Source organism: Chiloscyllium plagiosum, unplaced genomic scaffold, assembly GCF_037043375.1.
Source record: "Chiloscyllium plagiosum isolate Xiang-an unplaced genomic scaffold, Cpla_swu_hap1 HiC_scaffold_10, whole genome shotgun sequence".
In the NCBI taxonomy this organism is placed as follows: domain Eukaryota; kingdom Metazoa; phylum Chordata; class Chondrichthyes; order Orectolobiformes; family Hemiscylliidae; genus Chiloscyllium; species Chiloscyllium plagiosum.
Window position 1 is genome coordinate 89,916,558 of NW_028270148.1, and position 265,679 is coordinate 90,182,236.

The 265,679-nt window shown below is 42.1% G+C and overlaps 3 protein-coding genes across 10 annotated transcripts; 2 read left to right on the forward strand and 1 right to left on the reverse strand.

The window, feature by feature from the left end:
- The first annotated feature begins 2,192 nt into the window (after positions 1-2,192).
- Positions 2,193-50,565, forward strand: LOC122552986 (transcription factor Ovo-like 2). 3 transcript variants are annotated; one of them, XR_015758499.1, is made up of 5 exons: positions 2,193-2,594; positions 3,385-3,587; positions 4,571-4,757; positions 22,380-22,759; positions 50,283-50,565. XR_015758499.1 is itself a non-coding variant. In XM_043696338.2 (4 exons), the coding sequence occupies exons 1-4, from the start codon at positions 2,495-2,497 to the stop codon at positions 22,685-22,687; spliced, it is 798 nt and encodes a 265-aa protein (XP_043552273.1). In that variant the 5' UTR covers positions 2,194-2,494; the 3' UTR covers positions 22,688-23,467. The 3 variants fall into 3 exon arrangements, 1 of the variants encoding a protein (XP_043552273.1); XR_006312581.2 differs by lacking the exon at positions 50,283-50,565 and adding an exon at positions 29,121-29,412; XM_043696338.2 differs by lacking the exon at positions 50,283-50,565 and having other exon boundaries at positions 2,194-2,594; positions 22,380-23,467.
- On the reverse strand, positions 47,357-231,292 carry mgme1 (mitochondrial genome maintenance exonuclease 1). Of its 5 annotated transcripts, XM_087991540.1 has the most exons (8): positions 231,178-231,292; positions 225,700-225,772; positions 59,860-59,923; positions 59,619-59,729; positions 57,809-58,412; positions 56,346-56,559; positions 50,609-50,741; positions 47,357-48,299 (listed from the first exon to the last, which is right to left on the reverse strand). In XM_087991540.1, the coding sequence occupies exons 5-8, from the start codon at positions 58,365-58,367 to the stop codon at positions 48,153-48,155; spliced, it is 1,053 nt and encodes a 350-aa protein (XP_087847666.1). In that variant the 5' UTR covers positions 58,368-58,412; positions 59,619-59,729; positions 59,860-59,923; positions 225,700-225,772; positions 231,178-231,292; the 3' UTR covers positions 47,357-48,152. The 5 variants fall into 5 exon arrangements, with proteins under 5 accessions (XP_087847666.1, XP_087847667.1, XP_043552275.1 ...); XM_087991541.1 differs by lacking the exons at positions 225,700-225,772; positions 231,178-231,292 and adding an exon at positions 156,589-156,607; XM_043696340.2 differs by lacking the exons at positions 225,700-225,772; positions 231,178-231,292 and adding an exon at positions 83,236-83,266.
- snx5 (sorting nexin 5) lies at positions 83,602-133,145 on the forward strand. 2 transcript variants are annotated; one of them, XM_043696339.2, is made up of 14 exons: positions 83,602-83,646; positions 83,738-83,786; positions 93,396-93,494; positions 104,700-104,810; positions 106,015-106,136; positions 106,511-106,634; positions 115,096-115,191; positions 116,896-117,001; positions 117,139-117,214; positions 119,822-119,861; positions 123,477-123,563; positions 126,898-127,057; positions 127,137-127,222; positions 131,619-133,145. In XM_043696339.2, the coding sequence occupies exons 2-14, from the start codon at positions 83,748-83,750 to the stop codon at positions 131,667-131,669; spliced, it is 1,197 nt and encodes a 398-aa protein (XP_043552274.2). In that variant the 5' UTR covers positions 83,602-83,646; positions 83,738-83,747; the 3' UTR covers positions 131,670-133,145. The 2 variants fall into 2 exon arrangements, with proteins under 2 accessions (XP_043552274.2, XP_087847659.1); XM_087991533.1 differs by lacking the exon at positions 83,602-83,646 and having other exon boundaries at positions 83,669-83,786.
- Positions 231,293-265,679: the final 34,387 nt, after the last annotated feature.

Consider the following 265,679-nt stretch of genomic DNA (forward strand, 5'->3'; position numbering starts at 1 on the left):
ATTTATCTTGGAAGTGTTTTCATCCACTTGGGAACAAATAGACAAAGTATTTTCCCTGGGGTGGGGGAGTCCAGAACTAGAGGGCATAGGTTTAGGGTGATGGGGAAAGATATAAAAGAGACCTACATGGAAACTTTTTCACACAGAGGGTGCTACGTGTATGGAATGAGCTGCCAGAGGAAGTGGTGGAGGCTGGTACAATTGCAACATTTAAGAGGCACCTGGATGGATATATGAAGAGGAAGGGTTTGGAGGGATACGGGCCAAGTGCTGGCAAGTGGGACTAGATTGGGTTGGGACATCTGGTCGGCGGGCACAGATTGAACTGAAGGGTCTGTTTCTATGCTGTACATCTCAATGACTCCATGACTCTCTATATATGGTTATTTCCCTAAGGTGTTTTTTTCCTGTTAACCATTGTGTGTTATCACTCTTTATTAATGATTAGTTAATTGTTAATGTTTAGTTCATTTAATCAATTCTCCAGGAATCTCGATACAGTTTCAGAACAGCTGGCTATAAACCCATTGACTGGGGATGCACTTAATGTAGTGACAAGCTTAGCACGTTGTAAGAATGCTCTTGTTCTGACATACCAATTAATACCAATCACGTACAAAAAAAAATGCTTAAATTGGTAGTGCACCAAACTGATGTTTGATATTGTTTTCTGCACAACTCAATTAAATGTACAGTAAAAACAGAAAATACTGGAATGCACAGCAAGTCTGGTAACATTTGAAAGGAGAGAAACATCTTTTCTCAGTACTGCCCAACAGTTCTGATGAAAGACCACAGACCTGGAACGTAAACTTTTGTTTATCTCTCCACTGATGCTGCCAGGTCTACTGAGTTTTGTCAGCGCTTCCTGTTTTGATCTCAAATTTCCAGCATTGGTAGCATTTCGCATTTTAAACTTCCAACAAACTTGCTCTTTTAAAATTCACCTCCATCGTCAATTCAAGTTAATTTCTCCAGAGACTCAGTTCTGCGTGGCGAAATTGCTAACGGTTTGAGACGTTGCATTTTTTCTTCTTCTTGTGTATCCGTGCAACAATTCAAAACAATATGTGCTTTAGCTGAGCTAAATCGCTACAACAAAACATCAACTGCCCAGCCATCTTTTGCCCCTAAAGGGGCGAACCAGAGCAACAGAGGACAGATATTCCTTGGCAGATGCAAAAGCCAAGGAATTCGGTGGTGTGGTTACTAGACTTAAAAAGAGTTGTACACCAGATTTCTCAACGGCTACTGTGAAGTTATTTGTACCACTTGTCAGTGTAAACTTTACCGCGCCGATTTTAACAAAGGAAACTTACATTTTAACAATGATAGGCCAAGAGTTGTTCTGAGTGAACATGTAATATTAATAAAGTGAGTGGAGTTAGGAGATTTCCTCATTGTAACTGAAGGTTTCTGACCGAACACGGCAAGTCAGTTACTAGGCAAATCAGCCAGAGGGGAGCTTAAATACACAAACGTCGACTCATCCCGTATACCGAGCAGTGTGCTTTAACCTAAGCAACGCCCTTGGCGGTTAAATATATGCAAATGTCCGCCGCTGCATGGGATCTGTGGCAAGGTCTGCCGTCAAATTTGAGTTTTGGAAGATCGTGCGGGGGGGGGAGAAGCTTCATAAACGTCTAACATTGTCGGCAGCGGACCGTTCCCCTCCCTCGTGGACGGGCCAGCTCTCGCACAGAGGATGGCTGATATGATCTCAGATTTCATCTTCATAGGAAGGGCTGCTTGCTGCAATGCCCTCCGAGGCATTCTCCGAGCCAGGTATGTGTGCATCCCCAGTGGTTCGAAGCAGGTAGTGCGCACACCCGTACAGCAGCCTCTTTTTTTTAAACACCCCCAGCAGGGGTGTCCGCAGTTTGAACAACGGCTTGAAAGCAAAACATGGGGCAGGATGAGAGGACAGGGAAAGGGAAACCTTGAACGATTAAATGTTAACATTGCTCGGTCGGTTTGTGGTCATCTCTGTTCTCTTATTTCCTCAGGTGAACAAAGTCTCCTCCAGGTAATGTTGAAAAGAGAACAAAGGGTCTGCGCGTAGTTGGACGTTTTGCAAACCCTCGGTGTGCGAGAGAGGCAGGGAAACCAAGACGAAGCTGTACCAACCGGTCCAACAGGTACAAGGACTTGTTGACACCGTTATTTTCTCAGCACGCATGCGCCCTCCTAAATTTCCTGTTGTATTTTCAATTCCTGGAGCAAACTTTTTTTCCTGTTACGGCAAAGGTAGCTGGTCAGGTGAGAGTGGGGTTTAATCTGAACCCCCTCTCCCTGCCCCCTATATACACATACACACACCAAACAGTGCGTTCAGAGAGATTAAGGAGCAAAACAGCCGTCTGTTTTATGTGGAAAACACCTGGAACTTGCTGAGGGAGGATCCGGTTCGGATGAAAAGGAAGGGGTCAGGTGGAAACAGGAGGGACTCCGGCTCCTTGTCTCCCCTCATCGCCGCCTGCCCGGTGCCTACACCATGCCCAGAGCTTTCCTGGTCAAAAGAAAAGAGCCTTACCCGGAGATCCGAGACTGGAATGAGCTGCCAGACGAAGAGAGAGCCGACACCTACATACCAGGTAGCAGGGAGAGTCTGAAAAGCGAACAGGTTAGACCAGGGTATGGAGGAGAGACAGAGGGAAGTTCAGAGAGTGGGAAGCAGAAACGGGGAGGGGAGGACAGAGAAGTCTAAACAATTTTTTTTAAAAAGTGCCTTCTCTATGGGATCATAGGATGGGGTTGTGTTCCAGACGCAGTACAAGGTGCAATCTCTCTCGAAAACTGAGAAGCAACGGACCAATTCATCCGCTCGCAAGGTTAAAAAACATCTTTTATTATGGAGACAGGCTTCCCTCTCCTGAGGAGGCACCATACTTTGAAAACTCGTATTTTAGTTTAAAAGCATGCTCCCGGATTCAGGAATCCGGGGAGGGGAGGGGGTGGCAAACAAAAGATACGCAGCATGTGTTTGCATGACAGGGTGTACTCAGCGTTCCTCCTGATTCCATCAGTCATCAACCTGTTAGCAGCACCCAGGCAGGCTCCGAGGTTTCCGAACGGGGCCTCACTGCTGCCTTTAGCTGCACCTTCCCAGTGTAAACATAACGGAACCCGAGCTCCGGCTCTCTCTTCCCACCACCGCTCTTTAAAAAGGGTATTATGTTGCATTCCTAACAGTCAAACGCTGATAAGACAGGCTTGCGGAGCCAGGCAACACCCCAAACTCAAACAAGCCAAGAAGGGAGGAAAAACAAAGTCTTAGTTCATTGTTTAAACTTGCCTAACACATGAGCTCCTCATCCATACACCCTGCTGGATGACCAGGCTATTGTGTAAAGTCTTTATTTTCTCTCTCTCTCTCTCTTTCAGTCAATTTGAGTTGCTTTCTGAGTTACGAAGAAGAAAGCAAGACCCAGGATCCACCACCCGGAACAACTGGTTTGGACAAACTGCTGAACGATTCAAGCGAGCCCCGCCTCCTCTACAAGACCGAACCGGACCAGGAGAATGCGGAGGAGCAAGTTCTGGCACCGGAATGCAAAAAGCGCAACGTCTTGCGAACGAAAATCAAGGTGAGCCGGCTCTCCTTAGACTCCGGTTAATCATTACAAGGCGAGATTAGCACAGAGAAAACCCACTTGGCCGGTGTACGGTACAAGACCCCGATTGAGAGCTATTGGACATGTAGACGAGTAGTTTGAGAAAAATTACATTCGCTGCCTCCTTTAAATAGAACATAGCAAAAATATGGTCAGCAAAACGAAATTGTATGATTCCAGTTTATACATTATTTTAACTACATTACAAACATGATTTCACGCCTGCATTATTTTAAATTCAACATAATGTATAAATTGAAGTCACTAAAATGCACATTATTTCAGAATACATAAAATCAAGTGTAAAACAGTTATTTCAGATTACATTGTAATACATTGTGTAATAAACAAACATTACACTTTCAGACACCATGTCTTGATACGTTATTTTTTCATGTTTAATTATTAACTTATGATGAGGCAGTATTTTGTATATAATGTACGTACTGTATGAAATTTAAAAGGCCCTGTAAAATTTACATTGTTATTGTGCACTGCCACCCTACTTGATTGATCAACATACTAACATAACAATCCTTTTTAAATGTACGATTAACATAGGGAAAGAGAATTTGGATACTAGTAGGGGTATCAATTTATTTGAAATATAACGTTGATTTTTTTTCAGGGGAAGATGATCAAAAACTATCCTAGTTGCACAGCATATATTACTCCGGTATCCAAAAGTCTTATTGCTTGCGGTATGCAAATGTAGTCAAATCCAAAAGTATTCAGTCAGGCATAGTCTAAAATCTGGAACAACTCCGGCAAGGTCACAATTAACTTGGTTTTTATTTCGACTTTATTTAGACAGTTATTTCAAAATTTCTGGGGCAAGGGAAGAACCCTATCGTGTTTTTTTTAAGTGCCTTTAGGGTCGCTCTATCTACGGGCGCTGCTGAATCTAACGGTGTGTCTAATTCAGGCTTTTGTCTGGCTCTTGCCCCCTCTCAAAGATCACCACTGGGGAATGCAGCGACGCCACCTTCCGCTGCCAGGTGTGCAGCAAGGGCTTCCGGCTACAGCGCATGCTCAACCGGCACCTGAAGTGTCACAGCCAGGTGAAACGTCACCTGTGCACGTACTGCGGCAAAGGCTTCAATGACACCTTCGATCTGAAGAGGCACGTCAGGACGCACACTGGTACGTCATCCGTAAACTACGCCCATATGCCTGCTGGGACTTGTAGTTCCGCTCCCGTTTGCTCAGCTGGGTGAGCATGGTGAATGATTCGAATAGCAGACAGGCATCGGTTACGGTGCCAAGGAGAGAAATTGTTTCATAAATAAGAGATATTGCGTCGCACAGTATAGAAACAGGCCCTACGGCCCATCATGTCTGTGCCCGCTTACAAACTGCAAACTACACAAAATGGATTCATTTACCTGCACCTGGGCCATAGCCTACTGTGCGCTGGCGTTTTAAGTGCTCATCCATGTGCATCTTAAAGCTTGTGAGAGTAGCTGCTTCCACCATCCCCTCAGGTAGCATGTTCCATATGTCTACTGTTCTCTTGGTGAAAAATGCTTTCTCAGGTATCCTGTAAATCACTTGCTCCTCAACTTAATCTTATGCCCTCTGATCTTAAACATGTACCCAAGGATTCTAAAAGTTTTGTTTAATAGCTGTTTCAATTTGACTGGCCACCTTCAGAGTTACAGGTTATAACTATACAAGACATTGATAAAGCCATTATTGGAGTATGATTCTGGTTGCCCTCCTATATGAAGCATGTTATTAAACGGTAAAAGGTACAAAAGAGATTTGCAAAGGATGTTACCAAGACTGGAAGGTTTGAGTCATTAAGGAGAGATTGGGACTTTACTGAGGCGTAGGGGTGATCTTGTAAAGGTTTACAAAATCATGAGGAGCATAGATAAGGTGAATAGCGAAAGTCTTTCCCCCAGAATAGGTGTGTCAAAAACTAGAGGGCATAGATTTAAGGTGAGATGGGAAAATTTAAAAATTACCAAAGGGGCAACATTTTCACAGTGATATATGAACCCAGTTGCCAAAGGAAGGACCAATTCAGTTGAGGAAACCTCTTCGGCATGGAAGAGTTAGGCCATGCTGTATGACTATGACTCTAAAAGTCGAGGAGATTGGATCTCAACTCATTTGAGGTTGAAAGAACATTAAAGGGGCTTGAAAAGGTCATTGCTGAGATGTTGTTTCCTCTGCGGGTGAATCTAGAAAAAGATGGAGGTAAGTAGACATTTATTCTTCCAAAGCATTATTAATCTTTGAAATTCTTTAAAGAGAGCAGTAGAGGCAGGACCATTGAATATATTCAAGGCTGACAGCTTTTTGAACTATTACAGAGTCAAGGACACGAAAGTAGAGTTAAAGCCCCAATCAGGTCATATTGAAAAGCAAAGCAAATTTCAGAGGTTAAAGGCCCTCCACCTGTCTAATTTTCTGTGTTAAATTGTGTTCCCTTTCACACTCTCACAATGCATCAAAACATTTTACAGTACTTTGAGAAAGTCAAAAAGCGTGGGACTGGAAAAGCACAGCAGGTCAGGCAGCATCCGAGGAGCAGGAGAGTTGATATTTTGGGCATGAGCCCTTCATCAGGAATGTGGCAGGGGAAGGAGGATGAGAGATAAATAGAGTGGTAGAGCTGGGAAGGTGACACGTGAATGCAGATGGGTGGCGTAATTGCGATAGGTCAGTGGGGAAGTGTGGAACGGATGGTGGGAAGGAAGATGGACAGGTCAAGAGGTTGGTGCCAAGTTGAAGGGTTGGATCTGGGAGGAGAGGAGATTTGGAAATGAATGAAGTTGATTTTGATGCCGTGTGGTTGAAGGATCTCAAAGAGGTGTTCTTTGATTTGGCAGTGGAGGAGGCCCAGGACTTGCATGTCCTTGGGGCAGGGGGAGTTGAAGTGGTCAGCCACAGGGCAATGGGGTTGTTTGGTGCGTGCATCCCAGAGATGTTCCCTGAAACGCTCTGTGAATTGGTATTCTGTCTCACTAATGTAGAGGAGACCACATTGAGAGCAACAATGCAGTAGCTAAGGTGGGTGGATGTGCAGGGAAATCTCTACTGGATGGGATAGGTGTGGGTACAGGTTTTTCACCTCCTGCGGTGGCAAGGGAAGGCACCAGGTGTGGAGGGTGGGTTGGTAGGGGCGTGGACCTAACAACAGAGTCACGGAGGGAATGGTCTCTGCAGAACAAAGATAGGGATGAGGAGGGAAATATATCCTTGGTGGTGGGTTCTATCCATAGGTGGCAGAAATGGCAGAGGATAATGCGCCGTATCCAGTAATTAGTGGGGTGGAAGGTGAGGACCAGGAGATTAGATCCTTCTTGTGGTTGGAGGAGTGGGCTTTGAGGGTGGAGGTGCAAAAAGTGGTGGAGATGTGCTGGAGAGAATTGTTGATCATGTGGGAGGGGAAATTATGGCCCCTGAAATAGGAGGACATCTTGGCTGTCCTAGAGTAGAATTGCTCCTCCTGGGAGCAATATAGCAGGGGGATTGGAAGTAAGGGATTGTGTTTTTACAAGAGGGAATGGGAGGAGGTGTAGTCAAAGTAGCTGTGGGAGTCAGTGGGTTTGAAATAGATGTCCATTTTGAGTCAGTCACCAGAGTTGGAGACGGAGAGGTCCAGGAAACGGGAGGGAGGTGTTGGAGGTGGACCATGTGAACTTGAGGTCAGAGTGAAAGCTATGGGTGAAGTTGATGAATCATTCAACATCCTTGCGTGAGCATGAGATGGCACTGATATAGTCATTGATGTAATGGAGTAAAAGGTGGGGGATGATAACTATAGAAGATGGTCTGTTCCACATACCCTACGAGGAGGCAGGCATAGCTGGCCCATGTGGGTACCCATGGTTATCCCTCTGGTCTGATGGAAGTGGGAGGATTCTAAGGAGAAGTTGTTGAGGGTGAGGACAAGTTCCGCCAATCAAATGAGCGTGTCAATGGAAGGAGATAGGTTAGGTTGGTGGGAGAGGAAGAAACAGAGGGCTCGTAGGCCTTTGCTGTTGGGGATGGACGTGTATAGTGATAGGATGTCCATGTTGGAGGCTGGGGAAACAAAAGTCTTGGAGGAGGTTGAGGGCATCCTTGGTGTCCTGAACATATGTGGGGAGTCCCCGGGACCAAGGGGAACAGGACGGAGTTGAGATATGAAGAGATGGGACAGGAGCATGCGGAAACAATAGGTCAATCAGGGCAGTCAGATTTGTGAATTTTGAGTAAGGTAGAATCAGGCGGTGCGGGGTCCGGGAACTGAAGTTGGAGACTGTGGATGGGAGATTGCCTGAGGTGATGAGGTTGTGGATGGTTTGGGAGGTGATGGTTTGATGGTGAGAAGTGGAGTTGTGGTCAAGTGGGTAGTAGGAGAAGGTGCCAGCAAAGTACTTTTGAAGTTCAGTCATTGTTGTAATATAGAAATGTGACAGCCAATTTGTGCAGAGCCAACATTGCAAGCCAACCTTACCATCAAAACCTGCAAATAACAGAGGGAAAGAGTGCTATACTGATATGTGACTTGCATTTGGCTCCAGTAAAGGGTCAACACCCACATGAAAAGAGGGGTAGAAATTGGTGAGGGAAGATTAAAGGCAAAACAAAGACTAAAGGCAAAACAACCAGAATGTATACTCAGTAATTGTATGAATTGTTTTATCATTATATTTTGTAATTTGGGTGGCAGGTATTTCATTGGGTTTTACATTTCTAACTTTACCATGCCTGTGCGGATTCAGGGTTAAAATAGATTTGTTAATTTGATTAACTTGATAGGGTTTTCTGGTGAAATTATTCTATCATGAAAATAAAAAAACACAAGTACAAGCAAAAAAAAATCTATACAACACAAAGCAAACTCTTACAACAATATTTAATAATACAAAAAGGTTGGTAATAAATGAATAATCATGTAGCACAAATCAAATAATCATCATCAAATAGCAGTTAGTTTTCCAGGAAATATAAAATAATCTGAATGGATTGCCCAAATTAAATACCAGTCAGGTTGATGTGAATTCCTAGAAACTTTGCAACAAGCTCAAAATCTCAATGGAAATTAATTGAATAGTGTGCTGGAATACTCACCACTTACTGGGATGGGTGCAGTTGCAGTAGGACCCAGGCTGTTTGCTTGATCTGTGTTACTATCACTGAATGTAACATCCGTCCTAACACCAACAGTTTGCCATGGTTGTAGTATATACATTGGTTACACTACGGTATTTCACCAATTTAACTATGAAAGACATTCACTATGAAAGAGCAATTCTACATGGATAATCAATTTATGAAATAAAGAAACAGCTTGATATATTATATGACCTTAGGACATCTCAAATCAACTTACAGCTAATTAAATACTTTTGAAGTATAATTGCTCATGAAAAAATACAACAGATAATTTACACACATCAATCTCCTACAAACAGCAATGTAATAATGACCGGATAACAATTCTTATTATTCAGTAGTCCTTTTGAAGTACAGACTTGAGTGTAGCTTAAAAAATACATTTTGTTGAAGCATTTTATCTTGCATTCATTGGGTAACATGGTCCTATTCTCTGCAGACAGAAAGAATATGTACATATATAGCATCCGCTGTAACTCAACAAAATAGGTGAAAGTCTATCTAATTCCTCAAGACAATTCCTTGACTAGTCAACCTGTCTGGTTAAAATTTAAACAAAGCCCAGCTGTTAACTGTCAATCATCAAAAAATGGTACATTCTGAATGATAAGAGTCCACTTACTGACCATTCTTCTCTCAGACGGTATGAGTGCAATTTTCTCCTTAAATTTGTATTGTTGTGAATTGTCTTGATGACTAAAGATATGCTTCTTTTTCAGCAATATTGTAGTGATGTTGGTTGAAGGATTAATAATGGACCTAGTTCAGTCATCTAGTTACAATCACCGATTAGTGATATCTCAGATCAGTAAAGAACACGTAAATACATCTGGTTAGTTCTGGAGTTCTTGAAACAAAAAAACTGTCTCTGCCCCATTTCTTTGAACTGATTTTCACTCAAATGGTTTCTAAACTGGCTGGTACAATGATGGTACTGAAGATATTAGGTCAGATCTTCCATGTCATCTAAATTGTTCACTTGCCATTTTATGCTGAAACCTGCATGACTTCTGCTGAAGCCATGCTCATGTTTTCATGAGGAACTGGAAGTGCCGCCCTTAAACTTGGTCTTCGGCTTATAGAGTCATGCAGCACAGAAACAGACCCTTCAGACCAACTCCTCAATGCCGACCCAAGTTTCCCAAACTAAACTAGTCCCACTCAACTGCATTTGGCCCATATCCCTCTCAACCTTTCCTATTCCTGTCCCCAAATATCTTTTCATGGTTGTACTTGTACCTGCATCTACCACTTCCTCTGGCATTTCATTCAACATACGAATCATCCTGTGTGTGAAAAAGTTGCCTCTCTGGTCCCTTTTAAATTTTTCTCCTCTCACCTTAAAAATATGCCCCCTAGTTTTGAACTTCTCCACCTCAGGGAAAAGACCTTCCCTTTGCTGTTCACCTTATCTTTGTCCTCATTATTTTATAAACCTCTTCAAGTTTACCCTTCAACCTCCTATGTTCCAGTGAAAAAGGCCCCAGCCTCTCCTTATAACTCAAACCTTGCAGTCTCGGTAACATCCTTGTAAACTTTTTCTGAACCTTGTCTAGTTTAATAATATCCTTCCTGCAGCAGGACGACCAGAACTGTACACAGTACTCCAATTGAAGCCTCACCAATGTCCTATACAACCTCAACATGACATCCTAACTCCTATACTCCAAGGTCTGAGCAATGAAGGCAAGTGTGCTAAACATTGCCTTAACCACCCTGTGTACCTGTGACTCAACTTGCAAAGAACTATGTTCCTAAACCCCAAGGTCTCTGTTTGACAACACTACCCAGGGTGCTACAATTAACTATGTGAGTCCTGCCCTTGTTTGCATTACCAAAATTCAATACCACATTTATCTAAATTAAACTCCATCTGCCATCTCTCAGCCCATTGGTCTAATTAATCAAGATCCCTTTGTAATCTTGAATAATCTTCTTCACTGTTGACTATATCACCAATTTTGGTGCCATCTGCTAACTCATCCAAATTGGTTTATATAAATAACAAACAACAGTGGACTCCGTATCGATTCCTGTGGAACACGGCTAGTTACAGACCTCCAGTCCGAAACACAGGCCTCCAGTCCGAAACACAACCCTCCACTACCATCCTCTGTCTCTCACTATCAAACCACTTTTGCATCCAATTGACAAGCTCATCCTGAACCCCCCATGTGATCTAACTTGACTTAATCAGTCTACCATGTGGAATCTTGTTAAAGGCTTTACCAAGCTCACACAGACAACATCTATCACTCTGCTCTCTTAATCTTTTTAGTTAAGTCCTCAAAATTGAGTTTGTGAAACATGATTTCCCATGCACAAAGCCATGCTGACTATCCCTAATCAGTCCCTGCCTCTCCAAATGCATGTAAAATCCCATCTCTCAGAATCACCTCCAACTTACCCACCACTGATGCGAGACTCACTGGTCTGTAGTTCCCAGGCTTCTCTTTACAGCCCTTCTTTAAAAAAAGGCACAACATTAACTATCCTCTAGTCCTTCAACCTCAGCAGTGGCTATAGATGAAATAAATGTCTCTACTTGGGGTCCCACAATTTCTTCCCTAATTTCCCACCGTATCCTGGTATAGACTTGATGAGGTGCCTGGAGATTTATCCACCTTATGTTGCTTAAGACCTCCATCACCTCCTTTTCTGCGGTGTGGACTATTTTCAAGACATCAATAGTTATTCCCCTAGTTCCCTAGCCTTCCTGTCTTTCTCCACTGTAAAAACAGACATGAAATATTTGTTTAGTATCTCTCCCATCTCCTGTGGTTCCACACATAGACTACCTTGTTGATCTTTAAGGGGCCTTATTCTTTCCCTAGTTTCTATGTTGCTCTTAATGTACTTGTAGAATCTCTTTGGATTATCCTTAACCTTATCTGCCAAGGCTATCCCCTTTTCGCTCTCCTGATTTCCTTCTTAAGAATGCCCCTACATTCCTTATATTCTGCAAGAAATTATCTAATTCTAAGATATGGCTCTTTCTTCTTCTTGACCAGAGCCTCAATATCTTTGTTCCCTACTCTTACCAACCTTATCCTTAACTCTAACAGGAACATTCTCAATGACAACAATTAGAGTCCACTTACTAAAAATTCAGTACTCTTCTCTCAAACAGTATAAATGCTTATTTTCTCCTTAAATTGGAGCATGCTTCCGAATTCTTCTTGTTATTTCACTTTTGAAAGCCTCCCACTTGCCAGATATCCCTTTACCTGCAAACAGACAACCTAATCAGCTTTTGAAAGTTCTTGTCTCACATCATCAAAATTTTCCTTCTCTAGTAGGTACATCTACATAATAATAAAGAAAATGTACTTGAACATACTTAAATTCCTCACCATCCAAGCCTTTCACACTATGGCAGTCCCAGTGTATCCCCCTACTATTGCAAACTTATTATTCGTACATATACCTGAGGTCTCTCTGCATATGTGCTTTTCAGTTTCCCACTGACTATTGGGGGCCTACAGTATAATACCATCAAGGGTGATCAACCCTTTCTTATCTGAGTTCCACCCATATTGCTTCACTGGACGATTCCTCAGAAATACCCTCTCTAAGTACAGTAGTAATTTAAAAACACCACTCCTCCTCCTCTCTTGCCTCCTTTTCCATCCTTCCAATAGCATCTAAACCCTGGAACATTGAGCTGCCAGTACTGTCCCTCTTTCAACCACGTTTCTGTAATAGTTATGATATCCCAGTCCCTTGTCCCCCTTCCATGCCCTGAGTTCATCTGCCTTATCTGTAAGACCCATTGCATTGAAATAAATGCAGTTAGTTCTTCAGAGTTACTCGTTCTCTGACTTGCTGTTACCTGCATTTTCTAATTAAGTTGCTCTCTTTAATTTCAGAAGTATCTGTTCTCACTACTACTTACAGTCCCCACTCCCCAACTCACCTTTCCCTAAAGGTTCCCAAATAGAACTAGCCAATATCCCCACCAGGATATTGGCCACCCTCCAATTCAGGTGAAACCCATCTCTTTTGTACAGGTCTCTTCTGCCCCAGAAGAGATCCAATGATCCAAAAATCTGATTTCCTGCCCTCTGCACCAGCTCTTCAGCCACTGATGTATCTGCCCTATCTTCTTATTTCTACTCTCACTAGCATGTGGCACCAGGAGGTTCTGCTTTTTAACCTCCAACCTAACTTTCTGTATTTACTCTACAAAGCCTCAACCTTTTCCTGACACCATTTCAACTGCTTTGAGATATCCTTGACCTTGGCACCAGGGTGGCAACATACCATGCTGATTTCGCACTTTTGGCCACAGAACCTCCTTTCTGTGCCCCTGACAGAAGAGTTCCCTATAAGTTACTCTTTTGAACCTTGACGAACCCTGCTTAATAGAAGATTGGTGCACAAGATTTGGCTCCCAGTTCTATTTTCCTTTGAGAGACTATTCCCCAGAACAGTACCCAAAACGGTATATCTGTTTGAGAGAGAGGAGTAGCCACAGGAGACTCCTGTACTACCTTCCTACCAGTCCTGACAGTCACTATCAATCTGTACCAGTGGTATGACCACCTCTCTAAGTTGACTAACCATCATACTGAGCCTTCTGAATGCTCCCCCGTGACTGCCTCCATTTTCAGCAGCAGTGGGAGCAGCGAGAGCGAGGACCTGGGGGCTGCCAGGAAGGTAAACTAAATCTTTAATAACTCACCTCGTGAATAGGTGGAGCGCATACCGAGCAGGAGTAGACAGGGACGGCTGTGTAAGTGAGGTTATATATTTGGGCAGTTGCTTTACCTGAAACACTTCTTAGGCAGTGTCTCCAATCCACCGTCCTCCTCTAACCAAACCAAAAAGGTTCTGTGCACCGATTCGATAAGCTTACTAGTTTTTTTTTCAGTAGTCTCTTTGAGAATTCAGAACAGTGGGAATGGATGTTAGGGCAGTTGAATGCTCCTCCTGTAGAATGTGGGAGGTAAGGGTTACCACTAGTGTCCCTGCTGTCTTCATCTGCAGGAATTCACCCAACTCCAGCTCCTCAGAAACCGCATTTGGCAAACTGGAGTTGGATGAACTTAGGATCATTCGGGAGGCTGAGGGGGTAATTGAGAGGAGTTACAGGGAAGTAGTCACACTTCAGGTATGGGAAAAAGGCAGATGGGTTACAGTCAGGGCACAGAAAGGGAACAGGTAGACAATGCAAGGATCTCCTGCTGCCATTCCCCCCAATAACAAGTATACCATTTTGGATACTGTTGGGGGGGGGGGATCTTACTGGTAAGACATAGGGTACAGGTCTCTGGCACAGTGTCTGTCCCTGTTGCTCAGAAGAAAAGGGGGGAGATGAACAGAGTATTCGTCATTAGGGACTCCATAGTTAGGGGACAAATTGGAGATCCTGTGGGAACGAGAGAGACTCAGTTGGTGTGTTGCCTCCCAGGTGCCAGGGTCTGTGCTGTCTCGGATTGTGTTTTAAGGATCCTTAAGGGGGAGGGGAGCAGCCCTAAGTCATGGACCACATAGGCACCAATGGCATAAGGTAGGAAAAGAGATGGGGATGCAAGGCAGAAATTTAAGAAGCTCGGGTGGAAGTTTAGAGCTAGAACAAACAGATATGTTATCTCTGGTTTGTTACCCATGCCACATGCTAGCGAGGTGAGGAATAGGGAGAGAGAGCAGTTGAACACATGGCTACAGGGATTCAGATAACTGGATAATTGGGGCTCATTCTGGGCTTTGTGGGACCTCTACAAACAGGATGGTCTACACCTGAACCAGAGGGGTACCAATATCCTGGGGGATAGATTGGTTAATGTTAATGCTGTTCAGGAGGGTTTAAACTAATTCAGCAGAGGGATGGGAACCTGAATTGTAGCTCCAGTGTACAGGAGGTTGAGAGTAGTGAGGTCATAAATAAGGTTTTAAGATTGCGAGAGTGAACCAGCAGGCAGAAAGGTGGTTTGAATTTTGTCTACTTCAACACCAGAAGGATACGAAATAAGGTGGGTGAACTTGCAACATGGGTTGGTACCTGGGACATCGATGTTGTGGCCATCTCGGAGACATGGATCGAGCAGGGACAGGAACGAATGGTTGTTATAGGTTCCAGGGTTTAGATCTTTCAGTAAGAACAGGAAAGGTGGTAAAAGAGGGGGAGGTGTGGCATTGTTAGTCAAGGATAGTATTATGGTGGCAGAAAGGACATTTGATGAGGACTCGTCTACTGAAGTAGTATGGGCTGAGGTTAGAAACAGAAAGGAGAGGTCACCCTGTTGGGAGTTTTCTATAGGCCTCCAAATAGTTCCAGAGATGTAGAGGAAAAAATTACAAAGATGATTCTGGATAAAAGCAAAAATAACAGGGTAATTGTTAACATTTCAAATATGGACTGGAAAAGCTATAGTTTGCGTACTTTAGATGGGTCAGTTTTTGTGTCCAATGTGTGATACAATCTGTCACAGTTTGTAGATAGACCAACAAGAAGCGAGGCCACATTGGATTTGGTACTGGGTAATGAATCGAGCCAGGTGTTAGATTTGGAGGTAGGTGGGCACTTTGGTGATAGTGACCACAATTCAGTTAAGCAATGGAAAAGGATACATATATACTGCAGGGTAAGAGTTATATCTGGGGGAAAGGCAATTGTGATGCGATTAGGCAAGATTTAGGGTGCATAGGATGGGGAAGGAAACTGCAGGGGATGGGCACAATTGAAATGTGGAGCCTGCTCAAGGAACAGCTACTGTGTGCCCTTGATAAATATGTACCTGTCAGGCAGGGGGCAAATGGTTGAGCAAGGGATCCGTGGTTTACCAAAGAAGTTGAATCTCTTGTCAAGAGGAAGAAAGAGGCTTATGTAAAGATGGGACGTGAATGCTCAGTTAGGGCGCTTGAGAGTTACAAGTTAGCCAGGAAGGATCTAAAGAGAGCTAAGAAGAGCCAGGAGGGGACATAAGTCTTTGGTAGGTAGGATCAAGGAAAATCCTAAAGCTTTCTATAGGTATGTCAGAAATAAAAGAATGACGAGAGTAAGATTAGGGCTGGTGAAGGACAGTAGTGGGAAGTTGTGCATGGAGTCCGAGGAGATAGGAGTGGCTCTAAATAAATATTTTTCCCCAGTATTCACACAGGAAAAAGACAATGTTGTCGAGAAGTCCTCTGGGCTGGATGGGATTTATCCTAGGATTCTCTGGGAAGCTAGGGAGGAGATTGCAGAGTCTTTGGTTTTGATCTTTTATGTCATCATTGTCTACAAGAATAGTGCCAGAAGACTGGATGATAGCAAATGTTGTTCCTTGTTCAAGAAGAGAAGTAGAGACAACCTGGTAATTATAGGCCAGTAAACCTTACTTCGGTTGTGGGTAGTGTTTAAAGGATTATAAGAGATAGAATTTCTAAACATCTGGAAAGGAATAATTTGGTTAGGGATAGTCAACACGATTTTGTGAAGGGCAGGTCATGCCTCACAAACCTTATTGAGTCCTTTGAGAAGGTGACTAAACAGGTGGATGGGGGTAAAGTGGCTGATGTGGTGTATATGGCTTCAAGTAAAGTATTTGTTAAGGCTTCCCACAGTAGACTATTGCAGAAAATACGGAGGCATGGAATTGAGGGTGATCAGAAATTGGCTAGCTGTAAGACAGAGGGTGATGGTTGATGGGAAATGTTCATCCTGGAGTTCAGTTACTAGTGGTGTACTGCAAGGATCTGTTTTGGAGCCACTGCTATTTGTCATTTTTATAAATGACCTGAATGAGGGTGTAGAAGGATGGGTTAGTAAATTTGTGGATGACACTAAGGTTGGTGGCGTTGTGGACACTGCCGAAGGATGTTTATAGAGGGACATAGATAAGCTGCAGAGCTGTGCTGAGAGGTGGCACATGGAGTTTAATGTGGAAAAGTGTGAGGTGATTCACTTTGGAAGGAGTAACAGGAGTGCAAAGTACTGGGCTAATGGAAAGATTCTTGGGAGTGTAGATGAGCTGAGAAATCTTGGTGTCCATGTGCGTAGATCCCTGAAAGTTTGCCACCGAAGTTGATAGGGTTGTTAAGAAGGCATACAGTGTGTTAGCTTTCATTTTTGGAGGGATTGAGTTTTGGAGCCACGAAGTCATGTTGCAGCTGTACAAAACTCTGGTATGGCCACATTTGGAGTACTGCGTACAATTCTGGTCTCCGCATTATGTAAAAGATTTGGAAGCATTGGAAAGGGTGCAGTGGAGATTTACCAGGATGTGGCCTGGTATGGAGAGAAGGTCTTATGAGGAAAGGCTGCGGGATTTGAGGCTGTTTTCATTGGAGAGAAGAAGGTTGAGAGGTGACTTGAGACATACAAGATGATCAGAGGATTAGATAGGTTGGACAGTGAGAGCTGTTTTCCTCGGATGGTGATGGCTAGCACGAGAGGACATAGCTTTAAATTGAGGGGTGATAGATATCGGGCAGGTGTCAGAGGTAGGTTCTTTACTCAGAGAAGTAAGGGCACAGATTGCGCTGCCTGCAACAGTAGTAGACTCATCATTTTTAAGGACATTTAAATGGTCATTGGATAGACATATGGATGATAATGGAGTAGTGTAGGTTAGGTGGGCTTCAGATTGGTTTCACAGGTCAGAGCAACATCTGGGCCCTAAGGGCCTGGACTGCATGATGATGTTCTATGTGAGTCTAACTGCCTCTCTAGCTGATTCAAACAGTCAGATATGAGACAAATCCAAACACACTTCCTGAAGACATAGTCTCCAGGGATAGTCAACTGTTCCCTCATCTTTCACATCCGACAGAAGGAGCATACCACTCTATTGACTGCCATAATTGCCCCTTAAAAGTTTGCTGACATGGACTTGTCTAAAAAGACCCCCACTTTTCTCAAATCCAGTGTTGTAGATTGATTATTGTTCACACACTGTACTGGAAGAACTTAAAGCCTATATTATATATTATAAGGCCTAAAAGAAGCAGCTCTAGATACAAGTTTTTTAAAAATATCTATCCTCCCCTTATTTCTAAGCATGCAAAAGAGAAGAAACAAAAAATCTTAAAACCCAGCACTTGGCTTAAACTCCCAGCAACCGAAAACAGCCTCCTCCTCAGATCATCTGTCAGTATCTGACTCTGAGTAAAGGTATGTCAATCCCTTTGACTCCTAGATTCAGTCTTACAAAAATAATGGGTCCAGAACTTGCTCCCCATCATTATTTAAACCGCTAATAAGGAACCCTCAACAAACATGTTGAAAAGGTCAATATTCCAAATTCCATGCACACAAAAGGAAATTCATTTCTGGAACTGTTGACACATCCACAAACATATGGACAGGGCTCTCCCGAACTCTGTGAAATCCAATCTCTCCTTCCTGGTGTTTTATTTTAAAAAGAGGAGTTGGATAAATTTAGGTCTGTCAACTCAACATTGTACAACTTGATAGTGTAGACGAGCAGAGAGATCTCTGTGTCCAGGTACACAGATTCTTGAAAGTTGCCACCCAGGTTGACAGGGTGTTAAGAAGGCATACAGTGTTTTAGCTTTTATTAATAGAGGGATCGAGTTCCGGAACCATGAGGTTATGCTGCAGCTGTACAAAACTCTGGTGCGGCCGCACTTGGAGTATTGCGTACAGTTCTGGTCACTGCATTATAAGAAGGATGTGGAAGCTTTGGAAAGGGTGCAGAGGAGATTTACTAGGATGTTGCCTAGTATGGAGGGAAGGTCTTATGAGGAAAGGCTGAGGGACTTGAGGCTGTTTTCATTGGAGAGAAGAAGGTTGAGAGGTGACTTAATAGAGACATATAAGATAATCAGAGGGTTAGATAGGGTGGACAGGGAGAGCCTTTTTCCAAGTATGGTGACAGCAAGCACGAGGGGGCATAGCTTTAAATTGAGGGGTGATAGATATAGGACAGATGTCGGAGGTAGTTTCTTTACTCAGAGTAGTAAGTGTATGGAATGCTTTGCCTGCAACGGTAGTAGATTTGGCAACTTTACGTACATTTAAGTCGTCATTGGATAGGCATATGGATGTACATGGAATAGTGTAGGTTAGATGGGCTTCAGATTGGTATGACAGGTCGGTGCAACATCGAGGGCCGAAGGGCCTGTACTGCGCTGTATTGTCCTATGTTTTAACTACCTACCTGGCCCCAACAATGTTCACACCCTCATTCCTGACATTGTTGGAGAGTAAGCAATGTTCAACTCCTCCAATGTTTATCCCTGACAATGCAGGGACCTCCTTGCTCCCCTACAATGTTTAACCTCTCACCCATCTGTCATTGTTCATAGCCCTCCCCTCCCTTCCTTTCTGTCAATGTTCACCTTCCCAACATTGTTCATTCCCTAACAATGGTCACCCCTCCCCATGGTGTTCAATCAAGGCATCTTCACCACCTCTATCAAGTGCTCACTCCCTCCATTACCCTTCCAGATTCACTCCTATCCCCGCCCTATTCCCTCCCTACACATCCGTGACAATTCATCAAATTCAGGAATTTCAGAAGCGGAGTCAGAAGAGAGGGTATGAGGTGGGGTGTGATGAACATTGTCCTGAGGGTGGGGAGGAGGTGAATACTTCCAGTAGGGAATGAACATTGTCAAGGTGGAGAGGCCTAGGCAGAACTGGTTACACCACTGTGGTTGCTGATGGCTTCAACACTGGGCTCCTCAAAAGCTAGGAGAAGCTCTAAACAAACCTGTAAATCCTAGAGTCAGTGCAGGGCATACAGCTAACATGTCCATGAGTCATCTGATCCCATTATTGTAGGGATCTTTACACCAATTCATGCAGGGTAAAACTGGCAAATGGAGAATTAAAATTCACCCAAATCAACAACACCCTTATTATTTCAACTTACCTTTTGTCTATCTGGACAACATGCGGCTGTTTTTCTTCATATTATGAATTATTTATGCCACTGCTTCTCTCTCTATTTTCCTGTTGAGGCTGTACAGGACATTGGATAGGGCAGTTTTAGAATACTGCATTCAATTCTGGTCTCCTTGCTAAAGAAAAGAAGTTGTTAAACTTGAAAGGGTTCAGAAGTGGTGGAGGCTGGTGCAATTGCAACATTTAAAAGGCACCAGGATGGATACATGAATAGAAAGAGTTTACAGGATACGGGCCAAATGCTGGAAAATGGGACGAGATTAATTTAGGATATCTGGTCGGTATGGATGGGTTCGACCAAAGGGTCTGTTTCTGTGCCATACAATTCTATGACTCTCCCTTTTCCTCTTTCATTCCCCCGGGTCCTTCCATGCCCCTCTCAGTTGTCTTCTCTCTCTTTCTGGAATAGTCAGTCAGAAATATCTGGTTCAGTGATTGTTTTCCCAACTGATATTAGTCCAATCTCTTGCATACACATTCTCTTCACCAGCCCTATGTATAACGATACAATTCTTAGACTCAATTTGTTCAAGTGAATAGGTTAAGTTCATAGAGTCATAGAGATATATACAGCACAGAAACAGACTCTTCGGTCCAACCCGTCCATGCCGACCAGATATCCCAACCCAATCTAGTTCCACTTGCCAGCACCCGCCCCATATCCCTCCAAACCCTTCCTATTCATAGACCCATCCAAATGCCTCTTAAATGTTGCAATTGTACCAGCCTCCTCCACTTCCTCTGGAAGCTTATTCCATACATGTACCACCCTCTGTGTGAAAAAGTTGCCCCTTAGGTCTCTTTTATATCTTTCCCCTCTCACCCTAAACCTATGCCGTCTAGTTCTGGACTCCCCGACCCCAGGGAAAAGACTTCGCCTATTTATCCTATCCATGCCCCTCATAATTTTATAAACCTTTCTAAGGTCACTCCTCAGCCTCCAACGCTCCAGGGAAAACAGCCCCAGCCTGTTCAGCCTCTCCCTATAGCTCAAATCCTCCAACCCTGGCAACATCCTTGTAAATCTTTTCTGAACCCTTTCAAGTTTCACAACATATTTCCAATAGGAAGGAGACCAGAATTGCACACAATATTCCAACAGTGGCCTAACCAATGTCCTGTACAGCTGTAACATGACCTCCCAACTCCTGTACTCAATACTCTGACCAATAAAGGAAAGCATACCAAACACCACCTTCACTATCCTATCTACCTACGACTTCACTTGCAAGGAGCTATGAACCTGCACTCCAAGGTCTTTGTTCAGCAACACTCCCTAGGACCTTACCATTAAGTGTTTAAGTCCTGCTAAAATTTGCTTTCCCAAAATGCAGCACCACTCATTTATCTGAATTAAATTCCATCTGCCACTTCTCAGCCCATTGACCCATCTGGTCAAGATCCTGTTGTAATCTGAAAACGTGTTGCAATGCATTGGCTGGGAATCAAACCCAGGCCTCCCACGTGGCAGGCGAGAATTCTACCACTGAACCACCAATGGAAGTAGTATATGTGCTGCTGAAGTGAGCCACAACATGTCCTCCCATCTCCTATACTCAATGCATGTTTTTTTTCCTCTCATTTTATATTTAAAGAACTATCCAAAAGAATCTCCCATATATACCTGCGTAATGGTCAATCTCATATAAAAGTCCAAGTTCTGATGTTTGGTCAAAAATATCATACATTTTGCATACACCCAGTGTAAAAGTTGACCACAAACCTAAAGCCAAAGAATCCACACTCTGCTCAGATCATGTGCCTTGGAGACTAATTCTGGCACATCAATAAGATCATTACAGGTAGGAGCGGAAATAGGCCATTCAGCTTATTAACTCTGCTCTGCCGTTCATTGAGATCATAGCTGATCCCATAATCTTCAACTCCACTTTCCTGTCTTTTCCCTATAATCCTTGATTGCTTTACCGATGAAAAATCTGTCTACCTCAGCCTTGGATATACTTAATGATGCAGCCTCAACACACCTCTATGGTAAATAATTACACTGATTCATTACCCTCTAAGAGAAGAAATCTGTTTTCATCGGTCTTAAATGTGCCATTCCCTGGTCCTAGACTCTCCCACAGAGGGTGCTTCATGTATGGAATGAACTGTCAGAGGAAGTGGCAGATGCAGGTACAGTTACAACATTTAAAAGACATTTGGACAGATACATGAATAGGAAAATGTTTAGAGGGATATGGGACAAATACAGGCAAGTGGGACTAGATTAGTTTGGGAAACTTGGTCCACGTGGATCAGTTGGACCGAGAGTTTGTTTCTGTGACGTATAACTCCATAATTCTGCCAGAGTCCAGCCTATCAAGCACCTGCTACCATCAATTCCAAATTCTCCTTAACAAGGTCTTAGTGCCCACCTACATATGTTAATCAATAATACAACAAACACTGGTAACGAGGTGGTTTCCAATCTCTCCAAAACATTACCTGTGTTGACTTCCCTACTTTTTAACCAGAAATCTAGTCTTAGAAACTGGTCATTTACGTGAGAGAACCTGCTAATTTCTCTTTGTGCTTTAATTTTAATGGGAAAATCTGATCTGCTTTGCATTGTTTCTCTTAAAGCTGCAATTTTCAAGAGAATTAATTTACAATGTTAAGCAAGAATCCCCATACTGGAAAGAAGTACCAGACTTCTCGTTCTAATGTGTTACTTAAATTCACAGTTTCAGGAAGGGAGGGCATTTTCTTTTGTGGACAAAGATCAGATTTGTAACATAGGCAATTAGCCAAAACTATGTCATTTTAAAATGTCATCTATATTTCATGTGCAGGAATTCGCCCTTATAAATGCAGCCTTTGCCATAAAGCCTTTACACAGAGATGCTCCTTGGAATCACACCTCAAAAAGATCCACGGAGTGACACAGAAATACAGCTACAAGGAGAGGAGGGCAAAGCTCTATGTGTGTGAAGAATGTGGGTTCACAGCCATCAACCAAGAGGACCTTTATCTTCATATGAAGCAAAATCACCCAGAAAACCCACTACTTAAAAAGACTTCAAAGAAGATAGCTGCAGCTCTGCAGAACAAACTCAACTCTGTGCTGCACAACAGTGACGAAAATAAGGATTCTGAATAGGAGCAAAAGAAGAGGCAGTGGTGTCGATGGTGAAGTTTTGATACTTGCACTGCTGGATAAACAAAACATATGGTTAGTGTGACTGACATAGTTAAACACAGTGGGAAGATTACCTTAAATCGCTGGTGCAAATGAACTGTTTTTTAAAAATAGTTTGCTGGATATAGCATAGTAAACATTTACACTTTTGATACTGATCCAGTATCCTAAAGGGCTACACTTTTAATAAAAAAATCCTTGAGACTTGGGTATTGCTATCAATTCCAGAATATAAGGTGGCGTAGGGCTGCCTTCTTGAATTGTTATTAATTTGCATACAATCTAGCACAACTTACTAGGCCATTTTAGTTTGCGATTAACCAAAGTCTGAGTTTGAATGGTGCTTTGGGCTTTCAACACTTCTTCTCTGTAGGTTTTGTTCTTTGAAGATATATTTTGTTTACCATTTTTCTTTTTTTTTAAATTTGTTGGTTCAAGGGTATATTTTTTTCCACAGCGGGATATACTTTATTCATTTGTTGCCTTTTGAATTTGATACATAATTCTATATCAAGGGAAATATTGTGAATTTCCAAAATTGAGTACAGATCTCTTAATTTGATATGGACAATTATTGATACAGATAATTTAATGCATAACATTCCAAAAGGTGTCCTGTATAAACTTCTTAAAAAGACTTTATATTACAAAGAGGAATTGAAATTTATGGTATGCTGTTTTCTACTGGTCTGTTAATTAAAAAAAAAATCAACATTTTTTACAAGCGTCTTAACTAGACTTCAAAAGTTGCTTCATTTCCTGAAACAAAATTAGATTGTTTTTGAAGATCATCCTGTTTAAAATTGCATAACTCACATTAGTCTATCATTTCAAGCAGGGAATAATCCAGAGTATGCTAAGAATTACATGAACATACAGTTTAAAATGATCAGACAGGCTCATAATGTGGTTCACCTTTCTTGCTGGGAGCTACACATGTAGGCAGGAACCAGTCCTCTGCAAGCAGACAGAACATGTCCAGGCATTGAACCTTTAGTAGAATTAAACTAAAGCACGGAGGATAATAGTTACCTGGTGCATTCTCCATAGCAACACCTTAACCAATGAGAATCAACTTACTAACCAATTTGCTTTATTTCATGTTCTTTTTAAAATTTGGCATTCTTGTACTGGTCCTGATGAGCGCAAGATCTAAAACTTTGACATCATGATTTTAAAAAAATAATACTAAAGATCTAGTAAACTTGGATTTACAATGTGCCACACAAAAGGTTGATATGCATAATATTGTGTTGGCAGTGATTTAGCAGGCACTGAGAATTTCTTAGAGGAGGCAGAAATTAAGAATAAACCAGGCATTTTCAAATTGGCATATTATTAGAATCAGCTAATGACAATCTGTATTCATGCTTCGAAGAGACCAAGACCTAATGTACAGAGAAACCTCGATTATCTGAAGGACACGGACAGGGAGTATTTTGTTCGGTTAATTGACTGCTGGATAATCGATGCCGGATAACATAATTAACCACAATCGGGATCTTGCGATGTTGTTCGGATCATCCAAAATTCGGTTAATCAAATGCTGAATTATCAAGATTCCTCTGTATCTAGGTTAGTTGGTGCAAAGTTAGGTGGGGATGTAGACTGTGTAGACAGAAAAAAGCTATGAAGAGATATAGTCAGATTAAATGAGTGGGCAACAAAGTGGTAGATAAGATATAAATAACCATTATATTCTAAGAAAAGCAAAATATTTTTTACAAAGTGTTAAACTTCTAAATGTTGTTGATCAGAAGCACTGGGCTGTACTTGTATAAGTAATACAGAAAGTTGTTTTCTGGATTGACAGGGTTGCCTTTTGATGAAAGGCTTAGTAAATTGGGTCTATATTTATCTGTAATTGTTAAATCGCTTTACGGGATGTAGACATTACTGCTAGGTCAACATTTATTGTCCATCCCTAACTGCCCACAGACCGGTGAAGAACCAACTATATATGTGGGTCTGGAGTCACATGAAAGCCAGAGCAGGTAAGAATGGCAGATTTCCTTCCCTAAAGGGCATTAGTGAACCAGATGGGTTTTTGCACCAATTAAGTGGTTTTGTGATCACCATTAGGCCAGTCCCTTTTTTTTTAAATTCCAAATTTTTGATGAATTGGTGGGATTTGTGCCTATGCCCTTTAGAATATTAGCAGAAGGTTTGGATTAGTAGACCAGTGACATTGCCACTAAGCCAAAGCCTCACCACAAACTTAGAAAAATGCAACATTGTGGATTCTGAAGAGACTTGACAGGATAGATGCTGAGAGGTAGCCTTTCTTACCTGTGGAGTCCAAAATAAAGGATTGATCACTTCGGATTGAGAAGAAATGTATTTATTGAGGGGGAATTATAAACGTTGGAAGTCTATACCTTAAAGAGATATGGATGTTTCATGATTAAGAATAGTTAATTGGGGGACAAATATTTGATCTTTCAGGAAATTAAAGGTCATAGGGAGTAGTTGATCATGTTAATTTTTGGGAGCCACATTTTGGTTTTACAGTCACCTATTTAGTTCTCACTATCTCTTTTATTAGATGAGGCAGTAACATAACAACACTATCTTTTTGTGTTGATAAGTTACCTTATTTAGATAGATAATACAGCATAACTACTGAAGATTTTATACAATGAGACCCTAGAGACATTATCGGGATACAATTAGTCACATCCATCCTGCCATTAGAGTACTTCACCATGATTCCAATTCTGCCTCTTGCTGCAGCCAAATTTCCAAGTTTAATAATTTAATTCCACAAACTTTAGCTTTAGCTGACTCTCTCTTATGAGAGACTTCATCAGATACCTTCTGAAAGTTTATGTAAATAACATCCATAGACTTTCTCCTGGCTACTACTTTAGACACTTCAAAATAATTGAGGATGGACAGGTATTACTTATAATTTACAAATCCTCCCTGATGAGTTGAAAAAAATTCACAATATTCAGTCACTTATTTGGGAAAAGTTGGTAAGGACAAGCCAGAGAACTATAGACCAGTGAGCATGATGTTGGTGGTGGGCAAGTTGTTGGAGGGAACCCTGAGGGACAGGATTTACATGTATTTGGAAAGGCAAGGACTGATTAGGGATAGTCAACATGGCTTTGTGCGTGGGAAATCATGTCTCACAAACTTGATTGAGTTTTTTGAGGAAGTAACAAAGAGGATTGATGAGGGCAGAGTGGTGGACGTGATCTATATCGACATCAGTAAGGCGTTCAACAAGGTTACCCATGGGAGACTGATTAGCAAGGTTAGATCTCATGGAATAAAAGGAAAACTAGCCAATTGGATACAGAACTGGCTTGAAGCTAGAAGACAGAGGGTGGTGGTGGAGGGTTGTTTTTCAGGCTGGAGGCCTGTGACCAGTGGAGTGCCACAAGGATCATTGCTGGGTCCACTATTTAGAATCATAGAGTCATAGAGATGTACAGCATGGAAACAGACCCTTCGGTCCAACCTGTCCACGCCGACCAAATATCCCAACCCAATCTAGTCCCACCTGCTAGCACCCGGCCCATATCCCTCCAAACCCTTCCTATTCATATACCCATCCAAATGCCTCTTAAATGTTGCAATTATATCAGCCTCCACTACATCCTATGGCAGCTCATTCCATACACGTACCACCCTCTGCGTGAAAAAGTTGCCCCTTAGGAGAAAGATATAAAAGAGACCTCTCACCCTAAACCTATGCCCTCTAGTTCTGGACACCCGCACCAGGGAAAAGACTTTGTCTATTTATCCTATCCATACCCCTCATAATTTTGTAAACCTCTATAATGTCACCCCTCAGCCGCCTCCGCTCCAGGGAAAACAGCCCCAGCCTGTTCAGCCTCTTCCTATAGCTCAAATCCTCCAACCCTGACAACGTCTTTGTAAATCTTTTCTGAACTCTTTCAAGTTTCACATCTTTCTGATAAGAAGGAAACCAGAATTGCACGCAATATTCCAACAGTGGCCTAACCAATGTCCTGTACAGCTGTAACATGACCTCCCAACTCCTGTACTCAATACTCTGACCAATAAAGGAAAGCATAACAAACGCCGCCTTCACTATCCTATCTACCTATGACTCCACTTTCAAGGAACTATGAACCTGCACTCCAAGGTCTCTTTGTTCAGCAACACTCCCTTGGACCTTACCAAAACAGCAAAGAGGGTTACCTCAGATTAGAACAGGATCTGGACCAGATGGGCTGAAGTGGCAGATGGAGTTTTCCCACAGTAAATACTGATGCAAAATATTCATTTAGTATCACCCCCATTTTCTGTGGCTGCACACAAAGGCCGCCTTGCTGATCTTTGAGGGGCCCTATTCTCTCCCTAGTTACCCTTTGGTCCTTAATATATTTGTAAAAACCCTTTGGATTCTCCTTAATTCTATTTGCCAAAGCTATCTCATGTCCCCTTTTTTCCCTCCTGATTTCCCTCTTAAGTATACTTCCTTTATACTCTTCTAAGGATTCTCTCGATCTATCCTGTCTATACCTTACACATGCTTCCTTCTTTTTCTTAACCAAACCCTCAATTTCTTTAGTCATCCAGCATTCACTATACCTACCAGCCTTTCCTTTCACCCTGACAGGAATATACTTTCTCTGTATTCTTGTTATCTCATTTCTGAAGGCTTCCCATTTTCCAGTCGTCCCTTTACCTGCGACATCTGCCTCAAATCAGCTTTCGAAAATTTTAGATTAGATTACTTACAGTGTGGAAACAGGCCCTTTGGCCCAACAAGTCCACACCGACCCACCGAAGCGCACCCACCCATACCCATTCCCCTACGTTTACCCCTGCATCTAACACTATGGGCAATTTAGCGTGGCCAATTCACCTAACCTGCACATTTTTGGACTGAGAGGAAACCGGAGCACCTGGAGGAAACCCACGCAGACACGGGGAGAATGTGCAAACTCCACACAGTCAGTCGCCCAAGGCGGGAATTGAACCCGGGTCTCTGGCGCTGTGAGAATTATGGTCACTGGCCTCAAAGAGCTCTCCCACTGACAGCTCAGTCAACTGCCCTGCCTTATTTCCAAAGAGTAGGTCAAGTTTTGCACCTTCTCTGGAAGGTATATCCACATACTGAATCAGAAAATTGTCTTGTACGCACTTAAGAAATTCCTCTCCATCTAAACCTTTAACACTATGGCAGTCCCAGTCGAAGTTTGGAAAGTTAAAATTTTTCGTCATTGATATAAATGATTTGGATATGAACATAGGAGGTATACTTAGTCGGTTTGCAGATGACGCCAAAATTGGAGGTGTAGTGGACAGCAAAGAAGGTTACCTCCGATTACAACAGGATCTTGACCAGATGGGCCAATGGGCTAAGAAGTGGCAGATGGAGTTTAATTCAGATAAATGGGAGGTGCTGCATTTTGGGAAAGCAAATCTTAGCAGGACTTATACACTTAATGGTAAGGTCCTAGGGAGTGTTGCTGAACAAAGAGACCTTGGAGTGCAGGTTCATAGCTCCTTGAAAGTGGAGTCGTAGGTAGATAGGATCGTGAAGTAGTCGTTTGGTATGCTTTCCTTTATTGGTCAGAATATTGAGTACAGGAGTTGGGAGGTCATGTTGCAGCTGTACAGGACATTGGTTAGGCCACTGTTGGAATATTGCGTGCAATTCTGGTCTCCTACCTATCGAAAAGGTGTTGTGAAACTTGAAAGGGTTCAGAAAAGATTTACAAGGATGTTGCCAGGGTTGGAGGATTTGAGCTAAAGGGAGAGGTTGAATAGGCTGGGGTGTTTTCCCTCGAGCATCAAAGGCTGAGGGGTAACCTCGTAGAGGTTTACAAAATCATGAGGGGCATGGATAGGATAAATAAACAAAGTCTTTCTTTTCCATGGGTGGGGGAGTCCAGAACTAGAGGGCATAGGTTCAGGGTGAAAGGGGAAAGATATAAAAGGGACCTAAGGGACAACCTTTTCATGCAGAGGGTAGTGTACGTATAGAATGAGCTGCCAGTGAAAGTAGTGAAGCTGGTACAATTGCAACATTTAAAAGGCTTCTGGATGAGTCTATGAATAGGAAGGGTTTAGAGGGATATGGGCCAAGTGCTGGCAAATGGGATTAGATTAGGTTAGGATATCTGGTTGGCATAGACGAGTTGGACTGAAGGGTCTGTTTCCGTATCTCTCTGAGCCAAAATTTAAAGAATGCAAAATGTTGAATAGGAATTCAGCTATTCAGAATTTAATTATCCCATACTAGTTTGCTGCCCCAATACTTTGAAATTGTAGGCTATCTTTAAAGTTCTCGAAATGGACATTAATCTTCATATTATAATGTACAATGTTACTGATCAAAGTATTCTACTGCTGCTGTTGTTGTTGTACTGTTCTATTTTATTCACCCAAAATTTCCATTTTGCTCCAGGAGGTAAAGTTAGAGATCCCTAAGGGAAAAAGGAATGGCTTTATGAAAACAAAGACCAGAAAACCAAGTTAAAAACGAGCATCACCAACATCAACATTAGGGTCTACACGGCACAGCTGCAAGAAAAATTGGAAGAGCCAGAAATAAATTTAGTCTGGGCCTACAGAATCAAGAAAGCCTCAAGCTATTTAGACTGAAAATGGGCAAATTTAAAGAAATGTAGTGAAAAAAGTCTAGCATAAGAAGAAATCAGGAAAAAAAAATGAAGATTTAAAAGGATCAGAACTCTAATTTTATAAACGTGGCAGCCATAGAACTTTATTTAAACATTCCTGTATAGGAAATTGCTTGATGTTGTCTGGAAAGACAGGAAAACATTTATTTTTCCAGGAAGATATGGGAAACTCCATCTTGGCTGCTGAAGGAAGGATCATCCTAGAATGAATGTGTAACCACCATTTTGTTTGTTAAAAATAGTCTGAAAACTCAAAGCAGGGAAATTCAGTAAGCAGTGCAAAGATGCAATAATGCAAAGAAACAAATTAAGAAGCTTGGATATAGTAAGTCTAAGAAGCTCCAGTTGTTCAGTTTAAAACTATTGGTGATTGCAGTAACATGAGATTAACATCTTATTTAAATCAATATTAAAATTATACAGATTTAAGATATCTGTGCAGTAATAAGATTTATTAGTACGAATGATTAAATATCAGGTTAAAGGTCTGAGAAGGATCAGGCAGGACACAAATTGTTCTTCACGGAGGTGACAGTTCTCGAGATACATTAGCTCAAAATTAAATCTGAAGACTAAAGCTGAGCAAGTGAATATACATCATATCAAAAGAACTAGATAGTAGATCATGTTATTAAGAGACAAAGCATCAAATAGATTACGAACACTTTGGAAGATATCTGAAAACCTTTTGATAATTCATCACCTTAAGGACAAAGAGCAAAATTTTGCAGTTCAGTTTTCAGGAGATGCATAGAAAATTGCATTTCAAATCTCCACAGATTACTGCAAAACTGTGATTATATGAACAAGAAACAAGAGTAGGTCACTTGGCCCTTTAAGCTTATTCTGCTATTCAATAATAGCACGTCTGATCAGATTTTCACCTCAACTCTACATTCCTGCATATTCATAATAATCTTTCATTCCCAAATCAAGAATCTATTTCTGCCTTAAAAATATTTAAAGATTCTGCATCCACAGCAGGGATGCAGAATCCATCCTGGGAAAGGGAATTCCAAAGACTCACAATGCTCAGAGGAAAACATTTCCTCATTCCAGTTTTAAATAGGAAATCCCTTAAATTTAAACTGTGATCTCTAGTTCTCGAATCTCCCACAAAACAAAACATGCTTTCAACATCTACCTGGTCAAGTCCCCTCAGGATTTTGTATCTTGTGACTCAACTAAGTTGCCTTTGACTATTCCAACCTCCAGAGGATGCAGGCCTAACCTTTCCTCATAAGGCATTTTGCAAATTCCAAATTTTAGTCGTGCGTGAACTGCTTCTAATGTATGAACATCGTTCCATAAGTATGCTGACCAATACTGTACACAGAACTCCAGATGCAGTCTCAACAATGCTCTGTAAAACTGAACCTTAATTTCTATAGTATTGCATTCCATGCCGCTTAAATAAATCATAACATTCTAGTAGCTTTCCTGATAACTTGCTGTACCTGCATACCAACCTTCTGTGATTTGTTTACTATAACACCCGAATCTCTCTACATCTCTTAAGCTCTCACTATTTATATAGAGTCATAGAGATGTACAGTATGGAAACAGACTCTTCAGTCAAACTTGTCCATGCTGACCAGATATCTTAGATAAATCTAATCCTACTTGTCAGCATTTGGCCCACATCTCTCCAAATCCTTCCTATTCATATACCCATCCAGATGGTCTTTTAAATGTTGTAATTGTACCAGCCTCCCCACCACTTCCTCTGGCAGCTCATTCCATACACATACCACCCTCTGCCCCTTAGACCCCTTTTAAATATTTCCACTCTCACCTTAAACCTATGCCCTCTAGTTCTGGACTCCCCCACACCAGGGAAAAGACCTTGTCTATTCACCCTATCCATGCCCCTCATGATTTTATAAACCCCTATAAGGTCACCCCTCAGCCTCCAATGCGCCAGGGAAAACAGCCTCAGCCTATTCAGATCTCCCTATAGCTCACATCCCCAACCCCGGCAACATCCTTGTAATCCTTTTCAAAACCCTGTCAAGTTTCACAACATCCTTCCTTTTGGAAGGAGACCAGAATTGCATGCAATATTCCAAAAGTGGCCTAACCATTGTCCTGTACAGCTGCAACATGACCTCCCAAATCCAATGCTCAATGCTCAATGCTCAGACCAATAAAGGCAAGCATACTAAACACCTTCTCCTCTATCTTATCTACCTGCAATTCCAATTTCAAGGAACTATGAATCTGCACTTCAAGGTTGCTTTGTTCAGCAACACTCCCCAGGACCTCACCATTAAGTGTATCAGTCTTGCCCTGATTTGCTTTTCCAAAATGCAGCATCTCATTTACTGAAATTAAATTCCATCTGCCACTCCTTAGCCCTTTTGATCAAGATCATGTTGTACTTGGAGGTAATCTTATTCAGTGTCCACTATACCTCCAATTTTGATGTCATCTGTAAACTTACTAACCATACCTCCTATGTTTCACATCCAAATAATTTATATAGTATTTTTTTTAATTCTTTCTGCCAAAGTGAACAATTTCACATTTTGCCACATTTGCCAGATCTCTGCCCAGTCATTTAACCTCATTTCTTTGTAGGTTCCTTATATCCCCTTCACAACTCAGTTTCCTACTTATCTTTGTGCCATCAGTAAAATTAGCTATCATACCTCTGATTCCTTCATCCAAATGATTTACATAAACTATAAAGATTGGAAGCCCAGAACTGACCCCTGTGGCACACCACTCATGACATCCTGCCAGCCTGAAAAAGACCCATTTATTTCTGCTCTCTGCTTCCTGTTAACAAGTCAATCTTCCAACCATGCCAATAAATTATTCCCTACATGATGAGCCTTTATTTTCCGCAATAACCTTTGATGTGGCAACTTATCAAATGCCTCTGGAAATCTAAACATATCCACTGGTTTCCCTTTACTCACAGCAGAAGTTACTTCTTCAAAAGATTTCCAATATGTTAGGTAAACATGATTTCCCTTTGACAAAACCATATTGGCTCTGCCAGATTGTTTTGACTTTATCCAGATGCCATGTCATACTGTTTATAATAATGATTTGGAGATGCCGGTGTTGGACCGGGGTGTATAAAGTTAAAAATCACATTACACCAGGTTATAGTCCAACAGGTTTAATTGAAAGCTAGTGTGCTTCCAATTAAACCTGTTGGACTATAACCTGGTGTAATGTGATTTTTAACTTTGTTTTTTATAATGGCTTCTAACATTTTCCCTATGACAATATTAAGCTAATTGGCTTATAGTTTTTTGCTTTCTGCCTCCTTCCTTCTTTAGGATACAGGAGTTAGATTAGCTATTTTCCAATTTAAAAGAAACTTTCCCTGAATCTAATGGGCTTTGGAAAATTAAAAACAATGCATCAACTATTTCATTAGCTACTTCTTTTATGACAGTAGAATGAAATCCATTATGATCTGGGATCTTGTCAACTCACAGTTCCAACAATTTGCATCAGTACTTACATCCTGGGTAACTGTAATTTTCTTGAGTTCCTTCCTCCTTTTCAATTCCTGAGTTACCACTTCTGGAGTGCTACGTACCTCTTCTCTAGTGAAGACATATGTAAAATATCCATTCAATTCTTCTGCCATCTCTTTATCCTCCATTACTAATTCCCCATTTTCTTTAGGACCAACACTTTGTTATCCTTTTCTTTTTTAAATGTCTGAAGAAACTTTTTCTAACTATTTTTACATTCTTGTATAACTCTCTCTCATACTCTATTTTTTCCCTTCTTATTAAAGTTGTTTTTTTTTAATATATATTTTTTCCAATCTCTGACTTGCCACCTACTTTTGCAAAATTTTATATCTTTTCTTTGAGTTTAATACCACTACTAATATGGAGCTTTGAAATCAGGAATCATAAGAGACAGGCTTTTTTATTGGAATTCTTGATGAAACTTTATCAGATTTCTTACAGCCCAGGGATGATTTAATTTTGAAGAAAGTTACTGGAAGAAGAATCCAGAAAGATTCTGATAGGAAAAAAAATACAATCTCAACAGGGCAACAGTGTCTATTAACTTCATAAGGTATGGAGACTGTAAAAAGGCATGCGACAAGACCATACAGAGTACTAGCCAAACACCTGATGCTAGAAATCAGCATCAGCATTGCAGGGAAACAAAGGCTCTCAAACATAATAATGTCCAGTTATCATGAAGAAATGCTACATTTGCAAAACTGTAGATCACCTGTCAAAGGTGTACCAAAGTAAGCCATGGTTTCCGAACACCAGAAGTACTGGTTATCACAAATGTAATGAAATAGAATTGAATATCCACCATCATTAGAAAAAATACATGCATTTGATAATATACCACCACTGCAGAAGATACCCGAGACATTCCTTGGGTAACTAACTAAACCAGTTGAGTCAGAAAACACAGTTCTTGCCTACAACAATAGACACGAAGCCGAAAATGTGTTGCTGGAAAAGCGCAGCAGGCCAGGCAGCATCCAAGGAACAGGAGAATAGACGTTTCGGGCATAAGCCCTTCTTCAGGAATGCAGTCCTCACTTTCTCCTACAACAATAGACATCCCATTGATTTTGTACTTGATATAGGAACAAGTGTTGTATGGCTGAATAGCCCACACCATAAGAAGCATAGGAATGCAACAAGTTACATTATAATGCAAAGCACACAAGAGAATTGAGGATGTTTGCAATCAAGCATTTCCACTTTTGAGCCAGATGCATATGTCGGAAGATTTGTTGGAAGACATCTTTGTCGGAAGACCTGAAGGAGATCAACATCCTCCCACAGAACAACTAGCCCAGAAGCAAACAGCTATCCAGACACTGCACAAACTGGTACTGACCAATTTGTTAAGAGGAAAAGACATTGAAACAATGACAGAAAGAATGCTGTCAACAGCCTTTCAGTAACATGACAGAGAATCTCAAAATGTTGACTTTACCAGTCAATCACAAAAGATGATTGAAGATGTCCAGCCTAACCAAAGGAGATAAACCGAAATGATCCATTAGAGTCAGACCCACATCTACCAATCCAGGACACTGCCAAGAAGAAGCCTTCTTCTTCCTCTTGACAAGAGATGCAACTTTAATAAACCACAGTTCCCTCACTCAACCACTTCCTCCCTACTTGACAGGTACATACTTATCAAGGACACACAGTAACTGTTCCTTGAATAAGCTCCACATTTCAATTGTGCCCATCCCCTGCAGTTTGTTTCCTCATCCTATGCATCCTAAATCTTGCCTAATCGCATCATAATTGCCTTTCCCCTGCAATAACTCTTGCCCTGCTTTATATACCTATTCCTTTCCGTCACTAAAGTAAACATAATCAAATTGGGGTCACTATCACCAAAGTGTTCACCTACCTCCAAATCTAACACCTGGCCATGTTTATTACCCAGTACCAAATCCAATGTGGCCTCACCCCTTGTTGGCTTGTCTACATACTGTGTCAGGAAACCATCCTGCACACATTGGACAAAAGCTGACCCATCTAAAGTACTTGAACTATTGTATTTCCAGTTGATATTTGGAAAGTTAAAGCCCCTCCATATCAATTACACGGTTACTCTCGCTCCTTCCTAGAAATATCTTTGCTATCCTTTCATCTACATCTCTGGAACTATTTGGAGGCTTATAAAAAACTCCCAATGGGGTAACCTCCTTTCTGGTTTCTAATCTCAGCCCATACTACCTCAGTAGACAAGTCCTCAGTATCCTTTAGATTAGATTGGATTTCCTACAGTGTGGAAACAGGCCCTTCGGCCCAACAAGTCCACACCGACCCTCCGAAGAGCAACCCACCCAGACCCATTCCCCTACATTCACCCCTGACTAATGCACCTAACACTACGGGCAATTTAGCATGGCCAATTCACTAACCTGCACATCTTCGGACTGTGGGAGGAAACCGGAGCATCTGGAGGAAACCCATGCAGACACAGGGAGAATGTGCAAACTCCACACAGACAGTTGCCGAGGCAGGAATTGAATCCAATTGAACCACTGAGCCATCAGTGCCGCTTTCTGCTATGTAATACTGTCCTTGACTAGCAATGTCATTCCTCCCCCCTCTTTTATCATCTTCACTGTTCTTACTGAAACATCTGGAACCTGCAACAATCATTCCTGTCCCTGCTCTATGTCTCCAAAATGGTCACAACATCGAAGTCCCAGGTACCAACCCATGCTGTATGTTCACCCACCAGGTGCTCCTGGCATTGAGGTAGCCACACTTCAAACCACCTTCCTGCTTGCCGGTGAACTCTTGCGACCTTGAAACCTCATTTCTGACCTCACTACTCTCAACCTCCTAGACACTGGAACTACAATTTAGGTTCCCATCCCCTACTGAATTAGTTTAAACCCTTCCAAATAGCATTAATAAATTTCCCCCCAGGATATTGGTGCCCCTCTGGTTCAGGTGCAGACCATCCTGTTTGTCGAAATCCCACCCACCCCAATTATCCAGAGATCCAAAACCCTACCTCCTGCACCATCCCTGTAGCCATGTGTTCAACCCCTCTTTCTCCCTATTCCTCGCCTCACTAGCACATGGCACGGGCAACAAACAAGAGATAACAACTCTGCTTGTCCAGCTCTTAGCTTCCATCCTAGCTCCCTGAATTTCTGCCTTAAATCCCCGTCCCTTTTCCTACCTATCTCATTAATACCAACGTGGACCAATACTTGGGGCTGCTCCCCCTCCCCCTCAAGGATCCCAAAAACACGATCCGAGACATCACGGAACCTGGCACTGGGGAAACAACACATCCCAACCATGATTCTCTCTCGTTCGCACAGAACCTCCTATCTGTCCCCCAACTATGGAGTCCCCAATGACTAATGCTCTGCTCAGTGACCTAGGATGATACAAGGAAGTATTTATTTCAATAGAGCAGTTGTCTTCCAGGATAGAAATTCAGGATATCAAAGGTCTTCCAGGCAAGATAATGGACCAATAACAGTGTCCTCCACAAAGGATATTCTGAGTGATAAAAGATCCTCCAGTGGAGAAATGATTCACAGATTACAACCAGGGTTATTTGTCCTCAAGGAAGAGACCTACCATTCTTCTAAATCCAAAGAGAACAAGAAGGAACTATCCAGACCATCAACATTGATGACCTAAGACAACTTAGTGGCGAGGGCCGGGATGAAGGTGAGATGATGGTGAATGAATTATAATTATACACATCACAGAAACAGTTTGAAAGCAGACGATTCAGTCCATCGAGCACACATTGACCCTCCAAAGAGGCTCCCACCCAGATCCTACTCTATCCCTGTAACCCTTCATTTTCTATGGCTAATCCAACTAACCTACACATCCCTGGACACTATGGGCAATTTAGCATAGTCAATCTACCTAACCTCCACATCTTTGGAATGTGGGAGGAAACCAGAGCACTTGAAGGAACGCGGACATGGAGAAAATGTGCAAACTCCATGCAGACAGTCACCTGAGGGTGGAATCAAACCTGGGTCCTTGGCACTGTGAGGCAGCAGTGCTGACCAGTTAGTTGGTAATGGTTTTGAGGTATCAATGCTCATGTTACACTCAGATATCAATACTCATTCTACTAATGTCCCATAGTTTGTGGAGGCAAGTGTTCTATTCAATCAGAGAGCACAGATTAATTGTACCACCTCCCTAAGATCCTAGTAATTATGTCTGACTATATGTAATTATACTTATTGCTATCATGCAAGCAACCTTTTGTAATCTAAGATCAGAACCTCTTTAGTGAATACTTCATGGGAGTCTACCTCTACCACTAATCATGCGACAGACTTAAAGATAAAAGAAGATTGGTGACAGTGAACTATCACAAACAGCCTTTACACAGTGCCACATATTGGTAGAGTGCAAATGCCACCAAGTATTAGAACTGGAAAAAATGCCACAATCACCACACAAAGTCTTATCTTTACCTTGATGATACCCACTATCATGCTTCGTAGCACTATCACTGTGCTAAATGGGACAGACTTTGAACAGATCTCGCAACTTAAAACAGTACTGATGAGGTACTATGGGCTATGAGCAACAGCAGAAGAATGATATTCAACAACAATCAGTAATGTCATGGCCCAGCATATCTCTCATTCAACATAATCATCAAACCAGGAGATCAATCCTTGCTGAAAAGTGCAGGCGGTCATGCCATAACAGGCATACTTAAAAATGGTGTCTCAATCTGGAAAACTACAATCCATGCTAAATGGCACTAGTGATAGGCAGGGCTAAGCAATCCCACAACAAATGGATCAGATCGAAACTCTGCACTTCTGCTGCCTTTGGTCATGAATGGTGGTGGATGATTTAGACAACAGGAGGGAGTTGTTCCTCAGATGATTCAGGAGGCTGAAACAAGATTTCCTCTAAGTCACACACCATCCTGACTTGGAGCTATATTGTCATTTCTTCACTGTCAATGGTTCAAAATCTTAGAACTTTCTTCCTAACAGCGTTGTGGGTATCTCTGCATCCTAACAACTGCAATGGTTCAAAAAGACAGCTCCCCTCCAATTTCTAGTGCAACTAGGGAAGAATAATACATTCTGGCCAAGCCGGCAACAACCGTCCCATAAATGTATAAAAAATATTTGCATCCAGCTTTAGGCATTTCTGTTGAGTGTGTGATTCAAATTAGCCTCTGCCTGAGGCCCTTATCATCACAGATTCTGATCTTCAACTAATTTGATTCATTCCACAGCTGAAGGCAGTGAATACTTCAAAGGTTACGGTCCCTGACAACATTCCAGCAATAGTGCCAAAGAGAAGTGCATCAGAACCAGCTGCACCTCTATCCGAATTGATTCTGTACAGCTTTAACACTGGCATCCAACCAGCAATGTGGAAAATTGTCCAGATATGCCCTGTACACAAAAGCAGGACAAAACCAACCCAGCCAGTTATCAGTTATTAAGCCATTCTGATTATCAGCATTAATGACGAAAGGAATCATCGAAAATGCATTAACAGCAAAGGTAAAAACCTGCTCACTGATACTCATTACAGCTCTAGCCCAAACATGGAGAAAACAACTGAACACCAGAGTTGAGCGGAGAATGATTGCCCTTGACATCAGGGAAACCTAGTAAACCTGGAGTCAATGCAAATCAGGGGAAAACTCTCTGCTAGTTGAAGTCATACCTAGCACAAAAGACGATTGCTTGGTTATTAGAGTTTAATTTTTTTTAAAAATTCACTTATGGAAACTGGGCATTGCTGGCTGACCAGTGTTTATTGCCCAAACCTAGTTGCCCTTGAAAAGGTGAGCTGCCTTCTTGAACCACCCTTGTGCTGTAGGTAGACCCACAATGCCCTTAGGGATGGAATTCCAGGATTTTGATCCAGCGACTGTGAAGAAACTGAGATATATTTCAAAGTCATTTGGTGAGTGACTTGATGGAGAACTTTCAAATGGTGATGTTCCCATGTATTTGTTGCCCTTGTCCTTCAAGATGGAAGTGGTCATGGGTTTGGAAGGTTCCATCTAAGGTACTTTGGTGAATTTCTGCAGTGCAACTGTAGATAGTACATACTGAGCATCAGTGGCGGGGGGAATGGATGCAGGTTGATTTGTCTTTGATGGTGTCAATTGTTTTGAGTGGTGTTGGAGCTATGTTCATCCAGGCAATTGGGGAGTATTCTATCACCCTCCTGAGTTGTGTCTTTTAGATGGTACACATGTTTTGGAGAATCAGGTGGTGAGTTACTAGCTGCAGAATTCTTCTTGGAGATGATCACAGCCTGGCCTTTGTGGTGTGAATGTTACTTGACATGTATCAGCCCAAGCATAGAGAACATCCAGCTGTTGCTGCATTTGAACATGGACTGCTTCAGTACCTGAGGATCATAGAATCACTACAATGTGGAAGTAGGCTATTCGGCCTCTTATGGAGTCATTGAAATGTACAGCATGGAAACAGAGCCTTCGGTCCAACCTGTCCATGCCGACCAGACATTCCAACCCAATCTAGTCCCACCTGCCAGCACCTGGTCCATATCCCTCCAAACCCTTCCTGTTCATATACCTATCCAAATGCCTCTTAAATGTTGCAATTGTACCAGCCTTCACCACTTCCTCTGGCAGCTCATTCCATACCCGGACCATCCTGTGTGTGAAACAGTTGCCCCGTAGGTTCCTTTTATATCTTTCCCCTCTCACCCTAAACCTATGCCCTCTACTTCTGGACTCCCCGGCCCCAGGGAAAAGACTTTGCCTATTTACCCTATTCCTCCCCCTCATAATTTTGTAAACCTCTATAAGGTCACCCCTCAGCCTCCGACGCTCCAGGGAAAACAGCCCCAGCCTGTTCAGCCTCTCCCTATAGTTCAAATCCTCCGACCCTGGCAACATCCTTGTAAGTCTTTTCTAAACCCTTTCAAGTTTCACAACATCTTTCCAATAGGAAGTAGACCAGAATTGCCCGCAATATTCCAACAGTGGCCTAACCAATGTCCTGTACAGCCACAACATGACCTCCCAACTCCTGTACTCAATACTCTGACCAATACAGGAAAACATACCAAACGACTTCTTCACTATCCTGTCTACCTGCGACTCCACTTTCAAGGAGCTATGAACCTGCACTCCAAGGTCTCTTTGGTCAGCAACACTCCCTAGGACCTTACCATTAAGTGTATAAGTCCTGCTAAGATTTGCTTTCCCAAAATGCAGCACCTCGCATTTACCTGAATTAAATTCCATCTACCACATCTCAGCCCATTGGCCCATCTGGTCCAGATCCTGTTGTAATCAGAGGTAACCCTCTTTACTGTCCGCTACACCTCCATTTTGGTGTCATCTGCAAACTTACTAACTATACCTGTTATGCTTGCATCCAAATCATTTATGTAAATGATAAAAAGTAGGGGACCCAGCACCGATCCTTATGGCGCTCCACTGGTCACAGGCCTCCAGTCTGAAAAACAACCCTCCACCACCACCCTCTGTCTTCTACCTTTGAGCCAGTTCTGTATCCAAATGGCTAGTTCCTCCTGTATTCCGTGAGATCTAAACTTGCTAATCACTCTCCCATGGGGAACCTTGTCGAATGCCTTACTGAAGTCTATATAGATCACATCTACCCCTCTGCCCTCTACCCCTCTTTGTTACTTCCTCAAAAAACTCATTCAAGTTTGTGAGACATGATTTCTCACGCACAAAACCATGTTGACTATCCCTAATCAGTCCTTGCCTTTCCTTTTGCATCCACACCAACCCTCCAAAGAGCATCACACCTAGACTCACCCCCCTATTCTCTCCCTGTAACCTTGCATTTCCCATGGCTAATTTACCTAACCTGCATATCTTTGGACTGTGGAATGAAACTGGAAAACCCGGAAGAAACTCGCACATACATGGGTAGAATGTGCAAACTCCGTTCAGACAGTTGCCAGAGGTTGAAATTGCACCTGGTACTTTGAGGCAGCAAAAATCACAAGTCAGGAGTCTCAAATGATGCTGAACATTGTGCAGTCATTGGTAAAAATCCCCACTTCTGACCATATGATGGAGGGAAGGTCAATTGATGAGGCATCTGAAGACGTTTGGGCGAAGAACATTATCCTGAGGAACTCCTGCAAAGATGTCATGGAGCCGAGGTGACTGACCTCAACAACCACAACCATCTCCCAAGTGCCAGGTATGACTCCAACCACCAGAGTTTTCTGCCTGATTTCCACTGATTCCAGTTTTGCTAAGGCCACAGTCAAATTCGGCCTTGATTCAAGGGTTGTCACTATCATTTCATCACTAGAATTCAGTTTTGATTTGTCCATGTTTCAACCAAGGCTGTAACAAGGTCAGAAGCAAAGTGACCCTGGTAGAACTCAAATTGGGCATCACTGCTAGGTTATTGCTGAGCACTGTTGATGACACCTTCCATCACTTTACTGGTGATCAAAAGTAGACTGATTGGGCAGTAATCGGCCGAAATGAATTTGTCTTGCTTTCTAAGTACTGGACTTACCTGGGCAATTTTCCACATTGTCAAGTAGATGCCACTGTTCTACCGCAGTTAGGTGGTTTTGTGGGAGTAAGGAAAAAAAAAGGGAAAAAAAAAGCCAAGAGATTAGAGTCACCTTAAAAAGAAAAAAAAAGATGCCACTGTTGTAATTGTACGCTTAACAGCTTTGCTAGGGGCGCAGCAAGTTCTGGAGCACAAGTTTTCAGTAATATTGCCAGAATATCTAATGCTTCCAACTATTTCTTGATATTACTTGGGGTGAATCAAATTGGTTGAAGACCGCTAGCTGTACTGCTGGGGACCACTGGAGGAGGCCAAGATGGATCATCCACTCGGCACTTCTGGTTTAAGATTGCTGTAAATGCTTCAACCTTACCTTTTGCACTGTTGTGCTGGGCTCTTCAAATCATTGAGGATGGAGATATTTGTGGAGCTGCATTTTTCAGTGAGTTGTTTAATTGTCCACCATCATTCAGGACTAGATGTAGCAGGACTACAGAGCTTAGATCTGATTTACTGGTTGTGAAATCACTTAACTCTATCACTTGTTGCTAATGTTGTTTGGCATGCAAATGATCCGGTTTGGTAGCTTGACCAGGCTGACATCCCATTTTCAGGTAAGCCTGGTGCTGCTCCTGGCATGCCATCCTGCACTCTCCATTGATCCCTTGGTTTGAAGGTAATAGTGAAGGCTGCGCCATGAGGTACCAGATTGCCTTGGAGCACAATTCTTCAGCTGCTGATTGTCCACAGCTCCTCATGGGTGCCAAGTCTTGAGTTGCTAGATCTATTCAAAGTCTATCCCATTTAACATGATGATAGTGCCACACAACACAACAGACGGTGTTCTTAATGTAAAGGTGGGATCTTGGCTCCACAAGAATTGTGAAATGGTCACTCTTACTGATACTGACATGGATGGATTCACCTGCAGCCAGCAGAATGGCAAGGATGAGGTCCAGAATGTTTTTCCCTCTTGTTGGTTTACTCATCACTTGCCATAGACCCAGTCTAGTAGCTATGTCCTTTAGGACCCAACCAGCTCAATTAGTAGTACTGCTGCCAAGCCACTTTTGGTGGCATACATTGAAATCCCCCAGCCAGAGGATGTGTTTCTGCCATCCTCATTGCTTTCTCCACGGGTTGTTCAACATGGAGGAGTATTGATTCATCAGCCAAGGGAGGACAGTATGTGGTAATCAGCAAGATTTTGCCCATGCTGATGCCATGAGACTTCATGGGGTCTGGAATCGATGTTGAGTCGTCCCAGGAAACTCCTTCCCATCCAAGAATATCATTGCAGAATTCCTCAGGGTGCTGTCCTAGGCCCAACCATCTTCAGCTGTTTCATCAATGAACTTTCCCCTGTCATCAGCTCAGAAGTGGGATGTTCAGCACTATTTGCAACTCCTCAGACACTGAACCAATCCTTGTCCATATATGGCAGAATCTGAACAACATCTAGACTTGGACTAATCAATAGCATGGCTATCACTCAAATTTCCCACTATCAATATCAGGGAGAGTTGCTATTGACTAAAACCTGGAGCTGGATGAGAAGTGGGAGAACTGGCCACTCCCCTTTCACTGCACAACTGTGTTAAAAAAACCTAAAGGCCTCCGATTGTTGACTTAGGCAATGCCTGTTAGCCACTTTGGCACCAGGTTGCGCCAACCTGTGAAATGATTCTAAAGCCCATCTAACGCACACTATTCCAATATCATCCATATGTTTATCCAATGACCACTTACATGCACTTAATGTTGGCAAGACTACTACTGTTACAGGCAGGGTATTCCACGCCCTTACTGTTCTTTGAGTCAAGATGCTACTTCTGACACCTGTCCTATATCTATCACCTCTCAATTTAAAGCTATGTCCCCTCGTGCTAGCCAACACCATCTGAGGGAAAAGGCTCTCACTGACCACCCTAACTAATCTTCTGATCATCTTATATGTCCCTATTAAGTCACCTCTTAATCTCCTTCTCTCTCAAGTCCTTCAGCCTTTCCTCATAAGACCTTCCCTCCTGGTAAACCTTCTCTGCACCCTAATATTTCCACATCCTTCCTGTAATGCGGCAACATGAACCATACACAATACTCCAAGCACGGTTGCACCAGAGCTTTGTACAGCTGCAACATGACCTTATGGCTCCAAAACTCGATCCCTCTTCCAACTAAAGTTAACACACCGTACACCTTAACAATCCTATCAACCCAGGTGGCAACTTTCAGGGATCCATGCACGTGGACACAGAGATCTCTCTGCATATCCACACTACAAAGAATCTTACCATTTGCCCAGTCCTCTGCATTCCTTACAAAGTTAATCACCTCACCCTTTTGTGCATTAAACTCCAATTGCCACCTCTCAGCCCAGCTCTGAAGCTTATCTATGCCACTCTAAACTGCAACATCCTTCCGCACTGTCCACAACTCCTACAACTTAGTGTCATCTGCAAATTTACTAATCCATCTCATCCAGGTCATTTATAAAAATGACAAACAGCAGTGGCTCCAAAACAGATCCTTGTGGTATACCACTCATAATTGAACTCCAGGATGAGCATTTCCCACCAACTACCACCCTCTGTCTTCCTACAGCTAGCCAATTCCTGATCCAAAACACTAAATCACCCTCAATCCCATAGACTGTGGAATTGAAGCAGAGACTTTTGTGGACAATGGGGTTAAGCAACCACCGTTTGGTCAATACAGATCAACTGTCAACTTATATTTTGAAGTTTGGATTTCTGACAAAGTAATCAAGCAGAAAAAAAACTTCCATAAATGATCAAACTCATGACTTCGAAAAAGGAAACACTAAAGTAAAATCCAACTGCAGGGTGTGGAATGCTAGTGGAAAGCAGTTAATAACAGAAACACAAAGCCAATTACAGCTGACTTTCATGATTAGGAATGTTAAGCATCATAGAGTTGTTTGCTGAATCCTGTCTCTGCTAACTGGAAGAATGATGCTGAAGAAGGAAGGGTTTAGACAGATATGGGCCAAATGCTGGCAAATGGGACTAGTTCAGATTGGAACGTCTGGTCAGCATGAACAAGTTGGACTGAAGGGTCTGTTTCTATATGACTTCGACTATTTGAAAGGTGAGGGACAGAGGAGTGAGAAAAAAAGCAAGAGAAAGTAGAGTATCACTTTTACTAAACACATTTTACAATACACATATCAGCCCATGTTTCACTGAACCTTTTTCAGTGCAACCATTAAAGAAGCTGGAGAAATGCAGGGATTGAAACGTATGGCTAACTGTATCTCATTACAGGCCATTCTATAAAATCACACTGTCCTTTTTAACATACTAAGCAACAGATGACAGCTGTACCAGCCAGCATGTCAATATATTTGTCTCCATTCCAATTGTATAGTAACAAAAGGTTACCTCACTGGTGTATTTCCCATAGTATAGCAGCTCATTGATGGTCATATGATGTCTGAGGTTCACCATAGATGTCAGCCATGCCAGTTCAGCTCAATTAATAGCACCTTTAGAAGATACAAGGCTCTCTTTTGAAGTTGTGGCTAGAACCCATTCCAAAATATAGGAATGTATGAGATATAATGAAAGATCTCTCTAGTTGTGTGAAGATATTAGCATGTGAGCTGTACCTGTGAACAGTTTGGAAGACAATAATTTGCATCATAATATCTTGGACCATCTACCTCGTAGATATTGGATAGTTATCCTTGCAGATCTTCACCCACATTTACTTTCAGTTCTGTACAATACTGAATATGGTCACTCTCTACAACCAGGTGTAATGCAATGTCACCTTTGGAGGGGCATGGCTACTAGAATGCTAAACAAGGCAGGCGTACCAGCACCCACTTATACAGCAGCACTTCAACTTTATTGGAAATCAAATACTTGGGCTGGTGCTACACATCTGGCAAGCTTGCAGGAATTCTTGCTGACACATACAGCCACGTAACTGTGACTCAGAATTTTTCAAGTTGCTGTATGGCAGTCAGATAGCCCTCCATCATCACCTCATCCATTAATACAAATTCGGTGGAGCTAATTCCACCACGTTGCCAGTTTGTTTGTGCATGGAATGCAGTCAAATAGCTGCCAAGACTCTGCTCTGGCAGCCTATTCTGTAAACAACTTCAACTCCTCTTTTGTTGACTATCGGCCACATCAAATTACTGGGTTAGGCTAGTCAATATTACATGATTCAGGGAAATATACTTGCTCACAAATCAAGCTGACAACTATCAATGTCTGGCAATGGAAAGGGCAGGAGAACAAGGGAAACAGTGTCAACATCATGAGAAGTTGAGGCGAGAGTGACAGCCCTAAACAGCAAAGCCATATTTGACCAAATATGGCATCAAAGAGCTTTAGCAAAACGGGAATTAATGGTAATTAGAAGGAAATGTTTTTACTGTTTGGAGCCAAGCCTTGCACATAGGAAGATGGCCATCTCAGCTTCAAGACATCACTACAGGAATTCCTCAGGGTAGTCTCCTAGTGCCATCCATCTTCAGCTGCTTCACTAATGACATTTCCTCCATGATAAAAGGTCAAAAGTAGGGTTGTTTACTGTTGGCTGCAGAATGTTCAGCACCATTCGCGACTCCTCGGTTACTGAAGCAGTCCATGTTCAAATGCAATAAGATCTATAATAGCCAGGTTTGGTCTAGCAAGTAGCATTTCCATCATAGAAATACTATGGAAAGATCATCTCCAATAAGAGACAAACTAACCACCATCCTTGGCATTCAATGATTTTACTATCACTGAAACATCCTGGGGTTTACCATTGACGAGAAACTTACCTAGGAACTCCACGTAAATACAGTGGCTACAAGAGCAGGTCAGAGGCTAGGACTACTGTGGCAAGTCATTCATTATCTGACTCTGCAAAGCCCGTTCAGCATCTACAAGGCACAAGTCATGTGTGCGATGGAATACTCCCCACTTGCTTGGATGAGTGGAGTGCCAACAACATTCAAGAAGTCTGAATTATCCAGGACAATGCAGCCTACTTGATTGGCACCACATTTTTACAAACATCTACTCCCTCCATCACTGATGGTCAGTAGCAGCAGCACTGTGTATTATCTCCAAGATGCATTGCAAAAATTCACTAAAAGATCATAGACAGCACCTTCCAAACCCACAATCACTTCCATTCAGAAGGACAAGGCAGCAGATACATTGGACCATCACCTGTAAGTTTCCTTCCAAGCCAGTTACCATCTAGACTTGGAAAATAATCATAATTTGTACACTGTTGCCAGGTGAAAATCCTGGAATTCTCCCCTAATTGTATTAAGAGTCTACCCACAGAACATGGACTGCAGCTAATACATGAAGGCAACTTACCATCACCACCTTCACCAGGGCAACGTTGGGCAATAAATGCTGGCCAGCCAATGATACCCGCGCCCTTTGTTAAGAGCATCGCAACTTGTTAAATAAAAAGTGATCCATTTTCAGTGGTCCCAATTCAAAATTGTTCCAATTTCGTCCCAAATTGCATGACAAAATATTAGATTAGAGATTAGATTAGATTCCCTACAGTGTGGAAACAGGCCCTTCGGCCCAACAAGTCCACATCAACCCTCCGAAGAGTAACCCACCCCTCTCTGACTAATGCACCAAACACTATGGGCAATTTAGCATGGCCAATTCACCTGACCTGCACACCTTTGGAATGTCGGAGGAAACCGGAGCATGCGGACACGGGGAGAATGTGCAAACTCCACACAGACATTCGCCCAAGAATGGAATTGAACGTGGGATCCTGGTGCTGTGAGGCAGCAGTGCTAACCACTGAGCCACCGTGCCACCCCGCCACCCCATTACCGGTATGATAAATGTTAGCACAAACATCAAATAGGAACATGTTGATAAGAATGTCAATTCCTTGTACAGGTTTCTGCAATAATGAGCTAATAAGTGTAGTACCACTGTATGATCAGTTGAGGGTGCCATGTCACAAGTTATTGGAAAAACTCTGAGAATCAGCAAGCATCAGTTGCTCTCAACCATTCTCATTTATTAAATTCTTGCTTCCATTGACAGACCTACTGTATCATATGGGTAACTGGTCACTCTAAATGTTTAGTAAACAAATCCATTTTAAGATATACACGTTTCATTAAACAAAAGATAGCAGTTGAAACAGTGTACATTCCTGCCAGCTAAAACAAGATTTCTGGGACGGTCAAAGTGCTGCCTTACAACAATACAACTACAAAGGCTGATTCTTCATACGACCCATTTACACAGGGCTGATGTTTCACCAAATGGGTATTTCTGTTTCAGTCCATTGTATTCGCTGAAATTCTGTGTCACTTTGATTACAGCGTATTTGGTGGAGCTCCACTGGACTAGCAAATTGTGACGGGCTTAATATTTGCAACCCAACATACCGCCATCAATGCCACGAAGCCTTACAAATTCAGTCATCAGTACCAAGAATAAAGGTGAAATGAACAATACTAGATTTCTCACAGTTTGTTGTTTGTAACATTGTAAACAGATATAAAACCAAGTATTTACGTAGCATTTTTCAGGACGTCCCAAGTAGGTACTTTGACACAATCATTGTTGAAGAAGATATGGCAGTTCATTCAAGGTTCTACAAAATGTGATGTCATAAACATAATAAGATGATACTTGTTTACAATTTCAGTAAACACCCTTAAAGATACAAGTATTGATTAAACTTTGCACTAACACCTGAAGACTGCTCCACGAAATGTTTTTGGGAGCTGGGTCAGTGTATTGCATTGGAGTGCTCTTTCAGCCCTGAGACAGACTCAAGCTAGTCACGTGGAAACATGAATTTGCTTCTTGTATTTCTCCAGCCGAAGCAGCCATTTCTTCCAGCAAGTGAGGAACAGTTCGCGGTCCATGAAGTGAGCATGTGCAGGTGAACCATCTTTGTAGGCCACCACAATCAGTCCCCGCTCAACCTGACAGAAGCAAAAAAAATGGTCTTGTCACTTCTAAAATAACACACACCAAGTTAAAGTATGAATAAATGCATTTTTAAAAAATCAAAATTTGATTCGAGATCCCTTCCAACAGGTGCTCACTTCCCAAGTTATTTGATGGTATATCATGGCACTGAGCAGCATTTTGGGAGGACTCTGCACTGAATGTGTTATTTCTGTTGGTTTAGACAAGAAGAGATAGTTTACCTTTGTCACAGTCACACAGAATGTCATTTATGAATTTGAAAAGAACTATTTTAACACTAATGATGAGGTGGAAACCTGTTTGGAGGGATTCAACTTTCTGGCTTGGGCTGATAAATGGCAAGTAGCATTCACATCACAAGTGCCAGATAATGCCCATCACCAACAAGAGGGAATCTAACCAATGCTATTGAATATCAGAGGGCAATACCATCACTGAACCCCCACAATCAACATCTTAGGACTTACCACTGACCAGAAATGAAACTGGACAGCCATAAAAATACTATAGCTATAAAAGCAGGTCAGAGGCTAGGAATTATACAGCAGTAACTCATCTCTTGCCTCCCTAGTAGCTATTCCATTACCCACAAGACACAAGTCAGGAGTGTGGAGGAGTACTCTCCTCATGCCTTGATGAGTGCAGCTCCGACTACAATGAAGCAGCTCAACACTAACCAAGACACAGCAGCCTGGTTGATCAGAAATCAAACTACTCCATTCATTCCCTCCACAGTGGCAGCAGCATGTACCAACTATAAGATGCACTGCAGGAACTCACCAAGACTCCTTTAACAGCACCTTCCAAACCCACAACCTCTAACACTCAGAAGGATAAGGGAAGCAGGTGGATGGAGCACTCCCACCTGCATGTTTCTCTCCAAACTGTACATTATCTAACTTTGAACTATATCACTGCTCATTCACTACCACAGGGTCAAAATCCTTCACTGTAATGTGGATGCATTGACACCAAATGGACCGCAGTGGTTCAAAACATCACCATGGAGAGGAAGATACAAATTAGATGAGAGAAATTGTTACTGTATCAATTAACATGGGGACCAGGAAGCAAAATCAGCTGGTCAGCAGTTTAGGAGAAATAGGTTTGGAGGAGGAGGAGGAACTGGGTTTCATGATCAAGGCAGTAGGTGAGACAGGAAGGAAACAGAAACATGCAGGTTTGAGACTAGGAGAAGGAGGAGCACAAAAGGAAAGGTTGGTCAGGTAGGCTAGTAAAAAGAAAGTTTACAGCACAGGAAACCGATCAGATTAATCTTGATCTTTGTGACAAACAAATGTCCATGAGTGCTTTGTACTTTTTGGGTGCAAAGTTGGAAGAAACAGTGATTTGTAGTATCGAACAGAAAACAGAAGTTGTTGCATTCCTTTGGAGGGAAGGGAGCAGAGCTTTGAAAGCCATATGAGGGGGAACAAGCAGAATGAGAGAGCAAAATAGTTTTAATGGGGCCTGGGACAAAATCTGGTGGCAACTGTTGTGTCATTCAGCAGCTGCTGGAATGGTGTGGTAAATGTATGGTTAAACATTTGGTAGCTGAGATTTTGAAAGTGGAGCTGTAAGTATATTGGGATTAGTACCCTCTCACCGAGGCAGATACAGGATATAGGGTTTTTCTATGGAATTGGATCTACAGCAAGACAAAGAAATGATAAAGATGTTTACACTCGTGATTAATAACAATGGCTATATCATGCAAGATAACAAGGTCAAACGGATTGGATGATCTTCGTGGAAAGAGAGCTCAATAATAAATGAGCAGGCAATGCCAAGGGGGAATCAGGGAGATTGAAAATTTAAGTCATTCAATGCAGGTGCTGAATGGAGAAAGCACTAAAGGTATCTCAGTGGCAATTTTAAAAGAATCATACTGGGGATAATGAGCAGATAATATGTTTAAATGGTATTGGTTGAGAAATAAATATTGATCAGTAAATCTTTTCTGCTCTTTTTTCAAGAGTGCTGTAGGATCTTTCCTTTCACTTGAAGGAAAAATGGGCCTTGATTTACTGTCTCATTTGAAAACAGCACCTTCCACAGCATAAGCAGTGTCCTGTACTGGAGTACTAGCCAACACATCAAGAGTGGGACTTGAACCAACAATCATTTGAGCCGGAGGTAAGAAGTTGACAAAATGTGGTGCTGAAAAAGCACAGCAGGTCAGGCAGCATCCAAGGAACTGGAGAGCTGACGTTTCAAGCAGAAGCCTTCATCATGATCCAACTCCACCTACTATCTCCTAGCAGCTTACATCGAATGAAAGGGGAGATTAAAACTTACTGACCTGAAAGTTATAGTTGTCATCATGGTTCAGGGCACCAGCATATGCTGCCACCTGAAGCGGGTTATCAAAGGTATTTCGAAAATATGGTTTTGGCTTCTCAGAGGTTTTCCAGTCTATAACACACAACTTGCCCCTGCACAAGATATAACAATTAAAAGCATCTGTTGAACTTGTACTAACACTGATTCTGGAGTTCTTTTTGAAATAGTGATCTTTTACCTGAAAATTGCTCTTGCTGAAAGAAATCCTGTTTACGAGGAAGAAACTTATTATTGAAAGGCAAAAGCAGATTTGCTGAACCACGGACCTCCACAGAGGAATTTACTGCCATTCACCATTACTAATCCTTGAATATTCCAGTCAGACAAACAATCAAAAAAAGCAGTTTCTTAAACTGGTAAAGCTAGCATAGATTGCAGGGGGCCAGATTCAGTTGGCTTAATTGTTAGGAACAATTTCCCTCAAGTCACAGTAATTAGAAAGGGAAAAAGCAGTCAGGTTTTTGCTTCTCACTATTACCTGATAATTCCAGTTGGAGAGTTCATATTGAGCAGGGATAAGTCCAGGCAGGTTTGGTAGGTTTGATTCCTACCAAGACTATCTCTTGGCAGTTCCATTGATTGTTGGTGAAGCTTTGAGCCACTAACTGGTGACAGCATGGGTAGCTTGGACAGATTGTGAGAGGTATAGATGATAGCTCAGAATTAAACTGCAGATGATCAAATCTGTCGTCTACACCAGTTTATTTTCAGTCTCACCGCCATGCTCATCCCCTTACAACTATTTCAAAGCTAATAGTGGAGAGGCAATTCAGGCTATTAAATATCTGGTACCCCTCTAGAAAATTTCCTCTGCAGCCTCTACCACAAAATTCAATGGCTTTTAATGTAAGATAAACATGAGTAGGAGCAAATCATACAGCCCCTCATCCCCATTTTGCCAATCAATACAATCCTGGTTGATTTTCTGCTTTAACTCCACTTTCTCACACACTCCCCATTTCCTTCAATTCCTCAAGAGATCAAAGAATGAATGTGGAAGGGCCCAAGCTGTTTTACTTGGACGCAGGGTCACTTACAAAAGCTTTTTCAATTTAGTATCCTCCACAAATTCATAAACTTTGGGACTCAAACCTAAATTAGGGTCATAGTTACAGCAGATGAGGTTACAAGGTGCCCATCCTGCAAGACGGCACCCTACACTGCAAAGAGCATGCAGTCCTAACCTTGGTCTCACACTCTTCCCCAGGTTTGGAGGAAAGTCCTGCTCGGTGCCAATACTATGAACAAATTTGGTATATGGGTTATTGATTCTCTCCTATTCCACTTTGTTATTATCCTGGATCCAGTCCACTGGTGACCTGATCCTTGGAATTACTTTTCATCTTTAAACCATTTATAATGGTCAGATGCAAGGGACTCTAACTCAGGAGATCCTGTTCTATGGCCTATATTGGAACTTGATGTGCACCAAGGTAGAAAGCTGGATTAACAAACTGATTACTCTGAAAAATTAGAGAAAAAAAAAGGAGAGAGAGAAAAAAGGGGAAAAAAGAGAGGGGAATAGGTACCATGATAATAAAAACAGTATGTGCGCCCTGGAATTTGCATATTCAACAGGAGAGAGACAATATTTAGTCATTAGTTTTAGCATTATCTAAGATCAGCAAGTTTAAAAACAGTTTAAAAGTTTTTGGGTTCAGTTTGAAGGAGACCTGACTTGGGGTCAGACGCATTAATTGACTCTCCTAGAAAAGTAGAATGTTCAGAGCAGTCGTGGAAATAAATTAAAGCATTAAAGGTGTAGTTTGTGAAACCTCCAGACCCATGGATGTTTGGTTACAATTCTGCAGGTTATTTAAGGAGAAAATTTAACCTCTCAGTTGTGAAATTATTTCAGGAAAACAATCCACATCTCAGAACAAAACAGAATCTGTGAAAAAGCAGGAGAAAGTGAGGTCTGCGGATGCTGGAGATCAGAGTCGAGAGTGTGTTGCTGGAAAAGCACAGCAGGTCAGGCAGCATCCCAGGAGTAGCAGAATCAATGTTTTGGGCCGGAGCCCTTCATATTCCTGATGAAGGGCTCTGGCCCAAAGTGTCGACTTTTCTGATCCTCGGATGCTGCCTGATCTGCTGTGCTTTTCCAGCAATACACTCTCAGCTCTCTGAAAAAGCAGTTAAGTCACACCTACAGACTGGATTGAGAATAAACATTTCTCTGGATTTTGGTTAATTGTAAGGTGATAGCCTTGGTGAGAAGAGGAGATTTTTTCTTTACCAAGAATTTAAATATATTTTGGAAGGGCAAGGACTGATTAGAGATAGTCAGCATAGTTTTGTGCATGGAAATCATGTCACACTAAATTCAATTTCTGAAGTAGGAACAAAAAGAGGATTGATGAGGGCAGAGTGGTGGAAGTGATCTATATGGACTTCAGCAAGTTGTCTGACAAGGTTCCTCATGGGAGACAGGTTAGCAAGGTTAGATTACATGGAATACAGGCAGAACTAGCCATCTGGATACAGAACTGGCTCAAACATGTGGTGGTGGAGGGATACTTTTCAGACTGGAGGCCTGTGACCAGTGGAGTGCCACAAGCTTCGGTGCTGGGTCCACTGCTTTACGTCATTTATATAAATGATTTAGATGTGAACATAAGCAGTATAGCTAGTAAGTATGCAGATGACACCAAAATTGGAGGTGTAGTGGACAGCGAAGAAGCTTATCTCAGATTACAATAGGATCTTGATCAGGTGGGCCAATGATCTGAGGAGTGGCAGATGGAGTTTAATTCAGATAAATGCGAGGTGTTGCATTTTGGAAAGGCAAATCAGGGCAGGACACTTAATGGAAAGGTCCTGAGGAGTGTTGCTGAACAAAGAGACCTTGGAGTGCTGGTTCATAGTTCCTTGAAAGTGGAGTCCCAGGTACATAGGATAGTGAAGATAGCGTCTCGTATGCTTTTCTTTATTGGTCAGAGCATTGAGTATAGGAGTTCGGAGTTCATGTTGAGGCTGTAAAGTACATTATTTAGGCCACTTTTGGAATATTACGTGCAATTCTTGTCTCCCTCCTATCAGACGGATGTCGTGAAATTGAAAGGGTTCAGAAGAAAGGATTTATAAGAATGTTGCCAGGGTTGGAGAATGTGAGCTACGGGGAGAGGTTGAATAGACTGGGGCTGTTTTCCCTGGAGCGTGGGAGGCTGAGGGTTGGCCTTACAGAGGCTTATAAAATCATGAAGGGCATGGATAAGGTAAATGAGGAGTCCAGAACTAGAGGTTTAGGGTGAGAGGGGAAAAATTTAAAATGGACCTATGGGACAACTTTTTTCATGCAGAGGGTAGTGCATGAATGGAAAGAGCTGCCAGAAGAAGTAATGGAGGTTGATACAACTACAACATTGAAAAGGCATTGGGTGAGTATATGAATAGCAACGGTAAAAACAAGGACTGCGGATGCTGGAAACCAGAGTCTAAATTAGAGTGGTGCTGGAAAAGCACAGCAGGTCAGGCGGCATACAAGGAGCAGGAAAATCGATGTTTCGGGCAAAAGCCCTTCATCAGGAATAGAGGCAGGGTGCCTGCAGAGTGGAGAGATAAATGAGAGGGGGTGGGGGTGGGGAGAAAGTAGCATAGAGTACAATAGGTGAATCGAGGTGGGGATGGAGGTGTCCACCTATCCACTCCACCCTCCTCTCTGACCTATCACCTTCATCCCCACAGGAAACATGGACCAAGTGCTGGCAAATCAGACTCGATTAATTTAGGATGTCTGATCGGCATGGACAAGTTGGACTGAAGCGTCTGGTTCTGTGCTGAACATCTCTTTGACTATGTGTGCATCAAATCTTTTGAACAATGTTGTAATTAGATAGTTTACTTTGCTTTTTTTTTATTACTTTGGTGTAATAAACTTGTTTTATTGTTACAAAAACAGAAATTGCTTGTAAAAGCTCAGTAGATCTGGCAGTATTTGTTAAGAGAAATCAAAGTTAACGTTTCAAGTTTGGCGATCCTTCCTCAGAATTCAAAACTGGACTCGAAACGTTAACTTTGATTTCTCTTTACAGGTGCTGCCACACCAGCTGAGCTTTTCCAGCAGCTTCTGTTTTTGTTTGACTTACAGCGTCCGCAGTTCTTTTGTTTACTGTTTAATTGTTAATCAATCTACAACCTCATTTGTTTGCTTATAGCTTCAGAAGAGATGTACAGCATGGAAACAGACCCTTCAGTCCAACCCCTCCATGCCGACCAGATATCCCAACCTAATCTAGTCCCATCTTCAGCACCCGCCCCATATCCCTCGAAGCCCCTTCCTATTCATATACCCGTCCAAATGCCTCTTAAATGTTGCAATTGTATCAGCCTCCACCACATCCTCTGGCAGCTCATTCCATATACGTACCACCCTCTGCGTAAAAAAGTTGCCCCTTAGATCTCTTTTATGTCTTTCCCCTCTCACTCTAAACCTATGCCCTCTAGTTCTGGACTCGCCGATCCCAGGGAAAAGACTTTGTCTATTTATCCTATCCATGCCACTCATAATTTTGTAAACCTCTATAAGGTCACCCCTCAGCCTCCGATGCTCCAGGGAAAACAGTCCCAGCCTGTTCAGCCTCTCCCTATAGCTCAGATCCTCCAACCCTGGCAACATCCTTGTAAATCTTTTCTGAACCCTTTCAAGTTTCACAACATCTTTCCGATAGGAAGGACACCAGAATTGCACGCAATATTCCAATAGTGACCTAACCAATGTCCTGTACAGCCGCAACATGACCTCCCAACTCCTGTACTCTGACCAATAAAGGAAAGCATACCCAACGCCTTCTTCACTATCCTATCTACCTGCGACTCCACTTTCAAGGAGCTACGAACCTGCACTCCAAGGTCTCTTTGGTCAGCAACACTCCATAGGACCTTACCATTAAGTGTATAAGTCCTGCTAAGATTTGCTTTCCCAAAATGCAGCACCTCCCATTTATCTGAATTAAACTCCATCTGCCACTTCTCAGCCCATTGGCCCATCTGGTCCAGATCCTGTTGTAATCTGAGATAACCCTCTTCGCTGTCCACTACACCTCCAATTTTGGTGTCATCTGCAAACTTACTAACTGTACCTCTTATGCTCGCATCCAAATCATTTATGTAAATGACAAAAAGTAGAGGGCCCAACACTGATCCTTATGGCACTCCACTGGTCACAGGCCTCCAGTCTGAAAAACAACCCTCCACCACCACCCTGTGTCTTCTACCTTTGAGCCAGTTCTGTATCCAAATGGCTAGTTCCCCCTGTATTCCATGAGATCTAACTCATGTTAATTTTTTTAAAAAAAACTACCAAATCTGTCTTCATTCTGGGATTGGACCTGTCCGTGGTAACATCAGGAGATATCTTGGCAGCTGAGGTATTTATATCTGCCTAACTCACAGTCATAACCTCCTGTCCCTGACCATTCATCAACTCTCAAATTGATTTAATCTTACTGGCATAAATGTCTCCAAGAACAAAGGGTCTATTATCCTCACTGTTGCCCTATACCGTTTGCAATTCAGGCTCCAGTTACACAATTAATTCCTCAACCCACAGATACTTAGCTTAGTTATGACTGTTGGGGATTGCATTGCTGTCCATGAGAACATTGCATTGCTGTCATGACAGCCACCTGTTCTGCCAATTCTTGCAATACTCAAGTCCACAACGTAAAACATTAGATGAAAGGAATGCTGGGTCTTACCGATATTCTGCAATGCAGTCTACCAGCCCCATGTACTGTAATGGCAGATGAGTCACAACACTCTCCAAGACTCGAGGTCCTCTAATGTCTGCTAAGATTTCCTGCACACTGTGTAAGTACCCTGTAATTTCTTCATCATCAGTTTTTGGAATTTTGGTCGAGAGAAGAGTCTCCTCCAAAGCAGAATGGAAAAGCTTTCCTCGGTTGAGAATATCTGGGGGAAATATCGTGTCCAATGTCACTAGCAGAATGGTCACAGAAATTGACAGCACATTTAAAATTTGCTCTGGTCACTCGGATTGCACAGTCTCCCATACTTAACAGCAACAAGTGATTTTGTAGGAACTTCTTCCATGGAGGAAGAGACTCCAGACAGTTACTGTAGGTTTCTGTCAGCATTCAAACAGCTAATACAAAGTAGCACAAACTAAATTCTGGAACAGACTGCGTAAGATAGATATATGCAAAAGAGTGAATGGGGTGACGGAAGAGTGAAAGGAAAACAAGGTGACAAAAAGCAAGTTCAAGACCATCTGAAAAGTCATCACTTCCTCAAGGCTATGTGAACAATTGGTCTCCAAGCAGATAGTTAATACAATGTAAACACTACTCACCAAACTACCTAATTTTCAGCAAAGTAATGGGATGACAAAAATCTCAAGCACAACTGTGGCTGATTTTCCTTATTCTGCATTTTCTGGTTTCAATAACTTCAGATGTTGGTGTTGACTAGTATAGGGTTGGAATGGTTGCCATGAGCACATTTAATGCCCCAAAATTGCAGACCTCTCGTGGATTATGCTTCTACTGCAGCATTAAATAAAAGAATTGCACTGGGTCAAAGAGAAGCCTAGTGGTACACGTACAGGTTAAACTTTTAAAGATAGATTACCAGTATTTTGGGAAGAGGAGTTAAACATCCCATCAATCAGAATGACGATCTTGAGGCAAAGGCAGCAGAGGATCTTGAGGCAAAACATTTTCCAACGTGTTACAAACGCAGTGATGTCTTAATAAAGAATTATAGTTAAAAACTGCTTCAGGACATAACCCCTAGGCATTTTCACCTGAGTCAATAAACACCCACATTAAATTACCGTAGGATCGAAGCAGAAAAGAGACTTTTCAATTTGTGGGGGAGACAAAAACTCGGGGCCTGTCACTACCAAATGTAAAACTAGTTTTGGAGAAATAGTCTTCAACTAGAGGGTGGCGAGAATGTGCAAGTCCCTAATACAAGAAGTCACTGAAGGAAGAGTAGTGTTGTCTTTAAAGGGAAGTTAAATAAAGTATATGAGGGAAAAAGGAGTTGAAGACTATGCAGATAGTTGTGGATGAATAGAATGGAAAGAGGTTCACGCTGAGTACAAACACCTGCACAGAATGTTTGAGAGTGGTAAATTGGATGAAACCAGGCCAACTCAGAGTGATCACTTCTACGCAGTACTACAAGGAATACTTACTTCTTGAATACTCCTTGAAGCCATCTTGGCCAAGCTCAGTTATCATTCTCCGTTTCCATCGTTCCAAATAAAATGCTTGCTCCAAACTCATGGTCAATTGCAAGATGCGTGTCACACTAGGCAAGCTGGCTTTCGAGTGATCCCCCTGTGACATTAACTGCAACGGTAGTTTGAGCACAGGCCCTGGTTCATACTCAGTATTCTGACGTTCAAAGTTCAGGAGAGGGGCCAGATTTTGGGGGCTTTCAGATTCTGAATCTGCGCTGGCTGATTTTGATCTGATGGCCGGTCCGTACAAGAGGTTATCCTCATTGAGCAGGGTCTCAGGGGTCTGAGGGCTGACCTTTGTTGAGACAACAGAGCGGACCAAAGAGGCATATTTCTTATGATCCACTTGCTCATACTTGCTGAGATCCTTTCTCTGACAATTAAGAGAAAGGAAGGTAGAAAAGCTGTGATGCTTGAAGACCAGCTCTTTCTGCACTGCATGCCAACGTTGTTTGAAAGAATTATCGAGTACTCTGCAGGTTGCAGCATTCAGCACTGCAGCGAATTTCATTCTCCAACTTGATGGATGGACACACAGTCAAATCATCTTGAGATTCTACAATAGAATAAAGGGTTAACATTTTTCTCAGACACTTTGAAACTTTTTCTGACAATGTAATTACAGATGTACAGTTTGACAGTGATTTTGGAAAGTAATCAGTGAATTATCCCTTCATATGTATTAAATAACTTGCATTTAATGTAGCACTTTTCATGGCCTCTAGATGGCTCAAACCAAATCACATGACAAAATTAAAACAATCCTCCCCTCCGAAGAGGGAACTAAAACCGGATTAAATATGGAAGGTTCAAATAAGATGCTAATTACTAAAACTTAGTCTTGCAGCAAATAATACATAATAAAGTATCCATAGTTAAAACCTTCCAGCATCATCTGAATACTGAATTAAAATTTGCCCTTAAAAGTGTATTTTTGGAGACTAAAATTGTATTTAATGTAATGGCAATCCTTCAAAGGAATGATGACAACTGAATCAAAAATGGATCATTTAACATGCAGTACTAATCTTTGTTGCATCTTTAATTCCAGTATCTAAATCACAAAGATCATGTGATAAGAAGGTTCTACTCAGCTGGCAACTAGTTCACACCACACATTATTTTCATCTAAACAAATTATTCATGCAGTCCAGATTAGTTATGGTCCTAGGACATACACAACCTACAAGTCAATGAGAAAGCTTAGAATTTTTAAATGGTTTTCCCAGCTGAATTCCTGTGTTCTGAACAAGAAGTTAATGTTGTGTTGGGGATTCAGTCACCTATCAAGGTGAGCAGGTGGTTTACAGTGAATATTATCAATAGTTTAAGCAACCAATCATTTTTTCAGAACATAAAAAAGGCTTGCTAGAGGGCAGCTAATTTTGGATGATTCTTACTGTTCAAGCCATTAGAAGTTGTTCGCTCAGCAAAATTAGAAAATGAAGCATTTTAACAGTGCACTAAAAAGATTAACAAGTTATTAAGTGAGCAGCCCACTTCTCTTAAATTAAGTATCATATCAAATATGGTGTTTCACAACTGATTCAGATTAAAAAGCGCATTAGGATTATAAAATGTATAGCAATGTGGCATGGTTCAAAACATGTATATAATGATGTTCCAATAGTTACTGGCATTTTTACTTTCAATTTCCAACAAGTACTAGATTTGTCAGATGTATTAAGCAGTTTAAGAACAATGTTAAGAATTGCTATGACATTTATGAAGATTGTGATTAACTTGATTTCATTTCACATACCATTACTTTGAAACTAGTTAAAGAAGAAAGCCACTGTAGTTCTTCAAGGATTAACTGAAAGATAGCATCCCCTGGGACTCAGCTTCAGAACTCTTGGTATCTCGTATATCCCTGCAAGTACATAAGATAAAGGGATGATCTGACTGAATCATTTAATGCAATCAAAGGATTTAACAAAATGGATAAGAACTATTTCCTCTGGTGGTAGAGTTCAAAATAAAAGTCTGTAACCTTAACTTACCTAGCTTCAATTTTGGAATGGTGACATTAGAAAGCACTCTCGTCATATAAGTGATAGTAGAAATCTAGAACAAACAAGATGAGAGGTTAGGTCAATTAAAAATTTCAAATGTGAAATTAAAGGAATTCTGAAATGCAACTGTATTAAAAGGCAGGTTGGATGGAGTTAAGATGTAGAGCAGACATGGTCAAATACAAAGGGAAAATGGGACAGGTTGCAACAACTGTTGCTGCACATGTTGCAGCAGGAAGATGAGGATGAACTGAATCACTGTATAGATTTACAAATTGCAGCACACTGGTACGTGTTCCAGATATAAATCCTTGTTGGAACAATTCCCAAATTTGGGTGGGTCCACATTAACTGGATGAGAGAACATTGCAGATGGCCACCATAATCTACTATAATCACTGTTCCTTTATTTTTGCCATGTCCAAAATTTGGAAGCTTTACTTTTTTTCCAAACAGCACTAATATAGTTACAGGCCATGTGGCTTTCAATGCTTCAGAAACAAACAAAAAAATTGGTCTCTCGTCCAAAAACGGTATACCTGTCATTCAATTGAGCAATGTCACATATGAATTTCAAGGCCAGTGCAATACGAGGTATATACTCTATATCTCAATGATTTGCTGATGGAGTCAAAACAATATCCCTTTGGTCATTTGTAATAGGCAGAAAACACACTGTCCTCCACCATCCAATACTCAAATTCCAAGTCAAAACATTTATTGTTAGTTCTAATTTAGCAATTGGGCAGCACTTGCTGAACGATCCAAACTTTTAGCTATACTAATCACCAATAAGTTAATCAGTCAAACTCACAACATGGCTCATTATACTTGTCAAAAATAATATATTCATATGTCGGCAGGCATTCTCTGCAAACGAAAGTAATACATTCAAGTCGTGTCTTTTTGAATGACCCAGGTGCTTGGGGTGTCTCCAGTTTCTAATTGCTTTCTCTTTGGTAATGCTTCAACTAATCAAAGTCAACATGCCAACCAATAAACAGTTTTTTCTCAAATTTAAATTGTTGCAACAGCTTGAAATTTGATGCTTTTTCTTTTGCCCAGATGAATGGAACAACTGAAGTGCTTTTGACAATATGTGTCTTTTCAGCAACATAGCAAATGGTGCCATAAGATCATCCACAGGAGGGGAAAAAAACCAGGAGAACAAACAATGGATTAGTGCCATTTTGCTGCCACTGCTAAATATTTCTTAATGTATCATTGTGATGCAGCAATAAAGAATTACACAATCTTTAAGAAATCTTCCAAACAGCACAGTAAATTTACCATCTGGTTTGGTTAAGTTTGATTTACATAGAAGAAACATAGAAACACTGAAAATAGGAGAAGGAGGAGGTCATTTGGTCCTTCGAGCCTGTCGCGCCATTCATCATGATCATGACGGATTGCCCAACTCAACAGTTTTTAGATCAGAGTAGTGATGGAAAAGCACAGCAGGTCAGGCAGCATCCGAGGAGCAGGAAAATCGACGTTTCGGGCAAAAGCCCTTCATCGGGACAAGCTTTATTCCTGACCAAAACGTCGATTTTCCTGCTCCTCGGATGCTGCCTGACTTGCTGTGCTTTTCCAGCACCACTCTGATCTAAACTCTGGTTTCCAGCATCTGCAGTCCTCACTTTTGTCCGTCCAACTCAGCAGCCTAATCCTGCTTTCTCCCCATAACCTTTGATCCCATTCGCCCTAAGTGATATATCTAACCACTTCTTCAATATATGAAATATAGAAACATTTTCATGTTCTAGGGAAAACCCTGAATAGAATTTCAGCTCTCTTCTTCAGCTAAATAAACTCAATAAAATAAAAAGTGTGTTCCCTTATCAATATTGGGATTGTGACAACAAATTTTGGTAATGACATATTTATTACTGAAAGGGTTTATTGAATATTCATATAATGTCATTCAGCGCAAACAAGCTTTTTCTGTAACACTGGCTCAAAGAAAAAGACGAGTAGTACCATTCACATACTCCCACCTCTGCTTGGACATATCCTAGCATTTTCTTTTAACAAGCATATATCCATTTCCCTTTTGAAACTTACTGTTAAATCTGCTTCTACCACCCTTCCAAGAGTGCATTCCAGATCTTGAGTGCTGAGCAAAAATATTTCTTCTCATCTCCTCACATCTCAATTGTCTTGAATTTGTGTTCTACAATTAATACATTTCAAACTCTTCAATAATAAAGTATCAAATTTCTTTTTTAAAACACGATTTACAGACCCAGTGACTTGACCAATGATTGAATGTGCATTTCAATCTGCATTATTCATTCAATTATATCCTGTATAAGCTCACAAATGTTGACCACGCCATCACTTAGGTTTGCTTGTAACCACTGCAGCTCTAATCTATACTCTTTGCATTGCTTCTTGCAATAATCTTCGCAAAGTGTAACTTTATACAAGTGAACAACAAACATTACTGCCAAAATGGAAAGCTTCAAATTAAAACTGACCAATAGTCCAAGTCGGTGGTCAAATTGAAGTTTCTTTTTTTAAAACAAACATGTTGGTCTGGTTAACCAGGAAAACAGAAAATAAGCAAAAGCAAAGCAGTCATAATATGTTTATACGCATACAACACAGTCTGAATTGCCTGGAGCTTTGTGAAGCATGATTCTTAATATTTTTTGATGGATTATAAACAGAGTTCTCCATCTTCCTGAATCTGCATAAACCTCCTCACAGTTGTCAAAACAGCTTTAATTGGAGAGGGACAGACATGGCAACTTTGTCCTTAAAGAAACTGCGAATGGACCATTCATTGGACTGCTTTCTTCACCTCATGAATGCTGTCCTTGTCTGTTGGGATCTCAAAAGATACTGAGATTTTTATGCAACTCAGTATGGCTCTTTAGGGACATATCAATTTTACCAGTAAAGGACACTAAGCCATAGCATGTCTTAAAACCCCCTAGTTATTGATAAACTTCAGGGCACTTAAAAAAATTCAAGTTAATCAGGCAGTCAACTTGGTTTTGAAATAGAAATGACTAACTAAGTTACTGGAGTTCTTGGTAAGAATATCATGTGTTGGAGATAAAGGAGACAAGTGGAAGTTCTGTACTTAGATTCTAAAAGGCATGATATAAAATACCACTGCAAAAGGTATTACTTTCATGGTGTGACATTTTGACATGGCTAGAAGATTGGCTAGTTAACAGGAAAGTGTGCTTCTTATTCTTTTGATAAGGAAGAGGTGATGAGTAGTATATCACAGAGATCAATTTGGGGTCTCAACATTTTACAGTTTAAAGTGCTTGAACAAAGGGCTGAAGTTACGGTTGCTCAATTTGCTGATGACACAATGTTAGTTAGGAAGGTAAGCTGCAAAAGAGGATGTAAAGTGGTTACAGAGCATATAGATAAATTAGCGCTGGAAATGTGTTGCTGGAAAAGCGCAGCAGGTCAGGCAGCATCCAGGGAACAGGAGAATCGACGTTTCGGGCATAAGCCCTTCTTCAGGAATGAGGAAAGTTTGTCCAGCAGGCGAAGATAAAAGGTAGGGAGGAGGGACTTGGGGGAGGGGCGTCGGAAATGTGATAGGTGGAAAGAGGTCAAGGTGAGGGTGAAAGGTCAGACTGGGGTGGGGGCGGAGAGGTCGGGAAGAAGATTGCAGGTTAGGAAGGCGGTGCTGAATTCGATGGATTTGACTGAGACAGGGTGGGGGGAGGGGAAATGAGGAAACTGGTGAAATCCGAGTTCATCCCTTGTGGTTGGAGGGTTCCTAGGCGGAAGATGAGGCGTTCTTCCTCCAACCGTCGTTTTGTTGTGGTCTGACGATGGAGGAGTCCAAAGACCTGCATATCCTTGGTGGAGTGGGAGGGGGAATTGAAATGTTGAGCTACAGGGTGGTTGGGTTGGTTGGTCCGGGTGTCCCAGAGGTGTTCTCTGAAATGCTCCGCAAGTAGCTACTTGCGGAGCGTTTCAGAGAACACCTCTGGGACACCCGGACCAACCAACCCAACCACCCTGTAGCTCAACATTTCAATTCCCCCTCCCACTCCACCAAGGATATGCAGGTCTTTGGACTCCTCCATCGTCAGACCACAACAAAACGACGGTTGGAGGAAGAACGCCTCATCTTCCGCCTAGGAACCCTCCAACCACAAGAGATGAACTCGGATTTCACCAGTTTCCTCATTTCCCCTCCCCCCACCCTGTCTCAGTCAAATCCATCGAATTCAGCACCGCCTTCCTAACCTGCAATCTTCTTCCCGACCTCTCCGCCCCCACCCCAGTCTGACCTTTCACCCTCACCTTGACCTCTTTCCACCTATCACATTTCCGACGCCCCTCCCCCAAGTCCTTCCTCCCTACCTTTTATCTTAGCCTGCTGGACAAACTTTCCTCATTCCTGAAGAAGGGCTTATGCCCGAAACGTCGATTCTCCTGTTCCCTGGATGCTGCCTGACCTGCTGCGCTTTTCCAGCAACACATTTCCAGCTCTGATCTCCAGCATCTGCAGACCTCACTTTGTCCATATAGATAAATTAAGTGAGTGGGCAAAGGTCAGCTAAATGATGTTTAATATAAGAAAATGTGAAATTGGCAAGAATAATAAAAAGGAAGCATTTTATCTAAACAATGAGAAATTGCAAAGAGTTGAGGTCCAGAGGGATCTGATGTCCTGGTGCAAAAAGTTAGTGCTCAGGACCAGCAAGTAATTAGGAAAAACCAATAGATTGTTGTCATTTATTGCAAGGGGAGTTGAATGCAAATGGTAGGGAGGTTATGCTTCAGTTACACAGCAGACTGGTGTGACCACATCTGGGGTACCATGTTCTGTACTGATATCATTATTTAAAGATGTAAATGCATTGGAAGCAGTATAGAGAAGGTATTCTGGATTAACACCTAAAACGGGTTGGTTGTGTTCTGAGGAAAAGTCAGACTGACATGGCTTGTATCTGTTGGAGATCAGAACAGCAAAAGGCAAGTTTATAGAAACATATAAGATCCCAAAGTTCTGAAAATACTGCACTGGAATTGCTAACTGTTTCTCTCTCTACAAATGCTGCCAGACCTGCTCAGTTTTTCCAGCATTTTCTGTTTTTATTTAATATTTCCTCTCAAAGAAGAATCAAAGAAACAGGGATCACTCTTTAAAGAAAAATGGACACAGAGATCAAGATATTTTTTTTTCCTCAAAAGGTCATGAATCTTTGAAACTCTGCCTCAAAAAAAAGTGGTGGAAGCAAAGAGCCTTCGAATATTTGTAAAGCAGAAGTAGATAGATTTTTGTAAAAAAAAGTAATGAAGGTGAGAAGGTGGAGAAATCAGATCAGCCATCATATTACTGAATAGCAGAGCAGACTGGAGAGGCTGAGTGTTCTATTCCTGCTCCTAATCCATAGTTACTAACCCATTCATAGTACTCTCTGACCAACTTTGGTCCTTAGGTGACAGCACCGTTCATTGTAGTTTCATCTGTGCTGCTGGTAACCACTTCAGTAAAGGGCTGTCCTACGATTGATGTAAAAGGTACGGTCTCAAATACTTCCAGTATTGACTACAATGAATGTGCTGGAGGGATCTACTTCTATTTTCTGGTGCTAAAAAGGGCACATTTCTACCATGTGAGATGTGTTTAAAGAGCACAGAATTTCTTATTTGGTTTCGGGTGTAGCTTTGCTCGCTGAGCTGTATGTTTGATATCGAGACGTTTCATTACCTGGCTAGGTAACATCATCAGTGGCGACCTCCAAGTGAAGCGAAGCTGTTGTCTCCTGCTTTCTATTTATATGTTTGTTTTGGATGGAGTTCCTGGGGTTTGTGGTGATGTCATTTCCTGTTTGTTTTCTGACGGTTGATAGATGGCATCTAGATCTGTGTGTTTGTTTATGGCGTTGTGGTTGGAGTGCCAGGCCTCTAGGAATTCTCTGGCATGTCTTTGCTTAGCCTGTCCCAGGATAGATGCGTTATCCCAGTTGAAATAGTGGGTTTTTTCATCCGTGTGTAGGGCTACGAGGGAGAGAGGGTCCTGTCTTTTTGTGGCTAGCTGGTGTTTGTGTATCCTGGTGGCTAACTTTCTTCCTGTTTGTCCTACGTAGTGTTTGTGGCAGCCCTTGCAGGGAATTTTGAAGATGACATTGGTTTTGTCCATGGGTTGTACTGGGTCTTTTAAGTTTGTTAGTTTTTGTTTGAGAGTGTTGGTGGGTTTGTGTGCTACTCGGATTCCGAGGGGTCTTAGTAGTCTGGCTGTCATTTCTGAAACTTCTTTGATGTATGGTAAAGTGGTTAGGGTTTCTGGCTGTGTTTCTGGTCTGCTTGTCGTGGTTTGTTCTTGAGGAATCTGCGGACTGTATTTTGAGTATTCTTATTTGGTTGCAATGAGACTGGCATTTTCATCACACCTTTTAAGATGTAAGGAATTCCTAATGCATTTCACACTGAATTAAGCAATTTTGAAGTATAATCACTGCTGTAACATAGGGAAACAAAATCCATTTTGTACATAGCACCCATAAACAGAAATATGAATAATAAGCAGACAATCTGTGTTAGCAGTGTCGGTTGAGGGTTAAATGTTGGACAGAATACATATAATAAGCAGGCAGTTTTGTGTAAAGAGAAGCTAACAGCTCCACTGCAGTATTAGGTGTGTAATTCTTTAGCATTCATATACATCTTCAACATGATTACATTCTGTTCATTTGCCTTTGGTCCCTTTAGTGCTTTAGTCACAATTCCCTCTTGAGAACTCCTATTTTTTGCAGACTGCTTTGTTCTCAATTGTTACACCGGTCATATGTTGACACAGCTCCATGGAAAAGTATTTGAATTCATAAGCAGATCACAATACAGAGAGAGTTGTCATGAAAACCTTTTTTTTGGGGGGGTGTGGAAGAAGTTGGGTTGAAGGAAAGAAAGAAGCAAGAGTCCACTCACATTTGTAGTCTTACTGAGCTAGGGCAGCAGCTTTCTTTGCAGAGCCCTTAATGCCACTTTTTTTTTGTGCAAACTAGATAAATAGTGCGCATGGTTTCATTTAGAAGAGTCTGCATTGAAGTCAGTGCCAATTCTCACAAACCTAACTACAAAATGGACTTACAGAGGAACTCTGAATAAATATCTTCCTGTGTTAATAATTCTACGTTGCCTCTTTTTTTTGTGAAAAGGTACAGTACTATTGGAATTACTAACTTACACCTCTGACTTAAACAACATTCACACCGTCAGTTTTACAAAGCCTCTTTGAAGTTATGGCACATGTGCATATGTGTACATTGAGAAGTTAGGAATCTGATACGTTTGGGTACAGACTCAATGGGCTGAAGGGCCTCTTCTGCAGTGTATGATTCTAAGGCTTAGTCTAGGCAGTTCAAGAGATGTTATTCCACTGCAATCCAGCAATTAGTAGTGTAGGTACCAGTTAGAGGCATGGCACTCATCCACAGATTCAATCAATAAGCACATCGACCTGAACCCAATATACCGACCACTGCAGCGGATAGTTGGAACTGACAACCGGAAGCGGCAGGTACAAATCACTATAAATGCCGGAGGAAACATCACAGAAGCGCTTCACAGGAGGCTCCCAAGCACTGAGTATGTCACCTAGACAGGGGACGAAACGTCTGCAACACAAATTCCCAGCTCGGTGAACAGAACCACAACAACGAGCACCCGAGCTACAAATCTTCTCCCAAAATTCTAACTGGTATTCAAAGTTAGCATTTAATGTATACTTTATTTCAAACATTTCACAATTGGCATTGCACAATAATACCGAAATGATACAATTGAACAGGAGATGGATGTTGAAAATAAAAATCTGCTTCCCTGGGGAGGCTGACAAGAAAGGAAAAATAGAGACTTATTCTATTAGGAAGAACTGTTTTAATTATAAAGGAACAGCTTTTTACTATGACACACCTACTCACTATAATGCTATTTAACATACATGACTGTGTAGAAATATACAAACAGCAGTCACATGTTTTACATGTTCAAATGTATATTGTGGAAAGCACTTTTGGCAATTTAGTCATTAACAACAGTCAAGTCAAAATATGCATACCTATTACATTTGATAAAAAGACATTTTTAACTGTCTTAAAATTAATGTTCAGCAAAAAGGTAAATATAATTCATATAAAGTTAGAATTTCATTCTACATTATGCATCTTTATTGCAACTGTACAGAAAACACTGCAGTCTGACATTTGTAATTAGCAAAGAAACTGCTGTCCAAGATAATTTAGAAATACCATGACAGAAGATGCACAACTGCAGATCCAAAGTCTTCCACTAAAACTAAAATCATGGTCACCCACTAACATTTTGTTAAAATGGTTCAGTTGTCTCATACTCAAGCTTTTTTTACTCTAAGCCAGAAGCTACACAGGACTGGTATCTATTTTAAACTTCAACCTCTTTTCTTCCCAATAAACTCCTTCACTGAAACATTGTCATTCTTTTGCTGATGATTTAATTCTCTGCTCACCTTTTCTGCTTGCACTCCTCACAATTCTTGCTCTCCCAGCATAATGATTTAACAGCTCAATAAAGAACATAAAAAAAAGGATGCCATTTGGTTCCTCAAGCCTGCCTACCATTTATCAAAATCACAGCTAATCTACCTCAGGCCTCATTCCTGATGAAGGGCTCCGAGCCAAAACGTCGATTCTCCTCCTACTCAGATGCTACATGATCTACTGTGCTTTTCAAACACCACACACTCTCGACTCAATTCTTTTGCGCCAGCTCCTCATAATGCACCTAACCTACACATTCCTGAACACTATGGACAATTTAGCACGGCCAGAGCACCCAGATGAAACCCACGCAGACATGGAGAGATTGTCCAAACTCCACACAGACAGCAAGCTAAAAAACTTCAAAGATGCTATACAGACAACAAGCAAAACTAACGTCATTTACAAAATACCGTGCAAGAACTGTAACAAACATTACATTGGACAAATAGGCAGAAAACTAGCCACCGGGACACATGAACATCAACTAGCCACAAAATGGCATTGTATCCTTACATACAGATAAGGAAGGACACCACTTCAATTGGGACAACACATCCCTCCTAGGTCAAACCAAACAGAGACATGCACGTGAATTCCTAGAAGCATGGCATTCCAACTGGGGCTCTGTCAACAAACACAGACTTGGATCCCATCTGCCACCCCCGATAAAAAGTACAGGAAATGACATCACCAACCTAAGGAAACCCAAACATATGAATAGAAAGCAGGAAACACCAGCAGTGCTTCGTCCAGAGGCTCACTGAAGATGTTACCGATTATGGTGACAAAACGTCTGAAAATGAACCTTCCAGCTCAGCGAACACACCTCCATCCAGAACCTCAACCTGAGCTACAAATCTTCTCCAAACTTGTCCACACAGACAGCTGCTTGAGGCTGGAATCGAACCGGGTCCCTGGCACTGTGAGGCAGCAGTGCTAACCACTGAGCCATTGTGCCACCCCTTGTCTTTCCTTTTACTTTTATCAAGCTACGCTTTAAAGCTTTTTTTTAAACAAAGAAACCAAGCCCTACAACAATACACTACAGTGGGCTATGAACCTTTATTTCATTGTGGATCATTTTACTTACAAGTGGGGAAAGAAAGATGCTATTCCACAGAATATTATATATTGGACAAAATGATAAAGACAGTACTGATAATTTATGGCATCCCTTTAATGGGATAAATAACATTCTGCTATAAATGCAAAATTGTTTAGTCCATTACTAAGTTTTATCATTATAACATTACCTGAGTGCTGAGCATTTGGAATCAAGGAGCTAGTTATTCAATATCAGCTGCTCTTAAACAGATGTTGATTGCACTTACAACTACCCTGCTGTTAAGCATGATGTCATGGAACCTTCAGTCACATCTTGTATTTTTTGAGAGTTTTCCTAACTGATAACGGAAACAGACTGAAACTGAGATTTAAACCAAACCTTCTTAGGATAGAAGAGAAGGGGAGATTGAAAGAAAGTCAAGTAGGTAAGGAAAGGATAGCTGGATGTATCCCAAGATCTCTTCCTCAGATCAGAAAGAAGGTACTGAGGATGGAGGTGAAAACTGAAGGTCTAAATGTTCCATTGTAATAAAGGTGGACACCTTTGTTCAGAATACTGAGAACTGTGAGTGAAGCCCATGGGATTTTCTTGGGTTCAAAAGAATGAGTTCCAAAGGGATATGTAAAGCAAAATCTCACAGATAAAGTTGTACCTTTAACTAAAAGCAGGGAATGGAGGTAAGAACTACTATAAGTACAGGTGATGTGAATAAGGTAGATAGAGATACAAAGAAATTTTGTCAAAAGGGATGACAACATGTTTTACTTTAAATGATGTGGTTAAACCAAAAACTGCATGAAGGGGCACTGGAGGTACTAAAACTCTTTTATCAAGGATCAAGTTTTCTTATAGAAAATGTAATAAAAGCCAAAGTGTTAGTAAAGGGAATAAGTGAAGAGTATACCTGGATGCACAATGTTAACTCAGCATGATGTGAATGTAAGAGTTCATCAGTGCCGTTACTTCCTAAGCTGAAAGAATCAACAGGATTTTTCATACTACAGAAAGGTAAATACATTCACGAAAACATTTTGTACAATCTTTTGATAGAGGAATTGGGTACCTATAGAGTTGACAATGCCTCCTCTCTTTCTAAAATTGATCTAATGAGTACTGTCAAGTTTTGTTCAAATCAAGGGTTAAGGAGATATCTGCTTTAGTCACACCAAATAGATGGTATTAATGCCAAGCAATGCTTTTTGGGTAATTTAATGTCTCAAATGCATTCCAAAAAGTTATGAATCAAGTCATAGCTAAAGCTAACCATGTAAATTTATTTAGATGATTTTGTAATGTACAGCATACATGTAAAGAACAGGTAAAACAAATAGAGGACCTGCTTAAGCAATTGCAGCCCACTTGCTTGGTTATAAATCTGGTCAAAAGTGTATTCACAAATGCAAGAGCAACTGTATTGTACAACTGTATGACATATTGTATGACATCAAAATAGGTGGTGTAGTGGACAGTGAAGAAGGCTGTCTCAACATACAACAGAACCTTAATCGGATGGGCTAATGGGCAAAGGAATGGCAGATGGAGTTTAATTTAGATAAATGTGAGGTACCGCATTTTGGTAATACAAACCAGGGCAGGACTTCCACAGTTAATGATAGGGCCGTGGGTAAAGCAAAGAGACCTAGGGGTGCAGGTGCACAGTTCCAAGAAAGTGGAGTCACAGACAGACAGTAGTGAAGGCGACATTTGGCACGCTTGCCTTCATTGGTCAGAGCGTTGAATACAGGAGTTGGGATGTCATGTTGCAGCCGTACAGGATTTTGATGAGGCCACTTTTGGAATACTGCATACAACTCTGGTCATCCTTCTATAAGAAGGATGTAGTTAAACTTGAGAGGGTGCAGAAAGATTTACAAAGATGTTGCCAGGATTGGAGGGGTTGAGCTTTAGGGAGAGGCTGAATAAGGTGGAGCTCTTTTCTCTGGAGCAGAGACTGACGGGTGACCTTATAAAGGTTTGTAAAATCATGTGGGGCCCAGACAGGGTGAATAACCGAGGTCTTTTTCCTAGGATGGGGCAAGTCCAAACGTACAGGACATAGGTTTAAGGTGAGGGAGGAAAAGCTTTAAAAATGACCCGAGAGGTAACTTTTTCATGCTGAGGGTGGTCTGCGCGTGGATCGAGCTGCCAGAGGAAGTGATGGAGGCAAGTTCAGATATAACATTTAAAAGGGATCTGGAGGGGTACATGAATAGGAAGGGTTGAGAGGGGTTGGGCCAAATGCTAGTGACTTGGGGTTAGGTGCAGTCTTATTGCAAGATGAATGAGTCAGGAGTAAAGAAGCCAATTGGGGCACTTTTTCAAAAAGAATATCAATATCATCAGAAGAAGTGCTTTTTGTGAAAAAGGAAACTTTCAGATTATCACTGGCTCTTCAATTCTTTGAACATAGCCAAACAGTTGCAATGAAACATTCATCCATATAGACCATAATCTGCAAATATTCATGGAAGAGTTTAATACTCAAAATGCAAGACTTATCAGGTGGAGTCTATTGATTCAAACATTCAACATAAATATTGTTCACACTGCTGGTAAAGGTAATGCAATCACAGATGGTTTGTCCCGTATGAGAACTGATGAAACACATTAAAGGATTTAAGAGATGATAAAATATTATAAGACTATGGGGAGGGGGTGAAAGGATAATTGCATGTAACTCTTTATTTTGTTGTTTTTTGCACGTCACATAACTTGTAATAAAATGCACCTTTAAAATGGCATTTCATCTTTCCTAAGTGGAGATTCGCAAAGACTATCTTCTTATTCCCTTTGTTTTTGGACTAAAGGAACATAATACTTTAAACAAAAAGGAGACTGTGCAAAGACATGGCTGCAGTTTTAGAAACCATTTATTGGAGCACATTGTACACAATTCACAATGTTGCACTTTTTACTTAGAGGGAGAGCAAAAGCAGACACTGTGGAACCAATGGGTTCTCAACTAAGCGACAACTGCTTGACACAATGTTTTCATTGGCTCTTTACCGGGTGACAATGGCATTTGAGAGGCTAATGAAGCAGACAACCACCCAACTTGTAAAGAGAAAGCATAAAAAAAGTATGTATATGGCAGATCAAATATAATGTGGGTAAATGTGAAGATATGTAGTTTGACAGAAAGATGATGAACTGAATATTAGTTAAATGGAGAAAGACTGCAGGAAGATATTGCACAAAGGGATTTGAGAGTTCTTGTGCATCAATCTCAAAAAGCTAGCATATAAATTCAGCAGGTAATGATGTGGCAAAAGGAATTCTGGCCTTTATTTCAAAGGAAAGGAATAAATAAAAAGATGCCTTGCTAAAACTACACAAGGCACTAATCAGGCCACAGATGGAATACTGTGAACAGTTATGTGCACCTTGTCAAAGAAACAATATACTAACATTGGAGGCAGTGCAGGGAGAATCCCACCATACATGGTGGACCATCTTAGTTTAGTAGGTTGGGCCTGAATTCATTGGAGTTTAGAAGAATGTGAGGCGACCTTATTAAAACATACATGATTCTCAGGAGTCTTGACAGGGTTGATGTGAAAAATTCCTTCCCCTTGTGGGGGTGTTTAATACCAGAGGTCTTAATCTCAGATTAAATGTTGCTTATTTAAGTCAGAGGAATTTCTTCTCTTAAAAGGATAGTGAATCTAAGGAACTCTTCACCGCAGAGGGCCGTCAAGACTGGGTCATTGTATACTTAAGGCTGAGATAGATCATTTTTCTTGATTAGTAAAGGAGTCAAGAGTAATGGGAAAAAGGCAGAAAGATTGATCAGAGAATTATCAGATCTCATTGTGCAGTGGAGGAGACTCATGAGCTTAGTGACCAACCTCTAATAATTTGGACAATTTCTAATTATCATAGGTTACAGTATCATGGTCAGCTAAGACTAAAAAGGCACACAGGACCTAGCATAAGTAATTCCAAGAGAATTGCCTGGGAAAACAAAATACATCTGCATTTGCAACACTGAGAAAGCTTCTTAAAGTTGGAGAACTCTAAGGGGGTTCTACTCACTTGAAATTACTAGTTTCCCAGCTTACTTTAGAGGACTGAAAACCTAATCTAATTGCTGAATAATTGAAAGTAAACTCATCATAAACCAACCCTTTCCCACCAAACTGCTACCCACCACTAATCTGCTTTACTCAATTAGCATCATACCTGCCCAACCATGTGACCTACTGGAAACACTTACCTGGCATCCCAGTCCTCACCCACATAACCCCAGCTCCTTTACTTGCCTTATATAGCTTCTTTCCTCAGCTGCTGTCAAATTAACTCCAGGACCATTAAAAAGTTTAACTACTAGCAACATGTGCTAAAAAGAGTGCACATCTTGGCCTACATCGCTCCTGCACCAAAAAGATTTTTCCCTGGTTTCCTCCAATGAATGCATTTGAGACAAACCAGTTTCAGAATTCTGGACGGAAAAAAAAACACACAAAGTCTGGGCCTGGGCATATTCCCATACTGTACTGTCCTACGGTCTATGATAAGGTGGCCTAGGGGGCTTTACAAGGGTAGTAAAAATCTGTCACAAAGCAATGTAAGAAGATATCAGTTCAGATAACCAAATACTTTGACAAAGGGGTAGCTTTGAAAGAAAAGATTATAAAAAAGAAAGCAAGGTAGAGAAGCATAAGGAGGAATTCCAAAGTTCATGGTTTAAGCAACGGAACGCACAGCTGGCAATGTTGGAACACAAAATTGAGAAGCTAAACAAGTCAGAATTTGATGAACAGGAAATGAACAGGAAGAGAAGGGTGAGGCCATGAAACAATTTGAGAACAAGATTGACAATTTTAGAATAAAGACATTTCATCAGGATCTGCAACTGTAGCAATCACCTTTGGGCACAATACGCTAAAACTGGCAAGCAAAGGCTGTTAGGAGATAGAGTTTGGGATGGGGTTCCAAACAATTATTTCAAACTTCCCAAGATTTAATTGTAAGAAATTCCAACTCATCCAGTACTAGTTATCAGATGAGCAGTCTGATATCATAATCAAAGTAGAGAAGGTACAAGAAATGGTGCTGAGGTAGAGTTGGATGTCTCTAGCATATATACAAAAGATTACTTTGTTGGATGTTGCCATTGTTGGACAACTTGTAGATTAATAATATTAGTGGGGCAAGGATTAATCGTCAACAACCTTAAAGATAATATTGGGTCAGACAGAAGCCATTGCAAGTGGTACCCCATTTGATCAGATGGTAAAAATAGAACTATAGTCCCATAGCGAACTATAGTCCCTATAGTCCCATTCAGCAGAACAACAGTGGAGGAGGATGAAGAGGGATAATTTACTTTGTCACAGTCAAAAGACAATTTTGTAACTGTGATGCCGCTATTTCAGTAAGAAAAATAGCAGAAACCGATTACAGGATACAAACAAGAGTAAGAGAAAATGTTGGTACCGATTTGAAAAATGACAATACATTCAATGACTTTGGAAGGGAAGGGAGATTAGTGATGAGTGGTAGCTTAGTGGAGTCAAGGGTAGGATTTTTGATGACATAAGCGGATTTAAAGAATATAACAGCTGAAGAGAGAGAATTGTTAACAATATTAGATAGTAAAGGAAGTGGGGGTTAGGTAAGGGCAGCGGGGAAGTGGGTCATCAATGGTTTCCTGGTAATGGTGTCAAAACATCAGGTGATACTTATCATGCAGTCTTCACTGACAAGCTTGACTTAAATCATCCAAATAATAATTAAACTTCTAAAATTTCAGATCAAATCTACATGTGTACACATGCCTAATATGATAGCATAATATGTTTCATGTGTAACAGCTGTCAAGATCCATTCATGAGTAATGCAGCAAGCTATGGTTCATTTTGTATTATCCATCTGTAACTGACATCTGTACTGTTCACATAAATAGGATCTAAAAATGGTACAATATGGAATATAAATTTAACTAACTTGTGAACTATGACATTCTACACAAATTGTCACAGCTGAAACATCATACTTTACATATCATTTTGAAGTTTGGAGTTACTCACAGACTTTGCAGATCATTTTATTACACAAATACTGCTGACCTAATCTGACTTTCATGTTGCAAGGTAAGTGCATAACAAGTCCAAAACTTTAACATGTACTACAAGTATTGCAAAGTTAACTTATTTGTTTATAAAAGTTTATCTTGTCCAGCAGACCTAACTTAAATTTCCAAATCATGCAATGTACCCGATTTACACTCTTTGCTATTGTAGAAGCAGGAAGGAATCTGCCTCCAGGCAATCTTTTCCTTGGGGGGGGGGGGGGGGGGGGGGGGGTTTCCATTGCTGAGACCAGAACAGCTAGCTGTTCACTCCATCATGCCTTCTGGAATCCCCTACTCCTAGAACTGCGCAGTTCCCAGCCCTACAATAATCTGAGCTTGCCAACACCACACACCATCCTGACTCAGGCCTGTCTGGAGACTCTACCCATGACCTGGAGTCAGCCTGCCTACCACCCCCTTCATACTCAGATGAGTGACACTCATGCCCAACTCAATGCCAAAGAGTGGTCCAGACCAATACCCTCCTCACCAGATATCCTAACCCTAAACAACCACCCGGTGCAGCCGGACAATTCTTCAGTTATGCTACTCCCTTGAGTACATGCCAGGTAGATAGGATAGTGAAGAAGGCGTTTGGTATGCTTTCCTTTAATGGTCAGAGTATTGAGTACATCAATTGGGAGGTCATGTTATGGCTGTACAGGACATTGGTTAGGCCACTGTTGGAATTTTGCGTGCAATTCTGGTCTCCTTCCGATCGGAAAGATGTTGTGAAACTTGAAATGGTTCAGAAAAGATTTACAAGGATGTTGCCAGGGTTGGAGGATTTGAGCTATAGGGAGAGGATAAATAGGCTAGGGCTGTCTTCCCTGGAGCCTGAATTGCAAACGGTATAGGGCAACAGTGAGGATAATAGACCCTTTGTTCTTGGAGACATTTATGCCAGTAAGATTAAATCAATTTGAGAGTTGATGAATGGTCAGGGACAGGAGGTTATGACTGTGAGTTAGGCAGATATAAATACCTCAGCTGCCAAGATATCTCCTGATGTTACCACGGACAGGTCCAATCCCAGAATGAAGACAGATTTGGTAGGTTTTTTAAAAAAATTAACATGAGTTAGATCTCATGGAATACAGGGAGAACTAGCCATTTGGATACAGAACTGGCTCAAAGGTAGAAGACAGAGGGTGGTGGTGGAGGGTTGTTTTTCAGACTGGAGGCCTGTGACCAGTGGAGTGCCATAAGGATCAGTGTTGGGCCCTCTACTTTTTGTCATTTACATAAATGATTTGGATGCGAGCATAAGAGGTACAGTTAGTAAGTTTGCAGATGACACCAAATTGGAGGTGTAGTGGACAGCGACGGGTTATCTCAGATTACAACAGGATCTGGACCAGATAGGCCAATGGGCTGAGAAGTGGCAGATGGAGTTTAATTCAGATAAATGGGAGGTGCTGCATTTTGGGAAAGCAAATCTTAGCAGGACTTATACACTTAACGGTAAGGTCCTAGGGAGAGTTGCTGACCAAAGAGACCTTGGAGTGCAGGTTCATAGCTCCTTGAAAGTGGAGTCGCAGGTAGATAGGATAGTGAAGAAGGCGCTTGCCATGCTTTCCTTTATTAGTCAGAGTATTGAGTACAGGAGTTGGGAGGTCATGTTGCGGCTGTACAGGACATTGGTTAGGTCACTGTTGGAATATTGCGTGCAATTCTGGTCTCCTTCCTATCGGAAAGATGTTGTGAAACTTGAAAGGGTTCAGAAAAGATTTACAAGGATGTTGCCAGGGTTGGAGGATTTGAGCTATAGGGAGAGGATAAATAGGCTAGGGCTGTCTTCCCTGGAGTGTCGGAGGCTGAGGGGTGACCTATTGGGAGATTTATAAAATCATGAGGGGGCGTGGATAGGGTAAATAGACAAAGTCTTTTCCCTAGGGTGAGGGAGTCCAGTACTAGAAGGCATAGGTTTAAGGTGGGATTGGAAATATTTAAAAGGGGCAACTTTTTCACGGAAAGGGTGGTACGTGTATGGAATGAGCTGCCAGAGGAAGTGATGGAGGCTAGTACAATTGCAACATTTAAAAGGCATCTGGATGGGTATACGAATAGGAGGGGTGTGGAGGAATATGGGCTAGGTGCTGGCAGGTGGGACTAGGTTGGGTTGGGATGTCTAGTTGGCATGGACAAGTTGGACCGAAGGGTCTGTTTCCGTGCTGTACATCTCTATGACTCTATTTGCACACCAATATACTGCAAATCCATACCACTGCCTGAGCATCTTTGCTGTGTAAGTGCAGACTTTGAACAGTCTCCTCACTTGCTTCCAAGAGGAATCCAAGACAAAAGGATATCCCAGAAAGCCATCAGCCTGTGATTAGGGTATTATTCAATGAGGGAAAGTTGGCCAGGCTGGGTTTGTAGCCAGAGTTTATAATGAGAATTTATCATATTGAAAATAGATGATTCTGCAGCAGCGTTTGATAGGGTGCATTCTGAGAAGATGTTTTCTCTTGACAGGGAGGCGAGAACTAAGGGCACAGTTTAAGGACTTTGAGATAGAGATTAAGATTGTTTTAATCTCAGAAGGTTACTAGTCTGTGGAATTCTCTTCCTTTGAAAGAAACAGAGGCTGTGTCATTGTATATATTCAAAGTGGAGTTAGACAGGTTTTTTGATATAGGGTAATAAAGGGACTTGGAGGGCAGATGAGAAAGTGTCATTGAGACCACAACAAGATCAACAATGATCTTATTGAATGGAGAAGTACTCTCTGCTAAAAGATAGACTTGCCATTGAGGCAGTGCAGCAAAGATTGACCAGATTGATTCTAGGGTTGGCAGGTTTGACATATGAAGAGATATTGGATTAACTGGGCTTGTATTCACGAAGGTTTTCTCTGGGGGGGGGGGGTGGAGGACACAGGAGGAGGCCTCATTTAAATATGTAAAACTTTGACAAGGCCGAACAACTTAGAATATAGGAATGATACCACCCTTGACTAGGTGTCCAGAACATGGATTCATGTTCTCAGGATACAGGGCAAAGCATTTCAAACTAAGATGGAGAATTTTGTTTTTCATTCAGAATGTGGTGAACTTGTGGAATTGTCTGCTGCAAAAGGCCATAGAGGCCAATTCACTGAAACAGATATTTTGAGGCTAAAGGTGTCAAGGGGTAAGGCATGGAAATGCAGCGATGATCATATTGAATGGCACAGCAGACTTGATGGGCCAAATAGATAGAAACTAATCAACATTTCTATGTTTCCAAGGTCAGCAGGCAGTTTTTACAAGGATGGAAAAAGACCCTTCAGTCCATCAAATCCATGTTGGTCATCAAACATCCAACTATTTTAATCTCTTTCTCCAGCACTTGACCTGAAGCCCTCTAAACCTCCTGGTCCTTAGGGGTCTGGGTGGGTTGCTCTTCAGAGGGTCGGTGTGGACTTGTTGGGCCGAAGGGCCTGTTTCCACACTGTAAGTAATCTAATCTAAAGGTATGCCCCTGGATTACTGACACATTTACTAAGGGAGAACGTTTCTCCCTACTTGTGCCTGTGTGAATCAGAACCCATTCAGCCTTCTTTGCTCTAAGGAAAACAATCCCAGCCTATCTAGTTTCTCTTCATAGCTAAATCACTCCAGCTCAGGAAAGATCCTTGTGAACCTCTTCTGCACATTATCTAATCCGAACACATCCTTCTTGTAGTGTTGTGACCAGAACTGTACAAAATAATCCAGCTGTAGCTCACACACAGCTCCATCATAATCTCCTTCTGTATACAATGCCTTCTTAACCACCTTATTGACATGTCCTGCTGCCTTCAATGATCTATGGGTATGTACACCAATATCCCTCTGATCCTCTACTTCTCAAGGCCCTATCATTCAACATGTAGTCTCAAAATGCATCACCTCACTTTTCAGGATTAAATTCCATTTGCCATTGTTCATTCCATCTGAACAGCCCAGTCTAAACTGTCCTCTGCTCTGAGCTTTTCACCTCACTATTTGCCACACCATTAATTTTTGAGTCACCAGTGAAATTACTGATCATACCTCATACATGCATGTCCAAATCATTAATGTACACAACAAACAGCAAGGGACTCAGTACCAAAACCGATGGTATGCCACTGGACACAGGCTTACAGTCACAAGAACAGCATTCGACCATCGCTCTCAGTTTCTTGCCACTAAGCCAATTTTGGATCCAATTTGCCTTGAATCCCATGGTCTTGTAACTGCTCATGTGGTCCGCCATGAAACCTTATCAAAAGGTCTTACTGAGGGCAATGCAGACTACATCAACTACTCTACCCTCATCTACACACCTAGTCACCTCCTTGAACAATTCAATCAAATTTGTTAGACATGATTGCCCCCTTACAAAACCATGCTGATGATCCTTGATTAACACTTGCCTCTTCAAACAGAGATAAATTCTGTCCTTCAGTATTTCCCCCTCACGCCCAAGTCGCCCTAACACACTTACTGGACTCAGTGGTCTGTAGTTTCCAGGCTTACCTCTACCACCCTTCCTGAATAACGACACATTAGCTGATCCACAGTCCTTTGGCACCCTTCCTGTGACAGATGATTTGAAATTAATGTCAGAAACACTACAATCTCCCATAGCAACCTTGGATACATCTCACCTGATTATCCACATTCACACCTGCTAAAACTGCTAATTCATTTCCACACCAAGGCTAATTTGTTGAACTATATTACAGTTCAGTCTCTCCAATTTCTAGACCTACATCATCCTTCTCTAATGTGAATTCCGATGCAAAGTATTCATTTAAAATCATAGCTTCATCTTGTGGGTCCACACACACTATCACTTTGGTCCCTAATAGGCCATACTCTTTCACTGGTCATTTTCTTCTAATGTACTTTTAAAAATAACAATTTTGGACTTCCCTTAACGTTACCTGCTTTTTTTTTTCACATCCCCTCTTGGCACTCCTAAACTCATTTTTAAACAACCCCTTGCACTTTAGGGCATCCACTCTTTGCACCTTCGGTATCTACCATTAGTCTCCTTTCTTTCTCCATATCCAATCCCTTAATATCCAGGGTCTTCTGCATGGTTGGTCCCACTCTTCACCTTTATGGGGACATGTTGACCCTGCACTCCCACTATTACCCTTTTTAATGTCTCCTATTGCTCTGATGTGGATTTTCCTGAAAGTAGCAGCTCCTGGTCCACTTTGGCCAGATCCTGTATTAAAACTGGCCTTCCACCAAATTAGAACTTTCAATTCGGGTCCTTGTCCTTAACCATAATAACTTAAATCTTACTGAATTACAGTCACTATCATAGAAATGTTCCCCCATTGCCACCTACCCAGATTTGTTTTTATAAAATGTGCTGGTTAAGTGAATTGGCCACGCTAAATTGCCCGAAATGTTTCGAGATGTGTAGGTTAGGTCAGGGCAAATATAGGATAACAGGGTAGGGGATTGGGTCTGGGTGGGTTACTCTTCGGAGGGTTGGTGTGGACTTGTTAGGCTGAAGGGCCTGTTTCCACACTGTAAGGTTTCTATTCTATGAATTAAATCCAGCACCACCCTCTCTCCCGTCAGACTTAAAAAAGCTCCACGATACTCATTTTAAGAATTTTGTCTCCTTTTGGTTTTTAACACTTTGTTCATCCTAGTTAAATTGTGAAATTTGAAATCCCCTATTATTTTTGTATTTTTCAAAGATTTGCCTACACATTTATTTTTCTCTGTCCCTTGACAGGTCGGGGGTCAAAGTACACCTACAAAATGAATCCTCTCTTTTTGTTTTTAAATGCAAATGGCTTCATTTGGAGAATATTCCAATTTTAATTTTTTTTAAAATGTAACCTATTTTTCTAATCAACCTGTTCAGAGATGCTATAACACATCTCTGGAGCAGATAGGACTTATACCTGAGCCTCATGGTGTAGTTATGGACACTACCATTGCATATCAAGATCCCTCGAGGAATGTTCTAAGATAATTTCTCTCTAATGTAGTAATTGACTCCCTGATTAGCGCTGTGACACCACCTCCTCTTTTGTACCCTATCATCTCATGTGACCATGCTATGCCCAGAATATTGACCTGCCAGTCTTGTCCCTCCCTCAACCAGGACTGTGATAGAAGTGATATATCTCCATGCAATAATCAACACTCAACTCACTTGCAAGATTCCTTGCATTAAAATAAATACCATTCAGACTTGCCATGGTCCCTTGTGCCTTCACTGGGCTTGCATTACATTTTAAATTGACTTGGTTCATCTAAACTCATCCACGCTTCACACTCTACTGTACCTCCATTCTACATCCCATACCCCTAACAAATTAATTTCAACTTTCACCAACTGCACTAACAAACCTGACAGCAAGGATGTTGGTCTCATTCTGGTTCGGCCTTATACAGGTCCTACCTTTCCCAGAAGCAAATCCAGTGATCTAGGAATCTGAAGCCCTCCGTCCTACTCCAACTGTTCAGCCACGCATACGAGCATGCGACACCATAAATCATTCGAAGATTATAATCATTGAAGTCCTGTATTTTAATCTGCTAATTTCTTGCTGCAGGACCTCATCCATCTTTCTACCCATGTCACTGGTCCCAACATGAATCGCAATCAGGCTGGGGCTGTTTTCCCTGGAGTGTCGGAGGCTGAGGGGTGACCTTATAGAGGTTTACAAAATTATGAGGGGCATGGATAGGATTAATAGACAGTCTTTTCCCTGGGGTCAGGGAGTCCAGAACTAGAGGGCATAGGTTTAGGGTGAGAGGGGATATAAAAGAGACCTAAGGGGCAACTTTTTCACGCAGGGGATAGTACATGTATGGAATGAGCTGCCAGAGGATGTGGTGGAGGCTGGTACAATTGCAACATTTAAGAGGCATTTGGATGGGTATATGAATAGGAAAGGTTTGGAGGGATACGGGCCGGGTGCTGGCAGGTGGAACTAGATTGGGTTGGGATATCTGGTCAGCATGGACGGGTTGGACTGAAGGGTCTGTTTCCATGCTGTACACCTCTATGACTCTTGATGTTCCTAGAAGCTTGTGTCCAGGATGCAGGAAAGCAAAGATAAATTTGAGACAATTCTGGAAAATCTGGGGACAACTGGCCATCCTGTCTACTCCATCGAACTAGGTAGTGCAGAACCAGGGTAGGCTATTTGAACCAAAGGTGAGACTTGTGTTTCATCCAGACAGTAGTGTGTGCCTATGGAATTCTCTGCCACAGTTGAATGTATAAGTTAGATATAGTTCTTAGAACAACGACTATCGAAGGGTATAGCAGAGAAAGTGAGAACATGGTATTAAGTTGGGTGATCAGCCATAAACATATTAAATACTGGAATAGGCTCGAAGAGCCGAACTGCCTACTCCTGCTCCTATTTTCTATCTAACTGCCGATGTTCCATACACCTTTATAGGTTTAAGCAACAAATATCTGTTGATTTGGGAAGTTCTAAATGACCTTTAGTATCCACTATCTAGTTTTTTTGGAAGATAAAGAGTTTCAGATTCCCACTCCATTAATGGGGGAAGGAAAGTGCTTTCTAATTTAACCTAATTTCCTAATTACACACCCCCCAACCCCATATAGACCCTCCCGATTGATCAGCACGGCCCACCAACACACAAAATAGCAGCAGCCTGGGCTCAAAACGGATGCTTCTTTCCTGATAGCAACGGAACGACAAGATCAACACATTAACCACAAGCCCGAATAAATGTAAACGGACTTACTGCCCAACGGCTCCCGCCGCCGATGCACGGTCAACCCGCGCTACGAGCTGAGAACGCGATCAGGAAGCGGCCCCTATTGGGAATTGTAGTTCAGCTCTCCGCTACACGGGGCAAGACGACTGGTCAAAGGCACTACAACTCCCAAAATACATAGCGAAGCGAGGGCAAGCTCCTGCGCTGGCGCAGTCCGATGCTCTCAGAACTTGCAGCGTGCGCCATGAAGCAACGGGCACGCGCGGATCGCTGCGATTTGCCGTAGCTTGGTCCCGCCCCTACCAACTGTTGACGGACATTGATCTAGACCAATGAAACTCCGGAATTATGCGAGGGGGCGGAAAGCTGTTTCACCATTAGGAAGGCAGCAAAGGCGGGGCTGTTGAGCTGACAAGAGTGTGGCTGCTGGTGGTTGAGGTCGGTGGGATTGAGTTGAGTTTTTAGATACGAGCTATTAAGGAAAGAGAAGTTTGTCGTTCGTTTCAATGTTTAATGTTTTCTTTTGCAGACGAATAGCAATGTCGGACAGACCTGTTGACCTGGGTGAGGGCAATAAGGTGAGGTGTGGTTTGAGAAGCAGTCTCTTGGCTGTTTCCTGTTTGTTCATAAACAAATGCCTTCAAGGTCTCTACAGCAATTTTGGGGATTTTATATAATTTGCTCTTAGTCCCAAATGATTATAGTTTAAATATGCTGCAACTGTATATCTCTGAGTATGGGTCATGATAGTTTTAATGGAAAGTTATTGCATTTCTACTTTTGTCTGTAGGTCTGCTTTTTAAAAACTGGTAACAATCTTTATGGTAGTTATGATGTATTTTAAAGTTCGTTATTGATTATTAACAAATATCTATTTCAAACTCTTGCTCCAATTTTGATACTTCATTGCCCTGTAGCTTGACTACTTTTTGGCTTTACTTTCTGTCACTTTGCCACATCCCTTTTTTTTTCCAATTCAAAATAGTTATCCTATTTTGCAACAGTGACTCGATTTTTGAAGAGCACTGTATGTGGCTGTAAAGTGCTTTTGGACACCGAGTTTCTGAAAAAATGTTTTTATGTGGTGCCTCTTCATGATCAAGGTACATCCCAAAATAGAGTTGTTATTCTTGAAGTAACTCTTCATCTGTAACTTTGTAGCCATACAAAAAACCCTTCTAAGAGGAAAATCAAATGCTTAGCAAGACTTAAACTTTGAAAATGACTTTTTTTTTTCTAATCAACCTAGAGATGTTGCATATCTCTGGAGCAAGTGGGACTTGAACCTGGACTTCCAGTGTTTCCAATGCACACTACCAATGTGCCACAAGATAGTCTCTGACTTCTCTGCATTCATGAGTAGAGCATGGTTGTGCCTAATTCTTTTGACTTTCCCTTGACTGTAGATTGTAACTAAAATAGAGTTGTTTAAGACTGTCTACTTATTTGACAACTTAAACATTTTTAGGTATTCAGGGTAGTCGGGTATAAATAGACCTTAGAACAGCTATTGAATATTCTGAAAGAAAATCATGGAATGATATAGCATGGGAAGTTATTTGACTTTTTGGCATGGTTAGTAAATTAGTCCCATATATCTCTTTTTGCTTTTACTAGAGAACCCTGGAAGTTATTTTTGCTTTAAATATTAATTCAGCTTCCCTTGAAAGGTACCAATGCATCTGCTTCCACTGTCCTTTTCTGGCTGAGTTTAATTTTAAGTTTCTTGTTCTTTTGCCAACCACCTCAAATCTATGTCCTCCAGTTACTGAGCTACTGCAAACAAGTTCTACTTAGCTTTTTGAACACTTGTCCTCTTAAACCTCTCTGCTATATTGAGAACAACCTCAGTATCACCATGTAACTGAAGTCCCTTGTCACGGTACCATTCCAATAAGTTTATTCTCCCTTTCTTCAGCCTGACTTCCTTCCTAATGTGCCCATAATTGAATAACTTTTCAGCTAAAAGGTAGCCAGAATTTTATAAAGGACTAAAATAACTTACACACTTGTGTTCTGTAGCTTTTTATAATCTAAGAATATTATGCTTTCTTAAAAATACTTGGCTACACAATCTGTAATTCCATTGTAACATCAATATAATAAAAAAGAATTCCTTCACAGAAGCATTACTAAAGGACTATGTGCTACTGAGCCACGTAAGCTATTGGCTCACATGACCAAGGCTCTGTCAAAGAGGCTTTAAGGAATATCATGATAGAGGAAAGCAAAATTATAGGAAGGAAATTCCAGAGATTGGAGCTTACGCAGTTGAAAACACAACCAGCACTGGAGCAAAATCTGAGACACCCAAGGCCAGAAATAAATGAGTGCAGATATCTTGCAGAGTCTTCTGGATAAAGGAGGTTTCAGCGATGGAAGAACTTGAAAATTTGAGGGGGAATTTCATAAGAGGTTTCATGACTGTGGGCCACATGGGCTGAAGGGTTGGATGAGATCAAGTTTACTGAGGGTCGAATGTGATAATGTGACAGCAAAGGCACTGACAATTTCAGCAATAGATAAAATAAGGGCTCAATTCAGGTCAGTGGATGTAGCTGGTTGTACTGATGCCATGAACATGTAGTCAGACGTTCAAACGAGTTAATAAGGCACCAGGATGCTAAGCTGAAGCCCAGACCTTTTGCTTAGGTAGATGTGAAATGATCCTGTTTTGCTATTTTAAACAAGAACAAGGTAATTCTTTTGTGCCTTGGCCAATATTCATCCCTCTTTAATAAAGCAGTTATTGAATTGAATTGAATTGAATTGAATTTATTGTCACATGTACAGAGGCACAGTGAAATGCTTTGTCTTGCAAGGAATACAGGTAGATCAGAGATACCTAACTAATAGGTAAACAGAGGCAAAAGTAAAAACACAGGTACAGGTGAATGTTAAGAGTTTGAGACAGAGATTTACAGCATGGAAACAGACCCTTCAGTCCAACTCGTCCATGCCGGCCAGATATCCCAACTCAATCAAGTCCCACCTGCCAACACCTGGCCCATATCCCTCCAAACCCTTCCTATTCATATACCCATCCAGATGCCTTTTAAATGTTGCAATTGTACGAGCCTTCACCACTTCCTCTGTCCGCACATTCCATATATGTACCACATTCTGCGTGAAAAAGTTGTCCCTTAGGTCTCTTTCCATGGGATGGGACTCCCCCACCCCAGAGAAAAGACTTTGTCTATTTATCCTATCCATGACCCTCATGTTCATGATTTTATAAACCTCTATCCATTCAGTATCCTAACAACAGTAGGATAGAAACTCTTTCGAAACTGGCTGATGCATGTGTTCAGATTTCTGTACCTTCTCCCCGATGGTAGAGGTTGTAGAAAAACATTGCCAGGGTGGGAGCTTTGAGAATGTGGGCGGCTTTTCCTTGTCAACGGACCTGGCAAATGGATTCTATTAATGGGAGGTTGGCCTTTGTGATTTGCCCGGGCCGAGTTCAGCACACTCTGTAACCGTCTCTGATCTTGAATGATACAGTTGCCATACCAGGTAGTGATACATCCAGACAGAATGCTTTCAATGGCGCACCTAAAAAAAAGTTGGCTAAGGTATTCGCCATCATGCCAGCTTTCCTCAGCTGCCTGTGGAAGAAGAGACGTTGGGCCTTTGTAACCAGTGCGTCCACATGAAGAGTCCAAGAAAACTTGTGGATGACCACTCCCAAGATCTTGACACTTTCCACCCGTTCTGCCTCTGTGCTGTTCATGTGTAGGGGGCATGAGTAACATCTCACTGAAAGTCAGTACAGTTAATGAGTTCCTTGATTTTGCTGGCATTGAGAGCTAGGTTGTTCTCAGTGCACCATTTTTCCAGGTCTTCCACCTCCCATCTGTAGTCTGTTTTGTCGCCATCTGACATTCAACAGACTATGGTGGTGTCATCAGTGAATTTGTAAATGGTATTAGTCTGGTATTTGGCGATGCAGTCAAGGGTGTACAGTGGGGGGGGGGTTGAGTATGGACCCCAGGGGGGCTCAGTGTTGAGTGTTAGTCAGAATGAAATATTGTCCCCAACTTTCACTGTGGCCTGTGGGTCAGGAAACTGAGGAACCAGTTGCAGAGAGTGGGGCTTATAATTGCATAGTTATTATCCAATTGCAATGTTTCGTACATTGAAATAGTGGTTACACTTCTTCCAAAGTACTTAACTGGCTGTAAGGCATTTTGAAATGTCTGATTGTGAAAAATTTAAATATAAAGTGTAAATGCTGCCTAACTTTGAAGATTGTAAGTAGGCTGTCGGGGAGATGGATAAAGCCAGTATTGTTGGAATGAAGTGAGGTTCAAAACATTGGAGCCTTTTACTTCCAATATTTCTTTGGAGGAAATTCCTGCTCATCCAGTAATGGATTTAGATGAGCAGTCTGATAATTTAGCAAGTGTGAAGTTGAGAGAGGTGGTTGTGGAATAAAGCTCAAGAAATGAGGGCTAAGGAGAGATCCTTGGGGACAGCAGTTTGGAAGCAAAAGGAATTTCCATTGTATGTGGAATTCTGGTCCCAATTTTGATTTATAAAAACGGTGAGGGTAATCTCAACCATGCTAAAAGCTGCTGAGGAGTTGGGAAGGGAGAGAGTGGATACAGTCAAGCCACAATCACAAGGTGTCACTGAGAGTTTGGCAAGATGAATTTCATACCGTGGCAGGGATACAAAATGGTGTCTCAGGAAAGATGGAAATAAATGTTATCAACTCCCAAATTTTCAAGGATTTCAGCGGAAGGAAGGTTGAAGATAGTTATGGTTGAAGGACATTGGGTTCAAAGGTTGTGTGGGCATTTATGGGGAGGGGTGATCGATTTAGAGACAAGGCCAGTATCTAAAATGTGAAAATTGTTTAGAATGTTGTTGTTCATGGGGACTACGAGGATATGTAGAGTAATTTGCAAGTTAAGGGGAATAGGTTTAAGGGAGTGGGTTGGAGTGGTGTGGAGCACTAGAAGACATTTGGTCTAGTGGAGAGGGAGGAACAGCAAAGAAGCTGATTGTCAAAACAAACTTACTGACAAATGTGTGCTTCCTGTGTTTAATGAATTTACTACAAAGATTTATTTGTTTACCCAAGATTTGCTACTCCTGAAACCCCTTTTATAATTCTACCATTTAGTTTATATTGCCCCATCTATTCTGCCAAAATGTCATTCAACACTTTTAAATTTAAATTTGTCTGCCTATTTGTGTTATTTCCCTGAAGTCTGTTACTATGCTAGTCATTATTTACTTCACTTTGGGTTTTATGGTATCTGAATTGAAGTTACTCTGTATACCAAGTCCAGGTCAGTAATATTGATCAAAAAGAACAGCAGCCCTCATCCCGTGAAATGCCAATGTAATTTCCCTCCTTCTGAAAAATAACGGTTCATCATTATCTCATTTGGTGTCCACTCTGTCACTACCCCTTTAATTTCTTGAGCTTTTAATTTTGCAGAATGATTTGTGGCACTTGTATTTTATTTTCAATCAAGAGTCCATTGCTCTACTCTGCTTTATCCAATTTTGCTGGGATTTCATTAATTAGCCCATAGTTTTCCACATGCCAATTAGTTTTGTCCTGGGATTTTGTCGTTGTCTGTGCAATGGAAATGTTTTCATAGTCTGGGCTGTAGTTCCTTGGTTTATCCCTTGTCTAGGGGGAATAGTCAGACTTTAATATCTAAAGTGTTCAATCCTCTAACACTAACCACCATTCTAAAGAGGGGTGGAAAACTATTCTAAAGTAATGATAGAACTGTTCCCCAATGCCTCAGCTCGCAAATGGATGCCACACGTGAGGAAAATTCCAGGTTCACTCACGGGCATGTGTTAACTTCTCTCTTGGCTTACAGCCAAATAGCCAAGACTGACTAGAAGGAATGAGTCTTTCAAGGTGTCTGCTCCAGGTCATTATCAAGCATCCTCTTGCTGAAAAAGTAGATGTTGGTGAAAGACAGGATTGGTTTTATGTCGGAGCTCAAAATGAATTGGAGAGAAGGATCCTGAGCAGAGTTTAGAATGTTTAGCTTGCTGTAGTCTGGAGTGGTTGAGGTACTCGGGATAGATTCCTTTAAAGGGGAACTGCAAACCTTGAAAAAGGTTTTGCATTTTTTAAAGAAAAGCTTTCTCATTTTTTTTCCCCCTCAAGATTACGGTTTGTTTCCTGTGTTAAAGAAACTCTGGCACAACTTTCAGTCATCAACAAGTTGTGTGCAACTGTATTTGATCATGCTGACATTATTGTTGTGGATTACTGACAGGCAAGCATTTGGTGTTGTAATTATAATTAAATCCATCTCTTTTGCAATCTCTATAACTTAATTCCCATATTTAAAGTGGGTTGGCATTTATTGTCATGGTTTGTATATTAATATTAGTGTCTAATCTATTTATCTTCTAGGAAGCTGTGCAAACTTCCAATATTGTGTGAAATTTACATGAAGAATAGGGTGTTGTTTTTAAAGACTGATGCTTAGTAACCTCCAATAATTTTTTTTTGAGTCAGTCATAGAGATTTACAGCACAGAAACAGACCCTTCAGTCCAACTTTTCCTTGCCGACCAGATATCCCAACCCAATCTAGTCCCACCTGCCAGCACCTGGCCCATGTCCTTCCTATTCATATGCCTTTTAAATGTCGCAATCTTACTAGCCTCCACCACTTCCTCTGGCAGCTCATTCCATACACGTGAAAACGTTGCGTGAAAACGTTGCCCCTTAGGTCTCTTTTATATCTTTCCCCTCTCACCCTAAACCTATGCCCTCGAGTTCTGGACTCTGCCAGAAAGGACTTTGTCTGTTTATCCTACCTGTGCCCCTCATGATTTTATAAACCTCTGAATTAAACTCTGTCTGCTACTTCTAAGCCCATTGGCCAATCTGGTCAAGACCTGATTGTAATCTGAGGTTCCCTGTTCAGGTTATTTAAATTGCTGTTCAGTGTCAGAGTTATGATAGACTGAGCCACATTAATAGGTTAACCATCATGCATCTGCTCCAAAGTCTGTGAGGCTCCCAATAGTTCCTATGTCTCTGTAATAATGCATTGGGTTCTGGCATTGAGAATAGAACAATGACAGTTGCAGCGAACATGCAGCTGTAAAGACTTGTTGCTTGATAGCAACGCTCTTCAAAATAGTAAAATGACTGTTGTTGGGGCTCAGTTTGGTCTAGGAACAAACTGGAGTGGGATCAATGGGAATTGACTTGTTCAAATTATTAATAGCCAGTGAGTTTTTGTGGTGATTTCTCTGCTTCTATGGGAGTCCTAACTTGTAGTGTGCATTGAAAAGAGCAGTTTCTTTGCAGCAAGTGACATGCTCTTACAAGTGTTTTATACAGCTTCTCTAGGAGATCCATAGATGATATGTACTGACAGAATCTCATAACATGAGGTGAGGTGGGAGTCACGCAGATGCTTTGGCTTTCTTCTGTGGTGTAAGCATTCCATGACAGGAGCAATAAATGTTGACCATGGCTCCAGGAGCAATGTCCCTCTTAGTACCAGCAAATGTTTTGCCTAACTGAAAGGTCTGAGTTTAAATTCTCCTCTGAAAGATGGTTACTCAGCAATATTTGCATTGCTCATGCGTCAGCTTGGATTTTGTGAAATAATAAGACCATTTCAAAGAGACATTGGCCCACCTATAAGGAAAATAATCTTCAGTTTTATTAATTTAAAACTAAAAATCACTCTTTTATCATTTATCTAATTTATGTATTGATATAAAGTTTTCTTTGAAACCAATAATCGTACTATTGCATCTTTACACCAAACATCATGTATTCTTGGCAGATTAAATTTGCACTCATCTGACCACTGTCAGTGGGTGGGGAAGTAAAATGGGATTGTGCTATAAGATTACTTGATTTAATAACTTCACTCTTACTACAAGAGTTTTATTAACAGTGCATTATAGAAATTTATTTTGTCCCATTTCCCCCCTCAGTCGAAGCAAAACACTCCGAGAAAGGGAGAGAGAACGATCGTTCATGTGCACAGGGGCATGAGTTCTCGGTCTTCTCTGGAATAGCAGTTTCTTAATGAATTATTTTGTCATTGTTACAGGGAGGAGCATCCAGATAAGGCAACATAGATATTGATTGGGTGATCATTAAAATCAATGAGCATCAACAGTAAAGATTAAGCCATCTGCTGTTACACAATGTCCTTAACCTTAATTGGCTTCAAGTAATGGATACTTTTCACCTTGTTAAACTGACATTACATACTAAATTCTTCTAATATTCTTAAATGGCTCTACATAATGAATGCTTTTCCACCTTGTTAACCCGATATACTTGCCTCCAGCACCCCATTGTTAACTACAAGTTCTTATCTGATGAGTCATGTTCAGCTGAACCTTTTGTTTCACAAAACCCATAGCTTAGCTTTTTCCCTACCTGCTCATATCCGATACACATTCTCCATTTGATTAATCTAATTCTGACTACTTATTTAACTTTCTGACTTTTTTCCTGTACATTATAAGTATGGCAGGATACTTGTTTTGAAATATTGTAAACCAAAGATAATTGTTTCAAAAGTGTGAAATGCTGAAATCGTTTAGTATGCCAGCCAATATCTACAGAGTGAGTAACAATTAATGATTCAGTTCAATGACCTTTTATCAAACTGGCCACCATCAGCAATGAACCATGTTTAAACAAAAACAGAATTGGGTAAAGGGGCCATGAAAAGAATAAAAAAATGTCTGGTAGGATGAAGGGTCAAAGTGATGAACCAATTGTATAAAATCTTTTCTCGTTATGAAGCCTGGTCTTAAATGAAAGAGAATTGGAAGCACAGAAGTAATGTGGTAGGAAGGAGACCAGAATCACACGCAATATTCTGACAGTGGCCTAACCAATGTCCTGTACAGCCACAACATGACCTCCCAACTTCTGTACTCTGAACAATAAAGGAAAGCATACTGAATGCCGCCTTCACTATCCTATTGACCTGTGACTACTCTCAATTGTCAATCAGGACTGAAGCTGCAGAGCCTTGAACTGATCCATTGACTGTGGTGTTGCTTAACAATCCAGTTCAGTACCACCATACTATTTCTATTAAGCAGATTTGTAGGACTTGGTTTAGTGTCACCCGGCTGGTATTGTTTTCTAAAGACTAGTGCACTCATGTGATCTGCATTGATCCATGGTAGATCTCCTGGCTTGATGGTTATTCTTCAGGTCAGGTAGCATCCAAGGAGCAGGAGAATTGACGTTTCGGGCATGAGCCCTTCTTCAGAAAGGGCTGCTGCTCCTTGGATGCTGCCTGACCTGCTGCACTTTTCCAGCAACACATTTTCAGCTCTGATCTCCAGCATCTGCAGTCTTCACTTTCTCCTGGTTATGCTTCAGCCAAGCAATGTTCGGCATAAGGTTACTGACTCATCAGTTGAGGAAAGATGGTAGGTGAAAATAAGCTTGAGATCTTGTCTGTGATTGAACTGATTTCTGGAAGCTCTCTGAAGTCTGGACTCAACATTGAGGGCTTTCAGGGCCACTCCCTTCTTACTCTTTACCTCAGTGCCCCCGTCTCTGGTATGTCTGTCCTGCCTGTGGACAGGACATAACCAGGGTAGGTAGCAGATGTGTCTGGGATGTTGGCTGTAAGGTTTGATTTTCTAAGTATGTCAGACTGTTGCTGGACTAGAGTGTAGGATAGCTCTTCCAATTTTGGCACAAGTTCACAAATCTCTCATGGAGGCAAAGCAGCAGCCAACTGTCACACAGCAAGAATTTCCAAACAACAATGTGATAGTGACCAGATTTTCTTTTAAAAATGGCAATTGGGGATCTATATTAGCCTCAAGACATCAGGGAGAGCTCCCTTTGCTCTTTCAGTTGTGGCTCAGATCTTTTTGCATCCATCTGAGAGAGCAGACAAGGCTTCAGTGTGACTTCTCCAATACAGGACAATGGCTCTGGAAGTTAAATACAATGAGAGTAATTCTCACTGCCTGTGCCTGGTATTCGAATTATGATATCCAATTTTTTTTAATGATATTGGGAAGTCAACTTTGCCATGGCAGAAAGTAATTCTCTATATTGCTTTCTATTTGAAAGGTGCTAAGATATCAAATTACTATTTGTAATTCTCATCAGGCCTCATGTAAAATTCTACATTACACTATACTGTCTTGCATCGAGTGTAGAAGTAAGTGTCTACTTTTTGCTTTCAGCTCGCTTCAGTCTCCATGGAGACAGAGCCCTCCATATTGGTTGATATTCCTGATGCTCTGAGTGAGAGAGAGAAGGTTAAATTCACAGTTCACACCAAGGTAAGTCCCCTCCTTCATGTGTACACAAAGTATAAAAATGTCTAACTTCCATTAAAGCCATTCTAAACAAAATGAGATAAAAATAATTGACTGGAATAGGTGCTTAGAACTTTCAAAAGTGAATCTTAGAAATGTCATTAGAGAAAAGAATTTGCAATATATTAAATACCAACTGTTTACCATCCTATGATACTTAGGTGGATGGAGAAAAATGGTTCTGTGTTAATTAGTAAAACTTTTAATAACTTGATCAGCAAAGCTGTCTGAATGTATGATTTATTTCTATGAATCTGTTTTCCCATCAAAACTGAGCCATCAGTTGGAAAAAAGCAACATTTTGAAAAACTCAGACAGCATCTGTAATTGGTGGGGGAAAATTACAGATTTAAGGTGAGCGGGGGAGAGAATTTGTTCTTGCTTACTAAGTACCAACTAAACAGGCTATACAGCTGTGAACCTATCATTCTTTCTGGAGAAAGACACAGGGCTGCTAATAAACTCCATTGTTTAAGGCCTGAAAATTTCCAGGGGATTACAGATCAGCCAGTTTAACATTGCTGGGGAACAAAAAAGGAATCATTACGTAGGCAGGCAATAGAACAACTGGAAAGAGGAAGTATAATAATGGATAGTCAGAATTGATTTCAAAGGGGAAAATTCTGCTTAACTAACCTTACTGAACATTTTGAAGTGTGAGTGGCAATGCAGTAGATACATTTTGTCTGGATTTTCAAAAGGCCTTTGATAAGGTCATTCATAATAGCCTAACGAATGATTTGGGAAATATGGAATCTGAGATTGGAGGTAATGTCTCTAATTGATGTCAAGACAAAACTGAGAAGCGATAAATGGTAATTATTCAGTGATTAGAAAGTTCAGTGCTGGGACCACTGCTGTTTTTAAAACTTGGATTAATAATTTTAGAATTTGGAATCAAAACTCAATTTATGTTTACAAATGATGAAATTGGAGGAATAGCTGATACTGAGAAAGGTTGCAACAAATCAGAGCATTACTAAAATAAGGTTCAATAGATAATTTGAGTTAATGTATTTTGTGAATTCAGTAATTACAAGGTGCAAGTCTAGCTGCAGTAGAACAACAAATCTGCAAATAAAAATACAGTATTCACTAAAGGTTGTGCTACAGGTTAGCAAGCAAGGTCTTAAAGTTAAATACTGCAAACGTCAACCCATGTTTGTGTCCTTGAGTCTAGTTTTTGCATGTTAGCATAAGTTGAACCCCACTTTTAGTAACAAAATGCTTACATTAGACATCTCAATTTTTCACACCAAAATGCATATTTTACTTAGCAGTACTTTAACAACTGAGGTTATTGTTTTGGATGCCAATAAAAATGAAAGTGACACTATTTTGTACTATTTATTCAATAAACTGTCAACAATTTAATATGAATGACTGTTATGGTTTTTGTCATGGTTTTTAAAATCCCTACATTGTGCCTTTATGCATTCTGCATATAAGCTGACTGCCATTTTGTTTTCTTTGAGGACAAGCTGCATGCTGATCCCCAAGATAGAGTCCTAGAAATGTACAACATGGAAACAGACCCTTTGGTCCAACACGTCCTTACCGACCAGATATTCCAACCCAATCTAGTCCCACCTGCCAGCACCTGGTCTATATCCCTCCAAACCCATCTAAATGTCTTTGAACTTTGTCAAATGCCTTACTGAAGTCCATATAGATCACATCTACTGCTCTGCCCTCGTCAATCCTCTTTGTTACTACTTCAAAAAACTCAGTCAAGTTTGTGAGACATGGTTTCCCACGCACAAAGCCATGTTGACTATCCCGAATCAGTCCTTGCCTTTCCAAATACACGTACATCCTGTCCCTCAGGATTCCCTCCAATAACTTGCCCACCACTGACGTCAGGCTCACTGGTCTATAGTTCTCTGACTTGTCCTTGCCACCTTTCTTAAACAGTGGCACCCACGTTAGCCAACCTTCAGTCTCCTGGCACCTCAACTATGACTATCGATAAGATAAATATCTCAGCAAGAGGCCCAGCAATCACTTCCCTAGCTTCCCACAGAGTTCTAATTCTGAGAATATACTTTGAAATGTAGGGAAGGTCAGCGAAACTTGTATAGAGCATCATTTATGCCAGAGGGAATGCATTGTGTTTTTGATGTCATCTTGAGGCTCTGGAGATGGCACAGAGAAGATTGGCTGGAGCAGTACCAGAAATGAATAGGTATGTATCAAGAAACATTGACAAGCTGGATTTGTTCTTTCAAAGGCAGAGGGAAGACCTAGTGGAGGTCTGTCACATTATAGATGCAGAATATCTACTCTTATATGGAAAAGCATTGCAAAAGACAATTGATATAAGATGGTTACCAAGGAATTACGGTATGGAATTCATGAAACCTCTTTATACAAAGAGGTAGCAATCTGTAACTGTTAGTGAGTAGTTGAAGCAAAAATACAGTTTTAACATTTTAAAGGAAAGTTAGGTCATCTGTGGGATAAAGGAATAGAGAATAATGAGGAAAAAGGGGGAGTGTATTCAAGTGAAGCATAAACTCTGAAATAGGTTCAGCCAAATGTCGCGTTTCTTTGTTCTACATAAGCCGTTATGCAAGCAACCGAGCTCCGCTGATATTCGGGCTTTGTACCATTGCAGAAATCTCATTTAGCCTTAATGGGTAAATAACATATCTTCCATTAGACTATGTTCTGATAGAAGAGTGGACCAGCTAACTTACTGTAAGCACTATCAACAGACAGCTGTAATCTGTGGAAACTATAAATAGGTTTTTGACTTCATGACATTGCTGCCATGTGATTGCTGCATCATATTCAATGAACCTGTACGCACTGTTTCAGTTCCTTCAAAAAGTATTAATTATCAAATGTATCAACAGTGTGTACTTTACTAATAGACTAGTAATCTCAATTATCAGCTCTATTGCTTTGCTTGCATTTCCGAACTTTCTGCATACCAGAAAGGGTTATGAATTACACTTTCTCATCAATATACTCAAACATTGAGTAGGCTTAATAAATATGCAACGGTTTTCTTATTTCTTATTAAAAGTATCCTTACAACGTTCTGACTCTAACCTATCTTGTCAAATACTCTTGACTTAATCTGTTTCTGTTTTTTTTCTGTGCTTTATGGAGCTTTTTGTTTGTCTCTAGCTCAATTAATGTCTTTACTAAATTATTTCTCTCCTAAATTAGGTCTCTCTTACTATTAAGAAAAGAATCTAAGGCACTGCTTTCTCTGCTTTTATGATCACAAAATTCGACCCACCTAAAAATAACATTGAGAGTTCTGTTTTTGTCCTGTTATAATCATCTGAATTTCTTAATGGTCATTTTTGCATAATAAACTGAGTCAGAAGTTGGTGCCACAGTCATTTTAGTTTTTGGGGGTGGCTGGGAGAAGTTGCCTTGATTGTTCATTTTGCACGCTTCCCTTTATTTGCTAGTTCTTATCTCAAATCTCAAGTGCAGATATTGAACAAACCCTTCCTTGAAGATAAGTGCTTTCAGCTGTACTGATAAAAGCAGTAGATCAAGGCATACAGCTCATTAGTAGTGATGTGCAAAATGTTGACGAGGGAAAAACTGTAAATGTTGTAAATGGCTTGAAAGGAAGTGTTTTTGAAACGCTCTTTGTGGTTTATCTTGATATTTGAAAAAAGATTCTGAGCATTAACATTTTGGGAGATAAATGTTTCTGATAACTGGTGAATGGAAATATTCAGATATTCACAGTGACAAATCATAATGACCACTTCAAGAGATAGACACGAGCTGCAATTTAGGGTACCTTCCATTGTCCACTACTTCCTGGGAACTGACCATCCAGAACCTCAATACCTCAGGGGATCTCCCATCCACCGCCTCCAACCTCATAGTCCCACTACCCCGCACCGCCCGTTTCTACCTCCTGCCCAAAATCCACAAACCTGACTGTCCCGGCCGACCCATTGTCTCAGCCTGCTCCTGCCCCACCGAACTCATCTCTGCATACCTCGACACGGTCCTATCCCCTTTAGTCCAAGAACTCCCCACCTACGTTCGGGACACCACCCACGCCCTCCAGCTCCTCCATGATTTTCGCTTCCCCGGTCCTCAACGCCTTATCTTCACCATGGACATCCAATCCCTGTACACCTCCATCCCCCATCACGAAGGACTTAAAGCCCTCCGCTTCTTCCTTTCCTGCCGTACCAACCAGTACCCTTCTACTGACACCCTCCGACTGACTGAACTGGTCCTCACCCTGAACAACTTCTCTTTCCAATCCTCCCACTTCCTCCAAACCAAAGGAGTAGCTATGGGCACCCGCATGGGCCCCAGCTATGCCTGCCTCTTCGTAGGATATATGGAACAGTCCATCTTCCGCAGCTACACTGGCACCGCCCCCCACCTTTTCCTCCGCTACATCGATGACTGTATCGGCGCTGCCTTGTGCTCCCACGAGGAGGTTGAACAGTTCATCCACTTTACCAACACCTTCCACCCCGACCTCAAATTCACCTGGACCGTCTCAGACTCCTCTCTCCCCTTCCTAGACCTTTCCATTTCTATCTCGGGTGACCGAATCGACATGGACATCTGCTATAAAGCGACTGACTCCCATAGCTACCTAGACTACACCACCTCCCACCCTGCCCCCTGTAACAACGCCATCCCATATTCCCAATTCCTTCATCTCCGCCGCATCTGCTTCCAGGAGGACCAGTTCCAAAACCGTACAACCCAGATGTCCTCCTTCTTCAAGGGCCGCAATTTCCTGCCAGGCGTAGTCAACGATGCCCTCCACCGCATCTCTTCCACTTCCCGCTCCTCCGCCCTTGAGCCCCGCCCCTCCAACCGCCACCAGGACAGAACCCCACTGGTCCTCACCTACCACCCCACCAACCTCCATGTACAACGTATCATCCACCGTCATTTCCGCCACCTCCAAACAGACCCCACCACCAGTGATATATTTCCCTCCCCTCCCATATCAGCGTTCCGAAAAGACCACTCCCTCCGTGACTCCCTCGTCAGGTCCACACCCCCCACCAACCCAGCCTCCACTCCCGGCACTTTCCCCTGCAACCGCAAGAAATGCAAAACTTGCGCCCACACCTCCCCCCTTACTTCCCTCCAAGGCCCCAAGGGACACTTCCATGTCCGCCACAAATTCACCTGCACCTCCACACACATCATTTACTGCATCCGCTGCACCCGATGTGGCCTCCTCTATATTGGGGAGACAGCCGCCTACTTGTGGAACGTTTCAGAGAACACCTCTGGAACACCAGGACCAACCAACCCAACCATCCCGTAGCCCAACACTTTAACTCCCCCTCCCACTCCACCAAGGACATGCAGGTCCTTGGACTCCTCCATCGCCAGACCGTGGCAACACGACGGTTGGAGGAAGAGCGCCTCATCTTCTGCCTGGGAACCCTCCAACCACAAGGGATGAACTCCGATTTCCCCAGTTTCCTCTTTTCCCCTCCCCCCACCTTGTCTCAAACTCAGCACCGCCTTCCTAACCTGCAATCTTCTTCTTGACCTCTCCGCCCCCACCCCACTCCGGCCTATCACCCTCACCTTGACCTCCCTCCACCTATCGCATTTCCAAAGCCCCTCCCCCAAGTCCCTCCTCCCTACCTTTTATCTTCGCCTGCTGGACACACTTTCCTCATTCCTGATGAAGGGCTTATGCCCGAAACGTCGATTCTCCTGTTCCTTGGATGCTGCCTGACCTGCTGCGCTTTTCCAGCAACACATTTTCAGCAACTGAAAAACTATGCCATGTTCTTCGCAGCCTGCAACACATCGATGAGGATGAGCACCTTGCCAAGAAATTCCTCGTGCTTCCACTTCTTGTTTTAAGTAACCACACCACATCAGACAGATCATTGTTCGCAGCAAATTGCCTCACCTTCAGGACAACACCATACAACCTGTCACAGTACATACTGCAAGACTTATCAGTGTCTATGCAGATAATACCACCATTACTCATGGGTCACCACCCATCCATGAATGCAGCAGGTACTTGGGCAACGTTGGCAGAGTCGCATATCTCATACGCTACAGGCAAGGATGCCTGAGGCATGGTACATTGGTGAGACCAAGCACAGGATGTGGCAACAGATGAATGGACTCCACGCAACGATCACCAGTTAGGAGTGTTCCCTCCCAGTTGGGGAACACGTCAGCAGTCTGGGATGTTCAGCCTCTGACCCTTGGGTGACATCTTCCAAGGCGGACTTCTGGTCAGGCAACAGCACAAAGTGGCCAGGCAGGGGCTGATGGGCAAGTTCGGTACCCATGGGGATGGCCTCAACTGAAACTTTGGATTCGTGTCACACTACAGATGACCCCACTGCACTATAGGAGAGGAAGCAGTGACTGCTAGTATCTCTAAGGTAAATATTGTGACTGAGGGAGGGCTTGAATTGCTCATTGGAGGACAACACATTTTCTTTGATCTTGTTTGCGTGCTCAAGAAAGGGTCATGCTGTAGAGGTGTGGGTGTTGGACTGGGGTAGACAAAGTTTAAAAATCACACAACCGGGTTACAGTCCAAGTTTATTTGGATGTAGAAGCTTTCAGAGTGCTGCTCCTTGACGTAACCAGTGGGGCAGGATCATAAGACATAGTTTATAGTAAAAGATCAGTGTCATGTAATTTAAAATGATATATTGAACAAACTTAAATTGCTGTTAAGTCGTTCATCTTTCAGAATGGGTAGCAGGTTTCAGTCCATTAATACAAAATCCTAGAATTACTTTTGAATCACATTCTTGTGATAACGTAAGGATTTCTAGTAAAACAAAGTGACATCTCTGCTGAGACCATGTGTTAAAGGTGAGGTTATTCTGTCTGTATCCCAATCCTGGGAGTCAGACTGGTTCTATTTCTGAAGTAGGAATTCATAAAATGTTATATGGACTGACTGCCTTCAGATTTTATTTTGGCATTAAATGTACAATGTATCTGCAAATTCAAATTCACCCCATAAATTTGTGTGTGTGTCTGAGAGCATGCGTATGAGGAGGGTCTGTCTGTGTGTAGTACAGAGGAGTCAGCTGTAGTGTGAATTGCTCTTGGGTTCATTTCATGTTACAGGTGACTGCACTACATTATTCTTGTGCTCTCTCTCTCTCGTGCACACAGATCCTCATATACACACGCTATCTCTGTCAGACACACCCTCCACACTCAACCATGCATACGCCTTCTCACAGGTTTATACTCTGTCACATTCGCACATGTGTGTGCACAAATAGTCTCATGCTCACTCTCTTCCCCCTCACATGCGTGTGTGCACACTAGTCTATGGGGTGAATTTGCATTTGCAGATATATTCTATTTTTCTCAGTGCTCAATCTGCAGGCAGTCAATCCATATAACACATTATAAATTCCTACTTTGGAAATAGAACCAGTCTGAGTCAAGATTGGGATACAGACAGACTCTAACCTCACACCTTTAATACATTGTTTGAGCTGAGATGTCACCTTTTTTATGTAAAACCTTAAGTTACCTTGGGACTGTGACTTGAAAGAAGTTCTGGAATTTACATGTTGATGAACCGAAACCTGCAACCCATTCTAAAAGATGAAAGACTTAACAGCAATCTAAGTGTGTTCATGACACTGAGATTTTGCTATAATTTCCACTTCTTATGATCCTGCCCCACTACTTTTGGGATGAAGGAGCAGTGCTCTGAAAGCTAGTACTTCCAAATAAACCTGTTGGACTATAAGCTGGTGTTGTGATTTTTAACAAGGAAAGGTCAGAAGATAGTGTTCGTGTATCAGGCAGATGCGTTCAGCTCTGTGGAGAGTTTGGAGCCTTGGGAGTGAGGAAGAAGTTCTCTGCATGAAAGAGACCAATGATTTGGAACTTTGATGCCAGAGTGTGTCTAAAGCGCTGATGGAAAATCACAAATGTTCACGAGCAGAGTTCCACTGATATGGAATGTGGAAAAGAAGGTCACCAATGTGTGAGACACAGATCATTTTATTGGTAATGGTTTAGAAATTAACCTTCAAGGTGAAGTCTACTTGTTTTTTGTTGAGTATCTATTATGCTTTTGTTGGAAAAAAAAACAATTTTGAAGAACTTGTGCTCGAAACATTGACTCTCCTGCTCCTTGGATGCTGCCTGAATTGCTGTGCTTTTCCAGCACCATACTTTTTGACTCTGATCTCCAGCATCTGCAATCCTCAGTTTCTCCTAATTTCCAAATATAGGCCAACTATAGGCCAAATATAAACCTGTTGGACTATAAGCTAGTGTTGTGATTTTTAACAAGGAAAGGTCAGAAGACGGTGTTCTTGTATCAGGCAGATGCATTCAGCTCTGTGGAGAGTTGGGAGCCTTGGGAGTGAGGCAAAATAAGGCAAAATGCATCAAAATGGGTATCTCTTTTGAATTCTGCGCCAAGCAGTCAACCTTCTTGCAACTGAGCATTTTATATCAGCCACTGAGCCTGCAGCTTGAGTTGTGTGGAATGAAAATTGACACTGAAAATTCTAATAAAAATGTTCAGTTAGGCCCTTCCAGGGATGAGCTTATGCATGTTATAATACTGACCAAGGTACCTAGCTGCTGAAACTGTGCTAGTTGCACCTTTTCCTAGCTTCAGGATTGTGGAAAACCTTAGTGAAATTCATGCTGACATCTGTTATGGTCTTTGGCATAATTTGGCCACTGGCCAATGTAAAATGTGCTCCTGAATGTCATTCTAATTGTGTGAGATAGAACCTTTTTTGTACAAAAAGCTGCATGGAAGAAGTCTTATGGTTTTGTAGAATTCTACCATGCAGAAAGTGGCCATTAGCCTCATCATTGTTGTTTTGAAAAAGCTGCCCAATGATTCCTCCCTTTTTTTTGAAGTTTGTGGGTTTGTTCACCAAGCCGGTGGTGTCCTGCAAATGTTTTGTTGCCTCGCTGGGTGACAATGTATCTTTAAGGTGTTGGTGGCCTGTACTGTCTCAGCTATTTCTAGTTCTGTGCAACGAGCACAGTTTCTAGTTCTGTGTTTGTATACAGGGTCCAGTTCCCTGTGTCTATTGATTAAATTCCAGTTGGAGGGCTAGGCTTCAAGGAATTCTCTGGCATGTCTCCACACAAAGATGCTTACATCGTCTCAATTGTCCTTTGTCTGTGTGGTTGGAAATGTGTGCTGGTCGTTTCTGGCAGTGGTGAACTTAGTTTGTGCACTCGCATGGTCAGTTTTCTTCCTGTTTGGCCCACGTAGTGTTTGCCCTGTTGGATGTGATTGTTGGGTCTTTTAATCTCTGAGCTGGTGGAAGGTTTACTGGTTTGTGGGCCAGTAAGGTTCCTCACTTTGCTTTTCCTGAATCCTTGCAAGTTTCCCTGAAGTATTTATTCAATTCTCTCTTCTAAGGTGTAATTGAATCATCTACATCCTTTATGTATATTTACAAACTAGTGATATATGTAGTGACCAAGTCTTGTAAAAGTTATTTGGGGGCTGGCTTGTTTGCTTTACACAGATGGGCAAAGTAGTAGCAGTGAGTTTCACGTTGATTTCAAGCTGTCTTGTCCTGTGCATGGTAAATGTTGGTTTTTGAGAGAATAAATTGTTCTTGGGTTTCAGGAAATTAGATTGCTTGATGTTTTCCCACTGCTAGAGGGCTCCATATAATATGTGCTGTAACAGATATATCTTCCAGGGGTTTTGTCTGTATGTTTGTGACAAGGTAGAATTTGCCTCTTTTAAGAGGGAGTGCTCTCTCTTGCATCAATAGTAGTAGATTTGTTAGCCCACACTTGTTGGGCAGATAACCTCACCTTATCGCCAGGGACTGACTCATACAATGGTCTAACTTAGACACATCTATGCTGGTTATGATTCTTTTTTGTGGAACAGTACCAGATTTGTCAAGGTGCAACTTAGTCTTTGGTTATCTCTCAAAATAAGAATTTATAAAATTTGAATTTGCACTCATGTAAAATCCAAAGCAGGTGTCTTTATATTTAATAACTTCTGTGGACTTGCAAAGATGGTTAGCAGAGTTCCTTGTTTTTAAAGAGGTCAGCTAAAAGGACTGTAGGGACATTTTATTATAAGTGCAGACCACCTGTCTGGGGCTGGGTTTATCATAATATCAGGTTTCAGATTTTGCTTTGGAGTTTGCTTATTTGTCTATCTTATTTGGTGATTAGCATGGGAAAGGAAAATAACTAACTTCCCAGTTCAACACTCCTGTTTCTGAAAAATCTCTTGTGGGTCTCATCTGGTGCTTGAGGTCCTGGTCCAGTCTGTACCTTGACTTGGATCCTGATAGATCCAAAAAAATTAATACTATTTCCTGAGCGGGTACATTGGCAAAGATCCTAATAACAACATCTATTTGTATTTATTGATATCCTTTGTATAACTGAACATCACACCAACAGCCCCAGCTGAAATATTCCATGCCTTTAAATTTATTTTGTTGTCAAGAATAGAGACTTCATCCAAAGTGTGGTGTTCACACAGTGAATTTCTGAAGAGGGAAGTCGTTTCTTTATCCTGTGATTTGGGTTGTTCACAGCAGTAAATGTTATGCTTTCATATTACAAGTTGTTAACCAGTCTTGCATTGTCATTGACTAAGTCTTGTCTATAATCGGTTTTGTATTTAAAAGAATCTAGTGGTGGGATCTTTAATACAAAGAAAGCATCTAATTGGCCATGTCAGGAACTGTGTAAATCAATTAAATTTATACTGTGACCCATGGGGTCATGATATTTGAGAGAAACAGTGCACTTCTCCCATCTCAGTCATAACGCAACTTAACATCCAGCATTTGTGTTTGTTTTGAAGATTTTTCAATGAGTCCTATGAATTAGCTTTATAATAATAAAAGGCTTGATGACTAGCAGAATTTGACACTGTTGCCCAGAACTGAAGATTTCACTGCAAACCACCAAGTGCAACCCTTCTGTGAAGGCTTTATTTTATTTGGTTCTGCTTATCGGGTGGCACTTACTACATCTTAAGTTTGGCAAACAATTCTGGATTTTTTTATAGTTGGGAATTGGGCATAAAGTGATGGCGGAAAATTGTTGACCTTTGAAACGTGGGTGGAGCTAGCAATTGCTGCTAACTGACAGTGGTTAAAAGTCTTTGGGCAAGAGATGAAGAACTCAATGTGCTCATGATTGGGATATGCTAACATTTGATATCTTCTCATTCAGACCACCCTGCCATCCTTCAAGAAATCTGAATTCTCAGTTACCCGGCAGCATGAAGACTTTGTTTGGTTGCATGACACCTTGGTCGAGAACGAAGATTATGCTGGTATTATTGTGAGTAGCCGAAAAACATTTAACAGTTGCTGACCATGTAACTGCATGTGATTAATGTTTCACGTGGATGCAATCCATTATTTTCTTAATGGTGAAAAAGCCAGAAAGTCTGGAAGAGCAAGATTTGTGTCCAGGTAAATATCGCTGAAAGCAAATAAATACTGACAAAGTTTAATAAAAATGGCTGAAGGAATACCTGTATTGGCATTTATTTTTATGGTGACTGCAACAAAACAGGGGAGGGAGTGACATTTCAGAGAGCCAGAGTTAGACTTCATCTGGATTTGGTTATGAATCTAATGAAGGCCTAGGAAGTTCAATGCAGATTAACCCTTTCAACTTGGCATAATTTAAAATTAAAGGGAGAATTGTATAAAGTTGACTTGTATTCCCTTGAGTTTAAAAGGCCTTTGAAATAATAAAAGGGATGAAGTAGGATAGAAACAGTGAAACGATTTCTTGGAAAAGCTAAAATCAGGAGCAACAATTTTAAAATTTGGAAGTAGGCCATTTAAAAGTGAAATTGGAAAATAGTAATCCTTTCAAAAAGGATACGGTCGGTTCTGCTATAATGTGCGTTTCTTCAGCACGAATTGGCTATAATGCGATTGAAGAATTTTAGACCGTTATTTGTAGAATATGAACTTTCCTTACCTGTGTTAGTTTAAATGGTGCTGCTATTAAGTGGTTTTCTTTAAATGTGGGGTCACACAGGAACAGAACTATTGCATTATATTGGATCTGACTGTAGTGAAAGTTTTTAACTTTGTTTCCAAAAGAATTAGTAATCTAGCAGTCAACTAAAGCTTTCTATAGATAAGCAGATTCTAGGCATTGAGGGATATAGAGCAGAGGTTCATAGTGAGAATTAAGATACAGATCTAGAGGAATAATGGAAGAAGTTCAAGGGGATGAATGACGGCTTGATGTTTTCTACTTAAATTTGTGTGTAGCTTTAATGTTCTGTATTAAAAATTTAAAAAAATGTTTGTGTTGAAACATTGAACATGGGGTTAGACAAAATTAAGTACTAAAGGGCATCAGATTTCATGTGATTTGTAATTGTTTTGGAGAAGTAGAGAATATTTGGATCTTATGCAGATGCATTTTGGGTGAGGGAACGTAAAACATACCTTTACTGAAAGTATTTATTTTGTTGAGGTCAACCTAACTTGTCTTTCCTTCTTACTCCACCTCCACTTAGATACCTCCAGCACCTGCCAAACCAGACTTTGATGTTGCAAGAGAAAAGATGCAAAAGCTGGGTGAAGGGGAAGGCTCCATGTCGAAAGAGGAATTTAATAAAATGAAGCAAGAACTTGAAGCGTAAGCGATTGAGAAAAATGTCATCCTTTGATTTGTGACAAGTCCAATCTCAGCTGTTACACTCCAGTTGGAGTACAAGCAGAGATGGGAGCTGGTTTTAAATCTAATGCAAGGACAGGGAATAGGCTGACTAACTGTGATTTTTCTTGTTGAAGTATGACTGCTGTTTGCATTAAATTTGGTCAGAAATTGAGTACAATTTTTAAGATGCTGTTTTAAAACCAAATTTTGCCCAAGAATTGTTGATTTTGTAAATATGACCTAGTCATTATTTTCACTCAGTCAAACATTTAATTTATGCAACAATTAGAATCAATAATTTGTGATTATCTAGTATAACTGATTCTCACTCTTCCTCTTTTTTTTGGGTTTAGGGAGTACTTGGTTGTCTTTAAAAAGACTGTGTCCATCCATGAAGTCTTCCTTCAGAGACTTGCAGTTCACAGTGTGTTGGGCAAAGACCATAACTTCCACGTTTTCCTGGAATACGACCAGGATGTAAGGCACTTAAAAATGACACTTTCTTCCTTGAAAGCCTCTGAGGCAGAATGTTCTATCCTTGGCTTTATTTTTGGGTGGGAGGAATGTTGATAGTGAGAAGTGAGAGTTAATGCAGTTTCTCTAAACCAAGGTTCAAAAATCAATGACAACCAGTAGTTTCGTTTCAGATTGATAGTACTGCAGGAAATTTCTTGGTCAGAACAGGTTTTAATTTAAATCTGACATGCTTTGATCTACAGAAGGAATTACTAACTTTAACACTTCTGCACAATGTAGTCCTATCCACTTCGCTGATGCATTAGCTTTTATTCATAATTGTTCCTTTGCCTCTTCGAATAATGCTGCACAAAGGCTAATTGTGCCATAACAAGAGTTCTCTTTAAAGGCTATCCAATTAGTCTCACCCCATGCTCTTTCTCCCTTCCTCTGCAAATGTCCCTTCTCAAGTATAATTAAGCAGTTCAAACAATTCCATCTACTGTGCTTGCATCAGCATATTCCAGATCATTGTGATGTACTGTTTTTTTAACAAAAAAAACCCCTGGTTTTCAACGAACCAAAAAATTGAAAACTGGATGCTGGAAATCAGGAACAAAAAGAAATAGAAATTGCTGGAAAATCTCAGCAAATCTGGCAGCAGCATTTGTGGAGAGAAAACAATTATCGTTTCAGGTCCAGTGACTCTTATTCAGAACTGATAGCAAGGAAAGGGTTGGTATTTATGTGGAAGATGTGGTGGGGAGAAGGGTGGAGTAAATAAAAGGAGATAGACAAAGTGGCTAAAGGTCAGTCTGGGAGAATGAATAGCTGCTAATGGGAGTGATTAGCTAACAATGGGTTGTGTGCACAGACTGAGTGACCACCTTGCAGAACACCTATGTTCTGTCTGCAAAAATGACCCAAGCTTCTAGTTGCTTCCCACTTCAACCTGCTGTGTTTCCTGGCCAACACCATTGTCTCAGGCTTGCTGCAGTGCTCCAGTGAAGTTCAGTGCAAGCTGGAAGAACAGCACCTCCTTTTCCACTTGGAAACTGTGCGAACTCCCAGACTCTATACAGAGTTAAACAATTTTAGGGCTTGAGCAACTTCACCCATGTTCTTACCCCAACCCCATCACGTGGACTGCTACCACACACAACCCATTGTCAGCTATTAATCCCCATTAGCTATTCATTCTCCCAGACTGACCTTTTATCTACTTATTTGTCTGTCCAATTGTTTCTCTCTTTTGGGCTCCATCTCCACTTATCATTTCTATTCTCCCTCCTACCCCCACTACATCCTCAAAAAAATACCATCAGTACTGAAGAAGGGTTACTGCTTGAAGCGCTAACTCTGATTAGTCTCCACAGGTGCTGTCAGACCTACTGAGTTGTTCCAGTAATTTCTGTTTTTGCTCATAGCTGTGACTCTGGTGATTTTTGTAGTTATTGCTTTCTAAATTTGTTTTGCTGGGAAAAACATGCTTTTAGTAATTTCAGGTACTGTTTATATTGGAGGGAGTTAGCAGGAGAAGAAACATTTTAAGTGCTGTAGCTCTCCATACCAGTCTAACTAGTCTACTGACTATGAACTAATCTAATTGATGTCGAAGAGTGTGGTACTAGAAAAGCACAGCCGGTCAAGTAGTATCTGAGGAGCAGGAGAATTGATGTTTCGGGCACGTGCCCTTCATCAGGAATGAGGCTTGTGGGCCTAGAGGTCTGAGAGAGAGGTGGGCGGGGCGGGGGTGGGGGAAGGTAGCTGGGAATGTGATAGGTAGATGAAGGTGGGGGAGAACGTGATAGTTTGGAGAGGAGGGTGGAGCAGATAGGTGGGAAGGAAGATGGACAGGTAGGACCATTCGAGAGGGCGGTGCTGGGTTGGAAGGTTTATACTGGGATAATTAGTGGTGTACTGCAAGGATCTGTTTTGGGGCCACTGCTGTTGATCTTTTTATAAATTAATTAGATAAGGGTGTAGAAGGATGGGTTAGTAAATTTGTGGATGACACCAAGGTCAGTGGAGTTGTAATAGTGCTGAAGGATGTTGCAAGTTACAGAGGGACATAAGCTGCAGAGGTGGGCTGAGAGGTGGCAAATGGAGTTTAATGCAGAAAAGTGTGAGGTGATTCACTTTGGAAGTAGTAACAGGAATACACAGTACTGGGCAATTGATAGGATTCTTGGTATTGTAGATGAGAAGAGAATCTTGGTGTCCAGGTACATAGATCCAGGTTGATAGGTTTGTTAAGGCATACAGTGTGTTACTTTTATTTATAGGGATTGAGTTTCGGAGCCATGAGGACTTGCTGCAGCTGTACAAACCGCTGGTGCGGCCACACATGGTGTATTGCATACAGTTCTGGTCACCGCATTACAGGAAGGATGTGGAAATGTTGGAAAGGGTTCAGAGGAGATTTACTAGGATGTTGCCTGGTATGGAGGGAAGGCTGAGGGACTTTATGCTGTTTTCGTTAGAGACAAGAAGGTTGAGAGGTGACTTAAATGAGACACAGAAGATAATCAGAGGATTAGCTAGGTGGACAGTGAGAGCCGTTTTCCTCAGATGATAGTTAGCATGAGGGGACATGGTTTTAAATTGAGGACTGATTGATATAGGACAGATGTCGGAGGTAGTTTCTTTACGCAGTAGGAGGGGTGTGGAATGCACTGCCTGCAACAATAGTAGACTCACCAACATTAAGAGCATTTAAATGGTCATTGGATAGGCATATGGACGAGAATGGAATAGTGTAGGTTAGATGTGCTTCAGATTGGTTTCACAGGTCGGCGCAACTTCGAGGGCTAAAGGGCCTGTACTGTACTGTTATATTCTATGTTCTAAATGTTCTAGAGGTAAATTACTTGCTGCAGGATTCCTAGCCTTTGACCTGCTCTTGTAGCCGCAGCATTTATATGGCTAGTCTATATGGTCATTCTAATCCCATTTTCCAGCACTTTGCTCATAGCCTTGTAAGCTTTGGCATTGCAAGTGCACACCCAAATATTTATGAAACGTTATGAAAGTTTCTGCCTCAACAGGCAGAGAGTTCCACATTCTCACCACAGTCTGCCTGAATTTTCTCATATTTCCTCTCAACCTACTGCTCCTAAGCTTTAAAACTGCCCTGGTTATCGAGCCCTCCAACCAAGGAAAAGTTCCTTCCTGTCTACCCTGCCAATAGTTGTGTATGCTATGTTGTTTCTGATGTCTTAGTCAATGTCTAGTTTAATTCCTCCTTCCCTTTCTAGTGGTAGATAGAACAGGGTGGCTTGTTAGGCCATTTCAAAGGTTAGTAAACCACACGTCTTCGAGTCATAGAGATGTACAGCATGGAAACAGACCCTTCGGTCCAACCTGTCCATGCCGACCAGATATTCCAACTCAATCTAGTCTCACCTGCCCATATGCACCCGGCCCATATCCCTCCAAACCCTTCCTATCCATAAACCCATGCAGATGCCATTTAAATGTTGCAATTGTACCAGCCTCCACCACTTCCTCTTGCAGCTCATTCCATACGCATGCCACCCTCTGTGTGAAAAAGCTGTCCCTTAGGTCTCTCTTATATCTTCCCCTCTCACCCAAACTTATGCTGTCTACTCTGGACTCCCCCACCCCAGGGAAAAGACTTTGTCTATTTATCCTATGCATGCCCCTCATGATTTTATAGACTTCTATAAAGTCACCCTTCAGCCTCTGCGCCAGGGAAAACAGCCCACCCAAACCTCTCCCTACAGCTCAAATCCTCCAACTCTGGCAACATCCTTGTAAATTTTTTCTGAACCCTTTCAGGTTTCACAGCATCCTTCTGATAGGATGACCAGAATTGCACGCAATATTCCAACAGTGGCCTAACCAATGTCCTGTACAGCCGCAACATGACCTTCCAATTGCTGTACTCAATACTCTGGCCAATAAAGGAAAGCGTACCAAACGCCACCTTCACTATCCTATCTACCTGTGACACCGCAGGCCAGTGTGTGCAAGGACAGCTGGTTCCTTACATCGGAAGGATGTTTGTGAATCATTTGGGGTTTTACAACAATCCAAGGATGGTTTTACAAAGAACAGTACAGCACAGGAACAGGCCATTCAGCCCACCAAGACTACATCAACACGTGATACCTTTCTAAACTTAAAAACCTTTTGCCTCTGTGGTCTGTATCCCTCTAGTCCCTGTACATTCATATCTATTAAGATGCCTCTTAAGCATTGCTATTGTATCTGCTTCCACCAATTCTGCTGGTAGTGCATTTCAGACACTTTCCACCCTTTGAGTTTAAACAAAAAACAAACTCGCTTTTACCTTAAACCTATGTGCCCTAATAACTGATATTTCTACCTTGGGAAAATGACTCCAATTATTCACTCTATTTGTGCGCCTCATGGTTTTATAACATTGTCAGGTTGTGCCACTTCCTTGGTTAAATGAAAACAAACCAGTTGTTGTTAATATCCTCCAGACCAGGTAACATTCTGGTAAACAGTTTCTGTACCCTCTCCAAAGCCTCCCCCACCTCCTTGTGTGGTGGCCAATCCTGTACACAGTATTCCAAATGTGGCTTAACTAAAGTTCTATACAGCTGCAAAATGACTTGCTAACTTTTTACTTTATGCCCTTTTGTAGGCAAGTATGCTGTTTTCTTGATTACCTTCTCCACCTGCGTGGCCACTTTCAGGAACCTGTGGATCCATATTCCTAGATCCCTCTGGTGCTACTAAAAGTTCTGACATTTGCTGCATACTTACATCCTGCTTTAGATGTTCCAAAATGCATCACTTTGCCTTTATCTATATTGAACTCCATTATTTTGTGGCTGTCATTTGACATTTTTTAAGGCAAGATTTTTATTGAATTTAAATTACCACACCTTGCAGTGGTGGGATTGAAACCTCAACACAACCTGGCTCTCTGGATTACTAGTCCAAAGGCAATACCACTAGGCCATCACCACCTCTAGTACGGTGGTCAAAGAACCTGGCATTGGGAATGTTGTCCCACAGAGAACCACTGTCCTGTCCTTATTGCCAAACCCCTCTTTCCCTCACTCCTTCCACCATCACTCACCCAGGATCTAGCAACAATAGTAGGCTTTTAGTAGTGCTGTACCAGTAACAGCTGCAATTTCCTCGATAACACTGTTCAGTAGAGCTTCTGGCCTTTAGTCTGCAGGTAGGATGTCTGCTCCAGGGTCCTTTATCCTGACAGAAGGCTTTACACCGGCCTTTCTTGTGTCTAGGTGGTATATGGTGTGACAGGCCTTCTGAAACGGGTCAACACAGCTTTCCAATCAATAGTTGCAACTCCTGTCACCTCTTTCAGAATCTAGTGATTTTGTTTGAAACTGCAGTTAAAAGGCTGCTATATTAATCCTTGAATTGATCAATGGTATCTGCAGCCTAGAAGAGCAAATGCACTGTCTAAAAGCCAATAAAACGACAGGCCCTTGTGTCAAATCTTTCTTCGTCATCCCCTGGGAATCTCGTTCTAATGCTGCTTGATTATTTAATGGTATCTTAAGAATTCTGTTCTTGACTTGCGTGCCAAGAATGCCAATCTGACTGCATTGTTAAAACTAACATCTTAATATATGGTGAATTACAGGCAGTCAAGTCTATCACTATACATCTGTCGGACTTAAATATTGTACTTGTATGCAAATGTTGGCAGGGAGGAAACATTTATTTAAAAGTTGAATGTAATGAGTAACATTAAGATTCTATCACATCAATCCAAGTAGATGGCATGTTTGAAAGCTTGGCTGATCGTCAAGGGGTATGTAATGAGCAATTATTTTCACTTATTGAATTGGCACCAACTGACAAACCTGTGCAACTCGGTGGGGACCTTCAAAAAGCAAATTATTTCAGAGCACTGCACAGTGGGTGTTTTCAACTATTTATACCAACAATTAAATGGTATCTGTATGAATTTTACTCCTTGATACCGAGAGCACAATATTAGAGCATTTAAAGGTTCTGCTATCTGAACGTGCACTGCATTAATAAGGCTGGCATACATTAGCTAATTCTTGCTCAAGAATATGCTAATGGGTTACTTCCTTAAGCTTTTTAAAAATATATCTATATATAAATACTCAGTGGCTTTTTAGGCCTGTCAGATACGTAGTCACCCACATAGCGTGCCTGGTGTGAACCAGACTAGCAGGGGATGGCAAGTTCTCTTTTGTGGCTCATTGGAAGCAGTTTAACCTGTTGAGGTTATGGGTTCAGGTCTCTTGCTAACACAGTGCAGCACTAGTGAATGTTACCCTTTAAATAAGACATTAATCCCTCTCCTACTGTCACTCCATCTGAGCTATTCAAAGAGGAGATGGGAGCTCTGTACCTGCTCCTGGCCCATATTTATTCTTCAACTGAAACCACTAAGCACATTATCTGGTGATTTGTCATTGAGAGAGGTAGCTTTGCAGAAATTGGTTGCCATGTTTTCATACTACATAAGTGACTACCGAACACTTAATAGGAAAAGTGTGGAGCTTGAAGGATCATAACAAGCATCACAGACGTGCAAGGTCTTTCTTTTCAGTGTAGATATTGGATTTTTATAATAATTCAGCACCTTTCCTTAGTTTTGCAACTTAACCAGGGCAAGATTGAAATTCTGTTTCAGAATCTTGAGCATAATCATTTGTTACTCGTGGAATTATTCTTTGGCTGAAACTGAAGAAAATCAGAAAAGCAGAGAGTAATGGTAAGTGACAGTGTTTTTCAGACTGGCAGCAAATATAGTGGTGTCACTAGCAGTTGGTATTAGGACCACTGTACTCTGCTTTGTATTCATAACCTGGACTTGAGTACACTGGGCGTAATTTTAAAATTTTGCAGCTTGTATAAAACTTAAAATGTAATAAACAGTGAAGATAGTAGATAATTTAGGAAGTGTAGCCTATTGAGGTCAGGCACATAGCTATTGAAATTTAAGAGGGAAGTGTGATGTAATATGTTTTAGTAGGAAGAATGAGTGGGGCAATATGAACTTAATGGTAGGATTTTAAAGCTCGTGCAGGAATCTAGAAACTTTGGGGTATATGTCCCAGCATTCTGGTGTACAAGTTGAGAAGACTTAAGAAATATGGGATTCTTCACTTTATTAATAGTGAGAAAAAGTGTAAACATTAAGTAGTTATGCTCACTAGTTTGGTTTCAACTAGGGTAATGTTCAATTCTACTTTAGGAAGTATGTGTAAGCCTTGGAAATGGAGGAGAGATATTAGTTGTGGGATTTCAGTTATGTGGAGAGAATGCAACTAATTCTGCACTTGAGGGAAAAGTTGAGATTTGATAAAAGTATGCAAAATTGAATGTTTTGATACATTAGAAAAGAAGCTACTTGCTACAAGCATCAGTTGACAGTCCAAGGACACTGATTTTTGCAAGTGTTTGGTAAAAGAATTCAATGCAATTCAAAGTTGTTTTTTAAAACGCTATCAAGTTTAATGTAGAATGCTCCCAGTGACTTTTGAAAGGAAATAGGATACTTACTTGATTGGGAGAGGTGGGTGGAAATTGCATAGCTATTGGGATAGAGCTCAGAAATGAGATGTCTTGGATGACTGAATCAATTAGTCAGTACAAGCACAATAGGCAGAACGGCCTGCTTCACATTGCATCATTTTGTGATTTCCTTCAGTTAGTGCTTTTGTTATTTTTGAAAAATATACAGTAATTATAACACCGAAGGAAGCCATTCGACACATTGTGCTAGTTCTTTTAAACAGTTGACCAGTTAGTCCCAGTATTCCCGCCCAGCAATATTTTTCTGTCTATATAGTGATTCACTTGAAATGAGTTTTTTTTTAGAAAGACATTTGAGGATTGACAGGTCTACTCTACTGTTAACTTGACAAATTAATGCTAACATTATTTAATACCTATGTATAATTTCATAAGTTGGGGCTGTAGACCTCATGTTTAATCAACAAAGTTGTTGAAAATACCAGACAATCTTAGCAGGCCTGACCACATGTGAGATTTGAAACTGGGTTAATGTTTCAAGTCTGACTGTTCTTCAGAACCAAGGAATCCTATTAATCCTGTTATTCTGTCCACAGATGTGGCCAGACCTGCTGAGGCTCTCCAGCATTTTCTCTCTTTATTTCAGATTTCTAGCATCTCAGTGTATGCTTTTGTTACAGTGAGATGATATTCTGGGCTTAAAAATACATGATGTCTGTTTCTGCCAGTACCTAATAACTTCAAGTTTCATCCTCAAAAATAAGTGGTGATTTCATAGATGAACAGAGTGGGAGGGATCTCATGCCAGTTTTTGAATCTGTCTAATCTGTGCTAATGTTTCTAAGCACATCCTGTAAACTGAGCTTCCGCTGTCTCCTGGAAAAAGCTGTTCTCAAGCTCAAAGTCCTTCAGGTCCTCAACTTTCCCCTATTCAAGTAAATCATTGCTAGTTTGTATTTGACCTGATTATAACTACCTTCTGTTTGTATCTTAGCTAAGTGTCCGAAGGAAGAACACAAAAGAGATGTTTGGTGGATTTTTGAAGAGTATGATGAAAAGTGCTGATGAAGTACTCGTCTCTGGAGCCAGGGTAACTTTGGCATTAACTCTTAAGGAGTATAGAAATTTGGGATATAAATATAACTTTGATAATGCCATTTATATTCAGAAAAAACTTAAATTTATAAGACAACATTTTTTTGACAAGCTAGTGTCAACTTCTGAGTGACATTTTTGAGGTTGTTAAAATCCATCCTGTCATAGGCTTGAAGGGCCAAATAGAAAACTACTGTTTCTGTTTTCTGTTTCTAATTGCCTCACTATCACAGCTGCCATATCAGTGACTGGTTGCCACCAATTCCACCCACAAAAGTAGGACAAAAGTATATTAACCTCTATGGACATGACCATGACCTTCTGCACACTAAATTAATGAAATTTATCAATCCATCAAAAATAAGCTAATATAAACCTGCCTCTCGCATCTCCATTTTAAAAACTTCCTCCTCTCAGGTTAAACCTGTACCCTCGACTATTTAAGCCCAGACATTTGTGAACAAGATTCTGTGCCTCTCACTAGTTTTATATACCTCTATCAGATCACCCCTCAGCCTCTTACTGCATTTAATTATTAGTATTTACAGCACCAAATTAGATCAATTTTTTGCTTCACAAGCCTCTTCCCATTCCTTTTCATCTGACTTTACAATCTTTCCTCCTATTCCCTTCTCCCTTCTGTTTATCTCACTTCACTTAATCTAACTGTGCCAGCATATTCAAGCAAAGGCTTGAATAAAGCAGGACAATGCCAACAGATCTCATGGGTCAAATGTACTGTTTCTGTGCTGCTAAATGCTATACAATGTAGATTGAGCAGCATTCCACTGTGGTTTAGCAATTTGACTGCCAGAACTGTCTGAAGTGGATATCTTTGGAATATGCATGCCCAGTTTAGGCCCTAATGAAGGGAGAAAGTGAGGACTGCAGATGCTGGAGATCAGAGTTGAGAATGTGGTACTGGAAAAGCGCACAGATCTGGCAGCAGCTGAGGAGCAGGAAAGTCAACGTTTCAGGCTTATGTCCGAAACGTTGATTCTCTTGCTCCTCTGCTGCCTGACCTGTGCTTTTTCAGCACCACACTCTTGAAGAGTTTCTAATGAAGCCTGGTTTCCCACATCAGTTTGGAACTTTAGCACCTGTAGTCAAGGCTGTTTCAAGAGGAGAATTCTGATATGCACTGTTTTAATGTGGGTCATAGAAATGGGCATAGGACATGCTGCTTTTTCATGAATATTCTATCATTCAAGTCTTAGTTATGGTAAATCTAACTTCTCTCCTGTTTGGTTCCATTGTGCTTGATTGACTGTTGCTAGGCAAAAACTATCTCCCTTCATTCTGAAATAAATTTATATGACCATTGAACTTTAAAGTTGAGATGTCTGTGGGGTGGGGTTTTGAGATTTCCACTTGTCTTTTAGCAGAACATCTTGACATCTCACTTGAATGGACTTATTCTAATTTTATGCTTGACACTCGGGTCATAATTTATAATATGCAAAATTCAATTCAAAGTGGCTAGAATGTGGAACTTGTTACCTCCTCAAGTGGTTGAGGAGCATAGACTGAATGCAGTTAAGATGGAAATGAGAGAAACAAGTGTTGGGGACACTTTAGATGTAATAATGAGAGGAGACTTGTGTCAAGCACAAAACTGACCCAAACCTGTTGGGTGCGCAGTCGTCTACTGTACCATACATGTTTCTTAAAGTAACCTTTTTTATTTTCCTTTGTGCAGGATGCCGATGAGTTCTTTGAACATGAGAAGACATTTCTTGTAGAATATGGCGTCAAAATTAAAGACTCAGCAATAAAGGCAGAAAAAATGACTAGAGTTCACAAAAGTATGTGTCAGTCTGCCTGTTTATATTTCACTAGCTTTTGTTTTATAAATAGCTTTTATGCAGTTTTCTTCTTTTTAAAAAAAAAAGAGTTGACTGCCAACTCTGCTTGTTTTGATTGGCGCTGTCTCTTTCTCCAGATGTTTCTGATGATTACCTTAGTTTATCCTCTTCCTTGAATGAACTTGCAATAGACAATAAAGCTCCACTGAACAAGTAAGTCCTTTTCTCATCTACATGATCATCCTGGTTGAGCCTGAGAAGTGATGTTCCTTCATTGCAAACTCCCACAGACTTATTTCTTTTTCCTTTTTTAAAAAAGAAATGAAGTATTTTCAGATGCCCTGCAGTAGCATTATCTACTTGTCTCTAGTCAAGAAGGTAGTGAGATGAGCTTCTGCCTTGAATCATTGCAGTCTGTGTGGTGAAGGCACTTCAATAATCCCATTCGGTAGATGTTCAAGGATCTTAACCAGCAATGCTGTAACAATTGCAATGTATAGTGTGGCTTGTCAGAATTGGTGATGGTATTACCATGTAATTGTTGTCCTTGTCCTGTTTGGTTCTTTTGAGGTATGTAGAGAGTGTTGTCCCAATTATTGTAGTATGTCCTGTAGACAATGTACATTGCTGATGATGAAAGGTTATGGATGTTCAAGATAGATGGGCTAGCAATCAAGCATTGAGGTTTTTTTGCCCTAAAAGTTGCAAGTATAAAAGTGCCTCAACTGTAAGGAGACTTTTTTGAAGGAGCTTTAGAGTTTGGGTGACCTGATTTGGGAAAAAGCAAGCTAGGTTAGAACATTACAGTGCAGTACAGGGCCTTCTGCCCTCTGTGCCAACCTGTGAAACCAATCTGAAGCCCATCTGACCTACACTATTCCATTCTCGTCCATATGCCTATCCAATGAGCATTTAAATACTCTTAAAGTTGGCAAATCTACTATTGTTGCAGGCAGGGCATTCCATGCCCCTACTATTGTCTGAGTAAAGAAAATGCCTCTGACATCTGTCCTATATCTATCACCCCTCAATTTAAAGCCATGTCCCCTCATGCTAGCCATCTCAAACTGAGGAACAAAACTTCCCACTGTCCATCCTATCTAACCCTCTGCTCATGTCTCTTTTAAGTCACTTCTCAACCTTCTCTCTAACAAAAATAACCTTGAGTCCATGAGTCTTCATAAGACCTTTCATCCATACAGGGCAACATCTTAGTAAACTTTCTCTGAACCCTTTCCAAAACTTCCACATCCTTCCTATAAACGTGGTGACCAGAACTGTAAGCAATATTCCAAGTGCAGCTGTACAAAACTCTGGTGCAGCTGCACCATGACCTCGTGGCTCTGAAACTCAATCCCTCCACCAATAAAAGCTAACACACTGGAGGCCGCCTTAACAGTCCTATCAACCTGGATGGCAACTTCCAGGGATCTTTGCACATGGTAAGATTCTTGGTGGTGTAGATGAGCAGAGAGACCACGATGTCCATTAGCCCAGTACTCTTTTTATTTCTGTTGCTCCTTCCAAAGTGAATCACCTCACACTTCTCCACATTAAACTCCATTTGCCACCCCTTGGCCCAATGCTGCAGCTTATCTATGTCCCTCTATCTGCAACATCCTTCGGCACTATCTACAACTCCACCAACTTTAATGTCATCCGCAAATTTACTTACCCATCCTTCTATGCCCTCATCCAAGTCATTTATACAAATTACAAACAGCAGTGGCCCCAAAACAAATCCTTGCGGTACACCCAGGACCCAGGATGAGCATTACCATCAGCCACCACCCTCTATTGTCTTTCAGCTAGCCAATCTCTGATCCAAACACCTAAATCACCCTCAATCCCATGCCTCTGTATTTTGTGCGAAAGCCTGCTGTGGGGAATCTTATCAAAAGCCTTACTGCAATCCATATGCACCACATCAATCACTTACCCCCATCCACGTGTTTGGTCACCTTCTCAAAGAACTCTATAAGGTTTGTGAGGCACGACCAACCCTTCTCAAAACTGTGTTGACTATCCTTAATTAACTTATTCCTCTCCAGATGATAAATTCTCTCTCTCCTATAACCTTTTCCAACACTACTCAGAACTAAAGTAAAGCTCGCTGGTCTGTAATTGCCAGGGTTGTCTCTACTCCCCTTCTTGAACAAGGGGACAACATTTGCTATCCTCCAGTCTTGTGACACTCATCCTGTAGACAATGATGACATAAAGATCGAAGCCAAAGGCTCTGCAATCTCCTCCTGCTTCCCAGAGGATCCTAGGATAAATCCCATCCAGCCCAGGGGAGTTATTTATTTTCATACTTTCCAGAATTGCTAACACCATCTTGTGAACCTCAATCCCGTCTAGTCTAGTAGCCTGTATCTCAGTATTCGCCTCGACAACATTGTCATTTTCCAGTATGAATACTGATGGAAAATATTCATTTAGCGCTTCTCCTATCTCTTCAGACTCCATGCACAACTTAAAAGGTGTCTAAGTAGAATTACAAAGGGGGAAGTGAGCTGGAAGGTTCATGGTATACAGTACAGAAGAGGTCCTTCAGCCCATCAAATCTATGCCACCAATCATTCTGCATAATAATTAGAGAGCAAGAATTTGGGGCTTGAAAGTTGGTCCTCTGTGATATGTGTAGCATAGACAGCATTCAGCAGGTTTAAATTGGAAGTGGCAAGTGTTTGTCTTTTAATTTTTATATTCATTACCAGGTCAACCCTTTTGTATCAAACAAAATTATTTTTCTCTTCAACAATAATGTGAGGACTACAAATCATTCTTAATGAATGAAAATGTGATTTCTCTTTCTAGCTACTACATGAAGCTTTCAGACGTGTTTGAAAAGCTCAGGGTAAGTCTGGATTATTTCAGTGCTAATTAAAAAATAATTGCAAACAATAACTTGGACGTAAGTTTAAAAGTTGCATGTTATCCATAGGGATTCACTATTGTTTTGTAGTGCTTTGCTTAAGGAAAAGGGTGCATCTGTCCCACTATTCTGGTAGCTGACAGGTGACCTATAACAGAGCATTTGACTTGGAAGGAGTAGGCTATTTGGTCCTTCCAGTATGCTCCACAAGAGTTGTAAGTCTTAGCTCCATATCTATGATACCCTTGACCAAACTAATCTGTCAAGCTACAAATATTGGATGATGAGATTTGCTTTTCTTGCCACAACCTTCTTAATGATTTTAGGAATTGATGTCAATATGTTGGCTGGTACTTCAGTGTTACATAAAGGTGAGATCACAATGAGCAGATGATGGTTTGAATAATAACTTCAGATGAAGCAACTCCTTTGCTAGTTCACTTATTTTTGAATAATGTTACTAAAAATCTCAAACTTTGATTGTATTAATCTGAATTTTCACAAGTATTGCTGTCATTGGAAAATCTCTACTTCATGAATTTTTCATTCGCTTAACTGGGCAAACCAATTAAGTGATATGGTTTCTTGATTGATTTGAGAAATTTAGTTTTCCGGTTATTTATTCACATCCTCGCTGAGAGTCAACGAGCAGTTGTTGTAACATTGGAGTTAGTGAAATCCTCAAAGATGGCAAGAGTTAATTTACTGCTAATTTTTTTTTGCCATCTTTCACTTTGTAAGTTGCAGAGCAGTTACTGAGAAATCCTTTAGTGAGCCTTCGTGGCTTGTGAAAATCAAAAAATGCAAATGAGTTATAAGTTGCAGGATGCAATGAGAATATTGAAGGGTTTAAATGTTTTTGGTCTGATGCAGTAGTTTTGTAATCCCTGTTGAATCTGGACAGAACAATTTGTAGGAATAATAACCATGGTTACTGTAGTCTCCTGGACTTGATTTCCATCTCCTGAGGTTTTTGCCTATTTGTGTCTGGGTTCTTATCTGTTTTCGCCTTTCCTGGGAGGTTCCTTTGCCTCCACATGGCTAGTGGGCTAATGTGGTGCTTCAGGCATCTCAACAAATGGGGCAGGCATTTCTCTGTTATGCATGTCATTTTAAAAGGCTAAGCTTTGTTTCCTGACTCAAGGGAGGAAAAAGCTGAGGAACATGCAAAGTAATTGGAAAGAGCCAAGGAAGACCATGCGAAACGTCAGCTGCACTGAAGATGTGCCATGTCCATTTAGGGAAGGAGACCATTTGGCCATCACATCTGCTGCAATCAATGAAGATCTGATGACACTAGCCCCATTTTCCAGCTCGAGGCCCATACCTGTGGAACCTATGGCAATGCAAGTGAGCGCAGCAGGTCAGGCAGCATCCAAGGAGCAGGACAATCGACGTTTCGGGCATAAGCCCTTCAGGAAACAGGGCTTATGCCCGAAGTGTCGACTCTCCTGTTCCTTGGATGCTGCCTGACCTGCTGTGCTTTTCCAGCAACACATTTTTCAGCTCTGATCTCCAGCATCTGCAGTCCTCACTTTCTCCCAATGCAAGTGAATATCTAGTTACTGAGGTGTGTTTTGATTAGAATACTGTAAATCTGGTTGCACAGGAACTTAGGAAGGAAAGGGAGAAGGAAACTGAAGCTTTATTTTTAAGAAAAGTAAAGGCCCTATTTCAGTAAAGGACTTTACTGAAATAAAGTCAGTTAAATGCAGGGTTCCAGCACACTGGCACAATATGACATAGGCTCTTCAGGAGTGAGACTGGGAAATGTAAATGGATCTAGCTCTCCACTGTCCAAATTTAAATTGTCTTGACTGAGGGATTTTTTTGTTATTCAGTAAATATTTTTAAGGGATATGGAACAAAAGTGTATCAATGGAGTAGTGAAACTGAAATGCTGTGATTTAAATGAATACTGGAACAGGTATAATGAGATGAGTAGCTGCTTCCCTTCCATCTGTGTCTATCCAGTGAGGTGTTTATGTATGTTTTATAATCATCAAACAAATTTCTTTTTTTGGTGTAACTCCATATTTTCTTTGCTACTGTCCACATCTAATGCTTAATTTGAGCAAGAGTCAAAATTTAAAATCCTGAGGGCACAATCTCTTCCTTACTGAACCCTTAAACGTTTATGCCCAGTGTGGTGGTTCTCCTTACCACTTGCATTGTAATTAAAAGTCTCAATTTAAGCAAAGGAAATTCCAATGCTCTACATGTGAAAACCCATGTCCTAATGGCAACAGTTTTGAATTTATTTACTGAAGTGTACTGAACCAAACTGACGGGTGGAGGCATAGTTCATACTTGTACCATGAGTGCAGAGAAGTTCATTCATGATCCTTCACAGTTTCTGTTCCGGATGTTGCAATAGAGCTAATGCTAAACTGCCTATCTAGACCAGATTTGTACCCAGAATGACTAATTAGTTGCCAGTTTTTGCTAGTTACCAAATTTTTAACAGTTAATTCATGTGCAAGACTGGGTGAAAACGGCTGACCAAGTAGAACAAGAAAAGGACTTTCAGGAAATTTTATCTCGAGGTAAAGTGGTTCAGTTCCTTGATATGTCCCATGTGCAACTCATGCAGTTATATTGTATGGGTCCACAGGGGTATGTGAGCAGAGGCTTGCATTGAAGAAACAGTCCCTGCTAAAAAGACTGTGCAAAACCAAAAAAGCTCCTCCAATGGAGAAACCGGAGACTGTCAAATCTCATCTTTTCAGGATTTGGTCATCATCCGAGAGATGAGTGAGTGATAACAGCATAGTGGGTGTCTACATTAGTAAAACCTTCAACCAGGTTGAATAAAGTCAGAAACGATTGGATGTTATCTCAGCAGATCTGGTATTATTGCCATTCAATCCTCTAGGTTCAGCCCTCTGAAATAAACTATTTGCCATGGAAACAGTAATTAAAACTTCTTTCCAGTGCAAAACAAATTCACGTGTACATCACTGACAAAGCTACTGTTTATTACCCCGACTGAAGTTACGCAACAGAAGATGGTGGGTAACTTCAAAGTGCTACTGTCTGTGATGAAAGTGTTCCTACAATCTCAGAGGGAAATCTTGGAACTTCCTACTTACCACTCTCTCTTTTATTGATTTGTGTATGAATTGGACGTGGTACCATGCATCTGTTTTTGTTCTAGATGTAGTACGTGCATTTGAGGGGCCATTTAAATACCTTGATGAATTGCTGCAGTGTGTCCAATAGATGGTACACAATGCAGTCACTGTTCTTTTTGAAGGTTTGCCATCACGCAAACCAGCAAACGGGCTACACACAACAAAGAGAAACACTTCATCCACACTCTAACATATGGAGTGATTTTTAGGCTATTGCCTGAAGAGCAAATCAACCACCTCTGTCCTTGCTCCTACATCAGCTAACTACTCTTAACCATACCGATGATTTATTATTACTGAGCACTTATTACAGCTTTTTTTGATGGACAGTGGAATTTGAACTTAAAATTAGAGGTGTAAAATTCTGGTTTGAATTGACCTGATGGTTAAACAGGCTTATTAACAACAAATCCTTTTTTTAATGATTTATTTCTTGCTCTTTCCACGCCCCCACCATTCACAGAAAGTAGAAGGAAGAGTGTCAAGCGATGAAGACTTGAAGATGACAGAACTGTTAAAATATTATATGAGGGATATACAGGCAGCAAAGGTAATATAACTGAGGCATGTGACTTTTCAATATTGCCTCTATGTTTGTAATTCTGGAAGCCATCCTAAATTTCAGGATTTGTTTCTAATATTTGATGAACTAGTCTGTTCAGCCCTTGCCAGGTTTTCTGGCAGTTAAATAATGGTGCTATGATTTTGTTTTTTGTTAAAGTAAATAGGGACTATGATTGCTGTTTTTCCTCCCTGTGTGTATTTCCTTGTAATATGGATATTTTTGAGTTTGTTTTTAAAGATTAGATTCCCTACAGTGTGAAAAAGGCTCTTTCGCCCAACCAGTCCACACCAACCCCCTGAAGAGCAACCCACCCAGACCCACTTCCCTCTGACTAACACACCTAGCACTATGGGCAATTTATCATGGCCAATTCACCTGACCTGTACATCTTTGGACTGTGGGAGGAAACCCATGCAGACACTGGGAGAATGTGCAAACTCTACACAGACAGTCGCCCAAGGCTGGATTTGAACCCAAAACCCTGGTGCTGAGAGGCAGCAGTGCTAACTACTGAACCACCATGCTGCTAAGATCATCTCGCAATTTTTAAATTAAATTGATCTTTATTGGAATGAACAAAAATACATTCAACAACTCATCCTTGTGCTTTCACCATAAGAGTTAGGAGCAGAAGTAGTCCTGGAGATATCAAGTCTGCTCAATCATTCAGCGAGATCATGGCTAATCTAATTATGCTCCATTCCACTTCCCTGTCTGTCTTCCCAAAGCCCCTGATACCCTTACTGACTTTAAAAATCTGCATAGCTCTTCCTTGAATAAACTTAATGTACTGACTTCGACTGCCCTCTGGCAAAGAACTTCACAGATGATCTTCCCTTAGAAGAAATTCCTCCTTTACCTGTTTTAAATGAATAATTCCTTTTTTGAGATTAGTGGTTTAGGGAGGGTCATTGAATATTTTCAACACCTGAGGTAAATTGACACCCTTAATAGTCAGGACTCCGTATCAGGGTATAGGTAGGAAAATAGAGTTGAGGTCACGAGCATCTTGAATAGTGGCGTAGGCTCGAGGAGCCATTTGGCTCCATTCCTTGTCCTAATGACTATATTCATATGAACCTTACAGCATTAGAATGGGGAATCATCATTATTATCTAAGTTTTTTGGAAGAATTATCCAGCTGTTCCTATTCCTCTACTATTTTCCTTTCACCGTATAAAATTTTTATTTTCAAGTTTTAATCCATTTTCTTTAGAGTTTAATCTGCTTCCACTACCCTTTACAATGGTGTATTTCAATGCTGTATTTGGAAAGAGAAAATTTTAAAAATCCTAATTTCCATTCTGCTTCTTACTAAATACTGATTCTTAGTCAAAGTCCTTTTTTTTTTGGATTCTCTTCCTTAAGCTGACTTACTCTGCCAAAATTCCTAATAATCCCAGTGTTGCAATATGGCCCTTGTGATTAGGATAACAGCAAATTACTGCAGATTTTGGAATCTGAAACCAAAACCGAAAATGCTGGAAAATCTCAGTAGGTCTGGCAGCATCTGTAAGGAGAGAAAAGAGCTGACGTTTCGAGTCTAACTAACCCTTTGTCACAGCTTTGACAAAGGGTCAGTTAGACTCGAAACGTCAGCTCTTTTCTCTCCTTACAAATGCTGCCAGACCTGCTGAGATTTTCCAGCATTTTCTCTTTTGGCCCTTGTGACTAGTTTGGAAGCATTGCATCATATTTAAGAGCAATAGGACCATTTTTTTTTAATTTCATTCATAGCTACACAATATTTCTTCAACACATTGTTAACTATTTCCAGCTAGTGGATAGTCCTCAGGTTTTGTTTTTGTCGCAACTTAAGAGCATTTAAATGTTTCCCCTCAGAGTTGCTGCATGTTCCAAGCGTAAAGACTGTAAAGTATTCTCCAAAAATGGGCTGCTTTTTCAACTTTAGCTTAGCTACTGGCACTCAATCCTCTTAAAGATTAGAATTAGAAGTCATGGGTTCAAAACCCCTTTAGAAATTTAAATACCCTATCTAAATTTATACTTTAATGCTACATTGCTAAGAGATGCCTTCACAAGTAGACATAAAAGATCCTATTTTGAAGAAGATTAAGTTAATTTTTCCCTGCCAGTCAGTATTTATCCTTAACTGAAATCACCACAGCAGATTATCTGGCCATTATCCTAGTTCTGTTGATGGCAATTTGCTGTGTGCAGTTTCTCTATTTTAAAATTATAGATTTAAATAAAACTTATAGCATTCCTATTAAAGGGATTGGTCTGATTCCAAAGCTATCTGTGAAATTCAAACTATTGAATCCAGCAGTTTATCAAGTATTGTTTAAGTTTTCAGATTGGTAAACCAGGATTTCACAGGCAATATGAAGTGATCAGGCACCGTGGCCTCACTGCAAAGATTATCTATGGTGCATTGCATTTCATTATGGAGTCAACAGTGGTACTAGTATTCCAGATAAATTATGTAACAAAACAAAATTTAAACCAAAAGGGTTTTTGATGTAATTCCCTTCCTGGTATTTGAACATTCTAGTCTAACTCACATTAACCCAGATTTCAACGAGGCAGAATATTTCTCTCACATTTTAACTTCTAATTCCTCCGTAGATTGTGCCCTCTGTTCTGGATTCCTTTTAGTGTAGAGCTAGGCTACAAGGGACTTTTTCTCAGTGGGTAGTGGAAATCTAGACCTGTCTTGCAAATAGACATGCTGAATAAAGCATTGTGCCTAGGAGTTGGGAGGTCATGTTGCAGCTGTATAGGTTATTGGTTAAACCACTTTTGGAGTATTGCATGCAATTCTGGTCTCCTTCCTGTCGGAAGGATGTTGTGAAACTTGAAAGGGTTAAGAAAAGATTTACAAGGGTTGGAGGATTTGAGCTATAGGGAGAGGCCGAATAGGCTGGGGCTGTTCTCCCTGAAGCATGGGAGGCTGAGGGATGACCTTTTAGAGGTTTATAAAATAAGGAGTGGCATGGATAGGATAAACAGGTGGGGGAAGAGTCCAGAGCTAGAGGGCATAGGTTTAGGGTGAGAGGAGAAAGATATTAGAGACCTATGTTGGGCGGAAGGGTATGTTTTTGTGCTGTACATCTCTCTGACTCTATAACAATAATGAGCAAACCAAGGTAAATAGACTTAACCAATCCAACTTGATCTGATTAAATGGCAGAACAGTAAGGAGCTGAACTGCTGCCTTCTGTTTGAACAACATTGTAAACTTGAGGATTACAAAGTTTAATTTAATGACCTGCAATTAGACCGTACAATTGGCACTGAATTCAAATAGCTGTTTTTTATTAAAGTATATTAATGCAGTACTTTTCTATTAATCCAGGATCTTCTGTACAGGAGAGCAAGGGCTCTTGTTGATTATGAAAATGCCAACAAAGCCTTAGATAAGGCTCGAATGAAGGGTAAAGACGTGAAACAGGCAGAGCTCCAGCATCAAATGTGTGGTCAGAAATTTGAAAAGCTTTCAGAGTCTGCAAAGCAAGGTACAAGATCCTAAATGTCTAAGGAAACCCTTTGTCACAATGTAAGGATGAAGATTAAACTTTGTTCTCCTGTTTTCAGAACTGACTGCATTCAGAGCCAGGCGAGTGGGAGCATTTCGAAAAAACTTGATTGAAATGACTGAGCTGGAGTTGAAACATGCCAGAGTGAGTAATACGCAACGGACCTGACTTTGTTTATTGTATAAGAGCACATGCCAGCACTGTCAACTATTACCCACAGCCTATTGTTAATATTTGCATCCTGAGATTTACCCTTCTCATCCAAAAAACTGCTTGCAAGTGTACTGCAAGAACATAAAGGGCAACGTTCCTAAATTATGCTGAGAACAAGTTCATTTTTTTTGTGCAACAAGCATAAAACTGCACCAGGGGGCGATATTGTAGTGAGTGAAACTACAACCTTTGCTCCTCCACTCAAAAGGTCCATCTTTTTTTGTGTATCTAATGCACAGTTTTAGCCTCTGCACCCATATTCCCTTTGTATTAAGGATCATTCTCTGTTACTTAACACACTAACTTCATGCCAGCTTTCTGTAGGAACAGTCTAGCGAGACTCTCTCTTACCCTTTCCTGCAAGTTCTTTCCAATTGTTAATTATTTGAGCTAACTCCTCCACTCTCTGTTCCAAATCATAATATTTTTTAAACAAAGTGATGTAGCTGCCAGAGGAAGTGGTGGAGACTGGTACAATTAGAACGTTTAAAAGGCATCTGGATGGGTATATGAATAGGAAGGGTTTGGAGGGATATGGGCCAGGTGTGGGAGGTGGGACTAGATTGGGTTGGGATATCTGGTCGGCATGGACGGGTTGGACCGAAGGGTCTGTTTCCATGCTATACATCTCTGACGCTGTGGTTATTTTATATATCACCTTAATTCAGAATCCTCTCGTTCTCAGCAGTTCCATCAATGGGAACCGTAATGATTTTGAACATCTGTATTAAATCTCCCCTCAACTTTCTCTAATTAGAATAGCCCTAGATTCTACAATCTAGTTGAATAACTGAAGTCTCTCATCCTTGGATTCATTTTGTTAAATCTTTTCTGTACTCTTGCCAAAGCTTTTGTAAATATCCTAAAATGTGACAAAGGTTGGACACGACACTCCAGTTGGTATCAAAACAGTTTTCTCAATACCACCTTCAGTCATTTTTGAACATGTATTCATAGGTCTTTCTCTTCCTACCCCAGTTTCTGAATTTTACCTTTTTAGTAGTATTGTATACATCTTCAAAGAGGAGGTAATGCAGTTACAGTGAAGGTAATTCCCTCAAACGGGAAAGGCAGAACAACCAAATCCAGCACGCTTTGTTTGTGAAAGGAGGTAGAAATAAGATTAAAGGAAAAAATGTGCTTATGACAAGTATCAGAAAATCAAATTGAGAGCCCTGGGGAATAATAGGTTCAGACAAAAGGTGAAAAAGCAAATAAAGCCGAGGGGAATTGAGAAAAGACTATCAGCCAATATAGAGATGTCCCAAAGTTGCCTTTGGCCACCATAAATAGTAAAAGGAGAACTGGCGCTAATTTAGGGAGCAGCAATGGGATTTAAAGCTGAAAGCATGACTGAGGTGTTAAATGGTAAAGACAAATGCAAAGAAAAAGATGGTGACAGAGGAGAAAACTCTGTTACTAGGAGGATTTGAAGTTGATAAGGCAGAAGTATTGGATAGACTGCTGAATTTAATGAGGCACCACGACTGGATGAAATGTATCCAAGGATTTTGAGAGTAGAAATTGCAGGGCAGTAGCCGCAATCTTTGTCTTCTCTGGATTCAGGGAAGGTGCTGGAAGACTGGAAAATTGTAAAGCGTATTAATTTATTCAAAACAGAACTGAAAATCTAAGCCCAACAATTGCAGACCAGTTAGTTTAACTGTAGTGATGGGGAAGCTTTTAGAGACCATTATTCTTTGTAGAATTGCTAGTTACATGGAAAAATGTGGGTTGATTTTAAAAAGTCAGCATGAATTTCTAAAGGGGAAATCCTGTTCAGCCAACTTGCTGGAGCTTTTGAAGAGTTAACAACAGGCTCATTAAGGGAATGCTGTTTAATGTAGTGTGTGTGGACTTTCAAAAGGCATTTGAGTACCACAACGGACTTAATGAAAGTTAAGGGTCAGGAACACAATTGGTACAAAATTGATAGGAAATAGTAATCATCAATGGGATTCTTTTAGGGTGAAGGACTCTTTTTCTTCTTTTTCCTGGTGTACGTTGATGATCTAGATCTGCAAACTCTGAAATAATCCCGTGCATGCTGATACTAAACTTGGCAAATTGGAAGCCGAGGAGGATTGTGTAGAGCTCCAGAAGGGTGTAGACAAATTGGATAGGTTACAGATAGGTTTTCGTGCAGAGTTGTGAAGGAATTTAATAGGAGCATTGAAATACAATAGAATTGTACCTCTTTAAGGGGAGTGGAGGAGCAACTGGCCTCCACAAACCAAAGGAAGTGGCAGGACAGTGTAGTAAATAAAGCGTATAGTATCCTCTACTTTATTCATACGGTCATAGAATACAAGAGCAAAAGGTTGATGTTGAACTTGTGTAATGTACTCATTGTTCCCTAGTTAGAGTATTGTGTAATGTGGCACCCAGAACTGTACATGCGCATTCTCTCAATACATCCATAAGTGGTTCCAGGGATAAAGAACTTCAGTTATGAGGATAAATTGAAGTTGGGACTGCTGCCCTCTGGAGGAAGAATACTTCGAGGAGATCTGATAGAAGTTTACAAAGTCGTAAGTGGGCTGATTGGGTAGATAGGGAGAAACTGCTCCTGCTGATGAACAAGATCATCTCTTTGAAATTGCATTCTTATTAGTTTCACATCCCTGTTCTTTTTACACTTATCATTTTAAGTATTTAATGGCTTTTGAAAGTTTTTTTGTAATTTGAATTCCTCTTTCCTTTCAGTGTCATAGAGTCATAGAGATGTACAGCATGGAAACAGACCCTTCAGTCCAACCTGTCCATGTCGACCAGATATCCCAACCCAATCTAGTCCCACCTGCCAGCATCTGGCCCATATCCCTCCAAACCCTTCCTATTCATATACCCATCCAAATGCCTCTTAAATGTTGCAATTGTACCAGCCTCCCCACTTCCTCTGTCTGCTCATTTCATACACATACCACCCTCTGCGTGAAAAAGTTGCCCCTTAGGTCTCTTTTATATGTTTCCTCTCTCACCCTAAACCTATGCCCTCTAGTTCTGGACTCCCTGACCCCAGGGAAAAGACTTTGTCTATTTATCCTATCCATGCCCCTCATGATCATAATTTTGTAAACCTCTATAAGGTCACCCCTCGGCCTCCGACGCTCCAGGGAAAACAGCCCCAGTCTGTTCAGCCTCTCCCTATATCTCAAATCCTCCAACCCTGGCAACATCCTTGTAAATCTTTTCCGAACCCTTTCAAGTTTCACAACATCCTTCCAATAGGAAGAAGACCAGAATTGCACGCAATATTCCAACAGTAGCCTAACTTACGTCCTGTACAGCCGCAACATGACCTCCCAACTTGTGTACTCAATACTCTGACCAATAAAGGAAAGGATACCAAACACCGCCTTCACTATCCTATCTACCTGCGACTCCACTTTCAAGGAGCTATGAACCTGCACTCCAAGGTCTCTTTGTCAGCAACGTTCCCTAGGATCTTACCATTAAGTGTATAAGTCCTGCTAAGATTTGCTTTCCCAAAATGCAGCATCTCGCATTTATCTGAATTAAACTCCATCTGCCACTTAGCCCATTGGTCCATCTGGTCCAGATCCTCCATTACAATGTGAGGTAACCCTCTTCACTGTCCACTACACCTCCAATTTTGGTGTCATCTGCAAACTTACGAACTGAACCTCTTATGCTCGCATCCAAATAATTTATGTAAATGACAAAAAGTAGAGGACCCAGCACCGATCCTTGTGGCAGTGGTGTGCATTTCATGCCATCATATTTTGATCATAAATTGCCCTTGTCGTGGACTCAATGATTTGAGCCTTATTCTGTACCATAATGATTTTATGACTGTGTTCCCTTTGATAAAAATCACACAACGTCAACCTGATGAAAGAGCAGTGCTCCAAAAACTGGTGCTTCCAAGTAAATCTGTTGGATTGTAACCTGGTGGTGTATGATTTTTAACTATAGACACCCCAGTCCAACACTGGCATCTCCAAATCATTCCCTTTTGATAATTTTATCAATTACCGTAAATTTGTCCTTTGATCATGCAGCAGTTTCTCCTCTCTACCCACACCCCCTCAAGTTTGACCACCACTATTACACCTTCTGTGTTCCATGAAGAACAATTCCAGCTTCTCTAGTTTAACAGAGTTCCTAATGGCAAATATGGTAAATGTCCTGTGCACACTTTACAATGTCTTGATACCCTTCCTTGAAATGTGGTGCCAAACAAGTTTAGCATGTTTTTTTTTTGTGCTCTGTTTGTATCTGTTTTTAAAACTAAAGTAGTTTAAACAGCTTTGATCAACAAATTCTGCAATCATCCTAAATTTGTGAATTTTATTTCTTTTAGACCAATGTACAGGTGATACAAAATTGTCTGGCTGCGTTGATGAGTAATTAGTGCCATTCGACAGGATGAGGTCAGGAATCCTCAATGACCTCTTTTGACCCACAAGAGAAAATTTATAATTTGCAACCTAAAATAACTGCACATCTTTCTGCATGGAATAGGCTGTGCGTGCTCCTATAGTCCTTTTATGGCTTGTATCTCTGCTGCTGTTTAACTCCTAAAAGCTTGAATAATGTGCAAAGTAATACCTTTTTCAAAAAAAATGGAAACATTGTTCCCCACAAGTGCCTGCTGATTGTAGAACTTCACAGTGACTTCCAAAACTGAAGCTGGACCAAATTTTGTATGTTCATATTCCTGTACATTGCTTCAACTTCATAGAAGTGAGGTATAATAGAGATAATTGACAATAATTGTCATTCAACTTGTACTTGCACCCAGATTGTTTAGCCAATGCTTTAAGATCATGTTTGGAGTTTTAACAAATCTTCCATTTCATTCTGTTCAAATGACCAAATTAATACTGCTGGTTTCAGCTAAATGACCAAAATCTTCCCATTTTAACATTACATTACTCCAAAGCTCTTTCCTTCAAAAGTAACCTTTTTGTATTTATTCTAATTTTCTGAAAACTAAGCTTGGAGTTAAAAATAGTTATGCTTTTGGTCCCTGGGTTCAATTTTTAATATTGATTGAAATTTAAACAGTTATGCTAATAGAAAACAAAAGAGCTATAATGCTGAAGGCATTTCTGTAGTATTGTACTAGTTGTCTGGCACTTGTACAGTTAATTGTGCCCCACCCCACCCCCACACTTTATCCTCTCTGCAAAAGCAAAGCCTTGTACTTAAATATTTTATATGAAAGATTTAAACTGCAGAACACTTGGAATGAGTGCCTATCTTCTACCAATGAATGTTTTAATTCTCTCCTCATACCAATCTCAGTCAAAATTCCAGTTTGACGTTCTCATTTTAAAGGCTTACTATTTTGGATCACTTTGTCAAAAGAGTTTGAAATGCAAGTGGTGCTTTGTTACTCTTGCTTTTCTTTCCTATCAGTTTGGGTTTGGAGATGAAGTGAAATTCGGAAATTCGGTTTTCCATCCTAACAATCTGGTTGAGCCATCGGGAGAATACGAGGCCAGACATGTCAAGTCTGTCCACTTATCAGCTATGCACTCTTCAGGAAATTCCACTTTTAAAGCAATATGATGAAGGGCTGAGAGAGCTTTTCTTTCCTATGTCTTATCCTGTGATGAAAGGAAGAAGCCAAATGCAGGACGTGATTTAGATAATTCCTGAAAGTTATATTGGAGAAGAAAATGGAAGCGTTTTGTTAAAGCTCTTGATTTGTTTTGTTGTTTCACATTGATCTGTGTCCTCGTCTGCAATTCCTAATAATTAATGGAGAACAGAGGAAGTCCAATGTGAAAACAAAAATTGAGATTTTATTACATTCAGGTGCACTCTGGTTTTGTTTTTGATGTCTGTGTATGTGCATAAATGAATAAATGCTAATAACGTATTAATGTTATGACTTGGCTTGAATTATCATGCTGTGGGAGGTACCTGTCCCTCTAACCTGCCACCTGTCCATCTCCTTGAGTTGGCCTTTGCTTTTCTATTGCACCCAAATTCCTGCAACCCCTGCCCCCTGCCCCTCACCAACAAACAAGACCACCCGGAGAGTTGATCTTGTCCTTGTCCATTGCCTGCCTTTCCAAATTAATAGTATTTCTTTGCGACATCAAACTTATTTGAGGGTGATGATTTTTATTGGAGACATGGTTTGTAAGTTTGCAAATAATGCCAAAATTGGTATAATGGACAGTTAAGATTACCTAAGGTTTCAAAAAGATCTTGATTAATTGGGTCAGTGGGTGGAGGCATGGCAGATGGAGTTTAATTTAGATAAATGCAACATATTGCGTTTTGATAATACAAACAAGGACGGGATTTGTACAATTAATGGTAGGGCCCTGAGTAGTATTGTAGAACAGAGACGTAAGGGTTCAGGTACAGAATTCTTTGAAATTTCCATCACGGGTAGACAGGGTAGTTAAGGTGTGTAGCACACTTGCCTTCGTAGCTCAGACTATTGAGTGCAGGAGTTGGGATGTCATGTTGATGTTGTATGAGACGTTAGTGAGAACTCTTCTGGGATGCTGTGTGCAGTTCTGATCACCTTGTTGTAGGAAGGGTATTACTAAACTGGAGAGGGATCACAAAAGATTTACTAGGATGTTACTGGGGATGGAGAGTTTGAGATAGAAAAAGAGACTAGGACTTTTGCTGGAGCACAGCAGGTTGAAGGGTGACTTTGAGGTTTATAAAATCATGAGGGGCATAGATAAGGTGACCAGCAAAAGTCTTTTCCCTTGGATGAGGGAGTTAGAAACTAGAGGGCACCCTTTTTAATGAGAGGAGAGATTTCAATAAAACACAAGGGGCAACTTTTTTTTAAACACTCGTTCTAATGTGGAATGACCTACCAGAGAAAGTGGTGGATGTAGGTACATTTACAACATTTAAAAGACATTTGGATACATTTGTGACTAGGAAAGGTTTGGAAGGATATGGGTCAAGAGCAGGCAATTTAGTTTGAGAACATTGTTGGTGTGGATTGCGTGGACTGAAGGGTCTGTTTCCATGCTGTAGGACTCTATGCTAGCTAGCTTGGTCAAACTTGCACTGTCAGTTCTGATCTATGCTCAGTGTCCTAAAGGCGGAACTGAAACCAGCCAACAAGTAGCAAGTAGGTTATGATGTTAGGTAGAATTTCTATCTCCAGATGATGCAATTTCTAACAAATCTGTTAACAAATTTTGGTATTGTTTATTGTTTCACAGATATTTTGCTTTAGTGTTTTCTCCCTGAAGACATGCCTGTGCTGTTTTCAGTAAAGATGGTAGTTTCTATTTATTGATGTCAAGCATCTACTTGCTGAGAAGCAAGCAAATATCACCCAGAAACTGAGTTGTCCCCTCCTGTGATTTAGCAGACAAACACATGCAGTGGTTAAAGCAGCAGAATTTGCTCTCCTGAGAATCTATTTGGGTCAATTTAAGCACAACTGGGGGCTATGGAAACCAGACACTGCACAGTTTACCCAAATTTCTTCAGATTCTGAAGGGTTTGGGTTCAGTCCTCACTTTATACTCTTATTGTGAGAGCAACAATCATTCTTAAAGTAGTTTTCATAAACTCAGGACAGCCCAAAAGCATTTTATCCCAATGAACAACTTTATGGCGATGTAGTCACTGTCATTAAGGAGGCAACTTTGTACACGTAGGGATTCCACAGACAGCAATATGATAGTGACCTGGTTGTATTCCTGTCAAAAGATTAGGTGGATTCTCAGGTGAATCAAGGCTGAGAATCCTTGATCCACCTTTAACTATTGCCTTAGGGTTTCTCACTGGAATTTGAGCTGATCATTCAATGAAGATGAATTCCCAGTCTTGAGGTGAAGACAGAAATCTAGCCACTGGACACATGGCTGTTGAATCTAAATGCAATGAGAGAGAGAACTAACATTTTGTTTGACTTTCCTGATTTCCAGTCCAGCAATTTGCTAGTTACCCATTGGCCTTCAATAGATGTGTCGCACATCTTCAAATGGCTGTAATCTAAGCTGTTTTGACACAATGAGTATCATTTGAGTCATTTACTGATGTTTGTGCTGACACATTCAAATAAAAGTTGGATTTAAAACAAAGCCAGATCATGAGGTGCCCTTATGGTCCCTTGAACTTGCTCTGCTATTCCAAACGATCATGGCTGATCACCGATTGCAGTTTCCCCCTCTATCCCCCATGTCCTTTGATGCCAACAAAAATACTTCTCTTGACTAAACTAATGAACTGAGCATCCACAACTCTAGCATGGAGAATTCTAATGATTTACAATGTTGAGTGAAGAAATCTTTCCATCTCAGTACTCCAAGGCCAAGCCCTTATCCTGAGATGTTGACCCAGTTCCACATGCTGTAGCGAGGTTAATGCTATCTTGGCATTTACGTTGACAAACCCTCAGAAATTTGTTTCAATGAGATGACCACTTGTTTTACTAAACACTTGAGAATGTAGGCCCAATATGCTTGGTCTTCACATAGGTCAACTCTCTGTCAGGATCAAATCTAGTGAGCCTTTATTTTATTCACCACCACCAACCCCTGCCTCAACTCAAAGGTGTATATCTGATGTCAGCTGATCATAGCTATACAATATTCCATGATATACAATACATGGTATATAATAATAGCAGTTGCATGATCTCAAACAGCACTACTTCACTGATATTTTGGACAGGCAGCTTATATATTTACTTTAACAACTGCCTTTAATTGACTGCTAGAAATCTACAGGAAATTGCTAAGAGGAGAGAAGTCTGCGATAGTAACGCATTGGCAGAAAGCAACAAGTTTTTGCATGCAGTGATTTCTCCATGCAGTACATTCCTGACTTGCTGGGCATTTTATATTGAATTCATTACTGAATTCTCTGGCAGCAGGCTAGGAAAGCGCTGTTTACACCAACACTGAGGCCAATTCCAGGCTGGAGACATCTAGGCATCAGTAAGGCAGCTGGAAGGCATCCACCTACTTTGCACGTGAACTAGGCAACCTCTGGCAAAGGTACCCAGGCACTCTGCAACAGTTGTTTGTGACTGAACACTCCTTGTCACAAAATGGACTACATTGAGGAGAAGTGGAAAGATTTGTAATCTGACTAATCAACTGACCAGTCATGATGTGTATAACCCTTCTGTGGCATGGCCACTTTTATATCGACTTTATAGATTAGTCCTATACAATGGGAAGGATTTATGGGCTTACAGTCCATGTGATGAGGTGGGATTACTCTGCTTCTGGACATGAGTACGGTTTGCTTGATCCAGAATCTGGAGTTAGAGCTCATTGGCACTATTGGGATTACCTGGGAGTGTGTTCAAATCTTGAGCCCTCTGACATGAGCTCATAATATGAAGCACTTGTTTAGAGGAGAGACTTGTGGCACTCAGTGCACCTTTTGTTTGATTTTAACAATATGCAAATTTTGCATTGCTGAAAATCATTTTTCTCAGACGTGACATTAAACCAAAATGTTTACCTTCGAGTGTGGATGTAAAACTGAAGTGTTCTCCCAGACCAACATTTTAAAACCTTACTTGTTTGTGGGAGCATAGGAAATGCACCTTTCATAAAAGTTGAATTGCAGCTTCAAAATTCAGTTCATTCTTTCTTACACGTTCAGCTTTTAATACGTAGCCAAAGCATCTGCAAGCACTCAACACTTTAGGAGCTGATGGTTCATGTAGTTTGCATTTTATGTGTAGGCTAAATATTTTTGGAAGCAACTTTTGGGGGCTGGGTACATTGTGGTTGGCAAGTGCCCAACTGGTTGGCTTCCCTGCCTGGCGATACATCTCAGCACATCTGTCACAGGGTCACTGGACCGGAAACGTTAACTCTACTTTCCCTCCACAGATGCTGCCAAGACCTGAGTTTCTCCAGCGATTTCTGTTTTATATTTATTCTTTGTTGCAGCTGCTGCCATCTTAGCTACTGTAGAAGTGGCAACTAAAAGTTTCCTACTTAAGGAATCTAATTCTCAAGATAAGGGCAAGTATCGTGTGACTGAGATTAAAAGGATCACATGAGTAACCAAGAGCTTGATAGAAAAAATGTTGTACAATTACAGAAAGAATATCAAAATCAGTTGTCCCACCTGGCTTGGGACAGATTGATACAAATATTATGGATGAAAAAATATAAAAAGAATCCTGTAGATCTCATTTCTGTAAACGTTCTGCCTCTTTAAACTTTCTTGGAGTTTCGGTGCTTATAGGTGAAGCTATACCCTTCATTTCAGCCAAATCGTTTCTAAAATTCAACGCTGTCCGAAGTGTTTCTTAACTCCTGCCACCTTTCTAGACATCAAGTCATGTTCCAGCTGCAGTTTGTACGAAGGAACTGGGATATATGTTCCACTTATGCTATTTATTAAAAAATGACTTTCAATACACTCTCTGGAGGAAACACTAATTCTGCCTCCAGCCAAAGAGTTGAGTAGCTCCTCTGTCTTAATATATTTGTCAGTTTAGAAGTCCTTTTTGAAGAAAACGGGCTTATCTTTCCTGTTGACAAAGATTCTCTATATTTTTCACCTCATGCACCTCTCCCAGCGACAATTACCTCTGGTTTCATAGTTTTAATTAAAGCAATAATTTGATGTATTGTATTTTCCTTGCGAATTTCTTTCTTGGACTCGCTCTTCCAAACCCCCAATAAATCCCCTGGGGTTCACTTGCAACTTCCAGCATTCCCAACAAACGTGTCTGGCTTTGTTACAAGTGGAAACATTTGTGCTGTAAATTTTCACTTCCATTCTCAAAACCTTCCTTTTGACTTGGGAGGGGAGTGGGGGAAAAGATGCTGGGACATTCCCAGCTGTCCCTTCTCTACTTCCTTTCACACTTCTGTCTTTATCTTCTTTTGTGTGTTTATGGGGGGGGTAACAAAAAATGGTTTAGCTTTATTGATAAGGTCATAATCATTATGCATTTGTGCTGGCTGTTTTGCAGTTGCTGCATTCTAGTCTTCAATATAGGTTCTAATTATTAAAAGTAATGAGTTTTTACATTCATCAGGATCTGATCTCTGAGTTTCATGCATGGTATTTTCTCTTAATGTCCATAACTACTAGTCAAAATTATTTTGCGTAACTTTTTTTTAATTGAATGATTTATTGTCACTGGTATTTAACAAATAAATAGTGGAAAATGTAATATGTCGCCATGCTCCACCGTCATTTTGATTTACAGACAATATTACAGACTGAAATTAAGAAATAAAACTTAAATATAAGTAAAAAGAGTTCATCCTCCTCCCTCCTCGTGCTCCGCTCGTGTGCCCAGACTGTTCCTTCAATTTCAAAACTTTTGTGTGTTTCCCCTTTGAGGACCCATACACCCTAAATAGCCTATGAGAGCGTGAATTTCATATGTTCAGCTTGTCAACTGCACAAAGTCCAGTTTCCTTTTGGCCACTTCATTTGTTTCATTATTTTCTCAGATGTCAGAGAGAATACCTGCACATCATTTTCTTTTATTTGTTTTATGATGGTTTCTGTCAATATTTCCTACTGGACTTTACATTATGATTTGCATTTGCCTCATCACCTTTGCCCAGTCACCTTCTGCATCTGAAGTTTTATTAACTGCATTATTTTAACCTGGTCTCCCCTATCTCTCTTCCTTTATTTTTTTCCCTTTTCTTTACCTCTATCTGCTGAATCTCTAGCTCTAGTTTTTTAAATTCTTCTGGATCTCTTTCTTTCTTCAAGTCTTTTTGTCTCCATCCTTTGCAATTCCAATATATTTTTCTTCTCTACCTCAAGCTGCCTCAATTCTTTTTAATGTTCAACTGCTTTAACTAACAGAATTCTCACAAATTTGTTCCCTCTTGTATTTCCACCAATACCAAATGCCTTGTCAATGTTTCAATTACTGTTGCCGCCTTCGCAATTCCACCTTTAGTTTGCCAGTTGTAAGAGCTTGACTTTTATTATCAAGGATTCCTCTTTCCACTGTAGGATACTATTGCCTTATGCCAATGCCACTATTTTATGGTATAAGAAAACTGGTAGGTGTCCTCTTATCCTTTATCAATCACCTTTACATCACATTCCGTATTACGTACTCCATGTTTAATACATCCAACAGCCAGCTCCTGATCTTAGTTATGTATGCAATAGTTTCATTAAATGCAGTTATCAAATTTATATACTTACCAAGTATTTTTGGAAAAGATTAACTCCCTCCCATGTAGGTTTATAATGATTTTAAGGTTCTTGTTTGTTTACATTGTCAATTTTAGATTCTAGAAGATTTGCCATTTGGTCTGGAACACTTTTTTGGCATGTTTCATAAGTTGAATTTTGTGGATTGTGAAACACTGGCAGTCATCCATGGACACCTTGCACCAATAAACACTGATTTAGATTTCCTCTCCTTGGCAATCACTTCTGCAGATAAATCGAACCAGCCATCTGTGGTGATTTAAATCTGGCTTGGCATGTTCAATTTTATCCTCTGGTTATTCCGTTGATGGTGTTGAATCTTCAGCCTGAAAGTCGCTCTTAAATTTCATTAGATTTGGATAAATGCTTGAATATTTTATCAGGAGATTCATTGTTGCTTTGCCAAGAGTTTTGCCGTGCCCCTGTAATAGGTTCATATTCGGCATGTTATTGGTTCCAATTGAGTACAATCCACTTTCAGGAATCCACATGCCACTCTCCCCAGTTCAGTGTTTGCACCAAGAAGCTGTATTCTGTAGCAGGACATGAAATTCCGCAACTATGGAGCATTATCAGATTGTGAGCTGAACTTGGTCAGAGGGTCGGAAATGAGAACCCAATCGGATGTGGATTTATCAGGGCAGTTCAAAGTCAGATTTGCTAACTTAGAATAGTGTAGGAACAATATCTGCACATGTGTGTGCCCATAGTTTAGTGAAAAACTGCCATGTTAAAATTTAGAGAAAATTATTTATCATGCCAGATTTTGTTTTGGGATCTGGTTTGTCCAGTAGTAACGTCAATTGGAATCACAACAGACAATACTGAAAACCAGTGAAGTAAAATCAATCAAAAAAAACAAATGACATCCAGGCTTTGATCCTTTGGGGGTCTGAAAGAAAAGGGAAGTGATGCTTCAGTTGTACAGAGGCTTAGCAGAACACCTTTCACTTTTGGAACACTCCCCTCTCGAAGCTTGTGTCAACCCTAAAGGTTGATTGAGAATTATCAGGGATTAAAATGGTTACGTTATAAGAAAAGGTTGCTTGAATTTTGAACACATTGAGTTTAGGAGATTGAGGTGAATTTTAAGTTGATTGGATAGGGGAGGTTGAGAGTGTGGTGCTGGAAAAGCTCAGCAGGTCAGGCAGCATCAGAGGAGTAGGAGAATTGACGTTTTGGGCATAAACCCTTCATCAGGAAATTATAGGGGAGGTATAGAGCAGATAATTCATTATTGGGGAAGAGGCATACTCATAAAATTAGAACTAGGATATTGATAAATGAAATCTAAGTCCATTTTCACCGCAAAAAAACAGGCAAAGAAATCTGGAATTCTGTTCTTCCCATGTGGGCTGCGAAACGTCAAGTAGCAAACCATCTTGAAGGCAACAAGGGATTGACAGAAAATTCCAACAAATGTAAAAAAAATCCTGTGTGATGCTAGGATTCATCCCATTCTGCATCTTTTTTAGCCATTTGTATCTAGCTCTAGAACTCATTACTTTAATCCATCTTGTATTCCTTCTGGTCCTTCCATGCCCCCACCAGGAGGCATATTGCTGTAGTATTTTGCTTAAAATGTATAGGTCTTCCCTCCATTCTCTGGAGAGAGTGTTGGGGCTGGCTCTGACCTCATCGTTAAATTGAACCTTTCATATCTTTTAAAATTATTTGTGTTGTAGATGTCGCTGACACGTATTATCCAGCCAGAGTTGTCCTTCAGAAAGTGAGCTGCAGTCCTCTCAGTCACTGTGAGCTGTGTGGTAAAGGTACTCCCATGTTGCAGTAAGGTACGGAGTTCAAGGACTTGGATTCAGCAACTGTGAGAGCAAGTGAAACATCTCCATGTTAGCATTGGCAGTGTATGTCGAGGCATAGTGTGTCAATGGAGTATAGTGCCGTAGCTGTGGGAAATCACTAGTTTGAATGGGAAAGTGAAGCTACATGTTACAGGGGCAGAAAAATGAATGTTTATCTGTTCAGTACAATATTCTAGAAATTGGAGTTGTCATCCTGAAATTCTTCCTTCTCCTGCTAGATGGTGCTAGAAAGTTTCTTTTAAAACGTGTCAGTATTTAGCACTCCTTTCATTTAAAACGCAGTATATTAGGAAGCCACATGCAAAGGAGAATTGCTTGGAACCTAAGTGTTTATCTCGAGTTTCCATGAAACCTGTCTACGACCAACTTTCACCTTTTAAGTTCACCGTGCTTTAAGTATTCGAATGAATGACTGGCCCACAATATTTTTGAAGTTTGGGCACCTGAACAGATTTAACTTTGGCCCACGTCACACACTATGAAATCCTGCGTCTTTACATCCTGAAAGAAGTGTGTGTTTACATCCTGGTTCAACAGGACGTGCTTGTTCCACACTCACTGCTGCCAAGATCTGATCGTCTGACTCACTTCTTTGTGAAGGAGTGTTATGTACTCTTTTTTTTTTCCCTGCAGAGAAATCCGGGTTCTAATTGTCAAAGTTACCAATTAGAGCAATGAGTACAGGAACACTGGGACTTGTATGTCCTGTCTTTGAGTTTATACATGTTCTTGGATCAACAAAAATAATCTAAAAGGGCATTTTTAACAAAGTAACTTTTTAAACTCTGCCTCAGTGGTGAGAATGTGGAATTTGGAATGGTGTGGATAATAGCGTAGAAACATTTACTGGGAAGCCAGATGTGGGAGAAAGGATATCTTGCCAGGGCAAGAGGAAGTAAAATGAGAAGACAATACTGTCATAGATTTGTTGGGCCAAATGGCCTATTGCTATGCTGGAATTCTATGCAGACTCAGTGATTAACTTACAATGAAAACTCTTCACAACTGCAGAGGCTGTCCAAAATTTCAGGGGAAATTAGTGCTATGGAGTTGTAACAATGTTACAGTTGTACAAAGGCTTAGCAGAATGCCTTGTGGAGGACCTTTCATTTCTGGACGTTGGCCCAGTGGAAGGATGTGTCAACTGTGAAGGGACAGCAACATTGATTCCAAATGCTCAGAGACTGAAAGGGTCAAGTTATGAGATAAGGTTGCTTGAACTCTGAACAACATTGAGTGTAGGAGATTGAGGTGAATTTTAAGTTGATTTGATAAGGCAGGTGTAAAGGAGATAAATCATCTATTGGGGAACAGGCATACTCTCAAAAATAGAATGAGGATATTGAGAAGTGAAATCTGGATCTATTTTCACCATTTAAAAGAAGTGGGAGAACTCTGGAATTCTGTTCTCTCTCTCTCTCTCTCTCTCTTCTTCCCCCCCCCCCCCTCAACTTCCCGAAAGGCTGTAGAGTTTAACTTAGGGTACAGGAGACTGACAAGAAGATTATTATAAAAGAAAAGGCTGGAGGTAACAAAGGCTTAACGGACAGTTTCAGGAACAGCTGAGCTAAGACCAGGTTGGAAATAGACAATATTACAGAGACAGAAATAGGTCTTGATTATGACTAGATTAGGTTACAAACACTTCAATGTTGATTTTACTAGTGGTTACCAGGGGATTTTACACCTTCGCTGTTACTGACACATACATAGAAGTGAGAAAATAAAGCAGATGCTGTTGCTTGGCAGCAGTACAATTTCATCTTCAAGCGCTGCATTCTGGGTAGCCTGCTTTAATGGGATGATTCTCTTGACCTTCTTGACCACAAATTAGATATTACCATTTAATCAGTGAATGTGCTTTCATCTCCTTGGTACAGATTTTTTGCAAACAAATATGCAAATTGGTAAACTAGAATTATTTGATACTGATCTGTGCTTTTATTGTTGTGTCAGGCTGAGTAGGCAAGAGTCTAGCAGTATAAGTCATTTAATGTTTTTCACCTGAACATGCTCCTTGTAAAATCATGAACGTGATATGCTGCTGCAAGTATTTTGACTGAGAGATTAGCATTCACTCTGGTTGTGTTGTGATGAATCTTTTTGCAATTTGTCTGTTCTCTGGATGCTCAGTTTTTATAAGATGTTGGTCAAAACAAAAATGGATCCCAATAGTCCTGAGGTGATTGACTGCCCACTGTTGTGGTTTCCATAGAAGCCATGGACAATTGTATCAATTGCCACCTTGTTATTGACTCTTCAATAATGAAAGCACCACTTCTAGTCAGATACAGAATCCCATTTCACTTACTAGTGAGTTAATGACTGAAGTTAAAGCTGTTTCGCTTATTGGAGAAATGTTAAGATCCTATAGGTTTTTCTGAGCTCTGGTTTTGCTCATGTCAGTTTATTTCCTCTTAGAAAGCTAGTGCATAAAGGTGAGCAATGGTTTCAATGTGCTGCCCTCCCACTCCCTTCACAAGGTGGTGATGGCCTAGTGGTATTATTGCTAGCCTATTAATCTAGAAACTCGGCTAATGTTCTGGGGACTTGAGTTCAAATCCCACCGTGATGGAATTTGAATTCAAAGAAGAATCTGGAATTAAGGGTCTAATGATTGTTGGGAAAACCCATCTAGTTCACCAATGTCCTTTAGGGAAGGAAATCTGTCATCCTTACTCAGTCTGGACTACATGTCACTCCAGACCCACGGCAGTATGGTTGGCTCTTAATTGCCCTCTGGGCGATTAGGGATGGGCAATAATGCTGGTCTAGCCAGAGACACCCACAGCTCATGAGTGAATTTTTAAAAATAACTCAAGTAGCATGATGTCTTCTACACTCCATTAAAGTAGATGAAGAATGACCAGTAAACTAGGGTACTGGTGCAAAGGCCAGTGCCTCTGGGTATGGGAAAGGATAAAATTTCAAGTAAATGATAATCTCAGATGTTTAAGGGTTATAACAAACTACTCAAAGCCCTCTTAAAGACATTTACCAGGCTACAATTATTGATGTTCATTTATTATGCACTGATTGAAAGGTGGTTGTTCAAAATATAATGACTGAGAATTGAAGACAATCTCTAGCTCTCTTTAATTTCTCCCCCCTCACTCTCCTTCCTCTAGATACAAAGTTCAGCATTCCCCTACTCTTATTGGGTGGGATTTCCATTCCTTAAAGATGGCAGGAAGGGCAAATAATTGGTTAGATTGGCTCTAAGACACTTGGCCACTTCTTGCAACTCAGCAATTAAATTCTGAGCAGCAAGCTTAATGGGTGACCTTTCCCTTCTGCCATCAGTTAAAGCAAGTGGCCCAATTAATGACCACTTATTGGCTGGAATACCCTTCCCAACTGGTATACGTGGCCTGCATGTCAATATGGGGCACCTCCACTTGTCCCAGTCTGCGAGGCAGTTGGGGTTATGGTTGATGGGGTAGGGGAGTGGCAGCTGAAAGCCAAGCTCCTGCCCTTGCTTCCACTCCTCTGACTTCCCAGGGGAAGTGATGACATATTGGTATTGTTCACTGGACAAGAATTCCAGAGAACACAGGTAATGTTCTAGAGAGCAGGGTTCAAATCCCAGCACTGTAGATGATGGAATTCGGATTAGTTTGAAATAAAACTGAAATTAAAAAGTCTAATGATTATGAAGGAACCAGTGTTGATTTTTGGAAAAACATATCAGGCTCATAAAGTCCTTTAAGGAAGGAAATCTCTTGTGCTTACCTAGTCTAGCCTAAATATTGACTCTTAACTGCCCTCTGAAATGGGCGAAAGTATATACTGCAAATGCTGGAGATTAGAGTCAAGATTAGAGTTGTGCTGGAAAAGCACAGAAGGTCAGGCAGCATCCGAGGAGCAGGAAAATCGACATTTCGGGCAAAAGCTCTTCATCTGAAATGACCCAACAAACCACGAAGTCGTATCTAAGTCTCAAAATTCTAACAAGAAAATCTCGAAGGAATGAAACTGGATGAACCATCTGACATCAACTGATGACAAGGGAAAACACAGCCCTGTCAAGCCTGCAAAATACTCTTAGTAACATCTAGGCGCAAGTGCCAGGATTGGGAAAACTGTCTCACAGGCTCATCAAGCAACAGCCTGACATAATCATAAAACTAACAACTCCGGATGCTGAAAATCTGAAACAAACAAAAACAGAAATTGTTGGAAAAACCTGGTAGGTCTATTGGCAGCTGTGGAGAGATTCCACTAATATCTCCACACTCGATAATGGGGGAGCCCAAATCATCAGTGCAAAAGATAAGGCTGATGTATTTGCGTCAATATTCAGCCATAAGGCCGTGGGTCTTAGCCTCCCTCAGAGATCCCAAGCATCACAGATGCCAGTCTTCAGCCAATTTGTTTCACTTCACAGATATCAAGAAATGGATGGAAGCACTGGATACTACAAAGACTACAGGCCCTGACAATATTCAAGCAGTAGTATCAAAGACTTGTGCTCCATAACTTGCTGTGCCCCTACCCAAGTTCTTCCAGTACAGTTCCAACAATGGCATCTACTGGACAATGTTGAAAGTTGCCCAGTACATAAAAAGCAGGATAAATCCAACGCAGCCTGTTACCACCCCATCAGACTACTCTTGATTATCAGTAAAGTGATGGAAGATGTCATCAATAGTACTATTAAGCAGCACCTGCTTAGCAATAACCTGCTCAGTGATGCCCAGTCTGGGTTCTGCCAGGGCCACTCAGCTCCTGACCTCATTGCAGCCTTGGTTCAAACATGGACAAAAGAGCTGAATTCCAGAGGTGAAATGAGAGTAACAGCCCTTGATATCAAGGCATAAATTGACCAAGTAAGACACCAAACAGCCCTAACCAAACTGGAATCAGTGGGTATAAGGGGGGAAAATCTTCACTGTTGGAGTTATACCTGGCATATAGGAAGATGATTGTGGTTGTTGGAGGTCAGTCATCTCAGCTCCAGGATATCACTGCAGGAGTCCCTTGGGGTATTGTCCTAGGCCCAACCATTTTCAGTTGCTTCAACAATACCTTCCCTCCATAAGACATAGGAGCCAGAGGACCTCCTTGTGGGTCTGCTCCTGGGCTTGGCCAAACTGGCCATAAACAGGTCCAGGCAGTGGGCTGTGGAAGGGGTTGTTATGGCTGATTATCTGCCCCTCTTCCATGGTTACGTTTGAGCCCGTGTATCCCTGGAGAAGGAGGACGCGGTGTCCACCAACTCCCTCGAACTGTTCAGGAAGAGGTGGACACTGCAGGGAGTGGAGTGCATTATTTCCCCCTCCAACTCTATTTTGATTTAATCCCTGCCCTCCCCTTCACTGTTTGATCGCACAGCATTGCCCTTTGATGTGAAGGGCACTGCTTGTCACTGGCCACTCGGGTGTTTCCTTTCTTCCTGGTGATGGAATATAAATAAAGATTTATGCACCTGTTGTTCTTCACCTGCACACACGCAACATGGGTGCTGGGGAAATATAAGTACTACCGCAGTTACGGGGTAGGGGGGGGAAAACAAGAAGAAAAAAAGAAAAAGAGAAAAAAAGAGACATAGGAGCAGAATTAGGCCGATCAGCCCATCAGGTCTGCTCCACCATTCGATCATGGCTGATATATTTCTCAACTCCATGTTCCTCCCTTCTCCCTGCGACCCTTGTTCCCCTGACCAATCAAGAACCTATCTATCTCTGTCTTAAATACACTCAATGACTTAGCCTCCACAGCCTTCTGCAGTAATAAGTTTGACAGATTAACCATCTTCTGGGTGTCAAAATTTCTCCCCATCTCAGTTCTAAATGGTGTCCCTTCACTCTGAGGTTGGGTCCTAGTCTCTTCTAATAATGCAAACATCTTCTCCACGTCCACTCTATCCAGGACTCTCAGTATTCTGTAGATGTTAATCATAGACCTCTCATCTTGCTAAACTACATCGAGTACAGACCCAGAGTCCTCAACCACTCTTCATATGACATGTCCTTCATCCCCAGGTCATTCTTGGCCCCCTCCAATGCCAACATATACTTCCTTAGATATAGTGCCCAAAACTGTTCATAATATTCCAAATGTGGTCTGACCATAACCTTTTACAGCCTCTGCAATACATTTCTGCTTGTGTATTCTAGCCCTTTTGAAATGATAACTAACATTGCATCTTCCTTCCTACTGAACCTGAATGTTAACCTTAAGAGAATCATGAACTAGGACTCCCAAGTCCCTTTGTGCTTCAATCTCTGAAACCTTTCCCCATTTAGAAAGTAGTCCATACCTCTATTCTTCCTACCAAAGTCCATAATCTTGCACTTTTCCACATTGTATTTCCATCTGTCCCTTCTTTGCTCACTCTCCCAGTCTGTCCAGATCTTTCTGCAGCCTCCCCACTTCCTCAACACTATCTGTCCCTCCATCTATCCTTGAGTCATCTGCAGACTTAGCAACAACGCCCTCCGTTTCTTTATCCAGATGGTTAATGCATAACTTGAATAATTGTGGTCCCAGCCAGGATCTCTGTGGAATTCCACTAGTCATCAGCTGCCATCAAAACAGATCCCTTGGTCCCAAATCTCTGCCTTCTTCCAGTCAGCCATCCTCCATCCATCCTTATCTTATTTAGCAGCCTCCTGTGCAGCATCTTGTCAAAGGCCTTCTAGAAAGCCAAATAGATCATGTTCACTGGGTCTCCTTTGTCTAATTTGTTTGTTACCTGCTCAAAGAATCCTAACAGATTTGTCAGGGATGACCTCTGCTTGACGAGGTCATGCTGACTCAACCCTACTTTTTCATTCACTTCCAAGTACTCTGCAATCTCATCCTCAATAATGGACCCTAAAATCTTACCTCATTTCTGAAGAAGGGCTTATTTCCGAAATGTCGATTCTCTTGCTCCTCAGATGCTGCCTGGCCTGCTGTGTTTTTCCAGCACCACATTTTTCAACTCTGGTCTCCAGCATCTGCAGTCCTCACTTTCTCCTAAAATCTTACCAATGACTGAGGTAAGAAGTCAGACTAACCGGCTTGTAGTTTCTTATCTTCTGCTTCCCTTCTTTCCTAAACAGGAGGGGGTTATATTAGACATTTTCCTCTGGAAACCCTCCCTGACTCCATTGATTCCTGAAATATCACCACCAATGCCTCTACAATGTCTTCAGCTATTTCCTTCAGAAATCTGGGGTATAGTCCACTCATTCCAGGTGATTTATCCATCTTCATATGTTTCAGCTTTCCCAGTACCTTCTCCTTAGTGATGGCCACTGACTTCCCTGAAGTTCTGATATGCTGCTGGTATCTGGCACTGTGAAATCCAATGCAAAATCCCTATTCAGTCCCTCTGCCACTTCTTTGTCCTCAATTTCTGTTTCTCCAGCTTCATTTTTGTGCAGTTCAATGTCCACACTTATCTTTTAGATATCTAAAAAAACCTCTTGCAGTCTTCTTTCTCTCATGTTTCATCTTTTCCCCAGTATTGTTCTTTTCAGTTATCTTCTCCTGGTTTTAAAGACTTGGACTACTTTTCCCAGGATCACCTCTGGGTCCTATGGCCTACCTGCAGCCAGCCAGCATACCAGTTCTCCCTCCTCATCCATCCAACCCCACAATGCACCCTTTGCCTCCACCTCTCCCTCTTCACCTCATCCCCCCCACACCCCTTCCCACTCCCCCACCACACACCCCAGCCCACACCCCTCCCAATCTCATTTCTCTCTCCCACTTCCTCCCACCACACCACACCCAACCCTCACCCACCACATGCTATCTATCACCCTTCTGATCACTCCCCTCTTTCAGCTCCTTCGGACCTCCCAAAACCCCACCCTTGAGCCCCGCCACATATTCACAACTCCAACCCTTCTTCTGCCCCCCCCCCCCGACCTTGAACTGTCTGAGGTCGAATGGTCTATCCTCAGTAAAGGGCTCACGTTAGTGCTCCTCCGTCCCCACCTTAATGAATTCTGGACCCACCAAGACTTGGAGCTCTTCTTCCGCTGCCTCTACCTCCGCATCCATGCCTACTCCTTTGACAAAAACTCCAAACCTCCCTCTGAGGATCTCTTCGCTCACCTCCAACTTTCCTCCTCCACTTGGTCACCACCCACCGCCAGCCTCATACCCACCCTAGACTTCTTCATTGCAGATTGCTGACGTGACATCAACCACCTCAATTTCTCCACACTCCTCCAACCTCACCCCCTCTGAACATGCAGCATTCCACTCTCTCCGCACCAACCTCCTGTTCACCATCAAACCCGCTGACAAAGGTGGGGCAGTGGTAGTCTGGAGAATGGACCTCTATGTTGCAGGAGCTAAACGTCAACTCTCCGACACCATGTCCTACCTCCCCCTTGCCCACAACCACACCATGGCACATCAGGTCAAAATCACTCGCACTGTCCGTGACCTCACTGCCTCTGATGATCTCCCCACCACTATCTCCAAACTCATAGTCCCTAGCCCCACACTGTCCGGTTCTACCTGCTCCCTAGATCCACAAGCCCAACTTCCCCGGCCGACACATTGTCTCCATATGCTCCTGCTCCCTGAATTCATCCTGTTCAACCTCGACTCCGTCCTCTCCCCCTTGGTCCAGACACTTCCCACCTACATCCACGATACCAACCATGCCCATTTCTTCAGCAACTTCCAGTTCCCTGGCACCCAGCGCTTTATCTTCACTATGGACGTGCAGTCCTTATACACGTCCATACCCCACAAGGATGGCCTTCAGGCCCTCCGCTTCTTTCTCTCCAGCAGACCCACCTAGTCCCCCTCCACCAATACCCTCCTCCGCCTCACTGAACTCGTCCTCACCCTTAATCATTTTTTCTTTAACTTCTCCTATTTCCTCCAAATCCAGGGGTGGCCATGGGCACCCGGATAGGTCCCAGCCATGCCTACTTCTTTATCGGCTTTGCCAAACAGTCCCTCTTCAGCACCTACACAGGCACTGTGCCCCATCACCATTCCATTGATGACTGCATCGGTGCAGCATCTTGCACCCAGGCTGAATTGGAGCAGTTCATCGACTTCACCTACAACTTCCATCCCACCCTCAAATTCACTTTGTCCATCTCGGACACCTCCCTCCCTTTCTTGACCTCTCCATTTCCGTCTCTGACGACAGTCTCCAGACGGACATTTACTACAAACCCACAGACTCTCACAACTACCTGGACTACATCTCATCCCATCCAGTATCCTGCAAGAACTCCATCCTGTTTTCCCAATTCCTCCGCCTCTGCTGCATCTGCTCAGATGAAGAGACATTCCACTCCCAAGCATTCCAGATGTCCACCTATTTCAAACAATGTTCCTCCCCCCCTCTGTCATCCAGACAGCCCTCCACCGCGCCACCTCCATTCCCGTTTCACTGCTCTAAATCATCCCCCCAATGCAATAAAGACAAATCCCCCCTTGTCCTCACTTACCAACCCACCAGTCTCTGCATCCAACATATCATCCTGAAACAGGTCTGCTAACTCCAACTAGACCCCACCTCCAAGAACATCTCCTCCCCCCCCCACCCCTGTCTGCCTTTCGCAAATATTGTTTCCTTTGACAGTCCTTGGTTTGTGCCACTCTCCCCACCAAACCCCCAGAACTCCCAAGTACCTCCCCCACAACCAGAAAAGATAGAAAACCTGCTGGCACACCAACCCCCACCCCACTCCCACCTCCATCCAGGGCCCCAAACAGTCCTTCCAGGTGAGACAGACATTCACCTGTCTCTTTTCCAGCCTAGTTTACTGCATCAGGTGCTCCCAATGTGGTAAACTTAGGGAATGGTTCACCGAGCATCTCAGCTGGGCCCGCAGTTACCAGACCTCCCAGTTACCACTCCTTTCAATTCCCCCAAACACTCCCCTTCCGACATGACCATCCTTGGCTTCCTCCATTGCCACAATGAACCAAACCACAAATTGGAGGAACACCACCTCATCCTCTGCCTGGGCAGCCTACAGCCCAGAGGACTCAACATTGAGTTCTCCAATTTCAAATACTCCCACTTCCTTTCTCCTACTCACTTCCCAGCTCCTCCCCCTCCCTTCCACTACTCCCAGCCACCAACTGGATTCATTCCTCCGATCGACCAACCAGGTCATACCCCCTGCCTGTCTTCACCTATCCCCAATTCACTACCCTGCCCCCAACAATCCCTTTATCTGCAGCTCCCCTTCTACCCACCCCGAATTCTGAAGACAAGTTAGACTCAAAACATCGACTTCTCCACCTCCTGATGCTGCCTGGCTTGCTGTGTTCTCCCAGCCTCCTGCTTGTCTACCAGTTCTCTGACTTCCCATCATCTTCACCACATTGTATGCCTTTTCTTTTGCTTTTATGCTTTTCCTGACTTCTCGTGTCATCCATGGTTTCATCATCTTGCCCCTTAGTATCTTTCATCTTCCTTGGGATGAATTTCTGCTGTGCCTCCTGCATTACCCCCAGACAACCCTGTATTTGCTGCTCCCCCATCTTCCCTGCTGGGGCTCCCTTCCAATCAACTCTGGCCAGCTCCTCCCTCTTGTCTTTATAGTTGCCTTAACTCAATTGTAATACCATTACGATCTGATTCCAACTTCTCCCTCTCAAGCTGCAGAATGCATTCTATCATATTATGGTCACTGCTCCCTAGGGGTTCCTTCACATTAAGCTTTCTAATCAAGTCTGCCTCATTACCCATCACCAAATCCAGAATTACCTGTTCTCTCAGGGGCTTGACCACGAGCAGCTCCAATAAACTATCTCATAGACATTCCATGAATTATTTTTCTTGGGATCTGCAACCAACCTGATTTTTTCCAGTCCTCCTGCATGTTGAAGTCCTCCATGATTATTGTAATAGCGCCTTTCTTACATGTCTTTTCTATCTCCTAATTTATTTTCTTCCCCACATCCTGACTCCTGCTAAGAGGCCTGTACATAACTCCCATCAGGGTCTTTTTTCTTTTGAAGCTGCTGAATTCTTCCCACAGATTCTATGCCTTCTGACTCTATATCACTTCTTGCTTTCGATGTAATTTCAATTCTTACTAACATGGGAAATCCGCCTCCTCTCTCCATCTGCCTGTCCTTGCGATAGGATGTGTATCCTGGGATATTTAGTTCCCAGCCCAGATCCCCTTGCACACTGTAATACCCACAACATTGTACATGCCAATTTCAGTCTGCAGTACAAACTCATTTACCTTGTTTTGTCTCCTTCATGCATTTAAGTACAACATGCTTAGACTGCACTCCCCCCCTTCTCATAGTTGTCCCCTGATCTGCTGTGTCTGAAGTTCGATTCCTGACCCTTTCCGTACTCTCTGTCCTATCGCTGGTGCTGGAAATTTTAATAACCTCTGCTGAGCCGTCCCCCACTTTATCCATCACTTCCCATGCAACTGAAGCTTCTGCTCCCCACCCACTCTATTTAGCTTAAAGCCCTGTCCAGTCACATGATTTGCCAGGTGTCTGGTCCCAGCATGATCCAGGTGGAGCCTGTACAATGAGAACATCTCCCTCCTTTCCTCAGTATTGCTACAAATGTCCCATGAATTCAAACCTATTTTTCCCACGCCCAATCATTGAGCCACATAGTTACCTCTATAATCTTGTTGGCATTGTGCCAATTTACTCCTTGCCCAGGTAGTAAGATTATTACTTAGAGATTGTTACCTTTTTGATAATGCTTGTTAATTTAGCCTCTCTTTCTACCTATACCGTTAGTACATACGTGGACACAACTGAATCTTTCCCCTCCTCCTTCAAGTTCCAGCCCAGATGAGATATCCTGAACCCAGGCACCAGGCAGGCAACATAGTCTTTGGGTCTCTCAATTCTGGCCACAGAGAACAGTGCCTATTCCCCTAACTATACCATCCCTGATTACAACTACACTTCTCTTTTCTCCCAGCTCTTAAACAGCTCATGAAGTCAGAAGTGGATATGGTCACTGATAATTGTGCAATGTTCAATCACCATTTGTGATTCCTCAGAATCTAAGGTAGTCCATGTCTAAATGCAGCAAGATCTGAACAACTTCCAGATTTGGGGTGACAAGTGGCAAGTATCATCCACACCACACACTGTCAGACAATGACCATGTCCAACAAGAGAATCCAACCATAGCTCCTTGATACTGAATGGTATAACCATCACTAAATCCCCCAGTAATAGTATCCTGGGGGTTTCTATTGTGATGATGCTGCTTCTTTAATAAAGTTAAGCTGTCATAGAGTCATAGAGATGTGCAGCACAGAAACAGAGCTTTCGGTCTAACTCATCCATGCCGACCAGATATCCCAACCCAATCTAGTCCCACCTGCCAGCACCTGGCCCATATCCCTCTAAACCCTTCCTATTCATATACCCATCAAATGCCTTTTAAATGCTGTAATTGTACCAGCCTCCACCACTTCCTCTGGCAGTTCATTCTATACACGTACCACCCTCTGTGTAAAAAGGTTGCCCCTCTCACCCTGAACCTATGCTCTCCTGTTCTGGACTCCCCCTCCCCAGGGAAAAGACCTTGTTTACTTATCCTATCCATGCCCCTCATGATTCTATAAACCTCTTTCAGGTCATCCCTCAGCCTTCAACGCTCCAGAAAAAACAGCCTCAGCCTATTCAGCCTCTCTCTAAAGTTCAAATCCTCCAACCCAGACAACATCCTTAGAAGTCTTTTCTGAACACTTTCAAGTTTCACAACATCCTTCCAATAGGAAGGAGACCAGAATTGTATGCAATATTCCAACAGTGGCCTAATCAATGTCCTGTACAGCTGCAACATGACCTCTCAACTCCTGTACTCAGTACTCTGACCAATAAAGGAAAGCATACCAAACGCCTTCTTCACTATCCTATTTACTTGTGACTCTACTTTCAAGGTGCTATGAACCTGCACTCCAGGGTCTCTTTGTTCAACAACATTCCCTAGGACCTTACCATTATGTGTATAAGTCCTGCTAAGATTTGCTTTCCCAAAATACAGCATCTCGCATTTATTTAAATTAAACTCCATCTGCCACTCCTCATCTGATCAAGATCCCGTTATAATCTGAGGTAACCCTCTTCACTGTCCACTACACCTCCAATTTTGATGTCATCTGCAAACTTACTAAATATACCTCTTATGCTCAGATCCAAACAATTCATATGAATGACAAAAAGTAGAGTTCTTAAGTTTTTCTCAAGAGGCATTGTAAACTGCAGAGGTTCTGACTTGTCTGGAATTTGGGGTCTTTGCTTTTGGTAACAGATACTACCCAAGGCAACAATCAGGGAAAAGGCCTTTAGGTTTTTTTCGAAACAGTTGTCCAATGATAGGGGAGTGGCCGGTTCTCCCAGTTCAGGAATTTTTCTCGTTTGGTTTAGTTTTAGTTGGGGACCCGGAGAAACAGCTGCAGTGAAACGTTTCCATGCTTCAGCAAATGATCCTGGCTGATTCTGTCTCTGTCTGACATCTCCCCTGTAAGAACCTGTGATGGAATTTACCTTTTTGCCAAAGGGTGTGTTTATGAGATGTTGCAGGGAATCACAACAGCTCTTTGTGAAATTGCAGGGGATATCATGGCGGTCAGGTTTTCAAATTATAGTTATTCTAAATTCTGTTTTATTTGAAGCCAAGGAGTTTGACCAGTTGCATCACTCTTGGGATATCCACTTACATCTGCCTGAAACAGCTAAAGCTGTGTAGGATCTGGGCTACCTTCTTAAAATGTATTGTGGGGGTCTGGCCTCGTCCATAACATTATTGATCAGGAACTGAACTGGACTAACTATATAAATATAGTGGCTACAAGATCAGGTTAATGTCTAGGAATCTTGCAGCAAGTAACTCCCCTCCATAATCTCCAAAACAAGGCACAATGTGATGGAACATTCCTGATTTGCCCAAATGAGTGCAGCTTCAACAACACTCAAGAAAAATGATATCATCCAAGCCAAGCCAGACCACTCAATGGCATCACATCCACAAGCATCCATTCTTTCCACCACCCTTCCACCACCAATTGTCAGTAGCAACAGTATCTACAGGATGCAGCAATTCAAATTCACAAAGGCTCCTTGGATGGTACCTTCCAAACCAATGATCACTTACAGTCACAAGAACAAGGGCAGCAATTCCCCTCCAAGCCACTGACCATCCAATATATCTTGTAACTTCAATGTTGTTGGGTCAAAATCCTGGAACTCCCTCCCTAATAGCAGATATACTAATGGAGTGCCTCAGGGTATGGTGCGGGGCCCATTGCTGTTTGTCATCTACATCAATGATTTGGACGAGAATGTACAATGCAGATGACACTAAAATAGGAGATATCATGGACAGTGAGGAAGGTTATCAGAAATTGCAGCAGGACCTTGATCAGCTGGGGAAGTGGGTCAAGAAGTGGCAAATGAAGTTTAATATAGATAAGTGTGAGATGCTGCATTTTAGAATATCAATTCTAAGCAGGTGTTTCATGGTGAATAGTAGGACCTTAAGGAGTGTTGTGGAACAGAGGGACCTTGGAGTTCATGTGCACGGTTCTCTGAAAGTGGAGTCACAGATAGACAGGGAAGTGAAGAAGGCTTTTGGCACACTGGCCTTCATCAGTCAGGGCATTGAGTATAGAAGTTGGAAAGTTATGTTGCAGTCGTACAGGACATTGGTGAGGCCGCACTTGGAGTATTGTGTTCAGTTTTGGTTATCTTGCTATAGGAAAGATGTTATTAATTTGGAAAGAGTGCAGAAGAAATTTAGAAGGATGTTGCCAAGACTCAACAGTCTGAGTTATAGGGAGAGGTTGGACAAGTTAGGACTGTTTCTTTAAAGTGTGGGAGACCGAGGGGGGGGGTGGGGGTGGGGGATCTTATAGAAGTGTGGAACATCATGAGAGGCATGGATAGGGTGAATGCACTGTCTTTTTTCCCCCAGGATTGGGGAATTGAGGACCAGAGGGAATCAGTTTAAGATTAGAGGGGAAAGGATAAAAGGGAAGCTGAGGGGCAACGTTTTTACACAGAGGATGGTACGCAAATGGAATGAGCTGCCAGCAGAAGTGGTTGAGGTGGGTACATTAACATCATCTAAGAGGCATTTGGACAAATACATGAATAGGAAAGGTTTAGAAGGATATGGGCCAAGTACAGTGAAATGGGGTTAACGTAGATGGATATTTTGGTCGGTATGGACCAGTTTGGGCGAAAGGGCATGTCTCAGTGCTCCATGACTCTATGAGTCTACTGAGTGATTCACCACCATCTTCTAAGGACAACTAGAAATGGGCAAGAAATGCTGGCCAGCCAGTGACACCCACATCACAAGCAAATTTTAAAAACTGTAACCACAGCCTGTCAACCTTTAAAAATAAACACTGATCAACTTACCAGTGCAGATTTTCACAGGGAGGAGAAAGTGAGGACTGCAGATGCTGGAGATCAAAGTCGAGAGTGTGATGCTAGAAAAGCACAGCAGGTCAGGCAGCGACGAGGAGCAGGAGAATCGACGTTTCGGGCGGGAGCCTTGACGTTTCAGGCAGGAACCCTTCATCAGGAAAAAATGTTGTTTCTCAGAGTTGCATAGCCTGAGCTTATTGCAAGAATCACCAAAAACTGCTGGCATCTGATTGGCTGGCAGTTTCTGGCAGGGAAAGACTTCAGTGTGGGGTTCAGTGATACACCAAGAGGTCCCAACCACTGGTCAACTCTGAGTGTCTGACCGGTGCTTGATCCAATGGGGTTTCTCACTGGTTGGGGTAATGTATTAGTCACCCCTGAAGGTGCTCACCATTATACCCAGAGCTGAGAACGCTAAATCAGCCATTACTTATTTTCAGTACATTCTCACAACATTGCTACATGAGCACCCCTCCCCCTTTGTCTGTTAAGGATAAATTCCTTTGCAACATCAGATTTGAATTTTCAAGAAAAGAATCTGTAACTGGGAGGTTTTGACAATAGTGATCTTTGCTCATTTTGAAAAGCTACTTAAATAGTCAAGAGACCAGACTGCTGAATCCTGTAACAGGATGTGTATTTTCCCAATGCCAATGGGTTTATTCTTTAGCAACCGTTAATGAGCAGTATGTTTAACTCTGTTACTAACATAATTCTGACAGGGAATGTTCTTGTCCATTTATAGATGGAAATATCAGTACAATTAGGCACAAACTTTAAGTGTTTTCATTTTGAATGCACTGCTCTGAATTACAGGAAATCTTTCTCCCAGACAGACTGGGAGTGCCCTTAAAAGTTTTTGACCTTAAATAATACTAACGTGAAAATTTGTTTCTTTGCTTTGATGCCTAAGTACATGTCAGACTAATTCTAGCTTCTGATTCTACATTTCTGATTATGATTTCATTTACTGTTAAGCTCACAGTAAGGTAGGTTTGTTGGTGATGGGAGGGCTTATGCTGAATTTTTTCATTCGATGTCAGTATTGAACACCCTGGATTAGGACCAGTACAGGACAGATGTAGAGCTCAAAGCTCTCTTTGTGAAGTACAAACAAGGTGCTAACACGCTCATGTCAGTTGAATACCCCTGAACCTGCAATTTGCCCTGAATAAATGGTCCATTTTTATTATGTGTTATTGTAGGAATTTGATCAACCTTGCCTAAGACTCTGGCAGCTAACATCAACAATAAAGAAACTTGCATTTATTTAGTGCCCTTCACATAATTAATTAGCTCAAGGAATTTCACAACAGCGTTCTTCAGCTATCTGCCTGAAGGCGGATACAACCACACCACAATGATGTTAACCACAGGAAAATGAGGAGGCAGGACCCAAACAGGGATCAGAACTCCTGTCAGCCATGTTAGGAGCCCTGTTTTGTTGGCATCAATCTAATCAACAGTAGTCATAATACAACCAAATCTATCCCAAGGAATGTTCTGGAAACATGTACTTTAATGCGATCTGGAGCCACGGTAGAAGCTCCAACGATTGACTAGGAATCTCTCCTACTCCTAACGCCTACCATTGTGTGTGTGTGTGAGTCAGATTTACAGGTCAATACTCAACCTGTTTGATCACATGGTAAACACACCTTTCTTGGCCACAAAGTCCTGAGTAGAACCTGAGGTGTCTGCTTCAGTGCCACGCGACCACTTTGCCAGAGCCATGTAAGCGCTTGCTAAGACAGACTGTTCCGATGTTGGTGAAATTCATCCATTTTCAGTGAGTGAAGTTCCAGCCCGCTGTCCATTTTCTGGAGTTCTCAGGTCAAACATTGATGAGAAGTCTGCTAGCGTAACAAAGGGATGCCTGATGCCAACCTGACAGAAGAAAAGCACAACACATATGCAGCCAGGAGTGAGACAGGGTTACCCCAGCCTTGCCTAGGATCTCAGTAATAGAATCAGAACAGTAAAAATGAGGAATTAAAAACAATAAAAAGCACTGTTGCACAAAACAATCTTTTAAAGAAGTTTTTAGGGAAATTTTGTATCCTCATTCATTTTGGACATTTTGGGAATTAATGTGTTTCTAATGAAATATAGTAGCCTACAGAATATAAAAAATTAGTTAAGTTAATGCTTTGGAAACTTCCACCTGACAGCAAATTTTCAGAGTTCAATAAATGCCTCCTGATTGCCCCCAACTATGACAGACTGCTGTTTAGCTGGAGTGGGAGTTCTAACTGACTTGGGACTGAAGTTAGTTTTGTTGAGTTCCCAGTGGATGTGTATGCACAACGTTGAACTATTTCTTATCTCCAACTCAAGTTCTCATTGGTGAAATATTCTGTTCCTAACCCTATCTCCATGACTACAACTGTGTTGAATCCCTTTGTTTTTATTTGCATCCTGAAAATTGTCACAAAGATGACAATGTTTTGGACTTTGAATGTTCTCTACTTTGAACATGTCAGCAATCTAATGATGTAGGGTCGGCACAATATTCCCTCTGATTTCTGAGTTATTTTTAAAATACCTTAAAATCATACACACTTAACTGCAAGGGAAGAGCAATTTCCTTCAGTTTATATGGAGCCAACTGTGACTCATATCCAGTACAATGCTAATAACCCGTCCGAGTAATACACAAACAACTTTCGTTGATTAAAATGTTCTAACAGCATCCATATTTGGTATTAACAAAATGATTATCATTCCACTGACTGATTAGCACAGTAAAGTTCATGTTTTGATCCTTGGATTACAGAGTTCACTGTAGAACTCACTGTAATCCCAAGCTCCAAAAGGCGAGTTCACTTCATATCAATGGAAGTTATTGTGATCACATATTTTTGAAGATTTAAGCCTGATTCAGTGCAGTTTATCCACCAAAAGAATGAGATAGGAGGAATGAGAAAAATTCATTCCATTAAAACCCTCACCTATGCTTGTGTTGCTTCCACATTCAACTGTTCTGTGCTCTCATGGTTGACTCCTATCTTTGGCTCTCAAACCTGAGGTTATGTTAAACACCACTGTCCATTCCTCTCCAACACTTAAATTGTAAGTCCTGCTTACAATTTCTATATTGGCTCCTGACACCAATACATCATTTAAATTTCTTTGCAGAACTTGTGTACTACAAGTTCCTAAATGCAATTTGTAATTTAACTAAAAGCCTTTTTGAAACTTGATTGGAAGGATATAGCTATCCAAATGGCCTGCCCTTGACCAGAATCCTACTTTTTTTCTTTTTAAGTGTGAACCAAACTCCTTTTGAAAGGTATAGTTGAATTTATTTTTTTCAGCTGTGCATTTCAGATCGTGGCCACTTGCTATGTGAAATATTGTTTAACTACCCTCTTTTTTGCCATTTACCTTAAATCTATGTCCTCTTATTAAGGACTGCACCCAGGAAAACTTAACAGCGAAATTCACAACTGAACTTGGAGGAACCTGTTTGGGAGAGGTTACAGCACAGAAACAGATGAGTGTGCAATTTTAAGTGTAGCCTTGCTGTAAATCTACAATAGTGAGTAGAGTTGGTTCTTTCTTGATTATATGTTTCATTGAGATCTATCTCTTGATTAAATTTCAAAAATATAAGCCATAAGTATTAAGTTAGTCTGGAGCAATTTGTAGAGTATTAAGACAGTGCTAATTTCTGGATCTGTAGATTGGAAGGAGCAAAATTGGCCTAGAATAGAGTGATATGCTCTTCTTGTCAGATGTGGGAGTTTCGAGAGACTTTACATTTTACTGAGGATTATATCCGCAATAAATGTCGTTGGTTGCGAATCCTATCAAAACGAATGGATCTGTTAGAGGAGCGACAGTTAGAGGCAATGAGGAGTTTACAAAGGTAGAGGGTATGATGGATGGCAGTTATAGGAAGGGAGAAAAGCTGCAGATACAGTCACATAGATGGGTTAACTCCAGGATAGGTAAGAGAGGTAGGCAGGTGCTGCAGAGTCTTCTGTGGCTATCCCCATTTTAAACAAGTATGTTGTTTTGAAAAATGTAGGGGGAAGATGGATTATCAGGGGAATGAAACACATAAAGCCAAGTTTCTGATTTTGAGACTGTTTCTCACGTAATGAGGGGTACGTTGGATTACAAGTGATCGACTGTGATAGGGGACTCACTCTAGACCGAGGCACGGACAGACGTTTCTGCAGCCAGCAGCGAAAAATCAGAATGGTGTGTTGCCTCCATGCTGCCAGAATCAAGGATGTCTCAGAGAGGATGCAGGATGTTCTCAAGGGTGAGAGGAACCAGCAGGAGGTCATTGTACACATTGGAACCAATGACAGATGAAGAGAAAAGAATTAGATTCTGAAGGGAGAATATAGAGAGTTAGGTAGGAGTTTAAAAAGGAGGTCCTCGAGAGTAGTAATATCTGGATTACTCCCAGCGCTACGAGTAGTGAGGATAGGAATAGGAGGATAGAGCAAATGAATGCATGGCTGAGGAGCTGGGGTATGGGAGAAGGATTCACATTTTTGGATCATTGGAATCTCTTCTGGGGTAGAAGTGACCTGTGCAAGAAGGACGGATTGCACCTAAATTGGAAGGGGACTAATATACCGGCAGAGATTTGCTAGAACTGCTCGGGAGGATTTAAACTAGTAAGGTAGTGGGGAGGGGGGTGGGACCCGGGGAGATAGTGAGGAAAGAGATCAATCTGAGACTGGTACAGTTGAAAACAGAAGTGAGTCAAACAGTCAGGACAGGCAGGAATGAACCAGAGAACAAGGTAGGTCTGATAAATTAAACTGCATTAATTTCAATGCAAGGGGCCTAACATGGGAGGCAGATGAACTCAGGGCATGGTTAGGAACATGGGACTGGGATATCATAGCAATTACTGAAACATGGCTCAGGATGGACAGGACTGGCAGCTTAATGTTCCAGGATGCAAATGCTACAGGAAAGATAGAAAGGGAGGCAAGAGAGGAGGGGGAGTGGTGTTTTTGATAAGGGATAGCATTACAGCTGTACTGAGGGAGGATATTCCCGGAAATACACCCAGGGAAGTTATTTGGGTGGAACTGAGGAATAAGAAAGGGATGATCACCTTATTGGGATTGTATTATGGACCCCCTAATAGTCAGAGGGAAATTGAGAAACAAATGTGTAAAGAGATTTCAGTTATCTGTAAGAATGATAGGGTGGTTACAATAGGGGATTTTAATGTTCCAAACATAGACTGGGACTGCCATAGTGTTAAGGGTTTAGATGGAGAAAAATTTGTTAAGTGTGTATAAAAATATTTTCTGATTCAGTATGTGAATATACCTACTAGAGAAAGTGCAAAACCTGACCTACTCTTGGGAAATAAGGCAGGGCAGGTGACTGAGGTGTCAGTGGGGGAGCACTTTGGGGCCAGCGACCATAAATCTATTAGTTTTAAAATATGATTTGGAGATGCCAGAGAAAGTATATTCCTGTTAGGGTGAAAGGAATGGCTGGTAGGTATAGGGAATGCTGGATGACTAAAGAAATTGAGGGTTTGGTTAAGAAAAAGAAGGAAGCACATGTCAGTATAGACAGGATAGATCAAGTGAATCCTTAGAAGAGGCTTTATGTGTTTCATTCCCCTGATAATCCATCTTCCCCCTACATTTTTCAAAACAACATACTTGTTTAAAATGGGGATAGCCACAGAAGACTCTGCAGCATCTGCCTACCTCTCTTACCTATCCTGGAGTTAACCCATCTATGTAAAGGCATTAGGAGTATACTTAAGATGGAAATCAGGAGGGCAAAAAGGGGACATGAGATAGCTTTGGCAAATAGGGATACAGAGAATCCAAAGGGTTTTTAGAAATACATTAAGGACAATAGGATAACTAGGGAGAGAATAGGGCCCCTCAAAGATCAGCAAGGCGATCTTTGTGTGGAACCGCAGGAGATGGGGGAGATACTAAGCTAGTATTTTGCATCAGTTTTTACTGTGGAGAAGGACATGGAAGATACAGAATGTGGGAAACAGATGGTGACATCTTGAAAAATGTCCATATTACAGAGCAGGAAGTGCTGGATGTCTTGAAATGCATAAAAGTGGATAAATCCCCAGGATCTGATCAGGTGTACCCTAGAATTCTGTGGGAAGCTAGGGAAGTGATTGCTGGGCCTCTTGCTGAGATAATTGTATCATCGATAGTCACAGGTGAGATGCCGGAAGACTGTAGGTTGCTGCCACTCTTTAAGAAAGGTAATAAGGACAAACCAGGGGACTATCGACCAGTGAGCCTGATGTTGGTGGTGGGTAAGTTATTGGAGGGAATCCTGAGGGACAGGATGTACATGTATTTGAAAAGGCAAGGACTGATTAGGGATAGTCAACATGGCTTTGTGTGTGGGAAATCATGTCTCACAAACGTGATTGAGTTTTTTGAAGAAGTAACAAAGAGGATTGATGAAGGTAAAGTGGTAGATGTGATCTATGTGAACTTCAGTAAGGCATTCGACAAAGTCCATGGGACACTGGTTAGCAAGGTTAGATCTCATGGAATACAGGGAGAACTCGCCATTTGGATACAGAGTCGTGAGTGTGGTGCTGGAAAAACACAGCAGTTCAGGCAACATCTGAGGAGCAGAAGCGTCGACACTTCGGGCAAAAGTCCTTCATCAGGAATGAGGCTGTGAGCCAAGGGGGTGGTTAGATAAATGGGAGGAGGGTGGGGCTGGGGGAAAGGTAGCAGAGAGTGTGATAGGTAGGTGAGGGTAGGGGTGAAGGTGATAGGATGGTGAGGAGACTGAAGCAGATAGGTGAGAAAGAAGATGGACAGGTAGGACAAGTCATGAGGGCAGTGCCTTCCAAACACATGGGAGGGGAAATTGTGGTCTTTAAAGAAGGAGGCCATCTGGTGTTTTCTGTGGTGGAACTGGTCCTCCTGGGAGCAGATGAGGCAGAGGCAGAGGAATTGGGAATAAGGGATAAGGACGACCGGTTCCTTGTTCCCAGGACGACCAGTTCTACCACAGCCTCCACCTCCATTGCATCTGCTCCCAGGACGACCAGTTCCACCACAGATCACACCAGATGGCCTCCTTCTTTAAAGACTGCAAATTCCCTTCCCAAGTGGTTGATGATGCCCTCCTGCGCATCTCATCCATTTCCCACACCTATGCCCTCAGACCCCACTCCCTCCAACTGCAACAAGGACAAAACCCCCCTGGTCGTCACCTTCCATCCCATCTATCTCTGTATACATCGCATCATGCTCCGCCATTTCCGCCACCTACAAACAGATCCCACCACCAGAGATATATTTTCCTCCCCACCCCATCCACTTTCTGCAAAGACCATTCCCCCTGCGACTCCCTTGTCAGGTCCATGCACCCCCCCAAACCAGCCTCCCCTACTGGCACTTTCCTCTGCCACCACAGGAATTGCAAAACCTGTGCCCTCACCTTGACCCTCACCTCTGTCCAAGGCCCCAAAATGCCTTCCACATCCACCAGGGTTTCACCTGCACTTCCACGCATGTCATTTATTGTATCCATTGCTCCCGATGCAGTCTCCTCTACACTGAGGAGACTGGACGCCTACTCGCAGAGCACTTCAGAGAACATCTCAGGGACACCTGCACCAATCAACCCCACTGCCCCTTGGCTAAACACTTCAACTCCCCCTCCCACTCTGCCGAGGACATGCAGGTCCTGGGCCTGCTCCATCGCCACTCCCTAACCACCTGATGCCTGGAGGAAGAACATCTCATCTTCCGCCTTTGGACCCTCCAATCCCAGCATCAATGTGGATTTCACCAGTTTTTTCATTTCCCCTCCCCCTTATCCCCGATCCAACCTTCCAACTTGGTAGCCCCCCATGACATGTCCTACCTGTCCATTTTCCTTCTCACCTATCCGCTCCACCCTCCTCTCTGACCTATTACCATTACCCACCCTCCATCTACCTATCGCATTCCCAGCTACCTCATCCCCCCCAGCCCCACCCTACTCCCATTTATCTCACCACCCCACGGCTCACAGCCTCATTCCTGATGAAGGGCTTTTGCCTGAAACATTGATTCTCCTGCTCCTCGGATGCTGCCTGACCTGCTGTGCTTTTCCAGCATCTGCAGTCCTCACTTTCACCATTTGGATACAGAACTGGTTCAAAGGTAGAAGACAGAGGGTGGAGGGATGCTTTTCAGATTGGAGGCCTGTGACCAGTGGAGTACCACAAGGATTGGTGTTGAGTCAACTACTTTTCGTCATTTATAAAAATGATTTGGATGTGAACATAGGAGGTACAGTTAGTAAGTTTGCAGATGACACCAGAAATGGAGGTGTAGTGGACAGCGAAGTAGGTTAACTCAGATTACAATGAGATCTTGATCAGATGGACCACTGGGCTGAGGAGTGGCAGATGGAGTTTAATTTAGATAAATGTGAGGTGCTGTATTTTGGGAAAGTCAGTTTAGCAGGACTTATACACTTAATGGTAAGGTCCTAGGGAGTGAATAAAGGGACCTTGGAGTGCAGGTTCATAGGTCCTTGAAAGTAGAGTCGCAGGTAGATAGGATAGTGAAGAAGGCGTTTGGTATGCTTTCCTTTATTAGTCAGAGTATTGAGTATAGGTCTTGGGAGGTCACATTGCAGCTGTAGAGGAGATTGGTTAGGTCACTTTTGGAATATTGCATGCAATTCTGGTCTCCTTCCTATTGGAAGAATGTTGTGAAACTTAAAAGGACGTTCAGAAAAGATTTACAAGGATGTTGCCAGGGTTGGAGGATTTGAGCTATAGGGAGAGGCTGAATAAGCTGGGACTGTTTTCTCTGAAGCATCAGAGGCTAAGGGATGACCTTATAGAGGTTTATAAAATCATGAGGAGCATGGATTGGATAAATAGACAAAGTGTTTTCCCTGGTGTCGGGGAGTCCAGAACTAGAGAGCATAGGTTTAAGATGAGAGGGGAAAGATATAAAAGAGACCTAAGGGGTAACTTTTTCATATAGGGGGTGGTATGTGTATGGAATGAGCTTCCAGAGGAAGTGGTGGAGACTGGTACAATTGCGACTTTTAAAAAGCATCTAAATGGGTATATGCATAGGAAGTGTTTAGAGGGATATGGACCAAGTGCTGGCAAATGGGACTTGATTAGGTTGGAATACCTGGTTGGTATGGATGAGTTGGACTGAAGGCTCTGTTTCCGTGCTGTACATCTCTGTGACTCTACCAACTTCCCCGTTTGTGGAAACAACGTTTGCTTATCTATTCTATCAAATACCCTCAAATTTTCTCCTAAATCTCTCTTTCATGTACTCTTCTGAGGAGAGTATTGCCATATGCTAGATTTCATTGCTTCATTATCACAATGCATATTTTTATTGTTCACTTTTATGGCTTGAAGTCATTTTGTGTTGTCACTGTGCCAGTGGCTAGGAAGAGCTGTATTCCCCATTTGTGGAGAACATTTTCCATCATGTTAGGCTTTCGCTGACTTTGGATAAAACAAATTGTCAGTATAAAAAGTAACAAAGGAGGGAAAAATTAGATTATGAAAGAAAGCTGGCTGGAAATATAAAAACAACTGGTAAGAACTTGCATAAATATTTTAAAAAGAATTAACACAGTGAGTTTTGGACTCATAGCAATTGCATCTAGCAATTAATAATGGAAAATGAAAAGAGGCAGATAATTTGTATAAGTATTCAGTACAGAAGCTATTTCTGAAACATTCAGAAAAAACTTTAAATCAGAAATGAAAGGAAGGGGGGAAATTTAGGAAATTAGAATCACTGGGAAAATGGTACCAAGGAAGTTGTTGGAGCTTCAGCTTGACAAGTTCTTGTCTGTTAGATCTTACATGTTTTAAAAGAAGTGAGTGGTGAGTTAATTGATGCCTTTCTAAAATTCCCTGGATTCTGGAAAGATTCTACTCAATCGATGGCTAGCAAATGTAACTCCTTTATTCAAAAAGGAAGAAAGACCAAAAGCTGGAATCAATTAGCTTAACATTTGTCAGAGGGAAAGTGTTTGTTGTTATGAAAGTTGCTACTGCAGGGCACTTCAAAAAAAAAACACAAAGAAATCAGGCTGTAAACATGGTTTTGTATAAGGGAAGCCATTGCCTTGTTTAACCAACATATCGGAGTTTTTTGAAGTAGTAACATGGGTTGTGATAAAGACGAACTGATGGGTGTACTATACTTGGATTTCCAAAATGCATTTGATAATGTATTAAGTTGCAAAACATGAAGGCTCATGGTGTAGCAGATCACATATTTGCATGGATACCTAAAAGGACACAGGCCAGAAGCATAAAAGGGTCATTTTCTTCATGTCTGATCAAGAGTCATCTAGATTTGAAACATTTGCTTGCTCTCTGTCCACAGATGCTGCCTGACCTGCTATGATTTCCAGCCTTTTTTGTTTTCAGGTCATTTTAGAATGGATTAGATTAGATTAGATTTCCTACAGTGTGGAAACAGGCCCTTTGGCCCAACCAGTCCACACCGACCCTCTGAAGAATAACCCACCCAGACCCATTTCCTAATGCACCTAACACAATGGTCAATTTAACATGGCAAACTCATCTGCAAATCATTGGATTCTTGTTAGGTGAGCCATGGGTATCAGTGCTGAAACCTCAACTTCTAAATTACTTCTTAGGTGAAACTACCAAAGGTATTATGACTAACATTTCTGATGACACAAAGGGAAATAAGAAGTAAGTTATGAAGAGAAGGCAAGGAAGCTACTAAAAGATAAAGTCAAGTTCAGTGAGTGGCGAAAAATCTGGCAAATTGAGTTCAATGCGCAGAAACATAAAACTGTCCATTTTAGCAGTAACAACGTAGAAAAAAGCAAATTATCTCAATGTTAAGAGATTGCAAAGCTCTGAGATGCAGAGCAATCTGGGTGGTCTAGTGCATGAATCACAAAAGGCTAATTTGCAAGAACAGCAAGTAATCTTTTGTTTAAAAGAGTAGAATCATTGTTTATTGTGAAGGGAATTGAATGCAAAAGTAGAGAGGTTATGCTTCAATTGCACAGAACATTGGTGAGACTGTGTCTGGATTGCTGTGTACAGTATTGGTTTCCCTAGTTAATGAAAGATGAAAAATAAACTGGAAGCATTTCAGAGAAAGCTAACTAAATTAACAACCAAAATGGGTGACTTGTCTTGTGAGGAAAGGGTGGACAGTCTGGACTTGTATCTGTTGGTACTTGGTAGAGTAAGATTCAGAAGACTTCAATGAAATACACAAGGTGCTGAGGGGTCTTGGCAGAGAATGTATTTCCCCTTGTGAGAAAATCTAGAGCCGGGGGTCACCATTTTTAAAAAAAAGGGTCAGTTCTTTAAGACGGAGATGAGGCATTTTTTTTTTTCTCTGAGGGTCATAAAACCTTAGGAACTCTATTCCCCAAAACGTGATTGAAAAAGAATCTTTGAATATTTTTAAGGCAAAGATAAATATGCTCTTAGTAAGCAAAGGTGTGAAAGGTTGTCAGGGGTAGGTGGGATTGTGGAAATCATCAGCCATGACCTTATTAAATGGCTGAGCAGCCTCAAGGGATCAAATGGATTACTCATGTTCCTAACTTATTTGTTCAATTCATTCAAATTTGGTCACCTCCAAATCATTTTTAGCCTTTATTTCACATCCTGCAAGCTAAGTGTAATTTTTCATTAGCTTGTCGTCAGTGTTTTCATTCCTAGAGTACTTTGCCTTCTGGGATCCTGCTTTGTATCAGAGCACACTGATGGTGTCAGTCTTGCATGTCAACTGAGTTGTGGAGACTCAATACACTCTATTGTGAATGTGGACCCACAGAATAAACAACAAAACTGGTAGCTATCAGTACTCTCACTGCATCTTGACAGGGTGCTTGGTGTAGGGCATCAAGCTGTGTATAGACCAAGTGTCACTACATAATCCCTGGTGTTGCGAAGGATGGGACTGGCCTTGTTGCTGCAGAATGCTCCAGGTAGTTGGACAGTTCTGTATCACCTGTCTTTCATGGAGAAACCTGCAAAGAAAAACACCTCTCACCACCCGTCCATCAGGAAGTGGTCAGCACATAGCATCCTTGACACCCTGCAGGGAAAATGAAAGGGTGGATCCAGTCGGGTTTTTTCCTGTTCAAATGGTCAAAGTCATTTGACAGAATGCCTAATCACCACAACTTTCTAACAAGCAACAAGACATCGCTTGACTGGTGGTCAGTATGGCACCATCTGTGAGATCCTTCATCTATGCAGTCGGTCTGTGCCACCTCACATTGCCCTCGAAGTAACTGCAGGGTGGTTGAGACTCTTACACGTCTCTTGCTAGAATGTGCCTTTTTAAAAGATGTCTGGAGAGAAATGATTTTTGTGGCGGTTTGTCCCGAGCAGTTCCATGATGTGGGACTCTGAGCTCAACAGTCTGTTCCCCTGGACAAACTCTGAGACAAACATCAACTGCGCCTGTAGGACCATCAACTCAGTGAATCTGCCCAAAACTTGTTGGTCTTCCAGAACAAGAAGTTGACCTCGAACGAGTATGGCAGACTGGCACATTCCAAGATCCGGGACGACGTGCTGAGGGACACACTGAAGCTTGGGGCAGCTGACAGCAAAGCTCAGTGGGGAAAGACTGCTGTCTGACAGCTTCCTGCTGAAGGTAGGTGGGGATCCATTCAGTTATCAGACTCCCCAATATCTCAATGTGTATAAATATAATCTTGTAAATATGCCTCAATGTATGTAAATATAACCTTGTATGCGTAAGAGATGCTTTAGGTTTGTTGGGATAGAGTCAAACTCAAATGGTTGATTGTTTACTTGACATACTCCACAGACCCAACAGCATTGGTGACAATGTATATATATACAATAAGAGATTTTTTATGAATAAAGTATATTTTGAAATTTTAATAAAATGCAATTGAACCAGTAGGTTTCTCATTTTCTTTCTCCAGGCTCCATCAATATCATAGAATCATAGAATGAAACGGCAAGGGCAGATGCAGTTATGCCCATTTTGCTGGTGCTAGCTTTTTGGTAGAGTGCCCCAGTTAGTCCCACTCCTGTTCTTGATATGTAGCCCTGTCAATACTTGTTTCCACTCTGCGTCTGAAGTATTACGACTGAAACTGCTTTCACCACCATTTCAGACAGCGAATTCCAGCTCACTGTAGAAACGAAAGAATGTTTCTTCATATCGTTTCTCTTCCTTTTGGCAATCACCTTACATCTGTGTCTTCCGTTTACTGCCACTGAAAATAGTGTTTTCTTATCTACTGTGTCAAAACCATTCATTACTTTGAACACTTCTGTCAAATCTCTTAATCATCACCTCTCTAAGGAGATTAACACCCAGCTTTCTCTATTTCTCCACACCTCTCATCTCCGGTACCATTCTCGGACACCTCTCCTACAGACTCTCTAAGGCTTCAATTCGACCTGACATCTGCTTTCCAGAATGGGGAACAAATTCAGCAGCTTTGCTAAAAAAAAATCAAGTGTAACCAAATTTGTTTTGCATTTGTTGGGAGAACAGTGTGTCAATCAGGACAATGTGGTTGATTTGGCACTCAGAAACTTCTGGAAAAATATTTAATAAAATACCAGACAAAAGAAGTTAAGACTCTCAAAATAAAAAGGGATAGCACGGATTGGATGTTGGCTGAGTGGCATGGAGTTGAGAGAAGTGATGAATGGTTGTTTTGGATTGGAGGATATTATGTAATAGTGCTCCCCAGAGGTCTTTACTAAAACCATTTCCTCTCTTGGTGTGTATTTATGACTTAGACTTGTACGTAGGGTTAAGAGTACTGTTTGTCTTGTTCGGTTCCGAACTCTGCTGGTTTAAGGGTGGTCCGGAGCCCGTGTGGGATGAGTTGGTTACGGAGGCAGGCTTGTATGTGCAGTACACAATTTCAAACTTTTCAGGTGACGCAAAACTTGGGAGTAATGTCAAATAGACAATGGTGGATTTCAAGAGACATATACAGGCTGGTGAAATGAAAGATGGAATTAATGTGAAGAAGTGTGAAATAATCTTGGAACTGCTACAGTGAGGAAGTAGGCTACTCAGCCCCTGGAGTGCATACCAACCTTCCAAAAAGCATTCCACCCAGACCCACCCTACCACCTACCCTCTCCCTGTAACTCTGCATTTCCCATGGCTAATCCACCTAGCCTACACATTCCTGGATGTTATGGACAATTTAGCATGGCCAATCCACTTAACCTGCGTATCTTTGGATTGTGGGAGGAAAACAGAGCATCCGGAGGAAACCCACGCAGACGTGGGGAGAATGTGCAAACTCCACACAGATAGTCACCCAAGGGTGGAATCAAACCCAGGTCACTGGCGCTGTGAAGTGGCAGTTTTAACCACTAAGCCACGTAATGGCCCAGATTATCTAACTGGAAACCATCATCTCAGCAGCGTAGATAGAAGTTGCACCTTAGGACTGTCATGAAGTCCTGATGCATGTCTCTGTGGGAATTGCCTGGGAAGTTAATGAGCAATTGCCCTCTGAAACACTCCCCATCCCTGAATCACTTGGAATTCTTAAATAACCATGCTATTCATTTTATTAAAAGATTACTTGACATAAATCAATAAAAGGAACATCAAATGTTCAAAAGGAATAGAAAAATAATAAAAAGCTATATAATTTCCACAAAAGTTTCATTATACTTAGCTTTCTGTATCAGTCTGTTTTCTGTTTTCTGGTGACCTTAAAAGGTATTGCCTGCACCCGGTAGCAGTCAGATTCCACAATGTGGCTGCAAAAAGCACAGAAAATAGTTGTTTTTGGATCCAACTAGGATGATTCGAAACTCTGCTTTGGAAGGAAGAATGGGAATATAAAAAAAGAGTATAATCCTTTAAAGAATAAAGGTGTATTCGTGCAAAGGTTTTGCCACAGAAGGACAAGTTGAGCAAGTACTTGGTAAGACATATGGAATTCTGTGCTTTATGAGTAGAGGCATGCAATACAAAAGCAGGCAAGTTATGGTGGATTTTCATAAAATGCTATTTTTTTTGCCAGCTGGAATATTGCATCCAGTTTTGATTGTTTTACTTGCAAAGGTATTATAGAGAGTACAGAAATGATTTACTCGAATGATTCCAGGGATGACGATCCAACTGAAATCTTTGGAAAAGAGAATGTTGAATGGAGATTTGATAAAGGTATTCAAGGACATGAGGGGTCCGGACAGAGTAGATAGGGAGGAACTGTTCCCACTGATGGAAGTGAAGTAGAGGACACAAGTTAAAAGTATATGGCAAAAGAACCAAGGATGAAATAAGGACATGGGCTTTTTTATGCAATGTGGAGTTTGGGTTTGGAATATTCTCCCTGAGGATATGACCAATGTCAAGTCAATCATGGCTTACAGAAGAGATTTGGATACCTATCTGATAAAAGAAAACATTTTGGGGACGGGGCTCACTTTGTGATGGAACTGTTCTACTATTGTACAAGTGATATCATTTTTGGCATAATTGTAGTTTATAAAAGTGTTCCCACCACCTTTGTTCAACTGATTGACTTGTAATCACTTGATTTAGCATGCCATCATTTTTTTAACAGATATGCAATATTTTCAAATCTCTACCACCATCCCTATATCTAAGAAAGGTTAGCTTAATACTCTGCAATTTCCACCCTTGTTTCCATCACCATCCTCTGATCATTCCGTCTGGTTCTGGTGACTTTTCCAGTTAAATTGCAGCTGCCTTTCTAATAATCTAGAAATACTTAGTTTCTAGTCATGCCCATTTTTCAGTCGGGTCTGACACCATTACAATATCAGGTAGTCCCCTGCAATGCAGCTTGTTACTGTTATTTGCTACATTCTATACATTTACGTCAATGTATTGTAAACTTAATTTAAACTCAAATGAATTTTCTCTCTATCTGATCCCAGCTAATGCCTTGCATTTATTAGTTGCCTTCTATCTATGTTTGTCCCAATTCTTTATGCACCTCATTTCTCCTTTCCATTGACGCATCCTAGTTTGCACTCTGACCAATTTAGTTTAAACTTCTCCTGCAGCACCAGAAATGCTTCTGTGCAGGTTTCATCTGCCCCAGAACAGGCCTCAATGTCCCAGAATCTTGAAGTCTCCCTCTTGCACCCTCTCTAGCAGACATTATTGGCTGTATCTTCCAATATATCTGCTCACTAGTAAATGGTACCCGTTAGTAACTTTGAGATTCTGCTTGCTAGACTCCTTTCTAGCACCTAAAAATCTGAGCCTGTAGAAATGTCTGTCTGTTCCTCAAACTATTAAATCCTTCATTACTATTGCAAAGATAAATAAATCACAGCAATAAGCCACAACCCATGTATCCCCTGTTGTCTTGGTAACAGACCTGAGGTTAACTATAACCTCAATCCAGAACCAAATTTACCTGAGGGGAAGATTTATTATAAATTCTTATAAATATTATAAATGATAAAGAAGTGGTTTATAATTTTCCTACAAATGAAAAGAAACAAATCATTCCCTTCTAGTGCCAATCTCAAATGCATCCAAGTATTGCACCCTTAAGAAAACATAGGTGACGTTCTGCACTTGGTTTCCAATTGAATGAAGCTACAAAGTTTACTCTGGCACTTTTAATGTAGTGTAAACAAGACCATTGTTTCCAAGCAACCAGGGATTTCAGGATGGTGAATGTGCAACAGGGTTAACGGAGATATGTTGGTGTGTGTTTTTGTCACAGGGGTGGTGGCTGTTGTAAAACACAGATCAGCAATGATATAAAATGAGGTCAGCTCATCTCCTCTGCACTTGCGTAACCATAGTTACACATTCTTTATCATAAAAAGTAAATGTTCCGGTTGCTGGCAGACTTTATTCAGATTCGCAAAGAATATGCAGTGGTGATTTACTGCCCCAATAAAGAACTTAAATTCAACAGAAATAAATTTGGGAAAGCAAACAAGTTCTCTTGATCTCGTTCACAGAGATTGCAGGAATAGCGATAGTTAATCGTTTTAGATAAGATGTATTCATCTAAACTAATGTTTTAAAACTAATGCTCCTCTCAGTCTCTCGGTCTTTTTGAAAGATTGTCTTGCATTTATGTGTGCCTTTCAGAACTTCCAGAATGTTCCAATATGGTTTACAGCCACTGAAGTACTTTACAAGTGCAGTCACTGTTTATAATGCAGGGATTACAGTAACCAATGTGTGCACAGCTACCTCCCACAACAATGGTGTGATAGATAATGATCAAATAATCCACTTTTTGTGCTATTGATTGAGGAATAAAAATTGGCTCAAGCACTAGAGATATAGAGTCATAGAGCTGTACAACATGGAAACAGACCCTTTGATCCAACTCCATGCCAACCAGAAATCCTAGATTAATCCACACCTAATTGCCAGCATTTGGCCCATATTCCTCCAAACCTTTCCTATTCGTGTAGCCATCCAGGTGCCTTTTAAATGTTGTAATTGTACCAGTCTCCACTACTTCTTCTGGCAGCTCATTCCATACACACACAGTCCACTGTGTGAAAACGTTGCCACTTAGGCATTTTAGATCTTTCCCCTCTCACCTTAAACTCTGCTACCCTGGGAAAAAGACCTTGTCTATTCACTCTATCTATACCCCTCACGATTTTGTAAACCTCTGTAAGGTCACCCCACAGCCTCTGACTGTCCTTGGGAAACTGCCCCAGCCTATTCGTGTAGCTCAAATCCTCCAACCCTGGCAACATCCTTGTGAATCTTTTCTCAAGTTCCACAACATCCTTCCGATAGCAGGGACTAGATGTAACTCTCTCTACTTCATCTTTGCAATACCTGTAGTGCCTTAGGATCTTGTACATATCCAGAGACCTCAGTTTAATATATTCCATCCGAAGAAATAACACCTGTAATGGTGCAGCAATTCTCATATTTTCTTTAATGATGGTTAAGTTTTCTTTCCCTCCTTTAAGATTTATTTCATTTTGCGTTCATCTAATTGTTGAACATGGGTTTGTATCTTTGGTGCCCCACAGGATGTTGGGACATGGGCTTATCCTCAGGATGTGTTGCAGAATGGTCACAATTAGAGTTTCCATAGGTACTAGTTTACATGCAGCAATTTATTTACTTTTGGTTTTATATATTGTTCAGACCATTGTTGCAGTCCATTTCTGATTTTGTTTGTTCACTGATGCCACAATTGGACCCCTAACATGACTGAACTTGTCCCTATCTCGAATAAAATAAAAGCACGCGCTGCTGTGATGAACTGTTAAGTCCCTGTTTCCATTTCCACTACAGGGGAATAGCTTGCTTCTTACAATGGTGTCAATGAGTTCTCCCCAACATAACCTTGAGATCAGTAGGTTTTAATGGAATGTGACAGCAACTTGTCCCAGGCTGCAAGAAAATGCTAATTTTGATTGCAAATATCCTGGAGGTTTCACCTCATGACCAGCCCAATCAACAGCCATTTTCCCATCTCTGACATCTTTATATTAAATAATTTAAACGTTCTAAACATTTAAAGTTCTGAAGTCAAATTGGACTCAGTGTTACCTTTCTTTTGCTCCCCATGATTGACCCACTGAGTTTCTCCAGCACTTTGTTTTTATTTCAGATTTCCAGCATCTGCAGCATTTTGTTTTTAATTTTATAAATGTATAAAATTTCATAAAATTTTACACTTCTCCTTATTGCTAGTTGAACTCAGCACTGTCCTATTTAAGACTGTGATAAGGAGAATCATTTTTCTCTAAGAAGGTAATGAACCTTTGGAATTCTCTTGCCCTGAGAGTGTTGGAAGTGAGGCTATTGAATATATTTAAGGCAGTGGTAGGTTGATTTCCGCATTAGTTAGGAATCTAAAATTATCAAGATAGGCAGCGTGTGGAGTTGAGGGCACAATGAGATCAGCCATAATCTTGCTGATTGGAGGAATTGACCAGAGGAGGTAAACAGCCCACTCGTGATCCTAATTCATACTTATTATGTTCATTGAAACCTAAGTCTTGACCAAGTGTGCCCCAGTATTTCTTTATATTGTAAAGGCCTAACTGTCCTATTCAGAATGGTATTGAGGTACTCAGCTCTACAAGTGCCAATCTGAATGCCTGTTTTGGGACGAGTTAGCAGATGGAATAAGTGTTCCAGTTGGGTCAAGGAGTTTTAAAAAATGTAATCGTTTGAGAGAAATAACTGGATGTAGAATCACAGAATCCCTACAGCATGCAAGTAGGCCATTTGGCCCATCAGGTCCACACCAACCCTCCAAACAGCATCCCACCTCATCCCTGAAACCCTGCATTTCCCATAGCTAATCCACCTAACATACAGATCCCTAGACACTATGGGCAATTTAGCAAGACCAATCCACCTAACCTGCACATCTTTGGAATTCAGGAGGAAACCGGACACCCGGGGGAAATACACGCGGACACAGAGGGAATGTTCAATCACCACACGGACAGTCGGCCGAGGGTGGATTCAAACCCAGGTCCCTGGTGTTGTGAGGCAGGAGCACTAACTACTGAACCTCCAGATGTGACAAGGTTAGGATGTTCGGATCTCCCTGGACAGATAAATTATATTAGGCCAAATGATTGCCTTAATCCCTGCGTGCATTTTTCTTTATTTTCCCATGGGTTGTACATGTTGGGTGGCAGGGCCAGCATTTGTTGCCAAACTGCCCTTGAACAGAGTTGACATGCTGGGATATTTCATAAGGTAAGTAAGAATCAATCAATCCATTGCCATGCATCCACAATAACATGTAAACCAGACTAAATAAGGATGGTAGGTTTCCCTCCCTCAATAGGGATCAGTGAGACAGGGGGGTGTTTGCAATAATGAATTATAGTTTCATGGTCACTATTACTGCAACTAATCCAGATTTATTAATTGAATCTGAATCCCACCATTTGGGATTTGAACTTGGTTTGCAGAACAAACTTGTGAATAATTAATACTCACTGTCTGAGGCCATGCAGAATATGGATAGGAAAGTTTTAGTGGGATATGGTCTAAACGCAGGTAAGTGGGACTAGTTCAGTTTAGGAGACCTGGTCAGCATGGATGAGTTGGGCCGAAGAGCCTGTTTGTTCTGTGCTGTATGACTCTATGGTAGTGTGGGTAGTGTACTGTCGTATACAAAAGTATAGGAACACAGGAACAAGAATAGTCCATTCAGCCCATCAGACCTGTTTTGAAGGTAAGAATGACTGATTGAACACTTCAATGCCCTTTACTGACACAATCCCCTTAACCCTTTCTGTCAATTGCAATCAGAAACCTATGAATTTCTACCTTAAACATATTTAAAGTCTGAGCCTCAAATTTAAAAAATTTGCAATCACCCGAGTAAAAAACGATTCTCCTCTCAGCCTTAGTCGGCATATCCCCTATTTTTAAATTGTGCCCCCAGTTCTAGACTCCCCAAATGGAAAAAGAAATGTCTTCCCTGAATCTGTCCTGTCTATCCCTTTAAGTATTTTGTAGACTTCAATGAGATTACTTCCCATTCTTTGAAACTCTAGAGAATATAGGCACAATTTGTCCAATCACTCTTCATAGGACAGTCCCACCTTCCAGGAACAAGGCTGGTGAACCTCTGTTGCACACCCTCTATAACAATAATATCTTCCCTAAGGTTAGGAGACCAAAACCGCACACAATGCTTCAGGTGCAGTCAAACTGACCTTCAATGCCATTGAAGCAAGACCGCATTACTCCTGTACTTATATTTAGTGCTAAATGTGAAAATTCCATTTGCTTTTTTAACAGCTTGCTGTACCTACCTACATGTTAGCTTCAGTGGCTTATTGACAAGGACACCTAGGTCCCTTTAAAACATCTCCACTTTCCACCCACTTACCTTTTGAGAAATGCTATGCACATCTGTTCCTCCCATTAAAGTGGATAACTTCATTTTTCCACATATTATTCCATCAGGCATGCTTTCGTCCACTCCTTAAGTCTGTCCAAATCCTCCTTTATGTCTTCCTCAGAGAACTCATTCCTATTTAGCTTTACATAGAATCCCTATAGTACAGAAGCAGGCCATTCAGCCCATCAAGTCAGAACCGACCTTCCGAATAGCATCCCACCCCAGGCCCACCCCATCCCTGTAACCCTGCATTTCCCATGGCTAATCTACCTTGTCTGCACCTCCCTAGGCATTATGGGCAATTTAGATTAGATTAGATTACTTACAATGTGGAAACAGGCCCTTCGGCCCAACAAATCCACAACGACCCGCCAAAGCGCAACTCACCCAAATCCATTCCCCTACACCTAACACTACGGGCAATTTTGCATGGCCAATTCAGCTAGGCTGCACATTTTTGGACTGTGGGAGGAAACTGGAGCACTTAGAAGAAACCCATGCAGACACGGGAGAAGGTGCAAATTCCAGACAGTCAACCAAGGCTGGAATCATACCTGGGTCCCTGGCAGCAATGCTACCACTGAGCCACCACGCCACCCATATATGATCTGAAATTTGTAAATATTACATTTGCTCCTCATATCCACATCATTGATGTATATTATGAATAGCTGATCCTACAGTAGCGCACAAGTCACAGTCTGCCCTCGTGAAAAAGCCTCAGTTGTTCCTATTCTCTGTTTTCTGTCTTCTTCTCAATCCAACGTCTATGCCAGTACATTACCATGCAGCCTGCTACTTTAACCTTTCTAAACAACCTCTTTCGGGGGTCGTTACCAAAAGTTTTCTGAAAATTCAAGTATACAACATCTATTAACTCCCTTTTTAGCGATTTTGTTGGTAACATCATCAAAAAAGCTCCAACAATTCCAACAGGCATTATTTCCCAGGCACAAATCCATGGTGACTGTGTCCAATTAGATCATAATCAACCAGCTATCAATTATCCCACCGTTTATAATCGATTCGTAAAATTTATTTTCCCTGCTACAGGTGTAAGGCTAATGATCTGCAGTTCCCTTTTTTCTATCGTTCCCTTCTTAAATAATGGGGTGACATTTACTATGTTCCAGTTGTAGGAATTATTCCAGAAACTACAATTTTGAAAAATGCATTGAATATCTCTACCGTCATGTCCTTTATCACTCTGTAATCTACAAGTTCAGCTCAGAGGGACTTACCAATTTTCAGGAAGTATAAACAATGACTGCAGATGCTGGAAACCAGATTCTGGATCAGTGGTGCTGGAAGAGCACAGCAATTCAGACAGCATCCAAGGACAGGCAAAATCGACGTTTCGGGCAAAAGCCCTTCATCAGGAATAAAGGCAGAGAGCCTGAAGCGTGGAGAGATAAGCTAGAGGAGGGTGGGGGTGGGGAGAGAGTAGCATAGAGTACAATAGGTCAGTGGGGAAGGAGATGAAGGTGATAGGTCAGGGAGGAGAGGGTGGAGTGGATAGGTGGAAAAGGAGCTGGGCAGGTCGGACAAGTCCGGACAAGTCAGGGGATCGAGTTGCTGGAGGTTTTTCAGGACATGGTTGAAGAGCTTCAGGGCTGAGGAAATGACCTGGGAGTTGCAGTGGGAGAGAGACTCCCTGAGATTCTTGTAGAGAGAGGAGGAAAACTTCTTCAAGGCAGGCATCCTTGCAAGAATCTGGTTTCCAGCATCTGCAGTCATTGTTTTTACCTCGTGATTTTAACCCTACTGCGAATCCTCTTGCAAGGATGCCTGCCTTGAAGAAGTTTTCCTCCTCTCTCTACAAGAATCTCAGGGAGTCTCTCTCCCACTGCAACTCCCAGGTCATTTCCTCAGCCCTGAAGCTCTTCAACCATGTCCTGAAAAACCTCCAGCAACTCGATCCCCTGACTTGTCCGGACTTGTCCAACCTGCCCAGCTCCTTTTCCACCTATCCACTCCACCCTCTCCTCCCTGACCTATCACCTTCATCTCCTTCCCCACTGACCTATTGTACTCTATGCTACTCTCTCCCCACCCCCACCCTCCTCTAGCTTATCTCTCCACGCTTCAGGCTCTCTGCCTTTATTCCTGATGAAGGGCTTTTGCCCAAAACGTCGATTTTGCCTGTCCTCGGATGCTGTCTGAATTGCTGTGCTCTTCCAGCACCACCTTACCAATTTTCAGCCCATTCATTTCTCCATTAGAATTTTCTTACTATTTTCTTTCATCTCCTCATTTTCCCTGGCCTCTTGGATCTCTGGTTCTGGGAGGTTTCTTGTGTCTTCCTCAGTGAAACCAGAAATGAGGTAATCATGCAGCTTCTCTGATATTTATCTATTCCTCATTATAAATTCTCCTCATGCTGTCTTTAATGGAATCATATTTGTCTTAACTAAATGTTTCCTATTCATACATCTAGAGAATTTTTTACAGTCCATTTTATGTTTTCTTCTTAGATTGGGTTCATGTTCTATTTTCTCATTACTTATAGGTTTCTAAGTCCTCTTGTGCTGCATTCTGAAAATCTCCCTGTCTTCAGACTTATTTATAGCAACTTTAGAGGCCTTTTATTTTCATTTTATGCAAATCGTTTGCCAGCCATGGTTGACTGACATTTCTGAGTTTTTGCATCTTGAAGGAATAGTTTTAGAAGGAATATAGTTGCTGTAAGCCATATAATATATTTTAAAGACTATCCATTTCCTATGTACAGTCATGTTTAATGTATTTTCCTCAATCCAGTTCAAAGAATTTGTGCCACGTGCCTTCCTATTTTCCCTAGTCCAAATTTAACACCCTTGCTTCTGATTAAGCTACCTCACTTTCAAACATAATTTAAAATTCTATCATATTGTGGTCGCTCACCTCTAAATTTTTTTTATAACAAGATAGTTAATTAGGTCTTTCTCACAACATTTTACTGGATCTAAAGTAATCTGTTCTCTAGTCAGCCCCTCAACATACTGCTCTAGAAAACCACCCCCTAGACACTTCAGAAACACATTCTTCACAGCTTCAGTGCTCAGTTGGTTTCCCCAGTCTATATGCAGGTTGAAGTCAGCCATGATAACTGTGTTGCGCCCATGCGATATGTTTCTCTCATCTCCTGATTAATCCCATGCTTCACACTATTGCTACTAATCAGTGGCCTATAAATAACCAAAGTCTGCTGCATCTTACTGTACCTTATCTCCACTTAAACAGAATCCACACATTGTTCTTCTTATCTGAGATCCCCTGTTGTTAATGTACTGGTCCTTTTCCTTATTATTACCATAACTTAATGTATTCCTTCGTTTCTATTCTTCCTAAATATCAACTGTCTTTGAATATTCAGTTTCCAGTCTTGGTGAACATTGCAGCCAACATGGCTGCAATGTTCACCAGGACTGGAAACTGAATATTGGCTGCAATGAGTAATGGCAATTAGCTCATACCTATTTACCTTTATTTGTGCTTTCAGATCATCAAATGCTGCATGCGTTCAGGTAGATGACAGGAGCTTTGTCTTTTTGACATCATTCAGCGTTTGAAGCATACGCGGTGCCTCACTTTGTTTCTCTGTCATCTAGCCTCCATAGATGCTTTTCTACTTCCTGTTACCACTTTACTTCCTTCCAAAGCCTTGGCTTCCCATTTCCCCCACAATCCAGTTTTAGCACACCCCAACAGCACCATGAATTCTCCCTGTGAGGTTACCAGTCCTGTTAAGATATAACCAATTCACCTTCTACAGGTCTCACCTGCTCCAGAACTGGTCTCAAAGCCTCAGAAACCTGATGCCCATAGCTATGCCAGTTCTCCAGCATGCATTCAATCAATCCAATGCTCCTGTCCTTATGCTCACTGGGATTAATATTGTGAGTACTGGTTGAGTTATTTTTCTTTTTTTTTCCTAATTCACTGAGATCTGCTTTCAGGACCTTTCTCTCTTCCTACTATGTCATTGGTACCAATGTGGACTATGACGTCTTGCTAATTCCCTCCCCCAGAAGGAGATCCTGCAACTACTCTGTGATATCCTTGATCTTGGCATCATCTGCCTACTATGGAATCTCCTTTTACTATTGCCCTTCCATTCTTCTTCCTCCCCCACTGTACAGTGGAGCTACCCGTGGTACCACAGACTTGGCTCCAGCTGCACTTCCCTGAGGAATCATTGCCCTCATCAGTTTCCAAAATGGAATTTTGATTAATAAACATGATAAACTTAAGCAGGCAGTTCAGGCATCCCCTGGTTCTCCTAGACATCCTGGAGGTCACTCACTCTCTCTCTGCCTGCACAATTCTAACCTGCTGTGTGACCGTATACAGGCTAGTCATGCAATCCTATGGCTTGTGGAGAGACTCCAGCCATGGCTCAAGTTCCAAATGTTGGAGCTCAAGCTATCCAGCTAGTAAATGTGAATGTGTATATCTGGGGCACATGGCACGTCTATGACCTCACACATACTGCAGGATATACACTCTCACTTGGCCCAGCTGATCTGCCTTCCTTAATGTTCAAAACTATTGGTTATTCATAGAATAAAGTCAAAACACCTACAAATAAATTAACTTTGTTTCAATTATGTAAACTTCATTTTCCCTCTTGTTCTTTAAAGTCATAGACCATTGGTACAGAAGTGGGCCATCCAGTGAGACTATGGCTGCTTTGATAATCTTCAACTCCATTTTCCTGTATTTTCCCCATAACCTTTAATTCCCTTATTGATTGGTTTAGTTGGCTAAATGGTTGGTTTGCGATGCAGAGTGATGCCAACAGCATGGGTTCAATTCCTGCACTGGCTGCAATTATCATTAAGGCCTCACCTGAGACATGGTGAGTCTGAGGTTCAACTCACCACCTATCATCTCTCTCTCTCACATGAGTCAGGAGTTCTTTGGGACTATGGTAACTTTACCTTACTGATTCAAAATCTATCTCACCCTTGAATATATAACCCCTTCAGTGTGGAAACTGACCATTTGGCCCAACAGTCCATACTGACGCTCTGAAGAGTAACCCACCCAGACCCATTCCCTGACCCTATTACTCGACACTTACCCCTGACTAATGCACCTAACCTACACATCCCTGAACACTATGAGCAAATTAGTATGGCCAATTCACTTAATCTGCACATCTTTAGATTGTGGGAGGAAAGTGGACCACCTGGAGGAAACCCATATTTCACGGGGAGAATGTGCAAACTCCACACTGCCAGTGGCCCAAGGCTGGAATTGAACCTGGATTCCTGGCGCTATGAGGCAGCATGCTCCCAATTGCCACCGTGCTGCCATACTTAATGACCCAGCCTCAAAAGCATATGTGGTGAAGGATTCCATAGATTCACAACCCTCTTTGCTATGAGCCATGAACTATTTTCTTAAATATCTGCCATTGAACATCAATCAATTTTTGCTGCTAAACTCCTCTCCCAGTCAAACCACCCATATCTGCCTTCATTATTCTAATGTAACACAGTTGTTTCCAACTCAAGTTCATTCCTCTCAAACTGAATTCTAAATTCTACCATTATATTGGGATCTTCTCCTCTAAACATAATTTATTAAACCTAAATCATTACACATCACTAGATCCAAATTGGCCTGATCTCTGACTGGATCACAACATATTGTTATGGAAAACTGTCCCTGACACGCTCTATGAATTCTTCCTCATGGTTCCCTCAGCCAATCTGACTATCCCATCTACAGGAAGGTGAAAATCACCTGTGATTAATATAATTCCTTTGTTACATATCATTACCTCCTGATTTATTCCTGTGACACTCTATAGCTAGGTTACCTATAGATTACTCCTTTACCATAGGGTCTTGTTGTCCCTTTTTGTTTCCTACTTCCACCCATATGGATTCTACATCTTCTGATTCAAAATCATTTCATGCTATTTCATCCTCCACCACCATTTCCTTCCTGCCTATCCTTTTGGGAAGTCACAGTCCTGAATATTTAATTCCCAGATTAGATCTCCTTGTAACCATGTCTCTGTCATAGGATCATATGCATTAACTTGTATTTGTGCAATTAACTCATTTACTTTGTTGCAAACACTGCATGCATTCAACTAAAGAGTCAGCAATTTTGTCTTGTTGCCATTATTTCCCAAATTTGCTGCTGTTTTTCTGTGATTGTATCATCTGTCCCTTCCTGTCCCATTCTGAGTATCTTTATCCAAACAGCTACCCTGCAATTCTGCCATATCCTCTTGCTTTGCATCCCCCTCTCCCAATTGCCCTCCCTCTAATTAGGCTAAAGCCCTCTCTACAGTCCTAATTATTTGATTTGCCGGAACATAGGTCCCAATATAGCTCAAGTGAAGCCCATCCCAGTGAAGCAACTCCCTTTTCACCCAATACTGGTGCCAGTGGCCCATGAACTGAAAGCCAATCCACCCACATTGATCTTTTTGAACCGCGCATTTTCCTCCTTGACTTTATTTACCCAATGCCAGTTTGCCTATGGCTCAGGTAGTAATCCAGAGATTATTCCCTGGCTGTTCTCCTTTCTAATTTAGTTCCCAACTGTTCAAACATTTCAACAAAACCTCCTTTCTAGTCTTGTAGCAATGTGGTCGCTACCAATGCGGATGATAACCACTGGATCCCTCCAATCTCTCTCCATGTTTCTCTTCAATCCGAAGCAGATGTCCTTAACCTTGGAAATCCAAGTAGCTACTTCAAATATATCCCAGCAAAAGCCAAGTTCTCTGGGAGACAATGTGGGTGATAGGGAGGAGTAATAGTTGAGAGGCAAGCCTTTGGCCTGGTGCTGATAAACTCAAACTATTCCATCATCTAACCAGAGGTAAGCAAGACTTTACTGCAGTTCTGTACTGAACCAGTGATATAAGCTCATGATCCAGCAAATCACGAGATCAAATCCCATTGCCTTTGGTGGTTTGACAATTGGAATTTAGGTTATTAAAGTAAAAGCCAACATCAGTTAAAGTGAACACAAAGCCTTAAAAAAAAACTGTAGTCATTTAAGGATGATTAAGGCTGTCTTTACCTGGCCTAGTCTGAGTCCATCTCACATGAATTTGTGTGACTTTTACATGTCACTCAGTTGCAGCAGTTTGATACAAAGAAACCGTGCTCCATGAAGAATGTCCACCACCATTTTCTCAGAAAGCTCAGGGGCAGGCAAGAATGCTAGTGTTGACAGCAATGCCCCCATCCTGAGAATGAATTTAATGAGAAATGATAGGAGGGGGTTAAAAGGAAGAAAATATAAGAAGTCATGCAACATCTGAATGAAAGCACAAGCATGTGGCAATTTGATAAAGTTGAGTGAATCTTGTCTTACACCCGAGCTTCTCTTATCAAGTTAACATGAGCAATCCAAATGCTTATGGGAGCATTGTCTGTTGCAAGTGCAGGAACGGTGCCAAAGAGTGCAATAGCTAGCATTCTGTTCACATATGGAATTCAACACTCCTAGGCCGCCAGGGACCTCCTCAAGAGACTACATTCTAGGAATCTCTCTTCCTTGTGGCGGAACACTTGGAAAGGCCTCTGCTCTGTGAAAACAATCTGAGATCACTCAGCCGGCAGTGGGCTGACCTGTCAGACACAGGCAGCCTTTGTATCCCCAAGTAAAATGCAGCGCTCAGACTCAAAACAGAGACAGGCACTGACTGGATATTCTGTGAACACTAACTACACACATACAAAGTATGGGTGGATGAATTTCCAGAGTACGGGAACTTGTAACATATCACCATGACATACATTTTTGTTTTGTTTGATTAGGATGTTGTTTTTAAAAAATGTATAATTGAATGAAGTATATTAGTTTTCAATCTATACCCCTCGTCTGCAAAGCGTTGTCCTGACTAGTCAATGTTCTAAATATTGACAGCTAAGGATTGACAGACATCACCCTGAGTACCTCAGCAATGTGGCTATTCTCATGTGAACCTAGAGAGGGAGTGTTGGTAGCTTACCCAAGCTTGCAGTCATCACAATTACCCTGATCTTATGCTAATGTCTTTAGGATTTGAGCATAAAATTACCCATGACCTAGCGTTGGAGAAGAGCAGGGGAGTTGTCCCCAGAATTGATCCCTGATCATTTTGTCAATTATCATAATATTAACTTCTGCTAACAGATCTTTTCACGACCACATTCACAGATTTGACATCAAGAAAATTGTAATTAAGTAAACGTACTGATTCCACTCTGAACCTCAGTGTAGCTACCAGGCAACTTCAGTAATGACTATAGAAAAATAGCGGAAGTAAACTCTTCAGGCTACAAGATGACCTTGCTCTCATCACTATTCGCAATCTAAGTGCATCCGAAATTGCTTTAACCAAAGAATTGGAAAAATGGCCAATTTGAGTATAGCAAGGTCACACATTGAGCAATAAGCTAGTGACTGGATAGCTTGATATTTAGTGCATTGATTGATGTACAAGTATTGGCCAGGGGAGACCATGAAGGACTTCCATACTCTTAAGGACATAGAACATAAAACATGCAGCACAGGAACAGACCCTTGTCTGTGCCGATTATGATACCATTATAAAATAATCCCTTCAGCCTGCACATGGTCTATATCCCTGTATTCCCTGCCTGTTCATGTGTCTGTCTGAATACCATTTAAACTTTGTTAACATACCTGTTTCTACAATCTTCCCTTGCTGTGAGTCCCAGGAACCCCATCATCATCGATGTAAAAACCTTTCCTCACCCATCTCCTTTAAACTTTTCACTTCTCTCCCTACTATTAAATCACTAAAGAGCATCTCTATCAGACCTAACTTGCTACCCTATCCCTGTAATCCTCATTGTCTGTGGCTAATCCACCCAGCCTGCGTACTCCTAGACACTATGGGCGACTTAGCATGGCCTATCCATCTAACCTGCATGTCTTTGGACTGTGGGAGGAAACCGGAGCACCCAAAGGAAACCCACACAGACACAGGGAAAACGTATTTGATATTTTCACCCTGGGAAAAGACTCTGAGTATCCATCCTACCCATGCCTCTTGTAATTCCACACACCTCCACTAGGTTGCCCCTCAGCCTCTGACACTCCAGCGAAAACAATCCAAGTTTGTACATCCTCTCCTTATTGCAAATATACTTCAATCCAGGCAACACACTGACAAACCTCCCCTGCACCTTCTCCAAAGCCTTCATGTACTTCCTGCAGTGTGGTGACCAAATCTGCGCACAATACTCCAAACGTGGCCCAATCAAAGTCCTATACAGCTGCAACGTGACTTGCCAATTTTTATACTCAGTGTCCTGACTGATGAAGACAAACACACCGCACGCCCATTGCACCCCACCCCACCCACCCACCCACCCGCGTTCCTACTTTCTGGGACCATTGGACCTCTTCTTGGAAAAGTGGGATCTTCGTAGCCACCAGGGAGGGCAGACAGGGCCTAGAGTTACAGTCTCACCCCAAAGGGGGCTGCTCTGACAAAGCAGTGTCCCTCAGTTCAAAGGAGAATACACAGATAAAAAGTGCAGAAGTTCCTGTTTCAGGAACAGCCCAGAATATGCATGTAGTCATTGCGACGATAAACGGAGCCAAGTGTTGAATTGGAAATAAGGGTAGGAAATGACACCACAGAACTGGCCGTAAAAGCCGTGACAGAACAGCATGAGCATTCTTCAGCAGAGCGCAGCAAGGCAAAATGATAAAAACGAGGGATAAAAGCCAGGCCAAACAGCTGTCAGACAGCAGGAAATGATTCCAACCGAGAGAAAGACTTTGATGGTGCCTGAGAATGGTTTGAACATCTTGTACTTATTTTCTGAAGTAAAGTAAACAATCTTTGAAGTCCTAATTTGATCTTGTTCAGTTGACACACAGGCCTCGTGATAAAGTGAGGTGAAGGGGCTATGCTAAAAAATGGTGCCGTTTTCACTCAGACACTTTTTTGTACCTTGAGCCCTCACTTCCAAGTTCCCCACACTAGATTTATGCCCCAGAGAGGACACATTTAATGGATAGATGTTACAATGTAAAAACCACCAGAACTACAAATAGTACCTTGCGAGCATGTAAGTCTCATTCATCAAGCAGCATGATGATTAGCACTCAAGCACCAGGGACCTGGGTTTGATTCCAGCCTCAGGCAACTGTCGAGTTTGTACATTCTCCCTGTGTGTTTCCTCCAGGTTCCTCCCACAGGGAGTGGGGAGGAGACTAGGGTGAAGTGAATAAATGTTCAACTGGGTTTAGAGATGGTGTCCAGGTGGAAGGTGTACACTTGCCCTGCAGGGCTGCTCCCTCCAGGCCTCATAAAGATTGAATTAAAACCTGGCTTTCATTCTCGTTGCACCCCTCAACATGAATAGTCAGGGTCAGTGAGATAGGGGAGGTGGGCAGCTGGGAAGTGGGTGCCTGGGGAGAGTGGTGACTAACTAGTTAAGTGGAGTGAATGGGAAGGTGCTGCAGTCACCCGGGCCATCTTCCAGTTTTTATGGAGGTCAAAGATGGACCGGGTCCGAAGGGACTCACTGTATAAAGATCTGGGCAACGGGGGAAAAAAATACACCCAATGCCACCCTCACCCTGATGGCACCTTTGTGTGTGGCTGCATCAAGCTGTGCGTGGATCCCCGATACGCAAACACCAAGTGTCACTACATACTGAGGTGTCCCCGGTGTTGCGAAGGATGGGCCTGGCCTCACTGCCGCGGAACGCTCCGAGTAGTTGGACCGTTGCGTATCACCTGTCCTTCGTGGAGAAGTTTATGAAGAAAAACACCTTTGACCACAAGTCCATCAGGAAGTGGTCAGCACGTAGTGTCCTTGAGACCCTTCGGGAAAAGGAGAGGGAGGATCCTATCGAGCGGTTCCCTGAGCAGACTGTCAAAGCCATTTGGCAGAATGCCTCATCGCCAGAACTTTCCAACAAGCACCAAGACATGGCTTGGCTGGTGGTGAGAAGGGCTCTGCCTGTGAGATCCTTTATGCACGCCCGGACTCTCAGCCGCACCGCACGCTGCCCTCGAAGCGGCTGCGGGGGGGGACGAGACTGTCGCACACCTCCTTCTGGAATGTGCCTATGCAGAGGAAGTCTGGAGAGGAATGCAGTGGTGTTTGTCGAGGTTCGTCCCGAGCAGCGCCGTGACACGGGACTCCGTGCTCTACGGTCTGTTTCCCGGGACGCACACCGAGACGAACATCAACTGTGCCTGGAGGATCATCAACTCGGTGAAGGACGCTCTCTGGGTGGTCCGAAACCTGCTGATCTTCCAGCTGAAGGAGTTGACCCCGACTGAGTTTTGCAGACTGGCACATTCCATGGTCCAGGACTACGTGTTGAGGGACGCGCTGAAGCTTGGGGCAGCTGCCGCCAAGGCGCGGTGGGGAAAGACCAACGTGTAACATCTGCCTGCCTAACGAAGAACAGGGGGCTCACGCAGTCATTTGGGCTCTGCTGACGCCTCAGCTAATTATATGGGCATACAATTGAAAAATGTACAGACCTGTATAAAAATGATAAATTCTGATCTCTGTATGTACATGTTTACATATGTATGGCATGACCAACTGTCCAGACCATCAAATTATTTTATGAATAAAGTATATTTTTGAAATAAAAAAAATGTTGACCAGGAGAAAGCCTTTGACAGGATATCACATCCTGTTCTCTCCAAAATGGGCTTTGGGGAGGGAATCTGCAATTGGATCAGACTGCTCTACACCAACATTGTCAGTGCAGTCTCAATCAATGGGTGGGAATCAGATAGCTTCCCAGTCAGATCTGGAGTCAGGCAGGACTGCCCTCTCTCTTCTGCCTTGTTTGTGTGCTGCATAGATCCATTTGCTGAGTCCATCAGGAACGATGCGAGCCTGAGAAGGGTGACTATTCCTGGCAGAGGGAGCCTGCAGGTCAAGGCCTCCCTGTACATGGATGACGTCACCGTTTTCTGCTCAGATCCGCTGTCCGTGCGCAGACTCATGTGCATTTGTGACCAGTTCGAATGGGCCTCGGGGGCCAAGGTAAACCGAGGCAAGAGCGAGGCCATGCTCTTCGGGAACTGGGCTGACCAATCCTCGATCCCCTTCACCATCAGGACCAACCACCTGAAGGTGCTGGGTATTTGGTTCGGGGGGGGGAGCTGGGGCGTGCGCCAAGTCTTGGGGGAGCGTATCAGCAAAGTGAGGCAGAAACTGGGCAGATGGAAGCTACGGTTGCTCTCTATTGTGGGAAAAACCTGGTCATCAGGTGTGAGGCACTGTCATTGCTATTATACGTGGCACAGGTCTGGCCTATTCCCAGAACCTGTGCCGCTGCAGTCACCCGGGCCATCTTCCAGTTTATATGGCAGTCAAAGATGGACCGGGTCCAAAGGGACTCACTGTACAAAGATCTGGGCAACGGGGGAAAAAATACACCCAATGCCACCCTCACCCTGATGGCACCTTTGTGTGTGGCTGCATCAAGCTGTGCGTAGATCCCCGGTACGCAAACACCAAGTGTCACTATGTACTGAGGTTCTACCTGTCCCCGCTGTTGTGAAGGATGGGCCTGGCCTCGCTGCCGCGGAACGCTCCGAGTAGTTGGACCATTCCATATCACCTGTCCTTCATAGAGAAGTTTATGAAGAAAAACACCTTTGATCACAGGTCCATCAGGAAGTGGTCAGCACGTAGTGTCCTTGAGACCCTTCGGGAAAAGGAGAGGGCGGATCCTATCGAGCGGTTCCCTAAGCAGACTGTCAAAGCCATTTGGCAGAATGCCTCATCGCCAGAACTTTCCAACAAGCACCAAGACATGGCTTGGCTGGTGGTGAGAAGGGCTCTGCCTGTGAGATCCTTTATGCATGCCCGGACTCTCAGCCGCACCGCACGCTGCCCTCGAAGCGGCTGCGGGGGGGACGAGACTGTCACACACCTCCTTCTGGAATGTGCCTATGCAGAGGAAGTCTGGAGAGGAATGCAGTGGTGTTTGTCGAGGTTCGTCCCGAGCAGCGCCGTGACATGGGACTCCGTGCTCTACGGTCTGTTCCCTGGGACGCACACCGAGACGAACATCAACTGTGCCTGGAGGATCATCAACTCAGTGAAGGACGCTCTCTGGGCGGTCTGAAACCTGTTGATCTTCCAGCTGAAGGAGTTGACCCCGACTGAGTTTTGCAGACTGGCACATTCCAAGGTCCAGGACTATGTGCTGAGGGACGCGCTGAAGATTGGGGCAGCTGCCGCCAAGGCGCGGTGGGGAAAGACCAACGTGTAACATCTGCCTGCCTAACGAAGAACAGGGGGCTCACGCAGTCATTTGGGCTCTGCTGACGCCTCAGCTAAATATATGGGCACATGATTAAAAAACATACAGACCTGTATATAAAAATGATAAATTCTGATCTCTGTATGTAAATGTTTACGTATGTATGGCATGACCAACTGTACAGACCATCAAATTATTTTATGAATAAAGTATATTTTTGAAATAAAAAAAAAGGCTAGCTCAGGGAGGTGGATAGCTGGAGGAAGTGGGTGAGATGGGTAGTTGGGGTAGATGAGTGAGATGGGTCACTTGGGGAGGTGGGTGAGATGGGTAGCTGAGTTTGATGGGTATTTGGGGGAGGTGGGTGAGCTGGATATTTGGGTCAGGTTTGCAATTGGAATGGTTTGGGGTATTCAGGTCACATTAAAGTTGTGGTGAGGCCAGGAGCCATTTCGAACAGCTCAGACAATGGGGCAATGGGCTTAGGTCAGCGTTAGTCTGGTGGCTGAGTGTTAGTCAGCATGGACCAGCTGGAAGTCAGATTGGTAGTTGGGGATTCAGGGCAGTGATGGTTGGGGATTCGTTGTGTGCTGAACCGTTTGACTAGGTTTTCGTCTGTCAACTTTTAACTAGCCAAGCAAGTACGGCAGATCTATTTTGAAGTTCTCTGACTTGAACTTAGAATCTGGGAGGTAGAGGGTTTGCCCAGTTGAAGTTTAAGTTAAGTTGGCAAATACCATGTGGGTCTGTGCATCTGGACTTCCACAGGATCTTCAGTTGTATGATTTGCTCTCTGGAGACCAGAAGATCTGGCTTTTGAATATGGCTCCTATGGCAGCACCTGACCAGCTGAAAATCTGGCCTAGTTAAACTTTGGAAGTCAGATGGACCTTGCTTTACTATCTCATACAAAAGGTGGACCCTCAGTGCAGCACTCCATCAGTGGTAATGTATTATAATATCTTATAAGCCAGAGGCCAGTTTTTGCGTCCCTATGTAGGGTGGCACGGGGGCTCAGTGGTTAGCACTGCTGCCTCACAGCGCCAGGGACCCGGGTTCGATTCCAGCCTCGAGTGACTGTCTGCGTGGAGTTTGTACATTCTCCCAGTGTCTGCATGGGTTTCCTCCGGGTGCTCTGGTACATTGGCCATGTTAAATTGATCATAGTGTTCAGGGATGTGCATTAGTCAGGGGTAAATATAGGGTGGAGGCAATGGGTCTAGGTGGGTTGCTGTTCGGATGGTTGGTGTGGATTTGTTGGGCTGAAGGGCCTGTTTCCACACTGTAGGGATTCTCTGTATGTGGCATTTACTTAGTGAAAACACATTGCTACTAAAATTGAATGTGCCTGATTTGTGTGTAGTTATCACATTCTAACAGAAAGCAACCTACAGCTTTCTAAATTCATCTGATGGAATGGATACAAAACTACATGGTACAGGGCAAAGAGTTTTCCAGAGGCTCATACAGATCTCATTGAAATAGCTAGATAAACACATGTCTATTCTGGGGTACTTGTGAGTCAATCTTTAGGGCAAAAACTTCAGGGCATGCAGGATGGAAAAACAAAAGAGCATGAATCACTTAATAGCATAGTTTACAAATGCCAGTAAAAGAGAACATCTTCAGCCCACTTATAAAATGGTACTTTATTAGTGGGCTAACTTATACAAACAAGTTTCACCAACTTGGAAAGATGGAAAGATTTACATTACAAGTGGCCTTGAAATCCCCTGGATGCTTAAAATGATCGGGAATGTACTTAAAAATAGAGTTCTGCCATTTAGGACAGAAATCAGAGAGCACCTTTCTGCAGTAAAAGTGAATTCCTTCCCACAAAAGATTGGGAAAATTGAACTTTTTGGACTGAAGTTGATGAATTATTAAGTTTATTTCAGGATACTGATCAAAGATGGGTTAATGGAGTTCAGGTACATATCAGCGATGATCTAATTAAATGACAGAACAGGCTGAAAAAGCTGAGTAACCTCCTTCAGTTCTCATGTTCAATTAATTCACCTCAATAGCCAGAGCTTTTCTTTTCCAAACCTTCCACCAACATGTATTTTTTCGACCCAGGCCCACCAACATTTAATTCTGTGTTGGTAACTCAACCTGTTTACTCCTTAACTGCAGCACTGCAAGCTTAAAGCGGAAGCCTAGTTCTGTTAAGTTTATGTAAAACATGTAGACCATGCATTTTTAAGTCTGCTTAAATAATAGGATGTATGTAATTATCTAATAGAGGGTTAATGACTGGGTGGGATAAATGAGTCGGTGAAATTCTGAGCTTGACAGTGGGAGCAAATCTTTTGTCAATTTAATTTAAATGATGAGATCTATCTATTTTAATCCAGTGGTTTGATACTGACATCCATATTGGATTATACTTCTGGATATTATACATATTTCAGTTATGCATTTATCCAAATACTAGCAACTACAATGTTTGGGTGTCAACCCTGGCTCAGTTGGAAGATCTCTCACCTCAGAGAGATGCTTCGAGTCCACTTTCAAGTCCACTTTGCACATAATCTGGGCTAACTCACCAGTGTTTAATATTGAAAGAGTGTTGCCCAGTCATCTCTCAAACAGGGCATTAAACTGAAGCTCTTTCTGCCCTCCCAAGTGGATGTAAAACATGCCATGGCATTACTTTGAAGAAGATTGGAGAGTTCTCTCCATATCCTGGCTAATATTTTACCTTATATTGACACCTAAAATATAAATGACCTGGACTTTATCAGAGTGTGGGAGTTTGTGTGCAAATGGGCTGCTTTATTTCATAACAAAAGGATTACACTTCAGAAGTAATTCATTGACTGTCAAGTGCTTTGGGATGAGCTGAGACTCTAGAAGATATAACATTGTCCAGAAATCTACTGTTTAGAACCACCAGTTGTCCAGACTTTTTTTACACAGACCCAAGCAACACATGGCGTTATTTGAAACAATACTTTGGGTGTGGAACATGTAAGGTAAAATATTTGGATAAATCAAAAGAAACCTTTGGTACACTTTCATAACATTTATGCTTCAGATAAATATTTGTGTCCACAATTATTCATGTCCACAGGTTTTCTGGTTCACATACCTATGGGTAGGTATTTTAATATTATTCTACAATCCAGAAAAATCTGAAATCCAGAAATGAGTTGGTCCCAAGCATTTCAGACTGTAGAAGCTGTTGTATATAAATACAAGTTCTGTGCACTGACTTGAATGAGGGCAATGTCCCCTTGACTTTACTGTGATGTGGTACAAGGTGTGCTAACTCACTCCCTTCCGGTCCACAGTGAATGTGTAATATCCTTAAGGCCATGACTAAATTCCACTGTAATGATGACAGTATGTCATTGATGTTAAAGAGATAGTTTCTGTCTCTTAGTACATGGTTAAAAATCACACAACAGCAAGTTAAAGTCCAACAGGTTTATTTGGAGGCACTAGCTTTCGGAGCGCTGCTCCTTCATCAGATGGTTATGAAACAACTGTTTCACAACCACCTGATGAAGGAGCAGCGCTCCGAAAGCTAGTGCTTCCAAATTAACCTGTTGGACTATAACCTGGCGTTGTGTGATTTTTAATTTTTTCCATCCTAGTCCAACACCAGCTCCTCCAAATCTTAGTACATTATTATTTCTATGGTGCTTTGTTCTAAGATTATATTCAGGTACTGACTGAAAATCTTGTCATTCACGTGTCCGGACTTTGATTAATTGTTATCAGCACATTTACAGTCTTCTCAGTCTTCCAGTCATCTGGAACTTTCTTTATCATATTTAGTAAATTGTTGCCATCTGTGAGCTTGCAAATTGATGTCTCCTTGTTTTGAATTTCAATAGTGTTTTTAGGTGGATTGCTCGTTTATGCAAAATGTGAAGGTGAGGAGATAACTGTGTTGCAGATGTGGGGTTGGTTGAGTCGAAACTCTCAAAGGCACAATGATTTGGTGGAAATATTCCCTTGCCTAGGGCACTATGCAACAGACACAAGTGACAAATGGGTTCCTGTCTCAAATGAGGATGCCTTCATTACAACCTTGTTAAATGCTAAGCATCGATAGCTATAATGACTGCTTTTAAAGTTAAACATAATTACTATCCTTGTACACTCTCTATATGACACAGTTCATCACACATCAGTCAGCTAGATTTGAGGGTCTTTCAATTCTGCAGCTATCAAATATAAAGTCTTATAATGCTGAAGTAGGAGTTATGGGCCTATTTCTCATTGTGGCATGTCATTTCCTCCCTTGTGTGCAACATTTCACAGATATTACAAGATATCTACCTTCTTTGATTTGGAGATGCTGCTGTTGGACTGGGGTGTGCAAAGTTAAAAATCACACAACACCAGGTTATAGTCTAACAGGTTTATTTGGAAGCACTAGCTTTTGGAGTGCCGCTCCCTCATCACAACCACCTGATGAAGGAGCAGCGCTCCGAAAGCTAGTGCTTCCAAATAAACCTGTTAGACTATAACCTGGTGTTGTGTGATTTTTAACTTTGTACCTTCCTTTGAATTATTATGTGCCTGACATTAAATAGCAATGCGGACAAAACTTCATTAACAGTCATTCTTGTGCTCTGTAACTAGTCTAATAAATGTTACTGGTCATTCTTTGGATCATTCAGTAAGTCTTCTCTTCATCTTCAGTTTTTCACAATTGAGTTACTGAACAATTTGCTCTTCTTTAGTTGTATGTCCACACCACAGCATTGATGCTGTTCCTTGAAAAGATGAGTGTTATCCTAACAGTCTTACCTTTCAAGTCCTCAGTCATGAGATAAGGGTGCTGAAAAATGTGTTGCTGGAAAAGTGCAGCAGGTCAGGCAACATCCAAGGAGTAGGAGAATCGATGTTTCGGGCATAAGCCCTTCTTCAGGAACCCGAAATGCGATTCTCCTGCTCCTTGGATGCTGCCTGACCTGCTGCGTTTTTCCAGCAACACATTTGTCAGCTCTGATCTCCAGCATCTGCAGTCCTCACTTTCTCCTATGGGATAAGGGTGGCACAGCAGCTTGGTGGTTAGTACTGCTGCCTCACAGCGCCAGGGGCCCGGCACCCCAGAATTCCGGGACCCTCAGATGACTGTCTGTGTGGAGTTTGCACGTTTCTGCGTGGGTTTCCTTTAGGTGCTGTGGTTTCCTCCCACAGTCCAAAGATGTGCAGGCTAGGTGGATTAGCCAGTGGAAATGCAGGGTTATAGGGTAGGGAGGTGTGGGTCTGGGTGCAAAGCTTTTTGGAGGGTTGGTGTGGAGCAGATGGCCCACACTATAGGGATTCTATGATGATTCTATTATCAGGCAGAACTTTCTCAGCCTGCTGGATGCAGGTTCTTCAACATGTCGAGTCAGAATTCCAGGATCACCGTGCCCTCTTCTGGCTTTCCGTGTCCTGAGTCTGTGGTGTAAAATTCCAAGCAGTGGAATGTGGTGAAACGGTTAAAAATTATGTCCCAATACATGTGTGAATCTAACCGGAATGGAGGTGTTGCTTAGTCCCGTGTGAATCTTCTTATCTGTATGTAACCAGAATGGAATGTGTTTTTTAGCCTTGCTCTGCTGTTCACATGAATGTTTATATCTGGAAAAGAGTATATCAGCTGGAAAAGTCTCCAGTTCGGTGAGTCTGCTCCGGGGTTACGTTTAACCGCCGAGCGTGGGTTGTTGGCAACCGCTCTACGAGAACTGACGGCTCCCAGTTTTGGTAACATGTAGAGTGAGTATAAGCCAGACCCGTTGTGGCGACGCTGCGGGGAATAAAATGCCCATATTCTAGCAGACTCGCCTCTTGGTCGTTTGTTCTGTGTCAGACTACTCTCCTACGAACCTGACCTTGAGAATTTTTTAAAACATTTTGGCGTAGTCGGCAGGGTCAATCGCAATTGAGGAGAGATTTTGATACAGAACAATGTTTTGGAAAAAGACTAAGAAACCAGAAGAACAAACTGTGGAGGTCCCGACCGTCCCGGGATGGCATGGATGTGGGCATGTACGTGGCAGTTTGTTTGAGAAAGGATCCCAGTCCTGCCGAAGAACCCCTTGCCTGGGGTACAGCGGAGGATGTGGGCATGTCCAAAAAGCTGAAGCGGAGTTAACAGAATTGAATGGGATTGAACTGAACTGAACTGAGTGGAACTGAAGTGAATCAAATTGAACGGAACAAAATGGAACTGAGCTAAATTGAATTGAAATGGACGGAACTGAATTGAACACAATTGAATTGAACTGAACAGACCTGAACTGAGCTGAATTGAATTACACTGAATTGACTGAACTGAAATTAACTGAAACGAATTGAACTGAATTAAGCATAATGTAACACATGTATTGGGCCAAGCAGTGGAATGTGGTGTAAAATTCCAAGCAGTGGAATGTGGTGAAACGGTTAAAAATTATGTCCCAATACATGTGTGAATCTAACCGGAATGGAGGTGTTGCTTAGTCCCGTGTGAATCTTCTTATCTGTATGTAACCAGAATGTAATGTGTTTTTTAGCCTTGCTCTGCTGTTCACATGAATGTTTATATCTGGAAAAGAGTATATCAGCTGGAAAAGTCTCCAGTTCGGTGAGTCTGCTCCGGGGTTACGTTTAACCGCCGAGCGTGGGTTGTTGGCAACCGCTCTACGAGAACTGACGGCTCCCAGTTTTGGTAACATGTAGAGTGAGTATAAGCCAGACCCGTTGTGGCGACGCTGCGGGGAATAAAATGCCCATATTCTAGCAGACTCGCCTCTTGGTCGTTTGTTCTGTGTCAGACTACTCTCCTACGAACCTGACCTTGAGAATTTTTTAAAACAGAGTCCTATGTCAAATCTTCATGGGTCTAGTGGGAAAAGCAATTGAGGTCATGAAAAGAGCAATTTTTAATCTCAAATTCCTCTTTTTACCCCCAACAGCACACAGCTTCTATACTTATGTCATCACCTCACCAGGGTCACCTAAGTGAGTGTACAGTGGGAAGTGCTTCTTGATTGGATTGACCAGATCTGAACACTTCCATCAGTTCCACTGAAGAGCTCCAGCCCTTTACCAGGTAAGAGGCTGCTGATCAAAGCATTTCTATTAGATCTCTGATTTGCCTCACAATCTTCTTGGAATCACTTAAATTACTTAGATCCAGGAAGCTGCAAATGCATAAACATACATTTATATGTGTATGTGTATATGCGAATGTACAAGTATGTCGGAAAAGGGCAAAGCCATTCGGCCCCTCAGACACTTCTGCTGTTGAATTAGATCATGGGTGATTTATTCCTTACCTACCTGTCATAATAAATGGAGAAACACAGTGGCTCAACAGTTAGCATTGCTGTCTCATAGCACCAGGGACCTTGCGTTTGATTCCACCCACTGGTGACATTCTGCGTTGAGTTTGTACATTCTCCCTGTGTCTGTGTGGGTTACCTCCGGGTGCTCCAGCTTCCTCCCACGGTCCAGGTTAGGTGGATTGGCCATGCTAAATTGCCTATAGTTTCAAGAGATGTGTAGGTTAGATGGATTAGCCATGGGAAATGCAGGATTACAGAGATAGGGTGTGTCTGGGTGGGATGCTCTTTGGATGGTCAGTGCGGACTCGATGGGCTGAATGGCCTGCTTCCATACTGTGGAGATTCTATGATATAAAATAGATTTGGGTGATGCAATGAATTATAGATCAATCGTACAAATATTTATATGTGTTTGGTTAAAATATGCATCTATGTATATAGATGCTTTAAAACATTTGGATGTGCATTATTGCAGTGTGTATTATGCAACACCCAATGGTATTTCCTGAGGCAGTTTTCTATTAAGGTGTCAGGATATTTTCATTTTGTGCACTGGAATGTTTTTATTACCATGTTAATGATTTGGTGATGCTCTGAGAGTAAAGCAGTCACAGTGCAGGTATCACATCGCAGCCATTTTGTATGTAGCAAAAATCATTAACATCCTCCTAAAGGTTTTAAAAGCAAAATACTACAAATGCTGGAGATGTGAAACAATGAGGCTGAAACAAAATACCTAGGCTGAGCACTATCTATGGAGAGAAACAATGTTTCAGATCAATGATCTTTCATCTGAGCTTTGCCTTACTTGAGATATAGGAGGTTGATTTTGTGCAGCTCTTCAGCATACCATTTGGAAGAGTGAATCGGAGAGGACATGTAAATCTTCCCAAGGAGTGAGTAAGGGATCAGAGTCTCCAAAGAGCATGGGCATTTCCTTCATTAGAGAGGCACAATTGGTTAGGTATAATTTTGAGTGAAAAGTGATGGAAGGTGTCATCAACGATGCTATCAAGCAGTAACTACTCGCTGATTGATTGATTGATTGTTGTCACGTGTACTGGGATACAGTGAAATGTCTTGTTTTGCATGCTATACAGGCAGATCGTACCATAGAAAGTGCATCAGGGTAGCAGAACAGAGTATAGAATGTAGTGTTACAGCCACAGAGAAGGTACAGAGAGAGAAAGATCAAAATTAACATTTGAGAGGTCTGTTCAAAAGTCTGACAAAAGGGGGGAGGAAGCTGTTCTTGAATCTGTTTGTATGCATATTCAAAGTTTTATATCTTCTGCCCAACAGAAAAGGCTGGAAGAGAGTATTAATGGGGTGGGACGGGCCTTTGATTATGTTGGTTGATTTCCCAAGGTATCAGGAAGTATAGGTGGAGTCAGTGGATGGAAGGCTGGTTTGCTTAAAGGACTGGGCTGTGTTGACAACTCTCTGTGGTTTATTGTGGTCTTGGGCAGAGCAGTTGCCATGCCACATTAGGATACTTTCTATGGTGCATCTATAAAAATTAGTAAGAGTTCTTGTGGACATGCAAAATTTCCTTACTCTCCTATGGAAGTAGAGATGTAGTGCTGCTTTCTTGATCCTAGCATTGACGTAGGTGGACCAGGACAGACTGTTAATGATCATCACTCTGAGGAACTTGACACTCTCAGCCATTTTCAGTTCAGCACCATTGATGCAGACAGGGGCGTACCTTCCACTCTGCTTCCTGAAGCTCCTTCATTTTGGGACATTGATGGAGAGATGCAACCTTTACACTATACCACTACAAGCACTCAATCTCTTTCCTGTATTCTGCCTCATCATTGTTTGAGTTCTGACCTACGACAGTATTGTTGTCAGCAAACTTGTAATTGAAGTTGGGCCGGAATTTGGCCACACAGTCATTGGTGCATAAGGATGAGCAGCATAGTTGCTCAGTGGTTAGCACTGCTGCCTCCCGGTGCCAGAGACCCGGGTTCGATTCCCACCTCAAATGACTGTGTGGAATTTGCACATTCTTTCTGTCTGCCCCAGAGGGCAGTGGAGGCCCAGTCTCTAGATTCATTTAAGAAAGAGTTGGATAGAGCTCTCAAGGATAGTGGAATCAAGGGTTATGGAGATAAGGCAGGAACAGGATACTGATTAAGGATGATCATATTGAATGGTGGTGCAGGCTTGAAGGGCACCTATTGTCTATTTGTCTATTGTCTGCGTGGATTTCCTCTGAATGCTCTAGTTTCCTCCCATAATCCAAAGATGTGCAGGTAAGGTGAATTGGCTGTGCTAAATTGCCCATAGGGTTCAGGGATGTGTAGGTTAGGTGCATTAGTCAGGGGTTAGGGTAGGAGAATGGGTGTGAGAGGGTTACTCGCATGGACTTGTTGAGCCAAATGGCCTGTTTCCACACTGTAGGGATTCTATGATTATAGTAGGATATTGAGTAACAGCTTTGCAGAGCACTGGTGTTGAAGATTATGATGGAGGAGGTGTGTCAACTATTCTTTCTGATTACCGTCTATGGGTCAGAAGTTTGAGGATCCAGTTACAGAGAAGGGGGCTGAGACCTAGGTCTCAGAGTTTAGAGATGAGTTTGTTTGGAACTATGGGTGTTGAAGGCGGAGCTGTAGTCAATATGTAGGAGCCTGATGTAGGCATCCTTGTTATCCAGATGTTCCACGGATGAGAATAGGGCCAGGGAGCTGGCTTCTGCTGTGGACCTATTGTGCTAGAAAGCAAATTGCAAAGGATCAAGGCACATTAGGAGGCTGAAGTTGATGTGAGCTATGACTAACCTCTTGAAGCACTTCATAATTATGACGGTCAGAGTCACTGGGCAGTAGTCATTGAGGCACGCTGCAAGATGTTTCTTTGGCACTGGGATAATGGTGGCCTTCTTGAAAGAGATGGAGACGTTGGATCGTTGTAAGGAGAGGTTAAAGATGTCTGCGAATACTCCCACCAGCTGGTCCGCACAGGACCTGAGTGCACGGCTTTCCATGGGTTCACTCTCAAAAAGGCCGATCTAACAACTGCAGCAGTGACAGTGGGTACAGGTGCATCCGAGGCTGGTGGGACAGGTGACATAATTTCACTGCCTTTCTGTTCAAAGTGAGCGTAGAATGCATCGAGAGCTCGTTGGGTAGGGATGTACTGTTGTGCACAATTCTGTTCGAAATCACTTTGTAGCCAGTTATGTCGTGTAAGCCTTGCCACAAATGGTAGCGTCCATGTGGTTGGTCTGGGTCTCAAGCTTAGTTTGGTATTGCCTCTTGGTATCTCTGATGGCTGGATGAAGGTTGTACCTGGATTTCCTGTATAAGTCACCAATGCTCAGTAGCAGAGTATGTACTATCTACAAAATGCTCTGCAGAAATTCACCCAAGATCCTTAGACTATCATTCAGAAGGACAAGGGCAGCAAACACATGGAAACTCCAACATTTGCAAGTTCCCCTCAAAGCTACTCACCATCCAGACTTGGCAATATATTGCTGTTCCTTCAGTGTTGTTGGGTCAAAGTTCTGGTGTTCCTTTCCTACTGGCGTTGTGGGTCTACCTACAGCACATGGACCACAGCGATTGAAGAAGGCAGCTCACCACTATATTGTCAAGAGCAGCTAGGGGTGGGCAATAAATGCTGGCACAGCCATCGATGCCCACATCCTATGTCCCACAGGTGAATAAACAAAAAACCTCAAGCATTGGGTAAGGTGAGAAGGCAGGCATCCAGGCACCAGCATAGCCAGAATGGGATTGAACACACATTGTTGGCTGTATTCGACACCACACTTTAATCATCCAGCTAACTGAGCTGACAGTGCAGGGAAGCGGCTAGTTTCAGAAACCACATATTGATAATTGTGCGCAGAACTCAGGCTGGAAGGCCGACTTCCTGTTCTACATCATTTGCATCAACGTAATTACTTGTTTGTATTGATACACCCGGACAGCAATTCTCTAGATGGTTCTCTAACTGTGACTCAGCAGCTGAGTCACTGAATCCTGTGCCATTTCTAGATTTTCAGTAACTCCATCAGCAGATGAAGCGCCAAGGCATTTCCTTTACTCTCACAACCAGTGCTTTGAACCCAGCATCTTTTTGAACTTTATATCAGTTCTGACCACATTTCGTTATTGAGTTGAAGAACCCTCACAGTTCACTTAAAAGAAAGAAACATTAGGCCAGCTTTATTTTGTTGGTATTCAGGCTACAGATGTTAAAGCTTCTCATTTGGAGGTCACTTGATAGCATGAGGAAACCTGACCACAGGTTATTCAATCACACTGTTTGCACCATTTGCATTAACTTGTTTAGATTGAGAACGATTCCTGTATTTCAAGAGGCAGGAGGTAAACAAAGCACATGCTTATTGCCACTTAATTTTTCTTGAACAGGTTAATGACAGATCAGAAGTCTCTTCTGCTCTTGTCATTTGCCATTGGCATATGTTGGTAGGGTTTACTCAACCTGTTTGGTTGCACCTTCACACACCTTCCATTGCCATCAAGTCCTGGAGTGCAACTTGAACCTAGAGCTCCTGCCTCTGAAGCAGGGTCGCTAGCAACTGTGTCATATGACTTCCATATGTTTGGCTGCATTTACTTAAAATGCCATAAATCAAGATTAATTTCCAATACTTGCCCGTAACTCAAACTATTAGCCACCCGCACTTGTTTGGCCATCCCATACACTGTAACTCCCTACCAGTTCACAAGGGGATGAGTCATTGGGAGGGGGTGATAGGTACAAGGGGTTGTGGGGAGAGGCTGGAAGCATTCAGAGAGAGCCATGGTCATGGTGGGGATGATATGGAGAGGCCAGAGCAGAAGCTGATAAGAATCTCTGTCTCTACACTGGAACTAGGAGGAAGAATCCTGCTCCGATCGACTCCACATTCAAGTTAGGTTTTTTAGCAAAGTAATATTTTCAATGGCAGTAACTCTTGTTTCATCTGTGGGTTCTGACTGGCTCTTTCTCAGCCTTTACCAGTGTGAGGGGGGTAGAATGTACACATGTATATCATGTTGGATGCTCTGACATCTATCCTCTGCCTCCAAAGGTAACAGAGTGTCAGTCAGTTTCTAGTTCTCCACACTGTACATGAAAGACATATCAATGTGCTGTTCACTGATGAATGTTCTGGAACTAGTGGAAAGATTCCTTATTGATGCGTGCTCAGAACAACCCCCAAATGGGTATGATAGGAAGTGTGGAGTTACATTTTTAAAAATGTTCTGTGGTCACAAGAAAAGGGCCCTCTTAATGATGCTTGTCAGTGCATGCTCGTCCCTCCCTTACACAGAAATCTAAGACAGAACTGGATACTTTCAGGAGTTAAGTTTCAAGGGAGATGGTTCTGAAATAACTCCCCAGAGGTCAGTATCCCTTCACCAAGTCCTTCTTTATTGAGACGTGGAGAGTCCTTGACACTGATCCAGTTCCCTCAGAGCCAGCCTTCAGAGTGGACAGAACCTCTGACTCTCCGATTTATACCTGTCAGCCAGGGCTCCCCGATTTGATCAGATTAACAGCCCCAATCAGGGAGCTCATATTCTATGATGTCCACCTGGCTGACCTTGCTCCACTCACTTTCTGTTTATAGTGATTTGAATTGTGTTGCTGTGGCAACGGGGTTGCTGAGCAGCTGTGGATGTAACACTTTGAGTCACCCAGTTTGAGCACAGCCTTTAAGTAAAGCACAAGAGTGGTTTCTGTTTCACAAAAACACTTTGATTAATCCTGACTGTGTTGGCCAATTCATGAACTGTGCTGATATCATGTGGTTGAGGCCTATGTCTCAGTGGGTTTTCAGGTTTTCATTGTTTAAGGACAAGGGTGGCGGCCACATGGGAACATTGCCACCCACAGTTAGCCCTCCAGGCCACACACCTTCTGGATTTGAAACCATCCTCAGTGTCGTTGTGTCAAAATCCTGGATCTCGCTTCCTAACAGTATCGTGCACTTGCATGGCCTGGACTGCAGTGGCTCAATAAGGCAGATCACCATCACCTCCTGAAGGGCATTTGCGGGTGACCAAGAAATGCTGGTTTCCCCCAGCGATGTCCACAATTTTCAAAAAATGTCCTCTCTGGTTATTATTGGCACTGGGAAAATCTACAACCTATGACACCTTTACATGTCCAAACCTAATTGATAAGGTAAAAACAATGACTGCAGATGCTGGAAACCAGATTCTGGATCAGTGGTGCTGGAAGAGCACAGCAGTTCAGGCAGCATCCAAGGAGCTTCGAAATCGAGGTTTCGGGCAAAAGCCTTTCATTTATTCCTAATTGATAATCATACCATGTCAAATTGACAGACCTGACCTGAACCCACCACACCATTGCCAATTTTACACTGGCAGATTTGCTTAACGTATTTGCATTAGGCTTCCATGGCATCATTTCCACTTGTAGGAGAAGCTAGAACTAAGGGGTGCAGTTTAAAAAATAAGGTTTCCCATTTAAAATGGAGAGGAGGAAAAATACTCTTTCCAAGCAGCATAAGCCTTTGGAACTCTTACCCCCTGAGAATGGTGGAGGCAGAGTCATTGAATATTTTTAAGACAGAACTATATAGGACCTTGTCAAGATTCCTGATGAAGGGCTTTTGCGCGAAATGTCGATTTTTCCTGCTCCTCGGATGCTGCCTAACCTGCTGTGCTTTTCCAGCACCACTCTAATCTTGACTCTAATCTCCAGCATCTACAGTCCCCACTTCTGCCGATGTAGAACCTTGACCAGTGAGAGTCAAAGACTATCGAGGGTATGCAGGAAACTGGATTGAGTTTGCAAACGTGATCTTGTCAAATGGTGGTGTAAGTTCAAGAGGCCGCATGGCCTACCCGTGTTGCCAACTCATGTGTCTTATGTGCTGTCTCATCCTATGTATAACAGGGAAACTGATTTCAGTTGATTTTACTGCGTGGGTTTCCCAGGAGTTGGGAAAGCCAGCAATGAATTGGCACTGTGAATTTAACCAAAATTTAAACTATGGTACAGATCAACTGTGATCAAATTGTACAGTGGAATGTATTCGAGTGACTGAGCGATCATTTTGTCCATAAAACCTCACCAGTCTGGAGAAGACTGGGTCAGTAATATGAGAATCCTGAATAATTGCTGAACTGCCTTGTTCACCTTTTGGTGACTAAGTGTGAAACAAAACACTTTATCAAATCCGACTCATGTGTGGGCCTGGATTCCAGACTACATTTGTCTGCATTTCTGTTCCGAGATACTTGGCTGACACTTCACCTTCACAAAGCTCTCCTCAGTGTTGCCAATCCCTACTGAGTGTTCTGGGGAGCAAACGTCTTGGCAGAAGACAGTTCTATCTCCCAATCAAAACCAGGGAGGACTGACAAAAGCAATGGAAACCTTTTTAAATCAGATAGATGTAATTCACAATTGAAAAGATGCCTTTAAGACAATGAGGCCAACATCTATTATCAAAGGCTAGTTATGAGGAAAGTCATTAACCTGCAAGATTAACTCTGCCTCCCTCTCAATGTTAATGCTGCCTTATCTGCAGATTTGCTTTTCTGGCATTAGAGTCATAGAGTCATAGAGATGTACAACAAGGAAACAGACCCTTTGGTCCAACCCGTCCATGCCGACCAGATATCCCAACCCAATCTAGTCCCACCTGCCAGCACCTGGCCTATATCTCTCCAAACCCTTCCTATTCATATACCCATCCAAATGCCTCTTAAATGTTGCAATTGTACCAGCCTCCACCACATCCTCTGGCAGCTCATTTCATACACGTACCACCCTCTGCGTGAAAACGTTGCCCCTTAGGTCTCTTTTATATCTTTCCCCTCTCACCCTAAACCTATGCCCTCCAGTTCTGGACTCCCCAACCCCAGGGAAAAGACTTTGCCTATTTACCCTATCCATGCCCCTCATAATTTTGTAAACCTCTATAAGGTCGCCCCTCAGCCTCTGGCGCTCCAGGGAAAACAGCCCCAGCCTGTTCAGCCTCTCCCTATAGCCCAAATCCTCCAACCCTGGCAACATCCTTGTTTATCCACGTTTATGTGTTTCAAGACATCCAGCACTTCCTCCTCTGTAATCTGGACATTTTGCAAGATGTCACCAACTATTTCCCTATTCCCTATCTTCCATATCCTTTTCCACAGTAAATACTGATACAAAATACTCATTTAGTATCTCCCCCATTTTCTGTGGCTCCACACAAAGGCCGCCTTGCTGATCTTTGACAGGCCCCATTCTCTACCTAGTTACCCTTTTTGTCCTTAATGTATTTGTAAAAACTCTTTGGATTCTCCTTAACTGTATTTGCCAAAGCTATCTCATATTCCCCTTTTGCCCTCCTGATTTCCCTCTTAAGTATACTCCTACTTCCTTTATACTCTTCTTAGGATTCAGTTGATCTATCATGTCTATACCTGACATGTGCTTCCTTCTTTTTCTTAACCAAACCCTCAATTTCTTTAGTCATCCAGCATTCCCTGCACCTGCCAGCCTTTCCTTTCAGCCTGACAGGAATATACTTTCTCTGGATTCTCATTACCTCATTCCTGAAGGCTTCCCATTTTCCAGCCGTCCCTTTACCTGTGAACATCTGCCCCTAATCAGCTTTCGAAAGTTCTTGTCTAATACCATCAAAATTAGCCTTTGTCCAATTTAGAACTTCAACTTTTAGATCCAGTCTATCCTTTTCCATGATTATTTTAAAATGAATAGAATTATGGTCGCTGGACCCAAAGTGCTCCCCCACTGACACCTCAGTCACCCGCCCTGCCTTATTTCCCAAGAGTAAGTCAAGTTTTGCAACTTCTCTAGTAGGTACATCCACCTACTGAATCAGAAAATTGTCTTGTACGCACTTAAGAAATTTCTCTCCATCTAAACTTTTAACACTATGGCAGTCCCAGTCGATGTTTGGAAAGTTAAAATCCCCTACCGTCACTACCCTATTATTCTTACAGATAGCTGAGATCTCCTTACAAGTTTGTTTCTCAGTTTCCCTCTGAGTATTGGGGGTATCTATAATACAATCCCAATAAGGTGATCATCCCTTTCTTATTCCTCAGTTCCACCCAAATAACTTCCCTGGATGTATTTCCGGGAATATCCTCCCTCAGTACAGCTGTAATGCTATCCCTTATCAAAAACACCACTCCCCCTCCTGTCTTACTCCCTTTCTATCCTTCCTGTAGCATTTGTATCCTGGATCATTAAGCTGCCAGTCCTGCCCATCCCTGAGCCACGTTTCTGTAATTGCTATGATATCCCAGTCCCATGTTCCTAACCATGCCCTGAGTTCATCTGCCTTCCCTGTTAGGCCCCTTGCATTGAAATAAATGCAGTTTAATTTGTTAGTCCTACCTTGTCCCTGCCTGCCCTGACTGTTTGACTCACTTCTGTTCTCAACTGTACCCGTCTCAGATTGATCTCTTTCCTCACTATCTCCCTGGGTTCCCCCACCCCCCACCTTACTAATTTAAATCCTCCCAAGCAGTTCTAACAAATTTCCCTGCCAGTATATTAATCCCCTTCCAATTTAGATGCAATCCATCCTTCTTGTACAGGTCACTTCTACCCCAAAAGAGATTCCAATGATCCAAAAATGTGAATCCTTCTCCCAGACCACATTATTCATTTTCTATTTTCTATTGATAGTCAACCATCTCCCATTACTGAACCACTTCGAATATCCGAACAAGACGGGTGGGGAGTATTTTGTTCACTTAACTGATTGTTCAGATCGCGGATAATATTTTTATGGGACCTTGAGATCTTGTTCAGATAATCTGAAATTTGGATAATTGATGTTCGGATAACCAAGGTTGTTCTGTAAATGTAATTTAATGGTGCTGTAATTGTTAATATTTTGTGCAAATAGCTAACCAGCAAATCTTTGACTGTTGTAGTGATCGTGACAAGATCGGCCAGTGGACCTCAAAGAATATGTGTTCCCTAACTGGGGTTGTTAATCTGTTCTAATCAGGGAGCCCTGGCTGACAGATATAAAGAGGGGTAAGTGAGGACTGCAGATGCTGGAGATCAGAGTTGGTAGTGTGGTACTGGAAAAGCACAACAGGTCAGGCAGCATCCGAGGAGCAGGAGAATCAACGTTTCGGCCATAAACCCATCTTCAAGAATGAGGCTTGTGGGCCGGGGCTGAGAAATAAATGGGAGGGGTGGGGGGGGTGGGGGTGGTTAGCTGGCAAAGTGATAGGTGGATGAAGGTGAGGGAGAAGGTGATAGGTCAGAGGGGTGTGATGGACAGTTACCGCAGGCAGTGCAGGCTTGGGACTGGGATAATGTGGGGGGAGGGGAAATGAGGAAGCTGTTGAAATCCACATTTATCCCGTGTGGTTGCAGGGTCCCAAGTCAGAAATTTACCTGTAGCTCTACCAATGTCATTTACTGCATCCGTTGCACTCGGTGTGATCTCCTCTACATCGGATCAATTCAGAGAACATCTCTGGGACATCCGCACCCACCAACCGCACCACCCCGTGGCTGAACACTTCAATTCCACCTCCCACTCCATCAAGGACATGCAGGTCCTGGGCCTCCTCCACTGCCAAACCGTTACCACCTGAAGCCTGGAGGAGGAACGCCTCATATTCCACCTTGGGACCCTGCAACCACACGGGATAAATGTGGATTTCAACAGCTTTCTCATTTCCCCCCCCCCCCCCCCCCCCACATTATCCCAGCCCAAGCCTCCAACTCGGCACTACCCTTGGGACCTGTCATTCACTCCCTCCTCTGACCTATCACCTTCTCTCACACCTTCATCCACCTATTGCTTTGTCACCAACCACCCCAACCCCCTCCCATTTATCTCTCAGCCCCGACCCACAAGCCTCATTCCTGATGAAGGGTAATGCCCGAAACATCGATTCTCCTGCTCCTCAGATGCTGCCCGACCTCCTGTGCTTTCCCAGATATAAACAGTAGTGTCAGGAGTTTTGCTCACTCTGAGAGCTAATTCTGAGGCAGCTGAATCAGTGTCAAGGACTTTCCATTGGTAAATAAAAAGTGACCTGGTGACAGGAAATCGGACTCTGTGGAGTTAGTGTAACTGTGACTACTAAGCAGGAAAAAAGCCTTGATTAATGAAATGCGAGCCCTTCAAGCTCCCTTCTGAGCAATGCTCCTACTAAGCTGTATGTGTCACTGTGCACGTCTTGTCCTATGTTAAATATCACATCTGAGCGGTCATGCAAAAAGAATTAAACGTAAGTGCTTCAAAACACTGGCTCCACTCACTAATAAAAGCTTACAGGGAACAGTGCCTCCAAGTTGCACAGCATCCTGTGACTAATTGGACATACGTCATTGATCCTTCATTGTCACTGGTTCAATATCCTGGAATTCCCTACAAAAAATGCCTATAACAAGCCTTTCAATCAATTACTTTTGTGTGGAGCCCTTAATGATAATCTATCTGAACAGCGAAAGCAAGTCACTTGCATCCACATTATTGAAAAGACCCAAACATATTTTTGAATTATGCAGATTGATGACAATTAGTTTACATAAGAACTCGGAGCAGGAGTAGGCCGCCTGGCCCTTCGAGCCTGCTCCGCCTTTCAATAAGGTCGTGGCTGATCTTTTCATGGACTCAGATCCACTTACCCGCACTCTCACCATATCCCTTAATTCCTTTATTGTTCAAAAAAATCTACCTTAGCTTTTAAAACATTTACTGAAGCAGAGTCAACTACTTTATTTGACAAGGAATTCCATGGATTACAACCCTCTGGATGAAGAGGTTCCTTCTCAATTCAGTCCTAAATCTTGAGGCTATGCCCTCTTGCCCTAGTTTCACCTGCCAGTGGAAACATCCTCTCTACTTCTATCTATCCATTCCCTTCATAATTTTATATGTTTCTATAAGGTCCACCCCCGCTCAATTCTAAGAATATAAACCCAGTTTACTGAGTCTCTCCTCATAAGCCAACTCTTTCAACTCTGGAATCAACCTAGAGAACCCCCTCTGTACCCCCTCTAGTGCCAGTATCCTATCTTAAGTAAGGAGACCAAAACTACACACAGTACTCCAGATGTCGCTTCACCAGCACCTTGTACTGCTGCAACATAATCTTTCTGCTTTTAAACTCAATCCCTTTAGCAATGAAGGACAAAATTCCATTTGCCCTCCTAATTACTTGTTGTACCTGCAGACCAACCTTCTGTGATTTATGCACAAGGATACCCAGGTCCCTCTGCACAGCAGTGTGCTGCAACTTTTTACCATTCAAGGAATAATCCTTTTCACTGTTACTCATACCAAAATGGATGACTTCACATTTATTAACATTGTATTCTATCTGCCAGACCTTTGTCCACTCACTCAAAGTATCTGTGTTCCTCTGCAAAGTTTCACAATCCCCTGCACACTTTGCTTTGCCACTCATCTTAGTGTCATCTGCAAACCTTGACACTCTACACATGGTCCCCAACTCCAAATCATCTATATAAATTGTGAAAAATTATGGTCCTAACACCGATCCCTGAGGCACTGATTGCCGATCAGAATAGCACTTATTTATCCCCACTGTTTGCTTCCTGTTAGTCAACCAATCCTCTATCCATGCTAATACCTTACCCGTAACGCCATGCATCTTTATCTTATGTAGCAGCCTCTTGTGCAGCACCTTGTCAAAGGTCTTTTGGAAATCTAGATATACTACATCCACTGGCTGCCCGTTGTCCACATTGTTCATAATGTCTTTATAGAATTCCAAAAGATTTGTTAAGCATGCCCTACCCTTCATGCTGCATCTGCCCAATGGGACAATTTTTATCAAAATGCCTTGCTATTTCTTCCTTGCTAATAGACTCAAGCATCTTCCCCACTACAGAGGTTAAGTTAACCGGTCTATAATTTCCCCATTTTGTCTACCTCCCTTTTTAAACAGTGGTGTGATAAACATTGACATTCAATATGTGGCAACCTCTAATAACCCTCATGCCAATCCACTTACAAGGCATTTCAATAGCTCACCTTGGCCTGGCCTGGTAACTCGCACTGTAATACTGCAGCAAATATGCTATGCACTCCCGGCCATTCGTCCAGCTCATTGGCTGAACCAGGCTGTATGTCCGTTATGTCCACTTGCAAATGATAGCACTCGCTGTGTAATAAGTCTGCTCCTTTAACAAGATTATGTTGTCCTTTTTTTCAGAGGGTTTGTAAACACAGAGACTCTGGGAGGTTGAGGTTTGAAGGGTTTTTGGGCCAGTTTGATTATAGCTAACAGATACTGCCTCAGGCAAAAGGCTTTCAAGTTTGAAAAAAAACACACTTGTACAATGAGAGAGGAGTAGCCAGTTCTTCCAGCTCAGCAATTCTCTGGCTTGGTTTGGTTTGGTTTTCGCAGGCAGGAATTTGTTAGCTACTGGAATGAAAGAAGCAGGTCAATGCTGACCCTCCCGCTCTCTGACATCTCTCCTAAAGAACTTGCGTTGGATTTTTCTTTTTTTTTTTGCAAAGAGGTGTTTATGGGGATTGTTGCAAGTATTTGGAACAGCATCATTAAGTTGGGATAATCTGTTGGGTTTTCAGATAGGTTGTTATTTTACATTCTGTTCTGTTTGTTTCATTTGGTAATCTTGTAAATAAATTCTGCTTCGGTTAAAACTAAGTGGTTGGGCCAGCTGTATCACTCCTGAAATATCCATTTTACATGTGCTTGAAACAACTAGCAAAGTTAGGGCTAGTTTCTCAAAATGTTAAGAGGGTGTCTGGCCTGGTTCCATAACAACTGACGCTGAGCCAACTCGGATGGTCACAGTATCCCTGCCTTGCATTGCCTTCCAGGCTTATGGTAATTCCATCTCACCAATGCTGTTTAGCATAGACACATAGAAACATAGATGATATGAGCAGAAGTATGATGCCATTTGACCTCATGGCTCTTCTCTGCCATTCAATAGGATCATAGCTGACCATTGAGCTTAATATCCTACTCCTATATGCCCATTTAACCACATGAACTATATCCACCTCCTTCTTCAAAACACAATGTGTTGAACTCGATCACTTTCTGTGGTAGTGAATTCTACAGGCTCATGACTGTCTGGGTGAAGAAATTTCTCCTCCTCAATCCTAAAATGTTTATCCCTTATCCGTAAAATATGACCAGCGGTTATGGAGCTCCCCCACATTGGAAACATCCTTCCTGAATCAAACTTGTCAAGATCTGTTGGAATTTTATAGGTTTCTATGAGATTCATTCTTCTAAACTCCAGTAAATAAATCCAAACTGACTCCATCTCTCCTCATGTGTCAATCCTGGGTTAGGCAGGAATCAAATTTGTAAACCACTGCTGCACTTCCTGTACAACAAGAACATCCTTCCTCAGAAAAGGAGACCAATATTCCAAGTGTGGCCTCACCAATGCCCTGTTTGATTGAACCAAGTCATCCTTGTTCCTGTAATCCTCTCACTATGAAGGCCAACATACAATTTGCCTTCCTTACTGCCTGCTGCACCTGTGTGCATACTTTCAGTGACTAATACACAAGGACTGACGCACAACCACATCCACTGACTTCCTTAGGTCTCATTGAACATTCCCCCTCTCAATTTACAGCTATTCACACAATAATCGCCCTTTGTGTTTTTGATAGAAAACTAGGTACTTCACATTTATCCATATTAAACTGCTTCTGCCTTGCATTCATCCATTCACTCAGCCTGTCTAAATCACAGTGCAACATCTCTGCATCCTCCTCATAGCTCGCTATCCCACCCAGCTTTTTGTCATCTGCAAATTTGGAGTTATTCCATTTAGCTTTCTCATCCAAATCATTGATATATATTGTGAATAGCTGGGGTCCTTGCACTGATCCCTGCAGTATTCCACTAGTCACTGTTTGCTGTCCAGAAAAAGACCCATTTATTCCTAGTCTTTGTTTTCTCTCTGCTAATCAATCCAGCTAGCTTTAATTTTACATATTAATCTGTCAACAGCTTTCTGAAAGTCCAGATAAATCATATCCACTGGCTTCCCCAATCAAGTCAATAGTTACATCTTTGAAGAACTCCAGTAGATTTGTCAAGCATGATTTCCCTATCGTAAATCCATCTGCTTCTGCCACTGTTTTCTAAGTGCTCTGCTATAAAGCCTTAATAATGGACTCTAGCATCTTCCTTATGAATGATGTCAGAGTAACTGGTCTATAATTCCCTGTTTTCTCTCTACTTCCCTTTTTAAATAGTGGAGTTACATTACCTATCCTCTGATCTGTAGGAACTGTTCCAGAGTCTAAAGAATAGAACATAGAACATAGAACAGTACAGCATAGAACAGGCCCTTCAGCCCACGATGTTGTGCCAACCACTGATCCTCATGTATGCACCCTCAAATTTCTGTGACCATATGCATGTCCAGTAGTCTCTTAAATGTCCCCAATGACCTTGCTTCCACAACTGCTGCTGGAAACGCATTCCATGCTCTCACAACTCTCTGTGTAAAGAACCCGCCTCTGACATCCCCTCTATACTTTCCTCCAACCAGCTTAAAACTATGACCCCTCGTGTTAGTCTTGGAAGATGACGACCAATGCATCTAATATTTTGTGGGCCACTTCCTTCTGTTCTCTGAGATATAGATTATCAGGCTCTGAGGTTTTATCAGCCTTCAGTCCCACCAGTTTCTCTAACTTGATTTCTCTACTAATATAGATTTGTTTCAGTTCCCTGTGTTCCCCATCATTTCTGGTTATTTGTGTTCTCCCTTCCGAACACAGAAGTGATGTATGAATTTAGTTTGTCAGCCAGTTCTTCATTACCCATTATAATTGCCCCTGTTTCTGACTGTAAGGGACCTACATTAGTTTTCACCAATCTTCTTCTCTTCACATATCTCCAGAAACTTTTATGGTCATTTCTTATGGTCCCCACAAGCTTTGTTTTCCCCTTCTTAATCCATCCCATGGTCCTCCTTTACTGATGTCTAAACTGTTCCCAATTTTCAGGTCTTTTGCTTTTTCTTGACATTTTGTATGCCCCTTTTTTGCATCTAATACTACCTCTAATGTCCCTCATAAACCATGTTTTGGCCACTATTTTCTTTGTACTCTTTTATCATACAGGGATAAACAAATCTTGTAGTTCACCCACTCGCTTGTTGAATGTTTGACACTGTCACTCCTTTCAGTAACATCTCCCAATCCATCATAGCCAAATCCCAAAAATCAGGACGCTTAACATGATTGTCAGCAGTCCTCAGTCAAATCAAGGGAGTCCCTTCACACAGGGGCTCCTAGCACAATGGGTCAAGGGGAGCTTCTAATACCAGTCCAGATACCTGGCCACAGTCAATCAGTCAAGTGCTCAGGGTGATTTAAATCAGGTTGCTCTCCAAATAAGAGTTGAGGAGCTGAATCCCAGGCAGCCCACCTGGTTTATCTGCCCTATTGTATTCTCTTTTCCTCCCAGAATGAAAGAGGCAGGTATTAAGGGAGATGAAAGTGAGTTGCACAGCTGTTACTATTGCAGTTGGGAAAGGTCATCTAGTGCCCCAGATAAGTGAGTGGGCAGCACACAGGATATGCAAGTCTAAAGGTATGAGAGGTTCAGGTGGGTATAACAAAAGACCTATTCTTATAAATTCTGTGTCCTCTGATCCAGCCCCACTAGTTACCTGACCAAAGAGCAGCTCTCTGAAAGCTTGTACTTCCAAATAAACCTGTTGGACCATAACCTGAATCATAGAATCCCTCTAGTGTGGAAACAGGCCCTTTGACCCAACAAGTCCACACTGACCCTCCGAAGAGTAACCCACCCAGACTCATTCCCCTACCCTATTACTCTACATTTCCCCTGACTAATGCACCTAACCTACACATCCTGGAACACTATGGGCAATTTAGCACGGCCAATTCACCAAATCTGCACATCTTTGGATTGTGGGAGGATACCAGAGCACCCGGAGGAAACCCACGCAGACACGGGGAGAACGTGCAAACTCCACACAGAGGTGGGAATCAAACCCGGGTCCCTGGTGCTGTGAGGCTGCAGCGCTAACCACTGAGCCACCGTGCTGCCCCTGGTGTTGTGTGATTTTTTTTACTTTGTCCACCCCAGTCCAACACTGGCACTTTCACATCCCAGGTTAACAACACAAATCAAGAACCTCGCAGTCAATGAGGTCCATCTGGTTCCAATCGCTGCATCCCTCCTCCCTCCAAACCAGGGATATAGGCCTGATCTTTAGCTTTCAGCCTCTCTTGGGATGTTTCCATCCCGGATCGGTTCCTCCAACTTGGACTCAGACACGGGCGGGGTGTACCTGACCATGGCCTGTCTCTTGTCTCCAGAATGTATCAGGAGAGCTTCCTTCTCCCATTCTGGCAGTAAGGTATCAAAGCTGCATGCATCTCAGACTGAGGTTTACTCGACACAGGATGGAGGTGGAGAACTGACAGTTTCTGACAGGCCTTCTGGCTATTCTGAGGGGCCAGGTATGTTCTGCTCCTGCCCCGTTTGTGAGGTAACAGCTTTCAGGTGATCTACATGTATCACCTTCCTGTACTCTAAGTCACAGAACCTGACCTCGTAACTATACAGGGTCATTCCCATGGTTCCAGCATCAAACTTCATCCTCTGAATTAAATTGTCTCTCTCGCTTAGAGGGGGCATGTGTCTGGCATTGGTGTTCCTGCTGCCGTTTCACCCTCCCTCCCCCCATCAGGTTGGGAATATCAAGTTTAACCTGATGCAGAGTCTTCTCCCCATCAGCAACTCTGCTGGAGCTATCCCTGTTGTTGTGTGTGGCATGGCGCTTTAAGCGAACAGGAACTGGGTCAGTTTGGTATCAAGTGATGATGTAGGCTGCTTCTTAAGACTGCCTTCAGTGGTTGGACTGCTCTTTCCGTGAAACCATTGGACGATGGATAGTATGGAGCTGTTCTTATTTTGCGATCAAAAAATGTTGAGCCAATCCAGGTGCATCTTTCTTAACCAGTTACACCCCAATAGGCCTGGGCCTGAGCCTTTAACTACCATCAGTGGTTACCGCACCAACTACTTCTCATAAGAGACCAGAACTGAAGTCGTACTCTTCATCAGCAATGTTTCTCCAGTGTACGTTGTCAGCCTGGCTGAGGACTTGTGTAAATTTAAAGGTTGGAGTCCCAAACAAATCTTGTTAAAGACAGATTCTGCAACCACAGATATAACTGTGCCAGTATCGATCTCCATGGCAACTGGGTGACCATTTCACCAAATACTAATTTTAATCTAGATTAGAGTGGTGCTGGAAAAGCACAGCAGTTCAGGCAGCATCCGAGGAGCAGTAAAATCGACGTTTTGGGCAAAAGCCCTTCATCAGGAATACAAGCAGAGCTCCTGAAGGGTGGAGAGATAATTTTAATCTGTTCTGATTTGGGTGTCACAAAGCAATTTAATTGTTCCAACCCACAGGTAAGGGAACTTTCCAGGGTGTGCACTCTCCTGCACTCTCCTATGAGTTTTCTTACTCAGGTCAGGCCTTGTAGGACTCCTTTGCTGTCTTGAGTCCACATACCAGCAGCAACAACCCCTTAACAAAAATTTGTTAGTACTCTAAAACACACATATGCATTACATTGACTATAAACACGCAAGCATGCACAGCTGCATTCTATTTCAGTCTGTTGTACTCCTGCCACCTTACACCTCCATTTCTCATTTGAGTCTCGACAATGCGTTTCTCGTCCTACCACATGCACAATTTTCAAATTCAATGGCTGTTACAACAAGCTGTATCTAAACAGTCTGGTACTTTTGTCCTTAAATTTCTCCACAAACTTCAATGGGTTATGACCAGTGTATATGATTGTCTCAGATACGTTACTGGTAATATAAACACTGAAATGTTGCAATGCCAACACCAAGCTCAAAGTCTCCTCAACTGTTGAATATTTCTGATGATGAATGTTCAACTTCCTGAAGAAATACCCAATAGGTCTTTCTAACTTCTCATTGTCTTCTTGCAAGAGCACAGCACTGACACTCACTACTGTGATAGTAACAACTCTTTCAGGCATTTCAATTTTTCTCAGGAAGGTAACACAATTTTTGACAACTTCCTCATTGTCCAATTCAATTTGAGGAATGTGTTATTCAGAACCCTCTGAACTTGGTTCTTCTCTCTGTGTTATAATCAATAACCCATTCTCCTCTTGCTTTTCTTCCCTGACAAAATATCTTTTGAGCATATTCACATGGCACACTCTGTGAGATTTCTTTCTGTCTGGAGTCCCTATCGAGTTGATAAAATCCACTAAAACCGTGCTTTTAAAGGTTCACCTATTACTGGAAGTAACACTAGTACCTTATCCCCAATAGCAAAATTGCAAATTTTGGGAGATAGAATCCCTAAAGTGTGGAAAAAGGCCATTTGGCCCAACATGTCCATGCTAACACTCAGAAGAGCATTCCACCAGACTCATTCCCCTATCCTACTATTTTATATTTCCCCTGACTAATGCACCTAACTTACACATCCCCAAACACCATGGGCAATTTAACATGACCATTTCATCTGACCTGCACATCTTTGGACTGTGGGAGGACATCAGAGCACTTGGAGGAAACCGATGCAGACACGGGAAGAATGTGCAAACTCCACATAGACAGTTGCCTGAGGCTGGAATCGAGCCTGGGTCCCTGGCGCTGTGAGGCAGCAGTGCTAACCACTGAGCCACCGTGCTGCCCCACAGATTTCTTGTCTGCTTCGTGTTTCATTGTATGCTGTGATACTTCTAAATACTGTCTAGCTAACTCCCCAGTTCTATTGAATCGTTCCCTAAAATTTGACACATAGTCAAAATACGTGGTCTCTGAATTGTGATTTACCAATTTCTCCTTAATCAATTTTAATAGTCCTTTGACTTCATGCCTAAAACTAATTCAAGTGGATTCTTTTTAGCTGTGATATTATGTAATGGAACGGCCTCTGGAAATCAAGTCGACAGATTCATTATTGTGAACAAATATGGATTCCAACTCTTTGTTTGAGGTAGGGGACCTATGCAATCAATTAAGACTCTTGTAAAAGCTCCTCAAATGCAGGAAAATATATGAAAAGTGTGAGTTTTATTATTGCCTGTGGTTTTCCAATTACCTGACGTATGACATGTCTAGTAATTCAACTACATCCTTGTGCAGTCCAGGCCAGTAAAAATGTTGTTGTATTTTAGCCTGTGTTTTCCTTCCTCCTAAATGACCCCCAAGTGGTAGCTCATGTACCACTCACAACAATTCCTTTTCATAACCCACAGGAAATACAACTTGATGAACTTCTGTCCATATCTCATCCACCTGAATATGTGTTGTTCTCCATTTCCTCATTAAGACATTATTTTTAAGATAATAACATTTAGGGATACATTCGGATTCCTTTTCTATGTATGCCTTTTGATACAATTGCTTTAAATTTTCATTTTTCTGCTGTACCTCAGTTAATTTATCTGAGCCAAAGATGTCTGCTTTGTCATTTATCTGCTCATAGTTTGTCTCCATGATCTGATCAAACAGGGTCTCTGCTAATTCCACTTCAACCTTCTTATCTGTACTCTTTGACCTCTCCTGTTTCAGCTAGTGACTTTGTGGCCTCGTTACCACACAGTCGGAAAAAAATCCCAGGATACGTGTCCTGCATTATTTCAGTTGCCTGAATTTCTACTGGCTTTTCAACCATAGTAGGCAGCACTCCTACCTGTGAACCAGCTATATCATTAGCAAGGTCAGGTGAGAGTTTGTCCAGTACCCTTGCCATGACTTCTCCACTCCTCACTGGACACTCTAACCTCACTTTACGTAGTTGAGAGCATTTTGTCTGACCATGAATTACTGTTTCTTTTAGATTAGATTCCCTCCAGTATGGGGACAGGCCATTTGGCCCAACAAGTCCACACCATCCCTCTGAAGAGTAACCCACCCAGACCCATTCTCCTACCCTATATTTACCCCTGACTAATGCACCTAACACGATGGGCAATTTAGCATGGCCAATTCACCTAATGCGCACATCTTTAGATTGCGGGAGGAAACTGGAGTACCTTGAGGAAACCCACGCAGACACAGGGAGAATGTGCAAACTCCACACGGACAGTCACCCAAGTGGGAATTGAACCCGGGTCTCTGGCCCTGTGGGGGCAGCAGTGCTAACCAGTGATCCACTGTGCCACCCTAGTACTCTTTCTAGCAAAAGTCCTTCAGAAGTGCATATCTCTTTATCTTTTGGCATTGCAGACTGAGAGGATCCTGTGTCTCTTACTATTGTAGCCTCTTTACCTACTGCTGCTGTGCGAATAAACTTTACCTTCACAGGTATATGGTTTAAGAAGATCATGCATTTCCTTCTTAACCAACCTCCGACTAGGTTGTACATTCTGGTGCAGCTTTTTAGCCTCCACTGTGCTTTCTGTTGTCACTCCAACAAATTCACTGGCTTATTCTTTTTTCCTACATCTGGCTTCCCAGTGCTTCTCCTAACTCACCAACACCATGATTTCATGTGGCCTACTTTATTGCAGTGAAAACACTAGAGCTTCTTAACTTCTCTGTCCCCTCCAAGGGTTTCCTTTTTACCCTGTGATAAGTTATCCATTATGATCTTCATCGAGATCTATTTTTTCTTTTCCACATGAGGATTTCTCTTTTTCCCAATTTCTGTCCCTCACGGATTCAAATTGATTCTGGAAGCCAAACTTTGCTGTATGGGCCAACTCATAATTGTCAGCCATTTTGGCTGCTAATCTTGCCATTTTAACTCTTTACTCTTTCACATGAGTTCTCCCTACTGCAGAAAGTAATTTTTTGAACTCCTGTCTAAATGCCAATTTCTGAAGTTTGAACTCTCTCTTTTTCTCTCTCTTCTGCTTTTAATTGTAATTCCTTTTCCTTTGCCTCTAACCCCAAGCTGCTACATTTTCAATTGAATTTTAGCCATCTCTAAAGATTCTGATGGCATTTCCAGCATAATTAAATGCTGAGCTACTATTGTAATTATCTTTCCTTTCCTCACGGAAGGAGGCAGCTCTGACTCCAGCTCGTCTGCTAATTCTCACAGCTTGGCCTTAACCACTTTTTGTAAAACCCCTAAGGTCACTGCTTCCATCCCCCAGAAAACTCTTTGTAACTGAAAGAGCCATTGCTATCCCGAGCACTGTTTAAAACCAACCAAATCAAAACCCGGAACAAAAGACACCAACACCTACCACTCGCTGCCTTCGAGTCCAACAACTCTAATCCCAATTTGGAACTACAGAAAAAAGTCCCACAATGAGCCTCCAATCTGTTATGGACCAGGCCAGACTCCCTCTAAACATTTAAAGAAGGCAGCCCAGACCCTAACTTTGCTAGTTGTTTTAAGCAGGAGAGATATTCATTCTTGATGTCATTTGGGTGATATAGATGTTGACATATGCTGCTTGGCATTTCCAGAGGAGTAAGTGAGGTCTGCAGATGCTGGAGATCAGAGCTGAAAATGTGTTGCTGGAAAAGCGCAGCAGGTCAGGCAGCATCCAGGGAACAGGAGAATCGATGTTTCGGGCATAAGCCTTCCTGAAGAAGGGCTTATGCCCAAAATGTCGATTCTCCTGTTCCCTGGATGCTGCCTGACCTGCTGCGCTTTTCCAGCAACACATTTTCATTTCCAGAGGAGTATCAATGCATGTTCTCTCATCAGACAATAGTCAGTGGTATTCCCAAAGTGGAAGCTATTATTGACATGCTTCTGATCACTGTAGTATTTATCAAGTTTTAGGAAATTGTTGGAACCAATCCCCTCATTTTAAATGGCAAGAACGTTGATGAAATATGATTTAATTATTAAATCCAACTTGAGTAGTTTAATGACAGATAGGAATGTCTTCACCTTCAAGGCACTATATCATTTTGAACACATTCAATTATTTCCAGTAATCTTGATAGCTCATTTCCACTATGTAAAGTTGAGTTAAACTCAAAAATGACTGAAGTGATTGAACTTGAATTCACTAAATTCATTTTTTTCTCTCCTTTCTTGTCTCTGAGCTTTTAGAAGTAAATTGTTTTCTATTCTGGTTGTATTGTTTTCAGTTAATTCCATGAAATTACAAAGGATTGCAATACTAAACAATCATTTGGTTCAACCATACAACTTGGAAAGGAGATTGTATTTAATTTAAGATTGCATTTACAATGTCCCCATTTACTATGGTCATTTTGACAAATGGAAGCAGAACTCACTATCATAGAAATTTTATAACACAGGAGGAAGTTACTTAGCTTATTGTCTCTGCACTGAGTGACAGGGAGAAGCACAATTGAATTCAAACTCAGGATCTCCTGTTTTACTAGGCAAGAACTATAACTCACCAAGGCGTGGCTCAGTAAGTTTGCAGATGACACCAAAATTGGAGGTGTAGTGGACAGCGAAGGAGGTTACCTCAGATTACAATGGGATCTGAACCAGATAGGCCGATGGGCTGAGGAGTGGCAGATGGAGGTTAATTTAGGTAAATGTGAGCTGTTGCATTTTGGGAAAGCAAACCTTAGCAGGACTTATACACTTAATGGTAAGATCCTAGGGAGTGTTGCTGAACAAAGAGACCTTCGAGTGCAGGTTCATAGCTCCTTGAAGGTGGAGTCGCAGATAGATAGGATAGTGACGAAGGCGATTGGTATGCTTTCTTTTATTGGTCAGAGTATTGAGTACAGGAGTTGGTAGTATTGAGTACAGGACATTGGTTAGGCCACTTTTGGAATATTGCATGCAATTCTGGTCTCCTTCCTATCAGAAAGATGTGAAACTTGAAAGGATTCAGAAAGGATTTACAAGGATGTTGCCAGGGCTGGAGGATTTGAGCTAAAGGGAGAGGTTTTCCCTGGAACGTCAGAGGCTTAGGGGTGACCTTGTAGAGATTTATAAAATCATGACGAGCATGGATAGGATAAATAGACAAAGGTTTTGCCCTGGGGTGGGAGAATCCAGAACTAGAGGGCATAGGTTTAAGGTGAGAGGGGAAAGATATAAAAGAGACCTAAGAGGCAACTTTTTCACGCAGAGATTGATATATGTATGGAATGAGCTGCCAGAGGAAGTGGTGGAGGCTGGTACAATTGCAACATTTAAAAGGCATCTAGATGGATATATAAATAGGAAGGGTTTGGAGGGATATGGGCCAGGTGCTGGCAGGTGGGTCTAGATTGGATTGGGATATCTGGTTGGCATGGACTGAGTTGGACCGAATGGTCTGTTTTCATGCTGTACATCTCTATGACTCTATGGATGATCTGCGACTCTATGGAGACACACTGGAAGAAGCCATTGCAGACCATGATCAGGACTTATTGGGCAGAACAGTAACTCAGTGGTTATCATTGTTGCCTTTCACTGCCAGGAACCCGAGTTCTATTCCACCCTCAGATGACTATGTGGAGTGTGCATGTTCTCCCTGTGTCTGCATGGATTTCCTCCGACAGTCTGAAGATATGCAAGTTGGCCATGGGAAATGCAGGGTTACAGGGATTGGGTAGGGAAAATTGGTTTGAATGGGATTTCTTCAGCGGGTCAGTGTGGACAGGATGGGCCAAATAGCCTGCTTCCACACTATAGGGACTGTATGAAGTCAAGTACAGTTCAAAGGACTTTGTCCAGATCCTAACAAGGTAAGGGCTGTACATATATTGCAACAACTGACAGATGTGAAAGCCGTGCAACAACTGGATTTGTAAACGGCTTTGTGAAGTTCTTGCTTAATTTATCATCAGAGTGTGAGCCTTTAAGCAAACCCAGCGCTCAGGACATACAATGGTATGGGCGCTGAGCAAGAAGAAGCTTTCACTAGAATCAAGCAACTAGTGATGAAAATGCTAGTGCTGAGGAATTAAGACGTCACTAATGAAGTTGCCTTGCAATGTGACACTGATGAGACAAGGCTCAGAGAAATCCTTATGGACAACCACATACATTTACAGTCAGTGTCAAATGAACATTGTTACACTCAGATAAAGCGCTTGTCTATTGTCTTTGCTTGTGAGCATGTTAATCAACATCTGGTTAGGAGAGACGGAGTCAAAGTTAAAACAAACCATTAGCCACTTCAAAGCATCTTACTCACATCTGCTCTATCTGTTTCAAAGCATCCACAAAGAATGTTACTTTGCTTGCAGAGATATCATCCGAACATGGCATATAGTAAAAAGAAATCCACATACGTGCAAATGTGCTGTTGAGAGCAGCACTCCCAAGGAAGAAAGTTGAAGATGTGAAGATAGAGTCTGGAATCTTCCAAACAGAACCAGAAGTAAACACTTGACTTGCTTTGGAACCCCTTAACCCAGCAGAGACCTTGGGCTGAAATTTAGCAGAGATCAGCTAATTGTCAGTTTTGATGAGTTTCATGGAGGGTTCTTGGCTGTGAGCCCTGGAAGGTTTTCTCATGCTATCACCTGCAACTCATGTCATTGTCAATGCACCATGTGTACACAATGCCTTGTTTATCCTATCGACCCTCTCTCTACAGGCAGAGGTACTGCCCACTACTGAAACCTCCCAGGATTTCCAACACATTTTTATAGCTCACCATGTACCCAGGTCAAGCATTGCCAGGCAGAACAATGACCTTCACTGTGCCCATTGTAGGAGTAGTCAGCTCAGTTGGCTGGACGTCAGAGTGACACCAACAGGGTGGGATCAATTCCCGCTGCAGCTGAGATTACCATAAAGGACTCTTCTCCTCAACCTTTCTCCTGAGTGGTGACCCTGTTGTTGAACCACCTCCAGTCAATTCTCTCTAATGAGCAGAGTAGAGTAGCTGTTTATTTGTCATTACTCCCATATACAACTGATACAGTAAAAATGAGACAGCACAGGACTGAGGGTGCTACATGGACAGCACAAACTACACACTCATACATGGCATAAAGTGCATAAGAAGTGCAAAATATGCAAGTTATAGTGTAATGGAAGAATGATAAATAATCAACATTTTTCTAGCAGCAATTCAAAGTCATGCAAAGACTTTCAGATGGGAAAGAGTCCGATTATACAGTGTTAAGGAGCCGTATGGCTCAGGGGAAGAAACTGTTGCACACTGTGGCTGTGAGAAATTGTATGCTCCAGTATGTTCTGCCAGATGGCAGGAGGGAGAGGAGTTTGAGTGAGGGGTGTGTGGTGTCTTCCACTATGCTCTTAGCCTTTCAGATGCAGCTGTGTGGTGTAATGGAGGGAAGAGAGATCCCGATGATCTTCTCAGCTGTCCTCACTCTCCGAATGAGAGAACAACCCTATGGTCCAGTAGGACAATGGTGACTTTACCTTTTATAAGGGGTAGGGGATCAAAAAAAATGTATCTGAGGGCACATAGGTGGCACGACAGTCATTCCATTGCAAAGGCAAGTGCACATTTGTAAATGTATTGCTATTTAAGAACCAAGTGTAGAAAGGTTACCCAGCCTTAGCATTGTCCTATCTTAGAGCCCTGTTTAAAGGGACTGTTACTCTTACACACTCAGCGCACCCTAACCTTTTCTCACTGTTCAATGTGGGAGCATCACATACTGGACATCTTTCAAATGGTTAAAACTATTCACTTTTATTTAGCAGCAGTAAAAGTGAAGGAAAGCTGCATTTGTTTCCGGGAACAAACAATAACTGCTTGCTTTTGACCAGCAACAAATTTATGGTCAATGAATGAACACTCCACCCAACTCACATCCTTTGGAAGTGGCTCTCAATTGGTCGCTTCTTGTGGCTGACAGTGCTGTGCTTTGTCATACAGAAGGTGTGTTCCTCCGGCTCAATGACTTCACATTCCTCTCAGAAGGAGACTGCTGCCACTCTCCCTCTGCTTCAGTATCCATCACATAACCTCCTTGCCTGGTTGAGTGATACAAAGCTCCTCCAGCAATCTGGAAGCGGTGGTGAGAGCAGACCTTACAAAATGGCGGCGCCAGCAAGATGATATCTTGGAGGACAACAGCCAGAGCAGGACACTTGGCAACTCAGCAGTAACGGCCTGGTCTGGCAGAGAAACCATGGACACCTGGTTGCGGTAGGTCCCCAGGAGACTGGGGACTCCTTGTGTTGGCGAGGTTGCGGCTGCAATGGTGCGCCTGGAGCTGGGACTCCTGGCGTTATCGAGGCAGCAGGGGAGTCAGGGACTCCCGGTTACATGGCGAGCGTAAGTTCAGGATGGAACCTGGCATCGGCGGCAGCAACAAGGTGTGCCCAGTGGTGAAGAGATGGCATCTAAAGAGTGGCAGCTCCTAAATTGGTGGATCCAGTGCAGGCAGCGGCAAGGAGGGGGTGGCAAAGCAGGTGTCATTGGTGAGCTGGCTCAGAGCTCTCTTTTAGTTACTTCTTTTATCCCTTTTATTCTTAAACTATTCAAACTGGTGCCAGGTCGTGCCAACTGCTGAAGCTTTTCACTGTATTTCATTGTGTAATTCACTGGAAAATGCAAGTGCCAATGAAATAAATCATTCACTCATTCATTCATTCTATGTACAACTAGGGAGGCTACAGGCAGCATATTAGAATGAAGTAATTGCACTACCTACGCAGAATACAGAACAATCGTTGATCCTAGAGATTCACTGTACACTAGGAACAGCAGTTAACATGACAACAGCTGTCAAGACAAGTATAACGCTTCCAGAAAAGCAACACTACCCTAGGAACAAGCAGATGTCAAACAAACAGCCTACAACAATGTACGCACATTCCATTAGGAACTGTGTTTCATCTAAGCTGCACAGACATGCAGCTGTTACACACGCATTGATCAACATACCAATGTCATTTTGGGCATCGACATCTGATTTTGGAAGCCATTGCAAAGTAGGGAACCTCGGAGATCTGCACAACTGAAAAAATGATCAGAGAGAGCATTGATTAGGCGACATGCTTGATTTAAGGACCAAATACGAAGTGCATCTGCAGAGACTGATGAAAGTGAAACTGATCAGAATTAATACACAGTTTTGTTAATGCACTTTTTTTGGACATACATGCAAAACTTTTAACAGCGTATAATAGCACATGCGAATTTTTCTTTTATGAAAAGTGAGGCATTTGGAGAAATGCATTTGTTTTCAGTGTAATGGCTAGCTTGCTGCAGTCACATGATCTCTCCTGCTGCTGCAAATGCCCAGTCTATGGGAGCCATTAAACACACATCACTTTTGTTTTTGCTATTTCCTTGCTTGCTCAGTAGTGTGCAATACATTTGTCTGCAGTTACAAACTAAAAGAAGAGATAGTGTTCTGCAACTTCTTTAAGGGCCATCTGGAGGTTCCATAAGCACATAATCAATCCATTGCTGAAGAAATCTGTCAGGTTTATTTTTTTTTGATGATGTGTATGTTTGCAGGGTATGTGGAGACATTCTTGAGGACATAAGCTGTGAAGAGTCAGCTATTTTAGCAACATAAAGCTGCAAGGGGTAAAGCAGCAAGAATTTAAAGATTTTGAAATGTAACATTATCTACTTTTACTTATTCATTTTGTACTTTCAAAAGCTGGCTGAAACAATACCATCCATCACAGTACACTGAGACACATCCGTCACTCAAACAGCACTCAAGCAAATTACAGGCAATTCACTTACGTGATTCTCCACATGGAACACTTGAGGTCAAGGCTTTAAAAGTAATTTCAAACTCAAAATCTATTCTGTCCATAAAAATCTTTAGTTAAAGACTTCTTTTGTTTCAAAAAAAACCTAATTCATTCTGTAAATTTGCGAAACATTACAAAGTATTTCAACTTGAAAATTACAGAAGCCGTAACAATTTTCAACTTGTCTCCATGCAGTGTGACCCACTTTCAGGCACCTCAACACGATTGTCATAGTCTTAATATTTACAACATACATTTGATGTCAGGCATACCTTCCAAGTGTGAAATATTTCAAAATTAAAATTACTGGAAGTGAAAAAGAGGTAAACTTTACTCACTGCACCATGTTCCTTTCTGAGATGTTTAATTACAACTTCAGTACTCTTTATGGCATTCCTTGTCAGGCACACAGCAAGATGGATTCTATAGTTTCCAACCCCTCTGTAGCTGAAAAGCCGTAGACTGCAGATCTGTTCCCTGTTGTTCCTCTGTGGTAGCTGCCTCAAGCTTTAGTATGTCCCTCAACATGTGGTCTAGGGCCTTGAAAAATGCCAGTCTGCAATAGTCTACTGAGGACAACACCTTACGCTGGAAGACCAGCAAGTTGCAAGCAGCTCAATGAGCGTCTTTCATAGTGTTAATGCTTCTCTAGCTATAGTTGCTGTTTGTCTCAGTGTGGGAACACAAGAGCCCAGAGTCCTGCATCATGAAGCTGCTCAGGCCGAACCGTGACAAAAATAAATACACCTCTCTCCAGATCATTTTTGCAAAGGCACATGATGGACACCAGTCTCTTTCCCAACCCCTTGACATCAGCATGTGTAGGGATTGAGACATGAGGCATGTATGAGGAATAAATAGAGAAGGACCCTTTTCATCAACAGCCAAGCTATGTTTTGGTGCTTGTTGTAAATCCTGGTGAAGAGATATTCTTTGACAGTCTGTCTGGTGAATCAAATTTCTCTTTCACACAAGGTCTCTGGGGTGTTATGCGATGAATTAGGAGCAGGAGTAAATCACTTGGTCTTCTTGCCCACATCGCCATTGAACAGGATCATAGCTGATCTGATTGGGCTTCATTCTTGCCTATTCCTGATAACTTTTGATCCACTTTTTTTTCCAAGAAGTAATTTTCCTCTGTCTGAAAAGTATTCAAGGACTCTTAACAGCCTTTTGAGGAAGAGAATTCCAAAGATTCACAACCTTATCTCTGTTTGGAATGAGCTACCTCTTATTTTTACATAGTAACACCAAGTTCTAGATTCTCTCACATGAGGATCATCCTTCCCACATCCACTCTGTCTGAACAATTCAGGATTTTACATTTTTCAATCAAGTTGCCTCTTGCTACGCTGAACTCAGCTGATATAAACTTAGCATGTCCACCCTTTCCTCACAAGACAAATTAGTCTGAAAAACCTTCTCTGCTTTTAATGCACTTAGTTCCTTCCTTAGATAATGAAGACTCCAGATGGGGTCCCATTAAAGCCCTGTATAACTGAAGTATAATCTCCCTAATTTTGTATTTTATTCCCCTCAGAATAAAACATAACCTTCTATTTGTTTTCCTAATTAGTTTCTGCACCTGCACACTAGCCTTTTGTGTTCATGCATGAGATATTTAAGAGCTCTGAAATCTCTCATCATTTAGTGCTTTCCCTATTTTCCTATTTTACACTCAATTTTCCAAACCTTTATCCTATTTATATCCCTTTGTAGCCTTCTTATATCCTCTTCATAACTTACTTTCCTACCTAACATTGTGTCATTAGCAAATGTAGCAACCATATCTTAGATCCCTTCATCCAATTGACTTGTATGAATTGCAAAAGTCGGAGGCATATCTTTTCCAAACAGAAAATGACCAACTATCTCTATTCTGTTTCTTGTTAGCTAACCTATCTAGCTTTGCAGATATGATAGCCTCAGCACCTTAACATTTCATTTTCCACTATAACTTTTTATGTGGTAACTTACCTATACCTTCTGGAAATCCAAGACCAGTATATCCACCAATTCCCCCTTTATCATTGTTACTTTTTCAAATGACTCCAATAAATTGGTGAAACATGATTTCCCTTCCATGTTGACTCTGCTTGATTACCTTGAACTTATCCAAGTGCTCTGCTGTAACATCTTTCAGAGTTGTTTCTACGATCTTCTCCATGACAAATATTAAGCCTATAGCTTCCTGCTTTATTTTTCCTTCCCTATATGAATAAAGGAGTTAACGCTCATTATTTTCCAAACTAATGGGAACCTTACCCAAATCTTGGAAAATTAAAATCAAAGCTTCAACTATTTCATTAGTCATTTCTTTTTTTTAAATTCGAGACTGTGGTGCTGGAAAAGCACAGCAGGTCAGACAGCATCTGAGGAGCAGGACTATTGACATTTCGGGCAAAAGCCCTTCATCAGGAAAGGTTTCCATCTCCTTATTTTCTATTATTAATTGCCCAAATTCAATTTCTATGACACCAAAATTCAAAATCAATACCTTTTTAAAATATAGAACCATTTTCTATATTTTCTCTTCTACTTCAATTTCCCCTCCTTATTAATTTTCTCATCATTCTTTGTTAGGTTTTATACTCTGTATATTTTGACTTAGCGCAGTTTTGGTCTCCTCACCTCAGGAAGGATATCATTGCCATCGAGGGAGTGCAGTGAAAGTTCACCAGACTTGATCCCAGAATGGCAGGACAGTCTGATGAAGAGAGATTGGGCAAACCTGGGCTGTATTCTCTGGAGTTTTGAAGAATGAGGGCAGATCTCATTGAAACTTACAAAATACTTCAAGGGATAGACAGATGCAAGTAATACATAACCCTGGGTCGGGGAGTCTAGAACCCGGAAGGGCTACAATTTAAAAGTAAGAGGGATGCCACTTAGATCCAAGATTAAGAGAAATGTTTTCCTCAAAGGGCTGTGAACTTTTGGAATGATCTACCACTGAGGACTGTGAAAGCTCAGTCTTTGATTATGTTTAAGGTAGAGGTTGATAGATTTCTGAGTTCCAATGGCATATGGGGTAAAGGGTGGTTAAGGCATTGAACTGTTCAGCTGTGATCCTGTTGAATGGTGATAGGCTCAACAGGCTGTATGGCCAATTCTTCTTCTTTTTAGATTACTTACAGTGTGGAAACAGGCCCTTCGGCCCAACAGGTCCACACGGACCCTCCGAAGAGTAACCCACCCAGACCCATCTCCCTCTGACTAATGCACCTAACACTATATGCAATTTAGCACAGTCAATTCACCTGACCTGCACATCTTTGTGACTGTGGGAGGAAAACAGAGCACCCGGAGGAAACCCACGCAGACACAGGGAGAATGTGCAAACTCCACACAGACAGTCACCCGAGGCTGGGATTGAACCTGGGACCCTGGTGCTGTGAGGCAGCAGTGCTAACCACTGAGCCACCGTGCCACCCAAAGTATGTTCAACACAAACCTCTCCATGAGCGTAGGTGGTATGGCATGACTCAGCTACTTGTAGCGTGCAATGTAGCCAGTCCCATGCTATGCAACACCAGGGACAGGTCGATTCACAACAGATAGTGAACCTAGGTGTTTGTGTTCCATGGTTCTATGTACAGCCCAAGACACTAACATAATCAAAGTCCCTTCCCACCCTGGTTATAATCTCATCCAACCTTGTCTGTCAAGGAGAAGTTACAAAAGCTTAAACACACAAACTAACAGATTCAAGAACAGTGTTTGCCCGCAGTTATTTGACTTCTCAAATCTTAAATTTAATGTTGACCTCGCACTGTGTGCACCCTCTCTGCAGCTGTAACATTGTATTCTTGGCTCTGTTCTATTACCCTATGCATTTTATATATGATCTGCCTGTACTGCATGCAAAACAAAACTTTTCACTGTATCTAGGTACATGTAACAATAATAAATCAAATCAAATCAAATCAAATCAAACTAAGGTGGCAACCAGGATAAGCGTGGTGTTGGGTACATCTTTTTCTCCTTCTTGTAGAGATTAGTACATCGTGTGTCTGGAACTACAGCCCTTAGTAACCTGCAGATAAAGAGGAAGATGGTGCGGGATGTCATCACAGTACAGAAGTGGGGAAGGGCCGATGCAGTGCCACATACAGCAACACTGTACTTTGCAGCTGATGCCCAAGCTCTAACCTGCAATGGAGAGGAAGTGGTCTCTCACATACCCGGCACTTTTTCTTTGACCATAGCTATTTATTCCTTCTGATTTAAAGACATTCATACCTGCATCCCAACACCCCATTCCCAACCTGAATCATATACCCTGTATCTTCAAATAATTCGACTGGACAATGAAGAGAACAAAAAAATCAGTCCGCCTAGTTCCCAAATTATATGACTATCACTTACCTAAAAACTGGTGGGAAATGTTAGTCTGACAGTGCTTGGATCTGAGTAGGAGATAGTGACATTATCTATACACAAGGAGGCTTTGACCTGAGCACCTCCACGAAGAGCATAAAACAAAGATTTCAATGTCCTGAAGTGTTTATTAACTAACAAGTATGATATTTGTGACAAGCTGAAGAACCAACTCCTGAAACCATTGTGACAAACTAACAATTTGCTTTATAACTCAGAGTACAAAAAAGCAGCACTATTGAGGCCGTTCAATCACTGAAAACTCACTTACAGATGGCAGAACATTGACTGGAAAAAGCAACAGTCCTTTCAGCTGTAAAACTTTCCATGTTTTGGAAATTCATATCCAGTCAAATTCAGTCGACACTGCATTTGGGAAAACAGTTTTCTTTTCAGCACTCATCAGCTCTCTGTTGTAATTGTATATTAGGTTTGTGTGTTAAGATAATATTTTGGACAAGATTGTGTAATGATTTAAACATATGTTTATGTGAATTTATAAATCATGTTAGGAAGTGATGTAATGTCACATGCTTTAGTCCGCCTTGCAGTCAGTAGCATGAGCGAGAATCAAGAAGTCTCCCAATAAAGCTTTGTATCCAACCTGATGGCAATCTTTCAACTCTGTTTGTATAAATCGAAATCCCCAGATACTACAACCATCCCAGTATATTTAAAAACGTTGGATTTATATTACCTTTTCCATGACTACCAGAAGTCTCAAAGCACTTTCCATCCACTGAAATTTGTTTGAAATGTTGTCATTTTGCTGTAGAAAATGAGACAAACAATTTAAGCACAGCAGACTGCTACAAATAGCAATGTGTAAAGGAGGAGATAGTGTTTTCCTTTATTCATGTGGGCATCACTGTCTAGGCAGCATTTATTGCCCATTCAGAGGGCAGTTAGAAATCAACCACATTGCTGTGGGTCTGGAGTCACATGTAGGCCAGACCAGGTAAGGATGGTCGCTTCCTCCCCTAATGAACATTAATGAACCAGATGGGCTTTTCCAACAATCAGCAATGGATTCATGGTCATCACTGGATTCTTAATTATAGATTTTCTTTTATTCAATCCAAATTTTATCATCTGCCATGGAAGGATTTGTGTTTGGGTTCCCAGAACATTATTTGGGTTTCTGGATTAACAGTCCAGCAACTACACTACTAAGCCATTGCCTCCCTTTTTATAACATTGATTGTAGAGTGAATATTGGCCAAGGTAACAGGGAGAACTCATTTGCTCTTCTTCAGAAGATTAGCCTCTGACATCTTTGACATTCACAAGAATAGAGAGATGTAGTCTTGGGTTCATCCAAAAGCACTCCTCACTCATGTGTTAGTCTCTGCACTCAGTTGCTGAATGGGGAATTGAACTGATCTGTTGTGACTCCAAGACAGAAAGTGAGCTATAGCAGTCACCCATGTTTTGCACAAATGCTAAAGCACAGATATGCCTTGTCTAAACTCTGTAACATTTGAGGCAAAATGTGAGATGCTTCTCTGACTTCATTCATTGTCAATAAGGAGCCCCTGAAGCAGCCTCCCTCACAAGTTATATCCTCACTGATTCAAACAAAATTTCAGCTTTAAAGTAACTTTCCTCAGCAGCTTCCTGGAGAGAGCAACAAAATCTCACAATTCAATAGAAAGTGTGCTGGATAATTAGTTTCAAAAGATGTTGTGAAACCTGAAGGTGTTCAGAAAAGATTTACAAGAATGTTGCTGGAGTTAGAGGATTTGAGCAATAGGAAGAGGCTGAATAGCCTGGGGCTGCTTTCCCTAGAGTCAAGATTGGAGTGGTGCTGGAAAAGTACAGCAGGTCAGGCAGCATCCGAGGAGCAGGAGCCCTCATTCTTGACGAAAGGCTTTTGCCCGAAACGTCAATTTTCCTGCTCCTCGGAAGCTGCCTGACCTGCTGTGTTTTTCCAGCACCACTCTAATCTTGACTCTAATCTCCAACATCTGTAGTCCCCACTTCTGCCTGTTTTCCCTGGAACATAGGAACCTGAGGGAGGACCTTATAGAGATTTACAAAATCATGAAGGACATGGTCTTTTTCCCAAGGTAGGGTTGAGCATATTTTCAAAATAGTTAGATTTTGAAATTCTCTCTCTCAAGCAAACAGAGGAGACTATTTCACTGAATGTATTCAAGGCTGCATTGGGCATCTTTTTGATTGACAAGGGAGACAAGGATCAGCATAAAGTCAAGAAGGTGGACCTAAGGTCATGTCAGATCAGCCATGATCTTATTGACGGGCACAGCAAGCTCAAAGGGCTGAATTGTCTACCTCTGTTTCTAATTGTTATGTTCCTGTGTAAGATGTCCCTCCTCCCATTGGCATGCTGACAGATACACTCTCACTGTGTCTGTGTGTACTACAGAGGAACTTTGATTATCCGGCATTCAATTATCCAAATATCGGATTATCCGGCAAGATCGCAAGGTCCTGATGCTCGGCTAAACTATGTTATCTGGCATTAAATCACCTGGAATTCCATTAACCGAACAAAATACTCCCCACCTGTGTCCTTTGGATAATTCAGGCTCCTCTGTATTGGAAAGGGAACAGGTTCTAACCTAACCAATTGGATGATTGTTGATTCACAGTCAAATAATGTTTCCAAAACCCTATGTCTTAACTTCAATGATTCTCAAACTGATAAAGAGTTAAAGACTTAACAACAAGCCACAATTTCATTTTTAATGCCCCTATGATTTTACTTCTGGAGTTATTTGCACCCTTTAATTTTTGGGGACCCTTACTGAGCTGCTGAGAGACCATTTGATATGTGGGATTAATTATGGAACTTCGCAAAAATGCCTACTAGCGGAAGTCCAACCAGACTTCAAACAGACATCACAATTGGCTTTATCGTTGGAAAATTTGGCAAATGGAGCATATGAGTTACAGGGACTTGAGGAACGCCCCTAGAGTGTAGACAGTTGTGTAGCCTCACTCAGGACATATCCTGATCAGAGGGACTCTGGGTCAGCCCACAGCAAAACCCCAAAACCAAGCCAAGCCTCAGCCAAATGGTTCAAATTGTCTTGGGGATCCTGGCCAGCAAGTCATTGTAGTTGCTGCCAGAATACAGACTCGAGACAGCTAAAGAGTCCTACTAGACCTAAACTGAGTGAGATAATTCAGAGGCCAGCATCCAGGAGAGTTCATACCCTGGAAAGTCCACCTGCATCTGGTTTGGACCAGTTAAATTGCTTAGCAACATCCACATTAGAACCAATCAAAATAAATGTCTGGTTAAATGATCGTCTGGTTCTAATGGAGGTCAATACCCATGTGGCCGCATCAGTGATCGCAGAATCAGATTTTAACAAAATTCTCTTTGGACCCCCAACCTTAACTTTGCACAACATCTCAGCTAGGCCAAGAACCTATAACAGGGAACCTTTACAGATTAAGGCTAGAACTTCGGTTCCGGTCTCTTATGAGAAGCAGCTGGTCCAGTTACCACTGATTGTAGTGAAGGCTTGGGCCCAAGCTTAATGGGGTGAAATTGGTTGTGAGAGATTCACTTAGATTGGCTCAATATTTTTCAATTAGAAAATGGCTGCCTAAGTGAAATTCTAAGTAAATACCCGGACGTCTTCTTGCAAGGTCTAGGGATTATCAGAGGAGCCAAGGCCACCTTGTATGTTGACCAGGAAGCAGTTCCTCGATTCTGCAAGGCCTGTCCAGTGCCATTTGCCTTATGGGCAAAAGCAGAGGCAGACATCAGGCGCTGCAAAGTGAAGAAGTCATCAAACCAGTCCAATTTATGGAATGGGCAGTACCGGTCATCGTGAAGCCCAATGCATCAGTTCATCTTTGTGGGGAATTGAAACAAATGGTAAACTGTTTTTGCAGCTGGATAGATACCCAGTCACTGGGATAGAGGGTTTATATGTGATTGTCATGAGCAAAAGTCACTGCTAGATATGGCTGAACTCCACCAGGGCCATCCAAGAGTCTCCAGAATGAAGACGTTGGCAAGGTGTGGGCGAGTTGCTGGCGGTAATCTTTGTTCTTGTTGGCACTCTGGGCACTGCCGCACCAATGTAGTTGTGGACCTGGTGGTCAGGCCTGGATGCAGACACAACTATCGCAGTGCCCAGAGTGCCAAAAAGAACAAAAGGTATTTCCAGTAACTTCCCCACATCCGTGGGAATGGCCAGGTGAACCTTGGACTCAGTTGCATGTCAACTATGCAGGTCCTTTTATAGGTTCAGTATTCTTTCTCATTACAGATGTCCACTCAAAGTGGTTGGACATCCATAGAGTCCATTCTTCAAACACAGGGATGACGATAGAAAAACTGCACGCATCTTTTTCAATACACAGAGTCCTGCAAGTGTTGGTCACAGATAATAGGCCATTGTTTATCAGCAGGGAATTTAGGTATTCCCGAAAATCAAATGGCATTTGACATATCAGAAGGGCTCCATACCATCCATCGTCTTTTGGTCTTGCAGAAAACTCAGTCCTAACTTTGAAGACAGGCTTAAAGAAACAACCTTGCAAGATGCCAATCTGTCATGGTTCTTATTTGATTATAGAAGCACTCCACAACAAGGGATAGCACTGGCAGATTTGCTAATGGGTAGAACATCAGGTTAAGTCTGATCTTCCAGGACCTGGGGGTGGGATGGGTGAAACAGCTTCAGGAATGCCAGTGCCAGGCACAAGACTCCACCCAGTGAGAGGGGCAGTTGGATAAAGGGTGAGAAGTTTGGTGTAGGAATCACAGAAATGGCCTGCACGGGTAAGAGGCATGGACAATGCGAGATCAGGACCAGTGACGTATAAAGTTTGTGTAGGTGTGACAGTCCTGAACAAGCATGTGGACCATATGAAAGCCACTCCTCGGAACAGTCAGAAAGGCTGCCAGAAACTGTGGGTTCACCGTCTCCATCGAATGTTATCGAGTCCTCAGAATCAGAGTTAGATATAATGGATGTAGCCACCTTAACACCTTTGCTGCTGGAAGAAGAGACTGACATTCTACCGAGGTGATCCTGGTCCATGAGGCGAGCTCCCACACGTAACATGCCACCCTGGATTGGGCACCAAATCAGAGGCACCTGACCTGGTGCTAAATGCCCCAGGAGGCTCCCTATGAAAAAGAACCAACTTATGGCCTTGGACTCGGAGAGAGAGGGATGTAGTAATTGTAATGAGGTCAGCACTTGAAGATCATAGAATATGAGTTCTCTAATTGGTGCTGTTAGTCTGGCCCAATCAGCGATCCCTGGCTGACAGATATAAACAGGAGTGGTGTCCTCGGCGCTGTCACCCCGGGCAGGTACCGGGGCGGGCTGCCCCAGAGGTGGTCGGAAGGTGCTGAGGGTGGTTAGTGAAGCCGGAAGGTGGGTAGGCTGTCCTGACTGCTGTCACCCTGGGCGGGTACCGGGGTGGGCTGTCCTAGAGGTGGTCGAAAGGTGTGTCAGGGCGGACCGAGAACTGGAAGGGGCATGGGGTGGACCGAGAACCGGAAGGTGGGTAGGGGCGGGCTGCCTTAGAGTGGTCGGAAGGTGGGAGGGGCGGGGGCTTGCTGGGCTTGTATTGTCTGCACTTTTGTATGTAACGGTATTGTCTAATGTATAAATGTCATTGTCACTGTCTTGTCATATGTGGAACTGGGATTTGAGGTTTGTCCTCCTCTCCCTGTAAAATGGTTGAACAGTAGGGTTCGGGGCCTAGCTTTGCTGCTCCTCTCCCTTGTAAAATTGCTGTCTTTTGTGTACAGCTGTCAATGTTTTTTGTAAACTGTTTTGTAATTTGTTTAATAAAAATTATAAACAGGAAAAAAAAAATAAAAAAATAAACAGGAGTGGTGTCCTCGGCGCTGTCACCCCGGGCAGGTACCGGGGCGGGCTGCCCCAGAGGTGGTCGGAAGGTGCTGAGGGTGGTTAGTGAAGCCGGAAGGTGGGTAGGCTGTCCTGACTGCTGTCACCCTGGGCGGGTACCGGGGTGGGCTGTCCTAGAGGTGGTCGAAAGGTGTGTCAGGGCGGACCGAGAACTGGAAGGGGCATGGGGTGGACCGAGAACCGGAAGGTGGGAGGGGCGGGGGCTTGCTGGGTCTGTATTGTCTGCACTTTTGTATGTAACGGTATTGTCTAATGTACAAATGTCTTTGTCACTGTTTTGTCATATGTGGAACTGGGATTTGAGGTTTGTCCTCCTCTCCCTGTAAAATCGTTGAACGGTAGGGTTCGGGGCCTAGCTTTGCTGCTCCCCTCCCTTGTAAAACTGCTGTCTTTTGTGTACAGCTGTCAATGTTTTTTTGTAAACTGTTTTGTAATTTGTTTAATAAAATAAAAAAAAAAATAAAAATAAACAGGAGTGGTGTCCTCGGCACTGTCACCCCGGGCAGGTACCGGGGCGGGCTGCCCCAGAGGTGGTCGGAAGGTGCTGAGGGTGGTTAGTGAAGCCGGAAGGTGGGTAGGCTGTCCTGACTGCTGTCACCCTGGGCGGGTACTGGGGCGGGCTGTCCTAGAGGTGGTCGAAAGGTGTGTCAGGCGGACTGAGAACTGGAAGGGGCATGGGGTGGACCGAGAACCGGAAGGTGGGTAGGGGCGGGCTGCCTTAGAGTGGTCGGAAGGTGGGAGGGGTGGGGGCTTGCTGGGTCTGTATTGTCTGCACTTTTGTATGTAACGGTATTGTCTAATGTACAAATGTCATTGTCACTGTCTTGTCATATGTGGAACTGGGATTTGAGGTTTGTCCTCCTCTCCCTGTAAAATGGTTGAACGGTAGGGTTTGGGGCCTAGCTTTGCTGCTCCTCTCCCTTGTAAAATTGCTGTCTCTTGTGTACAGCTGTTAAGGTTTATTGTAAACTGTTTTGTAATTTGTTTAATAAAATAAAAAAATAAACAAGGGAAAAAAAAATAAACAGGAGTGACGTCCTCGGCGCTGTCACCCCGGGCAGGTACCGGGGCGGGCTGCCCCAGAGGTGGTCGGAAGGTGCTGAGGGTGGTTAGTGAAGCCGGAAGGTGGGTAGGCTGTCCTGACTGCTGTCACCCTGGGCGGGTACTGGGGCGGGCTGTCCTAGAGGTGGTCGAAAGGTGTGTCAGGCGGACTGAGAACTGGAAGGGGCATGGGGTGGACCGAGAACCGGAAGGTGGGTAGGGGCGGGCTGCCTTAGAGTGGTCGGAAGGTGGGAGGGGTGGGGGCTTGCTGGGTCTGTATTGTCTGCACTTTTGTATGTAACGGTATTGTCTAATGTACAAATGTCATTGTCACTGTCTTGTCATATGTGGAACTGGGATTTGAGGTTTGTCCTCCTCTCCCTGTAAAATGGTTGAACGGTAGGGTTTGGGGCCTAGCTTTGCTGCTCCTCTCCCTTGTAAAATTGCTGTCTCTTGTGTACAGCTGTTAAGGTTTATTGTAAACTGTTTTGTAATTTGTTTAATAAAATAAAAAAATAAACAAGGGAAAAAAAAAATAAACAGGAGTGACGTCCTCGGCGCTGTCACCCCGGGCAGGTACCGGGGCGGGCTGCCCCAGAGGTGGTCGGAAGGTGCTGAGGGTGGTTAGTGAAGCCGGAAGGTGGGTAGGCTGTCCTGACCGCTGTCACCACGGGCGGGCTGTCCTAGAGGTGGTCGAAAGGTGTGTCAGGGCGGACTGAGAACTGGAAGGGGCATGGGGTGGACCGAGAACCGGAAGGTGGGTAGGGGCGGGCTGCCTTAGAGTGGTGGGAGGGGCGGGGGCTTGCTGGGTCTGTATTGTCTGCACTTTTGTATGTAACAGTACTGTCTAATGTACAACTGTCACTGCTGTTGTCTCCTTATATCTTTGTGAGACTGGGATTTGAGGTTTGTCCTCATGTCCCTGTAAACTGTTTAAATGGTAGGGTTTGGGGCCTGGTTTTGCTGCTCCTCTCCCTTGTAAAATTGCTGTCTCTTGTATGTAGCTGTAAATGTAACTGTTTGTTGTAAACTGTTTTTGTAATTTGTTTAATAAAATATAACTAGAAGCTCCTCATTTGAGGGGACTGACTCTGTGAAAAAAAATAAAATAAACAGGAGTGGCGTCCTCGGCGCTGTCACCCCCGGCAGGTACCGGGGCGGGCTGCCCCAGAGGTGGTCGGAAGGTGCTGAGGGTGGTTAGTGAAGCCGGAAGGTGGGTAGGCCGTCCTGACCACTGTCACCCCGGGCGGGTACTGGGGCGGGCTGTCCTAGAGGTGGTCGAAAGGTGTGTCAGGGCGGACCGAGAACTGGAAGGAGCATGGGGTGGACCGAGAACCGGAAGATGGGTAGGGGCGGGCTGCCTTAGAGTGGTCGGAAGGTGGGAGGGGCGGGGGCTTGCTGGGCCTGTATTGTCTGCACTTTTGTATGTAACAGTACTGTCTAATGTACAACTGTCACTGCTGTTGTCTCTTTATACCTTTATGTGAAACTGGGATTTGAGGTTTGTCCTCATGTCCCTGTAGACTGTTTGAATGGTAGGGTTTGGGGCCTGGCTTTGCTGCTCTCCCTTGTAAAATTGCTGTCTCTTGTATGCAGCTGTAAATGTAACTGTTTGTTTGTTGTAAACTGTTTTTGTAATTTGTTTAATAAAATGAAACAAACAAACAAAAAAAAATAAACAGGAGTGGTAACTCTATTTTGATTTAGTCCCTACCCTCCCCCTCACTGTTTTGATCACACAGCACTGCCCTTTGATGTGAAGGGCAGTGTTTGTCACTGGCCACTCGGGTGTTTTCCTATCTTCCTGGTGGTGGAATTTGAATAAAGATTCGTGCACTTTGTGTCTTTCACTGTGTCTCACACCTGCACACACACACCATGGGTGCTGGGGGAAAAAATAAGCACTACCGCACTTAGGTGGTAGTGTGGAAAAAAAAAGAAAAAGAAAAAAAAATGTTACCAGAGCCCTCCCCTTCACTGTTTTGATCACACAGCACTGCCCTTTGATGTGAAGGGCAGTGTTTGTCAAAAAAAAAGATAAACAGGAGTGGTCCCTACCCTCCCCCTCACTGTTTTTGATCACACAGCACTGCCCTTTGATGTGAAGGGCAGTGTTTGTCACTGGCCACCCGGGTGTTTTCCTGTCTTCCTGGTGGTGGAAATTGAATAAAGATTCGTGCACTTTGTGTCTTTCACTGTGTCTCACACCTATACACACACACCATGGGTGCTGGGGATAAAATAAGCACTACCGCACTTAGGTGGTAGTGTGGGGAAAAAGAAAAGAAAGAAAAAAAAAGAAAGAAAAAAAAGAAAGAAAAAAAAATATAATAAACCGGGGTTCACTGTGTCTCACACCTGCACACACACACCGTGGGTGCTGGGGAAAAAATAAGCACTACCGCACTTAGGTGGTAGTGTGGAAAAAAAAAGAAAAAGAAAAAAAAATGTTACCAGAGCCCTCCCCTTCACTGTTTTGATCACACAGCACTGCCCTTTGATGTGAAGGGCAGTGTTTGTCAAAAAAAAAGATAAACAGGAGTGGTCCCTACCCTCCCCCTCACTGTTTTTGATCACACAGCACTGCCCTTTGATGTGAAGGGCAGTGTTTGTCACTGGCCACCCGGGTGTTTTCCTGTCTTCCTGGTGGTGGAAATTGAATAAAGATTCGTGCACTTTGTGTCTTTCACTGTGTCTCACACCTATACACACACACCATGGGTGCTGGGGATAAAATAAGCACTACCGCACTTAGGTGGTAGTGTGGGGAAAAAGAAAAGAAAGAAAAAAAAAGAAAGAAAAAAAAGAAAGAAAAAAAAATATAATAAACCGGGGTTCACTGTGTCTCACACCTGCACACACACACCGTGGGTGCTGGGGAAAAAATAAGCACTACCGCACTTCGGTGGTAGTGTGGGGGTTAATTTAAAAAAAGAGAAAAAAAAATAAACAGGAGTGGTCCCTACCCTCCCCCTCACAGTTTTGATCACACAGCACTGCCCTTTGATGTGAAGGGCAGTGTTTGTCACTGGCCACCCGGGTGTTTTCCTGTCTTCCTGGTGGTGGAAATTGAATAAAGATTCGTCCACTTTGTGACTTTCACTGTGTCTCACACCTACACACACACAACATGGGTGCTGGGGATAAAATAAGCACTACCGCACTTAGGTGGTAGTGTGGGGGTAAAATAAAAAAAAAACAGGTGTGCTTGCCCTTTGAGGAAAAAGAAAATAAAAAAAAATAAACAGGAGTGTTTCTATTTTGATTTAGTCCCTACCCTCCCCCTCACTGTTTTGATCACACAGCACTGCCCTTTGATGTGAAGGGCAGTGTTTGTCACTGGCCACCCGGGTGTTTTCCTGTCTTCCTGGTGGTGGAATTTGAATAAAGATTCGTGCACTTTGTGTCTTTCACTGTATCTCACACCTGCACACACACACCATGGGTGCTGGGGAAAATATAAGCACTACCGCACTTAGGTGGTAGTGTAGGGGTTAAATTAAAGAAGAAAAAAAAAATGAGAAAAAAAAGAAGAAAAAAAATAAACAGGAGTGTTTTCACTGTTTCTCACTGGAGGTCATGTTGCGGCTGTACAGGACATTGGTTAGGCCACTGTTGGAATATTGTGTGCAATTCTGGTCTCCTTCCTATTGGAAAGATGTTGTGAAACTTGAAAGGGTTCAGAAAAGATTTACAAGGATGTTGCCAGGGTCGGAGGATCTGAGCTACGGGGAGAGGCTGAACAGGCTGAGGCTGTTTTCCCTGGAGCGTCAGAGGCTGAGGGGTGACCTTATAGAGGTTTACAAAATTATGAGGGGTATGGATAGGATAAATAGACAAAGTCTTTTCCCTGGGGTCGGGGAATCCAGAACTGGAGGGCATAGGTTTAGGGTGAGAGGGGAAAGATATAAAAGAGACCTAAGGGGCAACGTTTTCATGCAGAGGGTGGTACGTGTATGGAATGAGCTGCCAGAGGATGTGGTGGAGGCTGGTACAATTGCAACATTTAAGAGGCATTTGGATGGGTATATGAATAGGAAGGGTTTGGAGGGATATGGGCCGGGTGCTGGCAGGTGGGACTAGATTGGGTTGGGATATCTGGTCGGCATGGACGGGTTGGACTGAAGGGTCTGTTTCCATGCTGTACATCTCTATGACTCTATGCTGGGGAAGATAAGCACTACTGCAGTTAGGCGGTAGTGTGGGGGGAAAAAAACACAGGAGTGTCAGAAGTAAAAAAAGCAAAAAAGAATATACAACAGTGTCAGGAAAAAAAAGAAAAAAATAAACAAGCGTGTCAGAGGTTCTGTTGAAAAAGAAAGAAAAAAGAATAAACAGGAGTGTTTGCTTGTTCTGTGGTGCTGTGGAGTCCGTGGACCACGTGTATATTGGGTGTGGGCGTTTGCACTCCCTTTTTGATTTTCTTAAAAACCTTCTCCTCTGCTTTTCGCTGCACTTCAGTCCCACGCTCCTGATCTTTGGGCACCCGGTACGGAGGAGGGAGGGCAGGTCTGAAGACCTCCTCGTGGGTCTGTTCCTGGGCCTGGCCGAACTGGCCATCAACAGGTCGAGGCAGTGGGCCGTGGAGGGGGTCGTTAGGGCCGACTGCCTGCCCCTCTTCCGCGGTTACGTTAGGGCCCGGGTGTCCTTGGAGAAGGAGCACGCGGTGTCGACCAACACCCTGGAGTTGTTCAGGGAGAGGTGGGCGCCGCAGGGAGTGGAGTGCATCATTTCTCCCTCCAACTCTATTTTGATTTAATCCCTGCCCTCCCCTTCACTGTTTGATCACACAGCATTGCCCTTTGATGTGAAGGGCAGTGTTTGTCACTGGCCACTCAGGTGTTTCCGTTTTTCCTGGTGGTGGAAATTTGAATAAAGATTCGTACACCTTGTGTCTTTCACTATGTCTCACACCTACACACACGCAACATGGGTGCTCGGGAAAAATAAGCACTACTGCAGTTAGGCGGTAGTGTGGTGAACAACAACAAAAAAAAGAGAAAAAAAGGAGGAAAAAAAATAAACAGGTGTGTCAGAGTTCTGTTCACTCTGAGAGCTGGCTCTGAGGAAGAAGAAAAGAAAAAAAAACAGGAGTGTCCGAGTTACTACTACTCTGATAGTTGATTCTGAATGGGGCAATACTAAAGTCAAGGACTGCTCATGTATCAATAAAGAGTGATTAGGTCATGAGATACCAGCCTTGGTGAAGTTATTTCAGCTCTTTCTCTCCATTTAGTCTCCTTCCCCCTTTTTCCAGAGAGGGTCCATCCAACTACTCCAGCTGCCCTCCCTCACTGTCACCACCTGCTGTTGCACTTGGAAGACTGGTTTGGTAAAGTGGGATCTGTGAGCTGGAGATCACAACTGTTCTGTTGCCTTGCTGTGTCTGAAAACCAATCAAAGCCCACAGAGAGGGGGTGTCTAAGAATCTCTGTCGGTCTAACATGGCAGTGTTAGGAGGACCTCAAAATTCAACGATGGATTGGACATTTTGCAGAAGATTTCATCACAGGATCTCCTATTGCCCTGCCCCCCACACACTCTGTCATTGGTTGCCTGATATTTCAATCTCAAAGTGCCATTATCTACAGGACCACTATTTACCCAACTGGATGATTCCTGACTCTCAGTAAAACAGCTTTTCTTATGCCTCCCATACAGATTTTTTTGTAATTAATAGACAACAGTGTTCAAACAAAATGAAGAAAACAAAACTGTTGTGTTTCGAGAAAGACCAGGAGGCCAAAGTGTTAAAACAGCAGCCAGAGCTTTTTTAGGGAGGTGTTCACTCAGCAGGCAGCAAGGTTAGACTAGAAATATGTTGCTGGAAAAGCGCAGCAGGTCAGGCAGCATCCAAGGCGCAGGAGAATCGACGTTTCGGACATGAGCCCTTCTTCAGGAATGAGGAGAGTGTGCCAAGCAGGCTAAGATAAAAGGTAGGGAGGAGGGACGTTGGAAATGCGATAGGTGGAAGGAGGTTAAGATGAGGGTGATAGGCCGGAGTGGGGGTGGGGGCGGAGAGGTCAGGAAGAAGATTGCAGGTTAGGAAGGTGGTGCTGAGTTCGAGGGTTGGGACTGAGACAAGGTGGGGGGAGGGGAAATGAGGAAACTGGGGAAATCTGAGTTCATCCCTTGTGGTTGGAGGGTTCCTAGGCAGAAGATGAGGCGCTCTTCCTCCAGCCGTCGTGTTGCTATGGTCTGGCGATGGAGGAGTCCAAGGAACTGCATGTCCTTGGTGGAGTGGGAGGGGGAGTTGAAGTGTTGAGCCACGGGGTGGTTGGGTTGGTTGGTCCGGGTGTCCCAGAGGTGTTCTCTGAAACGTTCCGCAAGTAGGCGCCTGTCTCCCCAATATAGAGGAGGCCACATCGGGTGCAGTGGATGCAGTAAATGATGTGTGTGGAGGTACAGGTGAATTTGTGGCGGATATGGAAGGATCCCTTGGGGCCTTGGAAGGAAGTAAGGAGGGAGGTGTGGGTGCAAGTTTTGCATTTCTTGCGGTTGCAGGGGAAGGTGCCAGGAGTGGAGGTTGGATTGGTGGGGGGTGTGGACCCGACAAGGGTGTCACGGAGGGAGTGGTCTTTTCAGAACACTGATAGGGGAGGGGAGGGAAATATATCCCTGGTGGTGGGGTCTGTTTGGAGGTGGCGGAAATGACAACAGATGATATGATGTATATGGAGGTTGGTGAGGTGGTAGCTGAGGACCAGTGGGGTTCTGTCCTGGTGGCGATTGGAGGGGCGGGGCTCAAGGGCAGAGGAGCGGGAAGTGGAGCAGATGCAGTGGAGAGCATCGTCGATCACGTCTGGGGGGAAATTGCGGCCTTTGAAGAAGGAGGCCATCTGGGTTGTTCGGTATTGGAACTAGTCCTCCTGGGAGCAGATGCAGCGGAGACGAAGGAATTGGGAATATGGGATGGCGTTTTTACAGGGGGCAGGGTGGGAGGAGGTGTAGTCTAGGTAGCTGTGGGAGTCGGTCGGTTTATAGTAAATTCCCTCCAAAATGACCAGTACCACATGATTGGCCTCTTAAAATAAAAGCCCACCACATTTACATAAAAAATATAACATCCCTCTCCCTTTACACCAGAGGTTCCTGCAATGAAAATGTTCACGATGTTTAAAATCATATATACAACAGTAAGTGAGTAAGACATTCTGGAGGAGATCCATTCCTGTGTGCCACTGAGCGCACCTCAGGCATCTGTTTATTTTTCTGACTGGCCTTACCTTCTGGTGTTTTTGGTGTAAGAGGAACATCATCTGCCATTGTCTTTTTCTGAGACAGTTACAGTATTTACTTGTTTATTGGTCGTTCACATGTATAAGTAGACCCAATTTATATGGCCAAATATTCTAGTATTTTCCATATATCTTGTGAATAAGTTGACCCGAGTCCTTCACAGTTATAAATCGATACTTATGTGTCAGTGAGCCATTGCACTCCACTCCGGCTTTCCAGTCTACTGGCCATACCACTCCATTCAGGGTATTCCAGTCCACCAGCCATCATGCTCCAACCCAGGTTTTCAGAATTACTGTAATGGTACAATAGTATAGGGCGACCACTGTATCTGCGGAGACGGTTTCCATGGTTTATTGTAGCCTGAACATATTACAGGGAACATTCCAGAACCAGGGACCAGGGACTGCCGGGAAGGTAAATTTCCCATTTAAATGAATAGGTTTGCATCTATCTGCGGTCTTGGGCTTCCGCGGTAGGTCCTGGAACATATCCCCACGGTACCAGGGGGACTTTTGTACCATTCTACGATAGCAGGCGGAATGGAGACAGTTATTTTGGAGATAAATATTCAATAATGACCATTATTCTTTTTCCTTTTGTTGTTTATTATTTTACATAGAGATCTGGCTCTTGTTTGTCCATTTTTTGACTCATACCAAGCATGAATTTCGTCCCCTTGAAAACAATACCTCCTGTATTAGCTGACCCCCTAATTTCAGCTGAAAAAAACCGTCTTCAAAATTCGACCTATACACGAGTATATACGGCAAATGTTTGGACACTCGCACATCATTGTGGTATTATCTGCTAAGGTTCCGTCTCCGTCAGGTATATCAGGCCTTAATTTGGCTCAGTGATTTATAAATCTTCGTTTATTGTTGTCCCTGGCACATTCATACCAGTTGCCAAGAGTTGATCAGCATATCATCTCCATACAACAATCTCTCTTGTCTGTACAGTATAGGAAACCAGTCCAGTCTGTGTTATAATAATGGCTGGTACCCACTTCTCACAAGTGGTATAATTTCTCACAAATACTTTTTGAACAATATTTTGGGAAGTGCAGTGTTAAGCCAAATCCTCTCTTTGCAAAACCTGTTTCTGTTGTTTCCTGTCAATAATGTTTTTTACCATGGGTGGTTTCAGCAAATTAAATACCCATTACACAACTGACACTTTACCATGAACAATGCCAGAGAACTTTGAGTCGTTGAGCGGATTGTGTTCTGATATGTTAACAAAAATTGGCTCAGTATTTTCAATAGTGACCCTTGTTCTCTAGTTATCCTGAAGGAATGTTTCATTGTCTGCTCAAATCTTTCTGCCAAACCATTTGTGTGTGGCTGATAAGGAACTGATTGAATGTGTTGAATTCAATCTGCTTTAAATAATTTATCTTTGGATTTAACTGTGCCTCATTATCACTAACAATTTATTCTCGGTAACCAAACCATGCAACAATCTCCCCAAATGTTTCAGTGGTTTTCTCTGAAGATGTTGTCTTCATGATGTGAACTTCAGGCCATTTAGTAAATGTGTCAACGACTATGAAATACATTTGCCCTTCAAAAGGTCTGCAACAGTCAATATGGATTCTTTGCTCTGGCTTTTCTGTCCATACCCCTGGATATAATGGAGGTAGGTTGTGAACTCTTGTCCAAGCTTTACATATTCCCACCTTCTCCTCAATTTAGACATCTAGCCCTGGCCATTAGAAATAGCTGGACCACCTCCTTCATTCTGACAGTGACGTGTTTCCTTAGCTGTGGTGGAATGATTACCCTCACTTCCATAGAAGATATCCTGCTTGTATGGATTGTTCTAGCTTCCGTGTGAAATATGACCTCAGTTCAGGGCTTGTTCTTGTGATCTTGGCACAAAACGCCTTGTCCATCACTTTCGATAATAGTGGATCATTTGTAGTGCACTTCATAATTTGTCCTGCCATTACCAGATTGTTCTTTACTTATTCGAAGAAGAAAATGTCTACATAAGGACTGTTTGTAGTCAACTCATTGACAAAAGTAATCTAGAGAGCCTATCAGCATTCCCATGTAAACTGATTTCTGATACTTAATTATAATAATGTGAGCTAACAGCAACAATGCCCACCTCTGTATATAGTTTGATGCATTGAGCAGGTAGTGCTAGATGAAGCCCAAATACTGTAGTCAGTGGTCTGTTTATATCATAAATTCTCAGCCATCCAGGTACTGGTAGAATCATCTCTCAAAAATGATTCCGAAAGCTTCTTTCTCATTCTGTACATACTTTCTGCTTTGTTTGACATTCTTGATAAAAAAGCTATTGTCTTCTCTTCACTGTTGGGTAATATGTGAGAAACAACTGCTCCCACTCCCTGTTAGTATATCGCCTGCTAGTTGCAATGGTAACTTCACACCAAAATGGGTCAGGATTTCTGACTTTAATAAGGCCTCTTTAGCTTCTGTAAAATCTCTCTCACATTGATCTTCCTATTTCCAATTCTTGTTTTTACATAATGTGCAACAGCTTGAGAATGTTTGCATGGTTTGGGACAAACCTGCCATTGTAATTTAGCAAGCCCAAAAATGATTGCGGCTTGTTCACATTTTTAGATGCTGGTGCCTCGGTTATGGCTTTTACTTTTGAAGGTGACTTATGTTGCTCCTTCGCATCAATGAAGACTTAAACATTCAATGGAAGATTTTAAAAAGTCATATTTGTTCTCCTCACTCTTAGGCCATGCTTTTCAAATCTCTGCAGAGTTGCATCGAAATTGTGAAGAAGCTTTTTATTGTTATTGTTTACTTTTATTATTTCTAAAGCATTGTCTAAGCATTGTTTAACTGGACTCTTTTCCAATCCATTTAAAATCTAATCCATGGCACACTGGATTAATATAGGTGTAGATGTAAGTCCAAATGGAAGGCTCTTGCATTTGAATGATCCTTTATAAATTATAATTGTTAAGTATTTATGTCTACATTTATCTGGAGGTCAATTTTACTGAAAAGGTGGATTAGAAAATAGGTAATCAGTTAAAAGTACTAGTGACCTTAAAATCACTGCAGATACATACCAATTCATCTTTTGTCATGACTGGTAAGAAAGATGTGGCCCAATTATTCATATTTACAGTGTCAAAGACTTTCATCTTGACCAGCCTCTCTAATTCTGCTTTGATCATACACAACTAGATCAGTGCTTTATTATGTCATGCTTGATTTTTATCCCCAATTTTCATCTTGACACAGATCATTTTACCATGTTTCTGGGATCCCTATTGAAAATAATGGCATTTGTGATAGGTCAATCTCAGAATCTGGTGGCGCTCAGTGGTTAGCACTGCTGCCTTACAGTGCCAGGGACCTGGGGTTTAATTCTAGCCTGGGGTGACTGCCTGTATGGAGTTTGCTCATCTCCCTGTGCCTGTGTGGGTTTCCTCTTGGTGCTCCCGTTTCCTCCCACAGTCCAAAGATGTGCAGGTTAGGGTGGATTGGCCATGTTAAACTGCCCATAGTGTCCAGGAATGTGTAAGTTAGCCGTGGGAAATATAGGGTGGAGGGGAGGAGGGGGTGAATCTGGGTGGGATGTTCTTTGGAGAATGGGTGTGGAGTGTTTTGGTCAAATGGCCTGTTTCCACACTGTAGGGATTCTATGATACTTCAGCTTGGTTTAATTTGATTTTCTCCAAACAGGTTCTTCCCAACAAAGCTGGAGAATTCCCTTTGACAATATGTAAGGACAAACTTTCAGACTGACCATTCTCAACGATAAGGTCACCATAGTCTTACCAGACCATAGGGCTGCTCTCTATCATTAGAAAGGAATGAGTGGTGGTTGTTGAACTTGAGGGTCACCATGCCTCAGGCAAAGGGAGAGGTTGAGAAGGAGAGTGTGTCATGGTAAACTGAACCAGTGTAGGAACTGAACCCATGCTGCTGGCAGTGTTTCATATCACGAACCAACTATCCAGCCAACTAAGCTATCCAAGCACTGATACAACCCCTTAAAGGCATCACTTCCTCCACATATGTCCCTGATTCAATTTTTGATGATCGCAGCACAATGTGACTGAGGTGCTTCTGATAGACACTTCCAGGTATCAATGAAACTGCCACTCCAGATTCCATCTCCATTCTTACTAGTTTGCCACTCAGTAAGCGAGTGTCCCAGTATCGGTTGGTGTCACCAGCCACAGCCAGTATCTTTGATAACACTCATCTTCTGACTGAGAGTCTCAGCTTTGCACATTCCCTTTCTGTACTATGTAGATTAGCTGTTGAGGCTGCTAGTTCTGTTACAATTACTATCACCAGTCTAAGTCTAGGTTCCTTTCTATCACAATCTCTTCCGGATTGCCTCACAACTTAAACCACACACCAGTCTGTCTCTGGTGGCAGCATTTAAGTTGTCTTCAAGTTCACAGAATTCTGATAACTTTTCAAAAACTGCAACAGACTGGGAGATAAATTCACCATCACTCTGGTTGCATTTGTGGAATCTGAACCTGTCAGCAATCACAATGGTTTCGGTGGAAAATGGTTCTGTAGGATTCCTACTATTTCTTAATATATTTTGGAACCTGAATTTTCTGGCTGTACCTCAGGCAGTTAAAAGATTTCCCCATAACACTCAAAAATGCAGGGATGTCTATATCTGCTTCAATTTCATGAGCTTGAATAAAATAATGGTGTGCTTTCATCATGTGATCTCATGGTGCCAAAATGTCCTGCATTTATTTGAATGGAGAGAGCCTGTGTAGCATAACGTACTACATAAAGCACTACCTTGCTTCTTCCTGTTTAATACAGGGTATTCCTGAGGCTGCCTGTTATTTTATTAGTCCGAGACCACATCCCTAACTCAAGATTTCCCTCTGTGTAGAGAACTCATTACTCTGAGATTTCCTTCAGGGTGGAACATGCGGAAAGTTTCTTAGGTACTGTTCACCTCTTCCCTGGTGTGAATTCATTTTTCTCTTCTTTTCCTCACTGCTTGTACCTGCGTTGGAGAAGCAATGGCATCCATGGCTTTTTCTTTTTTTTAATCGAAGTGCCTCCAAGGTTGGCTGTGAAGATCACAATTCCGACATTTTCTTTTGTGGTAAATCAGTCGATTCTTCCAATGGTTGACGAAGCAGTCGTTATCGTTGTCGCCAGTTTTCTTCTTTTGCTACATTTTGAGAAGATCTGGAGGTTAAAGTGGTAAAACAACAGCAGGTGCTTCATTCAGGAGGTGTTCAGTCTTCAGGCAACAAGGTTAGACTGAACTAGTCACCTCCAAAATGGTCAATGATGTCACATGATTGGGGTCTTAAAATGACAGTACATCATTGGGTCATAGAATCATTCAGCACAAAAACAGTCTCTTTGTCAACCAGTCCACACTGACCATGTTCCCAAACTAAACTAGTCCCACCTGCCTACCCCTGGCCCATATGCCTCCAATCCTTTCCTATTCATGAACTTATCCACATATCTTTTAAATGTTGTAACTATACCTGCATCCATTACTTTCTATGGCACTTCATTCCACACATTATCTCTCATGTCCTTTAAAATCTTTCTCCTTTCACCTTAAAAATACGTCCCCTAGTTTTGAACTCATCACTCCCTCGGGAAAAGACCCTTGTCACTCACCTTATCTATGCCCTCATGATTTTATACACCTCAATAAGGTCATCCCTCAACTTCCTACACTCCGGTGAAAACGGTCTCAGACTTTCCAGTCTATTTTTATTTCTTATTCCTGGCAACATCCTGGTAAATCTTTTCTGAACCCTGTCCAATTTAATTGTACTCAGGGCGACCAGAACGAAACACAATACTCCATAAGAGGCTTCACCAACGTCCTGTACAACCTCAGTATGATGTCCCAACTCTTATACTCAAAGCTCTGGGCATTGAAGGCAAGCATACTAACTCTTCTTAACCATCCTACCTACCTGTGACGCAAGTTTCAAAGAATTATGTACCTGAACACCGAGGTGTTTCTGTTCTACAACACTACCCAGAGCCCTAACTACTATATTTACACAGACACACAACAAAAACTTTGTGCTTTCTCTTCAGGGTTTTGCACCATTATTGAGAGATTAATCTTTAGTTATTGTAGATGCTGTGTTCTGGAGGATTAGCAGTTTCTTCAAAAGAGCTGTGCAATTTGTACCTGTACTTCCCACTCTTTTCCCATTATCCTACCAATTTGACCTCTTCATGTGTTTGCCCCATTCCTGTTTGAAAGATACTAATGAATCTATTTCCAAGCACTCAGTCTGCTCATCTGAAAGAAACTTGCTGTGTAAAAATAAACTTCCTTATCTAATCCCAGCTCCTATGGCTGATAATGCACATGATCATACCAAGCCTGAACGTTGTGATGGTCTTGTTAGATATTTATATAGACTGCTTCAATATCTGAGGAGTTGGGAATGGTACTGCACGTTCAGCTAACATCAATAAACATCCTCATTTAAGCGGGGAAATGGTTGGACCTGCGGGATGATCTCCTGCAGTAATGTCCTGTGACTGTGATGATTGACCTCTAGCTTCCTCTCTACTAGACATACCTCCACCCTTTGGAAGACTTTTTCACTTATTCTTGTTGACTTCAATTTTTCTCTAAGGCTCCTTACTCTGTCAAATATTGCCTCAATATCAAGGGCATTCACTCTTGTCCATTGAGTTCAGCTCTTTTCTTAGTGTTTGGACCAAGACAGTAATGAGGTCAGGAGTTCAGTGTCCTTGTAGAACCCAAACTGAGCAATAGTGAGCAGGTTATTGCTATGTAAATGCAACTTTAGTGCAATTTTGATTACCTCATCCATTACTTTGCTGATGAGAGAGAACAGATTGAGGATTGAATTGGATTTGCCCTGCTCCCCATGGACAGAGCAATTGCCTGGGCAATTTTACACATAGCCCATGATTAGCTGTACTGGAACTGAAAGAAAACTTCACAAGAAGTATGCAGACAATAAGAGTTTCTCTACAAGCAGATAAACAAGAAGAGAATAGAAAAATTGAGAATTGTTCCCTTATAGAATGAGCCTAGGGAAACAAGGAAATGGGCAGATAGACTGAACAAGTATATTCATTGTTAAAACAGAAGAAAATATTTCAGGAATAATAATAGAAAATTAAGGGACAGCAGTGAAAGCAGAACTGGAAACAATTGCAAATATTACAGAAAGCTTACATAGAGTCCAGGACTGTACATCATGGAAACAGACTCTTTGGTCTAACTCATCCATGCCGACCAGATATCCTAAATTAAGCTAGTCCCATTTGTCAGCATTTGGCCCAAATGATATTAAATGCACTCAAGACCCCTGGATCAGAATCTCTGCTTTGTAATTTCTTTAAACTCGAAAGGGTTCAGAAAAGATTTACAGGATGTTGCCGGGGTTGGAGGGTTTGAGCTATATGGAAAGGTTGAATAGGCTGGGACTGTTTTCCCTGGAGCATTGGAGGCTGAGGAGTGACCTTACAGAGGTTTACAAAATCATGAGGGGCATGGATAGGGTAAATAGTCAAGGTAGTTTCCCTAGGGTGGGGAAGTCCAAAGCTACAGGGCACAGGTGTAAAATAAAAAGGGAAGGATTTAAAAGGGACCTGAAGGGCAACCTTTTCCCCCAGAGAATAAAGCACGTCTGGAATGACCTGCCAGAAGACGTGGTGGAGGCTGGTTTAATTACAACATTTAAAAGGATCTGGATGGGTTTAAAGGGATATGGGCCAAATGCTGGGAAATGGGACTAAATTAATTTAGGACATCTGGTTAGCATGGACAAATTGGACTGAAGGGTCTGTTTCCGTGCTGTACAGCTCTATGACTCCAGGTAGCTGCATTGATTGTAATCTTCTAAAATTCACTAAATCCTGGCAAAATCCCAGCAGAAAAGAAAACCACAAATATAACATCACTATTCAAGAATGGATAGAAATAGAAAGTAGAATAGAAAGTCGAAAATCTATCATTAAGAAAATGCTGGAATTGATTTATGATCATGAAATAGTGGCAGGACCATGGGGGAAATCATAACACAGTCAAGCAGAATCACTATGTCTTGTTTAAGGCTAATGATATTTGGCAAATCTAAATTCTTTCAAGATGTAATAGGCAAGGTTCATAAAGTAAAACCAGTAGATGTAATTGGATGGATGTGTTCAGATATCACAAAAAAAATTACTCATTACAAGAGCTCATGGCATTGTGGGTAATATATTGGCATGGATAGAGGATTGGCCAAATTTGGAATCAGAGTCAAAGTTCTTCAGGTTGTCAATAAACTGCAACAGGTTCCACAGGTATCAATGCTGGAGTCTCAACTATTTGCAATCAACATTAGTACCTTAGAAGATAGGACTGAGAGATTTCATAGCTACATTTACTGGTATTACAAAAATAGGTAGGAAAACAAGTTGTGAGGAGGATATAAGAAATTTGCAGGGAGGTAATTGATAGGTTAAGTGAGTGGGCATGTGGATTATAATGTGAAGCCTGTCCTCTTTGGTGGGAGGAACAAAAAAAAAGAATATTATTTAAACAGAAAAGACCGAAGAATGTGGCAACAAGAATGAGATGTGGATGCCCTCACAAAAAAATTAGTATGTATGTATGGCATCTGGTTAGGAAGACAACTGTTGGTTTGATCTGATTTATTATTGTCACATGTACCGAGATACAGCGAAAAGTATTGTATTGCATGCTAAATCATACCTTACATAAGGGGCATTCATTGCAAGAGGAATGGAATAAAGAAGCAAAGTCACTTGCAACAACTGCACTAGGCATTGGTGAGGCCGCACCTGAAGCACTGTGTTAGATTAGATTAGATTAGATTACATTACATTACATTACAGTGTGGAAACAGGCCCTTCGGCCCAACAAGTCCACACCGACCCGCTGAAGTGCAACCCACCCATACCCCTACTCGCCCATTTACCCCTTACCTAACACTACAGGCAATTTAGCATGGCCAATTCACCTGACCTGCACATCTTTGGACTGTGGGAGGAAACCGGAGCACCCGGAGGAAACCACTGCATATAGCTTTAGTCTCCTTATTTCTACCATCCAGTTAGGAGGGATTGACTGATTCCTTTCCTTGTCCCACTCCTCCACAGACTACAACAAAGGTTGAATTTAAAAGGAAAATGGTATTACCAATGATATATTTGACAGTATATAGCATAGTTCATAAACAGGTTACCTTCATTCATAAATAGAAAATGTGTATATTGACAAAAAAACTTACTAAAATGATGCTACGATGATCGGCTGAAGGTTTAAAGTGTGTAAATACGACTCTTCTTAAAAAATATCACATACACACAAAGGCAACTTCCAAACTTGAAAAGAATATAAACTCTGCAGAATATTATCTTAGAAGTACTATGAGCAAGTAACAACTAAATTGAAAAAAAAAGACTTATTTGCAGATTGTTCCAAATGGAGGCCTACAGTCAAAGTCACTTCCACATAATCTGTTAGCACTGGGGTTTCTTCCTGGATCATTTGGACTGGTTGGAATGTCTTCCTGGAGACAGTGGTGTGGATTCAGACTTTTCCATTAAGAACCCTCCACTTGAGGTGATAAGGCCTTCGTGTGGATTTTCAATTCACACCCCTTAATGAGAGGGGTTCCAGATAGAGTACTTTCTCTCAGAAAATGTTCAAAAGCAAATGCTTTTTCCATCCACAGATGGGCCATGTAAGCTATTTCTGAAAGTGCTGCAGACTCAGTGACTCCATTTAAGCAGCTTGTTGATCACAAATACAACATTACCCCGGGGCGGCACAGTGACTCAGTGGTTAACACTGCTACCTCACAACGTTAGGGGCATGGGTTTTGTTTCACCTTTGGGTGACTGTCTGTGTGGAGTTTGCACATCCTCCCCCAGTGGTATGGGTTTCCTCCAGGTGCTCCGGACACCTTTCACAGTCCAAAGATTAGGTGGATTGGCCATGCTAAATTGCCCAAAGTGTCCAGGGATGTGTGGGCTGAGTGAATTGGCCATCAGAAATGCAGAATTACAGGGATAGGGTAGGGGGATAGGTCTAGGTGGGATGCTCCTAGGAGGGATGGTGTGGACTTGCTGGGTAGAATGGCCTGCTTCCACACTGTAGGGATTTTATGATTCTATTCTTTGAACTTTGTTGCTGTTGTAGCCAATATTTTCTGGTTTGGAAGGTATAATTTCTGAATAGATCAAGATACATACACACATATATATATCCAATCATTTATATTGTAAATTTATATTTTTAGAGAACACAACTTCATAACAGTACTTTGTTAATGAGAAGATGAGGAGTGTGGAGCTGGATAGGCACAGCTGGTCAGGCAGCATCCAAGGAACAGTTTCGAACATAAGCTCTTCATCAGGAATGATAAATGATAAATGGGAGGGGGAGGTGCGGTTGGGAGGGAAGGTAGCTGGGAATACGATAGGTAGATGAAGGTGGGCGGTGAAGGTGATAGGTCGGAGAGGAGGGTGGAGCAGATAGGTGGGAAGGAAGATGGTCAGGTAGGTCAGCTCAAGAGGGCGGTAGCGAGTTGGAAAGCTGGATCTTGGATAAGGTGGGAGGGAGGGGGAGGGCAGGAAAATGAGGCAACTGGTGAAATCCACATTGGTTCAGTATAGTTTGAGCGTCCCGAGGTGGAAGATGAGGTGTTCTTCCAGGTGTCAGGTGACCAGAGATTGGCGGTAGAGGAGGCCCAGGACTTGCACGTCCTTGGTGGAGTCGGAGGAGGAGTTAAAGTGTTCGGCCACAGGGCAGTGGGGTTGTTTAGTACAGGTGTCCTGGAGATGTTTGTTTAGTGCGGGCATCCCTGAATGAGGAGATGAGAGGGATGAAGGAGGGATATATGTGCACTGGTGGCAGTTCAGAGAAGCTTCATTAAGTTGATTCCTGGGAGGAAGAGGAAAGATTGAGCAGATTGAACCTATCCTCATTTGAATTTAGAAGAATGAGAGGTTAATTACTGAAAAAAAGATTCCAAGGAAACTTGATAGGGTCAATGATTCACTACATGCAAAAGCCTAGAACCAGGGGGCACAGTTTCAAAAGAAGGGATCACCCACTTAAGACAGAGATGAGAAGGAAATTCCTGCTTTCAGATGATCATTAATCTTTGAAATTCTCTAGTCAGAGAGCAATGGAGACTGAGTCATTTCATATATTCAAGGCTGAAGTAAACTTTTTATTCATTTACAAGAGTATCAAAGGATATGGGAATATATAGGAAAGTGAAGTTAAAGCCACTATCAGGTCAGCAGTGATTGGATTGTTGGCAGGAGACAAATTTACTACTGCTTCTATTCCTTGTTGAAGAAAATTGAGAATGTTACATCATATTTTCATTTGTATTGTGATATCTTTGTCTCTGAGTAAAAGGTTTAAGGGTTCAAATCTTAGCCTAGAGACTCAAACACAAAGTACATTCAAGCATTAGTGAACGATGCACTGTGGGATAGCTTCTTTCAGACAACATGTAAAAGCCAGGCTTTGTCAGCTCTTTCAGGTGGATGTCAAAGATCCCATTACAGTATTTTGAAGAAGAGCAGAGGAGTTCTCCTTGTGCCCTGGCCAATGTAATTGCTTCAACAAAAAACAAAAGCATAAAATGTCCAATATTTCATTTTATCGTTGTTTATGGGAACTTGTGTGAAGATTCACAGCTGTGTTTTTTTGTATCAGAACAGTTGTTTTATTTCAAAAGTAGACAATGTTTGTAAGGTACTGACAGGACATTTCAAAGTTGTGATTTATCCTTTTAATGAAGCTTGCTGATGGTCCAATAGCTTTCCCAAGCTTTACTACCCAGTGGTCACAGCTAAATCAGTTTAGCCAACTGCTTACATACAAGAGCTAAATTCCTGCAGGGTGCAAATACGTCCAGGCCACACAAGTGCCAAGCTGTGGCCATCGCCAACACGTGGGAATATTACCTTTTTCCCTTGACATTCAATCACATTCCTATTGTTTAATCATCCACCGTCAACATCTTGGTATTATCAACGATCAGAAATGGAACTGGGCCAGCCATATAAATACTGTGGCTCCAAGAGCAGGTCAAAGGCTGGGAATACCACTGTGAGGAACTCATCTCCTGTTGATCAAAGTTTATCCACTATCCACAAGACACGAGTGTGGTGCGTGATGGAATACTCTCCATTGTCCTGAATGGGAGCAGGTCTAATAACTTTAAAGAAGTTTGACCCTGTCTAGGTCAAAGCAGCTTGCCGAATCTACACCTCATGCAGCACCTTAAGTATTCACTTCCTCCATCACTGATTCAGCCAGAGTACTGTGTACCATATCTAAGATGCACTGTAAGAATTTGTTATGCCTCCTTCAATTGTACCTTCTAAACACTTGACACAAAATGACAGCATCTGGAAGGATAATGGGCGTAATAGATGCATGGAAATACCACTACCTCCCAGCTCCCCTCTAAGCCATACATCATATAATCTTGGAACTATAGCATTATTCATTCAATTTTGTTGAGACAAAATTCAAGAACTCTATTCCTGTCAAAGTTTTGGATGTACCTGCACCAGATAGATGGCAGTGATTCAAGAATGTGGCTCACCATGAAGCGCTATGGGCATATAGGGATATTTGTTGGTCATGCACACTGGCCTCACTAATCTTTGCAGCAGTGTATGCCTTTGCTTTCAATTTGATGTCATCCTTAACTTCCTTAGTGAGATACAGGAGAAGCTTCCTTCCCATACAATCTCCCTTTCTCAATGGAATATTTCTCCATAAATGTCGACTTCTGTTTCTCTATCATCTTATCTGTTTAACTTATTTCCAAGAGCACAATAAGCTTCTCTGTCTTCAAAACTTTGTAATGGTCTTCATTAAGTTTAAGGCACTAGCTTCAGACTTATGTTCATAACCTGAAACTGAACGTGAAATGTTGTCATGCTGTGAATCCCATTGTCTTGAGAGCCTTTACTAAGAGATCATTAGTTAATCATGTCTCAGTGAGCATTACCGGATCTGAAATGACCTGTTCCCTTGTTGGTACCAGAACCTGTTCTAAGAAACAGAGAAATGAACTCTCTGTACTTGTTGTCAAGGTTACACCTGTCAGTTTGATTTGTTCAATCTACTTGTAAATTTAAACTATAATAACTTTTTTACAAGGTAATTCATCTTTACTTCTTGATTTATATCTTATTTCTGCCTACTGTGTAGCTGCTGTAAAGAGGCCAAAACGTTACTGCCACCAGTGTTCTCACTAAATGTTTTATTCTGTACTGACTTGCAAGGTCTGTGCAAGGCAGAGACTTCTGGAACCGGAGGCCAATGCTGTACAGTGTCAGAGCACCAATCGCCATGCGCAGAATGAAGTGACTGACACAGACAGCTCAGGAGAAATGTTGACCAACTCCAACGACTTATTTCCCTTACTCTGTTTTTATTTCCATCCAAACTGATTCTACAGCTTATCTTCAGAGACAAGATCATTTCTCACTACAGTAGTGATCTCTTCCTTTATTAATGGAGCAACCCACCACCTTTGACTTACTTCCTATCTTCCTATGGCTTGAATATTCATTTTCTAGCCTTGATAGACTTGCAACTCCATCTCGATGATGGGTATCATATCACACTCATTTATTTTCATTTGTGCTATCAATTCATCCACCTTGTTATAAATACTGCATGCATTTAGATGAAGAGCCTGTAATTCCATTTTTTAAATGATTTCCTTTGTTCCAATACCATTTACTAGTGCGCTGTTATATTTGTACATTCTATTCCCTCCTGTCAACTTGAGTTACCATAACCTTTGTTATGCTCCACAGCACTGCTATGTTCTTTTGCATTAACTTTTGAAATCTCCCCTCACATGAACCCTTCCCCCTGTGATTTAGTTCAAAGCCTGCTTTCCAGCCCTAGTTAAATGATTTGCCAGTTCACTGGTCTCAGTGTGGTTCAGGTGAAGGCAGTCCCAGAAATGCAGTGCCTTTGTACTGGAGTACACATGAATCAGAACTCATTTCTCCGAATCAATTTATGAATTTGACACATTCCACCTGCTGGTATTATTTACTCTTTGCCAATTTGCTTGCTGTTTCAGGTTGTAATCCATAGGTGGTTACTGCTGTAGGTTTGTTTTTCTAATTCAGCACTGAGCTGATCATACTCCCTCAGCAGAGCCTCTTTTGTAGTCCTGCCCATGTCTTGGGTACTTATGAGGACCACTATAACAGGATCTTTTCCCTCCCACTCCACTTTCCTCTCCTACCATGAGGAGATGTCCTGAACCACTGGCACTGGGCAGGCAACATAGCTCATGTATACTGGCCCCTACCACTACAATTTCAAACTTGTTTACTCTCCTTGCTTGAATGACTCCTTGTGCCATAATGCTGTCGTCAGTTTGCTCATCTTCCTTGCACTCTCTGCTCTTTTCCACTCAAATTGCAAGAACCTCAAACCCATTGGACAATTGCAGGGAATGAGTTCCATCAGTGCTACTTTCTGAATCCCTGTACTTGTCTCATCCAAAATCACATGCTTCTATTCCTGACCATGAAGGAAATCAGACGTTCCTAGGTTGGGGTGGCATAGTGACTCAGTGGTTAGCACTGCTGCTTCACAGCGCCAGGGACCTGGGTTCAAGTCCAGCCCTGGACGACTGTCTGTGTGGAGTTTGCACATTCTCCTCACATCTGTTAAGGTTTCTTCTGGGTGTTCCAGTTTCCTCCCACATTCTTCCTGTGTATGTGTGGATTTCCTTTGCATGCGCTGGTTTCCTCTCACAATCCAAAGGTGTGCAGGTTAGGTGGATTCACCATATTAAATTGCCCTTAGTGTCCAGGGATGTGTAGACTAGGTGGATTAGCCATGGGAAATTCAGGGTTACAGGAATGGGGTGGGTCTGAGTGGGTTGCTTTTCAGGGGGTCAGTGTGGACTTGATGGGTCAAATGGCTTGCTTTCACACTGTAAGGATTTTACGGTGATATTGACTGGAACAAAATGTTCAGACAGCTTTCTCCCTCCTTGAGATATTGTAGTGTCCAAAGCTCAGATTTCAGCTCAGTAGCCTCAGTGTCAAAGTTCCTGGACTTGCAGAAGTTGACAGCAGATATGATGATTGTGGATCACACTTGTGTTTACCAACATCCATAGGCTAAAGTTGAAGCCCTTCACTCACCCTGCCATCTCAACTGTATTTTGCTTAACTGATTCGGTTTTCAATTTTCAAAGTGCGACGCAACAATTTCTTGTAGCTATATCAAGTAATTTAACTAGCTAAGCTATACATTTAACATATTTATATCTTCCCAGTACTCAATTAACCACTTTCCCCAGTTCAGGGAGAAAGTAAACCTTAAAAACAATCAACAACAATTACCTGCTCACCTAAGTAATGCCTCTACACTTCAACTCCCAGATTATGATACTTCTTGCTCTGTCTCGGGCCTCTCCTTGTTCTGAAAAGGACCAGAACTGTTCATCTTGCTTCACGGTATTAAATTCCCCCACTGACCAAATTCCTAGAGTTACACAAGTATTCTATTTGCAGTTGAGGAGGACATTTTTGCATTGGCAAAGCCTTCTGCATTTATATTTGCTGAAATTCCAGAAACCTGAGTCAGATCTGGCTGACTTAGGGACCAGTTCTAACTAGCCACACAATAAGTGTATCGAGAAAGAAGCTAGTTGATCAGTGACTATGACAGAAAGAAACAACCATTTACATTAAGTTAAATGCTAAATACAAAGTTGACTAGATTTTCGATAAAGATCAATCTTAAAATTTTCTCACTCTCCAAGTTTTCTGAGTTAACCAAATACTCCGTCTCGAAATACTCCTTGGAGCTAGGCTCCTTGCTCCTTAACTGCCTGCTCCTGCTCTCCTGTCAATCCTAGATTGAACAGGCCCATCTTTTTTCTGACCCTCCAAATCATCACGTAATTTCATTAATGCAAGAGCAAGTGATAAGAATAATCTTTCTATGATTTTGCAAAAAAAAAACGACAGGAAAAGATTGCAGTAACTGGCTTGTTCTATAAAGATTAAGATACTACTAACACACACAGGTCCATCTAATATTCTGGGAAAAGCAAAAGAAGCATGAAATACTAAGGTCAGTTGGGGTAGAAAAGTCTGAAAAATGTTTTTATGACTTTCCCAGACCATTAAAACTAGTCCAGGAAACCATATTGATCATAACTTCTGTTGCTGATATGAGACGGACCTCAGTCCCAGTTGAGAATGATCCAGCTGTCTTTTGCATTTGAATGGTCAATCTGCACTCACTGCTCAAAATGATAACTTTCTCCATAGGTTGGAATCCTTTACATGACTTGGCTCTATCTAAAACATTGGAAATATTAACATGAGTAAACTGTACAGTCCCTTGAATCTGCTCTGCTATTGAACAGGATCCTGACTAATCTTCTGCCTCAATTCCACTTTCCCACCCACCCCCCCTTGCCATGCGATTGCCTGAGAGACTAAAATCTATCTACCTCAGTCTTAAAAGTAAATAATGTTGAAGGATCCACAATTCTCTGAGGTGGAGAATTCCAAAAATTCACAACTATTTGAGTGATGCCGTTTCCCTTTATCTCAGTCCTAAATAATTTGCCCATACCCTGATACAGTGCTCGCATTGTTCTAGATTCCCCAGCTGGTGGGAAACAAACTCCTTTAGTGTCTCCTCTATCGAACTCCTACAGAATCTTATATGTTTCAAAGAGGTGACCTCTCATTCCTCTAAACTTCAGAAGCTATAAGGCCCTATTCAATCAGTGTCATTGTAGGTCATTCGTCTCACCCTCGGATATGTCCAGTAAACCTTTGCTGTGCTTTCTCCAATCTAAGTATAAATATGGAGATCAAAACTGCATACTGCTCTGGGTGTGATCTCAATACACCCTGAATAATTGTGACACGTTTCCTCATTCCTGTAGTCCAATCCTCATGCAATAAATGCCAACACATTATTTCATTTCCTAGTTAGTTGCTGCATGCTAATATTTTTCTCTGAACATTACTGCTTAAAGATTTCAAGACTTCTTTTACAAATTCTGCTTTTCTATTCTTTCTAACAACATTTCATGCCTTCCCTACTTTCTGCTCCATCTGCTACCTTGTTTCCCAATCAATTGACTTGTCTAAATTTTGTTGTGTCTTTTTTGTGACACCTCTACAATTTAATGTCATATAGTTCTTATCATGAGAAAAATTGAATCTGTTACCTACACTTACACAACTTATATGGATCAATCTTGGTCTCCTGGCCTATTTAATAGGAATAATTTGCAGCAGGGATACAACCCACTCTCTTACAGATTGCCAGTTATCGGTATTCAGTGTTGTACCCAAAGCTATGAGGGATTTCTAGTCTAACTTTCATAGAATCCCTACAGTGTGGAAAGAGGCCATTTGGCCCATGGACTCTGCACCTACCCTCTGAAGAGCATCTCACCTAAACCCCATCCTATCCCTGTAAATCCATATTTGCTATGACTAGCCCACCAAGCCTGTATATCCCTGGACGCTACAGAACAATTTCACATGGCCAATCCGCCTAATCTGCACATTTTTGGATTTTGGAGGGAAACTAGAGCACCTGATAGAAACTCACGCATACACAGAGAGAATGTGCATAATCCACAGAGTTGCTTAAAGCTGAAATCAAACCTGGGTCCTGAGTCCTGTGAGGCATCAATGCTAACCATTGAACCATCATGCCGCCAAACTTTGAAAATAGTCTACTCAGTGATGGACCAAGAACATATCCAATAATAAGAGAGTTAAAGAACAGCATTGAGGATACAGCCTTTCATGCCACCAGTCCAGAAAATTTAAAACATAAGACCAGCAAAAGTTAGCAGCTATATTTGTGTCAGCATAATCATAGAAAACATTCTAATAAGCTTCTCCATTATATAGGCCTCTGCTGCCCATTCTGTGCATTGATCAGTTCATCAATTTAGGGACAAAGTGAGAAGTCACATGATATCAGGTTATAGTCCAACAGGTTTATTTGAACTCACAAGTTTTCGGAGCATAACCTCTTCATTGGGTGAAGTGAGAGGAAAGCACACAGCCACAGAATTTATGGGCAGAGGGATCAAGGGCAGAGAGATCAAAGAGAAAATCACACATACATACCACACTCTTCAAACCTTCACATTGTCCCCAAGTACATTACAGCCAGTACTTTTTAAAGTACAGTCACAAGTGTAATGTAAGAATCATGGCCGCCAAATTGCACACACCAAGATACCACATGTAATGAAGTAATGACTGGGTAATCCATCCCAAAAATATTGAATTGTTGAGTCAATTTTACCTTTATTTTCATTAAACATTAGAAAAGATTGCTGTTTACAGGAATCATAGAATCTAGCAGGAAGCCATGGCATACTGAATCAGGTCCAAAGGAATCATAGAATGCCTACAGTGTGGGAGCAAGCCTTTTAGCACATTGAGGCCAGACCGACCCTTTGAAGAGCATCCCACCCTAGCTCACCCCCCTACCCCATCTCTGTAACCCTGCATTTCCTCTAGCTAATTCACCTAGCTTGCACATCCCTGGGCAATTTAGCATGGTCAGTCCATATAACCTGTATACCGTTGGACTGTGGGAGGAAACCAGAGCATTCGGAAGAAACCTACGCAGACATGGGGAAAACGTACAACTCCGCACAATCTTGTACCAGTAATACAAGTTTAACTCCAATTCTGACCTCTGGTGCCTCCTGGGGATGAGATCTTGTTTGTAACTTTTATAATGTGGTAAGCAGAATGACAAAGCATGTCAGTAACATTGACTTATGTGAGAAAGGACATTATTAATGAAGTCAGCTAAGGTTTTATATTCAGATGTGCAGAACTAAAATATTTGATGCTAAGAAAAGTACATGGAATTAAACAATGTTGAAAAAGGTGCAGCAGGAAAAAGATTAGGGTGTGCTTCTGACTAAATGTTAAAACTTTAGTTGCATTGTAGAAAATGTATTGCCAAGGCAAATATTATGTCTGGGTGTGTAGACTGATCCTTTCAAAGGTGATGGATTGCTGATCTCCTTCCTTACGTCAAATTGTATGATTATATGACAGAACACATTAATAGGATATCTACATTCATCTTTGATTCAAAACAATAGGCCTACTGTAGGGGACATATTGAAGTGAAAATGGCCTATTCCAATATATGATGTAAAATCTAAAATTTTTCAGTTTATAGTACTGAATCTCAGAAAACATATATTAGCCTTAGAAAGGGTACAATCTCGTCTCACCAGAATGAATTCATGGCTGAAAGAATTAAATTATAAGAATGATTGCATAAACCTGGCAAGCAGTGCCTTGGATTGACAAGATTGAGAGGTGGGAGATGGAAATATGTTGCTGAAAAGCGCAGCAGGTCAGGCAGCATCTAGGGAACAGGAGAATCGACGTTTTGGGCATTAGCCCTTCTTCAGGAAGAAGACTAATGCCCGAAACGTCGATTCTCCTGTTCCCTAGATGCTGCCTGACCTGCTGCGCTTTTCCAGCAATACATTTCCATCTCTGATCTCCAGCATCTGCAGACCTCTCTTTCTCCTCAAAGATTGAGAGGTGGCCCAATGCTATGTTAAAATCAGAAAATCATCAAAATAGTGTTAGGATTCTTGTGAAATAGTGTTAGCATCTGTGCCTCTGAGACAGAACATTTAGATTCAAGTCCCACCTGCCCTGAAGGTATGTTATAACATGCCTGTACGGGTTGATTCACAATATATGGATAGAAGCACCACGTACTCTGTTGGCAGATATTATGAAATTAATGTTTGGCCATTTGGGAATACAATCAGAAAACTCTTTCTTATATAATAGTGGAACTCTGGAACATATCCTGCAATATATTGTGTCAATTGAACTTTTCAGCAGAAGTTGATAATTTTTTTATGAGGTAAGGGTATCAAGGAATGTGTAGTTAAGACTGATAAGTGGAGCTAAGATACAGATCAATCATGTTTTGATTGAACAACAGAAAAAAAACTGAAGGACTGAGTAACCTCCGCCCTTTGCTACATTGTAAAAAGACCTGTCATAGAGGTCTTTGAGTCATAGAGTCATAGAGTTCTACAGTACGGAGACAGGCCCTTTGGCCCAAACTGGTCCATGCTGACCAAAATGTCCGTCAATGCTAACCCCATTTCCCTATACTTAACACATATCCTTCTAAACCTTTCCTATCTATGTATTTATCCAAATGCCTTTTAAATGTTGTTAATGTACCCACCTCAACCACTTCCACTGGCAGCACATTCCATATGTATGCCACTCTCTGTGTAAAAATGTTGCCCCTCAGGTTCCCTTTTATTCTTTCCCCTCTAACCTTAAACTGATGTCCTCTAGTCCTTGATTCCCAAGCCTAGGAAAAAGATTGAGTGCATTCACCTTATTCATACCTCTCATGATCTTATACACTTCTATAAGATTCCCCCTCAGTCTCCTAAGCTCTAAAGAAAAAAAGTCCTAGCTTGTCCAACCTCTTCCTGTAGCTCAGACCATTGAGTCCTGACAACATCTTTATAAATTTCTCCTCCACTCTTTCCAGTTTAAAAATATTGTTCTTACAACAAGGTGACCAA

Excerpts from the sequence above, each read along its gene's own strand:
- LOC122552986 (XM_043696338.2), top strand. The coding sequence starts at position 2,495 with ATGCCCAGAGCTTTCCTGGTCAAAAGAAAAGAGCCTTACCCGGAGATC. Across the intron at positions 3,588-4,570 it reads TCTTGCGAACGAAAATCAAG|ATCACCACTGGGGAATGCAG; the intron begins GTGAGCCGGCTC and ends CCCCTCTCAAAG. Across the intron at positions 4,758-22,379 it reads GCACGTCAGGACGCACACTG|GAATTCGCCCTTATAAATGC; the intron begins GTACGTCATCCG and ends TTTCATGTGCAG.
- mgme1 (XM_087991540.1), bottom strand. The coding sequence starts at position 58,367 with ATGAAATTCGCTGCAGTGCTGAATGCTGCAACCTGCAGAGTACTCGAT. Across the intron at positions 56,560-57,808 it reads CTTCAAGGAGTATTCAAGAA|ATATTCTCAACCGAGGAAAG; the intron begins GTAAGTATTCCT and ends TATTTCCCCCAG. Across the intron at positions 48,300-50,608 it reads ATGACAACTATAACTTTCAG|GTTGAGCGGGGACTGATTGT; the intron begins GTCAGTAAGTTT and ends TGCTTCTGTCAG.
- snx5 (XM_087991533.1), top strand. The coding sequence starts at position 83,715 with ATGTTTAATGTTTTCTTTTGCAGACGAATAGCAATGTCGGACAGACCT. Across the intron at positions 106,137-106,510 it reads ATGAAGCAAGAACTTGAAGC|GGAGTACTTGGTTGTCTTTA; the intron begins GTAAGCGATTGA and ends TTTTGGGTTTAG. Across the intron at positions 115,192-116,895 it reads TACTCGTCTCTGGAGCCAGG|GATGCCGATGAGTTCTTTGA; the intron begins GTAACTTTGGCA and ends TCCTTTGTGCAG.